At 47.2% G+C, this 244,377-nt stretch overlaps 3 protein-coding genes across 3 annotated transcripts; 2 read left to right on the top strand and 1 right to left on the bottom strand.

Annotated features, from left to right (window-relative positions):
* The first annotated feature begins 16,278 nt into the window (after positions 1-16,278).
* LOC121048660 lies at positions 16,279-77,029 on the top strand. Its single transcript, XM_040505267.2, has 7 exons — positions 16,279-16,480; positions 68,112-68,374; positions 70,949-71,214; positions 72,795-73,050; positions 76,266-76,334; positions 76,767-76,856; positions 76,925-77,029. Exons 1-7 carry the CDS (start codon positions 16,279-16,281, stop codon positions 77,027-77,029), a joined length of 1,251 nt encoding a protein of 416 aa, XP_040361201.1.
* Positions 77,030-87,815: 10,786 nt separating this feature from the next.
* LOC8037267 lies at positions 87,816-93,193 on the top strand. Its single transcript, XM_029978257.3, has 4 exons — positions 87,816-88,083; positions 89,125-89,183; positions 92,102-92,182; positions 92,945-93,193. The coding sequence occupies exons 1-4, from the start codon at positions 87,816-87,818 to the stop codon at positions 93,065-93,067; spliced, it is 531 nt and encodes a 176-aa protein (XP_029834117.3). The 3' UTR covers positions 93,068-93,193.
* A 1,843-nt stretch (positions 93,194-95,036) lies between these two features.
* LOC8053007 (aminopeptidase N) lies at positions 95,037-218,501 on the bottom strand. The gene is made up of 20 exons (XM_029978264.4): positions 217,790-218,501; positions 157,225-157,380; positions 154,710-154,812; positions 148,870-148,990; positions 135,811-135,965; positions 132,960-133,073; positions 131,111-131,245; positions 128,639-128,704; positions 127,285-127,350; positions 123,796-123,953; positions 119,807-119,898; positions 115,976-116,106; positions 115,572-115,627; positions 114,156-114,303; positions 112,684-112,763; positions 103,380-103,493; positions 102,101-102,268; positions 100,382-100,525; positions 99,476-99,557; positions 95,037-95,517 (listed from the first exon to the last, which is right to left on the bottom strand). The coding sequence occupies exons 1-20, from the start codon at positions 218,383-218,385 to the stop codon at positions 95,368-95,370; spliced, it is 2,835 nt and encodes a 944-aa protein (XP_029834124.3). The 5' UTR covers positions 218,386-218,501; the 3' UTR covers positions 95,037-95,367.
* Between the last annotated feature and the right edge of the window lie 25,876 nt (positions 218,502-244,377).

Below are 244,377 nucleotides of genomic sequence, written 5' to 3'. Positions count from 1 at the left end.
TAAAGCGCGAAACACATGTACGACGAAACCTTCCGATCCGACGTGCGGACTGCCGGAATGACCTTGGGGGAGAGGGTTTTCGTAGCATCGGAGAGCGTTGAAAACCCTCGCCTCCGACCGTCGTATTGCGCGGTCGGACGTCGGATCGGACGGTTTCGTCGTACATGTGTTTCGCGCTTAACGCTCCCAGCGCCACCGCTTTCAGAGCGTGTTCCTGCTGTAAGCATGAGGTTCTGATCAGAACTTCATGCTTTGACAAAAAAATTTGATTGTTTACTACTTGATTAGCGGTGACTCCGACGTTAAGACACAATTTACTTTTTCTTAGTTATATGAACCCGATGAAGACAACTAGAAGTGTTTGTACGAGGATGCGATTAAGCAATACCAAACACGTAATAATTATTATTCCGGCTCAGGACAGCTGTAATGTGAAAATTCCTGATGATGAATGCAAACAGAGGGGAAAAAAAAGGGGGGGGGGGATAGGGTAGAGGTCTATGGGAACACATTTGAGGTTTGCCAGCAGAGAGCTCTAATGTCCTCGGGATTATCGGGAATGTCTACAATCAGCTCACGATCGCTTTACGTATGCCGTAAAGCGATCGACATCTCCGAAAGCGACTTCCATCTGCGGAGTATTTGGCGTATTGTCTTCTAATTATTCCAATTACATTACAGAGACCACACAACGAACAAACAACATACCTAGCTCTTCATCCAAATAGGGTCGCAGAACGTCTTCTACGCAACGCGGTATCTTGGGCATCTTCGCTGGCAAGGCGAACGACTCGGCAAACACTTCGCCGAGAACGGCTGCCTCGTCGTCACTCGAGCTGAAGCGGAGCTGGTATCTTCGTCGCTGTTGCTGACTTCGCTGTCACTGTGTTTGATTATATCTCCTGAAATTAACTGCAATGATGTCATCGCCGCAGTATGCTCGGGTGGGTCGGTCATGACGAGAGGGACGAAAACAAGCACAGCAAGAGAGGCCACCCAGCAATCGAAACAAAAAAAGCAGCGAAACTCCTTCATTCCCCCACGGCAACGTTGATAACGTAACTGAAATGTTGAGAGTGACTACAGATCGCACTCCTCAAAAAAAAAAAAAAAAAAAAAAAAAAAAGGAATCTGCGCGGAGAACTATTCCGGACCGCTCGACGCGCTCCTCCACTTTCCCACGGATCGGTTGAGCCGCTCGGCGAGCGCCCTACTGGATCCAGATCTACAAATGGCACATGGAGAGATTGCACGGATGCACGGCTCTGCACGGATCTCGCGAGGGGAACAAAAATCCGCTCGACGAGCGCGCGCCGAGCGCTCCCTATTTCGGAATTAAAAACAGCGCGAAAAGACGAGGACCAGACAGAGAATAAGACTAGACAACAACGCTACGTCCGTGTCACTTCTTTGTCTGGTCCTCGTCTTTTCGCGCTGTTTTTAATTCCGAAGTATGTACCAACTCGCCTAAGCCTCAACTTTAGCTCCCTGTTTGCCGGGGGAAGGGGCTAAGATATAAAAAAAAATATGGCGAACAATAAAAACATGTGAATCAAAAACAAGACACGGACAACAAAAAATATTGCAGGGATACAAGACTTCAAGGTTTAACATGTCTAGAGCGGAGGCAAAGGACTGATGGTCACTGATGGAGGCAATTTCTTTGGGGACGAAAACCCGGCTGTGTCTGCTGCAGTTTGTCAGCGCCGGGGAGAGGGAGAGGACGCGTGCTGACGTCAGCGCTGCGGACCAATGGGAGCGTCGCACGCGTCACTCTTTCCCCCCTCTCTCTCTCTCCTCGGCGCTGACAAACGAAAGACCGCCGGGCTTTCATTAAAACGAGCGTTCTAATGCTAACGCATTAGAAAGTAATGCGCGAGATCTTCTCAGTTGTTTGCGCAGGACGACACAGATGAAGAAGAATCCAGGGACGGCAAGAGAGTGACACTCGCTACCAACTCCCGGAAACAACAAATGTACGGTTGCGAGTCTCTGACGCGCCTTGCCTTTAGTGTCGGAGGGTGAAACGGTGAATTATAACCGAAGATCAGTTGCGTTGCCGACTTGGTGCGAACGTGGTTTCGCGGAACTGCATTTTCCAAACGCGGACTCCCGATCCCTGATACCAACCGCAACTCCCTCCCCCAACCTCCTCAGAGGGTCAAGTTCACCGCCGCTCATGGCTGTTTTTTTTAATCGTCTTAACAACACGTTGTTCATAACCGAAGCTGGACAGCCCTGTCCTCCAGGCGAACACAGCGCGTCCTTCGGTGTGTCATCTACGCGGCACTCTGCATAGCTTGTGAAAAGGCAACCTGAACATTTGTTTCTTCCACGGTACACGGGACAAGACATCTCCCGTTTTTCACGTTTTCATAGTTGCTCAAGCTCGAGAGGCAGCGGAAACAGCCACCGGTCCCAACTTGAAAACGAGACCTCGACCGCTTGTCGAGGCCTAATGCTCGTCCGACCTGATCAGCTGTAGAATCAGCCTCCTCCTGCTATAGCTCGCCAACTTGAAACCTATTACGGCTGCGGTAGAGCTCGCTCTATCCATGAAGCTTAGCTGCGGGGTCGCGCGACTGCCTCGCCAAATCGGACGATAGGAAACATCTCCAGGTGAGCAATTTCTTTTTTTACGATATCCCCAAGTTCTTGGCTATGAAACGTCAACTGTTAATTATATGTTTTAATAAAACTTGAATAGTTTCATATGACAGTGTTTATTAATGCGCACGTGTTCTTCCGCCTGGGAAGAGTGCTTTTCCCAACGCAGGCGCGCGTTAGGAGAAGCATCATTTCAAGCAATGTTGATTCGGCGAATCAAAATAGCCACAAAAAGGAAAATACCGTAGTAAGGTCTTTCCTTTTCCTTTTAGTTTGACTCTGAAGAGAAGTGTCAAATATCATTGCTTTAGGGAGCCTCGGGAACACACCACTCGGGGGCTTCACGTGGGCCAGACACATTTGTGTGTGGGAACGCAGAGTCCCACTTTGCCAGACATTTTTATTGCCTTCCCTCGTAACGCTTATCATTAAAACGCTCGTTTCGACGAGAATCCGGCGGTGTCTTTCGTTTGTCAGTGCCGGGGAGAGAGGGAGAAGTAGGGGGAGAGGGTGACGCGTGCGATGCTCCCATTGGTCTGAAGTGCTGACGTCAGCACCCGCCCACCTCTCCCTCTGGCTCCCTGGCGCTGACAAACTGACAGACACCGCCAGGTTTTCGTCATTTTCGCTTTTGTCAAAGGAGCGTCGCAGGCGCGGAGCCAAAGAGGAGGAGGCGCCGCGACGCGGTGGAATGCGGGCGTGATCAGTTGCCGCTCTGCCGTCTCCGGTTGTTCTTCGCTCTGGGTTTCCGTAGTAGCGGTACGTGGGCTGCGATGTGTGTGTGTAGTTAAAACGATGGATACGGTTCCTTCCACGAGTGATATGGATGCGGTTCCTGCCATGAGCGGTATGGATATGGTTCTTTCCACGAGTAATATGGATGACCGTATCCAAGGGCTTCGGCGTACTTTGACAGGCAGAGTACATAAAAGGCGTGAAACAAAATTACAGGAAGATCTATTGGTGGACTCTTAGGGAATGCGTTAGCATAACCCTAGGGAAACGCCACACACATCCATTTTGGGAAACGCTAACACTAACCCCCAAAAAGAGGCCGCAAAAAATAGAGGAAGCAAAGGAGAAAGGCAAACGAGAAAGTCAAAGCACAAAAGTAAAAGTGTCAGCGTTAGCGATTTCCGAAGGGGGACGTGTGTGGCGTTTCCCAAGGGTCATGCTGACGCATTCCCCAAAATTCTACCCATGGATCTTCCTGTATTTTTTAAGAAGTAAATACACACTTGGCTGTGCTGATAATAACGTGGTTAGACAATCCAGACGCGCAATTACTTTGATTGGACGAACGACAAGTCCATTGCAGACGACGAGTTCATTGCCCCACAAGGGCCAATCGCTACGGATCTGGGGAGTAGTGCGCTCGAAATCCGGCAGGTGGAAACTACGTCGCCGAAACAAGCAAATTGCCCACCTCGCGGCGATGTCGAAACGACAAAATCTCACGGAACAGAGATAACGCATCGGCTGGTTTACCTTCCCTCCCCCACCTCCTGCCCGTCTCTATGCTTTTTTTCACCTTGAAAGCGGACCTACACAACCATCTTCTGCCGGGCAGAAATTTGGTTCCCAGTTTCCTTCTCTCCATTCACTCTCCTCTTCTCTCCCCCTCTCCCCAAACGAACGGGTTTCCGAGCTACTCCCCCCCAAAAGAAGGATGATCTCCCTCTTTCTCACATGGAAAGGAGGGATTGAGGGACAGTTTCTCCTTTTTGGTTGTTCGTTGGCCCTTAAAGGAGCTGTGTAACAACTTCAGTGCCTTGCTTAAATAGTTTGGGAGTTGGTGTCTCGACCTTTCTGAAGTAAAGAACAAAAAACCGCTTTTGCCTGTATGTCCTAGTTTTTATTTTAAAAATGGAGAAAGATTGAGATTTTAGGCAGCTCTCAACCCCTTCACCATCTTCCAAGTCACGTGAGCTGTGACGTCAATGGGGGTCGCGCGGGGTTCCGGTGAAGCTCTCTCTCTAGAGCCATCAGTGAGCAGCGAAAACTCATCTTCTCGCGACCGCGTGACCACGTGCTGGCGCAGCGCGAACAATATGGTGAAAGGAGGAAAGCCTCATCCAGGTCCGGCCATCCTCGTCCCCTCCGGCTTCTGGCGGCTGTTTGCGGTGGCACATAGAGCTGACGGTTTTGTGGACCTAGGATAGATGGCGCCGCTAAAACTCCGTATAATAAAAGTTTGTCTGTGATACCAGGTTTTTGACGCATTTATATTTATGTTGGAATGACAAGATTTATAGAAAAGTTACCTTTTATCGAGCAGGTATTCGCACAACTTGCTATCTTTCTACAAGACCCTCATTGACGTCATGCCGCGTGGTTCTCATGACCCCCGCTTGCGGCTGCAGGTCTGGGAATATTCTAATTTTTGCTTCGTGATAACTCGGCGGAATCACTAATTTCGAAAGAAGGAGGTGTGTTTTCTGTCCTTTGTGACAAGATGAACAATGCCAAAAGTAGAAGGTGCAAATTCTTTCAACGTTAAAATCGTTGCACAGCTCTTCCAATCATGTGCAGGGAAGACCCAGTGACTTGCGCTTTTCGAACTGTTTGATTGGTACCATCAACTCGTAAAGTCGGCTGCGTCTGGACTTAAAGCGAAACGAAGTATAGTCGGGTTAAAAAATGGACGTTTTCCTTTTTTTCAGTCGTAAATTTTCTTCTGTTTGTAAAAAAGACATTCTGGGCGTCAGAAGTATTGGCGCATCAAAGCTTACAATGCGTGACACAGATATCGCCAACTCTCGCAATTTACTTCACAAAGGAGCACCACAATGTACGGTCTCGTGCTACGTTGTCGAGGCTAGCGTAGTTTCGGCCGCGTTCCAACGCTGTCATAGCTACTTGCGCGGGTGCGCGGCCTCATCTGTCGTCTCCTTTGCACGGGAAGACGTGCGAATGTGTCGCACGACCGAACCACGTGCTGGTGCAGCAGTGCGGCACTGCAAACTACGCGATCGTTGACAACGCTGCACAGAAAAGTTGACGCCGTGTAGAGCGCCGCCTAATAAAGAGCCGCTTATATATTCGTATCGTTTTGATGTCATTGGTATAATCGGATTGCACATTCCTAGAGGTTGATGATTCTAACAGTAAAAATAGGAAAACAAAAATACCGATGGTCTTTCGTACATCTTGAAGATTGTACCTATAGTTCTGCCTTGCGTAAGCAAGAAACTACTGACACGAAGGCTAAAGTCTTGTTCACAGCCTTGCGTTTTCTTACGACCGAGTTCTTACGACGAGATAACATTAGGCTCTCTAGAGAACATACTGCTGGCGTCATTTGTGAGGTGACCCTAGAACTGCATTTCACCGTAGCGAAGGTTTTATAATATTTACGAGATTTAATGTACGCACCATCTACAGGAAAGGGGCGCTTATACCATTGCCAAAAGAATTCTTGAGGCAAGGCGTGGAGTTGGGCTAGTTAATTAAACATGTCGAAGTAGAAAAAAAAAAAAAAATCAACAGCGCAAAAGACGGAAGGCAAAGGGAAGGGGTACTCATTCCACTTGCCTTCCGTCTTTTGCGCCGTTTAGTTTTTTTCCACATCGACAATTTTTTTGAACCAAGAAATAAAGAACGATGCACTAAATACAGTAGGAAATATACGGAAACTTAAGTGTTCTACGGCTACCCAATAGATGGCGCCTATGTTTTTTCTCTTTTAGAGCTTCTCTATACGGAAAAGGAACGACATCATTTGAAGAAGTATCCAAGAGAATGAGGAGGTTGCTGAGCACAACGAGCTTAAACACGAAATCGCGAATATATGGTTGTGCTACTCGAAAAAAGAACGTGGACAAGACGGTATACACGACGTTTCGGGCGGACGCCCTTCTTCAATGGCGTTGCCACGCGCGTGAGCCATACGGACGCGTATCGAAGAACGGTGTCCGCCCGAAACGTCGTGTATATCTTCTTGTCCACGTTAATTTTTTAGTAGCACAACCATATATTTGCGATTTCGCCCTTTGAAGAATGCCGGTTGCTATCTTGGAGCGATCCAGGTGGCGCTACGGTCGATGCACGAGGGTGAAAGAGCACAAAACAAAGATAGAGAATCTTTATATAAAGAATCTGGAGATAAGGATTCAGTTGAAAATTATAGGCCAATATCGCTGACGTGTTCTTGCTGTCAGATACTTGAGCATATTGTGTCTAAGGAGCTGAAAGGTTTCTTGAGAATTCAAACATATTTTTTTCTAACCAACATGGGTTTCGAAAGTCGCGGTCGACTGTAACGCAGCTTGCTGAAACTGTACACGATATTGCCAAAGCTGTTAATAATAGAGGGAAAATTGATGCGATATATTTAGATCTATTGAAAGCCTTTGATCAGGTGCATCATTATGAACTTGTTCATAAATTACAAAACCTAGGGGTAAATGAAAGCATCGTTTTGTGGATCAAAGCGTACCTCACAAATCAAATACAGTTTGTGCAAGTAAACAAAAAGAATTCGGCTATTGTAAGTGTACCCGCCGGCGTTCCCCAGGGGTTTGTATTGGGGCCCGTATTACTTTTGTGTCATATAAACGACATTACAAAAAAGGTAGGGCCTAATGTTACTGTTCGGTTGTTCGCAGATCACTGCTTGTTGTATACAAATGTTTCTTGCCACCATGGTTAGGTACAGTTAAGCTACTCTTTACAGCAAGAACAAAAATGGTGTAAGCAATGGAAAATTAAAATTAATTGTGACAATACAGTCTTTTCTGTGATAACTACCAAAAAGAAAAACGTTCTTCCATTTGTGTACCATTTTGATAACCGACGTCTGACCCAGGTTCCTCGATTTAAATATCTGGGCGTTACAATATCTTCTGATCTAAACTGGGACGCACACATTAACAACATCTGCTTTGCAGCCAAAAGAAAGCTCTGTCTCCACCTAAAACAAAATTAACTGCATATAAAACGTTAATACGGCCAACTTTAGAATACGCTTCTGCTATATTGGATCCCTTTAGAAGTGACCCAATAAGCAAACTACAGAGAGTGCAAAGAATGTCTGCTAGGTTTGTACTGTCGACGTATCAAAGAACCGAACCAGTGAATGAAATGCTTAAACAGCTAAGTCTTTCACTCCTTTCTGATTGCTGGAAAATAGCTCGTTTAAAATTATTTATATTTCTGTTAAGAAATCGAATGTTTAACCTTAATACAAGTAACTATATAACGCCCCGTGTATCGAGGCCTCTAAGAAGTACTCATTCATATCAAATTAATTTAGAGAAGCCAAATTATGATACGTATAAGTATTCTTTCTTTCCAAGAACTATATCAGAGTGGAACAATCTCCCCGAAGAAATAGTATTAAGTGATACCCTAGCTTCTTTCGAAACAGGCATATCTAAATTGTATAACCAGTATTAACGAACCTTGCGCTCTGACAGTGCATATTTTCGATTATATGTTTTTATACTTGTATGAATTGGGACTTCCGTGACTCCATTTTTTTATCTGCTCATGCGTTCTTGTCTTTTTTTATTTGCCTCTGTTCAATGTTGTTTTTGCGTGCACAGCAGCGTACGCTCTTGTAAATTTTAGCAGTGAGAAGATATTATACTTCAAAATGTTGGTTTTGTTGTGCATTCAGCATGATTTACCAAAATAGTGTACTCTTTTCTTTCCTGAGTTGTAATCCTGAACGGGCTAACGGTATGAATAAATACAAATGAAATAAATAGAAGAGCGTGCACGGGGGAGCCTATGTTGCCAGAGCACACCAGACGCTAGAAGTTCATGTCCACAACCAAGTAAAGCCGAAAGCGCGACGTCATGGGTTTCGTCGTCTTGGATCATACCTTGTAACTCACCCAATAGACTTAAAGACCCTTCATGTTTCAAAAGCAGCGCAAAGTGGGTCGATGCAAGAGGCACGTGCAACGTGGAGCCTTTGGGAAGAGCATGGCGGCACAGCACAGCAATGAGCTAGAGTTCAGACGCCATGTTCTTCCCAGAAGTGGCGCACGGCACGTGTCTCGAGCATGTCCACAACAATGAATGGCGACACTTTTCCCAGGATAGAGGGGCTTTAAATAGACCTAGCTATCGCTTCCGCCATGCATCGGGGGAACTCTAGTCTTTCTGCAGGAGCGATAACCCTGCTGAAGGTTTGCGCGAGCAGAGCGCGAAGAGGCACGAGCTGTCTGGCGAACTGGCGCATGCCTCCTGTGAACTACAGTTATGGCAACGTGACGCATGCGTGGAACGCTTATTGAGACCGGTCTATTGAACGCAGGAGATACATCGTGGCAGTGCGCTTTTAGTCGGTGTGTATGTGTTCGCGTGTCTGACTGCGCTCTGACTCAAGTTGAAACCAAGTATAGACCAACTCAACTCACTGGCGTCACGCCACTGCGGCGGCGTTGCAATCGGTACTGCACATGCGGAAACACTTCACTCCTCCCGTGTTTGGTTTCTGTGCATGCGCAGTGCCCACACCCGGTGTGGGCAAAGAGGGCTTGTTTGTAGACGCTGGGTGTATACAAAAGCCGCCTGCTGTCTTGGAGCGGTGCAGGTGGCACTACTCTCGACGCGCGACTGCGAGAGCAAAATACGAAGATAAAAAAGTATACGCCTCAGAGGAGAGGGGAGAAGATGTCGCTACCTTTCTTACTCAGGGGCCTAAAGGTTCGCACTTGCGACTTCTTAAGACCGAGTGCCTCGAGTCATCTTAAAATCTCTTACGACGGTGGTGGGAAAAATGGCAGATGACATTAAACTTCAATAAATGTCAAATCCCTATCAACTTCCCCGCAGTTCGCGTGCCACACCATTTTCGTATTACCTCTCTAACATTCAAGTAATAGCATGCCCATCTTATAAGTACCTGGGTGTTCATCTCACCTCTAACCTATCATGGACTACTCACATTACTTCTGTTATTTCTGATACTAACCGTTCTCTCGGATACTTGCGCCGTAACCTTAAACTTGCTACACCCTCCGTAAAACGACTAGCGTATACTACTCTTATAAGATCGAAATTAGAATACGCCTCATCTATATGGTCCCCATGGCAGTCCTACCTTGCAAATAATCTAGAATCCGTCCAAAACAGAGCCCTTCGTTTTATTTATAACAACTACTCACCATATACCAGCATATCAGGATTACGCCAATCAGCTAATCTTCATTCACTTTCCCTTCGCCGCCGAGCATCACGCCTTTCTCTCCTCCATCGAATTTTCTATCACAATAGCCACCTTAAAGAATCACTGCTATCACCTCCCCATCGTATTTTCCCGCGTCTAGATCACCTATGTAAATTACGTCCAATTCGATCATCAACTGTTTCTCACCAGACTTCCACACTACCATTGGCCATCGAGGCTTGGAATTCACTACCTCATAACATCGTTTGTATTAATGATACTACTAAATTTGTTGAAGCCATTACCCTCTCTTTATCTAACCTACCTAGCTAGCTTACAGTGTTATAATTGTGTTTACTGTTCTATATGTTTTTGTGCTATTGTCACCCCCTTGTATAATGCCCCACGGGCCCTCAAGGAAAATAAACGATGATGATAATGACGTAGATAAGTGCAACCGATTTATAACGATACCACATATAACGCTGTACCGATTATAACGATCATTTTCTAGAGAAACATGCGTTTTTGCGTTGAGTCTATGTAAAAATAAACCGCATATAGCGATTGAATATATTAGGCAAATCGGCTAAAACGATCATAAATTCGCTGATCGGAAAATATTAAAAAAGAAATAATCAAAAAAGGAAGCTTCCAACAAAAATGAGCGCCGAACGAACGACACTCCACTTGGTACGCGCGTGAGCCATACCATGGCCTCCGAGATCCCGAATTTCGGAGGTTATGGCGATACTATGGTGCCTGGAGCGCGTCTTCGACTGGTGTGTTTAGCGTCCTATCCCGCCCATACATCAAAAGTGGTCCCCAAGTGGCAACAAATGACGTCACAGAAGCAGGAGTGTCATGCTATTGCATGTCGTGATCCTGGCAGCTGGTCGTAGAAATGCTAACGAGAAGGCTGGGAGTAGCACGACCAAACACGAGTGTCGCTGTCGTCATGGCGTCCCAACTTTTTGCTGCCGAAACTTCCGGGGACTGCCACACTTGAGAGCGACTTGAAGCAGATCAGGCATCAGCTACACACACCACCGCTGTTGGGACGCAGCTGCAGGATCGCGACCGGCGACAACATGACACTTTTATGACGTCATCAGGCGGAAATCGAGGGACCACTTTTTTTGGCCGCGCTAAACACACCAGTCGGAGACTCGTTCCAGGCACCATAGGCCCCTCGAGTTTTCGCTGTGCTCGGCCGGAAGCCGACCGACATCATCATCGTCGCCGTCAGTCGTCACATTTCAAACGCGAAATATTGATGGTCATCGATTTCGATAACATGTTCACTATGCACTAAATAGTCACCCCTGTGTAGCCTACAAACTATCTCATCAAAATAATAATATTCTTTCGGGAAAACGAATTTTGAGGTTTACGCGGACACCCTCGAATCGCTGGCTGACTGGCAACGAGCAGGGGCGCTCGCGATGTCAAATGTTTTATCCGAGAGCAGACGACGCTTCCTCTTCCACGCGTCGTTCTGTGTTGGAATGCTAGTGAGCGTCTCTGGTTATCGATTAAAAATTACTTTATAAGCTTTTTTAGGAATTTTTTTATTGCTGCTCTTGGCTCGGTTTTGCGTTCTTTTAGAAAGTATGTTTAGTTGAAAACAAAATTGACGCCGGAGCTCCCCTTTAAAGATGGCGCCAGCTAAATGCACGCAGTGAAAACGCAAGTATTCGGAGTTTCGTTGGAGATAAGACGATGCATACTGAAACACTCGAGTCAAGGTTTGAAAAAGTCTGGAGCCTCGTCCAAATCTATGAGCTCTCCCCTTGTCGCCCTGCGGCAACGTCGCGGCCCCACGATCTTGATCGCCGCTGCCGCCGTTGACGAAGGTGGCCAGAGCGACGGCGATTCCGACGAGGGAATTTACGAAGATGTCAATGACAGCGTCGATGATCGCCTGTCTCGAATTTACGTTCAAAGTTTTTTTTTTTTTTTCGCGACTCAGTTAAAGGTCGATTTCGTACATCTGCTAAGACTGCGGGTGGCAAACGCGTAGCAACAGGGTATGTAGCGCATCAGAATCGCGTACCAAGTACCGATTTCCTGCCTTTTATGCCCGATATATCAAACACTTGTTCATATAAACCACTAAACAAAGAATGTGTATTGTAAAGCTGATAATGTATGATGTGATCAGTTTTTGCTTTGCTGAGTAACAGGCTTGAGCTGAGCTAGTTGGTTCATAGTTCACTTAAGGCCAGCTGAACTAAAAAAAACATACACTTAAAGGAAAGACCATTCACACCGCTGGAACAGCCTTGCTCGCCAGGTGATGGTGGCGATTAAGAGGATAAGCGTCTGTGGGTTGGGTTGCTGAGTAATTTGCTTCACTTTGTGTTTGTCCGTCTTTTCTTTTTCCAAACCCGTGTCAGTTTTTTTTTTATTTTTACAATGGATTATTATTTTGGGCATTTTATGAGGCCAGTTTAGATTCAACGATAATCGGTTATAACGATTGAATTTTCGGGTTTTCTCATTATCGTTATAAGTGGATTTCACTCGTGCATGTATGTATGGATGGATGTATTTGTGCGGCGAAATCTCTTTAAACCGAGAACCTATAAAATAAGCACGCGATAAAAAAAAAGTTTACAGAATTGAAGTACGTTCCATCTTAGATAACGTTTCTGGATTGTCCACCAATCCTCAAGCCTCTGTTTCGAGTACGTGAAGCAGTTTAGTTATTCCGTCAATTCAAGGGCTTGTTCAATACTGGTGCCGAAACCTGGTGTACGTGCAAGTGCCGGACTCTGAAGCAGCAAATGCGATATTATCTCCTCCGCATCTGCACATGCACTGCAGAGCGTGTCCGACACGTTGATGTCGTATTAGCATGTGTATAGAGGCGGGTACGCAAGGCACCGCTACGGGCTCCAATGAGAAGGCGGCTGCCCAAGTATTCTCACAGAAGTTGATGGAGCCGATATCGGTCTTGAGCGATCTGTTCAAATGGAAGCTCGTGTGGTCTCGCATTTCTGTCCTCAACCGGTCCGCCTCAACGGTTGGTAACTCATTCTTTCTGAGTTGGAGGCTCGTCGCTCATAGAGAATGCACCGTACTTCGTTCCAAGCCGGGTAGCAGCGGAAGATTTGGCGGTCCCGTATATTTCCTACTTCTTTTGCTTATCATTGTTTCTCCCTTGGCTCGAAAAACTATTCTAAATGTTATATATGGACATCTCTCATAAGTAGTACGTACATTTATTTATTGTACCACCAGGGCCCGAAGGCATTACAGAGGGGGAGAGCGTATAAAAGGAAAGGAAAATGTAACGAAACAACAATACGGTATACACATCACAATAAGGGAAACACACAGGTCAGAAGTCAGTGCAAAAATGGTTAGTAATGGCACAACGAAAACTTTTAGGGCCAGTTATGGCAACAATCAAACCGGGAAGGTGGTTCTGTTCTTCAGCTGTGCGGGGTAGAAAAGATTAATAAAATGTATTGGTTAATGAGTTTGGGACCCCAACTTTGTGCTGGTGATCAACACGAGATTATATGTACTAAGGGGGAGTTACGATATGGTCGCGTAATATTGGATTATGACAACAAAAAAAATCTTAATGGGAGAGGCATAGGCGTGAAATTTTACGGCGAAGTGAAAGAGATGGTAAAGCTAAACTGATTTTCATTGACGAGACACTGGCGGTGCGGGGATAGTTGGATAAAATGAAACGGGCTGATCTATTTTGAATGTATTCCAAAGCAGTGACGAGGATATTCTGACCGGGATCCCAGATGGAGGCTGCATGTTCTAGTTTAGGTCTTATTAATGTTTTATAGAGGACCAATTTAAACGGATTTGATTTTGCAAGTACCGCAAAACCTTCGCTTTAGTGAAATGCTGTTCCAGGATCACCGCATAGATGGTGCAAGCGTGCCAGGGTATCTTTTTTTGTCGTTAAAGTTTTAAAAAGGTTTTCAGGAACTCGGTCGTAAGCGGTTGCATATAGGTGTGAACCTGCCTTAACGTTCTCATGTAGGGCTCTCCTGGTTGGCAGCCGTCGTTCTGCGACCCGTTTTCGACGGGGAAGTGGCACGTTTTTTGTCGCTGTCGGCCAGACGATCACCTGGCGTGATTACCTCCACTGATTGTATACGTACCCGAAGTCCAGAATACTCCACGAAGAGAACGGGTAGAAGAGCTGCAAGATCCGGGGTGGCGACTTGCCCTCCAGTTGCCGGTGTTTGAGGAGTGGCGTTAGGTATTGGGGCAATGAACTCATGCGAATGACTAGTTTATCGTGTATATATAAATATATTTTGTTATTTTATTTATAACTATATCACTCGTAATTTTGTGAGATGAGTTGGAGCAGTCGGCGTCGGTCCTGCACCTTCAAAAATCTCCAGCCCGAACATTTTATGTTAAGATATTGTATTAAGAAACGTCCTGACTCTCCGCACCAACCATGTGGCGCTCTGCACGTTTTCGGGCGTGTTTTGGTTAGCACTAATACTTTATAATCTAAACTGAAACTCCAGGCATAGTTGCTCCGCGTGTCATTTAAAATAATCAATACCTGTCGCGTCGTCCTAAAAAAAAAACAAAAAAAAAAAACAGCAACAACAACAACAACAGCCGTCCCCTGACATTTCTATACAAGAAAGGAGGGGGTGTTTCGATTCACAAAGGACAACTGTGTTTACCATTCACTTTTTCGAACGAAGCATTGTGCCTGCCTCAGGGAAGGCGTGACTGCTAAAACTGCGTCCCAAAGAAGCTTTTTTGCGAGCACCGGCTTTTTTTGTGTGTGTGTGTTTAATGTTTAATTGATCTCGTAAAAAATGCACTTTGGGATGCGCAATTTTTGTTTCTGCACCTTGACTGGTACAAGAATTGAATATTGAGTAGTCCGAATGACAAATGATGATATCCAAGTGGCGTGTCTTATAGTTCCTTCATCGACCACCACTGAAGGAATCCGTGAAGCCTGCGTCGCTGGAACGACGCACACTGTGCTCTGGATACTCGCCAAGGGAAAACGTTCACCGGTTGCAAGGTGAGGGAGCATTCGCTAATGTTTTGAACAGTCAAAACTTTTGCTGCTAGCTATGAATGTTGTAGAGTTTATGTTTTATATTTATGGCATCATCTTTAGCGATAAGCGACAGTAAGGGACAGCCGTGTGTAATGCGGGAAATTTCATATATAAAAATGGAAAGTAAAAGAATGTTTTGGTTCGGGGGAACACCTGTCTTTGTTCTCTGTTTCTGAAGAGCAGTTAATTATCCTAGCAACTCTATTCGGAACACGTAGCAGAGCGCGTTGGATAGACTACAGTTCACACAGAAAGAATAAAGAAAACAGACGAGGGGCAGACACTCACAGTCCTTTCAACGAGCAACGACATTTATATGTATGATGGGCATCATCTAAATGTCGTTGCTCGTTGAAAGAACTGCGAGTGTCTGTCCTCGCCTATTTTCAGTGTTTTTATTCTTTCTGTGTGAGCTCAACTCTATTTATATTGAGACAGTATATCTTAAGCAACCTGATGTGTGTTTCCTCTGCCCGTGGCTCAGCGCGCTACGTAACGTTACTTGGAATCCCATGAATTCCTGTATACTTTGAAAGTGCGGCCAAAAATGCAGTGAGAAATGAAACATGGATTGTTACCGCCCGATTTTGGCAGTAAGAGGAGCACTAGGCAACGAGTAAATGAATGAAATAAAATAAAAAGTAGAATACAAATAAAATTCCTTTTGCTGCCGCGAACCACTTTCTCAGCCACGGTGAAGAACAAGACGCTAGCTTCATTTCAGGGTTATATAATTACAATGCAAGAAGTAAAAAAAAAACAAAAAAAAAAAAACGCAAATGAACTATTTGGAAAACATACTTTGAACTTTCAGACCAAAAAACAAACAAACAATAAAACAATAAAAATAAAAAACAACAACAACACAAACACAGTCTCGGTTTTCAGTTATAGTCTGTAGTAAGTTAAAGAGTAGCAGGGCAAGCTCCTCGCACAAAGCCTTCCATTCTTTGGTCTTTAGCAGAGCTAACGCTGAAGAGGAGGTGATTCCACTGTAAGAAATCGCACCTAATTAAACATGAGGAAGATACATAGAAAGGGGGCACGTCCCCCCTTTCTATGTGTCTTCCTCATGTTTAATTACTGTTACCAACACGCTCGTTTTGTACTTAAATCGCACCTGTTTTTTTTTTTTTAGTTCTAAATATACGACGAACCTCGTCATCTTGCTGAGCTCCTTCCGTATATTGCGACGACTCGTTTCCCCAAGTGCTCAGCAAAAAAGAAGATGGTCCTGATTTGTCAGAATGTGAAGAGGAGAAAACCACAAATCGGGGCGAGTATAGAGCTTTGATGAAGGGGTTTGTTGTACTATCCTAAACCTGAAACACACCACTATATAGGATCATAATTTTTTCCCCCTTGTCTCAGGGTTTGAAGTATAATTCCGCTCTTCATTTCCTCGCAGATAAAGTGCGTCGCGATGTTCTGGGAGAAAAGAAAAGTGTATCCTGTTCCCACCAAGAGCCTGGTGCCGATGTCCCTGGCCTTCAAGGGCCACTTTGTGCAGAACAGCTGCCATCCCTTCTACGCGGGCTTCCGCAAGATCGCCCGCTTCCACCGATACATCGGCACCTGCTTTCTGGAGAACCTCAATTCTAACGACTACAGGGATGTTCGCTGCAACCGCCGCAGCTTCTACCTTATCTATTTGATCTCCCTCTGGTCATTCATACTGGGTAAGTAGTCGGCTCCTCTCCCGCGCGCATTGTGCTCACTGAATACTTAAGGTGCAACCCCACCATATATGCCGCTTTGCTTCATTTTTTACGGTTTATAACTTTCTTTCTATGTATTCTACACTCATAAAGTTAATGTTAAATTAAATAAATGTTCCTTAGCTATACTTTAATGTCCCGATATTACGTTTATTTGTAGTTGTTAGTTTATTATTTATCTTGTAATAGACCACAGTTTCTGATATTGAACAATATTTTTCTTGACTTTAACGTCCCAATATCCACGATAATTTATGTGAACGGTCTGTTAGATGTAGTGAATTAAAAAAGTAGCAATTAACTGTACAAATCATGTATATTTGTAAATAAAAATAAATTTTAAAATAACGTTTATTTCCTCGTGCTGTAAAAACGGAATCACGTCAGCTAACGAAAATAACGAGAAATTAAATTATGAAGAATCTTTTGATATTACATTTTCCAGAACCTGCATATCGATAGATTACACCTGAAGTACAGTATTCAATTCCAAACTTTTCCCATTTAGTTACGGCAAGTTGCCGTTTTCTAATATCAAATACAGATGGTGACACATGTTCAAGATTAGCATTATTTAAATTTGTCGCCATGTGCCGCTTGGAATGCCACGTGAGAGATAGAAATCTCACCAAATTCGTGGATGTCAAATGCCTGGATGCCCGCAGTGAGCGAGCCAGAGATATAACAACAACAAGCGCGAGGCTGCGAGTGGACCACAGCTGCGTTTACGCGCGTTTCACTGTGCTTCGGTATGCCCAAATGAAATTGACTCCGTGAAAGAAAAAAACGACGACGACGACGAGCTGGGATGAAGCTGTTTTTTCAAAGCTCTTGCAATTTTTCCAGATTGTGCACTGTTACAATAGCTTCGCACACACCTTAGATTGACATTCGACGCTGTTTGAGTGCTGCGCGACTTTACCTGTTGCCAGCACCAGACGCCGGTGCGGAAATCAGAATGTACTAATACAACCGGCTACTTCACGCTGGACATGGACATCCCTCTCCAACCCAACGTTACTGGAGCAAGCTCAGTTTCACAGCTCCGCGTGCGACGTGGGCTCAGTGGCGGTCACGAGAACTAGCAGCGCTGCAGTCGAGTCTTGCTTCCGGATTTTCTAGCCCGCCAAGTTTGAATAGCAATACTTCAGCTTCGGCGAGTTTTTGATTCGTACTAACACTTCACAGTGCAAGGAAACAGACGCACGCAAAAATAAATTTCAAACACTCAAAGAAAAAACACTCACAATGCGCTCACTCTGATCTCTGTGGTGTATTACACTTCATCTTCCTCATTTTCTTTTTTGCTATTATACACATGTAAGCAAAAAAAAAAAAAAGAAGAAATTAAAAAGAAAAAGAAGCTCTCAACGCAGTGGTAGCAGACAACGCGCGAGACAGGGAAGCAAGATCCGACAGTAGCGCCCCGCTAGTTCTCGTGACCGCCACCTGGGCCACTCGCCTCTGCAGGCGAGAATAGGGAGCTGCGAAACTGAGCTTGCTCCAGTAACGTTGCTCTAACCCAACCCGTACGAAGAACTCTCTGACGATGCCACTGACCAGAAAATCACATTTGGTCAAGGAAATCCATCCACAAGCCAGGCGCTGAACAAGCCAGGTCAAGCAATCAAATAATCACCGAGTCAGAAGGCTAGCAACTAGAAGGAGAGGTCAAAGAGGGTACTGTGATCTCTAAGTGTGAGTCATACAACACAGTAGGCTCTCGGAAACGTCCTCGACCAGGTGCAAATTCTTCAAGCAACAATACCATCATCACACCCACATCATATCTCACGTGCATTGGACATACTGCGATCTTCACAACACAGGACCCGATATGCAGATCATCTTAAATAGCCTCAGATTGACAAATTTCTTCGATAACATTGCACCTTCCTGCGTCCTCGAAATCAAGGTAAACAAGAAGCTGAATCTATAGACACGCGCAATCTCTACACCACGGCGACTCTACTGAAATTAACCAAGATCCTTGGAATTCCTGTCTACACCTACGAGCCACGCAACGAAAACACCTCAGTAGGGGTTATTCACGACACTGACCTAGTCATCACAATGCCACAACTTCGCGAGAAGCTCAAATGCAACGCGACAGTAGGACCACTACGGCGTCTAGGAGCGTCACGTACTGTACGCTTAACATTTAGTTCTCCTATTTTACCCAGTCATGTGCTTGTTGGGGGTGTTAGGCACAGGGTTTGACTCTTTTACACATAGGCAGGCACAATGCACCAATTTCGGAAACTTAGGTCATGTCCTCGCTGCTTGCAAGAACTCAGAGGCCTGTACGCGATGTTCAAAAGATCACCTGTTAGAAGCTTGTGGTGCAGTACCGCTTACTGCATCAACTGCGGTGGGGAACACGAGGCTTTTTTTCCTAAGTGGCTGACACAAAAGCTTCAGGATGCTCATGGAATGCGCTTACACTCTGCTAATGTAGACGTCACGTCTGCAAGCCATGCTCAACCGGCGCCCCAGAGGGACAGAGACAGGACAATACAAAAACGCAAGGAACTAGAGCAATGCTCGGTAGTCAGCTACCGAAAAGAGGGGCTCGAGCATTCAAAACCTACACAAGATAAAAATAGCGAAAAGCAGAAATTTTTGAGGTCTCTTTTAGATTTTCCCCTCTAAGTATGGCATCCCAAAGTAATTCTAAGCCACCAATTTAAGCACCCGATGTGATTGATTCCTCCAAATAAAAAATAATAATTATGCTAACGTTTTGAAGACAGTCTACACTACGATCACGCATTCAAATAAGGAGTCTGCCCCTACCCAGCACAAAACTAACCATGGAAACCAAGGACAGAAAGAGACTTCTAAGCCAAATGAATTTGATCAGTCTGACTGGAAAATAACCCCTAAAACACTATATTACCAAAGCCACCAACTTTCTCAGTCAGTTCTCCTCACCATTAATACAAGGCCTCATCAAAATTCTTGCCTTTCTCATTCTCATAATCCTAGATTCGTTTAAACAACAGTTTTTGTTTTGCACTGGAACGCACGAGGCCTTCAGTCAAAAGTGTCTGATTTCCGCCATTACCTCAGAAAAAAGCCTTGTCTTGTTATAGCGATATCCGAACACGGAGTTCGGGACAACTTTAAAATATCAGGATATAAAACTTTACTCAAAAAAACATCCAGGGAACAGCAGAACATTATTAGCAATCAAAAATGATTTAATTTACGTTGAACAAGACACTGGTTTAGAAAATGACAATGAATATGTATCTGCAACCGTTATAGTTGGTACTAAGTCAATAACGTTTATATCTGCATACATACCTCCCAACGTGACATTCCGTGTTAAGCCGCTAGAAAATATCCTAGTAGCGGTGCCGAAACTGTGCGTTCTTTTAGGAGATTTCAATGCTCATCACGAGCTTTAGGGCAGTTTGAGAAGCACTCTTAGAGGGCATGAACTCCTTGACGTTACCATTAACGCCGATCTTGTCAACATTAATGACGGCACACCCACATTTTTCAGGGGAACAGGCGTAAGCAGTTGCTTGGACTTGACATTTGTGTCAAAGAAGCTAATAGACAAATGCAATTGGCAGCCAGCTCCTGATACCTGGGGAAGTGATAATTTGACCATTGCAACATCTACAACTGGTTTTGAAGTACCTAAACCACGACGTAAGATAAGTAAAAGAAATTGGGAAGCCTTTCCGGCAAAAACAACAGAAACTAACGCAGAATATGAAAGGTTCATGCTATAAGAAGAAGAACGGAACGGAGAGTAAGACGAATATACAAAACTGTCGACCTCCGAGAGGCACGTTGGACGCATCGTCATGTAAGGCGTCCCTTAAAACTTGTTGGCTAAACGTAGGTGGATCAGATACTGCGAAAAATTGGATCCTCGCAGTTTCAAATAACAAGTATATAGAGTTGTGCGCGGACTGAAGAAAACACCGCAACAGTTACATCCTTTTGGGGCTTTGTCTCTAACGGAGAAATGCTCGGAATTAGAAGTAGCCGACGAGTTTTGTACGATGATGGCAGAAAAACAACAACGCCTTTTACACGTCAGTTAAGACACCCAAAATAATATCTTAACAACTTCACAAGACTCAAAACTTGATACGCATTTTCACTTCAGGAACTTACAATAGCTATAGCCGCTGCAAATAAAAAGTCATCACCTGGCGCGGATGATGTAGCGTACATGGCGCTGGCACAATTAAAAAAGAACTCCTTAATAAAACTTTTAGAGGTTCTATATAGGTCATGGGAAATAGGCAATATGCCATAAGCGTGGAAATAAGCACAAATTATACCTTTTTTAAAGCCAGGAAAGCCACCAACCGCTTATACTTCTTTCCGCCCAATTACGCTTACAATCTGCATAGGAAAAACGTTAGAAAAATAATACAGGGTAGGCTCACTTGGTACCTTGAGTCAAACGGTATCCTTTTAAAAAAAAATGACAGGTTTTCGCTCGGGAAGATCTACTAGCGATAGCGTACTAGACCTTGTCAGTTCTGTCGAAGAGGGCCACGCAGAAAATAAAATCACAGCCGCAAGTCTTCCTAGACATGAGGCAAGCTTTTGATTGTATCAAACATAAAGCCATCCTTGCCTTTATTAAAAAATAGGTATTGTAGGGAAAAGGCTTCGTTGGATAACGAACTACCTAAAAGATAGGTCAATAATCATGACGAGACTTGCACAAAGAAATATAACATCTCAAGAGGCGTTCTTCAAGGGTGTGTGCTTAATCTAAATCTTCAATATCGCGTTATTGTCGGTAGCAGGCGTTGTCCCCGCAAACGTCATGACCGCAATTTAGGCGGACGATATTTGCTTGTGGTCTAGCAACGCTCGGCGTGACGTACCACCACGTAGACTTCAGAAAGCTATGCACTTGGTTAGCCAACAAATATCAAAACTAGGGCTCTCTTTGTCAGCAGAGAAAACAACAGCCATGACTTTCAGGAGAAAATCAGTGCGCCGCTAGCCTATACTCTTAGCTGGACATCCTCTATCATATATACAGTCCTACAAACATTTAGGGGTCAGAATAGATCGAGACCTCACTTGGGCTCCCGAAATAAAACGAATAAAAAAATGTAAGCTGTGATTTGTGTATTACGGTGCTTAGCTGGCACTGCTTGGGGATGTTCGTGCTCCGCTATGCTTGCCCTACAGCGCTCCCTTGCAGACGGTATTCTAAAATACAGCGCACCGATGCTTCTCGATGCCAGTGACACAACTATATATATATATATATATATATATATATATATATATATATATATATATATATATATATATATATATATATATACAAACAGCCCAGATGCATTTTCTTAAAGTATGTCTTGGGCTTTCAAGGGAAACATCTAGCTGTGGCACGCTGGCTGAAACGGGCACCACATCTGCTGACATTATCAGAACACAGGAATCTTTGCGAGTCGACGTACGCCACATCACACAGCATAAGAAACACTCTATGCGGTACATTACAAAAGAAAAAAAAGACCGAATTCAAAACTAAACACAGAAATAATAAAAAATAGAAATTTCACAGGGGTGAGACGCATCCTCCTTTCTGGCTTATGCCATCTATGCAACGAAATACTCAAATACCTGACATGGAAGTCCTCATAAACACAGCGGTACCTGTTCGAGTTGAGCATACTATGCATTATATGTTTAGTGTAACCCATAACCACGTCTTTGTTGAAACCGATGGGTTGGCTACTGAAACATCATCGGCTTATGCCTTTATAATTTCTCAGAATAATACATTTGAGACAGCATCTACAACAGCAGAACTTTATGGCATTTTGTTAGCAATTAAATATATCTCAGACACCAGAAATATACAGATGTGGGTGATTTTAACCGATTTCCTTGCCGCTCTCAAAAGCTTAACAGTATTTGTAAAAGCATGGAGTAACAACATTCTTCAGCTAAAAATAGGAGAACTGTATAGCAAAGCCGTAGGCATCGGACATTAAATAACTCTGCAGTGGATATCAGGGTAGAACAAAATCAGCGGAAAGGAGCAGGCAGACAAAGCAGCCAAAACCGGACACAAGTTGCATAAACGCATAAAAGTTCCATTCACTAATAATAATAATAATTTTATTTCACATGTATTAAATGACACAATACAAATACGGGTCTCTCCAATCCGTAGGAGGCTTGTGGGACAGGACCCAGTAAGTCGAAACGGCGAAAGTACACAAAGACTAAGGTCAACTCAAAATAAGATAAGAACTAGCAGAAGATAAGTGAAAACGTAACAACGAAGGGTTACTACAAGCTTAAATTGGTCAGCATTTTTTTTTTTCAGTTTTCTCTTTGTTGTGCTCTCAAAGAAGCGATCTGGCAATTTATTGAACATGGAGGGCACATAATGCGAGCGAACTCTTTTCCCGTAGCGCGTAGTACGCCGGGGGGTAATAAAACGGGTCGTGTAACGAAGACTCCAGCTGGGAACAAAGGGCCGTTTAAAATCATCATTCCAAAAGCGGCGCAGAACCACGCTTTCCAAAAACAAGGAAGAGAAATTCGGCATACGTAAAACTCGAACACGTTCATGTCAGCAAAAGAATCAAAGTGATAGCCAACGCAGTCAACTTCCTTTGCCAGGACCTCCTCGTGGAACGGGGATGGGCGCGTCCTAGTCCGATGGTGACGACCGATGACGGTGCTCGCCCGATGACAGCCCCCCGGGAAGTTGATAATAATAAAAAAACAAAAACTAAAAGTTGTTCGATACCGCTGAACACATTGCGACGCTGGTTGGCTTTACAGTGGCCAGTGTGGGCCACGTTTATTATGAAACAAAACAACTCAACAGTGAGTTAAAATCCCAAAATTAAACCCCGTACTTTTGTTCCCAGTCTCCCAAAATCGAATCGAAGCCAATCCTCCAGAATCCTCTCGGGTGTCCTTTTGTAAACCCGTAGGGGCCTCCTTTCCCCTCAGGGACCAACCAATCCCTTCATATTTCACCCCTCCCACGTGGTACACTGTTCTCCAATGGCCGGCGAGCTGTCAGCCAGGCGCCCCAACCGCCAAATCCAAATTCTTTCTAGAGTCAACCCCTGCATTCTACGCAGACTGGCTGGCGCCAACAGCTAAATTATTACATCGGGTAAAAAAAGACAATTTTACGCATTTTACAGGCACTTTCGGCTAAAAGCTACACGCTTCTCCAGGCGGAGGCTCTCCCGGTCCCGGTCCGAGCGGACTCCCGAAACCCGAAACGCTTCTTAACGGCCGCGGGGGAAGCGCTCCCGCATTGCGGCCGCTCTGGCACCGCCGACACAAACATAGAAAGCTAAAAAAACAAGCAATGCCGACGCAACACTGGAAAGATAAACTTTCCTAAAAAAAAATCACCTTAACTATAAAGCACTAACCCCCAAAATATTTTTAACTAAATCACCTTAAATCACCTTAATTTTTTTATAAGGTGATTTTTAACTAAATCACCTTATAATAAGCAGGATTTCTACAAACTTAACAAACGCTCTTTAACAAGCCCCCCAAAATACGATCAACTTTCATTTGCCATGACTCTGCACACATTACGAACAATGTAATACCGTACCGCAGTATACTGTATCCAAGGGCACCCGCAATAGACTTCCTCACTGAAAACGGCATAAACACTTTATGGTTGTACAGCAAACAGCTAACGCAGAAGGGTTTGGATTTGGGCTAGTTGGTTGAACATGTTTAGGGGTTAAAAGCGCTAAAACGCGGACGAGTAGGAGAGACACACACCACAGAGCGCTGGTTGAACCAGCGCTCTGTGGTTGTGCGGCGGTTGAACTGAATGGTCTTGGGTTGCCAAAGGCATGGTAGCGCTTTTTTGGACGAGGACAAAAGAAAGAAAGACAAGACAGACACGAGCGCTGTCCAACTAGCCCAACACACAGCTTTGAACTGAATGGGATGTGCGTCTTGTTGGTTTCGCGATACGTGTGTTTTTTTCCAACATTAATCGCTCTGTGGTGTATGTCTCTCTTACTCGACCGTCGTTTTTAGAGTTTTTGACCCCTAAACAGCTAACGCTCCGCAATTTTCCACAAACGTGAGCCAAATGGGAATTCTATGGAATATCGGAATCAAATAACACCCCTAAATACTTCACATTATCAACATACTCGAGCGGAGAACAAACACAATTCGAGCAGCTTGATTTATGTTACAAAAGTGGTACGTTAAGGACCACCTTCTTTAATCTGAAACAAACCAGTTTCGTTTTTGACGCATTGACTGAAATTAAAATTTCATCAAACCAATTCATTATCTGCAATGAATCATGCCTCACTAAATGAACGGCGCTCTCATATTTGAGATGACGAGATAGAAGTAACGTGTCGTCCGCATATTGAAAAATACTGCAACTGTTGCAGAAAGGTCATTGACGTATAGATCAAAAAGCAGATGTGACAAAACGGATCCCTGTGGAACACCAGCTTTTATTAGTACACTTGGGGGGGATCGGTGGCCGAGTGGTCTAGCGCACACCAGCTCGGAGCACGTGGAGCGAAAGCTCGCGCTGCAGAACCCAGGGATCCTGGGTTCGAGCCCCACCCCTGCCCGTTTCGATCTGGATGAGCATCGTACCGGCGTGCGGTCGTGTATCACTACTGCCTGGTGCACGTTAAAGACCCCAGGCTAGCGGCTGTACCGCACTGGCGAAATTTCTCATCTACAGCTGGGAGACTCGTCGCCCCTGTGAGGCAGACCAAGTTCTAGGCTGTATAAACACACACACAACCCAATTGTTTTTTTAGTACACGTGAACTTTTGAAAGTGCCAACCGATACGATTTGGGATCGACCTGAAAGAAAACTTTGAAGAATAGCCAAGAAAGGCCCGCGGAAGCCAACATTATGTAGTGTGCAGAGATACAACTTATGGCTGAAAGAGTTAAATGCTTTTGGTATACGTTAAAAAGAAAAAGAACACAGGAAAATAGATTGTTCTCAAAAGCATCATAAATAAGATCAGCAAAATCCTCAAGCAACGGCTGGGCGCCTCTGTCAGCAACAAAACCATACTGGCTGCGCGACAAAACACCAGAGTTATCAATGAAGCAACTCATCACGGTGAATAGGTGTTTTTCTAACACCTCAGCAATACATGGCAAGATGGAGATAGGACGGTAACACTCGTAGCTATGTGGCGTGCCTTCCTTAAAAAGTGGTTTAACAAGTGCAGCTTTAAGATTAGATGGAATAATACCAGACAGTAAAAACCGATTTATCATGTCGGGGAGGACCTCTTTGACAGCGTCGAAATTTCGAACTAGATCGCTAACTCAGACGTTATCAACACCGGGCGTCTTATTGCGCTTTATGCCGAACAAAATAGTGCGTGACGTATAGATGTCAAGACGAGGTAAAAAAGCAGAAGCAGATAATTTGTAACTGGAGCTTGTACTAGGTGACGTAATACTACTGTCCCTGGCAACCCCGGATGACGCCGCAAAAAGCTTGTTGAAATGATTGACAGTTGACTGCAAGTCGGTGCCAAAGTACCTTTGAAGTGACTCAAAAATTGGTTGCCGAGCTGCGCGGCCTCTGGTAATGTTGATTAACTCCCACGTATCTCGCGGATTTGCCCTCGCCTCAAAGAATTTCTTCTGAAAGTAGCGCCGTTTAGCCGACAGAATAATTGCATTTACGCGGTTTCTGGCGCACCGAAATTCAGCTCTTAACTCCCGGTTCTTAGGTGCTCGACAAGACCGCAGCGACAACGCATCCTTCGCCTTAATTGCTGCCATAATTTCCGTATTAAACCAGGATTTATTTTATCGTTTCCAAAAAAAGACTTCCTACTTTACAGCAACATGAAATGACTGCCAAATTTCAACAAAGGCCGGATATAAGGTTTTGTCTTCCTGAGAGCGAAGGAAAACTTCCCAGTCAGAAACGGCTACCAGTGCGTCAAATTTAACCACGTCCGTGATAGTCCCACGGGTGCACTCGCTCCTGTTAAAGTTCTGTATCAAGCCCTGATGTTGCAAATTGCATCAAATAATCTAATGATCCGAAAGCTTTTCGTTAATGACCGCAGATTTTATCAGAATACCGGCCGCTCTAATATTTCTATAATCAATGCAGGAAACTTCCAGTGATCCAGACAAAAGTTCCTCCCTTGTTGGGAGACTAATTATATTTTTGATTCCATACTCTGACAAGAGTGTAAGATAATCGCAGACAATGGGCTTGTTAGATTTGAGCGTATTAATGTCCATATCGCCGACTAAGCAGAGCTGGCTCGCAGACCGCAGCTGCCCAATAAATAATTCCGGCTAAAAAAAGAGAAACATTTTCCGAGGGAGGTCTGTACACTGCTATTAGGAACAAAGGGAAATCTGGATGTGATATTTTTATTTCTAAGGCTTCAGCATGCTGGAAAAATACACTCGAGTTCGCTGGGAGCTATTTATCTTTAATATGAATTGCGATGCCCCTTCCTCTGCTATTATCGCGCGTGCGAAAAAAATGCCCTGTAGCCATCTAACGTGTACTGATTATACTGAAAAGAACAGATGGGGATCTCTGAGGACGAAAATATTAACTGACGGTTTCAAGCTGTTTACAGATATTTGAAACTCGTCCCAATGCTTTCGCAAGCTTCTGATATTCACATGAATCGACGCTAAAGAGTTATCAGATATAGGACTCAAATCCCGATTGAACGAACTGCAATCTGGAACTGAAAAACAAATCGACATGCCTCACACCAGCTTGTCTAGATCGCGCACTACACTTTTACGTATGGCTGGTGATCCCTTGAGTTTCTCAAAAATATTTTTGCATTTTTCAGTCATACAAACTGAAACCCGCGCTCTTTGTTCTTCGATCTAGCCATCTAAAATATCTCCCTGTTCGCCGCGGTAAGGTTGTCATTGGAGTACAACCTCAGCTGGTTATTTGATTGGCTCAATTTCTTCAACTTGGCGCGTGCCGCCGTCCAGACACTTTTTAGGCTAGGTGAAGCGAAACTAACAAGGATCGTTGACGAAGAGTCCTGCTTCTACGGCAGGCGATGAATTGCCAGGATGTCTGATGACTAGAGTGGAGGAAGACAGCTTCACGAAAAGATCTTTCATGACGCTTATCAAATCTTTGTCATGGGCGAAAGGAAGGCCATGCACCTCCATATTGCAATGGAAGCTATACTGCTGGGATAAATTAAGTTCCTGCTTTAGGCGCTTAATTTCCTGAGACTGTTCTACCATCGTGTCCCTAACCGGACCTACTTTTTTTGTAGATCTTCGACAGATTCCTAGTTTGTCAAGGCCAAGACCAGCACTGAATCACACTTCGTGCTAAAAGAGTCAACGATCGACTGAATTTCGCAGACCGTTGTGCGTAGTTCTGCCACAGCAGATTGCAGGGCTAGCAACTGATCGACCTTTGCTGGAAGTGGCAATAGTGTCTCGACGCTAGTTTTTAGCGAGATGAGCTCATTAAGTGCGGCGCTTACGGTAGCCAACTGGCAGTTGACACTAGTACCAGTAGCATCTGCCGCACTAGCACTAGCAGCACTAGCGCCGGTGACCTGCGTCTGCCAGTTCCCGATAGCCTGAGTGGAGTCATCCACTAAAGTGATGTCGCCCGCTCCTGAGCCGGATCGAAGCTCACCGGTACGGCACGTAGGGCACTTCCAGCTTTCTCATCTGGAAGCACCCACCCAGAAAACGTGCTATCTGCGACCCCGGAGCAGGGCCAGCCGAGGGGGTAACCATTTCGGCAGGTCACATGTCAAGAGCCTCCCCTCAGATGGTAAAGACTGAGCACACTAAATGCAATCCATATGAATCTTCAAAGGACAATGTCTAAACGCACACAAATGTCGGCAGAGATAAAAGAGATACACTGTACACTGTGCGGTCAGCGGCAATAGACCCCTTTCGAAATACAACCCTCTGTTGGCAGCTGTGAAATCCCTTCACAATGGCGGACTGAAACTTTAACGTCACGGCACACTCAGAAAAACACACCCACAAAAAAAAAAAGTAGGGGTGTGCGAATAGTGGTTCGAATCGAATAGTGCAGCGTCATTCCTAGCTTTTGCACCGTTAAAAAAACCGGCCGTCTTGGCTTCCCCATGCACTGTCAAGGCTATGAATGACGCAGTGCTATTCGATTCGAACTACTATTCGCACAACCCTAAAAAAAAGTGATGAGCGCAGTGACGTTGCACTTTCGACGCTGCTTGATTGGCTTTTCGGTTCCTAGCGTTGGCCGCGCTCCGACGTTCGCTATCTTATGGAATGACTTGCACGTTCTTCGATGAGGTTATTCCGCCATTGTGCAGTGGTTCCAACATTCTAATAATCGGCACGTGACTTTCGAAAGGGGTCTATAAAAGAAAAAGGAAAGGTTGACAGAGCGACTTTTGTCTCACCTGTACAAAACGCAGTGGTTAGTGCCATACAGAGTTTTCGCCGCCGACTGCAAGGGATGCGACGCTGGGGGGATCCTTATACTACCCCCGATGAAATGATGGACAATCAGCTGAAGCCAGCCGGTTGTCCTTGCTGTAGTCAGCCGCAGCGTCACGATCGCCCGCCCGCTTGCCTCGTCACTGCACAATACGTGAAGACTGCAGTTCTTTGAACGCCGACCATGATGCTCGTACCAGGCGCTTGAAGATGATCGATGTGCTGTACAAAACGCAGTGGTTAGTGCCAGACAGAGGTTTCGCCGCCGACTGCAAGGGATGCGACGCTGGGGGGATCCTTATACTACCCCCGATGAAATGATGGACAATCAGCTGAAGCCAGCCGGTTGTCCTTGCTGTAGTCAGCCGCAGCGTCACGATCGCCCGCCCGCCCGCTTGCCTCGTCACTGCACAATACGTGAAGACTTGAAAGTAAACATATGGCAGAAATCTGCCTGGTTCGGTAAGAACAACTAGAAGAGGAGGGAGGAACGCCAACCAAAAATAAAAAGGAGCCCACCGTTTCGAAACCTGCTTGGTTTCTTCTTCAGGGGCGACTGTGCGCGCGAGGAGCAAGTGGTCTTTTTTTACGGCGGTGGACGTGATGTTTTCGCGATCGTAATATGGCTGAGCCCGCTGACGTAGGCGGACGGTAAAGCGCCAAGCGACCGATTGATGTTTTGCGGTGTGGTTTGGATGTGCCATGACTCGACGAAGAGCCTCTGCCGGGAATTGGTCTCAATGTCGAGGATGCGTGTGTTGTCTAAGTCAATGCGGTGGTCATTCGAGTCACTGTGTTCCGCAACCGCGCTGCGCTCATGATCGAATTTTCTCACGTCGGTTTTGTGCTGGCCAAGTCTTTCTTTAAAGTTTTTGGTTTCGCCGAGCACCTGCCGCGACCTACACGTCGTACCCCGAAGCCTTTGCCTCAAACGCCTTGTCCACACGCGAGAAGGAAACCAAATCATCGCACAGGCAGAACACCGCTTGGTTAAAGCTCGCATCCACGATTGTCAAGCCACGCTAAAGCGAAAAAGACTAGACCTCTTTTTTATTCGTCGGCAACTAGAACACCGCATCACAAGCATATTTCCAGCACTTCAGTCTTTCGCCGACAGTGTCGCCTCCACTTCCGCAGACAAGCAACGAGTATCTCAGAGGGAGAAGCTTTTGAGACTGAAGAAGAAAGGCGAAGCAATACACAGCACTGACTCCACTAGGTTTTTTACGAACCTCTCCTCCAGGCAACTAACCCCGTGCGAGGTCAGTGCGTTGGCGAAGGGTCACGGTTTCAACATGGCCACGACAAAACCCCCTTTGCCAAAAATGGTTGCAAATATCGAGGACGGCATCTTGCACCTAGATCCAAGTGCCCGAGACCGACTCCGGCAGAAGGTGATCGGCATCCTATCGAAACTTCCACGTCGTCAACAGCCTAACCTGCCACGAGAAGAGATAGCAGCTCTCCGGGAGCTTTGAGGAGACACAAACATCGTGATTCTACCCGCGGACAAAGGAAACTCGACTGTGGTCCTTGACCGGGATGTCTACGAGAACAAGATTCGAGACCTTCTTGACAGCTCTGCCTATGAAAAGCTCAGGAAAGACCCGACATCACAAGTTCAGACAAAACTGAACAATATCCTTTCTGAAATTTTTAAGAAGCACCCTGACGCGCGGAGCCTTCATCTGCGGCTTCTGTGCAGGAATGGGTTTGCGCCCGGTTTCTACGGTCTTCCTAAGGTTCATAAGCCTAACGTCCCTCTCCGGCCGATCGTGGATTTCACAACCTCACCACTTCGGGGATTGTCGAACTACCTCGAACTCTCTCCTCTCGTTGGAAACACAGCGACCTATGTGCGGAACACCGGGCACTTTGTGAAACAGGTTGCGCAACTAAAGGTAAACGATGACGACAGCCTGGTGTCGTTTGACGTCGTCTCGCTCTTCACCAGAGTGCCGGTTCCCCTGGCAGTCGCCACAACCAGAGCTGCCCTCGAGGGAGACAAGAAGCTGAGCGAACGGACCAGCCTTACGGTGTACGAACTGTGCCGCCTGCTGGAGTTCTGCCTGGGGAGCATCTACTTCAGCTTTAAAGGAGAATTCTTCAAGCAGACCAGCGGAACCGCAATGGGCGCATCCATCTCCGTCACCACGGCCAGTGGCGTACCAACTTGTTTTTGAGTGGGGGGGCAAACCCGACCCTCTTCCCCCCCCCCCCCCCCTTAATCGAAAATTCGGCGCAACTTTTGTCGAACTTTTCTAAAGATGTGGCAATGATTCGGCAAAATTACAACGTTACCAGACTTAACATTGATATTTTGTTTTTTCTCACGAAAAAAATTTTGCTTCTTCTTAAAATAAATACAACTTGTAGTGCCTATTGAAACAGTTATGATTAAATAAGGTGATATTCTACAAGATAATTGTATTGATGTCGCTTTTGTGTGTTTACTGGCAATTTTAGTGTTTGCTTGCAGAAAGTGGCGTGACAACGAGGTTGGGTAGTAGCCGGAGCAGTCACGAATCACACTACGAGAGTTTTGATTTTGAGGCTTCATCAGCGCACGCCTGCAAGTGTGTTTACATTGTTAAAATAAAGACAATCACTGCGTTCTTACTTTCTCTGGGAGTCACCGTTTCGTGCGCGAAAACGGATGCAACGGTTGTTTAGCCTTCACCAGAAGAGATAACAATACTGTAAATATGCATGTTTTTCGATTTGAGTCACTTGACGTCAGCTTTGCATGAAAGTGCGCGTTCCATATTCGCAACGTGCCGTTTTTAACCTTTAAAATTCCGGTTTCTGGTGTTAGGACACACACGGACGTTTAGGAAGATGGGGAGAGTTAGGAATGTCGGATGTGCAACGTCGAGCATGATAGTTCTGTGTTTAACGAATACTTTTCATCAGTGTTTACTAACGAGTGCTTGGACTTCGTCCCCACTCTCCCTGAAGAGCTTTACGAGCGCATGCATCCTATTAACGTTAACTCCGCTGGTATTAAAACATTGATTGATAAACTAAAACTTACTTCGTCCGCTGGAACCGATAACATCAACCCTAAAATTTAAAAGAAACACCCGTGTTATTTCTAGTGAGTATTTAAAACTCATCTTCATTCAGTCCTCATCTCAAAGCTGCCTTCCATCTGACCAAAAGGTGGGAAGGGTAATTCCCAGTCTTTAAACAGGGCAGCCGCTCTTCCGCATCTAATTATCGCCCTAATTCATTGACTTCAATTTCTTGCAAACTACTTGAGCATATCCTCTACTCCAATATCACGTGGCACCTATCATCCCATTTCTTTTCTTTAAACAGCAGCACGGTTTTCAAAAGGTACTTTCCTGCGAAACGCAACTCTGCGACTTCATCCATGACTTGCACACTAACCTTGAATGTCACGTCCAAACTGACGCAGTTTTTTTTTTTTTTCCAAAGCGTTCGGCCGTGTCCTCCATCAACGCCTTCTTTCTAAGCTATCATCTTTTTGCCTCGACCAATAACCGTTTGCATGGATTCGTGACTTTCTTTTTTCCCGTGTACAGGTCACGTCCATGATGATCATGAATCTTCCTTAATAAATGTATCTCCTGGTGTTCCCCTGGGGTTCGTACTTGGGCCATTACTCTTTTTAATATTTATTAATGACATTCACATTGGGATTTCTTAAAAAAAAAACGCTTTTTCGCCGACGACTGCGTCATCCATAACAAAGTAACTTGTGTGCAAAATAATAACCAGCTTCAGGAAGATCTAGATAAAATTAACAATTGGTGCAAAGAGTGGATTATGTCACCAAACAAGTATAAACGCAAACTAATCCACTTCACCAAGAAAAAAACCACTCTGTCATTTAATTACTTCCTGGACTCCGATCTGATTGAGACCGCTACTGTGTATAAATACCTTGGTGTAAGACTAACATCTGACCTTCCCTGGAATAACCACATTGAAGTCATTACCGCCAATTCATCTGGAACTCTTGGACTAAGCAGACGTAACTTAAAAAATCGCTCCACCCTTTGTCCCTAAGCTAACCTTTAACACGTACGTCAGACCAAAAATAGAATATGCTTCAACCATCTGGAATACCCATCGACTGTACCTCATCAATACGCTGTAGAGGCAGTTCAGAACAGAGCTGCTCGCTTCATTTCATCCACTTATGACTTTTCTTTCAGTGTCTCGGCGCTAAAAACTGAACTAACCATGTCCTCTTTGCAGCTTCGCAGGAAAGTCTCTCAGCTGTGCCTTATTCCCAAAATCTACTACCACATTCCCGACCTCAAAACCACTTTGTTATTACCCCTCGACCGAACATCTTCTCGCCTCAACAATGTCTGCACCATCAAACACACTTCTGGCTCTACGAACGCTTTCAATTGGTCATTCCTTTCTCAAGCCATCAGCCACTGGAACAGTCCCCCATCCTCCATTGTCACCATCGTGGACCCTCCTGATTTCTCCTCTGCAGTAAAACTACACCTTTCTTGGCCCATGTGATGGTGTGCGGGGCTAGGCAGATCAGTGAAAACACTTACGCAGAGCGCTTGTCAGGCCAGACTTGTACGTAGTTCAACTACTTTACCCAAGTTACTGTAGTTTAACTACTTTTCTGGGTAGTTTAGTAACTTTTAATTACATTTCTATTCTAGTAATCAGTAGTTTACTTAACTACTTTTCCGAGTGACTTCCACTCAAATTACAAATTACTTTCTAATTTTAGTGGTTGTTTTGCCTATCAACAGAGAACAGAGGTCGGAAGGTCAGCTGATATTTGCAGAGGGGGAAGCAAGCGGAGTAGAAAAGGGGGGAAGGGGGAAGGAAGAAAGTGATTTAGATAGTCCAAAAAACCCCAAAATTTTAACGAGCCCCCCCACTGCAACGACACTGCTACGAGGCGCGGGGAGCGAACAGACACGACGCAAGAGAGGTCGAGTAACTGTGGGATTAGCTCCGAATAGTGGCGTTTCTTTGTATTCCAAAGCTCAAGGAGACTTGACGCATTTGAAGAAAGGGCTTGTCCCCGCTTCTCTCCAGTGTAGGAATTCTTGCCCACTACAGGAGGTGCACACACTGCTCCTTTTACGGTGCAGGCGATAGAACCCCTAACAACGACGCTCACGCCGGATGGGCTGCTCGTGTATCACTCGAAGCGCGTTAACCCACCCCCGCGCCTGCGTTCACGCCGCTTCGCGGTGACGGTGTCCGGCTGCTAATTACAAATCTATTAACCCACCTAGCCCCCCCCCCCCCCCCCCCCCCCCGTACACGCCGCTTTGCGGCGTCCGGTCGGCAACCCAAGCCCCGCTGCCCCCCATGCACTTCCGTAAATAGAGTCGATACGATTTAGTTTAGCGATGTTTCGTCAACAACATTTGTTTTTTTAGTGTTAATGGTAAAAAATAAATGTAAATATCGCCAAATGCCTCGACAAAACAAAATGTTCGAGAAAAAAAATAAAAAGAAGTAAGCCGGCCCACACCATAAATAGAACCCGGGTCTGACACGTATGAGGCAGACATCTCACCACTAAGTTACGCTACCTCTTCGGAAACTCGCATTGCATCCGCTGCCTATGTTGACGGCGGCAGCGCCTATCTCCAAGCAAGCAAGCAAAACTTTATTTTGTTTAAGGGCCTACGTCCTGGTCTGGACGGCCCGTCCGGCCCATGTCTCGCGGATGGATTCCGTAAGGTTACCGTGTAGCCTTGTTCGTGGAGCAAGGCTTTACGAACCAGCCAATCCGGCGTGCGTGAGCACCGTTGCTAGGGTTTGTATCGCCTGCGCGTTAAAAATATGTTCGCGCGGGTCGGGGGGCAGTGCCCTTGGTATTCCTTGGGCGCCGCCGGCCTGTGTCTGCTCTGCCCAGTGGCGGCCGTTTCAGGGGGGGCAAAACGCATGCCTTGCCCCCCCACTCTGAGAACTGGGGGGGCAAGTGCCCCCCTTGCCCCCCCGGTTGGTACGCCCATGACCACGGCCAACCTGACAATGGAAGCCATTGAACAACGCGCGATGCAGTCTTTCACTACACGCCCTAAAGTGTTTTTACGGTATGTCGACGATTGCTTCTGCATTATGAAGAAGTCAGAAGTGAACAACTTTTTGGCACACCTCAACTCCATCGAGCCGGCCATCCAGTTCACCGTTGAAACTGAAAAGAACGACGCCCTGCCGTTTCTTGACGTGCTGGTCAAAAGACAAAAAGATCAATTAGAATTCACAGTGTACAGAAAACCGACACACACTGGGCGCTATCTCCGATTTGACTCGAACCACCCTGCGAGCCACAAGGCGTCGGTCGTCCAGGCACTCCTGTCCCGAGCGAAGACTATTTGCTAGTCGGAGGACTACAGAAAAAAGGAAGAAAAAACCATCATCTCCGACCTGGTAAATAACGGCTACACACGCAGTTTTATTCAGCGAATCGCTCGTCGTCAACGTAAATCTGATCGACGCCTAAGACCAATAGGCGAAACACAAAAAATCGCACATCCCCGCTCAACCACGCGCATCTGCGTCCCTTACATAAAGGAGACCAGCGAAGCGCTCGCGCGCGTGCTGGCAAAAGGAGGCATCCAGATGTCCCACAAACCAGTGTCAACGCTTGGACACCTGATGCCCCGGCCAAAAGATCGTCCCCCCAAGGAAAGAGCGCAAGGCGTTATTTACCAGATTCCTTGTGCGGATTGCCCTGCCACATACATCGGCGAAACCAAAAACTTTAAAGAAAGACTTGGCCAGCACAAAACCGACGTGAGAAAATTCGATCATGAGCGCAGCGCGGTTGCGGAACACAGTGACTCGAATGACCACCGCATTGACTTCGACGACACACGCATCCTCGACATTGAGACCAATTCCCGGCAAAGGCTCTTCGTCGAGTCATGGCACATCCAAACCACACCGCAAAACATCAATCGGTCGCTTGGCGCTTTACCGTCCGCCTACGTCAGCGGGCTCAGCCACATTACGATCGCGAAAACATCACGTCCACCGCCGTAAAAGAAGACCACTTGCTCCTCGCGCACACAGTCGCACCTGAAGAAGAAACCAAGCAGGTTTCGAAACGTTGGGCTCCTTTTTATTTGTGGTTGGCGTTCCTTCCTCCTCTTCTAACAATACGTGAAGACTGCAGTTCTTTGAACGCCGACCATGATGCTCGTACCAGGCGCTTGAAGATGATCGATGTGCTGTACAAAACGCGGTGGTAAGTGCCAGACAGAGTTTTCGCCGCCGACTGCAAGGGATGCGACGCAGGACATAACCGATATTTATAGATACTGTGATTATGCATTAAATTTAAGTTTGTGAACAGAAATTTACCAGGGTACTCATATGGAACATAACATATTGTTTGCAGCATCTTCTTTGTAGCATAAGTATATTGTTCAAATTTGCCATTGTAGTATTTCGCCAGACGAGGTCGCAGTAATATATATGTGAAAGAAAGAACGAGTTATAGATGAACAATTTAGCATTTTTCGGCAAAGTAAAGCTTTCACACATGAAAGCTTTACTTTGCCGAAAAATGCTTAAATTGTTAATCTATAACTCGTTCCTTCTTTCAAGATATGATTTATATGTTCATTCCAGTCATTCGTTGCGTGAAAACAACTCCAGGAATCTTAAAACTGCTCAAAACTCCAATTTTTCTCGAATTCAAAACGATATCTTCTGTAATAGCTGCATTTTTATTCTTTGGCTGAAACAAAATAGCCTCAATCTTGCTCACGTTGGTTTTTAAGGCGTTAGCGTGGCTCCAGCTACTAAACTTCTGCAAAGTTTAATTCGCTTTATGTGCTAGGTCATCACCGCGCACACCTGTTAAAAAAAAAAAAATTTGTATCGTCAGCACGGATGACATATTTGGTATTTTTATCTACGTTTATGATGTCATTAATATATAAATTGAACAAAAAAGGGCCTAAAATACTGCCTTGTGGAACGCCAGATATGATAGGTTGGATATCTGAAGAGTACCCGTTGATATAATCATATTGTTTACGATGAGCAGAATATGATGAAGTGATAGCTGACGCTTGTCCGCCAAATCCGTAACTTTCAAGTTTCTGTATCAGCAAGTCATGGTTTAAATAATCAAAGGCTTTTGTAAAATAAAAAAAAAAAATCCAAGAGTCGACTTTTTATGTTCAAGCTACGCAAAATCCTTTTGATCTAGAAACGCCAGCTCTGTAGACCGACTTTTATAAAATCTGAATTGCGACGGAGTGATTATATTGTCTTTGTCCGCAAACGTTACCATTCGGGACAGCAGAAATTTCCCAAAACCCTTTGAAAAAACTGGTAAAATTGAAATAGGCCTGTAATTCCCTAAATCGTTTTTGTCACCCTTTTTGTGCAAAACCGTTACCCTTGCGATTTGCATCCTCTAAGGAAAAACCCCAGCCTGCAAACACATATGAAAAATATACGTCAAACAGGAAGATATCATGCCTAACACGTATTTTTTTACCCTGTTTGCATGTCGTTAGCCTCACAACTTTTACTATTTTTAGTGATTGTATCAGCTGGCTCTCAGCTGACAAGAAAGTAAGTCCGACACTGCTGACTTCGTGAACGCAACAACATCCAAGGTTTATTTGGCATCGCTTATATAGCCGAAAACAGGGGGGGCGGTACCTGCGGCATGACTCAGTGCTATAGATGACATAGCATAAGCAGAATGATAAGATTGGCATGCGGTACCATATCGGCATGATACATCCCCCTTTGTTTAGTAAGAAAGACATAACACAACCTAGTTTAACAAACGACAAGGGGAAACAATGCTAAATAATTTGTTCGAAATGCTGCCCGTACTGCAAGCGCTTGGGTGCAACCGTAGCTCGCGTAGATCTTCTCGGCGCTGGTGGAGCCGCGTTTGGTGTTCCTTGAACAGTTTGAGGAGTTGTCTGCGCACGAGGAGTTTCGTTGGCTCTTCCTTGAGCCCCTGGATGAAGTTGTACTTCCGCTCCGGCGTCTTCAAAGTCACTGGCATCGCTGTCAGCTGACGAGTCGCGATTGAATGTTTCCGGTGTTGCCAGAAGATGCTGACGGTTCCGCCGTAGAGTTGTTCCACTTTCCGTCTCCACGTTGTACGATCTGGGCGCCGCTGTACCCGTGACCTTAGCCTTTGAAGACCAGGTCTTACTCCTCACTCGGACGACTTGTCCTTTATAGAGCGGCTGGAGTCGCTGCCCCGCGGTCTCTGGCTGGCGATGCTTCTTGACGGTGGATGCCGGCTGTAAGCTGAAGTCGGGAAGTCGCGTACGCAGGCGTCTGCCTTGCAGCAGCTCTCCCGGCGCACGGCCGTCCTCTAGAGGGGAAGAACGGTAGCCGAGTAAGCCCAACCAGAAATCTTCACGCGCATCTCCAGTTTTCTTTAGGAGCCTCTTAATAATCTGTACGCCCTTCTCCGCGAGACCGTTGGAACGAGGAAACTCGGGGCTTGAGGTGATGTGCTTAAAATCATATCGGTTGGCAAACGCGGCAAAGTCCCGGCACGAAAACTGGGGTCCATTATCTGTGCAAACCTCCACCGGAATTCCGTATCTTGTAGAGATGGCACAGTTTGCCGATAACCGTGCTTGCAGACGTGTCGCCGAGCTTTTCAACTTCTGGAAAGTTGGAGTGTGCATCAAACACTGCGAGGTACGCACTTCCGGCGTAATGAAAAAGATCTACACCGACCCTGTACCAGGGATAATCCGGAACTTGACGAAGCAAAAGTGGTTCGCTTGGTTGCTTGTATGCATAAGTTGCACATGCGGCACACTTTCTTACAAGCGACTCAATGTCTGAATTTAGGCCTGGCCAGAAAACTAGACGTCGTGCCCTAGCCTTGCACTTGTTTAAGCCCAGATGGCCTTCGTGAATCCGTCCGAGCATTTCCGGTCGTAGTTTCTTGGGAACGACAACTTTGCACCCTTTCAACAAAATTCCTTCCACTACGGAAAGGTCCGAAGCGAACGGTTTAAGTTCCCCTTCGACGGCTTTATTGCTGAATATGTTTTCGACAACCTTTTGCAACTCTGGATCCTTGCGGGTTTCTTCAGCGAAACGCAGTTTTGTTGCTTCACTTACTAAGGATGACAGAATGCCGACAGCATGTACCTGAATGTCGATAAAGCCAGCGGTGTCCCCTGACGCAGCAGGCGCCGCCCTTGAGAGCACGTCAGCCAGGACCAATTCTTTGCCTGGAATAAACTGTAGTTTGTAATCGTAAATCATCAGGCGAAAGAAAAAACGTTGCAGTCTTGGTGGCATGTCCCCTATGTCCTTCGATGAAATAGCGATAAGAGGTTTATGATCAGTTTCTATGAAAACGCGCCGTCCATAGATGAAGTGATGGAATTTTTCACAGCCGTACGTAATTCCCATGGCTTCTTTTTCAATCTGTGAGTAACGACTTTCCGCCTCTGTCATTACCCGGGAGGCATAGGCAATAGGACGCCAGCTACTACCATGACGCTGCAGTATCGCCGATCCGAGGCCATCCTTTGAGGCGTCTGACGTTATCTTTGTTTCTTTTGTGGGGTCAAAAATCGCTAGTAATGGTTCTTTGCCGAGTGCTTCGCAGAGCACAGCCCATTCTTGTGCGTGGTTTTCTGTCCATTCGAAGACAGTGTCCTTACGTATTAAACTTCGTAGAAGCTTTGTTTTCTCGCTGAGCGCAGGTAAATATTTTCCAAAATAGTTTACCACTCCTAACATCCGCTGTACGCCGAGCTTATCGGTTGGTGCTGGCATCTCGCGCAGGCAACTCACCAACCTATGATTTGGGCGGATTCCGACCTCGCTTATCACGTCCCCCAGGAAGGAAATTTCCTGCACGCCGAACTTGCACTTTGCCAAGTTGAACGTCAAGCCCGCTCGTTCCGTTTCACGGAGAGTGACCTTGAGGCGCTCGTCATGCTCGTGTTTAGAGCTTTCCCACACCAAAATATCGTCTATGTAAACCCTTACTCCTGGTAATGGGTCAAATATCTCGCTCAGCGTTTTCTGGAATACCTCGGGTGCTGACGAGATTCCAAACGGAAGCCTAAGGAAACGGTAGCGACCGAACGGAGTGCCGAACGTACAGATCCTTGACGTAGCTTCGTCCATTGGAATCTGATGAAACCCCGAGTTAGCGTCAAGCCGGGAAAAAAACTTCGCCCCGTGAAGCTCAGCCTCGATATCTTCGCGCTGTGGCATCTGGTAGTGTTCACGCTTCAAGCACGCGTTAATATTTCTAGGGTCCATGCATAGCTTAAGGCTGCCATCTTTTTTCTTCACAATAACAAGAGGGCTTACCCAGTCAGTGGGTTCATCCACTTTCCGGATGATGGTGGCCTTCTCCATGCGCTGCAGTTCTTCCCGCAGGGGCTCTCGCAGTGCCAAGGGCACCCGTCGTGCAGGCTGAACCACTGGCACGGCATCGTCATGTAGTACCATTCGGTACCGTCGCTTTACGCAGCCGGTGCCTTGGAACAGGTGGGCGAATTCTTGGGTCACCGGAACGGCGCTGCCCGTGCTTACAGAGTTCACCGTTCGGGACACCAGTCCCAGGAGCTCACTTGCCTGTAGCCCGAGAATGGCCTGACTTCGTTTAACAATGAAAAAGTCGACGCGGCAGTGATGCTGGTTGATCGTAACCTCCTGTGTTGTGACGCCGCAGTGTTTGATGATATTGCCGCTGTACGAGCGCAAGACCGCGTGGCTTGGTCTTAAAAACGGCTTAGGGTGCAGTCTCTTGTACACCGACAGGGGCAACAGGTTGGCTTGGGAGCCGGTGTCTACCTTCAGCGAGACCACTTGCTCCGCTAGCTGGGCCTTGACAATCCAGTCCCGTTCCTTCTCGATGCCACAAACACCCAGGTCCAAGATGTCGAAGCCCTCGTCGTCGTGCTTCACCTCGCTGACTTGTTTGTTGCAAGAAGCTGCGAAGTGGTTGCGTCCCTGACAGGCATAGCAAGTCTTCCCAAAAGCGGGGCATTTCCTCTTTTCGTGCCTCCTGTTGCACTTGAAGCACTGTTCGGTTCTTGAAGCATCTGAGCGGCGCTGGTAGCCTTTTGTAGTTGAGTCCACCTTTTCTTCGTGGGCATACCATGCTTCATTTTGTTTAGCGGAGGCTTCTGCGGCTTTGCAGGTTTGTTCTGCTTTCTGGAGCGTCAAATCCTTTTCCCTAAGCATTTTCTCCCGTAACTTTTTGTTGTTAGTGCCGAAGACGATTTGATCGCGAATCATTGAATCTGAAAGTTGTCCGAAGTTGCAGTACCTTGCTTGTTTCCTGAGGACGCGGATAAACTGCTCCACCGGTTCCGCCTCGTCTTGCGTTCTCGTCCGAAATACGTATCTTTCGTACACCTCGTTCTGCTGGTCCGCGCAGTAGTCCTCGAACTTTGCGACAAGGGTCTTGTAATCCTCCTTGCTTTCACCCTCAGCGAAGACGAAGTTATTGAAGATCTCTAGGGCGTCATCACCGGCGATAGTCAAAAGTGTGGCCGCCTTGGTAGCTTCCGTTCTTGGTTTGTCTGGCGCCGTCGCTTGCAGGTACAGCTCGAACTTCTGTTTGAAGAGCGTCCAGTTCTTCTGAACGTTTCCCGACAGGAGCGAAGGGTCGGGCTGCTTGAGTGGTTCCATGACTGCCTCCTGCTGACGGTTCTGGTGTGGTCGCGTGGGCCACTTCTGACACCATGTATCAGCTGGCTCTCAGCTGACAAGAAAGTCAGTCCGACACTGCTGACTTCGTGAACGCAACAACATCCAAGGTTTATTTGGCATCGCTTATATAGCCGAAAACAGGGGGGCGGTACCTGCGGCATGACTCAGTGCTATAGATGACATAGCATAAGCAGAATGATAAGATTGGCATGCGGTACCATATCGGCATGATACAGTGATAAGAACGTAAGCGTCACCTCGGCTTCCACAACTCACTGAAGAAACAGAGAATACTCATATTGATTTTCGATGTAAGCACAGGCGTTTTCTCCTGGATTATTTCTTGGCAGGTTCACAAAATAATTATTAAAGGCGTTTACTAGCACTCGCTCTTTTAGTTCTGTGCCATCTGCACAGATTTTATCAATTTGTTTTATTTCAGATGAACGATTAAGAACATTCTTCAGCTTTTTCCACGTGATGTCTGTTCGCTGTACTGATGGCAGAAATGAGTTGTTGAAATATCTTTCTCTGGCACTCTTCAATTCTTTTGTAAGTTTATTACGATAGACCTTGAAGACCTTAAAGGGGCGATGCAACAATTTTTGTACTTGGCGCAAATACCCCTTAAAACGGATCCCTGACGTTAATGACCTATGAAACACGCGTTCGTTTTTCACCCCACGCAATAGAAGTCATAAAAAAAGATTAAAGAAAAACAAGCAGCGTTCACCCCCTCAACTCGCAGCCAGAACAAGCGGCCACGTGATCTGGAGCCGATTATATGCCGCCAATGTTGACCATAGCCACGCGCTGGGGTTGGCAAAGCACAGGACACGCGCTGATTTCCGGGCATTGTTATGGCTCGGCTACTGTCGTCGTTGCAGCGATTGGACACGGGCCACTACCCGAATGCTTCTCGAGCTAGTAATTATTACGAGCCCAAATCAAGTGCCCACGCAATGCTCGGGTCCAATCTATGAACCTCATTCAAATATCGTCACTTGGGTGTACTGCGATCCCCACGTTACGTCATCAAATTTTGCAAAGGAGAGATTGAATGAAAATGATCGCTTTTGTCCTTGAAATTACACCGCAACAAAGGAGTTTCTTGGCCGGTGGCGTTGCATGCGAGTATCCTTGAGTCCCACTAGTGCCAGTAAGCTCGTGTAAAGTGAAAAACATTCCAATTGAATGTCGTTGCACCGCTCCTTTAAGACATCCAGGGTTTCTTGTTTTCGAGAAATCTTTGTGCAATATATATATATATATATATTGATTTATCGACTAGCAGCTTTGGAGTAGCCCATGGTTTACAAACTTTCTTCGGTAAATTAACTGATTTATATCTGAGTCACGCCCTATATAGCTGCAGGAATTTACTCAAAACACATTGTACGCTTCATCTGCATTCTCATCTTCATACACCTAAGTCCAATTCAGGCAAGAAACCTCCTTCTTAAACGCTGAAAGGTTATTACTTGTGATATTCTTAAAATATGCACGTTTATTCGTACTACCATTAACGAGCTGTTTTTATGCACATGAAGACACCTAGGTGGTCGCTTATGTCAGTAGTGATTATTCTTGACCTTATATACTGTAGGTTATAACTTGTGATGAGCAAATCAAGCAGTATCACCGAATCCGATGCGATTATATTGGGAGACGTGACCACATTAATACAACCATCGATATTAATCCGCAAGTTCATTTTTTTGTTGGGCTATTCGAAATCATATTTATATCGAAATCACGTCCCATGACAAGGTTATACTTGTTTTCATTAGCATAACAAAAATAGGTATCTAGAAAAAAAAAAAATAAAAACCCCGCGTAGCACATCCACCTGGAAGCTTGTAAAATACCGAGATGACGTTACGATCTATAAGCAGGGATAGGACTTCGAAGTCTTCATTGACACGTGATAATTCTTCTAGTATTTGACCAGAAGCATTTTCCAAACCATTAGCGATAAGCCACCTCCTCGACCAGATGACTTGTTAAAAATATAGCTCTTATACATCGGCAACTCAAAAACATCACATTCATCAGTATAACACGTCTCTGACAGCATCAAATACATACATCAAACAAAAAAAAACTCATAAAAAAACCTAGCTTAACTGTTTTATTTCGGGCGGACCAAGTACTTAAATGAATGCACTTAAAAGAAGCCAAATACTCATTCTCTAGGTAAGACTTAGTTCCGACGCAACAAAACAGGTTTATTCCGCCATTTCGAAAAAAAGGCCACAAGAAAACAGAGTCATGAAATTGCTCAGATCAGGCTTTGCAGGTCCGCCTCGCACTTGATAAAAATAACTGCGTCGCCTTCTTTTTGACTCAAGAAGATCTTTCCATTCTTATACCGCGAGTAGCGGTAGTCATAATCCTTCTCGCATTCCGTAGTTGCCCGGAAGAGGGCACCGTTTTGCCTTGTCATATTCTTGAAAATGTAACCACCCCTTTCCTTTCGGAGGAGTCTTTTCCTTTTATCGAACCACATATCACGAGCTGACAGTTGTGAAAAACGAACAATGATGCCAGGTATCTTATCTGGTCGAGCTGGCAATCGGTGCAAGGCCACAATCTCATTCTCGGAGAACGTGGGCACATCCAGTTTTTCTGCCAATGGGTTCAGTTGAGTGTGAAGCTTTTCATGCTCAGTGACCGGAATTACATGTATTTCGATATATAGCTTTCTAGATTGCCACTCGAGTGCGTTCATGTCTTGTGCCATTTGTTTCACATTTACTTTTTTCTCGCGGCTTTTAAGGGTTGTCACCCTTTTCCTTAGATCCTTTATCTCGCTGTCATGTTGACGCACCTGCTTTAGGATTTCGTCATGCTGTGCCGACATCGTGCTCACCGAGAGTTCGATCGCAGAGACAGTGCTTTTTTTTAATTCCATCAGGGAACCTAGTCTCTGGTTAATGCTTAGGATTACAGCTGTCAAGTTGCATCCTTCTTGCTCTTGTTTTTCGCTGTGACGTCCCCTGGACTTTGCCGTTCTATATGTCGGGCAACGCCATGCCTTTCGTTACGCTTCACCTTTAGACTTATATGTTGACTCCGATACGCCAGAACAAGGAGCTAGGTACAAGGAGAGATGTCATTAAATGCACCTTAAAGATAAGAGTAGAAACTATGGTTACACAGTCGTGGTCGTTGTCTATTCGCGGAAATAGCAACATACATTTAGTTGACCCAGTACAAGGAACGATACTTCCAGATAATCTTCCCAGAAAGATAAAGACCTTGTACCATAGACGAAGAGTCGGAGTGGCCTATACAAATAGCTACAATTTTCTTCTTGGCCGGTCCGACAATCAGAACTATAGCTCATGCAACTGCAAAGAAAGTGCTGAGCATATTTGTGCGTATGCGTGAAACATCACACCGAAAGAGAAGAAATGATAAAAACGCTTCAACAAGTTGACCCAAGATTTTTCACTCTGACAAAACTTCTGGACCCGTGTAACAATTGGCGCCAACAACGTCTCCTGCGAACACTATCAAAATATCCCCAAGACGATACTGGACTTCTAGATCAACTTTGAGTGTGTGCGTGTATATGTGTGTGATGTGTGTGCGTGACTTCCTCTTACTCTAAACTTCTGTACTCCCCCCTACCCTTCCCTATGAAGTAGCTAGTCCGAGACGAACATGGGCTAACCTTTCCTGCTTTCATTAAATTTTTCTATTTATCTATCCATCTCTCTCCGTGAAAAGGAAGCCGGCGGTTGCAATTCCACCATGTTTCTCAATTCAATTGTTTTTCTAACACTTGCAGAAATTATTTTCGCAATTACTCTACGGCTTGTCGAAATGGTGCGACTATATTTTGTTTCATAGCCGTCTCGGTGGCTTTTAGCCGGAAATAATATATAAGAGAAATTTCGGTGTCTCTGAGGCCAAGTGCTGACCTAGGGGTCCCCATTGAGAGTGTGTTAATCCCTTCCGAGGTGCCCGCAATCTGGCGGTGGCCTCCAATTAAAAAGGCACCCTACAATCGAGATTCCGGTTGAAGGACAAAAGATATTCAGTTGGTCAAGAAATTAACACGCTGTTTATTTGCTGGGGCGTGCCGGATGCCCTTCGTTGGTTTGACCCTAAGATCTGAATTTTGACTTTGCTTTACCTTAGATCAGGTCGCAGCCAACAATACTGATGAAGCAAATTAAGCGGCACCAAGATTTCACGGTCGGTATTCGGTATTTTGGTGTCTGAGACCATCGACTAAACCAAGTGTAGTGAATACGCCGTAGTATTACTCATTTAATGCGTGTTTTCGATTTTTTTTCGTCTTCATATCTTTGATTGCGCTCTTACTTATGACTAAATATGGGTCGTAGTTGTTAAATTTCCGGGAAAATATTGTATATTTAACAAACATAACACGTTAATGCGAATGGTAAAAACACGCGCAAATTCGAGCAGTTGTAACAATTATTGTTTTTATGTTCCTGATCGTCAAATACCTCGATACTCGTAACGATGCTAATTGTTCACATCGATAAGGAAAAAAACACCGACTTTTCTGGGAAGTTTCCGATGCTGGTTTTAAATTGTTATGGTTTATTTCGAACATTTTTTTTTCTATGTTGTCACAGAACAAATTCATCATCTGTTTTCTATATCGCCATTTTGCGACTTTGTTTAGGTTCATAACCGCCTCGAAGACGACGACGCAAAGTGCTGCCCTACAGATCCCGTTAGTTTCACGGACCCCCACACGCTCAGCGATGATACTTAATAAATAATAGGGCTGGGAGTCGATTAAAAATTTTTACCCGATTAATCGCCACCCTTTCATCGATTAATTAATCGATTAATCGGTTGCGTTAATTTTTATAAATAATATATTAAAAAGAATGTAACAACTCGTCTTGCCTTTGAAGACTTATTTTGCTCTCTGTTACACGGCGCAAAGGACATTTAGAATTGAGGACACCTTCAACGATTCAAAGACTCACATATTTTTGCTCCTGCTCCGAAACAAAGAAGTTTGTCCACTTTTTCCGACAGTAAGACAAGAAGTCAGAGCTTGGGCGATGCTTTCTTTTTTTTTTTTCAGAGAAAGGAACCTGGATGAGAAGGCGTTGATTGTTGTCTGCGTTTTGGCGGATGGTCCTTGCTGCAGCTAGATCAGTGCTTCGCTCGTAGGCGACACTGAAGCGAACTTACGCTTCCACTGTACGAAAACTGCTCTTTTTTCAGAAGAGGCAGTGGAGTTCCTTCGAGTTAAAAACTTAACCGCTAGAGTTTCCTTTAAACCCAAACTTTCCAGCGAGATAGCCTTTCATACTCGTGGACTCGTCCATTTTTACGTGCCGAATACTGGAACAAGTAACCATGGCGTTGTTAGCGTCCCAGCTTGTTTGTCTGCTTTTTTGTCTTGCCTGGGCAGGCTGTGTAATAGATCCTCAACACGTGACGTTTAGCGGTCACGCGGGGATCAATTGCGGGCCCGGCGTCTGGCCTCGGCCACGGTGCCTCGGCAGAACTGTAATGTATATCCTCGAACACGTGACACTTCGCGAGCGCGAGAATTGAACCTTGCTCATAGTACCTGGATGGGAACGGACTTCTTCTGAGTACCGATTAAAAAAACGATTAACCGGTTAAAACATTTGTTCGCGATTAAAGCCTTAATCGATTAATCGGAAGGTTAATCGATCAACTGCCCAGCCCTAATAAATAAAAGTCTGATCTTATACCTTATGGCAATTACGACCAAGTGTGGTGGAAACTGTTAACATTCGTTTGCTTTACTGGCGGCTAGCTCAGTTGGTAGAGCGCTTCGCCAGTCTTGGAGAGCTACGGGCTGGGTTCCCACAACTGGCGGACAAGTTCAGCGGCGAGAAGTCGCCTATAGAAGGCGACTTGTCGGGGTATGGTCTCAAAAGATCGTGGCGGTATGGTCTCAAAACATAAGCAGCAAGCTCGTGTAAGACGTCAACGATTATTGGGACGGGGTTTAACTCAGCTTATCCCCGTCGTACAATGATTTAACTGGCCAATGCAATATATACCTTAGATATATAACTAACGTAAATTTTCTGTGACTGTCTATCTGTTCCTCTTTCTTTCGCTCGCTCTCTTTTTTTTTTCTCTGCCGGTCTGTGTGCTTTTGTGCGGACGCATACTTCGTGTGTTTGTTTCTTTCCTTCGCATTTCAATTTGCTTGTATAGGATGCAAGAGAACTGAGCGAATGTAGTGGAAGGTAGAAACAAAGCTCCTTTCTGATTTGCTCAGATACCGTAATTCGCTCGTGTTGGGCCTGATATATATTTTTTTTCTTTCTTTGGGTATCATTTTAGCTAAATAGGAAATAAATGCGCATGAAAAGCATGATATGACAAACAAATGGATGAATGAAAAAAATTGGGATTTTATTTTTTGAAACAGTATGATTTAAATGTTCACAGTAAAACTCGAGTACTTCAAATCACGATTTGAATTCTGCTTAAAGGACCTGTGCAACGATATTCAATTGGAATGTTTTTCTCTCTACACGAGCTTACTGGCACTGGTGGGACTCAAGGACACTCACACGCAACGCCATTGGCCAAGAAACTCCTTTGTTGCGGTGTAATTTCAAGGACGAAAGCGATCATTTGCATTCAATCTCTCCTTTGCAAAATTTGATGACGTAACGTGGGGATCCCAGTACACCCAAGTGACGATATTTGAATGTGGTTCATAGATTGGACCCGAGCATAGCGTGGGCACTCGACTTGGGCTCGTAATAATTGCTAGCTCGAGAAGCATTCGGTTTGTGACCCGTGTCCAATCGCTGCAACGACGACAATAGCCGAGCCATAACAATGTCTGGAACTCAGCGCGTGTCCTGCGCTTTGCCAACCCCAGCGCGTGTCTGTGATCAACACTGGCGGCATATAATCGGCACCAGATCACGTGGCCGCTTATTCTGGCTGCGAGTTGAGGGGGTGAGCGCTGCTCGTTTTTCTTAAATTTTTTCTGGGACTTCTATTGCGTGGGGTGAAAAACGAACGCGTGTTTCATAGGTCATTAACGTTAGGAATCCGTTTTAAGCGGTATTTGCGCAAAGTACAAAAATTGTTGCATCGCTCCTTTAAAACCCCGGTTGAAACCATTTTGATTTCTATTCTCTAGCACATTTGGCGCGACCCACACAAAAATGTGAAGACAAAGCATTACCGCGAGGTCACAAAAACAACGAGTTTGAGATGCTGGGCAGTTTCGAGCGCACTCTGATTCGTCGATTTGGTTCACTGCGATGAACCAACAGCACAAAATCCCTAGGAAACTCGTGCATCGTGCGTTTCCTGCACCGCGTGGCAAGAAATCTAATTAATAACAGTGAAGAAGAAGCACGAATCAACAAGAGTCATATTCATAGTCTTATCCGTATGTGATTGGTTGATCGAAAGTAACAACTGGCACTTCAACGTCTTGATTTGGTTGCCACGGTTGCCACGAGGACATCTTCGTTTCTGTCGTGTATAGCAGGAGCCCCTGCTAGGACTAGTCGCTAGCGCCTGTATCCTTTATTGCAGCCCTTCTTGAGAAAAAGATATGAGGCAGATACATTCAAATTATTACACAAACTACACAGACTCTACGGTGGTGATGATATTTCGATGTTTCACAGGCAAATTGTGGGCATTTGAGGCTTTAAACGGCCTTCCGAGCGGTAGACAGCAGATCGTCGAACGACATCTGGTCGACAGATTGTTTCGTATACTGCGACGTTTCATCGACAGTTCCTTTCATCGAAAAGTTCACGCGATCGTTTTGTTGACACAATAGACCCTTCCCGAAATTCAGTATGGCCACTTTGATCACTATCATCAACTGTGGAACGGCATCAGTGCCGTACCAATGGCGGCCTTCTAGTGACTGATAAAGGAAGACGTTGAAGATGCTCTCAAGCGGATCAAGCGAGGCCTGTCCATTCGGGGGGGGGGGGGGGGGGGGGGGGGGGGGTCAGTGCGACGCGACCTAGGAATGGAAGACAAGAGCTACGTAAGCGTTTATTTCTAATAACTCAGATTTAGTCAATCTGTGGGCGGCACACAATCGGCTTTAAAGCACTTTGTTGTATTCACCAATGTTTGTTTGCAAATAAGCTCGCTGCCGCCCACTATCGGTGGACCCCTGCGCGCTTCCGGTTTCCTCTTCTTTTCCTCTTGTCACACATCCTTTTGTTATTTGTACTACGTTCTACAAAGCGCGTAGGTTCTTACAAACCTATTACAGGTACCTCTCCGAAGGAAAATCTTATTTTCCGATCGCTGTGTGTTACTGAAGAAGAAATAAATACACTACCGGAAGTCTACTGGGGCACCAAATACTGTGGCGCCCTCGTGGTACCAAAACCCACCGAATGCGGTGAATAGAATTTTCTCGAGGCATCTGAGTGGGTTGGAGATTTGTTCTGAATGCAGGTCCTTGGTCACCATCGAACTGAAAGTGATCAAGAAAGAACTCACACTGAACAATTCGTCGCGTGCCGTTCACTTGCGAAAGTGACGGTGCCGATACAAGTTCATTTCCGCCATTGATATGGCAAAACGTAAGCTGTTTTACAAACCCCCAGATGGCACTGAATTTCGGAAAGGGTCTATTGGCGAGGTTTTGTTAAAAGCGCCCGTCCTCGGTCATCGCCTCTGTCGCCGGCATCCGGGTAGGCTTAGCTTGCCGAACCCTTGGCGGTTCCGATGACTGGTGCAAGCTCGGGACTGAGATTATATTAAAGCTTCCCCGAGCAGAGTGAGGGGCTACCGCGTGTAGCCTGGAGTGTTTGGAAGCCCAAGATTAGTGCTCGTGAATTTGTTTTTGCCTTTTTGGAGCCGCCTGAGTGAGTTCGCTTCAGTTCGGGTATACTTCCAGCGAACCAGTGGTGTACACGTTCCTCAAAAAGGGGAACGAAAGCTCGTTTCTCGTTCCTTCTGATTTTCGGAACGCGTTCCCGTTATAAGTTCCATCTGGGCGAAAGGAACGCAATCCCGTTAACGTTTAAAAAATGGACCGTATCGTGACATCTACATAACTTTTGTATTGTGCTAATGACCATACTTTGCTAGATCAAACGAAGCTTTATATATATATATATATATATATATATATATATATATATATATATATATATATATATTGGGCCAGGAGCGGGTTCAATCCCCGCTCCTGGCCCAATTTTTCGCCAGCTCTCTTTCCCTTTCCCTTTCCCTAACTTTAATGCAATAAATTCAATAATCACCTTCTCCCCTCTTCGTTCTCAATATTACTACGGCTGCACTTGTCAATCTTCACTCAATCCCATTATATATACGGTGCAGCCTGTCCCTATGGGGAGGATTGGTTCCCTAGATATCCTGGAAGACGGGCCCTTTCCGACATTTGCAAGCTGAGATGACGTGCCACGTCACTGCCGCATGTCGGAAATAGCGCGGGCCTTAAATCAGCAACGGTTGTCGTCTACCCAGTTAAGCGAATTCGAAACTAAAACAGTACACAGAGAGCTGGTCAGAAATTGAGTCCGCCGAAACCAGTGGCCAGGATGGTCTAATCGGTTAAGGCGTCGCCCCGGTCAGGCGAAGGTTGCGGGTTCAATCCCCGCTCCTGGCCCAATTTTTCGCCAGCTCTCTTTCCCTTTCCCTTTCCCTAACTTTAATGCAATAAATTCAATAATCACCTTCTCCCCTCTTCGTTCTCAATATTACTACGGCTGCACTTGTCAATCTTCACTCAATCCCATTATATATACGGTGCAGCCTGTCCCTATGGGGAGGAGTGGTTCCCTAGATATCCTGGAAGACGGGCCCTTTCCGACATTTGCAAGCTGAGATGACGTGCCACGTCACTGCCGCATGTCGGAAATAGCGCGGGCCTTAAATCAGCAACGGTTGTCGTCTACCCAGTTAAGCGAATTCGAAACTAAAACAGTACACAGAGAGCTGGTCAGAAATTGAGTCCGCCGAAACCAGTGGCCAGGATGGTCTAATCGGTTAAGGCGTCGCCCCGGTCAGGCGAAGGTTGCGGGTTCAATCCCCGCTCCTGGCCCAATTTTTCGCCAGCTCTCTTTCCCTTTCCCTTTCCCTAACTTTAATGCAATAAATTCAATAATCACCTTCTCCCCTCTTCGTTCTCAATATTACTACGGCTGCACTTGTCAATCTTCACTCAATCCCATTATATATATATATATATATATATATATATATATGCAGATATATATGCATATATATCCCCTCAAATGCAACATGTGAATTTGAATGCCGGGATGAAAGGACACCAGGAGAAAAAAAGAAATCCTCGAACAAGGCTACGTTTGTTGATATCTTCACCTTTAAAAATCTCAGCGTTTTACCATATCCTTATTTGTTGCGGGCGATCCACACGAGGCAAATATACTGTGAGCCGGCAAGGAGGAGCGGGGTTAATTTATTATTTATTATTAAAGAGTTACCCCAAATTGCACGAGAATTTTACTTTGAGACGTTGTCTGTCCCTTTTTCTTTCTACTTCACGATTTTCCGTTTTTCAAACAACAGTCTCAGGTTTTCAATCATCATGTATCATTTTACTACAACCTCGCACGTTTCGATCTAGCAAATTTATTGAAAATTCTTATTTGTATGAAAAACTTTTTGTGTCCAATAAACACATATGAATCATACAAGATATGTAAGACCATATAAGAACCATATGAGAACCATATAAGAACTATATAAGAACTATATAAGATATATAATAACATACAAGCGCCATAGAAGAAACTTGTGAGAAGTTGCTTATATATTTCTTATATGGTTCTTATATATCTTATGTAGTTCTTATGTAGCTCTTATATGGTTCATATATAGTTCTTATATGCTCTTATACATCTTGAATGATTCATATGTGTTTATTGGACACAAGAAATTTCTCATACAAATGACTTTTTTCACTAGGGAAGCCCCTTGTTTGAACTCAACAACAGTTGCTTCCCAATGTTGCTGTCCGCAAGACGAGCAAGTGGAGAGGAGGGTAGGGCTTTTAAAAGGTCAGTCTTGAAGACTACCTGTCCTTCTTCGTGAAGGTCGGGTTCGTTGTTCCGTTTGAAGGTGGGGGAAAGGGAATAAGGGTTAATGTTTGTGTATCTTTTAAGGGACCAATGTTCGAGCTACAGGGGTGCGCTCGATATCTGGTCTTTTGTTGTAACTGTAGGTCTCTTGTGGAAGTTCAGTGATGGCTGTAGTCGACCTTAGATTTCTGGTGTATGAGGATTCGTGGAACCAAAGAAAGTAGTGCAGTTTGAGAGGTCCCTCTTCTTGCGTCTTTTCCTTTGACTAAAAGTTTTGTTTTTGTGCCGCAGTCTCGGGCACTGAAAAAAAACAAACAACCTCCATCGCCAAAATTTTTGTATTATGGAAGTAAATAAATTAATTGGATTGAATGTCCACCAGCTCACCTCCACCCGACTGCTACCGAGCGAGAACCCCACAAAATAAATCATAAAATAAGTAACAAAAAATTAACGAGATCGTGCACCTCCTAAGGTATTGGTTTTTTTTTTAATAATTTCTAGACTTTTTTTTTAAAATAAAATAAAATTTACCTGACTAACACGTCCCCTCCCCCCCCCCCAAAAAAAAAAAGAAAAAAAAGAATACCGTACTTTTTTTTTGTGTCTGTAAAAAAATGTAACGAATTCCCGTTCCCGCTCCACCGATGCGAGATGGAACGGCGGCGTTCCTTCGCTCCTTCTAAAAGGAACGCGCTCCAGAAACGCTGTTCCTTGGAACGCCATTCCGTACAACACTGCAGCGAACCAAACGAAGCCATTAATTCAATCCATTTCACTGAGCAAATAAATAAATAAATAAATATAAAGTTGTTGACAAAACGTCGCAGCTGCATGTGTTCACGAAACAAGTTTCCACGAAACATCCCAGTGTCAACAAAACGTATGTCCATGAAATATGTCAACGATATGTGTGTCCCTGAAAAGTTGTCTACGAAACGTGCTTCGGCGAAACGATATGGAGCCTTGCCGAGCAGACGTGTTTGTGCAGTGAAATAGTGTTTCAAGGCAGCATGCTCGGGCCTGTAGTTTCCGCTTCGCTCGGACTTATGGTGAGACAGAGCTTGCCTTCTGCATACGCGCACTGAAAATTACATTTCACGTGATCACACGCTTGTTTATCAGCATTGATTTGGTTTACAGTTTACACTGCGATTCAGATCGGATTAGAGAAAAATCTACGCTGCTGGCCACGTGTACCACAGTCAACACAGAATGTTCACATGTGGCGCTCGCGTGAGTAAAGGTTGTTGTCCTTCAAGAACAACTCTGAAGCGTGTTTCACATGCAGCGATTTTGGCCCTAAAGCGTGTTTTCCATGCAGCGATTTTGGCTTTAAAGCGGCGCGATTTCTGCCGTCGCGGCGCTCGTGCCACTGAATTGCTGGTGCTGGCCAGAGCGCCGCGACGGCAGAAATCGCGCCGCTCTAGGGCCAAAACCGCTGCATGTGAACTAGGCTTTACCGGTGTAAAGCCTAGTTCACATGCAGCAACGGTGACTGGCGAGAGTCACCGTTGCCTCGGGAAACGAGGAGATAACAAGAGGAAGAAATTGACCTCTTAATCTAAAACGGAGGTCAGCGATCAAAGTATAATACGGGAAGGGTTCACAAGGGTCGCGCGGGCATATTCCATTCAGCACGCCAGCCGGTCGTGGGCAGACGGTCGCCGAGTCGCGGATTGTCTGCTAGGCCTAACTGCCGTGCTCGCGCTTGGTCGCGTTCGGTGGAATCGTGGCCGTTGGAGCTTATCCCGGGTGTTTGTGGATCCGGCGTTCTTGTTCGTCGTGGTCTGTTGCAAGTACTTTTTACTTTTTTCTTGCTGCTTGAAGTCGGGACGCGTGAGAAGCGCACGTAAAAAAATAAACGTCCGTGGGTCGTCGCGACCGCGACGCTGTCGGCCATGATGATTTGTTCGTAAGAAGTGCGTAAGACAGCTTAGGAGCTGTCGGAGGATTTCGTCGTAACCTGCGCAAAACGTACGAAAATTTCGTTCCGTGAATACGAATTTGTTCTTAAGTTATGTATTACGCATATTTTTGGCGTAAGATTGCTCTGCACTTCCGAAAGTCGCAGGAAAGGTAAGACAGACGCAGACGACGTTGCGAACAGACGACGTCGTAAAGGAGCAGACGACGCTCAGATAGGGGGTCGCGATCATCCAATCAGGGCTCGGCGTTCTGACGTCACCGCTACCCCCTGCGCAAGAAGCAGACGAACTTGCCCTCCGCATAGCATGCAAAACATGGGCCAGCTTGCTAGAACAGCGTCTCGCTGAGACTGAGTGAACGAAAGCACTGCAAAGGCCGGGGCGCGCGAGCGTCAATTGAGACGCGGTCTGAGTCCCGTTCAGCTCGTGCGCTGACTTTGGCAATGCTTTCTTTCCCACAGTCTCGACTGAGACGCTGCTTCTAGCAAGCCGACCCTGGTTCGCCTGGGAGGCCACGTTTCGGGACGCGTTCGTGCGCCCACCAACTAAGACGGAACAGCGGCGAATCATGGAGCAACGAGTCCAGAGGAGAGGCGGGTGTCATGAAACATACGTTCATGAGAAAGAAAAACTCTGCGTTTGTCTCGTACTCAACGTAGACGAAACGAAGGAAGAGATCATCACAGGACTGCTTTTGAGAGAGCTGAGTTACGCTATGCGGAATCGAACACACCACTCTGTGAACGACCTCCTGCGTGGCATCAAAAGCTACAAGCACTTCGAGAAATACCGAAATGCGAAGTTCGCGTCAGCTGGAACCTCTAGACCGTCCGTGCCGCAACAGAACAAAACGAAAACAGGCGGCGTCAAGTGCTACAATTGCCAAAAACTGGGACACTACGCGAAGAATTGTGACAAACCTCCTCGACCACGAGGTGCGGAGAAGAGGGCCATGGTACAGGAAACTGCCTTAAACATGAGTCGGATGCACCGCAAGTGATCACAGCGTGCCGTGAAAACAAGACCCGTTTGTCGGAAAGCTTCAAGCAGGTTGATATCGAGGGAGCACCAGTGATAGCTCTTCTGGACACCGGAGCAAAAGTGAGCCTAATAAAGGCTCACTTTTACTGGAGCCTCATAAAGGCTCCAGTACAATTGCACGCGCACTCGATGACATCCAGTGCGCGTGCAATTGTACTGGATCTTTATACAACCGCGTTCGCAACCGCTTTGCGAACGCGGATCTGCCTCCAGTGTGAATGAGCGGTAATGAGAGCGTGAGCCAAGAAACGCCGTTTCACGCGTTTCGAAGTAAAACACAACAACAAAACATGAGCCATACCACTTTGTGAAGATGGATGATCAGCGAAGCTGCTTAGCACACGACACAGACCCGCCCCGGAGCAGCCGAAGGAAACGAGACACGCGCGACGAGACCGCCACCCTGCGGAAAGTAGACACGCGCGACGGGATCGCCACCCCGGAGAGCGGGAGGAAAGGAAACTAGGCACGCAAGCGCTTGGAGCGATGACAAAGAGGGGGCGGTGCGAACGTGGACATGGCCGACGCCGGCTGCACAGCGGCAAATCTTTGAGAAACTTTTATTATCTATATGAGAGATGTTGAAAATTGTGCCTATTGATAAATAATCTACTGAATAGACCTAAATTACACAAGCATGAAAGAGAATGCAGGGAATGGTGTTCCACGCACCGCATGTGCCGGCGTCTGCAGCAGTATACTCGGGTTCAATCGGTAAGGACACGACCCGAACGGTGGTCCAGCAGTCGCGTCCTCTCAGTGGCTGCGCGTTTGCCTCTTTAGGGGACGTGGAAAAATTCGACCCTCTGGCCTTCTTATCTAAGTGGTGTTGACATCCTTAAGCTAGGGAAAGAAACCGGTACGATCTTTTCCTTCCTCATGAGACGTCAATGTGACGTGAGCGCGACTTTCCGATGACGCTGGCTACAGCATAGAAGCACATATTGGCTGGATAGTTTCCCAGGCAGCACACCAATGTCGGTCCGACATTGGCCTAACATTGGCAAAGACCGGCCGCAATATTGGACAATATTGGAAGCGCTACCCTTTCCAACGTTGGCCCAGTGATTGGTGCCAATGTTGGGCCACTGTTCAGCCATCGTTCCAGCCAATGTCGGCCCAGTCATTGGTGCCAATGTTGGGCCATTGCTAAACCATGGTTCCAGCCAAGGTGCTCCCACATTGGCGAAAACCGGCGTAATATTGGACAACACTGGAAGCGCGACCCGATCCAATGTTGGCCGTTATGCTGATTTTTGGCCATCGTTGCACTCGCCCAGCTCTTTGCAAGTGCCATCACCAAGTTGTTTGCAAAAAGGAAGGTAAACAGACACAAGGGATTGTTTTAAAATCTTCAAAAAGTTTATTACACACAGCTTATTCTGTAGACAGGCACAAAATCAGCAATTTGTAATATGTGAAGAGGTACTATTCAACTGTGATACAACTAAGAAGATTGCAAAGCAAACACAAACCGGGGTAATTCTTGGGTAGTGTCGTCTCCCGGCAGCTGGAAGAATTTTTTCCCCAAAATTCTACCGCTGTTCGCCCTTCATTGGCGGTGCAATCAGTTCATCGAACGACATTTCATAGACAGATCGTTTCATCAACACGTGATGTTTCATAAAAAAATCTCAAAATACGTCTTTTTCCCTCTTTTCTTTTTTTTTGCAATGAACCGCTTCAGACTTGGCATGAAGCGGCGTGAAAGGGTGGGCTGGTTCGGTGAGCACGCGCCTCAGGACTACCCTTGCGTTGAAATGCCCCTACAGCGTGAAATTCGCGTAACGCATGTCAAGGAAACGTTGCGCCTCAGGAATACACGCACGACGAAATGCCCCTACAGCGCGCAATTCGCGTAACGCGTTTCGATGAAACAAAAATGTCGACGAAAAGGTGGCCACGAAACGTGTTTTCGCGAAACGCACGGAGAATAAAAAAGTCAGCATTCTACCTGCAGTTGTGACATTATTTCAGACAGATAATGGCAGGCGACTGTCGGTAAGATTGCGGGAAACATATTCTCCCGGCTGCCAGGAGATAGGCCCTGCCCAATTCTTGAGGTTATCCGGAAGATTACCCATACAAGAGCGGACAATGATCACCAAGTAGGTTGCAGCGCACTTACTTTGAAAATACCGGACTTGAAAGATGTAATCCGACATATATGTAAACACGGGCACTGCAGAAAAACCACTCAAACACAAAAACCAGAAGGAAGTGATCCGTGAAGATTCAACACGATGTAGCACACGATGCCATTTGCCGAACCGAATACTAAACGATTCACAAGAATGTCTTGGGTTTCTATGAAGAAATCGACACGGTTGGGACTTTTCGAACGAGATACCATTTACCACAGAAGCGAAATCCACAGCGGGCCCGCACCCCGCAGGCCGCATCACACGCCGAAACTAGGTCCGGTCTTCGCGACGCAGGCATTCCGAGTTTTTCAACGGCTAATGCGTCATCCGTCGAACCACGTGATCACGCTTCTGCCGTTACCCGCGCACAGAGAGCGAACTCAAGCGATAAAACGTGTACGGTTCATTGGTCCGGCGAGTACGCACAGCAACCGCGCCTTCAGCTTAGGGAGAGAGAGAAAAAAGAGAGAAGGAGTACAAAGCAAGCAGGCCAGAACGGGGGTGGGGTGCGCTTACAAAAGGCTAATCTTCAGGGGCACCTCAACAATGAACGCAGCGGGAGAATTTGTCACTTCTACCCAAGGTTGATAGTGCAGTAGATGTTATGCGTGACCTTGGGCTTTAGGCAGGTTCCGTGCTCTGCCTTATCACCAACGAGGTAGAGGGGCTTAGAGCGATAAACCGGGGTTCCGGTCTGCACTCGAAAGTGACCCCCATAAGGAGGCCGCCATTGTACGCAAATTTGACCACACGTCACATGACCAAACCAAATACGTGACGTCACAGGAAAGATGGCAGCGCCCATGCAGCGGCTGGCCCCAGCTGGGCCGGAGCTTGTCGGATGCTTTGTTGGTTGTCGTTCGTCTCGGCGAGTTGATTTCAGACGCGGAAGCCGTCATATGAGGCCGGTCGAAAGCGAGTTCAGAGTTCAGCGTTGTGTTTGACGTAGGTATTAGCCCCGAGAGCGAACACAAGCGTCGCTGCGGTCGCCGCGCCCTGATTGGGTGAGGTGTACCGTGACGTCAGGGGGAGTACTCCGCTCCGCGATCTTGCATCGGCTCGCTTCCCAGCACCGGTTTCCTAGTTTGGCGTTGTGTGCCGCAAGCTCTTCGTGGAGCTGGACTTTGTTTACCCGGTGTACAAGGCGTTGCGTTAGGCCGATATTGACGTGCTTTCGTACATTTTATAAGCCTGCTTGTCCCTTTTACCTTTAAAATTGGATTACAAATTCCGAAAGCTATCGGCGGAGGCAATTCCGCCGATGAACCTCCTCGTCCGTCCAGACACACGGCAATCTTGCGAGGGGTCGGTGGAGCGGTGGCGCAAGTGTTTCAGACGCTAGAATTCTGTTCCTTGCATGTCCATGATTTAGGACGATAGTACATCCCGCTTTCAAGGCATTTGAAGTGGAATTTATATCATGGGCCTTTGGGTGGTCGGCAAATTAGCTCGCGACCCCGACTCTGCGCTACCTCTCTGTATGCGCTGGTTCGCAGATGTTTTAAAGGCCCTGCGTCTGATGATCTTTGAAGTGCTCGTGGAACAGCGTTGTTTTACATAAAGGTAGCTTCTTCGTGAATTATTTATATAGTTTATACACGTATGCAGGCATATTCCTTAGAAGATACACAATTACTAGAAATTAGTTTGTATGGTAGCAGCAAAAACGGCTGAATTGCCCCCAGTTGCCTGTATGATATGTATTGAACTGCCAAAAATATGCACAGCAATAGTGACGTAATTTGGAATGGTTATACTTTTTCCTGACATTCTTTATTCCAGCCTTTGGTATTCTGAAAATACAGCGTTGAGTCTGAATTTTCATTTCCAATTAAAAGAGACACTGCTGCAGGTCCCCAAAAGCTTCCTCAGCCTCCACACTCCCTACAGCTGGACTCTCTGACAGCAGAGGAAAGCAGGAGTAAAAGCAAGCATTTGAACGGCTTTCCAGTGGTAGGTGCAGCACTAGTAGCAGAAAATGTGGAACCTGTGAAGGGAGGGCGACAGTCTGCGTGAGAAAAGCTTCTGATATTTTAGCTTCAGGACAATTTGATTTAAGTAAAATCTCAATTTTAGGGCTTAAGGAACTAATAACAAGCTAGACACCTTCGCTTACGTTTGTTATACATTATTCAAGGGCTGATATAAACAAGTTTACAGATACCACCCATGTAGTCCATTGAAATACTATCCGAATCCAACCAAGGTCAAATGCGAGCAATGTATAATATAGATGTTTCTTGTTTTTTTTACTTTGCCCCCGCAATTGGGCTGTCGTACTTGTGATTCTCTCCCCATGGCCCAGACTGTATTTAGTATGTTGCTCGAACTACATGCGGCTTTTCTGTTTCGGACATCTTGTTTAAAAACAGATACAAAAAAAAATAGTATACATAACCTGCTAATTTATTCAGACCATCATCAGCATGTATTGTGCGAAATGTAAATTTATAGTGACGCTCCTGCAATTGTGGTCATATTTCTTTATTTTCATATACCAGCTGCGATTCATGCGTTGCCTGCCCTGTCAACCATGCTTCAAATGTTGGTTGAAGTTTCGCCTGTAGCTACAGGCCATACCTCATTAAAGGCACATATAAAAATTTACACTTCCTACGAAAAACACGCCAAAAAAATATTAAATAGAAACGAGCGCGCCGACAGCGAGCGTCGTCACAGCCTCCACAGGGCGAGCGGGGCGAGTCGGGGAAAAATTCTCTCCTCGCCGTGACGTCACCCCGGTTCGCCGTAAGGGGGCGCCACGCGAACTTCTCGGGGCTAATAACGTGAAAATACGGAGAAACGGTGTGCATTTCGCTGGTGACCGACCGGGATATTGCCACGGAAGAGACAATCTGACCTACGTTGCTCGGACCTCGGATTAATTCGGATACCGCTAGGATAAAATTTAAGGCGACGTTTCTGTGCTCTCGTTCACCATCGGAATCTTCGAGGTTTGCAGTGAAGCGTGTGCAATATATTTGGATACACAGTTTAGCGACGGAAATTGCCTGAGTCGTGCTTGGCGGTGTGCAATCGCGGTGCAGCTTCGATCAAATGACCGAGGGCTCACTTCGGTTGTGCGGCGCACCGGAAGGCTGCCTTGAAGCTGATAGTTCCCGTGCCGTGCTGAATGATGCTGTGCTGCTTACAAATTGTTCCGGCGTAGAAGTGCACTTTCACGGAGCACAGGTGTGCGGCGCACCGAAGAGCTGCCTTCAAGCTGGTAGTTCCTGTGCCATGCTTTAGGTGATGCTGTGCTGCTTCCGAAATTGTTCCGGCGTAGACGTGCACTTTCACGGAGCACAGGTGTTGCAGTTGGTATTGATCCCGCTGGTCTGTCGCACGTTTCGTCAACACAAACGTTTCATCCACACTCGTTACGCGAATTGCAAGCTGTCCGGACATTTCACCGAGCGTGTTACATACCCAGCTCACGCCGCTTTGTGGCAACAGTCTGCAGTGGCTCATTACCAGAAAAGTGGTCCCACATCCATTTCAGTTCAGTTCGTCCACGGCAGTCGCCAAACCCCGAAGGAGAGGATTTATTCGGACAGAATGCCACTAAAGCAATGCAGCTTCTTCAGTGGTCAGGATAGATTCTCTTCTGCTAGTTTTGTTATACTGTCACGGATCCTTGTTCCAGTCCTATCTTCTATCAATATTCACTATTCTGGGACACTGCAGGTCATGCTCAGCTGTAATCGTATGTTCAGGTGGAGGTACTGGGCACCTTACCCGTAGCCCTTCACTCTGTGTGAACCCGGCGGCTCTTCAGCCGAGTTACCCGATAATGGGACACGGCTGGCGGACTATTCTGCGTCTTATACCCCTGTCGAGCCGTAGGCAAAGTCCTGACCCGAGCCTGGCAGAACAACCGCAAGACGACCGAGTACCACAAGGAGTAACCTCGGAAATACACCACGAAGCACCTGAAATCCGAGCCAGTTGCTGCTACCAGGAGAAACCACCGGAATTCGGTCTCCTGTCAGAAAATCTGAAGCTGACTAAGCCAACAATGACAAACCTGTAGCAGCAAACCGTGTCCCCTCCCACCATTGTTTGCATGCCTGTCGCAAATCACACTCCGACGCTTTTTCACGCAAGCTGTATGAAGACGTCAAGGACTGGATTGAACAATATGACAGTGTCGCCCGCCACATTGGGTGGACAGACAACCAGCTCTGCAGAACCTATACTTCTCGTGGAAGTATAGGTTCTGCGCTGGTCTGAGAACCATGGATCCTCCTTAATGCCATGGGAAGTTTGCAAGATCGAGCTGAAGCACGCATCCGTCAGCCAACATCAACGAAAGAGAGCCGCATTCTTGATTCTGTCCAGGACACTGCCCCAATGAGAGCGCCACCGCACTCGTGGAGGATGTTTTGCGCTTGATTGAGCGCTCACGCCCACGCCGACCTTGATGCTAGAGAAGACAAGAACCTAAGAATCCCATGCGCCTCACGTGAGGGACAACACCTTCGGCAGCCTTGTCCGCAACCCCCCAACAACAGTCGAAGTGTTCATATCACTGAGGCTTCCAACATGGAATGTGCACTGCATGCCCGAGCCTGCCACTATGAACAACTTCCCGGCGTCTCGACACTCGAGTTGTCCAGCTACTGCTTCGACGCCAGCCTCCCAGGCATCCACGACATCATCCACGACGTTGTCTGGGAGGAGATCAGGAAGCTACTTCCTGCCATCAGTTGCCCGGCTTTTTTTTTTTTTGTTTGCCGAGATTGTTTCGGAACAAGTTTGACAAGTACTTCAACCGAGACTTCTGCGAGCGAAGCGGCATCTGACAAACCAAGGGCAACTTATGCCACAATGGCACGACGACCGCCACCGACTGCCCCTTAGTATTCAATGCCAATTCAATGAGACACTCTAACGCCGAAGCATTCCCGACATCGTGTGTAGGTCTGTGCTCAACAAAGTACACCGAGGAAAACGTAGGTGATGCGAATGTGCGACCGAAAACCACTTTGCTACCACTGCATGAAGCCGACCATGTCTACCAAAGCAATGAATTGGTCGGCGAGGGTTCGTGCCAAACGACCCTCGATTACGTCTCGAGGAGCGACCACGGGAAATTAAGGATTACCTTCGGCGACCTTTGTCCCTGATGCCGAAGGTGCTGAATCGAAGATTCTGAATCCCTGATTACCCCAAAGCTCCTCATGTCCATCACGTCAACAAGAGGTAAGCACGACAAAGCAGGTGAGTGGTGATGCAGTGAGAGTGGATTTGGTGTCGGTTGTTGTCCAAGGACAATACCTAAAAATTTGCTGACACCAATTTTCTGTGTCCACTCCACGAAGCACACAATTTCCAACTTTGAGGGAGAATGCCCCTGACTGACTTGAAGGAATAGAATGGTTGGTTGCTCTTAAAAGTGAACTGCAAGCATCACCAGACTTGGATAGCAAACAAAAATTGTTGCCAGCTTTCAAGTGAACGGTACAGCAAAAGGCACAGCCACGTAAGCAATACATGCCCGAGCTTGCTACATTGATGCCGAAAACTACCAGGAAAATTTTCGGATTAGAAGCCAGCCCTGCAGCTTCAGTGCATCAGCCGTCAGTCACCGCACATGACGTATGATTACAAGGCAGCATCAGTCGGTCAAAGTGGCCACTCGACCAAACTGAACACCGACGTGCCAGGAGCGTCATCCGACAACAAGGTCCACAGGTATTAGGACTGAACGCCTGACACGAGACTGTTGCAGAAAGAACTCGTTATGGAACCATTTACTAAGAATCAATAATTATGTAATCAAGTGGAAATAAACATATTTGATACACTAACCAGATAAACATATTTCCGCTTGCCTTCATGCCTTGAGAGTCTACACACCGAGAATTGTGTCCACTGCACGCTCTAGACCTTACGAGGACACTCGCTTCTCTGACCCTTCAATATTAATTAAGGGGTCATACCAGACTGGCAGACTTCTTGCAAGGGGCTGCACTCGTTCAACCTTTCCTGAACATGTGGTGCATCCGAAAACCAACTTCAGTGATGTGAAAATGTTATTTATTAATTTATTCCTTCCAGGGGCCTTCGTAGGCATTGCAGAGAGGATACTTAAAACTACACACATGATGATAGCATTAAAGCACACTGCTGTAACTTGTTAATTGGAAAAACAAACACACCTCTGAGCATATAGTTTAATAGTATGTGTTGATGCATTGTTATATAGCATGACACTTCCTATATGTATGACACAATAGACCCTTTGCAGAACCTTATCAAGCAACACAACCGTCGCCATTTTTTTCGGCGTCAAGCACACGAATGGGCCCCAGTTCACGTCGAACGCCAGTGCAGCATTCGAGTCCAATAGGTGCTGAGCCGAATTCACAGGGATGGCGGGCATAACATTCTTGTCGAACAAATACCCAAAGTATGAAAGCCTGGGGTAATTACAGTAGTAGCTACTGTAATTTGTTTCATCAGAATTTGGCAGACGGCAAAGGCTACAGTCTCGGTGAGTCAATACACACATTGGAGAGAGGCACATGACAGCATATCACCAGAGTGGTCGTCTGCACAGATTTGTCACACACCTTCGCTCCGTCTCTCTGATTGGCTCGAGGGGGCTGTGGCGGTTGGCCTTTTCCAAGTTACGGTGATGCGAAGTATAGACAGCCCACACTTTTAAAAAGAGTCTATTAAAGAGACCGAAAGGAATGGTAGTCAACATTTTTCAACAAGACTGCTCTCCAGGCAAGGGATGAACACAAATATGAATCATCTTATCCAGGTAATTAGAACAATTAAATAATTGACCGACTAATACAATGCGCTCTTGATGGAAAAGAGTATAGCTGCAATAAATCCTACAAAACAGAAAAAATGCGCAGTTAATCTATGCATGCACCAAAACAGTTGTTCTTATAGCAAGTCGAATAGCTTTGAAGCAGGTGCCTGCAACGATTTATTCTTCCCCATACTCAATAAAACGCCAACCTCATAGCTGAAAATAAGGGTGCACTTCGCACTCACACACACAAAAAAAAAAAGGAAGAAAAGCGATCGAATGTAGAATCGTGGATTAGCACAAAAGGTTAAAATCGCAGGAGCTTCCTCGCTAAAAGTTGCTATGGTTGTTCGGTGACGGAGGGCTGAAACAACTTCCCTTAGACCCTAACGCGACGTATACATTTCGCGTAGATTCTCAGATATTTCAACGTTCAAACAAAGCTAAGAGAATGCGAAAATGTCATGTTAAAAGCACTCAAAGCTCTATCGATCCTCGGACACATCCAGGAATCCGAGCACCGGTAAGGCGATGCAGAGCTGATACTGTCTCACAGGCGTTAATATCCAGATGATCCAGAGCGATCTTGCGCAAAAACGGTACAAAGTCTCATGCCTTCATATTTTCACATTATACCTGCGTCAGCGAGCACGAAGAAGCCCGAAGTCGTCGGAAAGCAGCTGCACATCACGGCTACCGCGCACCGAACAAACTCGCGTCCACCAGCTCTGGGCGCTGCCATCTTACCTGTGACGTCACGGCTCTTGGAAGGTCACGTGACGAGTGGTCACATTTGCGTAAAATATGGCGGCAACCGGGGGGGTGCCACTTCCGAACTTCCGGTTTATCACTCTAAGCCCCTCTACCTCGTTGCTTATCACCAGCTTCGAGACCGTAGTCAAGTGACCCTAACCGGAGACACGATTGGCCTTAAACACGCATAGCGTCTACCCTGCTGTCAATACCGATTTAACAGGACAGCTCTTTGAAGGTCAGCTTTTGAACTTCTAAAGAAGCTCTCCAGCCCAAAAGTGGTTCTAAACGGGGCAAGTTTGACGACAGTATGTTTTACGTCGTATAACGTAAATATAATAATATATAAATATATAATATAATGTAATGAAGAATTAAGCGCGACTATTTTTTGCGCTCGATGTACACAAATATATCTATAAGTATATAAATATATTTTTTATCAATAAATTTAAAACTGTTTGTACGCTGTTAGGTTCGCGTTTTTAAACTTTAAATTGTTTTACGAAAGAGTTACACATAAAAGACAGCCCGAACAGCCCATCGTCCGAATTGCAGCACACGATGAATCGCCCACGCTCGCCGACAGAAGGTTGCGATGCTGCGCGAACGGTTTCTGAAAGATGCTGGGTAGGGTACTCCGAGCGCAACGGCTTCGCGACCGTTCGAAGGGCAAATGATTCGCGACAACAAAGTAGGGTCTAGCAGCTTCAGTAAGCTAACGGGGCTCGAGAGTCCCACGCTCACATTTCCGCAGAGCGAGCGCGGCCGGCCAGATCGAGGCGCAGACTCCCGCGTCGCGGTTGCTACGTCGTTGCTCTGCCTACCCTGATGACATGTGCACTGGCAGTCGAAGCAACCCTCTCGAGACTTCACTCGAGTTTAATATATGACTTTATATCGCGATATACTCTCGTAAAACTTAGAGCCACTTCGGTTGCGGCGTAAGCGGCGGCTTTATGTTTGTTGACACCTGCGTCGACAATGACTAAATATGCACAGAATCATTAAATATAAAAAAATAGAGCACGCAGAAAGAAATACAAACATGACAGGGGCACGGACAAAGAGAAGACGTTAACGCTACGTATATATAACAAATATATTGGAAAAGACAAAAATACTTAAATCTAAAAAAACGGAGTTAAGTTGTCAACGCCGAGGTAAGGCAATGCGAATGGAGAGCAGCCGGCAAAAAAACTGCAATAGTCCTATAGGCAGCTAAGGACGTATTTGTGATCGCGGTTATAAAGCGCCGGCGACGTACGCCCCATGAAGTTGGCTAAATAAAATTTTCGCCCGAGCGAGCTCATGAATGACTCTTTTCCAATTTCCTATTTCTGCAATGCAAAAAAGAGGTTCGCGGGTCTATAGCCTAGGCGACGTAAATATCGATAAGCCATTGGTTATGGCAGTACCAATATTGACCAACCTATACCAAGACATCACCAATATTAGAAAACTCTTGGCTTTGACAGTTTAATATTAACCAGCTTAAGCCAACGTATATTCAATATCGGAAAACACATTGGCTCTGAAAGTCCAATATTGAACAGGTTATGCCGGCGTATATCCAATATAGGAAAGCTATTGGCTTTGACAGTCCAATATTGGACAGCTAATGCTGGCATGTATCCAATATTGGAAAGCCATTGGCTCTGACAGTCCAATATTGTACAGTTTATGCCAGCATATATCCAATATCGGAAACCTATCGGCTTTGACAGTCCAATATTGGATAACTTATGCCGGCATATATCCAATATTGGAAAACAATTGACTTTGACAGTCCAATATTGGACAGGTTATGCCAGTATATATCCAATATTGGAAAGCCGTTGGCTTTGGCAGTCCAATATTGGACAGGTTATGCCAGCATTTATCCAATATTGGCAAGCCATTGGCTTTCACAGTCCAATATTGGACAGCTTATTCCAGTGCATCAACAATATTGGAAAAACATTGGCTATGATAGTCCATTATTGGCCCAGGTAATTCCAATATTGGTAAACACATGGCTCAGTTGGGCCATTGTTGGGCCATTCTTTGTCCCATCAATTCCAATGTTGGCCCAATATCGTGTGCTGCCTGGGTTTGTTTTCTCCCTCGATGCCTTTGCGATTCTAAAGACACGCTACAGCGCTGAATAGGTAGTCACTGCCATCCAAAGAAACGCAGGGTGTAGTGTCCACGCTTCGTGATTTGTTCTTCAACGTTCTTATCGGCCAATGCCGCAGTCTTTTTGACTGCGGAGTAATTAGCGGCGAGATGTTTTGGTGGCGCCCTCCTACGGTTCCCCCTTGTGACGTCATTACCTTACGAACACCAAGTTCGATGGTGTTTGTAAATAGCACGGTGGAGGCCTGAAATCATTGCGCTCTCAAAGCAACACTGCCAACACCGTCGAAATTAAAGTTATTTCATTCCTCTTGTTTCCGTCGATGGTATACCCTTTTCGACGTCATAGTCAGCTTTTGGGCCAATCGTGGAAGGCCGACCACAGCGACGCTTTCGGTCGCGCACGTCGCCAATAGGAAGATGCGTTTTTCAAGTACGTGTTGTGTACGTGTTGTGTTATACTATGTAGCATTGTGACCATCAAAAGTTCGGGCAACTTAGGGTTTTGTGGCTACATAATTTGAACGTGACAATGCCGAAAACCCGGACATAGGCACCGGTGGGAGAAATGAGCAGGCAGATGTTTTAAATACTTGAGCCAATGCTTCTGATGAAACAACAGCAGTCCTCTTTGCGAACGTACGAATGTCGCCCCGATTCCTTTTTCGCAGGCATCGCCGTAGGTGCCTACGTGGCCACAATCGAACCCAGGAGGAGGATGAAGGACACGGACCGGCTCAACACCACCATCTACATCCTGTTCCTTACTTCGGTGAACGTAGAAGCCGTCATAAACAATTTCTTGATGTTCGTCAAGGCGCCTAAATTCGTGGAACTGCTGCATCTTTGCGCGAAGATCGAGATGAACATCGGGACTCCGCCTTACGTACAACATGACACGATCAGCTTCACCTGGAAGATCATGGCGTTCCAGGTGAGACACCGACGTCGTACGGCATTGGTTCCATACTCCGTTTCACATTAAAGCGCATCCTACGGTACGATGCAGCCAATCAGGCACCGTCAAAAGTGCAAAGTATAAAGGCATTAGTTGTCACCGACTAAGCCAGTGGCGTATAGCTGTGCGTGGTTGTCGGTCACAGCGAACTCAGAAAGGTTATGAGCGCCGTGACGACGTACTTTTTGACGCTGCTTGATTGACTCCTTCTGATTTTGGCGTCGACTGCGGTCTTAAGGTGAAATGAATTATAGCAGTGAAGTAGGTAGGTAGTAAACGTTGACTGCAAGAAACGAACGGTCGCCCTAGGCGTGGTTTGAGGAGGGATCAGGTTCTGAGGCAGTCTTTGACGTGAAGGAACGGCCGTGCTCAGAACGTCAACCCCAGGTTCGTGTCCTTCAAGTGCAGGAGCAACGAATCTAGGATCAGTGCGATTCTGGCCGAGTCTCCCTCAGGCCGGGCCCAGCCTTCCAGGCTGGATGGCCTCGATGCAGGTGGTAGAAGACTAAGCGCCCTCTTTCTTTCATTGGTTAAGTGACCGCACTCCCACACGAGGTGGAGCAGGTTTGCACTCAGGGTTTTTTTTGCAGTAGGGACAGATCTCAGGCTGTTCCAGTGAATGTTGGCGTTGCATCAGCTGCGGCTGTGGCGGGGAGGCTGGCAGACTGGCTGCCGACACTGGCGGTCTGTTTCTGCCGATCTTGCCAGCACTCAGTTCCCACTTGCGTCGGTCGTGGAACGTCACGGTACTCCCGGTCCTAATCCTGCGCAGAAAGACCATTTTCTTCCTGGTGTAGTGGCTGAGCAGGAGGGGGTCGGGTTCGCGCGGGAGGGAGGCCATGAGGCTCTTCTGTAAGTCTTGTGTGACCTTCCTCATTGCATCTTGAGGGTCGTAGGGAGTCCGGCCTCTTGTCCCGTCTTGTTTCTTGGGGCCGGTCTTTCCAGAGCTGGTTGAAGGGCCGGGCAGGGAGTCCACACCTCGCGGTCGCGAAAGGAGAAACGTTGCTAGCGCTTCGGCGGACCGGTGAGCGGCCTCGTTGCCCGGTACTCCGGCATGGCCGGGGACCCAGTGTATAGTGGCCTTAACGTTCTTGCTCTCGAGGCGCCTGGCAAGTGCAAGGATGCCCCGGGTGATCCGGCTGTTAGGGTCGTGTATTCGGCACCTTCGTATGGCTTCCTGGGCGTCGGTGTAGATGTCCACCGACTTCACTGGTAGGTTCAGGCTTTGGGTAACGCGTTCCAGGGCATGAAGGATCGCCTGGGCTTCGGCTTCCTCGGGCGTTCCAGTGGTCTTAGTTTCGCGGCTCCATGACTTGCTCTCACGGGGATCGTGCCAGGCCGTAGTGGTGACTAGATCCTTGTGTTCTGCGTCTGTGTACAGTACGATGGCGGTGAGGTCTTCAAGTTTCGTGGTTACGACGGTTCAGGTGCTTTTGTGCGTAGTCCCGGCGCCATTCCGGTTGGTCCAGGCCCATATTCCGCGGTACAGGCGTGCTGGAGGCCACGTCTGCTTATTCCCAGGGGGAGATTAGGCGGCCGAGTTTAGAAAGCGTGGACACGTCTTGTCGCAGGAGTCGTAGTATAGCCCTACCCTGTCCAGTGTGTTGCATAGAGGCAAGGTGCAGTTCGTGCTGGTCCTTGGCTAAGTCCTGTAGTTTGGGGAGGGGAACGCATCTGTGCAGCTCCTCCAGTTCTGTGTGTCTCGGTAAGCCCGCAATACTTCTTCGGGCGTCATTCTGCCATCTTTCGGTTGCTCGCCAATGACTCTTATTCAACTTGTAGTAGTTTGCGCCGTAAAGTACCTCGGAAGCTAGCACGGCCCGTATCAGGGTCTCGGCCACCTCCTCGCTCGCACCATCGGTCTCTTGGGCGATGCGGCAGACCATGCCGTGCCCTGTTTAAAAATCTTGGCCAACCTTGTTAGCCATTCCTTGGGGAACTTTCGTTGGTTGAAGAACACTTCCAGGATCTTGTGCGTCTCTGCTTGGTTGATGGGGAGACCACCGAAGGTCAAGTCGTGAGTTGAGCAGAGAGGCTTTGCGTGGCAGCCGATCTACCTGGCTGCCCAGCATGTTGGGGGCGCATTCGCTGAACCTTTCAGAACACCCCACTTACCTCCTCCCTTATGTCACTACAATAGGAAAGTTCGACCTGGCGCTTCACGCCAAGTATGGTTTTGGGGAACGGTGGTTGGTTTCTTACATTTCAATCTATGTGCATTTCAGATTTTCGAACTAGTAAGATGGCACGTGCATTATGGAAACAGATAATTTATAGCATACTAGATATGTTACACTTCTTTAATTGCTTAGAAGATTTCCGTACCTAAACCAATTAATTCAATTGAGAAAGCGGACGTACTATTGAGCTAGTTAATTTGAAGAGTATACACAATCGGATAATAATTTTACTTCACGAATGCATCAAGTGGCTAGACATTCTCTAAAAATGCTGCCGCTGAGCTCTACCTAATTTCTGCGATTCGAGCGAAAGCTATCGCCATCTTTGTTCTAGCCCCTCCGTGCGAGTTGAAAACTCTGCATTTTCCAGGCTGTCCTTTCCTGTTGCAACTTCGTGCTGAACATCATTTCCGACTTCGGCACTGCGTTAGTGTTGAGCGCCGAGGGCCAAGTGAGCGTGGACGTCATGGTCATCGGCATCCTCTACTCCATCCTGGGCGTCGTGTACGTCTCCAGTCTCTGTCTGGTCACCCGACTTTGGATGACGTACTTCTCCAAGGCCTTCACGCTCTACCTCAGCTGCATCTACAGGAATTTGGACCAATGTCTGCGGTCTAGAAGCACTCCAGAGAGCAGGTACTGTGCCGCAATTCACCGTTTTAGAAATAACTGGCGGCCCCTGGCAGAAGATGAGGTTCTAGAATTCCGAAAGTGAAGCAAATCGCGGATTAGGAAGGATAGGGAAGAAGCGTTTTTAAACGAACTTGAGGTCAAAAATATAGGCCACGATATGCGCGAGACAGTAAAGGAGCCAAATCTAGGTCACTGCACCTCAATAGAGCCAGTAAAATCTTGCTTCTTCGGTCAAGAGGGTGCCCTCGCTCGCTTCAATACGTGTTCACGTCACCGTTGGGAAGCACTTCAAGTACATTGTACTTTAAGTACTAATTCAAGTAGATGTAAAAAACGTGTAGTTCACTGGAAGTACATTCGCTCAGTATTTACTTGTACTTACATGATTTTTTCCTGGTACTTTCCGAAGCACAACTCCCGACTTCGTGAGTACACTCTCCAAATTCGGTCTTGTTAGATTTGTATCGCAAAAGGATGCTTTGTCAACTCTGAAGAAACACTGAAAGTGATATTCTACATTTATTAGCAACGCGAGCAGAGGACGCATAACACCGTTTGTACTGGGGGCGGCTTTCACTCAGCATTTAGAGCTCTCGCTACTTCTCGCGTGGTCGGCATGAGCGAGAAGGCGAGGAGGGTAAAACTATTAGGAGAGGGCACTCCTCCATAAGAGGATTGCTTGCAAAAGCCACAGGGCGTACGCTTAACCCCCTTGGATTGCAAGCGGTGCTAAATTCAGATGTCGGGGAGACCTCTGAGCTTGACGCCATTTCAACAAATAACTATACCTTGTTGCCAGTATTCAATATTCTCCGCCATTTCCGAGAATAACTGGTGCACCCCCGATTACCCGTGGGGCACCTAAAGCAATCTATTCCAATTAAAAACAGTATAGGGTCGGGCGGAGCGGACGTGTTTGCGGGAGCTGTTCCGAAGGCGTGCGAAGCGATGCATTTGGTGCTTGCTTTGTAGATTTTGTTGCAGCGTGCATGTTTCCATAGATTTAGTAAGCGCTAGGATAGGACGGTCATGCGAGTTTATGCCGCCGGGAGGCCACTAGCAAGTAAGGCTAGAGTAGGGCTCCGCTGTAACTTTTAACAATTTTTTTTTTGCCTGCATAGCACGGTTTGAGGTAGATAGGAGGAATGGCTCGGGCGTAGGAAACCCTACAAAGGGAGACCGAAAAAATCCGCCTGGTCCGGTCGCACCAGTCACCTATAGCTGTGTTTGGAGATTTCTGTTTGTCCCCGTTGTTCCGCTTCCCCAGGGATTATTATTGCCAATCTCGTCCAGCTCGCTTGCACCTTTGCATTAATTGCATCTTAATCCTAAAATAATTAGAATAGTCTTCAGAAATCCGGAAAACTGTCCCCCTAAGCTTTGAACAGTTTAATAGTATTGCAAGTTTTTCTCTGTAGTCGATAAACTTAATAATGACTGGTCTTGAAACTCAACTAGTTTTCTCTTGTATCGGGTTGAAGTATGGAAGCCATTCACCGGCCTGCCTGCGTTTTCACTCATTCATCGGTCCTTAGAGCATCGACTAATACTGGGGCGTTACAAAACGGCATGGATTTTTCCAGGAAGGTGAGCCTGGTCGATCACACCCGGGTCCAGCTGACGCTGCTGAAGAACTGCGCGGACCTGGCCAGCTCCCTTCTTGGGCCCAGCCTACTGTACGCTTACGCCTACAGCGTGGCTCTTCTCTGCGCCGCCGCTTACTACACCATCATCCCCGAGCTGAGCAACAAGATTCGACTCTTCTTTCTGTGCTTCGGGGTTCTGCACTGGATCAGCATCCTGCTCCCCACAGTGAGCGCGCACCGCATCAAAGGGGCGGTGAGTGGCGCCCTCTCATACAGAAGACGCGGTGTTCGCTTCAAACATGACGACAGCTGCGGACACGTCTTGAGAGTGTTCGAAGGCTTCCTACGTGTGTATACCACGTCTGCAGACAGTTTTGTTTTATTACCAATGTAATACCGTCACGAATGACAGAGAAACTCAGTTGAAAACTAAGCGTTTAATAGGACGAACTTACGCCCAAAACAAAGCCAGAGGTTCAGGCGTGACAGCTGGATCGAGCCCTAAGCCTGCCCGTGCCCCTCTGCAGCCACAGGCAGGCTCATTTATAGCGAGGGCAGCGTACATCGCGCACCAAACAGAACTATACTACAGGGTCCGATCGAGAAAAGTAAACCCTACTTTTCGGCCCTCGTAAAAAAACTACGCATCGCAGAACGCTGAAACTCCGCCAGAATGTACCCCTAGCGGTCCAAGCAAGATGCCAAAGTTTCAGAACATGAGCTTACCTGGATCAAAAGATAAAAGAAAAAAAAAAAAACGACAAATCTCTACGGGGAGGCTCCGACCACAGAGAGACGCAGACGGAGGCCGTCTGCTTTGCGTTGCATTGCATAGTTGGCTGGCGGTTGGCGGGTTATCACGGGATGCGATGCGGCGCCACCTATGCGGGTTGGCGGGTTATCACGGGCTTCTGCCGGGCTTGGCGGCAAATTCGGAACTGTTCTCTATCATTTCTGAAGTTTCACTTACGCACTGCTTTTCACTGCAACGGAAATAAAGATTGCACGCTCTAATTTATGATACTTCGGTGCATTTGCTCAAGCATAACATTTCTTCATGCTAATTATTTTAGCAGATGTCGTCTGCTTTGCTCTTCGCAAACCCGAACACCGGTGGTGGCGCCACCTATGCGATGCAACGCAAAGCAGACGGCCTCCGTCTGCGTCTCTCCGTGGTCGGAGCCTCCCCGTAGAGATTTCTCGTTTTTTTCTTTTATCTTTTGATCCAGGTAAGCTCATGTTCTGAAACTTTGGCATCTTGCTTGGACTGCTAGGGTTACATTCTGGCGAAGTTTCAGCGTTCTGCAATGCGTAGTCTTTTTACGAGGGCCGAAAAGTAGGGTTTACTTTTCTCGATCGGACCCTGTAGAGTAACACTATTCACAAGCGGAAAATAAGGAGAACGTGCGAGTTCCGTCTGAATTCTTCTCGGACACCTCCAGAAACAAACGAAAGGATAAAAGAATGGCTCGCGGGTAAAATTTGAACCAGGTACTGCTGCGTGAGATCCGGGCACGCGAGCCACTGCCCTACCCTCGCCGCTTGCTTCCGAGAATGGGACAATATAAGAAACGGGCCTCAGACAGTGTCTTTTGTATGCTGCATTAGCAGTGTGACATACGCGACGGCCAACACGCCAAGACAAGAAGGGAGATCAGCCAAAGGTAGAAAGCAGCATTTTCTACGCCACCTACCGAGGGATAGTGTGCCTAGTTTAAAGGGTGTCTCCAACTACTTGGTCGTGGTCACGAGGGGGAGTCGAAAGTGTTGATCTTTTGTGTCATCGCCCCCTCTGCTCGCTTTCGTCCTCATCCCGCGATAACGCGCCGCACGCGCACTTGCGACCAATCTGCGAAGAAGGTGCCCCTCATTATAGTTTGAAAACGCTCTCCGTGGTTACCCTCCTGAGGGCCAGTGTGAGTCGCTTATTGGACACGAGTAGAGCGCCAGCGTTCGCCTCCGACTTTTGCTCTGACCAATTGAATGCAAGTTTCAGCCGAAGCTGACGTGGTGCCCAAGACGTGCCCCCCGTTGGTCCTCAGTAGGGGATGTATAGAACTCAGCACTATATATATACGACTTTCAGTCTGGGTTGTGCTGGATTCTGAAGCGGGAATCGTAGGCAGCGCACGCGGCGAAAGCGGCACATTTCTTAACTACTCTTTTACCTATCATTAAGACACGCGCTCGCGGACGCGTACCGATAAAATAGAACTTATTTGCCGTTGTCACTGTGCGCGCTGACGCAGCTCTTTCCTTTCGCCGTGGAATAACAGATATGGCAGGAGCGAATTATTGAACAGTCGTAACCCAAAGCGATTGTGTTGTGCGCTTGTTTAGACAACGAGAATTCCCCTGCAGTGGGTGTCTGCGGTCTCCGCTGTAGGCGAGAGCCACGCAATACCACTGCTAGCTCTTTAACGTGCATCACGTGGTAGTGACGACCGCACGCCGGTACGCTGCTCACTCAGATCGAAGTGGACAGGGGTGGGATTGAACCCAGGAGGTTCCGCAGCGCGAGCTTTCGCTCCACGTGCTCCCAGTTGCTATGCGCTAACAAACACGGCTACCGATCCTACAATTACGCTATAGCAACGCAAAGCTCGCTATTCGGTTCGAACCCCGAGCTCGATATAATGTTTTTTTCCTGTGGCTTGATGTTTTAAACGTGGGACTCGAGGATAACCGTATTGTATGTGCGATGGGTTACGTTCAACGGGTGTTCGTGCATTTATTTATTATTTCTCGCAAAAACGAACACTTATTAGTGATTCTGATACCCGTGCCACACGGGCAACTCGAATGCCATTTACAACGAATGACATTTGAGCGGACGGCCAATCAGCGCGCGACACTCCGGGCGTTGCGCATTCCACGCGCGACAGATTGCGAGCTGGTTTGCCGATCACACAAATGTCATTCGTTGTAAATGGCATTCGAGTTGCCCGTGTGGCACGGGTATTAGACGTAGTACGTTATACCAACAGGCATATTGGCCGACCTACGACCCAGATTATACTAGAATGTTCCATTTAACATCCTATCTATGCTCAAGACTTACAATCCTCTATTTCTTATAAACAAAACGATACAAATATGCGCGTGACCTGATTTCATTGACGAAGGCTAGTTTCGGATTTATCGCAAATAAAAGCAACATAAAAATTTAGAACTGGACGCATGAGCAGTCAGAAAGAGTAACATAAAATGTAACAGTATTAAATTTGGTTAACAAAGTTAGTAATCATCGCAAAAGAGACACAATATGATAACACAGGAGCAATTAGATCATGAATTTCAGTTTTATAATTATTTTTAGATCCACATCGTTTCTGTCTATATATATCTCCTTCTCCCTCTTTTTCGTTTTGTTATTCTGAGAAATCGCCGCGTGAAGCGTTATTCTTGGCGAAACTGTTATCGCCTCCATAGCGAACGCTCTCGTTTTGAGAACTTCTAACTTTTCAGGTGATTGAACTTCGAAGCATTGTTCAGGGAGTATCGATGGCTGACTTTTCGGACGACTTGCTCGCGCAGGTAAGTGTATTTGTAGTGCTCAATTGCCGAGTCTTTACCTTCTACGTGCCAATCTAAGCATCCTATTTTTGTCCGTCGCCCAGACTGAGCATGGTTCCCTCCAAATGCATTTCTATCACCTTTCAAACATTCTGAAAGTCTTCAACTCGTTGAAAGTACGGCCATATTTGATGATATATCGCAGTTAATACGACGCTATATCGAATCAATTTCCTAGAAAAAAAAGAAAAATCTGTTTCCAATGATCACTGGCAAACACGAATTTCGTGACAGTCCTCGTACGACACTTTATTATTATTTTAAGCTAGAAAAAAAAAAAGAGTATTGGATTTTTTTAATAACCTCTTTGGTTGGAAGCTCGTGTAAACGGTGCTTGGAGTTTATCCTTTTCTTCTCAAATTCTTAAACCAACACTGCCTATTTTTATTTCAGCTAAGAATGATGTTAAATAGCATCAGGCACGACGACCTCAAGTTCACCGGTTGTGGATTCTTCGTTGTGGACCTCTCGACGTTTGCGGACGTTAGTACCGTCGCCCCGGTGCGCAGGGTACGAGACGAGCGCGACGATTTCCTCTTCTTTTCTTCCAGATCATGGGAGCCGTGATCACGTACACGGTCGTACTCGTTCAAACCAACGACAGCTACCTGAAAGGTTCGCTGGAACACTGTCTGGAAAACAGCACCATCATATAAGGTCAACCTTCGACGAACACTGGAGTTCAGAGATGTACTGAAGGGAAGCTTGCATTCCAATCGAATAAATGGGCACGTCTCAGATCGTACATCCACGATGTACATACACGATGTTCGGTGCAGACATGAGGACAAAATGATCTTCGGACGAGCTTCGATCATAGACGAAGCGTGTTTGTTTCATGCATGTTCCAACATGTCTGCAAGCAGCTTTTCAAGCGCGAAATGCTTTTTAACGATTCTCCCTAATCCCAAGCGTTTTAGCGAGGAAAGTGAAACTGCGTGGGGGGCTAACTGGTGAATGAACTTCGTCATAAAAATACCCAAAACTGGAGAAAAAAAAATAAAAGAACAGACAACGGTCACGGTGTTTGCACTTGTCCGTTATATTTTTTTCTTTCTCTCGGTTTTGGGTTTTTATTATGGATCCCAAATTGTGACCGTTCGTCCGTGTATTTCCCGCTACATTTAGCGGGAAAATTAAGTTGGTGTTTCGGTCAAGTGATGTCAATGGGTGCCACGTGACCTGGCGTGAGGCGACCCCTACGCCAATTTCGTTCCCCGCTCTATTGAACGGGGAAATTGACGTCGCGTAACCTAAGCGCCCTGCAGTTTCCCCGCCCGATGTAGCGCGAAAATGTACAAAAAGAAAGGTTCTTTTTCATTACCCGAAAGGACGGTTCAAAGTCTTCCGAACAATTTTGAACTATCGCACGTTCAATACTGCATTTCGTGCATCCTTCGCAAATCAAGGTAGCTGCCAATTTTTGGACTGACCCATGTAAGAGGACTAGAGGGAGAAGAAAGCCTCAGACTGGGTTTGCAGACTGTCTTTTGTGGAATATATTAGCAGGAATACCGCGGCTTAAAGTTCTCATGCAAAAAAAGGAACCAACAGAAGTAGGCGGTCTGCGTTCCATTATTGTCAGTTAACGCGAGCTTTTTTTGTGCTCCTTCTCCGCAATAAAAAAAAAATTAAGTAAAACAGAAAAAAAAACTTAGATTGCAAAACCCTATTTTGGGTAAGCTGCCTGGCAGTATACACGTAGACAGATTGTCAGAACGTCTCGTCGGAGGTTCTATCGCATAGAGCGGTGCCAATCAAGGCAACATGTCCGATAGTGCCGGACCTTCGATCAGAGCCTATGCGCAGTTGGCACGAACGTTCGTGACACCATTTTGATACGCGTTGACAACTCGAACGAAGCGTAATTCTGTCTGGCTAGACGCCAAAAAGCGTCCTCGGGATATCTACTAGTTTCTCGACCTTTTGATATCGAAGATTTTTTTTTTTTTTTTTTTGTGGAAAACTTGATTTTTTGATATCAAAGATTTGTTTTTTTGTTGTTTTTTTTTTTGCGTGGAAAATTTCATTTTTTGATATCGAAGTTTTTTTGTTTTTTTTTTGGTGTGTGGAAAACTCGACCTATTGATATTGAAGTTTTTTTGTTGTTTACTTTTTGTGCGTGTGGAAAACTCGACTTTTTCATATCGAAGATTTTTTTTTATTTGTGAAAATTTGACCTTCAGATAACGTAGATATATTTTTTTGGTGTGTGTGGTAAACTCAACCTTTTGATATCCAAGAATTATATATATATATATATATATATATATATATATATATATATATATATATATATATATATATATATATATATATATATATTTGTGGAAAACTATGTAAAGCCGAGGTCCCACTGCTAATGACAAAAGACAGAGTGCAGAAACAGCCCGAGGCTCGAGTGAAGCTCACATTGGTCCCACAAGGCCAGAAACGTTCCAAGTGTGCATTTGCACGAAGCAGACGGGAACATGCGTGAGGCGTGTGCGCGGTCTCATCGTATCTTTTGTGCGATGTAGGACCCGTGGAAGCGCAGCTTCAAACCCACGGCGGCAATGACCAGAGTCTAACGACAACGGCGACGTTTGAGACCCGGTGTCGCTGACCCCGTTGCGTGTTCAGCTAGGCTCTGAGGTATGTCCGCCCGCTTCACCCCGAGACACTTCATCCGAGGACACCTCGTCATAGCGAAGGTTTCTTGTCCGAAGATTCTAAGGCTCCCGGGGACATTCGATACACGGATTCTGAGTCTTCGACGGTGGCGGGACCGCGGTGTGAGAATCGTGCGCCTCTTAGCTTCTCAGCTTCACAACAAACGTGCTCGCCCTTCCTTACGTGAAAAAGTAAGGCTCTAACATTGCTCGTGCATAGCGACATTAGACTTACGAGTCGCAGACCCAGCCTCGTACTGCTGTTCTACGACGAACATCCAGATGACAGCCACTCCGGTCACACTACGGTGGGAGCAGCGTGCCCGCCGGACCGCCGCCTCCCCCTTATCACGTGACCCGGCTCTCCGCGCCCGGCTATGGCCGGGAGCCTGATGACGAGGCGAAAGAGAGGCGCATGACTACGAAGACGTAGTTTGTGGGCAACCGATTCCAAGCGGTTGGCCCAGGCTGCACCTCCGACAATCATGAGTGGTCATCTTGACCACGAGGGGGCCAAGGGGCCACGCGAGCGGCGCTCCGCCGCCGATTAAAGGCCGTCGCAGGGGATGCGCGGGGGCTGTTGGGATCGCGGCGCAGGCGATAGCGCTCATTAAATGTTTACGTGTTGTTGAACCGGTGTGGCTGTGTCATTCTCCGAGGCGGGTAGCAGCGAGGGAAATCCCACAAGCTTCCACCGCAGTCTCAGCCTATAGATCTTTTCTGCAAGTGCACCGCCATCTTGAATTCACGTCATTTCCGGTATGGGCGAAAACATTGTTTTACCTTTGCGACGCCAATAGAAGGCGTTTAGGATATCAGCGTAACCGTCACACTTTCTCGTTTTGCCTCCCCTTTATTTTCTTAATATTTGCAGGTTGAAACGTTGGATTATTTTTTCGTCGCCCATACACGCCTATTAGGTGGCTGGGGACGAGAGTACACAGAAAAAGTCTATAGGGGTCAAAGTTGGGAATAGGCTGCATCCTGCACGGTGCTCTACACGCCATGCACGCTGTTTCCAAACAAGCCCGCGCTTGCGCACACCGGGCGTGGCTGCACTGATCTTGCGCGGAAACCCGATTCTGGTGAGATGAAGTAGCTGCGCCTTGTCCAGCACTGACAACAGCGCCACCACAGTGGTCTGACGCAAGAGCGAGGGATCGCGGCGCATTTACGTGTGGGTGCAGTCCGTCCTATAGCAAAACACAGAGGCGATGAGTGCCGTGCCGATTCACTTTTGACGCCGTTTGGTTGACTGCGTTCGTTGCACAATACGATGACGCTGAAGGCAGCGCTCTTCTGGCACGAAACCCCGTGGTGTGAATTGTGATTAAAATATAAAACATCTTGGGACGGAGTGTCTGCGGTACATTTCGGGGTAAAACATCGCGACGCGGAATAAGTGAAGACGAGACAGCACGCAGCGCTGTATGAACTCCTTTCACTGCCATCTGTTGGCAGCTGTGGAATCCCTGCACAATGGCGGACTAGGACTGCAACGTTACGCCACACTGTATGCATTTGGTTAGATGAGAAGGCAAAACCACACCCACACAAGAACGTGATGCAGCGACGTTCCACTTTCGACGCCGTCTGATTGGCTCGTCGGCTCCCCGGCCGTGCTCCGACGTTCTCTATCTCATCGAGTGGCTTGCGCGTTCCACGATGCCAATTGTTCCGCTCAGTGTTTCCGACCTTCTAATAATCGGCACGTGTCTTTCGAAAGGGGTCTATAGCCAGCCGGCAACAGCCAGGCGGCGCCGCCAAAGTGAGAGCCCACGGTTTCATAGCACGTCTCGTTGTAACTTCGCAAAGGGTTAACGATAAGCCCCACGTGTACTGCGTGCCGACGGCTTCGATGTGCGCTACGTATACACCGTTCCAAGTAGGTCGATGCAGAAAAGGAAAAACACTCTCGAACCAGAGCTTCTGCGTCAACGCTCCGCTCACCCTTTCCCTCAAAAGTTCGTCTGCTTCACGGAGTGGACTGTTAGAAAACACGTGCGCAGTGTACGGAGGCAAGTTGCTTCGACAATGCTAGGCGCCGCTTTGATATTATAGCGTGTTTTTGCGCGTGACATGGCCTATGCAAGAGAAGAATCGACCGGGCAGCACTTTGCTGTAATTGTTTGCAAAAAATAATTAAAAAGAAAAGTAAAATAAACCCCGATTCAGTGTGCGAGACCCACGCTGTCGAACAGGATGAATGTGGGTGTGGCATGTTTCTCCTGCACCGGTTCCCCGCTGCTCCAGACCTATACGACGCCGGTGGCTGGCGAATTTAAACAGGAAAAACTTCTCGCCATCGAAGGGCAGTCTTGTGTGCTCCGGCCATTTCTTGGACGGCCGGCGGACTGCGGAGAACCCCGTGCCATTCCTTCGCCTGGGCTACGACCGAAAAGTTAGCGGAAGGCGGCTTAGACATTGAAAAAATAAAACAGTTGCGTGACTCCTGGTCTACTGATTTCATAGTACACGCCACGACACAGTTTGCGCACAAATAATTCTAACGCGAGGCGATTACAGAGAGGCACATCAATGTGCCAATATTTTGACAATAAATTCCAAATCAGAAAAAAAAAAAAAAAACGGATCCGTCGCATTTGCTATCTCTGCTCGGTGTTTATATATCGATTCATATTTAAATTTGAGGTTACTATTTCAATCAAAGCAGACGTGGCAACGCAGGTCTAAGCCGCTAACCGCGCAGTTAGTTCAAATGTTCCCGGCGCCCCCAAGCTGCGACAACTGGAAAGTTAGCGCAAATTCACATGCCGTAATTCGTGCCATCCTGGCTTCGTTCAATCCTCGATTTCACTAGCGATCGTCAATTTTACTAGCGCTCCCCAATTTCGCTAGCGATCGAAACGCCGAGTTCGGGTTGGGAGCGACGACTGCCCCAGAACCGCGCTAAAAATTACCCACAATAAGATGCCAGGAAAGCAGGATGCACTTTTCCTCATGCCTGACGTACAAATTAGGATAGTGCTTTCCTCCATGGACAAAGACGATGAGCCGAGGACGCCGAATACGACAGCCGTGCCGGCAGAAGCAGCTGCGATCGGTGTGACTCGGTGAGCAGGGTAACAGTCCAGTAATGGCGGTCGGTCATTCGGGCGAGTTCAGATTCTCCCAAATGCCCGGATGAGGATAGGCGGCGCTGCACTCGTTAAAATGGCGCCGGCTAGGAGGCCCAGCTTGGAACGGTGTTTAGCGCAACGCACGTATTGGAGCATGACGCAGCGAAAAGCATGATACCTCTTCGCTGTAAAAGCGCACTCCGGTGATACGTAGTCGCGTTCCGATTGGCTTGCCAGGGCCGTAACTTATGCCGTACTGGCATGTCATGCGATCACGGCTTCCTGGTCTACACAGTATTTCTTCACTTCGTCCGTGTCCCGTTGAGCTGTTTTTGGTCGGATGTTTCGCTTAACCTCCCGCCATAGATTTTCAGTCCACATTATATTATCTTTTTTGAAGCACTCTGTGGACACATTTAAAAGGCTCCAATACCATGAAATAATTTTAGGCCTTTTGCTTTTTTCTGTAAAAATGTCAAAAACGCCTCCTCGGTCAATTGTTGACGAACTTTGACAATTAATTACTGGCGATCTACTTGGGTTACACCGATATTTTTCATGTCCACGGAGAGCCCAAAACATGCTCTTTATATTTATTATAAAATGCCTTGACTGTATAAAATATCCTTTGCGGTACGTTTACGTTAATATTATGAAAAAACCAAAAAGTACCATTTTTGAAATTGATTTTCTCAAAAAACCCATTTTTTATTTATTTTATTTTTTGTTCAAATGTAGATATGATAGCTGTCTACACGAAAATTAAGCCTAGAAAGTGTATATTTTGTTCGTATGTTCTACATTTAAGCGTCAATATCGTACAAAAGCGTGTTTTTACGGCTCGAAATGAACTTGCGAATTGCGCGTCTTCACAAGCTTGGAAATAGTTTTTTTCTTTTTTTCAACGTTCCCACATAAAAATGAAATACAGTATTTCCACCCTGATATATTTATTGATTATTTAAATTTTATTATAGGCGGCAAGCTACATCGGAGGAGTTCCAAAAAGAGAAAGCAACACTTCTTAACAGACCAGCAGGTGTCGTAAATTTTTAACGTGTAGGAGTCGGCAGACGTCTTATTGATTCGGGGCCCCCATTGGCCTGCATGAACGTCCCGCCCTTTCGGAGCCAGCAGATGACCACGACCTTTCGCTCTCGTTGTGTTAGATGGGACGGCCCGTGACAGTAAAGCGAGCAGCGCACCCTTTGTCACGAGGAGTGAAATGGTACGATTTTGTCGTTGACGCGGCGAACAGTGACAGCCACCCAGGAGGAGTCTGTCAGAGTATTGCACAAGGGAAAGCAAAGGAATCGTTGCCTGAAAGGATGAGGACACCACGGCCTTACAATGTCGACGGTCAACAACTGTTCTGCCAGCCAAAACAACGCCGCGAGCGCGCTAAAACCGGCGGCGCGGGACAGAAATCCCGCAGACGCACACACGAAGATGGGCCGGTTTCATTAGGGATGGGGGGAAATTTGAAACCAGCCATCCGTGCATGCGTAAACGATACCGCCTGTTTGCCCTAGCTTCGAGCGCCCTATCCTTACCTTGAAACGGCCGTGCTCTCTCTCTCTCTCCGGGGAGATCCGATAGCACCGAAGGGTTATCTATTAAACTTGAGGAAGAAAACGAGAAGGGAGTGTTTAAGTTTAATTATCCCCACCAACCCGCTCGTTCTGTCCTTATAAAGGGGTATCTCTTTTGGAAACAGCAAAGCCCGGAGACTGACATTAAAACGAGCGTGTTGGTAAATATACTTGTGTTTGTATTCTGCCCGGAGACTAGTTGGGTCGAAGTCGGCCTCCTTGTCAACTATAACCGTTTGTGAAGAGTGGGCTTCTCCCGAGATGAAACGTTAGCGCCGGTTGACGTGTTCTTTTGAAAAACGGAAGGGGAAAGAGAAAGTTTGAGTAACTGCAGAAACTAACTCGAAAGCTCCTCTCCCGATATGAAGCTTGAAGCATAGTCTCGGTTACCTTCTCGCGCATCGCCTGCTCGAATCTATTCTTCACTTTCTTTCGTACAGCCACTGTTCCGCACAGCCGTCGTGGATGTGCGTAATAGAGGGAGGAACAGATTCGAGCATCATCTGGACGCCGTCATCCTGCCAGACTTGAATGTCGTGGGACCGACTCGTGTGTGTTTCTTCGCCCCGCTGAACTTTGTTTCTCGGGTGCGATTTTTTCTGAACGTTTTTTTTTTTTTTTTCAATGTTTTCTTATTAGCTGTTAGCACTGTTCAGTTGTTGGGTTTATTTCGTCATGGCGTAGCGGCCTGGCAGTGATGTAGAGAGCGTGTTCGCACGCATTTGGTTGCGTCCCGTTTAGGGAATGCCCGGGGGAGTTGGTTTTTGTTCTTGCAATGTGCGGCTGAGTTTTCCCGTCTTTATTAAATTATTGATTTTTTTTTTTTTTGTTTTACCTTTACGTGTCATCGACTTTTTTGTCTGACTCTCCACCAGGCGTGGACCTATCGCCTTGTCACCGCTCGAACCTAAATACTTTATTATTATTTTTTTAACGCAATTTTCGTTAAGATCGGAGTTGGGCAATTTAATTCCTATTTATTTATTTTTATTTCCTACCCCTCTCCATGACACACCCTCTGTGTGTTTTGTACCGTTTCTGTGTCACCACTTTTGTGTATTACGGAAGTGAAAGGACATTCCCTGGTGACCTGTGCGATGTGCGGTGAACAAGCCCCAGTGTTTGGTTTCGTAAAGAATTGTATATAATATATCGACGATGTGGTGACTTTCTTTGTCTTAGTAATATGACAGCTAATAGCTAGTCGTGCTAGTTTACTTTGAAAGGTTTATAAATCGAAACAATACAACGTCTGTGCCTCTTGGTTATTGAAAGTCTACTAGGCCTGCTGATTTGGTTAGATATGTATCTCATGGTTCCCGCTCTTACCAAAACATACATAAATATTCAATACCACAAAATCTGTTTATAATTGATTACAAAATGCAGAAGAAAATTCAAAAAAACTTTTTCACAATTCATAGAGACGCATGGGTCGCTATGTCTGACTTAGGTCTTGCAAAACAAAGACGTCTTTTTCCGATATTGTGGCCTAAATATAAAACATGCAAACAAAATATACACTTTCTAGGCTTGATTTTCGTGTAGACAACTATCATATCTACATTTGAACAAAAAATAAAAAAAATTAAAAATGAGTTTTTTGAGAAAATCAATTTCAAAAATGGTACTTTTTGTTTTTTGCATAATAGAGAGTTTTAGCTTACCGCGTACCGGGCGACCGCCGGGGTTACCGCGACCGCGACCATCGAGCCGGTACCGGACCGAGAGCGTAGCGGGTAAAGAACGTTTTAGCATACCGTAACCGCGCCTATGGAAGTTTCTTCTTTCTCCGACGGCTGGAAAAAGTCATGATGATGATAGTGAATACCGGCGTGGTTCGTTTTTAAAGCGGTACATTTATTTGGACAAATGCCGCATAAAAAGACACTTTTAAAAAATATTTTCCTTATTACGAGTAGTTATAGTGGTACTTCCTTGGTATACGACCAAGTAACTTAATTTGTCAGCTAAGCTGTTGGATACTTGTCGCGCCTCAAGCCAAACGCATCCGTCGAGGGCTAGCCGACGCCGTCCCAGTGCTCCGAGTTCTGCAGCGCGAGCTTTCGCTACACGTGCTCCGAGCTGTGGTGCGTTAGCCCACTCGGCCACCGTTCTCCCACGAATGCAAGCAAACAGCATCATCCTGTACGCTGCTTGTTTGCATTCGCAGCTCCATTGCCATCAGCACCAGTCTCTAATGTCGGCTAGGTGGCTCAGGTTGCCGCCCGAAACAAGGGGCATAGCAGTTACCATCCATCTATTCAACCGGCCTGTCCGGCGGCCATGGAAGCCCGGATCTTTGCTATGGACCTCGGGTAGGCGAAAGCCTTTATAGGCCAACCAGAGCCGCTTCACTTGCCCTTTCCCATGTTATGTGGTGCGACGATTGTTTCTAGACGCCTCCCCCGCCATTCCAAAACAGTAAGTGATTAGTCTACGCCGGCCGTCGGAGCCGATGCCCGGCAGTCGCCATTGACGGTAAACGCGGTAAACCGAGTAGCGTGGCATAATTGGCGCATGCGCAGTTCTGCAGTGACGGTCGCGGTAACCCCCCGGTCGCCCGGTAGGCGGTAAGCTAATAGGGAGGTTTAGAATAACGTACGCAATTTTAGCGCACGCTAGCGCTAAATTTAGCGCTTGTAATTAGCGCCCGCGACGCAAGAGAATTTTAGAATAGCGTTTCTCCGTCGCGACGCAAAAGCCCAAGCATCTCGCGCTTGCGACGCCGCCAAGATACAGTCACAATGTTTATTTCACACACGAAATGCTGTAACTTTAGAAAGAAACAAGTTTTTTGGTCCAAAGTACCATTTTAGATTTGTTTAAACACGAGAATGCGACGCGAGCGGTTGACCGGTCGTGCCCGCTTGCGTCGCCTCGGCAAGAGAGGTCTCGTGTACTTACCTTCGCACATCGTACCTTCGCCGAGAAGTGTTCGCGCGTGGCAAGCCTCATGTTGCCGGTGATCGTTGCCGAACCGAGTACAATTTTGTCTCGTATTGAAAATCGCAGTGGCGAGGATGCCGCCGATGTTGCACTCACGACGCCGCCAAAGCAGCCGCCGACATAATCCTGGTAGCCGCCATTTTTGCTTAACTCCGCTCGTCTTGGCTTTAGCCAACTTCTCATCATGAATCCTCCTTGGAGAAGCGCAAAGCGCGCAAAGGCTCTTTGCGTACGCACGCTATTTCCGAGAAATAGCGCACGCTAAAATTGCGCACACAAAGCGCAAAACCTGGTTTGCGTTCGGAGCATGCGCAGTGGCGACGACGCTATTCTTTGCGTGCGCAAAGCTTTAGCGTGCGCTATTCTAAAACTCCCTAATACTCTCTAATATTAACGTAAACGTACCGCAAAGGATATTTTATGCAGTCAAGGCATTTTATAACAAATAGAAAGAGCGTGTTTTGGGCTCTCCGTGGACATAAAAAATATCGGCCTAACCCAAGTAGATCGCCAGTAATTAATTGTCAAAGTTTGTCAACAATTGACCGAGGAGGCGTTTTTGACATTTTTACAGAAAAAAAGCAAAAGGCCTAAAATTATTTCATGGTATTGGAGCCTTTTAAATGTGTCCACAGAGTGCTTCAAAAAAGATAATATAATGTGGACTGAAAATCTATTGCGGGAGATCAAGCGAAACATCCGACCCACGACGGGTGTGAAAAACACTGCTTTTCGCCACGGCCTCTTTAAAGATTCATAAGTCGAGAACAAAAAATCCGACGAACTTTCGGTTTGTGTCGACTGCGGGTTTAGAAACGGCGCCACAACATATATTTTTTTTCATCGAAATTAAAAATTCGACCCTTTTTGCCTGCACGATTTGAGATGAAACCACCCATATATATATTGACCGGAGTTGCCCTTTATTGATGTCGGTTCTAATCTAGACTTCTTGCTGCTCCACCGGCGGCTGGGATTTGCACAGGGGAGCTGATAAGATAAGTGCAACGAATTGTCGCTCTCTAACTTCGACGTTCGACATTTCTCAGAAATGAACGAAACATTAGAACACCTCCCGGACTTGATAAGATTATTATTGTCGCCCTTTGACGTTGACGTTCGACATTTCAGAGATATGAAATATTTGAACGCCTTCCGTACTTGATAATAATGATATCACACAAGATGTGTTATCTTCACCACATGCTGCGAAAGGTCTGTAAACCTTGCACATGTCGGTTACTGATATGTTTCTCCGTCGCGAATTATCGTTGCGAAATTAAACAGAAAGAAGGACTATATAAGATTCGGCGAGAACCGCCGAACCTCACTGAAGATCTCCTCTCGAAAACTGTAGCCATTCGCAGCATCAGCCTCGTCATCATGATGAACGTTCGAGCGGCAACCGTGGCTGTAGCCTTCTTCGTTTTAGTCATAGGTACGTACATGCTCTCATATTATATTCCTAACGAGCGTGTTGGTAAGATCTACTAGATAACAGAAAGTATAAAACAGAGAGAGGACGGAACACAGACGAGTACATTCTTTCAAAAGAATGTACTCGTCTGTGTTTCGTTTTATACTTTCTGTCATCTAGTAATGCTCTGACAGTGCGTATAGACTTGGAAGTATTCTCGTAAACAGTTGCTTCATTAATAATTATAAAATTACTTCAGGGAACTATTTACAAAAATTTTGAAACGTTGCGGTTCATGGAACTGTTTGATAAGGCGAGTTTATCAGAAAAAAAAAAAGAAAGAAAAAGAAACAGCACCAAATATGGCACGGATTGGAGGGTAAAAAAGTGCATGTTTCACCAAACCTTCCTTTGCAAGGCTATGCTCAAGTGCCGCGCTGATATTTTCATGATCACGTGCCCATGGAAGTTGGGGACAGCACGTGTCTCCTACATGACTGTAACAAAAGATATGGAATCCTTTCTATGGGTCGCGAAAACAAAAATAAAAATCTAGCGGACCGCGGCTTTTTATCTTCTCGGCGCCGAGGTTCGCATGACAACGAGTTCGAGGGCACGAAAATAGAATTTATGTCGGATACGAAAAAGGCATTTCCGGTAGCATTCAATGAGTGTAATAGTGAGAATATTACATTTAGCTTCTGCGCTATAGCTGTAATAAAACCTAGGCAAATAAATCAGTTTCTTTTATTTATTTTATTTTATTTTGCACGTCCGGTGTATAAGTCATAAAATGACTTATACGCAAGTTCTTTTGGCGCTTATTTCCCACGATGTACCAACTGGCCCATCTAAGCATTTTATTGTCATAAAATTAAACGGAATACCCGAGCCAAAATAAAATTGCTGGGCAACTATACAGAAAATACGCACACTCCAGCTGAGTCTCGCGTTAAGATAAATGGGCATCTTGACACTCGATCCAGGTTAAACGGCGACCAAACACCAGTGACGGTTGTGTTGTCCCAAAATACCTGTTGACTACGGTTCCTTTTTTTGTAGCCCTGGTCCCATCAGAAGCCATCTTCAACAAATGTGGCACGATATGTCCGGCCAACGGGGTAAGTCGTAAACCTCCGCGGTCATTCCCGGAGCGTTGAACCACGCGGCGTTGTGACAAGAAGGCGCGAAGGGGGCCAATCGCTGATCTCTACGGAATGACCCAGGTGTTCCTCAAATTCACGAAGCGTAAATAGGTTTCACGGGTCTTCCCCGTCCGAGTACTCACGCTACATTTTCGCATGGAAGCGTTGCCTGCTTTTCGTCATTCCCGAGGGATGTTTTCCGTGGTAGCGATTGGCCGACGAGTATTCTTAAATTTGGAGGAGTGCCGGTGCGTCTACTTTCCCGCAGAGCACTTGCAGAGTCAAGCATGGCCATGACAGGGCGATCCGCGGACACGACTCAGGCGCATGTTCGAGAGATGTTTGCTTCGTTCCCATGTACAGACAGTTTTAGTATATGACCAATCGTACGAGGAAGAAGCACGCCCCAGACGGTGTCTGCACGCTGTTTCTTCTAGGATGTATTAGCAGATTAACAGCGCCTTAAAACTTCATGTTCGGTGTTACAGAGAAATTTGTTTTCGTGGAAACGTTTTTTTTTAATCTTTTTTATATTTTTGATTACTCCAGCTTGCCTGTGGGGAGTTTTTGGGGTGGAGGGGTAGACACATGGTCATTTTTTTAGAGTAGTCGCTGGACAGCTTACGAAACGCGGGGCGTGGCCTAACTTCAGGCTTCTTGCTTCGTGATTGGTGCTTCAGCGTCTTCCTCGGCCAACGTTGCAATCTGATTGATTGCGGAACGATAATGAGATGCGTGGGACTCACCACGTATCTTGCCTTTTTTCGGCTCTTATGTGACCATAAAGACGTAAGACTGTCAAACATATAAAACAGCGCAAAAAAGACGAGGGCAAGAAGTATACAGGACAAGCGCAAACTTTTAACTAGTTTTACTCAGGAAAAGCAAGCATATATATATACACGACAGGCAAAGCAGCACCACATAAAATTTGACTAATTTTGTGCACGATCATTCAAAAACTGAAACTCGTTACTATGAAGTACAATAGAAGTGTCGCTGACACATGCCGTCCCACTTTTTTTGATAAAGACTGATTCCAATAGCTCTCAAGCGACCGTCTCTCGTCTTCTACCCAGAATCCTTATCTGCTGAAATCGCAGAACGCAGCCACACGTGTTGCAATGTATTGGCAAATGCGAGCCATATTTATTTTTTACTGATATAATGCGTGCTCCCGTGCTCGGTCACTGATGCACCGCCCCGTCTGGCCGATGTATATTTTACCAGAACTCAGTGGGATTTCGTAGACGACACCCACTGTGCAGTCCACGTAAGGGGTGACGTGTTTCTTATCACATGGTGCTTTTGCCTTCTCATCAGAAATGCGGGAGCACAACCCAGCCAACTTCTATAGGGCAGAGAACACAAAGGGAACATCGTACTTGTTTTCCACTTTCTACTTCTGGGGCCCTAAACTCGTCAAACACAAAGTTGGGGTCGAAGTTCACGGAGCGCGCCGATTGGACTATACCGACGATGACTTGGCGCTTTTTTCGTCAGCGTCCAATCGGCGCGCTCCGCGAACTTTCGGCTCCAACTTTGTGTTCGACGAGTTTAGGGCTCCTCGAGCCCTAAACTCGCCGAACACAAAGTTGTAGCCGAAAGTTCGCGGAGCGCGCCGATTGGACGTCGACGAGAAAAACGCCAAGTCATCGTCGTGATTGTCCAATCGGCGCACTCCGTCAACTTCGGCTCCAACTTTGTGTTTGACGAGTTTAGGGCGCCTGGTCTTTTTGTTCTCTGCCTCCTTGGGTCTTTTCTTTTCAACCCCTTCATTTCTTTTGTAGGGCGGATCGAGCCAATGACTAAGCGTGAAACGTGGCGCGAAAACGCATCTGCCTTGCAGAGATAATGAGCATGACGCACTGCTCGCTCGTTCTCTGCGGACAAATCGCTTTTAAGGCGAAAGCATTGACTGTCGCATTCAGCGAAGCCGGTGAGGACGGCAACTAAATTCCCATTGGCTGGGCGTCGTCTGTAGCGGCGCAACGGCATCGAAATTCCCATTGGCTGCAAAACAACTGCGTACATTTCGGTCCGGGTGGGAATCGAACCCGGGCCTCCGGGGAGCGAGACGAGCACGCATCCCCGACTCCACGGCGGCTCCACGGTTCCGGCAGATTAGAACTGAGCCGTGCGTCATGCTTTCGCGTTCCCAAACGTAAGCAGTCCTAAGTGTCTCTGCGGAATTTTTGAATCGTGACATCTGGAACAAGATCGATGGTAACAACCAGAAACCCTTTTATTGCGAAACGTCTAGAATAAAGCATCCTGCTTTAAGGCATCTTGAAATAAGTGGAGGGGACTCCCCCTCCAAGAATGCTAGATGCATAGTTGTAAAAGAGGACGACAGTTTAAAACTATTGATTCTTAGACTGTGTCGTTTCCGGCGCCGCCCACCGAACTACACACCGGGCATTGCTTTTTGAAGATTCAATGTTTTTCGCTGAGATTAGTCAGTTTGTTGCGTCTTGCTTAGTCTGTTATATTCCGAGACGGTTAAACTGTAGAGGGCATATCGGTTACCTGCAGCGTTGTAGGTGTTACCGAAAAAAAAAAATAACGAAATACATTAATCGTTAGTTGGAAATAAAGGTTGCCGTCTTTCGTTTCTTGAAAATAAAAGGAACGCGTAACCGTTACGGATAAGAAGAAACGCACGTTACTTTTGCGTTAATTTTTTTTTTTTCAGTCCATCAGACTATAGATCTTTTGATCGACCATAACACGCTATAAACGAAAATTCTCTATCGGCCCGCGAAGAAGCAACGACAAATACTGCAATATTTTGGGATAAATATGTTTTTGTTTTTGTAACTTCTTTAGTTATCTGTTTGGTTTCGTACGTGTGGCATGACGTGCTGCGGTGACTTATCATCTGTCTCCCACAGGCCATGGAAGTCAAGGGCTGCCTTTATAAATGTCCATCGGGAGTCGGCTTTGGAAAGTACAAAGACAACGTCCGGTGCACGGTAAGAACATTGCTCGAGTTGCTATTATTATCGAGTTTCCTATGAAAGTCTTGCGGCATTCTATTTTTGGGGCGATAACGTCGCTTTTTTTTAGCGCCAAATGATTATTGCGAGAAAAGGTGTAGATGAGAAACAGGCCATTACGGTGGCATATGATCCGATAAAAGGAGATAATTTAGAAAGGTCTCACTAACGTAAGACCGCAAGGACCAACTCCGGACAAACCTTCTGAGAAAACCATCTAAAAATAAACTCTCATACGTTTTTCAATGTGAGGAGGTGTATACATACATTGTTGAAGTAGCGAGTGTAATATATGTTTTATAATTGTTCTGTCGATAGTGCCAACACGCCACGAAGGCTAATAACCTTCGCGAGTACTTGGAAAATAAAAACACACATAATAGTTGAGCGGCTCGAAGGTTACGAATTTCGGTTTTCCCCTAATGTTTTACCTTTGATGCTATGACGCAAAGCTGTGTTTATCAGTTTTTATATTAATGTACCTCTGAAGTATAAAACAGGATAACAAATGGTTGATTTCACATCGTACATCAAAATACGAAGAAGTCTGAAACATCGCATAATTAAAGATGTTTCTCAGATACTACTGAGGAGGCAGCAGATCAGAACCAACATTTTTTCAAGTAAAGTTCTAGTGAAGAATAATCATAGAACTACTGTCATTTTACGAAAATGCTTAAGTGTTTTTATATATGATTTTTGATCCGTGCCCTCACAAAATCCATTTTCTTTCCGCAGCCACCGAACAACGCTGGAAGCCCAACGAGGGGTGTCTGCTCCAACGGGTTGTGCCTAGCGATCAATGGAGATCTGGAGGATTATCCGTTCCCCAAGGAATGCATCGTCAAGAATCGTTTTTAAGACCCCGATGGTCCCACTTTACCTGTGCTCTTAATCGGGTACACTATATTTTTTTTACGACCTGGTACAGCCAGGATGCACCAGACTAGCTAATAAAAAGTGGTAACCTACCTGCTTCCCAACTCACTGACGTACGTAGAATGACCTTTAAAATCGGAGGGAAGGAAATACATACTTCTCGAAGTATTGGCGACGTGCGCGACTAAAAACGTCGCTGTCGTCGGCCTTCCACGATTGATCAAACGCTGGCTATGACGTCTTGAGTAGGATTATTTCTGCTCTCACGGTGTTGATTTACCGGGAACGTGATGACCAGACTTCCACCGCGCTTTTTACCCATCATGGAACTTGTCGCTCGCTACTAATGATTTCGGTAGTGACGTCAGGTACAGGAAATATAAGAGGACGCCACCGAAGCATTTCGTCGCCAATTGGCGACGTGCGCGACCGAAAGCGTCGCTGTGGTCGGCTTGCCACGATTGGCCGAATGCCGACTATGACGTCAGCAAAGGATTTCTTATCAACGGAAATGAGAGGAATACGAGAACTTTAATTTCGACAGTGTTGGCAGTGCTGCTTTGAGAGCGCAACGATTTCAAGCTTCCACCATGCAAGTAACAAACACCATCGAACTTGCTGTTCGCAAGGTAATGACGTCACGAAAGGTAACCTAATGAGGGCTCCACTGAAACATCTCGCCGCTAATCGCCGTACCATCTTTGTTTTTTAATTATTATGTAACTAATCAGGGGCATTTAAATAATGCGCGTTGTGTAGATGAAAGACAACAATCTCTATGGGTGCTCTTGGGCACTCATGTTAATGTTGTAATCGTCAATCCGTTTCTTCGAGGAGTTATCCGTTTCTCAGCATTTAGTGTAAAGTATAAGTACTCGTACATCGAGTTAATAACTAACGTTCAAATATTGGGCACGTAAATGTAAGTTAGCATGCAATGGACGTGTGAAGTTTCAGCCCGCGCGCTGTCCTCAAACCGACCGCAACCCAAATCTCATCGTAAGGAGGTCATTCAGCCTAAACAAACTAATATCTCTGTGTTTGAAACTTTCAAACTATCGTTTTCGGCACCATTAATTACATTCAACTCGCGTACTATTCAAAGCCTCTGCCATCCCGAAATGCATACGTCAAAGAAACGAGTGAATGCTGCCCTCCAAATCTGAAGCTTCCGAATGAACGGTACCTTACAATATAAAACAGCTAGATATTCTTGTACGAATAATGCGAAGGGATAAACGACTCAAACAATTGAATTCTGGCGCGAAGAAAGGTCGGTCGTGCTAACGGAAGACGAGGAGTAGGCAATCGAACATCAAGTTGGTGGCAGTCCCTAAAACCGCGACAGTACCCGAGAAGCACGACTGGGGACGTATTTGAATCGCATGAACCTTTGCGTACTCCGTTTTTATTTTCCTGCCATCCCGCGGCGCCTCCCCCGAAGCCATTTTGGCGTCCGATGGGCCGGCTGTCTGTATCCTGCAAAGAGCGACTATGCTCTGATGCTCTTAATTTCGCCAACTATCCCGGCTGGTGCAGTCGGTCGCAACTGAAGAAAACTTTAGCGAGCTTGAAACCATTTTTGTCACAACAACTATTTTTTCTTTTCTTTCGTTTCCATTTTTGTACTTTCTAAGCTGGGACCCACCCAATACGGGTTAAGCCATCATAACCTAATTCAATCGTATCTCACGTATTTTCGCTAGAATTCGAGTCGGATGTACTTGCGTCACCTGAAAACGGCCACTGAAGTGCACCCGGTGCACCCGAAGTGGCGCAAATAGCCTTTTCCAAAAGTTCCTCGAGCGACATTGCCGGCCGCCATTACTGGGCCACGAGGCGTGTGATTGGATCCGAGTCCTCGCCGAACGCTGACGGAGAACTAGTTTGCGATACGATTTGAGCCGAGTCCACGCCGAGCGCTGATGCAACCCTCGTATTTAATACAAGCTCAGAGTACGTGGCCAAACAATGGCGGACTCGGATAATAAGCACAGCTGCTACTATATGGCGCCACGTACCCTACCAGTGGTCTCAGATGTCAAACACCGCGTTCAACAAGGACGATGATTTTATTTCCACGTAAATCTCGCGTAGTAGTCTGCGATGCATAAAGTAAGTTGGTCGTTCCTTTTCGTGCGAAAAACCCGCCAAAAGTTTTGCGCACGAAACAGCAGCGTGCATCCTTTGCCTTTTTTTTTTACATGAAATGTACAAGCCGTATTGGCACGGGGAAGACATTGGAAGGGGCTTTGATTTTGAACTCTAGAGCCTAGAAGAACTTATCCGCTCTTGGCGACGAGCCACTCGCCTATCTTCTCGTAGTTCTTGTCCATCCACCGCATGTTGAACTCGGCCCTCTCTACGGTCTGTCTGTAAGTTCGCTCTATCGACGAAACGGTTCCTTGGTTCTGTTTGTAGAAGGTCTTGAGCTGAAAACAAAAGAAAGAAACCAGGAAAATACACGACACAGGTTCATAACGTCACAAGCATATATCCTCGAACCAATTTGTGTTTGTTCTCGTAACCAGGCACGTACGCGTTACAAAGAAATATGAGCTACATACCATTCTTCGTTATACTCACTCGAAAAGTGACTATACCCCGTTTCACCTTATGTTGTACCGCGGCGAAGGCTGGAAGCGCGAGCTCATAGCGTTGACAGCTGCCCTTAGTGCACGAGAGCTTGTGCCGCCGAGATATGCCCTAGAGCAAAGAGGTCGCGCTTCTAGCCTTTCCTGCGGTACATCATAAGGTAAAATAGAGTACAGTACTTACATAGTTGAAAACCCTGAGCTCGCCTGCGCTCTTTCCCTTCTAGTAAGTACGTTACTCGTTAATGCGATTCGGAAGGAACGCGTTACCTCAGCTGGACAGTAACGTGGTATTTTCTCGCTTCTAGGAGTGTGCCGTTTTTATGAAGCGTTAATATATCCTCGCTTTCTAACGAGTTCATTTAGGGATAGCTACTTTGACATACCTTGTGCACATATTTATGGTCTATCCAGAGCTTTCTCGTCGCGCGAATTACAGAACTTGGTCGAATGTTACTCGTTTCTTTCCTTAGAACAGGAAATATTCGTCTGCTTCTAGCACAGGGGTTGCGATGATGTCAGAACGCCAAGTTCTCATTGGCTGATTGAAAAAAAATAGTGATTAGACCTCCAGGCATCTAGCATTGCGGTCTACGCACTATCCTTAAAAAAAGATCCAATTAGAGCTTGTCGTCGTTATGATGTCACCGCAACTCCTGAGTAAGAAGCAGACGACTTTCACTCCGCATACTCGTTTTCAGCTTACAACAAAAGCCCTGCTCCTCGCGGAGAATCATTTCCTCCTTTATGAAGAGAAATAAGATGCACGTACGAGCGCTTTAGATTAGATATATGCTATCTTATTAAGACTTATACGCTGCCAAAGCCCAAAAGCATGGCTTCTTTCTTCGACAATGAAATCTTCTACGAACTATTCCACGCGGCGTATGACCATTGCCGTGCAAAACTTGTTTTCTTTTTCTCTTCAGCTGAAAACGAGTAAAGGTCGGTAATTCGTTACCGAGGAAGGAAACTAGGCGCAAGTAACGGGTTACTTTGAACGCATTACGAACGAGTCTGCTCTTAACAAACTCTCGAAATGAAAGAAGAAATTGACCGCGACGGCGAAATGTCTAGCCTTGTATTACGTTTGTAAGTTGTAACCGAAGCTGTCAAATTGGAAAATCTTCGCGACAAATAGCAAGGACATTAACATTTTTATGGCCTTGCTATATATTAACCTTGATATTTTTGTTGAAAATCTCCTGCACTCGAAAAAAAGCCTGTGCGTCTTCTTTCCCGCAAAACACTCGGCGAGCCAATCAGCGCAACTTCCGGAGACAGGTCAGCGAATGACGATGCCGAAACATATGTTTAGACCAAAAAACGCAGCCTGAGTTGTGGCATTAAGTAATGCAAAACGCCAGGCTTGCATTGCTTAATGTCACAAGTCAGAGTGCATTTTTTGGTCTAAACATGTTTCGGCATCGTCATTGGCAGAGCTGCCTTTATAAGTTACGGTGATTGGCTCTCCGAGTGTTGGGCGGGAAAGTAGACGAATTGGTATTTCTACGAGTGTGTAGAAGCTGAGCTGCGGAAGTGCGAGCTCGCTGGCTTCCGCAGTGCTTTAGTTGCGCATGCCTGCACGTTCACACTGGTGTTAGCGAAAGCAGAAAGCTCGCGCTAAAGGCGGAGCTTCTATACTTCGTTTCACCTTCGGTGCGAGCATGGCCGATGTTATGAGCCGAAGGGCCAATCAAACAGCTTAAAAAGCGCAACGTCATGGCGTACTCTCTGCACTTGATAGGATTAGCCGGCGGAGTAGCACGCACAGAGAGACGGCGAATACCGACTGGTCCTATCAACTGCCGAGAGCACGCCATGACGTTGTGCCTCTTTCGCTGTCTGATTGGCACTTCGGCTCATAACATCGGCCGCGCTCGCACCTAAGCTGAAACAAAGTACAGTCTCAGCTTAAGGGTGAACGGAGTATAGTAACAAGCCGGCAATCTTTGGTTGCAAGTTTTGACTAACCTCCGTCACACGTCAAAATTGACGTAATTTCCAGCTAGGGCCATTCCGATCACGAACGACTCTAAGCTTAAACTCTGTCACACGGAACGTTTTAATGTCGTGTAGCTCGAGGATGATGATTAGGTTAATCTACTATAGTAAACTGTTTGTGTATCGTTTTCGGAAAATAAAACGGGGTTTCAGGGTTGACAATGTCTTCAGTATTCTTTAAATATAATAGTACGCTTTTTTTTCATACAGTAGTAGTTCAAATTTGACGCCAGTTGGCGTAAAATGCGAAAGAAAATGGAGCCTGTGATATTATAACTCTGATCAGAACGTCAGATAGAACCCTAAAATGAACAAGAATGGAGCTTACTTCTTATTTTAAGGTACAAAAAGATAGCGTGTTTGGTAGAGAAGAGAACCGTGTTTTTATCACTGAAAAAATGAGCTACACGTCGCAGAACGCTCAGTTTAGGCCCAAACGCCATTGCTAGCGAATGGGACTACATTCCACAGCTTCAAAATCTTTTTGTTGTCTCGTACAGAAGCTTCATTTTCGGAAATTTTTAGTGAGAAAACGGTCAGCAAAATCTGAGAATACGGAAGAACGGAGTACGATACCGGGAATAGGCCCTGAGTATTTGCTCGGAACAGAACGCAAGAAAGTGCGTATAACTTTCGGAAGGATTGCGGTAAGTCCTAAAAGATTCGTCATCTGATCGTAGTCACTAGCGGCATATATTTTGGCCGAGACTGAGGGTTCGCCGATGCGCAGTTTATTACCGCGGCGCGAAAAAATGCGGTTTTCTATTGTCCCAAACACGCAGTAGTTCTATGAAATTCTGTTATGTAAAACCCCTGAATGCCAGAAAAACGAATTTATCTGTATAACGCACATAAATACTAACATTTAGTTTGCCTAATTTTGTTCCTACAATTTCAAGGGCTGTTCTTCACTGTGGCTCTGCCGTCGGGATTTCTCATTTCTCAACTCTACCTCCGCCAAGGCAGAGGTAGAGCTTCTGAAAGAGGAGTTGGAGCGGTGAGCTCAAGTTTGTTCTGCGCTTTTTCTTTTTCCGGCGGTGTTTCCTTTCCTTTTTTTTTAGGGACGATAGGATTCTTCCTTGTTTTTCTTTTAATTTTAATTGCAGTATCTTGGGTCTTTCTTTTTTCCTGTTTTTAACGGCGTAATTTTTTGTTTCGGGGGTTTTCTTTCTCTTTTTTCGAGGGTTGGGTTGGAGAAGCGCTGACCCATTGAGGAGGCATCATAAAGGTCGGTTGCTAATTGAAAGAACTGTCCCGTCTGTGTGTGTCCGTCCCTATGTGTTTTATTTTTTCGTGTTTCAAGTAGTTTTACCGAACTTAGGTGGTAGCAAAGAATGTCATGTTCAGCTCATGTCTTTAAATGTTCCTGTGTGGCAGCGAACAACTCAGGTCCGAGGCGAATGTCATTCCCTGGAAATGACATTAATTCTGCCGTGTGACAGGGGCATAAGTCGCCGTGTTTATATTTGCCATAACGTCGTAGCTTTCCGGAAGATCGCAAGATCCCGTATTCACAATTTGGGTGCTAAGCACGCGATTATACTTCAAATATTGCGGCGACCAAAAAACCCCAAGAACACATAAAATGGAAGAAAAAAATTTTTTCCCCCACCGATCTTTGGCTTTCGCGTTGTCAACAGTTCTTTAGTTTGTCGATGTCTTTGAAAGTTATTTCTGGCTCCCCATTTCTACCAAGAGCAGTAAGTGGCTCAGTTAATCAAACATGAACATTTTCGAGTACGTCTGGAAGTGGGCATGGCGTCTCCAATGATGTAGGAGCAAAGCACTTTACCTGATCCAGCTCGAACCGAGAACGGATGTTCCCTGTCGCCGCAGAGAATACCCGCGGCAGGGTAAATGCGCTGCCCGCGTACCTGCAATGGTGAAAGTATTCCTACCTGTGAGAAATGTCAGCATTCTCGTTCATTATTTGTGGTCTCACTGCACCGCTTTTGATTCGTTGACTTTTGACTTTTCCGCAAAAAAGGTTTGACTGAGCAGATTCTTCCGCGACAAGATGCACGGAAGAATTTCCGTGCATCTAGTCGCGGAAGAATTTGTTCGGAAGTGGAACAAAATACTTAATGGAAACGTGTCTGGTGATGTGGACATTGTTAGAAGGAAAAAAGAAGATGACGCAAAGAAGGGCACGAGAGAGTTTGGGCAGAACAGCCTGCGGCCGACAGCCAAGACTGGGCGCTTGAGGCACGCCGCAAGCCAGGACTAAGCTAGCAGGATGTGTGCCACAAGGGTGCCGCTTTATCTACGTTACCGGAAGACTGCTTCCGTCATCGGCACGCTGCGGGACGTCCGTATTCAGGACCGAGAGGAATCCAAACCCGCCCTCTCTCCGGTGTCCCACCATGGTACACCCTCCGCCATCGCCTCTCCCGAAGAAACACCCCAACCAACCCCCAGAGTCCCAGACTGACGACAAGACGACAACCAGTTGCCCTGAATCTTCGAACTGATCCGGACTTTGTAAATTTGTCGAGTTCTTGTTTATTGTTAATTTTTCGCCTTTAGTTTCTTTTCTTTTTCTTTTTTGTAATACATATTGTGGATTTTTCAGGTCTCGTCTCTGGGTTTTATTTTCATCTTCCCTCGAGTTTCGAACGTTCACATTACAACGCGCGTTTAAACGCGAACCAGAAACGGCAAGTGAGAGACATGGCCGCCATTTCAAGAAACGACTCACATTTTGTGGATTTGGGCCCAGTTGCTCAAAAGGAAGTTGAAAGCGATGCTTCGTCCGTAGACGGAGCTCCCCACTGAAGTAAAGACCGCAGCGCCGTCCTGGCGACGGATTCCGGAACTCGGCGTGATGACCTTCTCCAGGAAACTGCAAAGGCGCGAAAGAGGAGGTGGTACATAGCTAGGGTTGAGATTTTTCGGTATAAAGCGAGTATGCCGAATCCATTTTCGGAAATTCGGTTTTAACCGAAAACGGTCAGTTTGTAGGTTCGGAATTTTCGGTTTAAACCGATAAAAGTACGTCTAATTCATTTTGTAAAATTCGGTTTTAACCAAAAAGGTCACTTTTTTTAGGGCCGTGTTGAGGTGGCTAGGGGCAGGGTGGGGAGGGGGGAGAGAGAGATAGAGACAGAGAGAGGGCTTTGCGAGGTTCGACATTGTGATTGCCCTCTTTGTGATTGCCCTCTTCCGAGGTTCAACATGCAACAAAATAGGTCTTGGATTGGCCTTCGCGGGACATTTGTGTCCTTTCTGTGATTGGGCATAGCGTGCCGAGTTCCCGGTCAAAAAAAAAAAAAGTTTGGGTGTTGGCTAGTATAAGGTTTTTCGCTTCGTGCACTCCAGGGGACACCGAGGAAAGGCGCCAATACCTTTCTTAACACCCTCAGACGGTCGCGTCGTCAGAATGGGAAGGAAAAAGGAGCGCGCTGAAGATTATGCCCGCGAATTCCGCGATTTTGAAGTGTGTCCTCACAAAAGTTGTAGCGAGGACCACGTATGTTTCTGTGTCATTATTCTGCGAGTGATCACAAATATCAGAGCTACAAGGATCTAGTGATCCGGTGTCCGATAGCGTTTCTTTCATATTCACCGGAAAAAACGGTAACCTTTCGTGGGCATAAATATACAAAAAAAAATTGAATTTTAAAATAAACACCGAAAAAGGTACGCCGAATTTCGAAAAAATGAAAACCGAAAACGTGGAACCCTATATATAACTAACCCCCGTTTGGCCAAAACCGGGGCTGGCACTGCGCGTGCACAGAAATGCAGATTAGCGTGAGGTGAACCGTCTGCGCATGCGCTGTAGTAACAGCAGTGACACCACAGCGGCCTGACGTCAGAGTCGCCGACGAGTTGGACCTACACTATCGACACCTCTATCTGTATAGCAAGGCCTGCAGTGCTGACTTCCCGGCGTCATCCAAAGGAGGCCAACGCGGGCCAGAGATTGAACACCAGTGCCTCCGGAACGTAAATAAATAAGAATGAGCGTTTTCATTTTTATATTGTGCTCAAACGTGAGTGTCGCTGAGAAATCCGAATATTTGTTTTCCTCATGCGACTGTCATAGTGATGTCCTTGTGATGTTCTACTGGCTACTGGCTACATTGACGTTTTGTTCCATACCCATCATTTTGAAGCTTAGTAGCTTCGTTTTTGCTAGTCTTTTATCGCTTTTACTAACAGCCCGTCCAACAAATCCTTCATCGATAAAAAATTCATTCTGCTTCTACTGGTTTCAGTAAAAAAGACATTGCCAATGGCGTATTTAGATTTTTTTTAAAGATATATAACACCGCGCTTTATAGACGTCACTGGTACGTTCATTTCATAAAAAATAATTTTATGGGCTATTTTATTAAATCTTTTTGACAAATCCTTGCTAAGCATTCTCTGAAAGCGACCCTAAAAATCTAGTTATCTAAATGTATACTGTTACCTGGTCAATATCCAGGGTTCCTTGGAACATCCCAGACTGGAAAGTATCTTGGACTTTTCTGAAGCATCCTTGGTTTCGTTGTACGTCCGCCACAAAAATTGCCAGTCGTCATAGTCTCCGTGGGCGACTGCTGTGCAGTAAACGAACGGCCGGTAGTCCGGATTGATTCTGCGAGGAAACAAGAAAACCGAACGTTGTTTAGCGCCATCTAGTAACCACGCAATTTCACTTTTGCTTCTCCCTTTAGGAAATGAGAAATAAAACACTCGCCGACATATTGAAAGATCTATCCCTCGTTTGATTTGGATCAGATCGTCGGATAAAGTAGGCCGGGACTGTAATACCGAGATGGAGAAGCATGCCTACCCTCAAGACGAAAAGGAGTTAACACGATTGCACACTTCGTGCAGTGAGGATGCGCATTTGGGACATGCCTTTGCGACTTTTTACTTTTTATTTGTTTATATGTTGACTCGTTCCAGGATCTCGTGCAGGCCTCGCTGTCCTTTTTTTTCTGTTTGCTTTTTCTTTTCGGACCATTTACTGGTCTGCAGTATATAATAAAATAAAACAAATAAGATGAACATGAACACGAACACGAACAACGTTTTTCTTCGATCTTTCAAAATCGAGCAAAAAATATTTCATACGAATTGACGTGCCCCTCATACCCGCATACAAAAAAAAAAAAAAAAAGAAAAAAGAAAAAAAAAAAAAGAAACGTCAACTTCAGAAAGCGCGAAAAATAGAACAATTTCGTTCGTCGCGGTCACTCGTGAATTTGACCGAACTGCTGTGGATCGGCCCACTTCCTCGCTCCCGCAATGGGAGCCGTGTTGTTTGCGCTCACATGTCACTCGTCTGAATTGCTTCCTTTTTCCTTTTACGACATCAGTTAGAAAATGCAGCGTCACCAAGGCGGCTCAAATACCCCACGCACGTGCATCCATGGAACGTTAGAACGGCCGCCGAATCAGGCATTTGGGCTACCATCGTTCGCTGCAGGTTCAGAAAAGCAGGGCAAGCCTCCCAAAGAGTCCCCCACCCCTTCCATTTTGTGCAGCGGACGCTGGAGAGGAGGAAACAACCAATCGTGGCGAACAGAGAGCTCGGGGGGAGGGATTGTCCCGCTTTTCTTAATTTTCATTAATTTTATCGCAAAGGCATCTATCGATGCATTCCACGAGGGTTGAAGCGAGAAAGTCTAAGAGCAACTTAGGGTAAACAATGTGGCGGACGGCAAAGGCTCACGGGCAGGAATGCCTCCCGGTATACTTACGGGTTGGAGCCCTGTGCGTTGCTTCTCCATGACTGCAAGAGTCTGACCGCATGGTCGACGCAGTCCTTCTGGCCGTACTTGCAAGCAATCGAGTAGGTGTCCGCTCGCAGGTAGCTGCAAAGCCCCAGGTTGTCGTCACTGGCGATTCCAAGTACGCCCACATCGGTGGCTCGATATCGCGATGCCACTTCGCCCAGATATCAAACACAGCGACTACGATAAACTCCACCAGGGGCCCTAAACTGGACAAACACAAAGTTGGACACGAAACTTGGCGTAGCGCGCCAATTGGACGTCGGCAAGAAAAGCGCGAAGTCATCGTCGTCATGAGAGAATCGGTGGGCTCGGTCAACTTCGGCCCCAACTTGGTGTTTGACGAGTTTAGAGGCCCTGAATGCACTCACCGAAAGGTCCGGAAGAATACTGCGCCAGGATCTACTCGGAACACCAATCACGGTTTTTGTTTAAGCCAACGATAAGGGCCAAGGGTATCGCACCAATGGCCACGAAGTCTTAATGGCGAATACGCCCTTATTGATACAGAGGTAGCATAGGGTTCTTCGTGCGTGATGTCCCACGTCGTTCTCATTGGCTGGGCTGATTAAAGGAACACCAGTGATTGGTCCTCCCGGTACATCGCGGTAAAATACCTCGCGAGAGTGCATGCACTTTCCACAAACAGAATCCACGCAACTGATACTCCGTTTCACCCCTAACTTGATAGGGTTCAAGGAAACTATACGCGCTGGCTGGACCAATGCAGCGCCTTCCTTGCATTGTCCGACCCCACTTTCTGCAAGTGGGTACAAGTGGGAGCTTGATCCATTAAGCACGTAGCTTCCACTGCCATCTCATCATAGAACGGAGTATATAAAGTAAACCCTCAGAAATGGTCTAATGCATACTTTCTTGCGGCGCACTAGAAGAACAAATCATAAATCTCCCCTTAGTCAGAGTAGTCTGCGAGAAGAGCGAGCAGTATTGCGTTTGAGTGGTCGTGCACCCACGTGAAACAAGGCATCTACCCTTTTCGTTACTGGGGCTGGGCTTACCGTCCTCGCAAGCTAAGCTCGATAAAGAGGCATTAATAACTGGCGCATTGTACGAACCGCGGAAGAGCCCACGTGAAGGCCTTTCTAAAAATGTATGGAGAGCAGCGAAATAAGAAGCATCAATCACGATTGTGTTTGACGGTGTCATCTGCGCCATGGTTTTGCAGGTCAGTGCCTCAACGCGGAGCTTTTTGTCTTTTTGTGAGTCTACACGTTTATGTTGCTTTGCCATTCGAGGTTCATCCTTCTGTAAATACGGGGATTGGATTCAATGCACTCTACGAGGGGGAAACAGAGGCGAGAGCTTTGTTAAAAAATATAATATTGGGAAATGTTTTAAAGTTAGAACTATATATGGCGAGCAAGGAGTCAATTCCCTAGTTACCCTTTTTCCTGTTTTTTTTTTGTTTTTGTTTTTTTTAGCTGAGCGTTATCGAAGACTAAGTGCATTAATTTTCAGTGTTCCCCTCAAAATTTCGAATGAAATTAACATTTTTGGAGGCGCGTAACATCAGGTTTGAAAGAGAGAAAAAAAAAAAAGACGTTTTTCGAGACAATTATGTGGCTTGATAACGGGTATCGTTGTTTTATTTTTCGCGGAATGTCAACGTTGCGCATTGAGATTATCGCTTCATGCGTGTCTATTTATTTTTATTTACTTCGCGCGTATGGCTGATTATTGGATGTCCCACACCAAGGACTAGCTCTGTACTGGGACGAATGACTCGTCAGACTTTGCAGCCTTCTGTCTCTACCCCCTTGCCGGATGTACACCAAAACTAATTCAATAAATATTGTCACGGGTGGCGACTAATAAACAAGAAATAAACAGAAATAAATAAACGTTTAATGTGGCGAACTTGTGCCAAAAATAAAGAAGGAAACAGAAGAAAGCAGAGCGTCGCGGGCGTCGAAGTCGGCGTGTCAGCAGAATCGAGCGCTGGGGCGAGACTGACTCGACAAGGTCGCGAGCGGCGTCTTATCTAGAGTGAGTCGCTATCTCGAAGATTCGGCGGAGAAGGTTCGAGCGTAGCGCGCTCGTGGCGAGAATGAACACGCACTTTCTAGAACAACATAAGCAGGGATAAATGACAGAAGCAGTCCGGAGCAAGAATAAACGAGAAAGTTCTAGAAGTCCGTGACCCTGCGCGCGGCATTATCCCCCCCTTTAAAAGCGCATCGTCCCGATGCACCACAAAACGAAAAACACAAAAAACAAAAACAAATCCAAAACAAAACGGCAGCAGAATCGCGAGCCACAGTTGACAGTTCACAGAGTTCACAGTTCACTCGTCGACAAGAGTAGAAAGTTCTATCGTTCGTAATACGGCTTCAGCCGGACGACGTGCACCACCTCGGGTCGCGGCTGACGTCTTGCAGATGGGCGCATTCCGTCGGGAAGGACTTCGTAGTTCAGATCGCCGAGCCGTCGGATGATCTTGTAGGGCCCAAAATAGCGTTTCAGAAGCTTCTCGCTGAGACCGCGGCGACGGATGGGCGTCCACACCCACACCCTGTCTCCGGGCTGGAAGTGGACGTCCCGACGACGAAGGTTGTAGCGGCCAGTGTCGACACGTTGTTGGGCTTGATTACGGTGTCTGGCGAGCTGGCGGACTTCTTCTGCCCGTTGGGCAACCACCTGGGCGTCGTCGCTTCCGTCGAGAGCCGGTTCGTGGGGTAACATCGCGTCCAGCATTGTCGTTACTTTACGACCATGAACCAGTTGGAAGGGTGTCACCCCGGTGGTCTCTAGCACGGCCGTGTTGTAGGCAAATGTGACGTACGGCAACACCTCGTCCCATGTCTTGTGCTCCACGTCGACGTACATGGCGATCATGTCGGCGATGGTCTTGTTGAGTCTCTCCGTCAGCCCGTTGGTCTGCGGGTGGTACGCCGTTGTGCGCCGATGGCTGGTGTGGCTGAGACGAAGGATTTCTAGCGTCAGCTGGGCCATGAACGATGATCCACGGTCTGAGATCAAAACTTCGGGAGCGCCGTGCCGGAGGACGATGGATTCGATAAAGAACTTGGCGACTTCCACAGCAGTCCCTACAGGAAGGGCTTTCGTTTCGGCGTACCGTGTGAGATAATCTGTGGCGACAATAATCCATCTGTTTCCTTGCGTCGATGGTGGGAAAGGACCAAGTAGATCCATTCCGATCTGCTGGAACGGTACGGTCGGGGGAGCGATCGGATGCAGGAGACCTGCCGGCTTCGTCGGCGGTTTCTTGCGGCGCTGGCACTCGTGGCAGGACCGTGTGTAGAAGTGAACTGTCTTCGGCAGCTTGGGCCAGTAATACCTTTCACGAATTCGGGCCAGCGTACGGCTGTAACCAAGGTGTCCGGACGTCGGGTCGTCGTGACAGGCTTGGAAGATCTCCGCTCTAAGGTCGGTGGGGATTACCAGCAGCCATGGTGTGCTGTTGTCTCCGAAGTTCTCCTTGTAAAGTACACCTTGTCGGAGGACGAAAGTCGGCAGGGCTCTCGAGAAGACACGGGGGACAGTACCCCCTCGTCCTTCGAGGTGCTCGATTAGCGCGCGCAACTCAGGATCGTCTCTTTGACGTCATGACATGTCGTCGGTGTTCACTGCACCTAGGAAGCACTCGTCGTCTTCGTCGTTGCTGCTGCCGGAAGGTGTTTGGATGGGGGCTCTGGACAGGCAGTCGGCGTCGCTGTGCTTGCGGCCTGACTTGTAGACCACAGTCATGTTGAACTCTTGTAGTCGTAGACTCCATCGAGCGAGACGCCCTGACGGGTCCTTGAGGTTCGCAAGCCAGCAGAGCGAGTGGTGGTCCGTGACCACACCGAACGGGCTCCCGTACAAATACGGACGAAACTTTGTGATTGCCCAGACGACAGCAAGGCATTCTTTCTCAGTCGTGGAGTAATTTTCCTCCGCCTTGGACAGTGTCCGACTTGCGTAGGCGATAACTCGCTCGGTGCCGTCTTGCACTTGAACCAGCACCGCGCCAAGTCCAGCGTTACTTGCGTCCATGTGAATTTCGGTTTCCGCATCTTGATCGAAATGTCCTAGAACAGGAGGAGTCTGCAGTCGTCGCTTCAGCTCGTCGAATGCCTGCTGCTGCTTCTCGGCCCATTCGAACTTCTCGGCGTCCTTTGTGAGGTTTGTGAGTGGTGCGGAAATCCTTGCAAAATCCCGGATGAAGCGCCGATAGTAGGCACATAGTCCAAGAAACCTTCGCACGGCCTTCTTGTCTGTCGGTACTGGAAATGCTGCGACGGCGCGAGTCTTCTCTGGGTCGGGGCGAACGCCTTCGTTACTAACCACGTGACCTAGAAACTTCAGTTCGTCATAGGCGAACCGACACTTTGACGGCTTCAGGGTGAGTCCGGCGGTCCGTATGGCTTGGAGAACTGCTCGGAGTCGTCGCAAGTGCTCGTCGAAGTCGCTGGAAAACACTACGACGTCATCGAGGTAGACGAGACAGCTCTGCCACTTCAGTCCTGCCAGTACGGTGTCCATGACACGCTGGAAAGTTGCTGGAGCCGTGCACAGTCCGAAGGGCATCACCTTGAACTCGTACAGCCCATCTGGCGTGACGAAAGCTGTTTTCTCTCGGTCCCGTTCGTCGACCTCGATCTGCCAGTAGCCGCTCTTCAGGTCCATGGATGAAAAGTATCGGGAGTGGCGCAGCCGGTCTAACGTGTCGTCGATGCGGGGGAGTGGATAGACGTCTTTCTTCGTCACTGCGTTCAGCTGCCGGTAGTCCACGCAGAACCTAAGCGTTCCGTCCTTCTTCTTAACCAGTACAACTGGAGAGGCCCACGGACTGCTTGAGGGTTGGATTATGTCGTCATTCAGCATCTCTTGCACTTGCTCCTGGATCACCTCCCTTTCTTTAACGGAGACTCTGTACGGCGATCGATGCACAGGGCGCGCGTCATCCTCGGTAACGATGCGGTGCTTCGCAATGGTGGTTTGGCGCACCCTCGACGACGTCGCGAAGCAGTCACTGTATTCGGCGAGAAGGTCACTTAGCTGCCGTGGTTTCGGGCCTGGAAGCTTGCGGTCAATGTCGAGCTGCGCTGGCGCCGTAATGTGTTGCTGAGGTGGGAGTGATTCTTCAGCAATCGCTGTGATTTCGGCGGAGTTCCGAATTTCCTCAACGTGGCCTACAGCGGCACCTTTCGTGAGGTGTTGCGCCTCTTGTCGAAAGTTTGTCACGAAGACCACGGTGCGCCCATCCTGAAGTTCAGCCACTCCTCTTGCGACGCCTATTCCTCTTTCTAGGAGTAATTGAAGGTTGCCTTCAAGAACAACTTCGCCGCAGGTAGCTACATCGGCCGCTACGGGTACGACACCACTTGATCGCGGCGGCAGGTTCACGTGGTCGGCAGCGACTCGGACGGCGGCTGACGCTGTTTGAGGTTTCTCTGAAGACGGGACGGGCTTGCGCAGCGTCAATCTGTTCTCACCAAGGTCGATGACGGCGCCGTATTCACACAGAAAGTCCATGCCGAGAATAACGTCTCTGGAACAGTCTTGTAGAACGATGAACTTCACAGGGCACGTTTCACCGCGGATCTCGACGCGAGCAGTGCATCTCCCGATGGGTGTGATCAGGTGCCCTCCGGCGGTTCGTATTTGAGGTCCATCCCACGGCGTCGTGACTTTTCGAAGGCGGCGGGAGAGCCTCCCACTCAAGACTGAGTAGTCTGCTCCGGTGTCCACGAGTGCAGATGCGTCGTGGCCGTCGATGACGACGTTTAGGCTATTGGACACCACTGCAGCGGCGTCGTTTTGGTCTCTGGTAGCGTTCGAGTGGGGGCCCCCCGACGTTCGTGGAGGATCTTGGCGTCGGTCGTGTTCGGCAACTCCACCTCCAGGGGTTGCCGCGCCTAGTTTCCCCGGCGAGGAGCGAGGGGGGACAGGCTTTCACGTCGTGGTCGGTGCATCGGCGAAGCTGGACGTCGCGGTGACGGCGACCGGAACTCTCGGCGGGACGCAGGCTCGGGGGACTGAGGTCGTCGCAGGTACTCGTCGATCTCGATAGGGCGTTCACCATGACGGGGGCGCGGGTCGTTCGGGTGGAACCCGCGTAGCCCGAGTCGTCGGTATGGGCATCGGCGGTAGGTGTGGTCCGCTTCCCCGCAATGGAAGCACAGAGGGCGTCGGTCGGGCGTTCGCCACACGTCGGTCTTGCGGGGTGCGCGAGGCTCCGGGCAGGCGTACTGGACCTGGTCGTCGTGGCGTCGGTCGTGCTGCGGCGCAGGAGACTGACGTCGGGGCGGCGTGACATAGGTGCGACGAGGAGGCGGTGGCCGTCGGGCCACTGCGGCGTAACTCAACGTCGGTGGTTCCGGAGCGGTGCTGACGAGAACCTCAGGCTGCAGCGCTTGCTGGACTTCTTCCCTGACAATCTCGGCGATTGAGGGCGAAGCTGGGCTTGCGGCGGCAGGTAGAAGTTTCTTGATCTCTTCCCGGACGACGTCTCGGATCATCTCGCGGATGTCCGTGGTGTTGCAGCCGGAAGGCGAAAAGGAACCGACGCCGGGAACTCGGTGATAGTGGGTGGCTCGTGCTTGAAGGGCACGTTCGATGTTGGTGGCCTCCGTCATGAAGCCTTCGACGGTGGTAGGCGGGCTCCGCACAAGACCACCGAAAATGTTTTCCTTGACGCCACGCATCAAGACTCTGAGCTTCTTTGCTTCGGATGCTTCGGGATCGGCGCGGTTGCTCAGTCGCAGGACATCTTCCACGAAGCTAACGACGCTCTCGTTAGGGCCTTGAATCCTCGCTTGAAGAAGCTCTTCCGCGCGTTCTCTTCGTTGTTGGTTCATGAACGTTCTTCGCAACTCAGGCTTGAGTTGCTCCCAGGAAGTGATCGAAGCTTCGTGGTTCTCGAACCAGTTCCGGGCGGTGGCTTCCAAGGCGAAGTAAGCGTTTTGCAGACACTGTTCCGGTGTCCACCCGTTATGACGGGCCACTCGTTCGTACTGTTGGACCCAGTCGTCGATGTCTTCGTGGCTTTCGCCGTGGAAGGGAGCCGGTGTCCGAGGAGCGACGGGTAGGTAGACGACGGCAGGAGCGGCCGGGGCCTGCGACTGGTTGTCCATCGTCGTCTTCTTCGGTTTGGGTTTGTCCAGGAGCAAACCGTACTCCGGATCCTCTCCCTTGGTGCGGCGGCTGGTCCGAGTTTCAGGTTCCGCGCTGAGTGGTCTTCTCAGCGAGCTTGGAGTCGGGCTTGCCCTGCGGGTCCTGGGAGGGGAACGCTGCACGGGCATGCGGTACCCCGCACCTCCACCAAAATGTCACGGGTGGCGACTAATAAACAAGAAATAAACAGAAATAAATAAACGTTTAATGTGGCGAACTTGTGCCAAAAATAAAGAAGGAAACAGAAGAAAGCAGAGCGTCGCGGGCGTCGAAGTCGGCGTGTCAGCAGAATCGAGCGCTGGGGCGAGACTGACTCGACAAGGTCGCGAGCGGCGTCTTATCTAGAGTGAGTCGCTATCTCGAAGATACGGCGGAGAAGGTTCGAGCGTAGCGCGCTCGGGGCGAGAATGAACACGCACTTTCTAGAACAACATAAGCAGGGATAAACGACAGAAGCAGTCCGGAGCAAGAATAAACGAGAAAGTTCTAGAAGTCCGTGACCCTGCGCGCGGCAATATATTATAAATAGACGAAACTTAAATACCAAAAAGGCTCTAAAAATATTAGAAGCTAAAAGCGCAAAAGAGAAAACATGGCCGCGCAGAACGCACCACAAGGCTGACTTTAAATTTAAGTTTCTTTTCACGATATTTATGTACTTTAAACTGCAGTCGAAAGTCAGCACAGTGGTATGTACTCTACCTGCTCACATTTCGTGTCTTACAGAGCATAATTTTAGTTACGAATAACCAACGCGCCCAAGCTTCCACCTTACCAAGCTCTAAACTATGCATGGAATCCTACTTTCTCGCAGAAAAAGCGGCGAGCCAGTCAGTTTGATCTACAGAATGTGCCCAGCAAACGACGAGGCGTTAAGTGGCACGACTCGAAAGCGCGACCCGCGCAGCAGGGAGAATGAACGAGGGAAACGCCGTGCTCATGTACCCGCGCAGATTTCGTGCGCAATGCTAAGGCCTGTTCTGCCTCGGAATTCGCTGGATGTGCTCCACAGATCGCAGTGATTGGCCGAAAATGTGGTCCGCGGGGAAGTAGACAGGCAGGAAATCTTGTCGTGTATACAGCGGGCAATTTCGTCTGCTCTTCGCGCACCTAGTGGGTTTGTTTCCCCGCAAGAGCCGGCCACGAGCGCTTGTTTCCCTAAGACGTGAACCGATGTCACCGACAGTGTGCACGTCATCCCGCGTCCTCTACGCGTTCTCTTTGTACTCGTGGATTGGTGTGCTCCCCCTTGTGTACCGATGCACGAAAGACGCTTTTACACCGAAGCTGTTAAGGGCTAGTTTCCCCAGGATCGTGTCCGCCAGCAAACAAATGTCGACACGACACTCCGGACAGCTACCGCCATCTATGAGCGACGATTGCAACCTTTCCAGCCTTTTCACTCTGGCTTGCCGACTTGCGGCCGACCATTACTTCATTTCCACCATAGTACAGCTTCGCTGGTCTTCCTTCTTCACCGGATTGATAAGGCTGATAGTTTTTGTAACACTTGTTCTCCGTATGTATTCGGTGTCGAGCGGTGTACGTCGTTTGACCTCAAAGTTCATTTTGAAGAATGCTGCGAACCATTCGAGACAATAGGGTGCTTCCGGCGTTACGTTACTCTAAGCTCGATACAAGGTCCTCTTATAGGCTTAGCCTGGATAACTTGCGCCGTTCTCCGTGGATCATTCTGAAGTGAATAAGAGCAGGTAGCAACTATTTATGTGTTGGTTTGCCACGGTATACTTGCACTATAGAATATCCAATTGATATGCAATTGAAAGTAGTGAAAGACCTCTGCCAACGTCGTGTTTCGACATGAGATATAGATGCCACGTAAATTCGTTGTAGACCAGACAGAATTGAAAGGTGTCTCACCCATAGTATAGTCTCATGGAGGGCCACTGAGAATGCGTACCACTCCGACGTTAAACTGGTCTCCTCATCACCGTTTGCGACAAAAATTTGATGAAAAAGGCACTAAAAACAAAGTTTCGGGCGTTCACCTTGCCTTCGCATTGAGGGAATAAAATCTACGACCAACCAAAATGCCAAGTCACAAGACCGCCATATATGCCTCGTTTTATCGCCGAAGATATACGAAGGAAAATAATCATATTTTACGTACGATGTAAGGACTGACTCTCCTTCAACTTGGTCCCACGAGAGTCGGTCATAATTTGGCTTGATGAGAGTCAAGACGTATTTCTGTGGGAGAAAAATAAACGCTTTGGTTGTAGAGCTTTTATACGAAAGAAGCATACATTTATATCGAGTCTGAGTTGTTAAAACAACCCCGCAGATTAAAAGAAAAAAAAAAGATACCAGTGAATGCGCAATTTAAACAAAAATACGCGCTCATTTTCTTCAGAGAGCACGTGGAAAACACGCGGAAAACCGGTGACTGATTTGTGTAGGTCCGAGTGCTCAACGAATGACGGCCCGCGGAAACTTTTTGACCAAAATATAGGCTCCAGAGTGACACGAAACAGCAGCTCGACCAAAATACTCACGTTCATTCGGTATCAACAAGATAGCCTAGGTTTTTGACCAAACCCACACCATTAACAAATACAGCGCCTTTTTTTTCTAAAATTATATATATTTTTTGCTGCGCGATTCGAAGCGATGAAAGGCACTTTCCCGAAATCCTAGAAAGTGACAAACACGAGACACCTCTGGTAGATTAGGACAGCAACAAACATCCATTTTCTCCACTTAATTTTTAGCGCATCATTAGTCACTGAGAGCTTAATTAAGTGGTCTATTATGATCAGGCGTCATGATTCGTGATTCGTTAGGCGGCGTTGTTATCGGGTAATTCCGAAACGATAATTAAATGCCCGGGACTATAACTACCCCCTGAGTCTCTTGAGCGGTCACTCAGTACAGTCTGAGACTTGCATGCGCTAGTGTCGGCAGTCCCGTACAATCATTTCCGCAATGGGCACGTGACCTTTAAAGAGAGCAACACTTGCCGCGAAATTCAATCGTTACGCGGACTGCGGTGAGTAGCTAATCTACGTAGATATAGGGTTTCTCTTCAGTCGCAGCAGAACGAGGACCTTGCCCTTCTGGCGATAACGCGGACCCTCTAAAGGCCATTGGTGTTCACATCTTGGTGTTCGCAAGCATGCGAGCAGAAATGTCCTAAAGACGCGTGGTTTCGATTAACTCAATAATGAGAAACCCGAGACTGGGAACGAATAAAAAAACCGGACACCCACACACACCGTCTCATAACACAACTACAATATTTTTTTTTTCGCATCCTCAATTTCTTTTTCTTTTTTTTTCCTTTTCTTGCGAGGAGCTTGCGAATTTTTTAAGGAGGGTGGACGATTGTATAATTGTGACGATGTGAAATAAAATCAGTAGCTCTTTTGCTTTTTTCAAATTTTGTATTTGTTTTTAGTCTCGAATTTTTAATTGTGGAGTTGAGTGACATAGTTAATTAGGAAAATGTTCGATAGTGATAACGTAATGAAGGTGACACTGCTCATGCCCTGTCGTCCTTGAACACGAGCGAAGCGAACGAACCATCCACCCCCGGGTTCCCGTGCCAGCCATCAAGGCCAGCGAGAGTGTAGCATAGCTCACCATCCAGATGCCGTACACTTCTTTGGTATCCAGTCTGCTGCCGAGGAAGAGTAAGTTGCTAAATGCCGCATCCCATGGAATGTACTCGGTTTCACGCGGAAGGTATTCTGTGACCTTCAGGGCGAGCTTGTAGTCGACGACGCCAGCTCTGCATACAGTTCAAAGAACAGATCACACGATAAAAAAAACCTCTATTTAAAAAAAAAAAATAAAATAAAAATCTATCTAGCCAACAAAAAGATTAAACATAATTTTTGTTTAATTTTCTTGGTCACTTTTATATGTCAGATCATCGAGATCAGGACAGGCCCAATAGTATAAACATTTCACACTGCAGTCACAAATTCCAGATGCCCTTGCATCTAGATCTACCCCAAGAATGTTCGCACCTCTGCGGTCGCCATCGCCAAGTTATCCCAACAAGGAACGAGAAAATGTACAGAAGTTATATTCTCAATTTATTTATTCCGACTATTATTCTTACACAATAGTCAGATACAACCCAAGAAAGACAGTGCGAGGGGAAAAGGGCTCGCACGAGCAAAGCTGTTGTGGAAAGGAAGTCGATCCTCTCCACTTATGCTTGACTATAATAGTTTCTGCCCAGTTCCCCCTCGCACTGTCTTCCTGAACTAACCTTAAGACAAAAAATTTCTCGATTTACATTGGTTCATAAGATTTGCTATCATAATCCAACGCTTACACAGCTCTGATTACCAGCCCCTATAGCAGTTTTCTTTATCAAGATTAAGCAGCGTTTTTATAGTACCGCCCATCTGCGCACAGAACATGTCCTTCTGCTAACTCCTGAATCCCTCTGACAATAGCTCGCACACTGGAACACTTTGCCCGGGATCGTAGTAAAAGCTAAGACAATGCTCTCTACTTGTTGCCACGTCAAGAAAAAGGGGAAGTTTTGCGTATCATTCATGCGCTGCGCCAAGTAGTTCGTACAAAATTTGGTTGCTGAAGGAAGAAACGATGCTCTTAGCGTTTGAAATGGGTACGTCTTAACAAATTAATATACAGCTAATATACGGTGCAGCTACATATATATATATCTTAATTCAGTGACACTCAGGCGGAAATTAGTGGCCTCCGCGTTGAGCCTGACTTATTTAAGGCTGTTCTTGAGATAAAAACGATTATAAATGTTTTTAAAGAGCTTCTAAGTGCATATATAGAATACGTAAACTACTGATCTAATATTTAACTCTTTTTAAATCACGTTTGTTTATTGTTCCAGATTTTCTATATGTTACCGTGTTCACTCATTACAATTATCAACTGGCCATCCCTCGTGTAATGTCCTTTCCTAGAAACTTTGATGTCTTAATGAATAAAGGAATTAAATCACGAGTAGATATCTTCGTTATTTAATAAGCAAAATGTTTGAAAAATAACAAGTAGACCTACCTTGCTAAATCCAAGATGTCGTCAATTATTTGGGCTCGGTTGTTTTCATGAATTTCCTGAAATTACAAGACCATGATGCACTGCAGCCGACTTACCGTTCAGCCCTTTAAGCAAAGATAAAATAATTAAAAAAATATAGTGCCAAAGCCCATGTGCATAAAAATATGCAATGTATATGCAAAATATGCAAAACTTGATTATTGAGGACACATAGAGTCTACAATTACTAGGGTGGCATGAGTAGACCCGTAGCTCTCTAGTTTCGAGCAGCGCCCCTGGCTGGCGAGACCGGATACTTTTAGGTCGCGGTTCCGTTGTGCGTCGCGTTGCGCGTTGCGTCCTCTCAAACGCTGTGTTTGTGGCCATGGACAGATGCTGAGAGACGCTGACAGACGCTCACTTACCGTGTGTCCCGTCAACAGCTGCGTTATGAGCAGGTTCCAGTTTCGCTCGTCGTAATTGACTTTGTAGTAGCCAACCTCCTGGACGTTGGCAATGAACCACTCCGACGCGGCCGGCAGCTGCGATATGCTCACTGAAAGACATCGCGAGAATTTCTGTCTCTAGCACAAATAAAGACAAATGACCCACGAATATCGTCTATTGGTTAAAGTATATTGACAGAATGGACCCTTTCCGAGAAGAGGTCTGCGCATGCGCGAGCTCTCCTCGCATATAGAAGCGGCGGTTCGATTTAAGACATACACAGATGCACCAAATAAGCTAGGCTATAGTTACGGCCAACCATGTTCAGGTTATCCTGTGGGCGCAGCCATTTTGGTGCTAAGTGCAGAGTGTCCGTTATTGGCGATAGTTACGATCTAAAAATGCGACATCCTGAGAATTAGATACGATGCCAGGAATGATGATAATGCAATTAGTGCAAAGGTGCAACCGAGCTGGACAATAATAACGATATAAATCCCCGGAGAAAAGGAACACGGGGGACGAAGGACAAACACAACTAGATAACTGGCGCGCGACTGAAAAAAATCCGCCTAATCGTACCGAACCAGGGGCCTCTCTATTTCCAGTGGTGCGCTCTACCAACTGAGATAACCAGGAGTTTGATGTCAGTGGACCTAATGGGTTTTAACAGCTGCCACAGGTCCATCACCAACAAGGGGGAAAGACCTACACTTTTAAGGTTATGATGATAATGCGCTAAATGCAAAGGTGCAAGAGAGCTGGAGATAATAACGATAAGAATCCCTGGAGAAGGGAAGCAAGCGGGAGAAAGGACAAACACAAATATCTATTGTAAGCAGTGAGAGAGTGCAGGCGAGCTGGTAATCGATCGACATCTTGTAAACCTTACAAGATTTCGACAAATATCTAAACACAGCTAGGTGTCTGGTGCGCGACTGAAAGAAACTCGTTTGTTCTACTGACGTCTAACTCTTGTTTAGATCAGTTGGTAGAGCGCTCCACTTGAAATGGACACGATGGAAAACACCATCTTTGCTCATAAACATTCAGCACGACGTGGCATGTGCTCAGTGTCCCAACACATGCACCGCATTTTGAAGCGAAGTAAACGCCCTAATGGCTAGTTTGCGCTTACCTTCTCTAAAAAAAAAAAAAAAAAAAAAAAAAAAAAAAAAAAAAACTCCGAAAGCCAATCGAAGCGATTTATTTTATAAAAAAATGCGGTACGTCTACCTTACCGCAAAGCAATTGGGGGAATCCAGTCGCTGCACTTTACGGGGGGAGACCGGCCAGTTACGAGGCTGAAAATATGGTTAGTAAGAGTCTCCGCTTTGGCACGTCGTGGTGAACGTCGTGGTCATTGTAACAGCGCAGACATTTTTTTCAACACTTACGTTGGGATTCGTAATTATCCAAGTTCATTCCGTAGGTTGCACTGATTGGCTCTCACGAGTGCATTACGAGAAAGCAGACACACTGAAGTCCTTAGAGACATTGGGAGATGCGTGTCAAAGAATAAAAAAATGTTTAGGAGTGCCTATGCGGGCAGAAAGTGAGGGAGAGGAGGAGACGAGAGAGGACGCCAGAACGCCGAGCTCTATAGCTGACTGTAATGATCAGTGGGTAAAGAGGCAAAGCTAGCCGGCTTTGTTTCCACTGCACCCTTCGAACGCTTCCGAATGAAACGCGAACGCCAAACGCCGGACGCCGGCGTTGCGCATTCGAATACGTTCTAAGATTGCAGTGGAGACAAAAGCAGCTAGCTTTGCCTCTTGTATATTGTGCCTGGAGCGCGCGTCTGGCTGGTGCGTTTTAGCGTCCTATCTCGCCCATAGATACGTCCAAAGGGGTTGCGAACTGGCAACAAATGACGTCACAGAAGCGGGAGTGTCACGCTGTCGGATGTCGCGATCCTCTCGGTAGTCGTAGAAATACTGACGAAATGGATGAGCGAACGCGAGTGTCGCTGTCATAGCGGTGCCCCAACTTCTGACTGCCGAACCTTCCGCAGGCTGCCCCACTGGACAGCGGCCCACAGCAGAACAGGCCTCTTCCACGTCCACCACAGCTGTTTCGACGCCGCCAGGGTCGCAACTGGCGACAGCATGACACTCGTATGACGTCATCAAGCGAAAATCGAGGGACCCCCTTTTTTGGCCACGACCTGCTGGAATTCTGACCTGCCCACAGAAGAATGTGCCAGTGCACGCCTTGCAGTACATGGCCGCGGCAGCGGCGTTTCGTCTCACTATGACTTCGCGGCGCTGCACAAAGGGTTTTCTTTTTGTTCGCTTATTAATCGAAGGCGCGCAAGGCGTGGCGACCTTATCTGGTGCTGACCTGCTCTCCTCGCGGGCCACGTGGAATCCCGTCAGTCGGTGGTCGCGTGACAGATTCGTCATTAGAGGCTCCGGCTGCCAGCACAGTGGCTACTTATGAGTGATTCTAGAAGGCGCTTTATCTCGACGATGGCACAAGAGCAGTCGGGGCTAAAAAGTGAAAGTCGTTTACCACTCCCTGTAACGCCGAATTGGAGCGCAGCTCTTGAGGAGGAGGAGGGGAGGGTACTGAGGGCCACGTGTTCTCGGGGGGGGTCACGTGACCCCCCCCCCCCCCCGAGGGCACGTGACCTTGGTGGGGTCACGTGGGGGCAAACACGTGCCCCCTCAGAGGTCATGTGACCTCGGGAGGGGGTCACGTGACTCCCCAGGTCACGTGACCCCCCGGGTCACGTGACCAAAATTTTTCCGCTAGATTTAGCGGGGAAATTTTTTCCGCTAGATTTAGCGGGGAAAGTTTTCCGCTAGATTTAGCGGGGAAATTTTTTCCGCTAGATTTAGCGGGGAAATTTTTTCCGCTATTTAGCGGGGAAATTTTTCCGCTAGATTTAGCGGGAAAATTTTTTCCGCTAGATTTAGCGGGGAAAGTTTTCCGCTAGATTTAGCGGGGAAATTTTTTCCGCTACATTTAGCGGGGAAATTTTTTCCGCTAGGATTTAGCGGGGAAAGTTTTCCGCTAGATTTAGCGGGAAAATTTTTCCGCTACATTTGACGGGGAAATTTTTCCGCTAGATTTAGCGGGGAAATTTTTTCCGCTAGATATAGCGGGGAAATTTTTTCCGCTAGATTTAGCGGGGAAAGTTTTCCGCTAGATTTAGCGGGAAAATTGTTTCCGCTAGATTTGACGGGGAAATTTTTCCGCTAGATTTAGCGGGGAAATTTTTTCCGCTAGATTTAGCGGGGAAATTTTTTCCGCTAGATTTAGCGGGGAAATTTTTCCGCTAGATTTAGCGGGGAAATTTTTTCCGCTAGATTTAGCGGGGAAATTTTTTCCGCTAGATTTAGCGGGGAAATTTACCCATAATGCACCGCGCGGTTACGCCGACGGCGACGCCGACGGCGACGCCGACGGCGACGGCGACGGCGACGCCGCTCAAGCCGGGAACGGGCCCCTAAGAGCTGCGCTCTAAAAACGACCTCGGGCTTCCGTGTTGGGGAAACGTGCCCTTTCGATCCAAGCAAACATGAGAGTGATGCTGCAGCCTGCTGGCGCCACGCAACGGTGGCAAAGCGAGGCACTCCATCGGCGACAGCGTCTTCCATAGGAAGCCATTTTGCGGGCAGGTCAGGATTACAGTAGGTCGTGTTTTTGTACGCGGTAAACACACCAATCGGAGACGCCTTCCAGGCACCATACCTCGAGCCACTCGTCATTAATACAGGCAGAGCTGGGCGTTCTGGCCTGTTCTCCCCCAGAGTCTGCCGGCATAAGGTCTCCGAAGCGATTTGCAGAAATTCACTACGCACCTGATTCGTCATTCAGCCACACCCTGGGAGTCGTGTCGTTCCAGTTTCGATGGACGGAGTCTGTATACGTGATCGGAATTTGCCACAGAACGCTTCAAGAAAAAACAGAGGGAAAACAGGGAGGTTAAAGAATGCGCAATGGTCCTTCAAAAAGAATAATGCCGCGGCATTCCAATCCATAATTGTTACAGATCATACAATGGGTACCAAACAATGCGCAGAGAAAGTCGTCTGCTTCTAGCACAGGAGTTGCGGTGCGTCAGAACGACGTCGAGTTCCGATTGGCTTTGATTGAAAGGATAGTGGGTAGACCTCAACGCTGGACGCTTTGAAATCTACCCCCTATTTTTTTTAATCAGCCAATAAAAGCTCGGCGTTCCGACATCATCGTAACCCCTGCAAAGAAGCAGACAAACTTGCGTTCCGCATAGCCACCGACAGCAAAAGAAACACAGGGTATGGCTTATTATGCTCGGGTCTCTCGCTTCGTGGTTCGCTCTTTGGCGTTCTTATTGGCCAATTCCACAATCTGACTGGCTGCGCTAATCTGATGCTTGGAACTCACCAAGCCCCGTGTTTTGTTGTCTGTCGCTATAGGTTGTTTGCACATGACGTCAATCCGCCATGTTGTTGTTAGTTTGTGTTTTCAAACAAATTCACTACATTGAAAGATTACATCGTAACCGGTTGAGATAATGTCAGCGTGGTAAGACAAGCTTCTGTGCTGTACGCATTTGAGGGGGCATGCAAATCCTTGGAATGCTCGAGTTTGGCACGCACCAGACAGCTCACAACAAAAAAATGGTGGACGAAATTACGTCAGTGAAAACACCCTATAGTTTCGTTCTATAGTCTCCGGAAGATAGCGTGACTACCCAATGGGCACGATATACTTGCTATCTTCGTGCATACGGCGATCCCAACGCGGTCATAACGCCTTATGAAGAGCGCAGAGCGTGGGCCAAAGGCCATACACCTTTCCAATTCACATTACTTCGGCCAAAAGTGTCGAGTCACTGGGGCTGTGGACGCACGTGCAACGTACGATGTTTCACAGAAGGACTTGGCATGCTCACAACACGTTCTATAGCCCAACAGACGGCACCGCAGGGCGTAAGTTTCGAGAATATTACGCGTTCGTGGACATGGAGGTTTGTCGTATACTATACACTAAAAAAAAGAATGGAAGCCGTTACAATTCCCTGTAACGCCGGTTGGAGCGCAGCTCTTGAGGAGGAGGATGGAAGCGTACTGAGGGACAGGTGACTCCTTAAGGTCACGTGACCTCATGGGAGGTCGGGTGACGTCAAGGGAGTCACGTGACCTCGGGGGAGGGGGTCACGGGACCTCAGAGGGTCACGTGACCTCAGGAGAATCACGTGACCTCAGGCGGCCACGTGACCTCAAGGGGTCACGTGACCTTAGGGGGTCACGTGACCTTTGGGGTCATGTGACCTCAGGGGTCACGTGACCTTGACGGTGACGATTTGATGACGTCATCAGTCACTGATGACGTCATCAGTGATGATGACGATGACAATGCGGATGACGATGACTTCATCAGGTTGCATCCAACCTGGATTGCATGCAACAGGTTGCATACAACTCGCATGCCATTTGCATGCAACAGGTTGCATGCAACCAGTTGCATGCAGCTCCCGAAGGAACCCGAGGTCCTCCCGAAAAAACCCGAGGTCCTCCCGAAGGGACCCGAGGTCCTCCCGAAGAACCTCGGGTTCCTTCGGGACGACTTCGGGTTCCTTCGGGAGTCCTCGGGTCCCTTCGGAAACATTTACCCATAATGCACCGCGCGGTTACGCCGACGGCGACGGCGACGGCGACGCCGACGCCGCTCAAGCCGGAAACGGGCGCCTAAAGCGCGATCCAAACCAACGCTTCTTTTTGCGCCTGTAGGTCGTGCGGCTGCGGATGTGGCGCATTTCGTGGCGTTTTTGCTGTTTCCGGGCGCGCTTTCTGAGTCAGAACCGTGCGCTTTGGTTTGGACGGGCGAAACTTCGGGCGAACGCGCACGCGCGCACGCAGGCACGAGCGCACAAGCAAAGTGCAACTGCGACAGACTGGCCGGTCAGACGGCGAGAGAAAGAGAGAGAGAGAGATCGCGTTGTCATGTTGGAAGAGAATAAAGGGGGGGGGGGGGGGGGAGGAGAGGGCAGCCAGACGGCGAGAAACGCGGAGCCGGAACTATACTCTGTTTCATACTTAGCGTGCAACGCTGTCAAAGCTACTGGCGCGAGCATGGGGCTTCATCTCGTCGATCATTTGCACGCGTTCTCGCGCAAACAAAACCATATAGATGAAGCCACGCGCTCGCGCCAGTAGCTTTGACAGCGTTGCATGCTAAGTATGAAACGGAGTATAGCTTGCCCTCCACCGATTGGCCGGGACACAGGAGCGCCCTTTACGTCACCGCGCGTTTTTGTGCGCGTTGAGAAGAAGTTGAAATCATCCAACTTTCTTGTGCGCGCCCGGAAGGAGCGAAGAAGCGGCGCGACGTCACGAAAATACGTCACATCCGCAGCCGCACGACCTACAGGCGCAAAAAGAAGCGTTGGTTTGGATCGCGCTTAAGAGCTGCGCTCTAAAAAACGCCCGTGGGTTTACTTTCCAACAGAACTCGGACGCAGTCAACCCAGGCGTACACTCTGAAACAGTATGTGTGTCTACTTTCCCGCACAACACTCGGAGAGCCAATCAGCGCAACTTACGGAGGCAGCTCAGCGAATGACGATGCCGAGACATATGTTTAGACCAAAAAACGCAGTCTGAGTTGTGACATTAAGCAATGCAAGCCTGAAGTTTTGCATTGCTTAATGTCACAACTCAGACTGCGTTTTTTGGTCTAAACATGTGTTTCGGCATTGTCATTCGCTGAGCTGCCGCTGTGAGTTGCGGTGATTGGCTGCACGAGTGTTGTGCAGGAAAGCAGACGCACGGGCTTTTTTCAGAGTGTGTCAGTTGCGCGGATTCCGTTCGTGGTAAGCTCATGCACTCTCGCAAGATCCCCCGTATTTTACCGCGATGCACCTGGAGATCCCATCACTGGTGTTCCTTTAATCAGCTCAGCCAATGAGAACGACGCGCGATATCACACAGAAGGACCCTATACTGAATGATGTGCGAAAAAGAAACATACGCGAATGCCGAGTGTTCCGCTGCTACCCGATAGATGGCGCCAGGAAGCTTCTGGAGGCAACAAGACGCCACCAGCGGTGAAGCCGGGGGACACTTCAGGTTCAGAGGGACACGCTCTCAACATCACCAATGACTAAAAACGAAGAAAACCAAAAGAAGCTATTGGACAGAAAGGACACCCTCGTGCACCTTTGGGGGCATTCGTGCCGACCGCGACCTCTACTTCCGTCTTCACTTTGGATTTTCTCGTTTGACTGGATTAAGCCGGTATGTCGTCTCTCCTTGGATTCAAGGCACACGGTCGTAAGAAGTCGCAAGTAGGGGGGGGTGTCGCGAACCAGCCGAGGTTCGAGTTCGACCAGGTTCGAGTTTTTCGAACTTTTAGCGGAAATTTCGACGAACCTTGTATTGAGGTTCGACTCGTGAGCGCATGCGCGACAGGCTGGCTAGTTGGCTTCGGATTGGATGGTGATGGCTAAAGGATAAATCAAGGGCAGTGCTGATTCGTTATTTCAGTTACTAGTGTATAAACAATTAAGTTATTAACTTCTTCAATTATAAGAACTGGTTTCTTTTAATTGCAACTGTTAATAAAATAAAATAACCCTTTGCATAAAAAAAATTCTCCAAACCTAGACATACTTGTATCAAGGTCTGGCCACACTGTCCACAAAGTCGAACCGGTCGAATCTGGTGAAAAGGTCGAAGGTTCGTCGACCCGGTTCGACTCAGTCGAACCGCGAAAGTTCGACCTAAAAGTCCGGTTCGACAAAAGTTCGCGACACCCCTAGTCGCAAGTTTGTAAATGAGCCTTTGAAGAGCTCGGAACAACTGACCTTTTGGCAGCGCCTTCGTCCAAAAGGAAGCGCTTCTGCGTGAGGACGGCGGTTCTTTGGTCGTATGACCTGTTCACGGTGACCACCGGAAAGCCCGTCTGAAGCGTCCAGGTGTCCATCACTTTCTTCACGTCCACCGGCGGATCTTGCACCTGGGCCTGGAACAAAATCGCTATCTCAAAAAAGATGGAAAAAGAAGGGCACACGGGTCCGAAGAAAAACAAATTGTTATGCCGGGAAGTTTTCGTGCACTTTTTCGTATTAGTATAAAGTTGAAGTTGAAGTATGCAAAAGCTTTATGCGCGAAATATATAGAATAATTGTAGATTTAACTCTTCCAGACCAGGTTTGCTTTAGAAGCTAAAATTCAGCCATCAGCGCGGGAGCGTCCCGCGTGGTTGTTGACACGCATGTACGACCGCGACTGCTCATTCAAAAATTCCCGCCTCTGCTTGTACGGGTGCGTTTGCAGGTACGTGCTGCCATCTGGTAGGTTCGTAGGGAACTACGACTATATAACTCCCGTTGTGTTTTTCTTTTTTTTTTTTTTTTTTAATACTTTTGAGATGGCCGCGCGCACAGATTTAGCCGCGCGTGCCGGCTGCTCCGGAGGTAGCGGAGATTGGAGCGACGGCTTTTCGGATTCAGACTTTCAACCCATCTCGGACACTGAGCCGGATGACAGCTCGACATCCGACAAGGGGTTTTGAGAATTCGAAGTTTTAGTCCTTTTTGTTTTGTTCAACGAGCGTGCGTGCTGCAGATGTTTTAAAGTGTGTGTTCCTATTTATTTAAGTCTTACTTTTTTTTTATGCGTCATTTTATTCTCTTTGCTATCGCACAAAAAAAAAGAAAACTGATTACGGGATACGTTTTTGGACAAAAATGCAACCATAAAAGAGTAAGAGACGAGTACGAATATAAATTGCCTGAGGCATCTACGTTTTTGTTAATATAACCTTTAAGGTCAAGAGTAAAAAAACTTAATTCATTTTCAGCAACCGGTTTTTCTAGATTCAATCAAACCCGGAAAAAAAGAAAGAAAGATAAAAACAAATTTTAAGCATAATGTTTTTAAAAAAAACTTTTTTTTTCCTCGTGTGATTCCGTCACCACACGTCTTCGTTGACGCAGTTCGTCCTTCCGTGATATATCGCTCATGAATGTCACGACATGCTAAAAACAACTCATGTTCCTATGACTCACGACGGTGAGCCGCAGTATATCTTAAATAAACGAATAAAAACTGGCGTTCTTAGTCCGCTATTAGCATTGCGCTCTACAGAATATCCGTAAAGTCAGCTTTCACGCGGCGCATGCGAAGTGCCAATCACTGCAACCGACGGAGGGCGCCTGAGCTAATCACTAAGACCTAAGAATGACTCCTAGGCCAATCGCTGCGATCTACGGACGGCGCCTAGGCCAATCACTGCAATATATGGAGGGCCCTTAGGCCGATCACAGCAATATATGGAGGGCGCCTAAGCCAATCACTAAGACCTAAGAAGGGCTCCTAGGCCATACACTGTGATCTAAGGACAGCGCCTAGGCCAATCTCTGCGGCCTACGGAGGGTTCTAGGACGACCATTGCGACATACGGAGGGCGCCTAAGCCAATAACTAAGACCTAACTATAGAAGGGCTCCTAGGCCATACACTGTGATCTAAGGACAGCGCCTAGGCCAATCTCAGCGGCCTACGGAAGGTGCCAAACATTGCGATATACGGAGGGCGCCTAAGTTAATCACTGTGACCTAAGAAATGCTCCCAGGACAATCATTGTATCTACGGAGGGCGCCTAGGTCAATCACTACAAACTACAGAGGGTTCCTAGGCCGATCACTGCGATATACGGAGGCAGCCTAAGCCAATCACTGTGACCTAAGAAATGCTCCCAGGCCAATCATTGTGATATACGGAGGGCGCCTCGACCGATAGCTGCGATCTACGGCGCACATACAGCGAATGGCGCCGGTTTGACTCCAAAACTACAATGAGCGAGCGAAACGTCGTGCGGGAGCTTCCGTAGACAGCTTTCCCACTTCAGCTGGCTCTTACTGGTCATGAGCGCCGATAGCCTTGCCTGCAGAGTCCCGGCTGGATAAAGCGCTGTTTGCGCTTTATCTAGTCGTTGTTGCGCCTCACTTTCCGCTTTCTCTGCGTAGCTCGCCCTAACTGGCTCCAAATAGCGTTATGTTTGCACACGCAGGTGCGTGTTAAAGTGGTATACTTTGTAATTTCAAGCGGATTATGAGCTAGGACCTGCATTCCATTCATTGCACGTTTTTCTTTAGCTCAAGCAAGAAATATATGAATACATTTTCTTTTCTCGCATTAAGTACCTCTCACACGTAGTTTTCTCCATACTGGACAGACAGTAAAATAGAGTCTAAACGCACCAAAGTGGCGTTCAAAGTTTCGCTAGCGATGTAGAGACTCGAGCAGGGGACAGATGAGGAATGAAAACAGGTGCCGCGCGATTGTTTCCATAGGAACTAGTCCGGACGCTGTGACGCGGACGTATGCCATGCCGCCTCGTCACAGCGCCCGCGCGAGTTCCTATGGAAACTGCCGGGCGGCTCCCGATGTAATCGCTCGTGTCCCCTGCTTTAGGAACTTAAAAGCTATAAAAGCGCCGAAAACAAAGAGCACGAAACCGAAGTAAAACAAACACCAGGCTCATTTGCAACTGTATTTTATTGGGAAAAAACACGTAGTATATAGGCCTCATCGGCCACTCTTGTCATCGTCACATCGGCGCGAATCATTTTTGATAAAACCAAGCTCTTTGTTTGAAAGGGCGATTGATGTCTCACACGACCTTTACCTTCAGCCCGAATTTCGAATACCTCGTGCATTTCTCCGCTTGTTTTCTCTTTATATTTATCAAGAATATTAACATCATGCAACACCGGTAAACACGAGCATTTACTGCAGCGAACGGCGAGATGGCGCACGGTCATTGTATACTCGCAACTTTCAGCGAGGGTGGTACCGCGGTGTGAGAATGGCGCTTCCTATCTCCTGGATGACCGGCTTCACTATAAAGGTACTTGCCTACACCTATCGGACGTGCAAGAATAAAGTAAGGCTCTAATACTACTCGTATACACCTAGAATTACGCGTCGCAGACCCAGCCTCGTACTGCAGTTCAGCGACGATCATCCAGAGGGCAGCCATTTTGATAGGCATCAGTTCGCCCCCTATAGACCTTTTTTGCAAGTGCGCCGCCATCTTTAAGTGCCGTCACTTCCAGTATGGGCGAAAACATTGTTTTGCCTTTGCCACGACAATAGAAGGCATTTAAGATATAAGTGTAACCGTCACACTTTCTCGTTTTGCCTCCCCTCGTCGGTTATGTCCCATTAAATGTAGTGTCTTGTTGTTGAAACCGTTGGCTCCGTGTTATTCCTCCGGGTCGGGTATGCAGCAAGGCAAACCGACCACAAGCTTTACAGCTTAATGTTTTCCCGAGACAAGGGGCTTACCATCGTGAGCTCCGCCCATAGGTCATCTTGCTTGGCATTGGCGTAGGCCCTCTTTCTGAGGTAATTCTGTTGGAGAAGCGCATTTCAGCAGTTTGTGATTCCGCACACTGAAAACATTTTAAGTAGAGATTTCCATGAGTGAAAAAAAAAATGCCGCACGTTAAAATTGGCCTGGAAAGGGCAAGCGCAGTGAAGTGTAGCGCTATAACTTCAGCCTATAAGCAAAACATGAAAGCATGAAAGAAAGTACTAATTGCGATTTCAAATTTATACTTTCAGTATCGGCTGATTCTGTGAGACAGTGCGTGAATGTCTAATTTTCCTGACCCTTCAAAAACGTCGCTATTCTGTTTTTCCATGTGTAATTTATATTAAAAAAAAAGTTTTGCTATGCGATATTTTCTTTTTAATCCCCTTCCTGTCGAAGCAATGCGAGATCCTTACGTATTTTCACAAAGGGGAGCAAGAATTCAGTTAAAACAACTCAACCCGAATCGTTTAACACCGTGAAAAGCACTCTGCCTCCAAATTATGGATGCGCCATTTACCCTTCCATATAGCCCATTGATTAAACAAATAGAAGCACGAAGTAAACCCGAGGTAGTAAAAGAACACGCTCAGCATAGTTATTATAGTGCACGCGATTTAGTTAGGAAACGGCTGTTTGATTGGTTCAGCCATAGCCTCCTCTATACGGAGAAAGCCTGGCACATCGACGACGGAGCCATAGAGCGCGCGGCCGCAGGAAAAAGGAGAGGAGGAGCGCGCCGAACGGTGACCAATATGGTAGCGCAGAGCAGAAAGGGCAGACCTAGACAGCGAGCGCTTGGGTCGTTAGCGGCCGCTCCCCGAACCACGCTTGTTTTTGTGTTTTCGTCACCGTCGTTTTTGTACTCCGGGAGAAACGGGCGCGGCGATTCGAAAGGGCGCAGGGAGAAACGGGAAAGGGTGGACGTTGAGTTCCTCCTCTCCACGATAGCGACAAGAAAAGAAAAAAACAAAAAAAGATTGTTTCTGCGTTTGGCCGCTCGCTCTTTTGTGGCGCTAGCGGGTAAGGTTCTCTCCGCTCCCGTTTCTCCGCCCATCCTTTCCCATTTACGGCGGCCGTCTTTTCACGCGACGCGCCAGGCTTTCTCCGTATAGAGGAGTCTATGGTTCAGCGTTCGGATCGAGATACTGACTTCAATTCACTTGTCTCGTAAACAAAGGGACATTTCTTAATCAGTCACAAATTAAAAACTCGAAGAAAAAAAAGCAAGTTTTTTTTTTACTTGAAACTTTTTAAATATTAAGGGCCATAGGAATCTACGATGCAAGTAATTACTCTAGTACAACATATACAGATGCACCTTACCGTGACACCCTTCCTGAAGATTTTCTCAGTGAGGAAGTAACACATCATCCGTATAATAGACGCGCCCTGAAAGAAATAGATAAACGTGACCATGTACGTTACATATATTTGCCGACGGAACTACGAAAGAAACAGGGTCACGACCATCATACAGTCTGAAACACGAACCCCATCCACGATACGAAAGAAAGAGATGATGATTGCGACTTCTTTCGGCGCTTGAGCTGACGCTGCCAAGTATGCATGTGTGAATAGTGATGTGCACCAAAGAGCCCAGCTTCATTCATAACCTCCACATGGTAAGGCAAAGCCACCACAAACGGCTCTTTTAAGGCCCATATATATCTATATATATTTGCGTTTGCACCTGATGACTTCGGTTGAGGCAGGAGGTTGCACAAAGTTGCGGAGGGGATTTTCGAAAAGCTTGCGTACACCAGGTCGTTCACACTTGCGAACCGGCGGCCGGATGCGCGGGAATTCCGACGCCCGGCGATGAAAGCAGGCAGAATTTCCGGCGGAGAGAAAGATCGCTCAGGAACCAATTTTGAACGCCGAAAGAAGTTTTCTCTCGCCGCAAGACAGTCAGAACGCACGGGGAAGTGGCGCTTGCTAACGTCAGATACCCGCTGACGAGCTGGCGACAATGGCGACGAGACGCGCGCGGGCAAGGAGAAGGTATCGGAGCTCTCGTCAGCTCTTGTCTGTTCGGGAAACTGCGAGACGCTGGCGCCGCGCACTCCACAGGCGGCAACAAGTGTGAACGGCCCGATCTTTTTCCGGCGAGCGAATCCACTCGGCGGCGAGTGCGTATTGCGCAAGTGTCAACGAGCCATTGCGCTGAAACGCAGTCGATCGAAACCCAATAAGTACACGCTATCGTCGCTCGGGGCTCGCCAATAGTATGGTGCCTGGAGCGTCCTCTGACTGGTGTGTTGAGCGTTTTGTTTCGCCCACATCAAAAGGAGTCCCGAATTGGAAACAAATGACGTCACAGAAGCCGGAGTGGTACGCTGTTGCATGTCGCCATCCTGGCGGTTGGTCGTAGAAACGCTGGCGAAAAGCGCGAGTGAAGGCGAGTGTCGCTGTCGTATACCGGTGCTTAAACTTCTGGCTGCCGAAGCTTCGTGGACCCTCACAGCAGAGAGCGACATGGAGCAAAACAGGCGTCTACCACATCCACCACAGCTGTTGGGACACCGCCAGGATCGCGACCGGCGACATAATTACACTTCTTTACGACGCCATCAGGCGGAAATCGAGGGACCACTTCTTTTTTTGGACGCGGTAAACAGACCAGTCGTAGATGCGAAATTGACTGCAACATTCCGTGGCCCGGCAACAAATGTCCCTGTGGACGATTTTGGGGCGATCATCAGTGGCTTCCGCGACTTGTATCCAGCTTGAACCACCGCAGCCTCGGCAGAAACCTGCTAGTCCCGTGTCCCCAACGCTCCCGAACGAGTCTGTCTCCGAACGGGGAACGGGAAGAGCGTCGCTGACGGGCGAGGGGCGAGCACGTGGCCATCCCCTCCTTTTCTCGGCTTCCGATCGGTCTAACGCAACACGCGGCGTTGGAAAGTTGAGCCCGGCAAACGCCCGGCTCCACTCTTTTGCGTCGCGCTGCGGAGCGCTGAGCGAGAAAGAAACACTTCCTGGCTTAAAAAAGTTCGAGAAGACACTTAAGACTGCTTACCCTGTAGGAAAGCATTCGTACACGCAGCGCATTCCTACCAGCAGCGCGCCGCGTCTTCCTTTTTCTCACTGCGCTCCTGCGGTGACATCACGCTCTCCCCCCCCCCCCCCCCCCCCCCCCCCCCCCCTCGGCATCCGTGAACGTGCATCTGCGTTGCTCCGCTTTTCTCTGCGTTTTATTTTTTTCTGAGGCGCGTCCGCTTTGACCTTGAGCGGCCCCGGCGGCTGCCGCGACAAAGCATCTGATGTGACGCGTCGCAGCCAATGGGAATTTATTGTTTCGCTGCTACAGACTACAGGCATCGCTCATCCCCCCACACAGCCCCACTTTTCTCCCCCATCCCTACCTCCCTCAAGAGTACACGAGTGACTGTCTTCTCCCGCCTTTTTTTTATAACTACACAATGCATATTAGTACCATTACATGGGACAGGGAATTTCGCTGCCGTTATTCGCAGCTTGAAAAGCTGATAACGCGAGTTCGCTTCATGTGACACTTAATACTTTCGTATTAAAACTCCGTTCCGCATTCAAAGGCAGATACGGACCTCGAATGACATTAGTGCCTGATTCGAACCACTATTCGCACACAGACCATCCCAATAATCGCCTTCTGCAGGCTGCCGTCTACTGGGCTGTGTTACGTACTGCGAGCATGCGCATGATCACGATGCTCGTGCGTTCACAGCCCTCTGACTGGGCATTTTTGGACCGGGCGATAAGCGCTCCAAAGATGCATATTGTCAGGCAGAGACACAGCCGATCGCGTGAGCTCACCTTGGAGTAAGAGATCTTGTCGAAGTTCTCGCTGATTTCGTCCGGATTATCCACGGGCACAGAGACCGGGTGGGAGGATTTTAAGGCGTCCAGCTCCATGACGGACTGCACTTCGTTCACCACAATCTGGTCCAGCTGACGGAGGAAAAACACCCATCGTGAGCCGAGCTCAGAGACGCGCTTCGAGCAAACCATATCAGAAAACAACGCAGAAATCCGCCCACCCAACGCTTCGTTTCATTGGTGGACGAGATACTCGGCAGGAGTAATTAAGATAAGTCAGTGAATACCTGCTTCAGAAAGTATTAAAAGTACCACTCGAGTTTCGTTCACCAGAAAAATAACTTGCATTTACAAATACTTAGAAATATTATTCAATTAGTTTCGAAGACACTTCCGCATACCGTAAATCCGTAAAAAAAAGAAAAAAAAGAAAAAAAAAAGAGCTTGTTTTTTGGGCTGGCAACAGAAAGAATGAAAGAAACTCGGGACGAGTCCCGAGTTTGTTTGATTTTTTCTGTTGCCAATCAATGTTACCAACACACTGTTCACTTAATGTCCGTCTTCCCGAGCTTGTTTTCTTCGTCTCGAGTTTGTTTTATTCTTTCAATTGCCAGTCAATGTTACCAAAACGCTTTTCAGTTAATGTGATCGTTTCTTTTCTCGGTGTTTTCCTCTTATTTCCATCTATTTGATCTTTTATTGGCATTTTGAGTCTACACTTTTGGTCGTGGTTTGTTTTTTGTTCCGTGTTAGGTCGTCCCCGACTCCAAGTCTGCAATCGGTTCAGTTTTACGTTGGGTAGTATTTGAGATAACAGAGCGAGACTGACTTTACGAGCCGAGAGGCGAATGGTGGCATACTGAAAGCTCAACGTCACGCCTGCCACATTTTTCTGTGCGCAGTCATTCGCTGGTTGATCCAACCAAGAGCAGAGAGTACGCCGTAGCTTTGAGAACATAGTTGGTGTGAATCCTTTTGTGCGTGTTCTTGGCTTAGACAGCGCGCTAACGTAACGTGCGACAAAGTATTTCATTTCATTCATTTCATTTATTGTTCCCTTAAAGCGCCCGTAGGGCTTTACATAAGGGGGGGGGGGGGGGGGGCTTTGACAGCAAAGAAAAACAAAGAAAGGAAAAACACAGGGTTAAAGGTTGCTAAATATCGAGAAAAGTAGCAAGTGCAGCTCTGTATCCAGATGAATCTTGAATTGTAACAATATGTTCTGGCAGAGAGTTCCATTCTGAAAGTGATAATTGCAGTGGAGAGAATTTAAAAAGGTTGGTCCTTGGTGTTACCAGATGAACTTTCTGAGAATGGTCTGTACGGGGAGAAATACGATGAGCCGCAGGACAGTACAATTCTCTCTTTAAAGGGGCCTGATAATACAAAGCGTGTAATGAAACTAGTCTGGTCAGTTTCCTTCTTTCCGCGAGCAGTGGAAGGCCGAGTTCTTTTTTTTAGCGTAGTAATGCTAGTGTGTGTGTAGGTTTTAAGAACGAACCGAGTTGCCCTGCTTTGGATCGACTCTAATTTCTGTATTAGGTAAGCCTGGTGTGGGTTCCATGTTGTAGATGCATACTCGAGCTGCGGGCGAACAAGGGCAGTGTAAGCTACGAGTTTTGTCTCCCGGTTAGCCATATGTAGTGTTCGTCTCAAAAAACCGAGGCGAGTACGAGGCAACGTGACTAGGCAGGCGAGCTTGCTGTTATTCGATATACGAAAACCCGAGACGGAGGCCAAAAAAAAAAAAAAAAAAAAAAGGAGGGAAAACACAACCTTGAAACGTTCTGTTTGTCTTTTGTTTTTTGCCTCCGTCTCGGGTTTCGAGAGAAGGAGGAGCGCCTACCATTCCCCAGTCTTTGTGGACGACATCGGTGCCGATGTATTCGACGTAAGTGGCGAATCCCTCGTTGAGCCACAGGTCGTCCCACCATTCCATCGTCACCAGGTTTCCAAACCACTGCAACGGACGCATCGTTTCATTAGAAGCGCAGAGACGGATGAATGACTAGAGACCGACACACTGTTTTTAAACAGGGGTGCTATGTTGCGCTTTTTGGACTCCCAGGAGACTAGGAAGAAGGAAGTGACGTCAACGACTAGAGCAAATGCAGATTGGATGTTGACAGAAGAAAACAAAATCAACATCCAATCTGCATTTGCTGTGTCGTTGACGTCACTTCCTTCTCCCTAGTCTCCTGGGAGTCCAAAAAGCGCAACATAGCACCCTTGGTGAGCCTTTGCCCGCAACAGCAGTGAGCAGAGCACGCGTTCGGACACCAGATTTGTGTGAATTGTCTTCCCGTGCGTCGTGCCTACAGCAGCGCCCAGCCTGTGCAAATCTGGCGTGGCCAGAACAACCTTGAACCGAGGCGAAAAAAGAAAATCACGATTTGTTTGAAAAAAAAAAAAATCGGATATATTTTATTTAAATCGGAATAATTAGATTTAAAATTAATGTAGCTAGAAAAAAGTAATTACTTATCACTACATGTACTTTTAAACGTGGCATAGTCATTGACCAATCTATCAGACTGTTAAAAACAATGCGGATGAAATAATTACTGTACCAACATATTCTGGCGGGCTAGTCGGTTATACATGCTAAATTACAAATAGCGATAAGACAAGGCCAGACGAAGAAGTGAACAGGACAGACGCTAAAAAGCCTACAATCCGTTTTACACCCAACAGAAACCGCAGCCAAAGCCGGCGCTATATATGGCACCATACCGGCGCGAACGCGAGTACCCACCCGGTGCCCCACTTCACGCGCTCTCGTGCAAACGTAATTGCGAAGATTGTCACGTAAAATGGTTCAAGTATTGAAACTCTTTCTCAGTCAAAGATGGTGTGAAGACGCATTTCCCTCCCTAGCCCCTGTCCTGTCCACTGCTTCGTCTGTCCTCGTCGTAGCGTTATTTGTAATTTAGTAATTACTGTGCATAAAAGTACACTGTAATTAACAACGTTTTCTATATGTAGATCCTGCATGTGAATATTTTTAACTAGTACAAAACTTTAATACGTTTTATTACGTTTGAATTTTCTTCGAATTTACTTTTATTGTTTTCGTTTCTCGCTTTGGCCTTATGATTGATTGCAATGAAACCCCACATAACTGAAGAGCGAAATGTTTCGATTTGCTCCAAGGCTGAACACGAGCCTTTTTGCTCCTGTTCAACCTGCTACGCTCTTTCTTGCTCGACACTCTAACAAATTGCGCGTCTACTTACCCGCAAAACACTCGAAGAGCCAATCTCTGCGATATACGAAATCAGCTTGGCGAATGATGAGCCGGAACATCTGTCTAGACCTTAGAATTAATTCTGCGCTGTGGCATTACGCAATGCAAGCATGACGCTTTGCATTGCGTAATGCCACTGCCGAGACTTTATTTTCAGGTCTAAAAGAATATACCGACTTATCATTCGCCGATCTGATTTCGTAGATCGCAGAGATTGGCTCTTCTAGTGTTTTGCGGGTAAGTAGACACGCAGGCATTTTTTAGACCATTTTATTTAGATACAAAACGAATGCACGTAGAAAACACCAAATCACAGACAAAATAAAAAAAAATATTGAGGAATTATTTGCGAGAAAAAGGTTCCCGATTTAAATAATCGCCGTAAAACTGCGCTGATTTAACTCACAATCTAAATCACGATTTAAATCACGATTTAAATCACGATTTAAATCACGATTCAAGTCACAATTTAAATTATTTTGATTTTTTTTTTTGTCCAGCCGGCATGAAATTGACCGTAAATCGAACATGGCCGCACTAAAGTTAGGCATGTCTTGACGTTCTTAAAGTATGATGTCAGTGACGAATGCAGGAAAATGAACGTAACATTTGCCCTAAAACAAAACTTCAGTTTCTTTGTTTAGCTTCCGTCGTTGCATTTCGTCGAAATCATCCAAGGAATAACGAGGAGCAGAAGACGATATGACCCGGGAACACCATGTGTAGATCCCGGTGATAGCGGTGCCCGTCCCACCACGTGCTCCGTGGCAAAGTAGACGCGGGGGACGTTTCTTTTACCGGGTCCCGATATCATGCTTTCCATTTGCACGCCTTAGGCAAAGCAATCAGCTAATGCAACCAATGGGCGTCGTAATGCTATTGCGGTCACCGACAGCTAGAAGACGCAGGGCGTGACGAATTCCCGGCACCGTATTATCGCTCCGAAAACAAAGCCGAGCGCAAGTTCGTCTGCTCCTTGCGCAGGCGGTTGAGGTGGCGTCAGAACGCCGAGCTACGATTGGTTCTGATGTAAGGATCGTGGGCACACCTCGAGGCAGCTAGCCTCGAGGTCTACCGGGTCTACCCACTATCATTCCAATGAGAGCCAATCAAAGCTCGGCGTTTGATTGGCTCTCATTGGCTCTCACCGCCTGCGCAAGAAGCGGACGAACTTGCCTTGGATTTGCGGCATCGGCCGATAAGAAGGACCGGGGAAGAACAAATAAAAAACTAAAAACACGTCAACAGAATAAGCCGCGTCTCGAGCTTCTTAAGCTGCCATGGATCCGTCACTAAGGAATTCGGGGCATGGCTTATTATCTGCACGCTTCTTGATTCGTTCATCGGCATTCTTATCACCTCTTACTGCAAGCTCATTGGCCGCCAAGAGGTGAAAGGATGCTCCGGGGAGCGGTCAGTATGTAGAGGTAAGCTTGCCCCTCGTCATTACCTGGTGGGCGAGTTCGTGGGCCACCACCTCGGCCACTCGCTGCTTGTTGTAGGAAGAGGAGGCGCCCTTGTTGAAGAGCAGCGACGTCTCCCGAAAGGTGACCAGCCCCCAGTTCTCCATGGCGCCGGCGCTGAAGTCGGGCAGCGCGATCATATCTGGCCGGGAGAAGTCGGCGAATGAGAGCGGCTTCCGACACAGCGCACTGACGCACCAAATGGGTTCTCGAATCTTCCTGCTTGCATACTGGCCCGCAATGCACTCTAAAGACTATGCTCCATCTCAGCAGTTGTCTGCAGCAAAGGCAAAGGGATTGTCGTGGGCACGTGGCTTTCACATGTGCTTTCTTTTCACGAGAGCTTGTGAAAGGAAAGCAAATATGAAAGCCAGGCCCTCGCGCCTGTGCTTCTGCCTCTGCGGCACGCAACTCATGAGATACAGTATAATCATTCTTTCTCGTATCGGCTTGGGGAATGAAAAGGGTGAGCGGTTTCGAACCCCAGTGTTCATCATTTTACAGCGAACCCGTTAGACGCTAGGGCCTGGGAAAAAACTGAAGAGCCTTTCTACTTCACGTGAAGATGGAGGACCAGCGATGCTGCTATCTTTACGACGTCTAAAGGGGTGTCCAAACAGGACCTTACAAAACGCACGACTCCGACAAATTTTTTTTTCACGATTTGTCGGAGTCGTGCGTTTTGTAGTGTCCTGTCTGGACACCCCTTAAGGCGATGCCTAGAGAACGACGTCTAGCACGACCTCAAGGACAACTTCTAGGACGACGCCTAGAAAACGACGTCTAAAACAACCTCAAGGACGAATTGTAGGACAACCTCGAGCACGACGTTGGCATTATTAGATAGTGAGATCCTGACCCCTTGTTATCATCGCTAGGCATCGTCCTCGAGGTCGTCCTAGGAGTCGTCCTTGAGGTCGCTCTGGGCGTCATCCTGAGGTCGTCCTCTAGGCGCCGTCCTCGAGGTCGTCCTAGACGTCATCCTTTAGGCATTGCCTTAGACGTCGTAAAGATAACAGCTTCGCTGGTCCTCTTCCCTCACTTAAAGTGGAAGGGCTCTCCAACTTTGTTTGGTATGCCGCGGAAAAAACATTATTACTAGGGCTGGGCGTCGATTAAAAATTTTAACCAAATTAATCGCCAGCCTTTAATCGATTAATCGGTCTCGTTCATTTCCATGCATAATGATATTGTTCAAAAGTAACAATTGCATCTATTTTTTTTTTTGTGCTGAATATGTGTTAAACGATGAAATAATTTCAATTATGAATCATCTTCGATATACAGTTGAGAACAGTTAAAAAAATACTCGCACTCAAATATTATTACTTCAGCTCCATGAGGCAAAAATGTTTGTTGATATTCTCCGAAAACGTCGACCTCCTTTGATTGCTCTCAGTAGTCTCTGCTGCGCTCAACGGACACTCGCACGGCGTTGAAGTCGCTGGGACATGTGTAACCTTCTGCACTTGTTTGAAGTTACAAATCTCCCCCTTTCAGTTTACCTTAAGTCAATATTTCACCTACATTTTTCACCTCTTATAGGTGTGCTCGTCCATGTCTGCTTGGTGAAAGCATTGTATTTTTATTTAATTTTGGTTCGTCAAAATTTTACCGATTAACCGGTTAAACAAATTAATCGCGATTAAACCGTTAATCGATTAATCGGTAGGTTAATCCACCAATTGCCCAGCCCTAATTATTACCGTTGGATCATGCTATCGATTGCCGTTCTCATTTGTTGAAATAATAACTGCCGATTAACATACAGCTAGCATGTCAATTAGCACATAGATATAGCATCACGATCTGTCGATCGTGATGCTATATGCGGTATTCACTGGACGCCATGATTCGCGGCGCATTTTCGGAACTACACTGTAAGAAATTCCTGTGCGTCAGCTTACCCCCAAAACACTCGAAGAGCCAATCTCTGCGATCTACGAAATCAACTCAGCGAATGATGATGAGGCAGAACATCTGTTTAGACGTAAAAATTAATTCTGCCCCGCGGCATTACGCAATGCAAACATGACGCTTTGCAATTAGGAACCATGAAGCGATGCTTAGGCTGTCGGTGACTACAGCTCACTTTTTTTGCCTCTTAAGATCGACGATCTTGATTGCACTGAATGCACGCTCGTTCAACACGCATTCTATCCATTCTCGTTGTTCTTGGCAGACAATACGTGGGAGCTAAAGACGTAGCCACCTATAATACGATCCGCAGGCTCTTGGGATGAGCATTTAGGTAACCTTGGTTTCTCACCGACACGCGATCTTCGCGTGATAGTGTTTTGGGTAGGGTGCCTCAATGTGCTTCTGTTTAGGATGGTGCCACCCTTTGTAGTAGCCGATGCCGACAGCACGCGCTCACGAAGAAAATACAAAAAAAAAAAAAAGATTGACGAAAACGAAATGTCGCCATAGCAGCAGTCAGCGCCACAAACGCGTGCCGGGACACGCTCTTTCAAGCGCTTCTGAACAAAAACGAAAACAAAACGCGTGGAATAAAATGGCCAGATGCTACCACCCTAAGCAAAGCGCACATGGAAGAACCCTAGTTCTGGGGTGATCAGTGCGTAGGAAAACAACCTAAAACATGCCGAGAGCTCGCTTGCAAGGGCAAAAAGAAAACGAAGTATTCAAATTTCGGGGTTTCGACAACTCTTTCAGTCAACTCTTGAACTCGTTACGAAAATGGTGCACTACGCCGTCTACAGCGATGTTTGTAAAAGCGTGCTGCAGCGAAGGTAGATATGCACACGAAGACAAACGCTGCAGTCTTGAGGAAAATAAAGACAGCACCGAAAAAAAATTCTGACATCACAATTAAATCGCAGAGGCTAGAGACAGAACACCAACTTACATGGCCAAACTTTCACAAATATAATTATAGAACTGTAAACCCCGCGGCGTTTTTACTGAGCCCGCCATCCTAGTGAGCACGCGTTTTGTTTCATTCATTATTTCTTGTGGGCACCCCTGAAGATAGTGTCGTGCCAACGTTGCTAGACTAGCACAGTTGTGGAACTCCTGCAGAGGGGGTGCTCTTCCCCTTCACTTTCTTCAGTATGCCTCTTGTCGTTTGAAGCACCACCTAGATCTTTGTTTCGAAACTGCCTGTTTCACAAAGCACGGTGAAACACCATCTAGACGCTGTGCTTCAAAACATACGTACTAATACACTGCCCTCACCAAGGCAGCCGTCCCTAAAACGGTGGCGCGTCGAACGACCGGAGACGGGCCGGGGGTGCAAAGGGGGGTACTGCTTATGAACGCTGCTCGTAAGAGCAGCGTCGATGGGCAGTTCCATAATTGAGCTAATCTATAGGTGGTATTCATTGGGCAGCATATTTGAGGGCGATGTTCACAGCCTATGCCTAGGACGAGTCCCCCGTTGTCTTCTTCGAAGTGCAATCTTAGTCGTGTGCAATGCACGGTTTGGAAGCGTGGAAGCTCATCGTCAGCTCGAGCTTGGCAGCAACCAACGTTACTAGATTAGCTCGGACCTGCCGACGCTGCTTGGGCGAGCAGTACCCCCCTTTCCCCCCCATGGCTCCTCTAAAGCCTTCCACCGTTCGACGCGCCACCGTTTTGGGGGGAACGGCTGACATATGGTAACTGCGGCGTATCCTATGAAATACGTGTTTCGAAGCACAGCGTCTAGATGGCGTTTCACCCTACTCTATGAAACACAGAGTTTAGAAACGAAAATCTAGATGGCGCTTTAAACGATGGAAGGCGGACTGAAGGGAGAATTCCAAGACTAAGGTAATGGCGAGGTTGGATATTTACATGTACGTCTTAAAAGTGACGTAATGGCGTCTGATTGGTGGAGGCAATAGACCTTTTGCCAAATTAATCAAGCATCAAAAAGAATGCCGGGAACGTAGGAATGACGGCAGCCCGCGCAGCCGGGAACGTGCTGCGCGGGCTGCCGTCTTCTGCTCTAACTATTCGAAAGCAAAAATCTAAAACAAAGGGCATTTCGCACGCGCGTTCCGTGGACGCTTCATTTTGGCCATGCACTTTGAAACTTTTCGTATTCAATGGCGGCCATAGCTGCGTGCTCGACTGCTGAGCGCTGTTGCGTGGCAGCTACAGCTGTTCTGCCACGTGGCAGCCACAGCTGTTCTGCCACGTGTATTCCGCACCATCAAGATTGCCGGTCTTAGCAGCCTGATAATGTGAGCTCGTTCTGAGCATGCGCTCTGAACATCGCCCTCAAATATGGCGTCCAGTGAATACTCCCTATTAGAGGCGAGATGTTTCGGTAGCGCCCTCGTTCGGTTACCTTTCGTGCCGTCATTACGTTGTTAACAGCAAGTTCGATGGTGTTTTAATGGGCATGGTAGAAGCCTGAAATCATAGCGCCCTCAAATCAACACTGCCAACCCCGTCAAAATTCAAGCTCTTACATTCCTCTTATTTCAGTCGATGAGACATCCTTTGCTGACGTCACAGTCAGCATGCGGCCAATTGTGGTGGGCCGACCACTGCGACGATTTTGATCGCTCACGTCACCAATAGAGAGTATTCACTGGCGGCCATAGCTGTGTGCGCGACTGCTGAGCGCGTGCTGGTAGCCAGCTTTCACAGTTCTCTTGAAACACGCATACCAAACCATCAAGATTGACGGTCTTAGGAACCTATTAATGTGAGCCCGTTCTGAGCATGCGCCCTAAATAGCACCCTCAAATATGGCGTCCAGTGAATACTCACTATAGGAAAGACGAGCACGGGCAGCGCGTGTACCTACGTTTCCACCATCCTCTTTGATGCTCGGGTAATTAGGCGAAAGGTCTATTTGACTCCACCAATAAGACGCTTATTCCGTGACCTTTTAAAGCGTACATGTAAATGTCCGACCTTGCCCTCCAGGTGAACACCAACTAAGGCAGCTGCATGTGCAGTTGGTGATATGGGCTGATATGGGCTCGAGCACATTCATCTTTCTGGTGCGCGTGCACAACTTTCATTGGCGCTCGAGGTGCACGAGCGCACGAGCGCGCCTTCACTTCATTGCCCAAAAGAGCTGGAGTAAATCTCGGTGCCAAGAAGGCGACTACGCTGTGTATACAAGCCCCGATCCACGTGCACGCTCGTGCATCTTCGCAGCCAAGGACTTGGCAATCGTAAACCACGTTTATTAGAAGGGGGCTTCCGAATCTTTCCTCGGTCTCCGTGTACGCAAGTAATGATTGCACCGCAGTTATTGGATGACGGCCAATGATTGCGAGGAGGGCCCCGATTTCGGGAGACCGGTTCCAGTGCTGCATGAGCGATGTGGTCGTTTTGGCACAGCGCACTCCCTACCCGAGCTCTGTGTCAACAGGCGCCCCCTACACTAGGTTTCATAGTAAATGAAGCGGAAGGTTATGGGGATGAACGATCATAAAGGCGGCGTGATGATCGCGCCGCGTAAATTGGAAACCTCGTTCGTTTGTATATTTTTCTGTGTGTGTTCCGTTTTTTTTTGTTCTTCCTTATACGAGATGCGCTATCATCGCGGCCGAGAACGTATGCATGCCTCGTCCGTACAAGGCCATGTCGCTGCACCATGTAAGGTGACTGCATAATTTCAAGTTTGTTTAACCTATTTTTTAATTATAAATGGCTTCAGGACAACGTCAGTTTCAAGTTTCTTGTCCGTGCCCTTTAATTCCCTCACTTTCCATGCAAAGAAACTTGCGCGAGCTAGGTTGCATGTTTTTCATACTCGACTGCGCATTAATGCCTCCGTCTAAATTTCTATCGTCGCTAATTTGGCTCAAAATTGCTTCGGCACATGAATAAGTACAGCTGAACCAGCAACCGAGTAATACATATATATTTTTTTATCGATTAACCTTTTAAATTTGTTCCTTGCCGCGTTTCTAAAGCTAAAAGTATGCTGGGAACACTACTAAAGGGACGACATGCGTTGTATTTCTATGCGGAACTCGCTCCCAGCAGGTTACAAGAAGTGTGATGGTGTGAAATGAATGCTATATAAAAACTCCCTCCTAACCCCCCCCCCCCCCCCCCCACACACACACACACACAAAAAAAAAAAAACAAAAAAAAAACGAGGTAATTTGGTTTTCAGACTGCCTGTCCGCTCTGCATGTTTCGCAACATGTGACGTCATGCTATGAAAGGCGCGGGAAACTTTGAATGCTCATTTTGGCCTCACCCTTATTTGCCATTTTCTCGCTGAATGTTCCGAATTTACAAATAATAAATAGCACGCCGCGAAGATCCGGGTAATCTCCAAACGCACTCAGTTCGAGTGGCTCGATACACCGTCAGATGGTACGTAAGACCCTGTATCTCATTTTTACTAAACACCCTTTAAATGTAATGCCCGATGTTCATAACACTGAACGCAACGAGTTAGCTGCTCGGAAAAGACCGGAACAAATCGAGCAGCATCCTCAACTCGGGGCCGGAAGAAGCTGTCAGGTTCGATTATCTGCTTATCGCCCTGCAGTCAATCACGTTGCGGCATCATCCGATAACGAAGCCAAAGAGGGAATCACGTAGCAAGAAGCGTAAACATAATAAGTCAGGCCCTGCGTTTTCTAAGCTCTCAGTCTACAGTGATGTCTCGAGTGCACAGTGTAAATGCGGGAATGTCAGGAAGTGCAAAGGTTCCAACTGTTCTCGCAGGAGGAAGACTCTCGCGATCGGCTGGTTCACCGCCTTCGTTTTCGACGACGCACGTCAGCAGGTTTTTCGTCGTTGACGCGCACCGTCGCGTGTCTTCGGGGGCTCGGGAGCAGCGAAGCACGGCTCGTTTGGACCGAGAACAACGGACGGATTTGTTCGGCCTGACAAGTCGAACGGTCGTGGTGGCGGCTCCCCCCGGAGACGGGGAAGGCGTCGTCACCGTCATCTACGGGAAGATCCTACGCGCGATGAAATATTTTAGACGAAGTTCGCAAGGTCGAAAAGCTCTATTCACGAATCGATTGATCTCCACTCGAGATGGAGCGCCACTCGCGCCCTCTTGGCGACTGTTGGCCGCTGAAGAAATCCGCCTGGTCCAGGAATGGATTCAGGGACTTCTCCGAGACTAGGGGAGGCAGCGCCGCCACCGGCGCGTCGGGCAGCGTCTCAAAACGAACGCGACGCGAGCTGGGGGCGACGCCTAGACGGACGCGTCTGACGCTTTGCGACGGATTTTGTCGTGCTTCGACGTGTTGGCCGCTTGGGGAGGGTCGGTGATCCACTAACGATGACGTCCCTCGCAGGCCTTGTCTTCTATGTGGTGCTGTCGGAGAGCTTTACCGAATCAGATAATCAGCATCAATATAGACATCAGTAAAGCTAAGGGATGTAAACAGTTGCCATAAAGTGCGTCTAAACCTAAATTAAAAAAAAAAGATGAACAAAGACAGTCTGAGTTGTGACACTCGACATGACGTATAAGGACGTGAAACGTCATGCTCAGTGCCCCGGTGCATATTTCATTTTTAGGCCTCTAAACCACGGTGGAAGAAGCGAGAGGTGTAGGTGCAGTGCAGCCTTGCCACGGATCAAGTGTGTCGAAGATTCGCTCGCACTTCTGGGAAATGCCGTGGGATGGCGAAAAAGGACTATGGGGCCTCGAGAAAACGTCCTTAAAAATACCCGAGGGAAATTTCGGCCCCGTTTCTGGCCTCCATTTAGGCACCTTCGTCTTCTTTCATCATGGCCTTAATATACCAGGGTGATTGGCAGATTATCCTCACTCAGGACGTAGAATTCATTCGAATTAGAATTTTTCGGCACCAACGTTTGTCGTGGATCATTGCACATGCAGAGCCTCGGCTCATTTTCAGATGATTTGCCCCATCATCCACTGCCACTCGGCTCCCCGACTGAGTCCGTTCACGGGCACGCGATATGTTCTCATCAGTCGCCGACGTGAACGGGCTGCTTCTCCATGGCTGACACTTTTTGCCTCCTTCCTTCAACCGCATGCTTTGAAGCACAATATTTTTTTCGAAACAAGACGCCTTTTCTACGCTGCGCACAAAATCTTCGATTGCAAGAGGGGCAGCTACTGGTTTTCGCACCGCAGTCTGGGGCGAACTTACTGTAGCACGTTTAAACCTGCACAGTAGTGACTGGAGACACGGCGACATCGTACGAAAGGCGCTGATAAGAGGCCGACGGGCGTTTTAAAATAACTCGAGTACGAAAAATGTCTGAATCGCCCTCGTATAGTTTCAGCCTTTTCGTTCGCCGAGCTTCCTCCGTATATTGTAGGATTAGCTCTCGCCCGAGTGCTCGACGGGAAAGTAGCCTTTTTAGAGCGTACCATAAAGATTAGATAGAAGCTACTCCAATATAACCGAACGAGTGATGGAGATCAGCAGTGAGGACCTTTCGTTGAGGAAGCACGGAGGAGCCAGCGACATTGCGATATACATCAAATCTCGCTCTCAACGGCCAGGACGAGGACCGGAAAACGGAGAGAAAAACTGGCCTTCGAAGGGTGTCCGTGCAAAAGGCAAAATAGGCGCCAAAGGAAAACGACAAAGAAGAAAAAATAAAAAGACCTCGGCTTCTTGCATGACTGCCTCCGTGGCTGCGCTTGCATCGTGAACCATTCAAGCACGGCATACACCGGTGGCGCGTCCCGTATTGACCGACACGGACAGGGTCCCAAATGAAAGCGGAGGAAAGTCGTCGCCAAAAAAAGAAAAGAACGACATCCTTTTTTTTTTTCTTTTCCGCAAACTATATTGACCGTTTCTATAAAAAGAGCGAAAGTTTTTCCAAGCGCTCCGACACGCGTGGCACGGAGGAACCGCTCGTCAATCGGAATCCGCAAACATGCAAAGCGTGCGTGCGAAGCTGTGCGGCGGAACGCTGACAGTACGAAAGCCGCGGTGACCGGAGTTGTCATGTTCCCCAAACCACGTACCTCGAAAGAAAAATGTAGGAAGTAAACCGAATAGAAGGGTTCTATTTGTTCTATGCCGTAGCAATTTCCGTGTCAATCCTAACGCAGGATGCATACAAAACAGTCCAGACTGCGCGAATAGACGAGTATCAAGAATTCTTGGCATGCAGTGTAATGGGAGGGCCGTAGCATCTGACAGTGCTTTTCATGCGCGAGTGTTTGCTCCACTAAAGTCACGGCCGCTCGATCACTGCCGCTTCGCTGCGGTATGCAGCTTCTCCGGAATATGCGTACAGACTTGTAGGCTACTCATTGCAAGTAATCACTCGTAATCGATTGCTTTTTAGAGTAATTTGGTATTATTCGATTACATTTATTACAAAAGTAATCGCAACAGGAATTAGACTACTTTTGAAAGTATTAAAAGTATTCGTAACCGTTTTTTTTTTCCTTTCCCGTACGTAATTAGCCCCGAGAAGTTGGCGTGGCGCCCCCTTACGGCAAACCGGGGTGACGTCACGGCGAGGAGTGAATTTTTCCCCGACTCGCGCCGCTCGCCCTGTGGAGGCTGTGACGACGCTAGCTGTCGGCGCGCTCATTTCTATATTTTTTTTCTGGCATGTTTTTCGTAGGAAGTATAACCGTTTATATGTGCCTTTATTGAGGTATGGCTTGTAGCTACAGGTGAAACTTCAACCAACATTTTAAGCATGGTAGACAGGGCAGGCAACGCATGAATCGGAGCTGGTATATGAAAATACAGAAATATGGCCACAATTGCAGGAGCATCACTATAGATTTACATCTCACACAATAAACGCTGCTGATGGTTTGGATGAATTGGCAGGTTACGTATACTATTTTTTTTGTGTCTCCGTTTTTAAACAAGATCGCCGAAGCAGAAAAGCTGCATGCTGCTTGGGCAACATGCTAAATACAGTCTGGGCCATGGGGAGAGAATCACAAGTAAGACAGCCCAAGTGCAGGGGCAAAGGAAAAAAAAAACAAGGAACATTTATTATATACATTGCTCGCATTTGACCTTTGCTGGATTCGGATAGTATTTCAATGGAATACACGGGTGGTATCTGTGGACTTGTTTATATCAACCCTCAAGTAATGTATAACAAACGTAGGCGAAGGTGTCTAGCTCGTTATTAGTCCATTAAGTCCTAAAATTGAGATTTTACTTAAATTGAAATGTACTGAAGCTAAAATACCAGAAGCTTTTCTCACGCAGACTGTCGCCCTTCACAGGTTCCACATTTTATGCTACTAGTGCTGCATCTACCACTGGACAGACGTTCGAATCCTTGCTTTTACTCCTGTTTTCCTCTGTTGTCAGAGAGTCCAGCTGTAGGGAGTTTGGAGGCTGAGGAAGCTTTTGGAGACCTGGAGCAGTGTCTCTTTTAATTGGAAATGACAATTCAGACTAAACGGTGTATTTTCTGAATACCCAAGGCTGGAATAAAAATGTCAGGAAAAAATATAAACATTCCAAATTACGGCACTATTGCGGTGCATATTTTGGGCAGTTCAATACATAGCATACAGGCAACTGGAGGCAATTCGGCCGTCTTTGCTGCTACCATACAAACTAATTTCCAGTAATTGGGAATCTTTTAAGAAATATGCCTGCATACATGTATAAACTATATAATTAATTCACTAAGACGCTACATTTATGTAAGACAACCCTGTTCCATGAGCACTTCAAAGATAATCAGACACACGGCCTTTGAAACATCTGCGAACCAGCGCATGCAGAGTGGCAGCGCAAAGTCGGAGTCGCGAGCTCATTTGCCGACCACGCAAAGGCCCATTATATAAATGCCACTTCAAATGCCTTGAAAGCGGGATTTAATATCGTCCTAAATGATGAACGTGCAAGGAACAGAATTCCAGCGTCTGAAACACTTGCGGCACCGCTTCACCGATCCCTCGCAAAATTGCCTCCGTCGATTGCTTTCGGGATTTGTAACCCAATTTTAAGGTAAAAGGGACGAGCAGGCTTATAAAATGTACGGGAGCACGTCAACATCGGCCTAACTTAACGTCTTGTACACCGGGAAAACGATGTCCTGCTCCTCGAAGAGCTTGCGGCGCACATCGCCAAACCAAGAAACCGGTGCTGGGAAGCGAGCCGATGCGAGATCGCGGAGCGGAGTACTCGCCCTGACGTCACGGTACGCCTCACCCAATCAGAGCGCGGCGACCGCAGCGACGCTTGTGTTCGCTCTCGGGGCTAATAGCGCCCTTTGTTCGTGCACGTTTCTTCCCGAGGAATGTTCGAACCAAATCACTGACATGAGGAAGGTTTCCCAAAAAGTAGGTCGCGATTCGGTGGTTCCAATTCAATAATGGACACTACGAAAGACCCACTTCCAAACCAGTAGAAAACTGTCGTTTGAAAATATTAAGTAATTAGACAAGTAAAGATTACTTCTTCGAGTTACGACCAATTAATTTTTTGTTCTCGAGAAGTCGAGTAGATCTAATTCAATACCTTTTAAACGAGAGTAATTGTATATGTAATCGATGAGTTTTTTTTTTTTCTCGAGTAACATGTCCAAGACGGTCGTGCGCAGATGCAGTGATCCAGTCGAGTTTTTTGAGTCCGTCGCTGGAGCACGACCAATGCCTTTGCTTTGTTTCCTCGGGCCTCCCGCCCCTCCCACTCGTTCGTCGCCTCCTTCAGTGACTAAATTCTCTCGATAAAGTTCACGCGTGGCGTTTCTTACAAGTGCCGAAAATCATTCTTTCGGGAACGCGCAAAACACGTGTCGCGAGAGAATGCTCCGCCGCCATTTGCTTCCAAGAGACACACGAGGCACGGGCATTGAGCATTGGCGCATTTGACGCCGCTTGTAAAATGAACACAGACACATCAAGGGGCTTTTTCCCTGACCGCTGGTCAGCACCGCCAGGAGCAATACAACTCACTTTCCCCCGCCAAAAGGGTCATTCAACAAGCCGTTCCCAGCGAACCATAATCGAGCAGCCGTTACAGCAATATCCGCTCGCGCGCCCATGCGTGGTGGAGGCGGAGTTGAAGCTTCTCCGTCCAAAAGAGCGCAGTTGAGTTCGTCCGCAGAGACGGCCTAGTTGAGACAGACCAATTTTTAAATAGGCCGATCTCACCGCTGCCGCAATGCATCGAGGGAACTTGAGTCTTTCTGCACGTGCAACAAGCCCGCTGGAGCTCTGCGAGCGTGGAGCACGAGACGACACGAGGACTCGCACGCACGGCCGTCTTACTCCTGTGAACTAAAGTTATGGTGGCGTCACGCATGCGCCGAACGCCTAGGGAGGTCGGTTTATTATGTATGATACTCCCAGACGTTTGTGCACGCGCGATGCGCGCGGAAAGAGCAATCGCTGGCCGCCCATTAGCCAGGTTAGGCAATATACCCTTTGTGACAAAGACAAGGCCGCACATCATTAAAGGGTGTCACCAATCACTCTTCGAATTAGTTGCATAAAGAAAAGATAAACCAGGGAATGGCATACAGACTGGGTCCTATAAGGCTGGGTCACGGTGTAGCCAGACGATGGATAATGGAGGTGATGAATGGATGGATTATCGGAAGGTGTGCTATTGCTGTCAATTTCCATGGTCCCTCTTTGGGATGTGTGTAGCAACATGGTCGATTTGAACGTTTCTTGTTCACACGGCCTGTTCCGCCTCAGGAGAAAGCATGCGCATCGTTTTACGTGCACAGGGCGCTACGACCCAACTGTTCCCACTGTTCCACCCTACTGCTCAACGGGTTCCGCTTCGTGTGGCTCAATTGTGATCTGAACTGCAAGTCGATATCAGGGAAGACTTCTGACGAGCATTTCCAAAAAGCTGTCCAGCGAGAAATCGCTAAGCACCCCATGGAAGAAGAGGATACAAAGGGAAGACTTCGTTGTGAACGGTAAATCTTCATTTACGGTTGTGCGTGGCGCAGCTTCGGGCTACCCAGTGGCGCCCGCAGCCAACTATCCGGTAGTGCCACTCGAGAGGCATGACAGAACCATAGGTGCTGTCATGCCTCACTAGAGAGGTCGTAAGACAGCGAGCGCGTATCCAGTCCGTTCGTGGTAGTGATTGGCTGTATGCGAGCTTGGCAGCAAAGGGGCACGAGGGGGCCCTTTTTCGTTCGCGCAGCGCGGAGAAGCTCACCTGTCTTGGGAAGCGGATACTTTATGGAGAAGTATTCCTCGTAGTACTCCAGGATCCTGGGCCCTATGGACAAGGAATACTCCACTGCAGTGATGGCGTCTGCCCGCGCCCACACTTTGAACTGCAACAAAATTGAGCCATTCATGTATCCAGACACTCTCAGAGAAACGTGAAATGGCCGGAGTTCTGAATTCCTTATTATTGTTAATATTTTCAGCTCAATCGGTATGTGCTTTATTAAACATTCCACAATTACAGGACATTTAACCCCATTCTGAATCTATATTTACGAAAAGTTATATACAAATATTGACATTTTACATGAATACTAGTAGCTCTTTACATCATCAAGTTTGGGGACTACCTGAAAATCACGAATTAACTATAAAACAAAAAGAGTATGACATTAGCGGTCCGCAGCATTGGAAATTCGAGAGAAAAAAAAGATCAGTGGTCCTGCTACGAATTTACTTTGAGGCCACCGTTTCCGTATTGTCGAGCAGCAAAACGAACAGTGACACTTCTCAAACACTTCCAGCATTGCCGCGTTCATGCGCGCACCGCAACGTCTGCTTCTGAACGCGAATGTCAGAAACCTTGTCCCACGGTGGGTCATCTGACCACGAGACATAAGGTCACCATTCCACGTGACTCTACGCCCCGCTAAATTGGGAGAATTTTGAGACGCAAAAGGGCCGACTAAATTCAGCAGGTGAGCCTACGCTTCTTCGTCACACTTAGTGCTTGTTCACACACACGCGTTAGCTTACAACCGAGTGCGTTACAAGCTCTTGTGATCTGTTACAGTTACGACGACAGAATGCAATAAAACGCTGGCGCCATCTATGAGGTGGCCCGGGAGCTGCATTTCGTTAGAGCGAAGTTTTGCAGAATTCGCGAGATCAAATTTAACTCATCGTTATGAGAAATACTCATTTATAACAGTGTCAAAAGCTTCTCGAGCCAAAAGACAAAGAATAATGCCCCCCCCCCCCCCCACCCCCCCCACACACGCACACACAAAATAAAAACACGGGAACCGGAAGTGTTTCCAGGCTGCCGGACAGATGGTGCCAGTGCGTTCTTCCGTCGTAAGAGATCACGAGACGTTGTAACGCACTCAGCCGTAATCCGTAGCAAGTGCATGACCCAGGTCTTAGGCGCCGGGGAAGAAACGGGGGCGATCCCATGAACGTATCATACGTTAAAAAGCTTCCCGCGTGTCTCCGCATAACTTGGTTTTTGCAGCGCTTGTGCCACGCTCCATATAGATGGGACAACGTCGCTTGCCATCATGTTTAAAGGGCAACTCCGACCAAAACTCAAAATGAAATAAATTACTGGTATCGCTGTAGTGACACAAAATATGACTCCGTAGGACGCCGCATTCTCAACTAATGCCGATAATAAAAACGCGACCCGCCGCGAGCCGCTGCTCCTTAGCGGGCGGCCAGCGGGTTGCCGATCGCTAAAGCAACATTGGGCCGTGACGTCCGCATCGTTCTCTTTTTTCCTCCGGTGCGGGCGTTGCGCGGAGTGCGCTTTTTTGAGCCACTACCACCGCTACTTCGGCTTGTGATTGGCGTGTTTAGCCGTTGCTTTTATTTGTAGCCCGTGTAGCTTCGGTATAGCCTTTTGTTTATTTGCCCTTGTGAGGACTCCGAGACTCGTTTTAGCGAGCAACTCGGTGCACCCAAGACTGCCCAGCTGTTCCTCTAAAGATGCCGAGTGCAACTTGTAGCGCTGTGGGCTGCTCAAACAACCCTCTGCAAAACACGGAGGTGCTTTTTCACAAGTGCCCGACGGACCGGAAATCGGAGAAGGTGTGGGTGAACGCTGTTCGACGAGTGGACTTTGGACTTCGGCTTTTATGCACCCGAGGAAAAAACAACGAAAAGACAGATGTGTAAAGCTCAGCACACGCGTGTTCGGGCGCCGCGGCCCGCGCCGGAGCCTCAAACCTTCGTGTCTGGGACTGACCCGCAGCGCGAAAGCGAGAGGGCCCCCAGTACTGTACGTCACTGGCAGCGCGGCGTAAGGCAACGCCTCTCCATCCACGGAGCCCAGATGACAATTTAGGCCTAGCGACGAGTACGGAAGGCCACACGCACGGCGACAGCCGGCGAGTACGGCACCGAACGAGTTCACTCGTTTTCCAGTCGCTAGCTTTTGGGTATACGAGCGACGAGTACGGCATAGCGCACGCACGGCGGTGGCCGCCGAGTACGGCACCGTACAAGTTCACGGGTTTTCCAGTCGCTAGGTTTTGGTTATACGCACTAACTCTTGCTACATATGGTCGATAACTACCACGTATACAGAATTAAAACAAAATCAGCTTAGCTCCTATCTTTAGACGGCTAGCGCAACAGAGGTAGGTGGCGCCCGGCCTGCGTACTCGTTGAACGAGAACGATCGTGACGTCACGTTCACATAGCGGCTGATTTCCAGTGTTGCCGGGGCCTCGAGCGGCTAGTTTCGGTTATGTTGGCCGCGCGCCAAACAAAATTTTCATGCGTCGATATCTTTAAAAATACGCGCAATAACGAGAAAAAAATTGCACCTTGCAATTCAGGGACGCTGACTGCACTAAAAACAGTCATAATCCCAAAATCGAAAGTATGGACCGGAGTTGCCCTTTAAACTTCGGCAATGCTTCGTCTACCCTTGATTTTGCCCCCTGCTAGGCATGTACACGTGACTCTGAAAAGTAACTAAGTGTACCTTGATGAGTTACTTCCTAGGATAGTTACTTTCTATGCAGTAGTGTCTCACTCGACAGTGTCAAAAAGAATTACTTACTTTACCCAGAAATAACGTGCTAATTATCTCGTTACTGTCACGCTATGGTGACTGATGTGGAGCCAGAAAATATACAGGCGGGGTACGAAAAGCAAGGTCAATCGTTGCAAGGTCAATTCCTAACAAGGCACGTTTGATTTTCCTTGCTTTTGAGCTTGCGAGGGCAATTATTTGAAGCAACCAGTTGAAATTGACGTGTTCCAATATTCGCTGTCACGTTATCCAACCCAATAGATGCCTCTTTAACCGCTCATTCACACTGGAAGCGGATCCGCGTTCGCAAAGCGGTTGCGAACGCGGTTGTATAAAGATCCAGTACAATTGCACGCGCACTTGAAGTCATCGAGTGCGCGTACAATTGTACTGGATCTTTATACAACCACGTTCGCAAACGCTTTCCGAACGCGGATCCGCTTCCAGTGTGAATGAGCGGTTAAGCGCGATCCAAACCAACGCTTCTTTTTGCGCCTGTAGGTCGTGCGGCTGCGGATGTGACGTATTTTCGTGACGTCGCGCCACTTCTTCGCTCCTTCCGGGCGCGCATAAAAAAAGTTGGATAATTTCAATTTCTTTCTCAACGCGCACAAAAGCGCGCGGTGACGTAGTAGGGCGCTCCCGTCTCCCGGCCAATCGGTAGAGGGCAAGCTAGTTCCGGCTCCGCGTTTCTTCGCCGCCTTCTCAGAGCAAGTGACAAAAGCGCCCGGTGCGCATCCACAATTGGCCCTCTCCTCCCCCCACTTTTATTCTCTTCCAACATAACAACGCGATCTCTCGCTCTCTCTCGCCGCCTTCTGGCTGCGACAGACTGGCCTGGCCGGCCAGTCTGTTGCGCGCGTGCGCGCTTGCGTGAAGCTGGCCCGTCCAAACCAAAGCGCACGGTTCTGACTAAGAAAGCGCGCCCGGAAACAGCAAAAACATCAGGAAATGCGTCACATCCGCAGCCGCACGACCTACAGGCGCAAAAAGAAGCGTTGGTTTGGATCGTGCTTTAGGGTGCGTTTTCGGCGCTTCTGAATCGCGTCGCCAAAACCGCGAGAATTTAGTTGACGAGAAGATACGCGTGGCGCATGTTTCTCCGGGAACAAATTACTATAGATACCGTGGATACCTGGACAAAATGTAATATACTAAATTATGTTAGCCTTCTTTGATCTCAAAAAGTAACGAAGTCGTTACTTCGTTACAAAATAGCAAAAAGCATTCGAAGTAAAACGTTACTTATTTACATGCATGTATAGGCTTTTTTCAAAAGTTCGGTCACCCGAGCACTTTCAATTTTTAGAGGTGCTTGAAAACCTTTCTTTCCTCGATTTTTTTTAAAACTGATATGATTTTTTCTACCACAGAAAGCTATGAAGACGAGAAATCAAAATTCGAGTGCTGGCGGCGGGATGAAAAACTCGGCATTCACGGAGGAGCTCGTGCGGTCGTTTATTCTTTATGACTTCCTGTCTTCTGTAAAGCCTGCAGAGTGCGTCGAGAAGCTAGAAGCTCTTATGGGTGGTGAAGCCCCGCATGCCCCGACCCTCTTGATGATTGCCAGGTGGTTCAATTGTTTTCGAAGTGGAGATATCTCCGTGGAGGACGCCCGCCGTGAAGGGCACCCCAAAATGGCAACCCACGATGAAAATGTGTCCGCTGCGAAGGCGGCGGTTGAGGAAGACTGTCGAGTTACTTTGGAGCATTTGAAGGAGCTCCTTGGTATGGCTTCCATGTCAAGTTGTAGAATCTTGACTGAAAGCCTTGGTTTTCAATTGGCTTCTTTATAAAATTACCACTTCTTGGCCGTATTTCGGCCCTATATATTTACTTTAATTGGTTTAAACTTGTTATACCGCCTGGTGGTAGAAGTAGAGACAAGTGTCCATTTCGTCTCGTTTTCGCTTTCATTTATACATTTTAAATTGAAAACCTTCGTTAGAACAAACAATCTGCGAAATGGGTCCGTCACCAGCTGACTACAGAGTACGAGGCATCCCGTGTGATGTTTTTGCCGTCAATGCCCCCAAAGATGCGAGGAAAGCAAGTCTGCCATTTGGAAACAAATTGTGGCTGGTGATGAGACCTGGCTTTACAACAGTGACCCTGAAACCAAGTCTCAATCCATGGTGTGGTCGACGAAAGGAGCACAGCCACCGAAGAGGTTTCGCCGCGCCGGATCAGCCGGGAGGACAATGTTTGGCATTTTCTTCGGATTTAAAGGTGTTGTGTTCTCTGTCCTTTTCGATGAGAGGCGAACTGTGAACTCTGAATGATACACAAAAGTGTGCCTACCGAAAGTTTTTGAGAAACTACTTGGAGGTCGCCCCAAGAAGGAACTGCGTCGTCATATCCTCCACCCCGAGAACGCGCCCTCTCACACGTCTGGCACAACGTTGAACTTCATCGCCGATTCCGGAATTGATCTGTTGATTCCATCCGCCTATTCCCCTGACCTGGTGCCGTGTGACTTTTGGCTATTCCCCAAACTGAAGGAACCCGTCCGTGGAAGAGCGTTTGAGACAAGAGGACACCTCATTTTCGCTGTTGAGGAGCAGCTTTCTCTCCCGAAACCGGATGGTTTCCAGGATTGTTTCGACCGTTGGATTCATCGAATACGAAAGTGCCTCGAGGTGGCTGGTGATTATGTTGAAAGGAGCTGAAGTTAACCCCTGTGAGTTGGATACCGCGAATAAATTGTTTCCTGACATTTTCGGAGCAGCTGCGGCATAATGAAGTTTTTTTGTGACCGGACTTTTGAAAAACCCCTCTGTGCTCCTCGCGGCTTCAAGCAGTAGGGACGAAATGTCCTGTTCAGCGTCTGGCGAGCTGGGCGCTCGCACCATTTCTGGCGGAGTAGGAATTATCGCTAGTAAATTGCGTCCCCGGGAACGTCGATTCCGCGCGCTCATTTCCTTTTCCAGAGACGTCCCTCGTCGCCTCCCTCTTGCTCCGACTCTCTCCTACGGAAATAAGCATCCGTATCCAACGGCTGTCCGGGCGAAGCCTTCGCCTTTTCTATGGATCCAAGTTTGAAGAAGAATCGCGGGAGCACGTACCTTTTCGTTGCCGTGAAACTGGAAGTCGGAAACCACGAACGCCAGCAGGTACGTGGACATCTTTACCGTGGTTTCGAAGGTGTCGGCTATCAAACCGTTCCCCCTGAAAGCAGCGAGTAACGGCACAGTTACAGTCGCGAGACAACAAGTGTGAACACGATAAGCAACGCCCTCTGGCTGTCACTGACTATAATCGACAGAACACCGACGGTGCACACTGCTGAACGTGGTTGTCGTAAGTGCAAGTGTGCGGTTCTAACGAAGACAAATTCTTTTCTACTAAGTTGCGGCTTTAAAATACACTTTAATTGTTCAGTTTTTTTTTTGAGTCGATGTAGTTGGCTTAATAAAGCTAACACGAAGTTGTAAAATTCCGCGGATATCGAACTGATTTTTCTACGTCGAAATGACAGCACTACACGCATGCGCATAACACACAGTCGCACAAGCATGTTTGCGCAGATGCCAGCTCATACGAGGGCGCGCCTGCACGCCCGCTAACATATACGCGCGCGCCCGCAAACAACGGCCTCCTTCTGTCCCAGACTCGGGTTAAAGTCATCGTGGTAAACTCCCACCAGCTCGCCCGCCTACTCACTGCATTTTGTCCTATAAAACGAGGTTGTTTTATATAAACTAAATCTGGCTTTAGAAAAATATATATAACACTATGAAAAACAAATTTGTTTTTAAAAAGAATGATTTGGTTTTGGGCGACCTGCTATTTCGAGACGTGATATGCGCAATCCAAAGGGCGTTTCGGTTCCCGGCATGCGTAGATTTTATAACGGAAAATATTCTGCATATTTTCGTTGCAACACCAAAAGGCGCCATAAAAGCTTGGTGTCCCGACCTCCCTCAAAAGCGCAGAAGGGGAAGGGGGGAAGGGGGGTCCCCCCCCCCCTCCACACACACACACACACACACACACACACGCGCGCACACACACACACACACACACACACACACACACACACACACACACATTCGAGGGATTGAGAGAGAAAGCGAAAGAGCGATGGGCCACAAAGTCGCCGTTTTTCTGCTTGGCAAAACACTCCGAACCATCGAAGCCAATCCACTGCCATGTGAGTGTCATGTGAAATTCGGGTAGAGTGTAGCGACCACTGATCTCTATTGTAGTAAGCTGGATCGCAGATCGAGAGCCCGTCGATGGCTCCACCGGCGGCCATTACTTGACACCGGGCAATGCACGTAGGTCTGTAGGAGAAACGCACAAAAGTAGAAATATTGAAGCTACTACGCGGTGCTCGATGGCAAGTATTTTATGATGTGCCGCGACCATTATATCGGGTGTTTAATGATGGAATCGGTATTCGTCGAGCGTTCGGACGCTCATTAGAAAATCGAACGTACCAGAACACCCACGGCTGAGCCGGCAAGCTTGCTCTCGTAGTGGAGTAAACGAAGGAACTCGCCATCAATAAGACCGTCCTCGGGGAAGCCCAGAAGTTGACGACCGTCAAAAAATTTCTATGTTTACAGCGGCTTTCCGAGAGTGAGTGAATTCCGCGTAGCAAAGCCTTCGAGTTTGTCGTCTGCTAAGCCCAAATCATCAAAACCGCCACCGCCACTGCCACCGCGGTAACTCTAGTTAACTCTCGTCTCATTGAGTTGCATTACACTTTTCGACCAACGGAGTCATTCTCGACCACAAAACATTCATTTATAACAACAGGGAGGTCTCCGAGTTTAATGTTTGTGCACAAGCCATTTGACAGGCTTTTCGAAAAGCAGCCAAAACGTTTCAGCGCCGACAACTTAGAAACGAGGGAAACGACACTTTTCCTCGTTTTTCCCACAGAGTCCCATGCAGTAGCTGGTGTCAAGTGATGGCTGCCGGTGGTGCCACTCGACCCCAGCAAGACAAGCATCGATCCGCGATCAAGCCATACTACAATAGAGATCAGCGGGAGCGACGCGTTGAGCGGCGGTCACGTGATGTGTTCAGAGCTCTGCATTGGCTGTGACGATTCGTAGCGTCCCTTGCGGTTTAACGCGTACGGTGAAACAAAGTATAGCAATGGGTGCTGTATTTATATTTCCATGTAACACGACTAGTTGTCTAGAAACTTGAGCGTCTGCTCACCGCTATTGTACAAACTGCGCATGCGCAGGAACTTGTTTACGAGAGAGCTACGCGTCAGCGCATGCTCCGTTCACTGCCAGCGTCATCACCTTGGCCTGACGTCAGAAACATGATTATTCTTACCACCGCCATCTTTGTTTACTCGGCTGTGAATTGCGTTCTGACCATGCGCAGTAGCCTTATTCTGGGAAATATGATACGGAGAATATTCAAGGGGGGGGGGGGGGATGTTGTTTTGGGCGGACTCACTTCGTCAGATATGGGAAAACTAAGGGAAGCAAAGGAGAATCCTCGGATCCATAGTTCTATAACCCGATTCGTGGCCCAGTAAACAAACATGGGACCATCCGGAAGGCGATGCTTGAAATGGTCTATGCATGCCTTCTGCTTCGAGGAAAACGTCACCTGTCGACGGAGGACTTGAGCGGCATGTTGGAGATGGCGGTGAGGTTGCTCGGCCGCACCATGGTCACGGCAAACGTGGCCTTCATGTCGGGTTCGTCGAAGCATGGGAACGCCCTCCGGGCATCCGTCGCCTGGAACTGCGTCGCGGCCAGCCACCTGCGACATCGAGGAGGACGCGGGTCAGCAGAGCGCACTCCACAACGACCAACACCGCAAACGATTAGAATGTAACAAGATTGGTAGCAATTTTCTATGAAAAATTTAATGAAATACATCTATATCTATAGACCTTTCCAAGAAAGAGCGTATGGCCGGTGCCATTTCCAGTGTTCGTGCGTATGGCGCGTGCTTTGCTCGTTTTCCGGAGCGACGCACACGCGCGTGCTGAGCTGTGAAGATCGCACGCTGAGCTGTGGATTTGTAAACATTATAAAGGTCTATAGGGAGTATGCACTGGCGGCCATATCCGTGTGCGCTGCTGCTGAGCGCGTGCTGACGGCGAGCTTCCGCAGACCTTTTGGAGCGTGCATTTAGCACCATCAAGGTTGCCGGTCTTAGCAGGCTATTAATGTGAGCTCGTTCTGAGCATGCGCTCTAAACATCGCCCTCAAATATGGCGTCCAGTGAATACCTCCTATACTCCGTTTCACTTTTAGGTGTGAGCATGGCGGAAGCTACAAGAGCGATCTCCGGACTTTCAGCGTCCCCGCCAAGCATGCGCGATCGTGCAGTGCAAGCACTGTTCAAGCCCATATGCTCGCGCTTGTAGCTTCGAACTCGCTTGCACTCAAAGTGAAACGGAGTATTCGCGACTCCAACTAACTATAGGTGGCGCCACTCATTTTCCAAGATGGCGGGTTTAGTGAGGGTCAGAGATGCGTGCCGGCTCTTGAGCCTGTCTAGTGTGCTGGCTTTACTGAGCGACACAAATTATTTCTGGTAATACGGGGAAGCTAGGGTGTTATGGGCGCAGGTCGCCTCTTTACCCTGAAAACAAGAACGGTATTTAGCGTAATATTTACGCAAGGATGCGCGTTTTGATTCTGGAGGAAACCGAAACTAGCTTCTATTTTGGATTTAATTTCTCAGTATAGGTCTTAATTTCGGATTCTTTCATACCTCTCAATGTGTCTCACATCGAAAATTATCTAGTTAGAAAAATTGTTCGCGGAAACTTTATTTCGTGACATACATGTCCGATCCAGGCTGATATTTGTGCGTTCTCGCTGCCTTTTCTCGCTCAGATAATTGTCATGGGAAATAATGAACTGCGGGCCTTTTAATGGGCTTTTGGGTCTTTAGATGATTAATTGGTTTAACATTATTCCCAGCACAGGAATAAGAGAATTCCAATTTTTAGAAATGTCCACAAAACGTATAAATTAATAAACGCTGTTCTCACTGCAACAACCCAAAGACGGAATCTGAGTTAGACAGCTGAAGTGTGTGCGTGTGCAAGTTTTATATCAACGCGTGACGCATAGGACTTTATATTACATCCAGTGTTTGACTGTTAGTCTATCTTGGTAACGATGTCAGAGTTTTTCATATGCTAAAAAGAAAACAAGATTATACCTTTCTGGATAGACTATAATGGTAAAATGGCATATTTTCGTGATTCTGGCGTTAATTTGGGGCCAACATTGCCACGATTGGTATTAATGATAATATTAAAATTCAGCTATTGTAATACGTAATATTTCAAGCTTTGCTTATGATCTAATTTCAAACGCGCGAACAAATATGACGACCAAAACTGTGTTAATTATCATCACCGTTGCCAATTGCAGCATTTTTAATTACCAAGTAATAAAATAAAAATAGTCTAAGTCGATGAAAACCTTCTAGCTATTGTGAGAAATCCATGTAAAATTACATTAATTGTGGTTAAAGTATATTTTTCTATCGAAGTCGCGACTTTTGACAAGCAGCAAAACTTAAGTTGCAGCCAATATTTTTCCAAACCAAATGCCCAAAAGAAAAAAAAAATTAAATTATTAATTGTTTTATAACATTTAGTTACTCTCATTTTTACGCTCCGTCGTTTTTTTTCCAATCTCAGCCTTTGCAGTTCGAAGGAACGCCTACTTGCTTGCACGTCTGCTCACTGCAGCACGTTTCGTTGGCGTTGGAAGCCGGTGAAACAGTAGTGAGTTCTAGTATTGGGTATACGAGCGAACGCGAGTGCTGTGTGTTTGCGTTAGCTTTGCGCGTTCCACACTGCGCGTTCCACACTGCGCGTGCGTGGAGCCCGAAATTGCGGTCTTGGATGGCGCCTGGCGATGAGGCGCACGCACAACGTGGGACTTGCAACCCTAACGGAAACGCACACCGCTTGCGTTCGCTTCTATGCGCAATACTAAAACTCTCCAGTAAGGTACAATCCCATACCGGCTGCAGCACTACATTGGGACAGTGAAGAGTGTTGTTTGCATTCGGAAACGACATTTCGCGAGCCATGATCGCGAGAATTTCCGTCGTACCCGCTGGGCAGGAGAATCGGGGGACCCTCACTACCGCGCTTCCCGTTTCCGCCGCGGGAGGGCGACCGTCGAGCTGGAGACGCGAATAGCAAAGCTGGGGGACAGGCGGGACAGAGGAAAATTGGGACTCCATAAAGCGTGGCCGCGGTCCAAAATCTCAACCCTTTGTACTAGTGGGTCCGGTATTGGGGTGACGCCAAGAAGGTTTCGTCAGCGGAAAATTGACGATATCCACACTACCTAGTGATGGTTACAAAAATGGAAAGGGGAGGGAAATTGACCTAATAGGGTTGTAGGAGGGGGGGAGGTATCCTGCGTTTTGGTTTTTCAGGCTAGATGGCGCGAGCTACCACGCGTTTATAAACTGTACAGCTGTTCATATCCATCCAACCATTGATCCATACACTCCGCGACAATGCTAGTGCGAACAAGCCATCGCCGGTTTTCTCTGATTTTCTCTCAGCATTCAAAGACCGTCCCCAAACTGTCATCAGCACCAAGCCAACTCTCTGACGCGACGCCACTGAGGTGTCGCTGCTGTCCACACTGCGCAAGCGCAGACGACTGGTCTCACGCGAATCTAATTTCTTCGCGCACGCACTCAGTGTTCATACCTATAGTGAGGGCGAACGCGGGATTGTTTGTAAGCAGCGTGTTACTGTATAAAGGTGGAAAGTGCTCAGTTGGAGTACTAACCATAGTGGAGAATATCGACGCCCGAAATGTACCCTTTCGAAGCAAAATGCGAAAAAGCGCCAAAAGTAGTGTTCGTGCTAACAGTGTCGCGCAGTGCAGTTTCTAAAAAACACGGAGTTCACTTACACAACAGAAAGACAGTCGACACGGCAATCAAGAGAAGGGTCCTAGCCAGTTACACAATTCAAAATGCGATTATAGAAGAAGAAAAAAATGTGTCATGCGATTGACCGTCTTCGTGTTATGCAGGCAACTGAGCTCACGGAGGTTTCTTAGAGTGCAGGTGCTCGGGTGGACGTTTAAGCATTCGTTTTTAGTGTTTACAGTCCGGGCATGCCGAGTTCTGGAGTTGATAGACGTCCTGCGCTGCGAAGTTCTACTGAACAAACGCGTGACCAAAATTTTGGTCACGCGTTTGTTCTGTAGAACTTCGCAGAGCAGCACGTCTATCAATGTACAACCAACTAGCCCAAACCCAAGTCCAAGCTTTATTAATTCTGGAGTTGACCCGGACTGTTTGTGGACAACGATCTCTACAGTGGACTTCGCATGCTCTGCCAGTGTTGAACGAAACAAAGCACGAATTAGTCGTAAAGAAAGGTAGAAAGAACTAAAAAAGAAACATGTTGGAATGCTACTACTGGAAACCGACACTTCGCTGAAAGTTTTGGAAGGGTATGGCCCCTACGTTAGGTGCCAATATAAGGCCTCCGGAAATAGATTTTTTTTTTCGAGTGTCCTACGGGAAGATGAGAAGATTAAGAAAACGTACCGGTTTTTCTTTTATCTTATTTTCTTTCACGGTAAAACTCCTCGGATCCGGAATTTTGGTTTGCTAGTTTGTATTTTTCGTCGAAGCATTTCGTGATGTTTGATCTTGCACCACGTGTATTTTCCAGCCGGTTAGAATTACTCTAGGTATTGCACTCCGGTTGTCATGTTACAAGGTATGCTACACCCGTGGGGGATCACGAGCTGTCAAAGAACGTATTCGCAGTGGTGTCACAAGGGGCGTACGGGGGGGGGGGGGGGGGGGGGGGGGGGGGGATCGTGGTGGGCGCCGAGCGGAGGGGGGGGGGGGGGGGGGGTTGTCGCCGCGGGCCAACGCCCCGGGTGCCGTTGACCCTAGTGACGCCACTGGGTATTCGTTCAGCCATATTGTATCATGTTGGTTCAATGCAGTGTCGTTGGCCTCACGACAGTTGAGACGACCCCTGTAATAAGGACATACGATCAAGAGGGAAATCAACGACGTATTCATAGCATTCGCAGTAAACAGCAATTTATATGCACTTTTTCAAATTTGCGTAAAACTATATCTGTCACTCTTCAAAAGTACGTTGTCGATACATTATTGCTTCCAGACACTTCTTTATTTACTTCTTTTTTTAATTTGAATACTGCAAAGCAAGTATTTATATCGATTGTGCTTCTTCGCAACCCTTCTACTCATTTTAAGCTCTTCTTAGTGCTGAAGTCACTCTCAATGCTCTGTCCGTTGCTTCGGTGCCCTAGTCGCGTACAGGTTGAGTGCATTGACCCTGTCAAGAACGTTCTTGCTTTCTGTGTTTGTTTTTTTTTCGCTGGAATTTATATATTTTGTTTCGTTTTTTTTTTTTTAATCTGCTCCTCTTCTATTATAGTCCTAATAGAAACTGATAGGATCGAAAATAAATGAACGAATGAATAATTAAATTACTTCCCAGCGGTGGAGCATCAATGCGGTTAGGAGCAAGGATCTGTTTCCCCGCTTATCTGTGGCAGGCTAGAAATAGACAGCGTAGGGATGATCCCGGGTCATGCCTGCTTCAAGCTGAAACGAATGGGAATATTTGATTCCGGCGCAGCCATGCTTTCCTGCGTGGTTCATTTTGATTTCCTCGAGGAGTATAATCCTCCAATGCATTGAGCACGCACGTAGCGGATCTTCTCTTAGCCCGCTGCGTGCGCGCCGAAAAAAAACGAGCCTCCCGCCCACGGCTCCCCACGCAATCAATGACGGCTAATTATAACGGGAACGGAGATTCCGACTTTCAGCAGCCGGCATGCACAGTCAAGGTTTCGAGGAATGTACCGCTTTTTCGCTACGATTTTGTGCACCGTTGTCCATATGCTGCTTTTTTTTTTTTTTTTTTTATGAAATATGCAAAAAGAGAATTTACCCGAGGAAAAGGTAAAAAAAAAGTCTTAACTCTTATGAAAACGCAGCGAATTGCTACCGGTCTTCAAACAATAAGGCACCTTATTGTTTGAAGACCGGTGGTTTCGCTGCGTTTCCATAGCAGTTAAGCATTTATTTTTTTTTTACATTTTTTTTTTTTTTACACTCGAAGGTGCTTCTCAGGCGTGTTCCGGCAGTTTAGCGGCACAATCTTTGCCCGAGCTCCAAGGGGTCGGACAGCTTGTCTGTCAGACTGTATTCGGTATCGTCCCATCCGAATCGGGAAAGGGACCCAAACGAAACAATGCTCGCCGGAAGCGGCAAGTAGCGGGTTTGAGTGGTAAACGAAGGAACTGGGACAAACACTCATTTGTGCTCCGAGACAAGATAGCGAAAACAACGAAGATAAAGATGATTTATATTTCAAAGAAAGCCAACATTTTTGGAAGAATTTGTCCAGCCCGCGCAAGGTCAGTTTGCTCTGAGACACAGGCTGCATCATACATTACTTCGTTTTACAACTGTGTAGCAACACGTTATTACACCGCTGAAAAAAACAAAAAAAGTATGCATAGTGATGCAGTTCGGTACTTGCATACGCATTACAATTTCAAGGGGGGGGGGGGGGGTAGTAAGTGTAATGACAAGACAGGATTCCGAAAAAGATAATAACAATAAACAGAATACAAAAAGCGACGCTGGCAATCCTTTGGATCCTCGTAAAATAGCAATAGTTCCTTGGAACTCAAAAATAAAAAGTGATATTTAAGTTTTAACGTGTGTGCGGGCAGCACCACGCGGATTTATTCATCTGCCCTTTCAATAATACTAGAATTTAAAATCATGTCAGCTGCACAGGCTGTGGTGATCTTAATATTTCGAAAACAATTGTGGAGCCATTGTGTTTACACACATCTCAAAGAGTCGGAATTTATACTCTTGACGCCTACAGGGTACTCATTGTACCATAGATCAGTCGAGGAAGAGGTTAACAATGCTGACGCGCGACCCAAGCAAATACAAATTGCCGGCGCTTTGTGTTCGGGTGGAGAGGGTCACGTGGTGCGCCGGTGGCGCGGTTTCGGTCGCCGGTGCCACCGGCAAAGGCTCACCGGCGATCGACCAGCCGAATTCGCCATAAGTAGCTGGGTCGTGGGAAAATAGCACGAAACTCCCCGTAGGGTCGACATTTTGGCTCATGAAATGAGCAATTTTTCCTTAACCTCTTCATTCTTGGTGAGCCGATCTACATTCACTGGAGTCGGGTAGCTTTATAGAGATGTTTCTTGTGCCGATATTTTGCTATGCACACACCGACGAAACAAGCGTACACTCGCCGGCAATGTGAAGGTGAACACATCGCCTGTTTTACGGCTCCCTAAAGCTCTATTAACTCTCAATGTCTCAAATGGTACGTGGCTTGGGGGTCTAAACTTTGCGTTCTAGCCCTCTTCTGGAACGGAGCCTGTTCCAAAACTTGCAGGAGCGTCAAAAGCAAGAAGAGGGCTGTTCCCCTTCATATCGCTCACGGGTGTACATCTTCGTACCACCACCAGATGCGGTGTCGGTGCCTGTAAGAATTGGAAAATAATTTTCCTGTTTTGAAATATGTAGGAAGAAGAATATTATTGTAAGATATCCATGGAGATGGGCATGATCGATAAGTGATTGCATACACAGTGCCAAAGAGGCTTATGTTGGCGAAGAACGCCTTCAGTACAATGGTGCTCAATGGTCCATGGTGATTTTGGTGTGACTTTGGTGCGACTGAATTAAAACTACGCTCTCGAAGCTTCGAAGATTTGAAGGAGCCGAAATGGCAATTGCCATAGCAACGCAGACCAATTAGCCAATCGCCTTGCGATGTTTTGGAATTCTCTATGTTAGTATTTGTGTATGTTCGGCAAGCAAGTAGGGAAGACAATGGCGCTAGTTTCCCAGGGTCTAGTGACTTTAGTGTGAACCAGCCTTAATGCTGATGCGACACAGGACACTAAGCACAATATTCATGGAAACGCTAGGGAATTATATACGAAACATGGTACCAAAAATGGTGATGCTGGTGATGACAATGTTTAATAAATAATATAACCAGAGGTCACTACAATGGCAGCTTCATTCGGTTATTTTTTTCTGTTTGTTTATTTTTGCGCCGCTAGCAGGAGGCTTGCTGAGAGCTGGCCGCGGGCCGGGGTTTGGAGACCCCCGCCTTCGATAAACGGACTACATTAACCGCAGTGAAGTGCGACTGAGGTCAGACTTAACTGCGGTTAAGGGCACCCTTGTAACTAGGGTACTAGGCGGTTTGTTAAAAACTCGTTCTCCAAGGAAAAACACTACATGGTATTTTAGACATACAGCCATTCCCGCTGATTTTCATTTCTCACTGGGACTTTCCGCCGAACAGAATCCAATCGCGTAAGTAAGATGCAACATCTTGCGCACTCCTTCCTCCGGAAACACCCCGCGGATAACGACGAAATATTTTTCACGAGTTGCCGGCGCAAATCCAAAGCCTGGAGGCGCTTTCTTTATTCTTTATTCAGAGATTACCCCGCAGTGCCCAAGGGCGTTACAGCAGGGGGGTTACAATGCTGAAAAAAACACACCTTTACTTTCACTGCACACTTGCAGCTCCGACAGCCCACTTTACTCTCGTATCGTTTTAACAAAAAAAGAGTTGGCGTACATGCTCGTCCTGGCGCGGAACTCTCTAATTTTGAAATCATGATCGTTCCGTTTAGAAATATAATATTGTTCTTTTAAGTAAGTACACTGTTAATTCCAGTTTTATTTTTAAATATCAAAAACAGAAACTTTAAACACAATTTTTTACGGCGGGCTGAGAGAGGTTCCCAATTCAGTTCAGCCTGGAGGCGCTTCACATTTGCGGCTGCAACTCGGTGGCTCGCGTCAAGCTCTGATAACTTTTGAACGCACCGCCCGCTCGTTCGAGAACAAGAAATGTCACTCCCGCCCATTCGTCTTGGGGAGAGAAAAGGAAACAGAAAATGCCAGCACGTTCTTCATGACGGCGTATTTATCACTGCGCTAAATAAAAAAGAAAACGACGAGAGTCCTGTTAGAAAAACGAGCACGAAGTCTGCGGACTCGGACTACTTTGGCAGATCACCAATAGACTACTTCCATAAAGCCCTGCATGCAACACGGCGCGCGTTGCACTCTGGGAACTAGTTGGCCAGGAAGGAGGGTGGCATGGTTTCGGTTTTGATCGACACGTCGACAAGAGATTGTTTTCTGGTCCCAAGAGCGTCAATTGTGGTCTCTAAACTAAGCTAACTGGCCAGCCCTCGAAGCTCTAGCACAAGCCCGATACGTATCGCGTGTCTTAACACATGCTTGATGTATTTTTGTACTTGAGCCTTCCTATTAGCGTTCCAATCGAGGTATGTGGACGAGCCGGTGCTGGGAGTCTCGACGCTGCGAAGCTCGGGTGCTTGGGGATCTTGCTTGTGTACGAATCAACAAGCTGTAGCAACCAATAAGTATGCATACATCGAGCTCGCGCCTTTACATTAGTGTTGTTGATCAAGAAGTTTGTTTGCTTCGTGCGTCCATAGACGAAATATTACTTTTTGCAATTACTGTTTTTCTTAATGTGCCTGAGTATGCGAGGTAAGACTCGGAGGTGCCATTGAAAATCTCAATTTTAACACACTTCTTATCTCTTATCTGTACTGACCCGCAGCACGGCACGAAGTGAAGTCCCCACCCGCCTCCATGCCACTAATATTCAACATCGCGTATGCGCATAAAGTTATCCTGCAATCATATAGGCAAATTCGCGCATACAGACCGTTTTAAGAATGCAAAAGTCGAGCACTTGTGTGAAGAATGTCGCACCGTTCGCCAGAAGTGCGTCAGATGGGCGCACTTCTGATGAACCCCTGTGCGCACCGCATTGGGGTTCATGCCCGTCCAGCGCACGGTGCGACATTCTTCACACAAGTGCTCGAACGAATTCAAAGCGCAGGGACGGTTGCTAATGGCCATAATATTTGTTATGTGTTTGCTTTCTTCCTGCCTGAGTATGCCGAGATAATTTCAGACACACCGTTCCCGGCACAGATCTCGGGCGTCAGTAAAAGCTCGTCCAAAAAGGCTTAGCGAGGAGTAGGGGACGCTTGTTAGGGCCTCCGTCGTAGCTAGCCGATCTCAACTTTTGCGAAAAGTTAATCTTCTATCAGCATAAAATTTGAGTGGGAGATATATGATGACACGAGGAAGACATTATAGTAACTTTTGTGCAGCAGTGAGGTCGAATTTATTGCGTTTCCTTAAAAGTTTATGCGTAAACGCTGGCCTCAATTTTGATACCCTGTGAGGATGCGGCTTGCTTTTCGCCCAATGAAGTAACAAGAAGCGAACGTTTGGCAAACAAAATGCGTGTAAGGCTCCGGACGAACAAATTTCAGTTGTAGTTCACTGGTACTAGACGGGATTACTGACATTGAGCTCAAAGATGCACTCGTGGGGTGAGGTGACTAAGCCACGACTTACTACGTTCGCATACGCACGCACAATATCCGGTGTTTCGGGAACCAGGAAAGTGCCCCGGTCTTCGTTTTGTATCGCTCGAGAATGAGTGAAAAATCGTTCGTGAAAAATCAGATAATGGAAAACGCAAGCAGGGCGCGTTCGGTCGCGGCGCGATAGCATGAGATGAAGCTGCTCAGTCGAAACCGAAACTGAGTGGCCAACTAGTTCCCAGAGTGCACTGCGTGGTATTTCGCCGCGATGGGGCGCGTCGGTTTTGGAAGAAGTCCATGGGACACCACAGGGATGGCGCGATAGACCAGCAATGGGCGCACATAACAGTGACGCTTGCCGAGTCATGGCCGTCCGACTGCACGAAACTGAAGCCGCACACTGTATACCTGACAGATTAAGGAAGGCAGGACCCTGCCTTCCTTAACAACTATATTCAGCATTCATTGCATGTGTACTAAACTCAACCCATCCGGGAAAAACAAGAAATGTTTCTTTGGTCAGTAGATTCGCGTCGTTCTGTGTTTTGAAACTTTGATTTTCTCGTCTAGAGTCCAGTCAACCAAAATATATAATTTCGAAGCATGACGACGCGGACGATGCGAGAAAAACGCTCGATATCAAAGAGAGTGTACACCAATGAGCGATATGAAGGTGAACACCCGTCTTCTTGATTTTGACGCTTCTGTAAGTGTTGAAACAAGCTCTGTTCCAAAAGAGGGCTAGAAAGCAAAGTTTAGACCCCGAGCCACGTACCATTTGAGACGTTGAGAGTTAATACAGCTTAAGGGAGCCGTAAAACAGACAAGAAACCAGGTAAGGTGTTCACCTTCATATTGCCGGCGGGTGTACTTCCAAGCAAGGCACAGTGCACTGTGGTCACTGACTGTTTCAAGAAATACGGGGCATGGCAGGTCTCGAGAACTTGATTATCGGTCCACAGCCGCACTTCTACGGATTAAGGTAGTCCTGGGCTCGATTAACCTAGCGATGAATCGATGAATGCTTTAATAACGGTTAATTCTTTTACCGCCTAATCGGTAAAACTATAACGAGCAAAAATAAAAATAAACATTAAACGCTTTCACAAATAACGCAGACGTGGATGGGTATACCTGCACGAAGGGCAAACTTTTATGAAATTTTGAGCTGAAGTAAAATGTAGGTGCGACATTGGTAATTCCGGTCACGCGCACAAGGTTACACGGGTGTCCGCCACTTGAACGCCTCGCGAGTGCTCGATTATCCCCGCAGAGACTATTGTGAACAATCGAGGGAGGTCGCTCTTGCCGGAGAATATCCACCAACCTCTTTCGTCTCGTGCAGCTCATGTAAGAGTCCGCGACTGTGAGCGTTTTTTAACTGTTCTCGACTACGCATCGAGGCTGTTTCATCATCGAACTTGTATACTGCATATTCAACGAAGGTAAAAAAGAAAAAGAGTAAAATTGACGTTTTAAAAATATTGTAGCTGGAAATGAACGAACCGGTTAGTCGATGAATTATTCGATGAAAGAGTGGAGATTAAATCGGGTGTAAAGTTTTCAATCGACGCCCAGCCCTAGGCATTAGAAGAAGGACGCAAGATGCCGGAAGATAATAAGCCACCCCATGTGTTTCTGAAGCTGTGAGCGGATATTATAGTTGCCCATATTTTCGCAGACCGTGCCAAAGAGCATGAAGCCTCGTTAAACTCGCTCATAACGTCGCGCGCAGAATGCGAACCACAGAGAAAGCTTGTATGCGCCGCTCACTTCTACGGACCGCCTCTAACCAACACTTAAATCTCCCTTCTCCGGGTCCGTTCACCGTCACTGACCGGCAGCCCGCCGCCGACGCATGCAGAACTGGCGGCTCAAGAAATCGCAGCGCTGAGAACGCGGTCAGTGTTAGTGCGCCCACATTACAGAGTGTCTCCAACTGCTCAAAACCCCCAACCGCAACACGAGCTGCGAGGAAGAACGGCGATCGTCATCTGAAAGCACGCCTGCTTTTTCGCGTGCTTTCCTTCCTCGCCACGCGACGACGCAATCTCCGCGGGAGGCGTCCGCCATTAAATTGCGAACGCCGTCCACGGTACGAGTTGGTACCTCTCTGCAATCTAGGCGCTGTAGGTGAGTGCCGGAACGTTTCGCCCACAGCCGGTCACGACGCCTTTTCCGAGCGGCTAGAGGCAACGCCTCCGAGAAGAACACAGTCCCTTTGTCCTCGATACCATGACGTCAGGATGCGGGGAAATAACTGAAAAGAAACTGGCTGAGCGAAGCTTCGAACGAGGTTAGTTGATTAACACACTTTTGAGCAAGACGTGCGATGATTACAAGTACAAATGACAGAACACGCGCAAACACGTACGATTTATGTGCTTGCGCTCACTGTGTATGTAATTATTTCGCGCCTCGCGTATGTTATTCTTCTTAGCAGCCAATGTCCCGTTTGGAAGGATCGGGCGATCAACACCTGAAGCGTAAAAAGGGTCAGTGTGCCCACCCGCGCGTGCAGAGCACGTCGACGGCCAACCGCTGCCCGATTACTGCGAACGACAGAGGGCCTCATCACGCGAGTTTTGAGGTGCACACGTTGCACCGTTGAAGGCCTTTCAGAAAAAAAGCAACGAAATACGTTACTCGTTACTCCTAAATAAAAGGAACGCGTTACGGAACTACGTTACCTCAAAATAAAAAGAACGTGTTCCCGTTACTGTTAACGATATAAAGCAATGCACGCTACTTTAGCGTAGTTTTTTTATTAATTAATTGAAACGTTTTACAGTTTTGGCGGTACGGGTATGCATTAGCGTGATATTTCAAGAAACGTTATGTTCATTAAGGGACTTTATAATTGTTTTGTTTTTTTTCTTTCTACGAGTTCACCTAAACACTGACGAGTATACAGGTGAAAGTATGTTTCAGGAGCGCAACAATGTAACTTTGCGCCTAGACACCCGCACGTAAAAAAAATTAAGTGCAATTAATTTTTCTTTTAGCTACCCGTACTCGGAAGAAGTAGCGGAAGTACGTCATCCGTTACTGTTTTGAAAACGCAACGAGTACATTACCGCGTTACGAAAAACAGTGGGGACTTTTAGCAAACCGTGACCGTGTTCGGCGTACCGCGCTACCGAAACCTCTGAAGCCTGCCTTTAAAGGGGAACTCCGCCGTTTTCTTCATAGTCCCCGATTTGCCTAAAAACTTGCTAAAAACACCAACAAACATCGCTGAACTAGTAACCCAAATATTTGGACAAAATAACTTTTTTTGGCGAAGTTACAGAATTTACAATTTTGGTCCTCATCGTGTTTTCCAAAGTGAAAAGCTCTACTGGCAACATTGAAAAAGTGACGTCATGAGTGTGCAGGGGTTCACTCATTGGGCTGTAGACTTTGTTTTCAACTGATTACAAGCAGTTTCATGGTGGCAAATGAATGCTTTGGAAGGTCGCTCCAGCTCCCGCGCAGCAGCACGATACGAATGCTCGGCATAGTTCCTTTTTAGACTGCCCGCTCGACCTGCAAGCCTGCCGTCCCCTGACGACACGGCAATGAGAAAGCGCGGGTATATTCGAATCTTCGCTTTGGCGTCATTTTCATTTGCCGATTTCACAATAACTATCCTGAATTTCGCGATACAAAATAACCTATTAGAAAGAGTAAAGGACGGCGATTTCAAAAAATATAGTTAGTTGGGGTTGCTCAAAAAAGTCGCCGGAGTTCCTCTTTAAGCTCGATCCTCGCGGTCACGGTATCATCCGGGCGCTCGCTTAAAAGCACGCTTCAAAGGCTCCGGTATGGTGCGGTACACGGAACACGCTAACGGTTGGCTAAAATTAGGGAGTTTTCGTAGATCGTTTTCGCCGTCCCGCAAGGCCCTCCGCAACCCGCTACGATAGCGGGAACTCCATAGTCAAGGCTATCGCGCGCAGGCGCAGTATCAACTTCTTCGTTGCGGAACGCTTAGCGGAGGAGGCAGCGCGGTCTACGAAAACTCCCTATTGCCCAGTAAAAGCGTTAGCGGTAACGTAACCGCCAACACGGATACGCTGTGAGACAGAAATGCTATCTGCGCTGCTAACTTCAAACAATTACCGTATTTACTCGAGTAATAGCCGCACTATTTATGAACAAAACCCTCACGTCTACTTTGCCGCAACGCACATATACAGTCAGCTATCGCGTTGCGCATAAATAATATAGTGAATAATTAGCTCGAGAACACGAGTCTCCATACAAACACAATCTTCAGAGATTGTACCTTCGCGCGAAGACGTTACCTCTGTCATGTAAATCGCTGGAATCATGCTGTCAATCGCGGTGATTGGCAATCCGTCTGCTCCGCGGAAAAGCGAACCCTCAGGTTTTCTTCATAAACACTGCGGCTATTACTCGAGTAAATACGGTAACGTGCAAGTTCGTCTATTCCTTGCGCACTTCGTGCGTTTGTTTCCACCCCCAGACGCGCTCACGTGCATTCGTTTCTCCCCGACCTCAACCAATGACGGTGCGCGCTTGACTGCTTCGTCATGGCGCCTTCCCTGGCTGTTCTCTATCTTGCCGTCTCATTGGCGTGGCTCTTCCTTGCGTTCGGACGCGCTAACGACGCATTTTGCAACCCTTGCCTCGCCGTGCACACACACACACACAAACACACACTTGCCCCCCCCCCCCCCCCTTTTTTTTTACAGATTACGCGTTTTGTTAATTATTGTGAAATACAAGAGCCTATTGGCGACGTGCGCGATCGAAAGCGTCGCTGTGGTCGGCCTTCCACGATTGGCCGAATGCAGACTATGACGCCAGCGAAGGATTTCTTATAGGCGGAAATAAGAGGAATGGAAGAACTTCAATTTCAGCGGTGTAGGCTGGTTTCAGGGCGCAATGATTTCATGCTTCCATCGTGCTCCTTACAACCATCATCGAACAATTGTTGTTCGCCAGGTAATGACGTGACGAGAGGGAACCACAGGAGGGCGCCACCAAAACATCTCGCCGCTAATAGCGAGTTCTAAGGGCCCGTAAGTGCACGAGAGCCCAATCTGCGCTGGCACCCCAAGCGCGGCCTTTCGGCTGTTCCCAGCGCAAAATGCATTTCTGTAGGGAAGTGCGATTGCGGCTTTGCCCTTTACTCCGAGAGGTCTGGAGCGTCCATCGCCGCAAAACAGTCGGGAGAGCGAATGACTGCAATCTACGGAGGCTGTTCGGCAAATGACAAGACTAGAAATGTGTCTAGACCTCAAAAAAGGAAACAGTCTGCCTCGTGGCATTGAGTGTGTTAAAATATCATGTCATACTGACTCTCACGGCGAATACTTTCATTTTAAGCCTAGATATATATATATTCGTCTCGTCATTTACCTAGCTCTCTTCGCAGAGCGCTCTCCCAAGCGCTCTCCCAAGCGCTCTGCGAGAGGTCTGCTGTACTCTGACGTCGAACGTAGCAAACGCGGCGTGGCGCAACGGACGCCGGTACTGACTGGTCACAGATATCGAGTTCCTGCTCGCCGGCCAATCAAAGGACCACGTCCTGCGCCGCGCTACGTTCGCTGCACTCAACGTCGCAGTGTTACAGGGCCTTTAGAGTGTTTGGTAAGTTCGTTTCCTCAATCGCAGTGAAAGATGCGCACTTGCTTCGAAAGAAAGTACCCGTCCCAGCATTTATTTTTTATTGCAATTTCCGGTCAATGCTTTTTTTCCGCTTCCGGCTTTAAGCGTGGCTTCTTTAGAAGATTGAGGTGATGAACTCTGATTTCGCTCATACATGCGTAAGCCCAAAGTTTTTTTTTTTTTTTTTTTTTTTTTTTTTTTTAAAGTGCGTTAGGTCCGTGGTGGAACATCCCATTACCCTAAAAACACCAATAAGCTGAGACGAGTTGAATGAACAATAAGCTTCGATGGTTCGTCCGTGTAGCTCACACTTGTTCGGTACCCGTTACAAACGATCAAATTACTCGTAATCTATTAATTTTTGAAGTAATATTAGTAATCAATCGAATACATTTATCGAGAAGTAATCACGAGTGTAATCTGTTTATTTTCGGAAGTACTAGAATAACTCGTAATCCTCACTATTTTTTTATTTGCCTTTCTGATGGCGCTGTTTGCTTCAAGCCTACCGAGGAATCATCGTACCGAGTCACCGATAGGAAGATGATTTATCAAAATTTGTGGAATAAGATCTGTATATAACTTGATGATACAAATTCAATAATGAACGTCACAAAAGACGCTTTCTTTTTAATGCAGATAAATTTCTTATTTTAAAAATCTCGAGTTATCGAAAAGTAACGTCTACATTTTCATGTAACGGACTTTTCCTCGAGTAATCAAAAATCTAATTTATTACTCTTTTAACCGAGGGTAACTGTAATTACAATCTATTATGTTGTTTTTTTTTTTCGAGTAAGGCGCGTTAGACTGGCGTAGCTCCATTGTAAAATCAAAACACAAGGACGTGGGCAGATTGACCCTACACGAAGCAACCGAATATGTAGCGCCCCTCGATGAACATAGAACGCCAATCGCCGGTCGCTTCCTTTAGTCAGTTGGGCTAACGACAAGATATACCGGCATCAAATTCCAATAATAATGCAGTTGGAGTTGCAAAAAAGATGGAGGCCTTTTTTCCCCCACTGAGACGAGACGTTGCATCCGAAAAGCGACACCGGTCGGCGTTCCCATTGGCTAAGCTGATTAAAATAGGACCAGGGAATGGCGTTGCAAGTGCATGGCGAGCACTTTGCATGTAGGACCTTTTTTTTTCTGTTAGCTTAGAAAATGTTATCCAAGAAACGCCCCAGGTTCTACATATAAGAAGAATGCTCGCGTGTCTAATTTTACGTAGGGCACGGCTGATTCCCGGATGAAGCGACCGGAGCAGGAAAAATAAGCGTGTACGTGACGCCATGCTTGTTTTCAAAGCGAAGGATTGGGCGTCGGGAACACGCGTCCGTGCCACAAGCTGGCCTCGAGACAGCGGAACTATACACGTGGTTCCGGATGACCATTCGGGTTGTCAGATCCCTCACCGTCCGCGAGCGCGGCCGGTGTTTAGTCTACATTCGACGAGGATGCACGACCACGTGGAGCAGAGGCGAGAAGAAAGGAGTTCGTACAATATAACCTACAGTGGTAAACCCAAACCGTGCACTCAAATGCTGACGTCCCCACGTTACGTCCGAGAGTTTCGCGTCAGCGTTCGGCTGGGAGTCGGGTTCAATCGCCGCGTCGCTACCCTCGCAGTGTGATGAGGCTTCGCGAGGGAAGCTCGCGAAGCGAGTAGGACTTGTTTAGTCTATAGCCGAGCCTCGTTCAGAGCAAACTTAGTCTCTCTATATACGCGCCTTTGCTGAATCACGACACCTCGGGCAACTCACCGCTCACGTCCGATTTTCCTTTCAAAGAATATGTCCAGCCTGAGACACCCTCCGCACGCGCGGAAGGGTCATCATGAAGAAAAAGCGAAGAAAGCTGCAATGTATACCGCGTGAGTTCAGCGAAATGACGAGGTCAAAAATATACGTCATTGGCACGTGCGCAAGATTGCATTTCTGTGACATGCCGTATCTCGGGCCAAGGAATCTATTTTTTTAGTATTATTATTTACTCTCAGGGTCGTTGAACGTTAAAGAAGGGAGCGCGTAAACAAAGGTGAAACAACATATGTGCGAAGAGCGGTTACAAGAGTTGGTTAGAAACCCCGGACCCTGAAGGAAAGGGGGCGGTGCTGGGCACAACGGTGGTGGGAAGGCTGTTACGGTCCAGGCTAGTTTTGGGAACGAAAGAGTCAAAGTACAAGTTCTAGAATTTGTTACATTAACTCTCAATTGATGGTCGGGACGAGATGACATATAGTGGGAGCTGTAAAAATCATCTGGTTTAGATGGTCGTTGGTGCGATATATGTACGAAAAGTGCACAACCTAAAGATGCGATGTCGTATAAAAAGATCAAAGAGATTTAAAGTTTATTTTTTTCCTTTATCTGCAACGCAGCCTAAGCGAGAATCGTTAGACAAAGTTAAAACGAGAAGAGCGGTTCTGGCTGGATTCAAGAGACAGGATGCGGGAGTTTGAATGAGGATCAAACACGGATGAATCATTCTAAATATTTGAGAGGACGAGAGTATAGTGCAATAGTGGATTTCATTGTATCGGAACACTGGTAAAGTTACGACGAAAAAAAGCAGGAATGCGCGGTTAGGATTACTAGCAATATATTCAGCGTGTGTTTGCCCGAAATGGTTATGGGTGATGTGAACACCAAGATACTTATACGAAGAAACAAAAGGCAATGGGAAAAATTAACGAAATAAGCGCATGGATGGGAGACCTTGTGACCTTTCACTTACTAATATTAACTTTCATTATCCGCGTGTCAAACCACACAGAAATGTTATTAGGATCAGATTATTCTCCGGGTGCGTTGTGTGTATCGCATAGGCTGACCCTCCTCTTGTTCTGCGGGACAGAGTATGCACGAACGGACAGACATCTTTTGGTTGCAGTAATGTTTACGTTTAGTCAACTATTGAAGCTGGGCCTCACTCATCCGGACATGGAGCACTCGAGCAACGGGTCACGCGTCTCTAGGATATGTTTCTCTGCCGCGAGTGATCGCGCGAACAAAGCGTTTTATAGCGCTATACGCTGCCAGACACGCGCACATGTCCGCAACACTGGTAGCGCTAACGAGACATCGCAGGTTTCCTCTGTTTTTCTCTCGGTATGCAAAACTACTATAGCGGTGAAAAGTGCTCATTGGGGTTACTAACGTAGCTGGTAAATTTTGACCCCAGCCGGAACCCTTTCGAAGTAAACCGCGAAGAAGCGTTGAAGTCATGTTCGCGTCGCCCAGGCAGTGTAGCTTCGATCGCGTTGCACGCAACTTCTGCGGGCAACGTCATATATCGTTATTCAGAATCGGGATAACGGCTGCTTTATCGCCGGCGTCAACCTTGCGTTACGAACGTGAGACGCTTTTTCCGTCTCCGTTAAAACACGAACGGTGAGTGGAGACTGCAGATGAGCGAGGAGGAGCGCCACGTTAAAAAAGAAAAATATGAAGACGTATTATAAGCAGCGGGCAACCTTTGCGCGGTGCGAAGGCCGCCGACGCATCCCTTCACTTCGACTGCAAGGTAGGAAGGAGGTATTTCACCTTCGGGGAATTCTTTGCCTCGCCCCTGCTTCTTTCTTGAAACAGGTATAGGCTCTTTAGTGTTTTCTTTTTCCTTACTCCCCCCCTCCCCCAAACGCACACAGATTTTCCTCCCGCTTCGGGTGGTTCTCACATCAGCCTGAAAGGTGGCAGATTTATTTTATGGCGCATCGATGTCTGTGCAAGATGTGCCAAGCGTAATTGCGATTTGCTCACTGGACGCGCAACGTGTCTCCTAACGTCCCAGAACTTCCTGTTGCGGCGCCGCGTGTGTATTTAGTGTACGCATGGCCGCTAATGAGTAGTACATTGGCTGGCTGACGGAGGATCGGTCTGTCTCGAGAATGACGCGATAAGGGAGAGTTCTCGCCCATTCCTCGGCTGGAATCTTGAGCTCGGAAGGCAACGCACTATGGTGCCCTTGATCAAACGATGCCTCCATTTAAAGAAACGAGGAAACTTGGACGTTGTCTTTTAGACCCGAGAACCTTTCTGGTATTTACGTAATCGCCTCGCTTTTAGGAACGATGACTGTAAAGCGTGAAACACATCTGAGCAAAAATGGCGTCGCATGCCACCGTTGCGCGGCGTAGCGCTAGAAACCACCAATGACAGCAACGGTTGTCATGGTTGCGCCGCTCAGCGACACCAAGCGACGCGTTGTTCGCTCAATTCTGTTACTTTACACGCTTAAGAGCCTGATATTTTTCTTTTTCCATTTAAGATGATCGCGCGGAGCATTAAAAAAATATATATATATATATTATTTCTTGAGAGTGATGCGCGAGTTGTGGAACATCTTGAAATAGTCTCTCACCGGAACGCCGTGAGATGCGGTTGCTGTATGACGCTTGCAGCGATCGAATCTCCGGAGCGCCTGGAGATCCTGTCGCTGCCATATACGGAGAAAACTCGACAAATCACGAGATCGCGAAAAAAAAGAAAAACATTTCAACGAGAAAATGCACTCTTCTCCGTGCCACTGGGCATGACGTAATCACAGACATGGGCATTTCTAAGAGTTCTTATCACCGGCTAAAAAAGCTCCTATCAATGGAGAGGAATGGACGTTAGGGAAACGTAGCAAAAGGTCGCCGTTAGCATGCGGTCAGCAGCAACGGATTCAATAAAAACTTTTGGCACACTCTAAAAAAAAAGAAAAAAAAAGTTTCAATATTACGCGAAACAAACAAACACCCAATCACAACGAATAACAGAAAGATCCCAGCGAATCCCAATGCTCAAAATACGACCCGACCCCCCCCCCCCCCCCCCCCCCCCCCCATGCAGGTCCGAAAAAATACAACGAGCAATCGTGCTCATTATCAACGTAGAGAATCAGCTCCGAGTGCACGTTGACCTCTTCGCGTATGAAAATAAACAACTCCTCTTTCTCTCTCACACAAACTGTCCCCGCGCATATCGCTTTTCTTTTTTGTCTAGTTGTATTCTAAGTTTTGTCGTTCGCTGGAAAACCTAGCTGGTATCGGTGTCCGTGTTGAAGACTGTACTTCCTACGGTGAGGCGTCGTTGACGTACCATGACAGTCAAAGACTCGAGAGAACTTCTCTAAAAAAGACGACATACGGAAATGGCCGGCGCGAAAGAGGAAGGAGAAAGGAGACGGAACGGCGGCTGCGAGCCACACCAGCGGCTTCTATGGTCGCTGACGGCTCACGAAATGTATAAGGCGAGGCTCACGATGTTCACGCTCTGTGATTGGCTCTTCGGTGTTCATATCGGCTGACGACGCAACCTGATTGGCTGCCAAGGGGTAAACAGATGTTCGATACTCGCCACACGTCAGAAACTATGGCGCCAAATGAAAAGAGTGAACCTTTTTTCCCTTATCATTCCGCGAACTTCAATCGGGCAGTGATTAGGGAGTTTTAGGGAAGCGTCTTTGCACGACCCATACGGTACGATGTGTCCTTCGGTACGCACTGCGCATGCACTACTATATCTCATATGCGCAGTTTGTAGCGGAGGGCGCATCGGTACCGTATCAAACGTGCAAAAACGGTTCCCTCCCTGTTCACTCTATACTTCGTTTCAGCTTCGGTCCGAGCGCGGCCGATGTTATGAGCAGAAGGGCCAATCGAAGAGCGAAAGAGGCACAACGTCATGGCGTGCTCTCTGCAGTTGATAGGACCAGCCGGTATTCGCCTTCTCTCTTTGCGTGTTCCTCCACCGGCTAGTCTAGAGCACGCCATGACGCTGCGCTTTTTGCGGTGTCTGATTGGCCCTTCGGCTCATAACATCGGCCACGCTCGGACCGAAGCTGAAACGAAGTATAGCTGTATTCCACAAAAAAAGAAAACGAACTTTTTGTTTGTTTCGTAGGTGCCTATTAAGTTTACGAATTTATATGGCACGTGTTTTTCAAGCTTTCAGGACAGACGAATCCAGGCGTCCTGGGCTGCGAAGGTGGCACTCGGGACTGTGCGTAAAAGGGGCGTCGGTGGGCGCGGTCGAAACTCGGGAACCGTTCGCGTGGGGCTCCGGACGTCCGGACGCCGGCATCTGTGGTCCTTGACCCGTGCCCTTGGCGGGCGTCACCTCCAAAGTGAACCAGACGAGGATCGAGGAAAAGCGGGCTGACAGGGCGTCTCTTTGTGGCCGGCGGCCTGGGAGAGAGACCGGCCTCCCGGAGGCCCCTCCGTCGAGCGCGATGTCAACGTCCCCGGGCAATGACGAGCGATCAAGTGGCCCGGACCGCCGCTGGCATCTCGAAAGAAACACTCGCCGCCCTTTCACGATCGGCGTCTGTACAGCACGAATGGTGCTTCGCGCGGGCTTGAGGCCGACCCCGACCGACTCTACACGATCCGCTGGATGGAGTCAATCGGGCAGCACCGAAAGTGCATGGTCACGACGCTCATCGTGTTCCTGCGTTCGCTATATCACTCTAAAAAGAGCCCGTGCGCCTACTTCCCCGCCCAACATTCGGAGAGCCAATCAGCGCAACTTACGGAGGCAGCTCAGCGAATGACGATGCCGAAACATATGTTCAGACCAAGAAACGCAGTCTGAGTTGTGCAATGCAAGCGGGACGTTTTGCATTGCTTAATGTCACAGCTCAGACCGCGTTTTTTGGTCTAAACATATGTTTCGGCATCGTCATTCGCTGAGCTGCCTCCGTAAGTTGCGCTGATTGGCTCTCCAAATGTTGGGCGGGGAAGTAGGCGCACGGGCTCTTTTTAGTGTGTACCATCGACTAAAAAAAATCAGGCACGAAAAAAGCTCGGGATCCGGCCGCATTCCCTATGAGTGGTAGGTTTTAGTCGGTGATATAGGAAACGCACAAAGACGGTGCGCGTCGTGGCGATGCCTTTCTGTGGCAATGCGGTCGGGAGTATACGGAAATGCGTTGAGGTCGGCCAGCTGAAGCGCCGATTAAAGCTCTCGAGCGCGCTCTCCTCCTCTTCTCGAAAATGCCGCAGTAAGTTGCCCGCCCCCCCCCCCTCCCCCCCACACACACACACACACAGTATGGTGTAATCCACGAGAGCTTAAGAAGTGCAAGACGCGTCATCATGCTCTCATTTCTTGCTACGGGATTCGTTTTTTGACGCTCCTATCGACTTATATATATCGCAATTCCATTGGCTGCGGAAGGATAGGAAGTTGGTCGGGACTCGCAACGCCAGTACGCGCTTCCCACATCTGCCCCGCTTCCTCCTCGCTTCTTTTCTACCCTGTCCACCGTTGCCTGTTTCCTCCTCGCCCAGCTGAGGGAGGATCTTCTGCCTTGCAGAATCTCGTGTTTGGTAGTCGGCCCTTCAGCTGTCACTGACCATACAGCGTGCTCCCGAACCCGGATGAAGCGTTCAATGTGACCGCATTATTCGTCTTCGCAACGTATCGTGCTGTGATTCGACACAGAGATGCCCGAAGGTGGTGGAAGCATCGCATCAAAAAATAAGCAAAAAGTCGCGCAAGTAAAAACTAAAAAAAAAAAATCAATAACCAATTTTTTTTTTTTTTTTTTTTTTTAATCTACGGTGTTTGTTTCCTATCTTCGCAACATCTGACTGGAGTAACAACCGACAGTTGGCAGCAGCGGTCTACGCGCAAGCTGACCGCCCGGTCGCGTCAAAAGAGGACAACTGAAACAAAGGAGCTGAAACAAATGACTGGACGAACCACCGGTTTCGTATGTTTTGTGTCCAATATTTTATTGGGCGTCTGCCGTTTTCGATTAAAAAAACGGTGTGCTTTCGTTCGACCGGGTGGTCAGCTCGCGCCGAGGTCGATGCCGCCATCTGTCGGATGCCGTATCAGTCAGAGAGTGCGTACATAGCAGACGGACGTTGTTAAGTAGAAAACATCAGTTTAGTTTTATTTTATTTTATTACTTTTAAGTTAGATAAGTCTTTTTTTTAAATTTCGATGCTATGCTCTCATCACCTTCAGGCACGTCTGCGGTAAATCACAGCGTGATAATTTACCAAGCCGATTTATGCGCTCATATTAAAAATTTCATACGAATTCGGGTCTTAATTCCCGCGTGACGCGAGCTTTGAAAGTTGAATGCCACAAAATGTCAAATCCAAATATATGCCGCCACCTTGGTGTAAAATTCCAAGTCAGCGGCGGCACCAATTGCCCCGCACGTATCGCACTTAATTATAATTATGACGTCACGCCTCAACAAACTTGCCCATCTGCGGTTGTGCGAGCGCAGCACCGGCAACCGAAGAAAAACACACACTACAGCGCACACTGCAAACGTACACTCACACCGTACACTCACTCTTTACACACAAAAAAGAAAGGAAAATTGGAAACAAACCGCGCTGTTTTTCCTTTCTCTCGTTCTTTTTTTTTTTTGTGTGTAAAAAGCGAGTGTACGGTGTGAGTGCGCGTTTGCAGTGTGCGCTCTAGTGTGTGTTAATATGAGCAACCAACTCGCCCAAAACGTTATGAAGAAAAGCAGGGTGTGAGGAGTCCCGAGCATTCCCTCGTTGTTCCGTAGCCAACCACAGTCCGGTATTAGTTAATAAGAATGCCAAGAACGACTCACGAAGCACGAAGCGCGAATATAATAGGCCACGCCCTGTGTTTCTTAAACTGTCAGCAACAACAGTCTATCCCGCATCTCGGCAGGTCTGTATGGGTGCTCAATGCCAAAAACGATATCAATGTTCCCCTCCCAAATGTATAGCGCTTGCAGTCTGAACCGGTCTGACAAGGTGTCAGTACTAACCGTTATCTTATTCGAAAGTTATAAGTAATTTTCTGACAATTGGAATGGGAACATGGGGGCCCATTTTTGTCCGCGTTCGTTCAATGTCGCCATAGAGCTCCATGTATTTGAGAGCTCCGTTGGCCGCCATTTTCCCATTGAAAAAGCGAAAAAAAGAAAGAAATCACTTCTAACTCTCGAAGAAATTAACGGTTAGTGCTGAAATGTTGGCATGTGGTCCAAACCCCTAGCACTACGTTTGGGCGGAGAATGAGCGTCCGGCGACGCCTAGTTTATTCCTGCAAAAAAGAAAAGAAAAAGAACCATGTAATTTTTTTTTGGAAAAGAAGGAAAACAAAAAGGAGGGAGGGGGGGTACCTTGCATAAGAGGGAGAACCTAGTCGGGATGAAGAATGTAAATAGACGCGAAAGAGCTCATCTGAGGAAATTAGATAGGGAACGGTTCGCCTGTCGGAGCCTCGATCAGCTCCAAATCAGTCGGGGTTTCGAGGTTTTTGCCTATATTTTGATCGAGACCTCAGTTCTTGTGGTTTGAATTGTGCGCGTACGTGCATCTCGGCGAGGAACCTCTTCTTTTATACAATCCCATCATTAGAATCGCGCGAGGCGGGTGATTATACCAATCAGAAGCGTGACGAGCGAACACCTGCGCTGCGATGGAAACTCCAGTTGATACGAGCGGTTGCGGGGTTAAAGTACTTTACAACGAACAGCAGCGCCGAATATAGCATTAAGCTGGCAACCGGGAACATATGCTTCTATCCCCCCCCCCCCCCCCCACCCCCCAAAAAAAAGAGAAAAGGAAAATAAAGAAAACACGGATAAACAGTACCAGAAAAAAAAAAAAGTATTACAATCGTAATGTATGTGCTGAAATATTTTTATTGTGGACTATTTTGCTTAGTGTATACAACACAACGGCTGCGGGAGCATGTATTTCAGGTGCGGCGAATTTAGTTTCCTCTTAGTTTTCATATATGCTCTCAGGAGCTCCTGCAAGCATGCTCCTCCGCGATGCACTCCCAATGGGAATTATCGATCTTTCTTTAATCGCACTTTAGATTGGTGAAACTGATCCAACAGGTTTTTTTGCGGCACACGCGCGAGGGCACCGGGTTTCGAACCCAGCAGTCTAATGTTTCGTTTTATCTTCGACGTCTCTTCTACAGTAGAACGCCCTAGTAGCATCTTGTAACGTAACGCTGGTTCCTGTTCAGAGACGTCTAAACTACAAAGTCCTTATCAGAAAAAAAAAAAAAAAATGATGCTGGCGATGTTGAGAGAGGTCACCCCTCCGTCGCCGTCGCACAATGTGCAGTTCTACTTTTTTTTCTTTTCCTTCATAGGCACTAGTTTTTTTTTTAATTTTTACGTTGACTTTTACATTTTTATTATTTCCCATCCGTGACAATATTATTATCGTCTGCAACCAATAAGATTGCGCATTAGCCAATAAGAATACCTAAAAACGTATCGTGAAGCAAACAGCGTGTGAGGCAATAAGCCCCAACCAGCGTTTATGAAAAGCTTTCACTGACTAGATGTAGTGTCTTATTCGACACCTGTATTTAAGACTTTTCAGCTTTAAGTAAAAAACCGAGACGAACAAGGGGATCCCGCGTTTTTCCCAACTGAGTTGCTCTCTGCGCACATTCCATGTCAGTTACTGAAACCTGGAGCCTCGCTCTCGGGAGAGAGCTGCAGCACCTCCACACTCTAAAAGAAGCCCGTGCGTCTGCTTTCCTGCACAACACTCGGAGAACCAATCGGCGCAACTTACGGAGGCAGCTCAGCGGATGACGATGCCGAAACATACGTTTAGACCAAAAAACGCAGTCTGAGTACCATTCAAGCGTGACGTTTTGCATTGCTTAATGCGAAAACTCAGACTGCGTCTTTTGGTCTAAATATAAGTTCGGGCATTCATTCTGAGAAACGCCGGTGCGCAGACTGTTTTACGATGCACTTGAAGCGCCAGCCATGGAAAATCAGCGAATGATCGAGGAAGCGGAACATCCGTTTAGACCTCAAAATGAAGTGTGGGCTGTGGCATTGCGCAATGCAAAGCGCCATACGTGAATCGTGTAATGCCGCAGGGCAGACTTCATTTTGAGGTCTAAACGGATGTTCCGCCTCATCATTCGCTGAGCTGATTTCTTATATAGCAGAGATTGACTTTATGAGTGTTTTGCGGGTAAGTAGACGCGCGGGCATCTCTAGGAGAGCAGGGTATACGCACTTTGGGGCAATTCGACTCAAATGGCGCTGCAACCACATCACTGCACTGGGGCACCGGTCTCCTATAGAAAGCAATGGGGAGGCGGTATGCGCGTACAAAGAAACTGGGGGAACTAAGCCCTGATTGGAACGACTAGCGGGTAGACTACTCGCTCTTCGATCGCGTTCGAACGCAAACGCCCAGCCGCGTGCGCCGGCGTTCGGCGTTCGAGCGCGTTCCAAGAGTGAGTAGACACAGAGGCAGGCCGCTAGTTTCGCGTCTACCCGTTAATCATTTCCATCGCAGCCCGGTGTTCTGAGACTGAAAGTCCCCTTGCGCTCTCGCCTCCTCCTCTCCCTCAATTTCTGCCCGTATAAGCGCCGACGGATGCCGTTGACAGTGCAGAATTAAAGGTAAAGGAATCGAATTCATCCTCTGGGGGACCAAACCTACTTTCCTTCTTTTCAAAAACTCGCCGCCAAAGAGTCATTCCACGTCTATTACGGTCACCACCTGTTCATAACATATACAAAGAAAGTCCTGTCTACAAAGAAAGAAGAAAAGAACTGCATTCCGCATGAAAAAAAGAAAACACAATTATGCATTACGATGAAGTGTGCGTGTGCGCTTACACAGATCATAATGCGACGTATACTATATTCCATCCAACCCTAGACTGACAGTGCGAATGAAAGGCTGGCGGTTGAGGGTTCCGGCGAGCACGTTGCTGTCACAGCCCCCTCGCTGACGTGAAGGAAGTAGATATTTCTCGCCAGATGAAACAACCGTGATAAGAACGCACGTGTCCTTTATTAGTATTAGGCTGAAACGACTTCGATGGCCTCTGCGCCTCGTCTATTTTTCGTATTCGAGTTTTGATTGCAGTGGCCCACCTGCCCGCGATATGTAGCTTTTTGGATCGTAGCGGATCACCATTCTTACGTTGTTTATGTTTTCTTCGTTTTCTTTTTATGTTTAGAAATGCCGATGCGTCGCAGTCAGGTGTTAAGAAAGGTTTCTAGAGCCCCCCTTCTCGATTCGATTGTTCTTTCGCTCCGCCTCATTGAAAACCAAAGTGCAGGCGTTTTTCATCGGAATCGCCGCGGAGCCTGCGTTCGTGAAACCCGACTCGGCCGAAAAAAATGCCACGTAAAAAAACGAGGATGGCGCGTGCAGTCATCGTTAAGCCTAGTTCACATGCAGCGGTTTTGGCCCTAGAGCGGCGCGATTTCTGCCGTCGCGGCGCTCTAGCCAGCACCAGCAATTCAGCGGCACGAGCGCCGCGACGGCAGAAATCGCGCCGCTTTAGGGCAAAAATCGCTGCATGTGAAACACGCTTTAGGGGATCGCCGAATCGCCGCAAACGGCAAACAAGTGGAAGCTCGCGCTCCAGGCTCGCTCCGTAACTCGCAGCGATTGACTCCACCGAGTGTCTTAAAAGAAATTAAATCCTAAAACTAGTCGAATATTTTTTTTTTCTCCACGAGACGTTTGAATTGAAGGGCGAGATGTGCACTTTCCCGCATATATGACGATGTTCAGTTCTACGTAGCTGGACCTTCGTTTAATCTATGATTTTATCTTAAACGTGCTTTAAGAAAGAAAAAAAAATGTATTTGCCACAGTCGAAAAGAAGCTTCGCCAATTCACTTTACTGCGGGACGCGGAGACAAACCACTGGGAACGACGAATGGATTCCCGCGAACGACGAAGCTCGCAATAAAATTACGCAGAAAAGATGAGACGTGCGCAGAAAACAAATGTGCGACTGAAACGTCACTTTCAGCACGTCTGCCCACATCGCAAGTTTCAGGTCTAATCGTATTTCGAGTCTCGCCATTCACTGAAATCCTTCTATAGATCTCCGTAGATAACTATAAGCTTCCAAAAAGGAATACTTTTTTTTGCACGAAACATTTTATTTGAAATCCGCGATATACGCCGACACAAACTCGAGTCTTTGACGTCACGACACTGCACAAGCGCACACGCAATTAACTTGGCAGGAATCTGGTTTCTGCTCCCGCACAGAGCGCACACCTGGAACGCTGACTTGCTTGTGAACAGAGCGTTGTCCTCTACTTCGTTGCACAGATGGGACGAGAGTTCGTCCCCCGTAATCTGGCGTTGCGTTATTTTAGAGCGCAGCTCTTAGGCGCCTGTTTCCGGGTGTCGCGGCGTCCGCGTCGCCGTCCGCCTAACCGCCCTAAATGTAGCGGAAAAGTTGACCTCACGTGACGTCAAGACCAATTCAGTTCCCCGCTAAATATAGCGGGAAAAATGACGTCACATGATTTGGTGTCACATCACTTGCGAACAAATTCAGTTTCTCCGTGGAGGAGGAGGAGGAGGGGCAGCTACGGAGGATGAGAGGGAAAGGAGGAAGAGGAGGGGCGTCCCCTCCCCTCCGTACCCTCCCCTCCTTCTCCTCGTTAAGAGCTGCGCTCCAATTATGCGTTACAGAAATTTGTAAACGTATTTAACTTGTTTTTCTTTTGAATGTGTTTTGAATAACAAAATAGTTGTCATTCTAGTTTTACCTAAAAATCGAGGCATTCAGAAATCGATACAGCATAGTCATGTTCTGTCACAAATATTGAAACAATGGTGGTTAGGAAGAAAGGCAAAAACATGCAAGCAAGTTTCACCTAATACTGTCCTCTTTATCTTGTTGAAAAAGTTTTCCATTACAACGAGACATTTTTTATATGCGGTGTTCACACGTGCTGTTACGGTGGTTACCAAGCAAATGCCTTTGCATGGCTCTCGCTCATGTGCGGAACGAAACACCTGCTTTCACAGTTTCACATGCTTAACATTGATAACAATAACATTTATTGCCTAGCAAAAAATCACACTCACAGTCCCGCCAACCATGGGGATGTTTGTGCGCGGGGCCTGACAGTCAGCGGAGATGCTATGCAGAGGTCGGCATTTAAGGTCGCCCTCACTTACCCTCACCCTCACAGCCACACTCACCTAAGCCCCTCACTCACCCTAACCCTCACAGCTACACTCACCTTCAGCCCCTCACTCATCCTCACCCTCACAGTCACACTCAACTTCAGCCCTTCACTCACCCTCACTGAACCACACGGCCCTCACGCACTCACCGCCCTCACGGCCCTCACGCCCCTCACGGTCCTCACCACCCTCACGGCCCTCACCACCCTCACGGCCCTCACCGCCCTCACGGCCCTCACCGCCCTCACGGCCCTCACGCCACTCACCGCCCTCACGCCACTCACCGCCCTCACGGCCCTCACCGCCCTCACGGCCCTCACCGCCCTCACGGCCCTCACGCACTCATAGCCCTCACGCCACTCACCGCCCTCACCACCCTCACGGCCCTCACGGCCCTCACGCCACTCACCGCCCTCACGCCACTCACCGCCCTCACGCCACTCACCGCCCTCACGACACTCACCGCCCTTGCGGCCCTCACACCCCTCACGCACTCATGGCCCTCACGCCACTCAGGCCAGCTTCAGATGGGGCAATTTCGCCCAGAAACTTTACGTCGCAACTCCAGCAACACGGGCCGCCCGCGATCACACGCAGCAACCAATTGCTGCAATTTGCCATCGTCATCATGAAATTTTATTTTTCTCGCACTATTTAGACAGAATTACGCGTTATAAACGTGTTTTTATGCATTTAAATCTCGTTAAGAATACTAATGCACCTTTCTGAAACAGTTTATTTTCAAAAAAAACGATCGATTTCAAACCAGAACCAAGTCTTTCGGTGTCATCATCACCGGCACGAGGTATCACGTGAAAATTTTGCGTCCCTGATTGGATGCAGCCGCTTCAAATGTATTCGAATTGCTCCGAGTTGCTCGCTTATTTCGAGCCGGACCCCATCTCAGCAATTCGTGTCGATCTAGGGAAAGCTAGGGAACAGCCCGCCATTAACACCAAAATTGCTGAGAAAGATGCTCGATCTGAAGGGCGCCTCACGCACTCACCGCCCTCACGCACTCGTGGCCCTCACACACCTCATGCACTCACCGCCCTCACGGCCCTCACGCCCCTCACTCACTCACCACCCTCACACCACTCACGCACTCATGACCCTCACGCCCCTCACGCACTCATGGCCCTCATACCCCTCACCGCCCTCACCGCCCTCATGGCCCTCATGGCCCTCACGGCCTTCACCACCCTCACGGCCCTCACGGCCCTCACCGCCCTCACGGCCCTCACCACCCTCACGGCCCTCACCACCCTCACAGCCCTCACGGCCCTCACTCACCCTCACTCACCCTCACACTCATGAATTTTCCTGGTTCAGAAACTCACTCACCCTCACCTCACCTGTGAAGATGAGGGTAAGTGAGGGTGAGTGAGGGCCCTCATGAGTGAGGTTTGCCGAGGTATGATGCTATGTGCGCAACGTGTCCCTCCCCCCCCCCCCTTTCCAAATATAGTGTTTATTTTTTTTGGCATCATATGTTAAAGTTTCAAAACTAACCGTTACCTCATTCAAAATTTATAAGTGATTTCCTGATTATTTTAATGAGAAAATAGGACCAGTTCACGCCGGTTTCCAGTAACTGCCGCCATTCAGCTCCATGTACTCGAAAGCTCCGTCGGCCGCCATTTTTTTTTCATTAAAAATTTCCGAAAATCAATTATAACTTTTGAATGAGATAACGGTCAGTTCTGAAACTTTAGAATATGGTTCGTACCCCTAGCGCTATTTTTTTGCGGAGAACGAGCGTTCGGTGATCCGTAGTTTATATTTGAGGAGAGGTACCTTGCAACCTTTTTTGGGGCACCCTGTACTTTCTCTTTGTGGTGCGCAAACGTTGAAAACTCCCGTACTCACGCAAGATTTTTTCAGCACAATAACAAAATTGTGCGAATGTGGAAAGGAAGTAATTAGCATAAGGTACTGCTAAACCACCGGGTAATTAGTCAGGAATTTCTAGCGCTTTAGCTTCTCCCAAACAAACTCTAATGCAAAAAAAAAACAAAGAAAAAAAAAAGAAAAAAGCTGAATGTGTTGTTGCGAGGTTTGGTGATTCAAAGCACGAGTTGTAGGAATGGCCCATGGTTGCTCGACAAGTGGAGGGTGCAGCGCTCCAAATTAGGGGAGCGTAAAGAGGGAGGGGTCCATTGAAGAGATCATTTGAGGACTTCCGTCGGTGACGGCATCCAATTTAAACTCGGCTGGGAGGCGCCTTGCCGCTTCTCTTTCATACATCCGTTGGGGGTGAGACGCGACTACAAGAGTCCCAAAACGCAAACGGGGGCAACCAAGGCCAGTGGGCGCAAACAAAAACTCTACGGAGGTACGAGAAACTTCGGGCCGAAAACAACTCGAAATAAAGTACTCCATCAATGTCGGGTGAAGGCTGACGTCTCTCGCTAATGACAATGCACGCTCTCAAGGAACTTGAGTGAACTTTGAGAGCTGACGGCTTTCCACACATTTTCTGTTTTGAGCGGTTAACTGCGTAGCGGATCGCTTGAGGAGAATAGCCGAGTTAATAAAGTATTAGCGGCGAGATGTTTTAGTGGCGCCCTCCTATGGTTACCTTTCGTGACGTCATTACCTTGCGAACAACAACTTCGATGGTGTTTGTAAGGAGCGTGGTGGAAGCTTGAAATCATTGCGCTCTTAAAGCAACATTACCAACACCATCGAAATTAAAGTTCTTCCATTTCTCTTATTTCTGTCGATGGCAAATCTGTTGCTGACGTCATATTCAGCATTCGACCAATCGCGGACGGCTGACCACAGCGACGCTTTCGATCGCGCACGTCGCCATTCTCAATAAGGGCCTGTTCACGCATGCAGCGGAGCGCTAGAAGCTTAGCGCTGACCTCGCGCTAAGCGCGTGCCGGCGGGAGCGTTCACCAGCTTTGTATCGCGCCGTCAAAACTGTTGTTCATTGCAGACGATAAGTAGCTGACGACACGTGAGCAGCGCTCCATCAGCGCTTCGCTGCATGTGAGAGCCGACCTTAAGGCTCGTTCACACAGACCCGTTTTCTTACGTTACGTTAGAAAAAGTCGTGGCTACCAATTCAAGGAGAAAGCCTGGCACGCGACATTCGAGACACGAGTGTTTCGGTGACGACGAGCGAGGAGGGTAAGTGATTGTGGCAACGAATGGCACAAGGCTCGTCGCAACGTAACGTAAGGAGTTGAGCTCGGTTCAAGTTTTTACGCAGCACCGTTTTCTTACGTCACGTCTAAGTCACCGAAACATTGGTGTGTCGAACGTCGCGTGCCCGGCTATCTCCTTGAATTGATAGCCACGCTTAATACAGAGCACATATTTCCCGGTGACTTTTCGTAACGTAACGTAAGGAAACGGGTCTGTGTGAACGAGCCTTTAAATGGGTCACTAGAGAGTTTTAGTAGATCGTTCCCATGACTCCGATAACGATACCCGATACTCCGCCACCGCCTCCCTCGCGCATGCATAGTATCGTTATCGGGACTATCGGAGGTATCGGAACGATCTACTAAAACTCTCTACTGATACAATGAACCGCGAGAAGTAGGCACACGCGCGATCGTCACACTGCAGCGCAAAGGTGCTGGAGGTTCTAACCAAAACCAACGAAACTATTGCCGTGTTGCACGATTTACTCGATGTTAACATCGAGTGAATTTTGCGTCAAGGTACCAAACACCTACCCAGGAGCAATTGCTCCTGGGTAGGGGTTTGGTACCTTGGCGCTCCAAAACCTAACAGCGTTAAGCGTTTTTCAACCTGTGCTGTCACGGGACACGACCCGCCGGCCCGGAGTAACTCGGATGCATTTGGGTAAGATTCGAAACACTAGTCTATGGGTCTCGGTCCATATATACCTACATAGTTTGCACATATGGCGAGCAGACGACGCAACCTGCGGCCTACTCGCTGCGCCTGTCGGGAGATGGCACCTCAAGTTAATGGTGTTGACGTTGATATTGGCAAGTTTGTTGCTCTCCTTTTTTTTGCGGGAAGAGAACTACACCTTAACATTTCAGACAGCAAACTGACCATGCTCCGTGCACATTCGGTGAAAGTTGGAGCTTTCTATGCGCAGGCGACGATTTTTTCGGCTCGTTTCCAGCGTCGGACGCCGAGAAACTGAGGAAAAGGTGGGGAAGAGAACGCGCGAGCACGTCAAAACGCCGAGCTCTGATTGGAACGATTAGTGGGTAGACCTACAGCTAGCCGCCTTGATCTCCACTGCAACCGCCGAAGGCCTTAGAACGCGGAACGTCGACATCCGGAGTTTGGCTCCCGCGTTCGAACGCGTTCGAAGAGTGGAGACGAAGGCAGCGATGGCTTTCTGTCTACCCACTAATCCTTCCAACCAGAGCTCGGCGTTGTGACTCCCCCTCTCGTCTCCTCCTCTCCCTCAGGTTCTCGGCGCACATCAGGCACGTAGCCAGGGGGGGGGGGGGAGCCCATGGGGCCCGGCCCCCCCCCCCCCCCCGAAATCTTCCATTTTGCTGGGACCTTCTCTCCCCCCTCCCCTTCATACAGCATTTTGTCATCGGCGGCCCCCCCCCCTTCCCCCCCTTTGCGAAACAAAATCCTGGCTTCGTGCCTGGCGCACATACACGTATACGCTGCGGATTGCGGGCCCGGACGAGGGTGTGCTCAATCCGTGACTACAAGATCTCCCGCTGTTAGCGCAAAGCTGTTACGTAGGAGCAGCGAAAAGTTCGCATTGTGCGTCAGAGCGACGCGAAAGGTCCACGCAGTGAAGCACACGTGTTTCCTTGCGATGCGCGCCACGTGTATACGAACAATCGAGACGGGAGGGCCGACGCAACAAACCGATCCATCAAAGGTCAAATGGCGACCCTCCGGCTTTCTCGGACGGCCATCTGACTACACACCGTTCACCTTACGGTGCCTGGAAAGTGCCTCCGACCGGCGTGTTATCCGCGTCCTAAAAAGGGCACGTCTTTCGATTTCTGCCTGACGACGCGTCATAAAGGTGTCACGCCGCCACCGGCCGCTACCTGGCGTTGTCACAGCAGCAATGGTAGATGTGACAGACGCCTGTCCTGCTGCAGTTGGCTTTCCAGCTTGACAGTCCGGGGAAGTTTTAATAGCCAGGAGTTGGGACGCAGTGACGACAGCGACACTCGCGTGAGATCGTACTTTTTGCCCGGACTCGTGGCACCAACCGCCAGGATCGCTACATCCGACGGTGCGACACGCCGTCTCCTGTTACGTCATTTATTACCAGTTCTCAATGTTACTAGATTGCTTAGAATTAGGGAATTGCCCATAGACGCTCCTTGCACGAGCAGAACGCCCCCCCCCCCCCCCTTCCCCTCCCCCCGCCCCCAACGACTCGCCCGCCTCCTGCGACGCGCCACCATTTTGAGAGGACGGCTGCAGTGGTAGCTACAGTGTATACTATGGAATTTAAAAGTAAACATTTGACAGAGATCTGTCGCCTCCACCGCTGCTGAAAAACAGCAAGTATCTCAAGGCAAAAAGTTTTCGAGACTGCAAAACAGACAAACAACACAACGCAGCACCAACACCGCTAGTTTTGTCACGAACCTCTCGTCCAGGTTACTCTCCCCTTGTGAGATTAATGTATTAGCCAAGGGCCATGGGTTTAACATGACCACAACGAGGCCGCCTTTGCCAAAAATGGTCGCAGCTCTTGAAGACGGCATCGCGCACATGAATCCAAGCTCTCGCGAACGAACCCGACAAAAGGTGATCGGCATCTTGTCTAAGATACCGCAACATCAGCGACACAACCTACCAAAAGAAGAAGTAAAAGCACTTCGAGCGCTTCGAGAAGATGACAAGATTGTGCTCCTTCCAGCCGACAAGGGCAACTCGACTGTCGTCTTGGACCGTGATGACTACGAGAAAAAGGTTCAAGATCTTCTTGATACTTCCGCTTATAAAAAGCTGCCAAAGGACCCTACATCACAAGTCCAGGCAAGAATGAACAAAGTTCTAGCGGACATCTTCAAGAAGCACCCTGATTCAAGAAGCCTCCACCTGCGACTTCTCTGTAGGAATGGATCTGCTCCAGGCTTGTATGGTCTTCCGAAGATTCACAAGCCTAGCGTTCCTCTTCGGCCTATTGTAGATTTTACCACCTCGCCACTTCGTGCTCTTTCCAACTATCTTCATCGCACCTTTTCTCCTCTTGTGGGAAATACGACGACCTATGTGCGCAATTCCAGCGATTTCGTAGAGAAAGTTGCACTATTAAAGTTGAGCGCTGAGGACACCATGGTATCGTTCGACGTCATCTCGCTTTTTACAAGTGTTCCTGTTCCCCTGGCAGTCGCCCACGGCTAGGAACGCTTTAGAAAAAGACAAAAACCTCAGCGACAGAACGAACCTCAGCGTGGATGAACTGTGCCGCCTCCTTGAGCTCTGCCTCGACAGTACATATTTCAGCTTTAGGGGGGAGTTCTTCAAGCAGACCAGTGGAACCGCGATGGGTGCTTCCATCTCCGTCACCACGGCAAACCTCTGCATGGAAGCTATTGAACAGAAGGCACTGCAGTCATTATCTACACCACCCAAGATTTTCTTGCGGTATGTAGATGACTGCTTCTGCGTCCTGGCAAAATCTGAAGTGGACAAATTCCTGGCGCATCTCAACACCATCGAGCCTGCCATCCAGTTCACTGTGGAGCGCGAAAAGGACGGCACCTTACCTTTCCTGGACGTGCTAGTAAAACGGCAAAAGGAACAGCTAAAATTCTCTGTATACCGAAAACCGACGCACACTGGACGCTACCTCCAGTTTCAATCCAACCACCCAGCCAATCATAAGGCGTCGGTGGTCAGGACACTCTTAACCAGGGCAAAGACCATCTGCTCATCAGAAGAGGACAAAAGAAAGGAGGAACGAACCGTCATTGCTGACCTTAAGAAAAACGGCTACACGAGCAGCTTCATCCATCGCGTTGCCCGCCGTGTAGGCCGAAACCAACGACACGTGCAGCAACAGTTAAGTGCGAATTTCCGCCCAACCTCCCGCATCAGCGTTCCCTACATCAACGGAACAAGCGAGGCACTGGCACGTGTGCTTGCGAAAGAGGGTATCCAACTAGCGCACAAACCTGTGTCTACCCTTGGACGACTCATGCCACGCCCAAAAGATCGCCCTGGTAAAGAAAGGGCCCAAGGCGTTGTATATAAGATCCCGTGCGGGGTTTGCGCGGCCTCATACATCGGCGAAACGAAGAACTTTAGAGAGAGAATCCGTCAACATAAAAACGACGTGCGCAAGTTCGATCACGAGCGTAGCGCGGTTGCTGAGCACTGCGACGTCAAGGACCATCGCATTGACTTCGACAACGCATGCATCGTTGACGTTGAGACAAATCCTCGAAAAAGACTGTTCCTAGAATCATGGCACATTCAAACAACGCCGCAGAACATCAACAGATCTCTAGGGGCTTTACCATCCGCCTATGTGAATGGGCTTCGTCACATTATTGAAAAAGGCAGAGCCGTAGAAGAAGAAGACCAGACACACGCCGTAGAAGAAAAAGAAAAGGACAGTGCTCCTCAACGGCCATAGCCGTAGTCGCCCCTGAAGAAGAGGCCGAATTGGCCTTGAAACGTTGGGTCCCTACAGAAGGGCTTGGTTGGTGTTCGGAATTTTTTAATAATACTATGGAATGCATAAGCTTCTATGCAAAGCTTCTAGATGCCGTTTCCCCGTACTCTATGCAACATACCGTTTTGCAACGATGATCTAGATGGCGCTTCAAACGACGGGAGGCGGACTGCGGTGAATGAGGGGGGGTACCCCTCCACGGGAGTACCACAACTGGCCTAATGTAGTAAAGTTGATCGCAACGTTGGAGCTGCGAACAATGCGATCACCAGGATTTCGTCATCAAGCTTTGCGGGGATGACATTCGCAAAACGGCTCACACAGTGGACATTCGATTTGGGCTCGCGACATCCAATGCCTCGACGTCCTTGCTCGACGTGCATTCGGGGCAGTGGCTCTTGCCCGATCGCTGCGAAGACGGGAATAGCCGAACCTTAACAATGCGCGAAACTCGGCGCGTGTCCTGTCACCCCCAGCGCGTTGCTATGAGAAACACTGGCGCACGCAATCGACCCTATCTCACGTGGCAGCTTGTTTTGGCTACGAATTCAGGGGTTGAACGCCGCTCATTTTCTTTTTTTTTTTTTTTACAGAGCAGCTGTTTATGGCTAGGGTTCCGTGGATTTTTCGTGTGCGTCAACAAAAACTCAAAGTGGACTCGCACCGCCCTCGCTTTGTCGTAGTTCCAAGCGCTTGCGTGCCTAGTTTCCTTTCCTTCCGCCGGGTGGCGGTCCCGTCGCGCGTGTCTAGTTCCCTCCGGCTCCTAGGGGCGGCGATAGTCCTCGACATCACGATGACCATCGATACATGTGTTTGTACCTTTGTTCAAAATTCTGTGTCACGTCTGTCGTGTGCTAATCAGCTTCGTTGGTTACCCATCTTCACAAAAAGGAATGACTCATATATGTTTATTATAGACTTGAGCGTGTTGGTAATCTACATTGAATTAAAACGAAAGAAACACACAAGAGGACGAAACAGACGACACAGCTTTCGACTTGCAACTAATGACTTGCAACTAACGACTTGCAACAACAGTAAATCTGTAGTTGCAAGTCGAAAGCTGTGTCCTCTGTTTCGTCCTCTTGCGTGTTTCTTTCCTTTTAATTCAATCATATATGTTTCCTCCAATTTTTCCTGCGACTATCATCGCGTGGCGAAAAAAAAAACAACACGAAACTGACGCGTGTTTCATGTGGCTATGAATGTCAAGCAATAATTCTAAGCGTCATTTATGGAAACTTCGCCCGCGCCTGAAATGAGCTTTCTGATCGTCAGTAACAATTAGGAGCCGGGTGTTTTATTATGCTCACGCATCTTGCTTCGTGATTGGCTTTTTGGTGTTCGTATCCGCAAATACCGTGATCCCATTGGTTGCGGAGAGATGACGAGATGCGCGAGACGCGCCACGCCCCGCGTTTCTTTGTACGAGCGTCTCTGTTAGGTCCACAGTAACATGAAACGAAACTAACGACCATCGGAAATTCTCTCGTTTTATACGCCAATATACCTTTCCGAGAAATCCCATCCCGCGCGGCGGAGGGAGTTGTGGGGCTGTTCCGACGCCTACCCTCGCGCCGACTCGAATATTTCGTTTATTTTAGAAGCGGCACGATTCGTTCTCTCTTATTATTAGGATCTCGGAACGCGCAAGAAATAGAGCGAACACAAGCCAAGGTACCGTATTCACACGCTTTTGAATTTCTTCCGGCTTCCGTGCGCCACGAAACCCCAAAATGTGAAACAACCGTAAACTTCGTCTTCGATTCGTGAATGATCTCAGGTGCCGCACGTCAAAACGTCGCAGTGCGTCAAACAGTCGGCGGGGGCGCCACCTTTTCCCGGAAATTTTTCTCCCGCGTTATAAAATCCCGAGAAGCAGATGGGACTGTCGCGTTGCTTGCGACCGCAGGTGGAGACGAGTGTGGGCGCCTGCCTTTTAGACTCGTGATTGATTGTTTACGGCGGATGTCCCCGTGCTCGGGTGATCGACGTCTCTACCGAAATAGTGAATACTGTGCCGACGCAAATTTACCACGTCGACCAGTCACGATCCCCCATACGACAAAATGGAAAGGTGCCATAATTCAGTTAAGCGTTTTGTGGTTACGAAGTGCCTGGCGCGTATAAACGGCAACCATTCCCTCGCGGGAAGAATTTCGCGCCATCGGACCAATACGCTAGGGAAGGCGCAGGCTTGACATTACGTCATACCCTCTAAAAAACAATCCCGCCGTAAAAGAAGTCTTAGAGGTTCTTCGGCCTGTCCATACGTTGCACCCTAAAAAAGGTTCTTTTAAGCACACCCGCCTAAAAAGGTTATTCGTGAAAGTCCTATAAGGGGTTCTTTCAAGCTCCTTTCTTGATGTGAAAGTGTTCTTGATCGCCCAGTTCCCTTTCTAGTTCGCCAGGGGGCGATAGTGCTTGACGCGAAACCATCTTTCCCGACCTGAAAGAGTTCTTGGGGTGTCGAAGTGCCTTTCAACTTTCAAGAACGGATTTTTTTTTTAGAGTCGCCACGTGCCGAAGGTGTGCTCCTTGTGAGATGCTGTGAAACGCGCTCTTGAGTGTAGACGCGATGATGACGTAAGGTCGGCCGCGATGCGTGCATCCACTACAGATGACATTTGGGGGACGTGCAGGCTCTCCTCGAGGTGGTATTCATCAGACACGTCGGAGAGACGTATATGGAGCTGTTGCTGTCAGGCGTAGTAGATCATACTCATGAACCAAAACTGCAAAACTTTTATCATGTGTAAAAAGAAAGAAAAAACCTTCAATAATTGAAATTCAGCGGAAGATCCTCGTCGTGTACATACTACAGAAGACGGAATTGTATGTAAACGTTAACGAATTCCACACTTCAACCCTCAACAATAAAAATATAAAAGAACGACCAGCACCGTCTTAAATTCATCAACTGTTGCTCCTACTTTTTCCTTGAGTGCGTGTGTGTGTCTCCATTTTTTTTTTACTTATTTACTAGATTTCTTGTTTGTATTTTCACCAAATTTAAGGCCGCAATACAAGCGCGAAAAAGAAAACATAAAATCACACAGCATTCTGAATATGCCAAAATTGTTACGAGCTATCTCTAAGAAACGAAGGTTTTTACCGAACGAATATATGAAATCTAGTTTAAATAAAATGCATATTTCAAATCTATGCGCAGTTGACAGCAGCCCGCGGATCGTTCCTTTCAAATAAAATAGTGTGCCACTACTTTTTAATGTTTCGAAATTCGTGCGATTTCCGCATGGTTTCTCGCACACGTGTTTCAGATTTTGCCGTTTAGTTTACGCGAGCAAGACGCCTTCTAGTCCGAAAAACACAAAATAGCGAGCGTTTAAGCTGCAAGGAAGTTAATAAAACGTAAAAAAAGATATATATATATAATTCGAATTAAAAGTGATGTCAGAGTGGAATACTGGGCTCGGCGTTTTGTGCTGATAGCCCATGAAGTCTCTCCACGTTCAATGAAAGAATCCAGCACACGAAGGAAGCTACGTACGTCGTCGCTTGTGCAATGCAAAGTAATAATTTCCTCGACAAGCTATCAGGTGTTTTCTTTTCCAAAAGGTGTAGACCCTTGCTGCGTACAAGATAGGGGATCCCAACACTCGTTCCGTTGGCCTGCACTCATCCCTTTCAACACCAAAACCAAAATCAGTTTCTTCTATACCATGCTTTGGAGCCACTGGCCTCCTTGCTCCTGGAGCAGAGGGCAGTCAATAGATCTTTGCAGAAATGCCGGAGCGGCAATGATCCGATTCCGCCATTCTTTGGTCAAGGACTTTGAGCATGTAGAGGACAGCTTGCGTCAGCGTTCGGCGAGGACTCGGATCCAATCACACGCCTCGTGGCCAAGAGACGGCAACTATCGATCTTGCTTGGTGGACTCTTAAAAAGGTAAATCTGCCAGTTCCACGCCGTTTCATCCTTTTGGCGCCGGTTAAGGGCCGACACGGACTTTCATCAAGTTCCTCCAGCGGACTAGGACTGACGCTTTCGCGATTGCGCGCTTACATCAGTACAGCGCCCGCGAAGTCATTGAACACCGCGCATGAAATGCACTCGACACCCTGAGGAAACCGGAAACTTGCTTCTGGAAAGTGGGTTACGCAGAACAGGCCAATCGGGTTGTTTCCTTCATTACAAATCGAATTTCACGCTCACGTGTAAAGCGAGGGGAAAACCCCGCTGTTTTATTAATCAATCAAATTACAACCTACTGCGCAAACCGGCCTTTTTTTTTTTTTTCCCCCAACATCTGCAAGCGTTTCTGAAGCCGATAGTTATCTCCGTTTGCTTGTTTAGTCTCGTGTGCTTCAAGACCAACAACGCGACGTATCGTAAGCGTCACGTTTGTTTTTTGCGCGTATCCGTTCGATGAAAGTGCATCGTTTCCCGAGAGCCACCCCAGCGCACGTTGCAAGCTGTACAGTCCATCTGGACAAAATCCGGCTAGCTGCAGTCCCCGCTTGCCAAGTGATTTGCATCGCTTTCACTCGGAAGCGGTTACCGCCAACACGGTTGCTCTGACGTTGACACTGGTTCAGGTTGGCTTCTCGCCGGTAACAGATTGCCCTCTTCTGCGTATAAGCAGCCTGACTTGTTTGCTGTTCTCGTAGCGCAGTTAAAAGTACTCGCAGCAAAAAACAAACAAACAAAATATAAAAAAAAACGTCAAGAGGTTACTTTTTTTGCAAAACAATGTATAGGCATGCAGTCGACGCGAAAAACCAACAAAAGGCTGGGAACCCAAATTGCAATTAGCGATGAAAAGTAGTAATTTGATCGCCACAACGACGAATAACAAGGAGGAAAATAAGTATATAGATAAACAAATCAGTATGGCGTTGTGAGACTGATCATAAAGTTTGAGGTGCTTACGTCATGCGGTGTGACAGCGACTGATGCTTTAAATCTAAGGATATCTCCACCCTCCGTCATTCGCCCAGCTCCCCCCCCCCCCCCCCCCCCCCCTTCCCCCCGGTAGGTTGTAGCGATTCGCCTTCCAACGTGGTTTGCGGGAAAGTAGACCTCCCAGATTTCTTAAAGTGTGGTCACTGAATCTCGGGCGTCTTAGTACTGCCCCGCAGCGAGCGAGACATTAGAAGGACAACCAAGAACACTTTAAGATCTCCTGACACCAATTGCCGTTTCAAAGTGAAAAGACAAAAAAAAAAAGGCGCGTTCACTTTTCTGTTATAATACCATTGAAACATTTTATCGACCACCTTTCTCATTCGCTGAACTTCTTATTGAGAAACAGACGATTGGCTCCCCGAGTGCAACGCGGGTCTGGACTTGGCGTTCCAGCCCTAGTCAGTATCGGAGCTTCTTCATATACTGGGAGCAAGGCCAAAGATGCCTGAACGGCTGTTCGCACTCATATTGTCCGGGATATTGTAATGCAAGCACGGTGACGCGCAAGTGCCTCCATTATTAGAGTTTCATTGGCGATCAATGCACCGGGATACAGTCAGAACTGCAATTATCGGCACTCCTGTTATCGGTAGGCTAAAAGGAGACGCGGGGTAAAATGAGACAGTTTGTGTTTAGCGTCATCCATCACCTAGACAAACATCTGGATTACGTTCAAACTTCACCGAGAGGTGCCGTAACCCGTACACTTTGCATGTAAAAAAAATTAAGAGCTGTCGCAAAGAGTGTTCGAGAGAAAATAGAGAGAATAAATGCGAAGTTGAGGTTGACGTGTTTACCAACCGCCAGAAAGGCGTAAAACTCAGCGTGAGGTTTCACTTCGAGACGTGCGCCCCGGTTGGCACCCACTATTTTGCCAATGTAAGCTTTAATTTTATTGGTACATTTATCAGCTCCATGCGGACCAAATGGGAGCAATCAGTGGTTGTGTGTTTTAACGAAATTATTATTTACATTACTGGATAGGCCCGGGAAAAAAAGCGACAATTTGGCATTCTATGACGCGCATGTCAATAACGCGCGAGTCTCCTGGTTCCTCCTGAGCCATATTCTTTTTTCTCTCGGTGTCTAGGATGGCCCGAAAGTATAAAAGAGAGACGCTTCATAGCGCGAAAGTGACACGAACAAAGCTCTTGAAAGTGACACGAACAAAGCTCTTGAAAGTGTCACGCAACCACGTCAATTCCTTCGCACTGCTGCCACACTTTTGGCGTACCAAAGGATGCGCTTCAAAGGCGAGCCAAACGACTCGTAGAACGTGAAGAGCAACAGCTCTACAAAAAACGGCTGGGCTACAGAAGGCGCGATCTTTCCGACGTTGCAAGTTTTAAGAACATTTCCTCTGTACCTAACGTAGGAAAAAGAGAACAAGCAGGTCGGAGAGCAGCACTGTTCTAACTTCATCTCCCCACAAGGCAAAGTTGATGTTGGCGAAGGCAACCAAAAACCGGCATCGCACTGCCCCCCCCCCCCCCCTTTTTTTTTCTTCCTAAAAGAAAAAAAAAAAAAGACGTTAATTTCAAGAGGGAGGTCTTTAGCGAACCCCCGAAGATTCGCGCACTGTCCGAGCATTCTGCAGACCGTGCGATGCATCCCACAAGAGACTGGCACTGCCTGGTATGCAAAGAACTTTGCAGTCGAGCCTCCTTGGATTCGGTATGGATCCGGGGAGGCTCGACTGCAGAGTTGCTCGACTGCAGAGAGAGAGGAAGAGTGCGTTGGAGCTAATGCGGTGCGTTTCGAGTGTTTTTATTACAAAAACGGATGGCATATCAGGTTTTTTTAAGTGTGTCTCAATGTAGCCCACTACGTTGTCTCATTTTGCCCCACAAGGCGGGGAAAATTATACACTGTGTGTCTTTCAGATATTGTAGTTTTGTTCAATGTTTCGCTTGCTCCAGTTAAAGGAGCGATGCAACAATTTTTGTACTGTGCACAAATACCGCTTAAAACGGATCCCTAACGTTAATGACCTATGAAACACGCGTTCGTTTTTCACCCCACGCAATAGAAGTCCCAGAAAAAAATTAAGAAAAACGAGCAGCGTTCACCCCCTCAACTCGCAGCCAGAACAAGCGGCCACGTGATCTGGAGCCGATTATATGCCGCCAGTGTTGATCATAGCCACGCGCTGGGGTTGGCAAAGCGCAGGACACGCGCTGAGTTCCAGATATTGTTATGGCTCGGCTGTTGTCGTCGTTGCAGCGATTGGACACGGGTCACAACCCGAATGCTTCTCGAGCTAGCAATTGTCACGAGCCCACGTCGAGTGCCCACGCAATGCTCGGGTCCAATCTATGAACCGCATTCAAATATCGTCACTTGGGTGTACTGCGATCCCCGAGTTACGTCATCAAATTTTGCAAAGGAGAGATTGAATGAAAATGATCGCTTTTCTCCTTGAATTTACACCGCAACAAAGGAGTTTCTTGGCCAATGGCGTTGCGTGTGAGTATCCTTGAGTCCCAGGTGTGCCAGTAAGCTCGTGTAGAGAGAAAACAATTCCAATTGAATATCGTTGCACAGCTCCTTTAAGTAATATTTACTCAGCATATAGTCTAGACATCTAAGAATGACCCCATGTTGTGTTTCTTTTTTTTTTTTTAAATAATGAAACGAAAATAAAAATTACCATTGAAATTTAAAAAAAAAAAATTTTTTTTTCTCATTTTGCTTTACCTTACTTTACTGTCGATAACAAGGGCGGTGAGTAACACGGTTCAATAATAGAGAGTTTTAGTAGATCGTTCCGATACCTCCGATTGCCCCGATAACGATACTATGCATGCGCAAGGGAGGCGGTGGCAGAGTATCGGGATATCGTTATCGGAGTCATGAGAACGATCTACTAAAACCCTCTAATAAGGCAGATTCAGTCGCAGTTAGGATGGACACCTTCGTGCGTCTTTTGATTGCCTAAGCTAATTAAATAAAAACTAATAATTGGAGTTTGATGTTTATTGTTGGGTGAAATAAATGCATAACTTTTGAGAGTTGCAGTAATCGGTTACCGGCGGGTCTGAAGTTACAAACGGTCATACTTATACTTATAAAGCCTGAGACAGGCGAACAGACCAACAGAAAGAAAAAAGGGGACAACACAGCGACGTCTCAAAACAGAGCTGAAAAATTTATTTACGAAACAGAGGCTCTTTTTATACAGGGCGGAACACATAAGTTACATAACAACTTTGGATCGACACCCGACAACTTCACAAGCAGAAAAATAAAAAAAAGTGGAAGAACAGCTTATTTAACCCACACACGGAAGCCAAACCTATACAGAAACAAGAACCGTGTAACCCCGTCCAAGTAACGTCCAAGGTCATTAAAGGGGCGGTGCAACGATATTCAGCTCGAACGTTTTTCACTTTACACGAGCTTACTGGCACTATGGGACTCAAGGTTACTCGCACGCAACGCCACTGGCCAAGAAACTCCTTTGTTGCGTTGTAATTTCAGAGACAAAAGCGATCCTTGTCATTCAATCTCTCCTTTGCGAAATTCGATGACATAAAGTGGGGATCGCAGTACACCCATATGACGATATTTGAATACTGTTCATAGATTTGTCCCGAGCATTGCGTGGGCACTTGACTTGGGCTTGTGATAATTGCTAGCTCGAGAAGCATTCGGGTAGTGGCCCGTGTCCAATCGCTGCAACGACGACAATAGCCGAACCCTCTAGCAGTGTCTGGAACTCAGCGCGTGTCCTGTGCTTTGCCAACCCCAGCGCGGGGCTATGATCAACATTGGCGGCATATAATCGGCTCCAGATAACGTGGTCGCTTGTTCTGGCTGCAAGTTGAGGGGGCGAACGCTGCTCGTTTTTGTTTATTTTTTTAGTGGGACTCCTATTGCGTGGGGCGAAAAACGAACGGGTGTTTCGTAGGTTCATCTAACGGGAAACTGTAGCATGTTTATGTCACGAACCAACCTAAAACGTTTTGCACAATACGAAGTTTTCGTAAATCGTGTTTCTCCCTCCGCTTAGCCTTCCACAACAAAGAAGCCGCTACTGCGCCTGCGCGCCGACGGTCCAGTGTTGCCAGACTGGGCTCTATATAGCCAAATTGGGCTACATTATTTTCTAGTTGGCGTTAAAAGTTCGTGGTTTGCTGTGTGGCTATTGTTGGGCTATTTGTAAGGATGCGGCGAACTTTCGTCGAACTTCAGGTTCGACTAGTTAATTTACGAACTTCTAATCAGTTTCTAAAAAAAATTGTTTCTCTTTTGGCTAGTCGAGAGGAGCGAGAGAAGGGACAAACGCTTAAAGCCTCTATAAACGACGGGGTTTTCAGACTTCGCAGCGATACAATGCATGCAGAGTTCAAGCGGTCTCCCCACAGCGCAGTGGAACAAATCAAACAAACAGATTGCACAATTACCACAGACCCGGTAGCGCGTCTTCTACCCGGGCGTAGACTGAACCAGGGTGTAAGATAGACAGGTGGGGAAACGGCCCATAGAAACCTACCGCAGCGCCGTGACCGGATTGTGTACTCGTCTGCTTGCGGGAGGCTTGCGGGTACCCCCTATTTGCGACAGATGGCGCTGCGGCGAGAAGAAAACAATTTTGAATCAAATTTGCTTGGAACTTTATGGGAGAGTGCGCAAAATAAACTGAGAGCACGACAGTCCTCCATTAAATATCCACGAGAAACCTTCTCCGTCAGTTTAAAGGGACCATGAAATGACCTTTTTACTTTTTCCAGATAACTTTTACATTAAACCGTCAATGTTCACTGAATGCCGAACAGGCATCCGTTTTCGTCTCGGTTTAATAACTTTTACACAAAAAATTATTGAAATATCGACTTTTTCATTCTCTCCAACTGACCGCAAAAGAAGCCGTGACGTAGACCGTTTCCGGAACCGGAAGTTCTCTCGGCAGTAGGAGAATGGGAGTGTTAGCGGCAACGAGTTGGGGTGCGCCGGTAGGTTTTACTGCGCTGATGTCACCGACGTATTTCCTGAATCGGCGCCTCTCATCGCCGCATCGCAGCTGAGCGAAATTCAATGAGATATGTTGCGCTACAGCGACAGCATGGGACTAGTCCCATACGCCGGTATGCCTGTTGGGAAGTGCAGCGAGTCTTGTCACCACCCCGTCATTGTTGGCAGAAGGGCCGGCCCGTGTCAGTCGTTTGCAAAGCGACGTAGATGGCGTTTTTCGCGGCCTCGGAGATGCAGGAGCGAGCCGACGTTAAAAAAGATACGTTTGAACTACGAGTGTCAGCAAGAGCCACGTAAATACCTGTTTACACTCGGAGCGGACGCGCGCGCTTGATGGAAGTCTTGTATTCGCGCTGTTGGTAAGCGCTTCGGGACCGTTCTTTTACGATTGCAACTCGATACTGACGCGACACTCGGCAAAGAAAGGTTGGACCGGGGTCGACAGTGACGTGCAGTCTGTCAGAATAAAAATGGCATACCAATAACAAAGTGCACATACCGTGTTACGAAGGCAATCCATACGGCGTTTATTTCAGCTCTATATCACACAAAACAAGAAGATAGAATCGACGAGAGTCCCTTTTCGACGAGTGTTCGTCAACACTGCCTCGGAAAACAAGGGGAAGAGATTGACCTCCTCACCTCTTAATCTAGAATTGAGGTCAGTGATCAAACTATAATACGGGAAGGGTCCACAAGGGTCGCGCGGGCATATTCCATTTAGCACGCCAGCCGGTCGTAGGCAGACGGTCTTGCGACGAAGCAACGCAGCGCCGAGTCGAAATGCCTGCTAGGCCTATACGCTTCGTCGGAGTCGGTGAATCCAGCGTTCTTGTTTGTCGTGGTCTGTTTTAAGTACTGTTTTCTTGCTGCTTGAAGTCGGCACGCGCGGGAAGAACACGTAGAAAAATAAACGTTCAGTCAGTCAGAGTTTTGAGAGGAAGGAAAACAAAGAAAATAAATGTTCGTCGGTCGCCGTCACCCAAGTAACTGGCGGCCCTGCCCTACTGCGCACGCGCAGTAGTTGCTTCGTTTACCACACGATAGATGGCGCTTGGCTCTCAGCATTATCAAATTTGGCAATTTTCGCCACACATCTCTAATTATGCTACAAAATGTGGATCTGAATATTATTTAACAAAACTTTTAGGAAACATTCGCCGGCTATTTATTGTTTACGATCGCGGTGCTGGTGAGGTAGGCTCTTACCCAATAGGCGATGTGGATTCGGCTGACGTGCACCGATTCTGCGTATGCATCGTAGTGAACAGGCGAAGGAAGGAAGGCGCAAAAGAGTCCAGTTTTCTTTTAAAAGTTCTATAGCAAATAATTTTTTTGGGCTCCCTATTTTTGTGTTTTTGTGTTTCTTTTCACACCTTTTACGACGTGCGGTGGATGAAACTCGATTTTAAAATCATTTCATGGTCCCTTTAACAGGTCGCCAGCGTTCGCCCACCCGGAGTGAGAGTTCGCGGTGCTCCACATAGATGGCGCCACAGAAAAAGAGAAAACCGAGGGGGACACAATCCGGTCACTCATTTGGCTCTCGTTTCACCACCTGTCTATCTTACACCCTGGACTGAACACTCCAAATGTTGCTTTATAGCGAGTTCGTTTCACGGCACTCGTGCCCACGCGTGCCCACTCGCAGTGTGGAAGGGGTTCGTTTCGGCCGGCACTCCACGAGTGGTTGCACTCTCCGAGTTCGTTTCAGCGCTGACACCCCACGCGTGCATCAGCACTCGCTGCACCGAGAAAATCGGGAGTGAGCCAAAATGCAATCCCGTCATGCCTCGCTCCAGTGGGGCCGGCGAGGAGCGGGAGCAGACGACGAGGGTTCGTCTGCTACTATGTGTCGCGGAACCGAACGGAAAAAAAAAAGAGTAGATTTTCTGATAGAAATCGCGTACCGCGGGCAACGAAATGAAACGCGAGCTTGAATTGTGAGCGTCTACTATTTCACGAAGGAAGCAATTGACAACCCGTGACTTGTTTGCAGGTTTTAAATCGCTCTGTTGCCGTACAAACGCTGAAATATACCAGTGTGTAAAGAAATGCTCAGAACAAACGCAACAGCGGCCCCTGAGATGTCTATCACCATCCGTGTGCGGGTGAAAAATTTAACATTTGTCGAAAAAACTCCTCCAGCAGGAACCTCTGACTGCCCAATAAGCATCAGAGAAAGCTAAAGATGGAGACTTTACCCGAGGATTGGGCAACATCATCATGTTTAACATTTAACTACGTCAGCTAACTTGCCCCGTCGTATTTTGTTCGAGAAAGCTCTCGTTCTCGACGCCCTCACCAAGGCTAATATCTAATCCACCTATAATGACTATCCAAATCGAAAGTCCCAGTTTTGCTGGATATTCCAACAGGCTAGTTTTAAGCCGTACCCTTTCAGTGGTTCACGCATAATACCATGCTCAAACGGATCAAGCTTCTGCTCGGACAGCATCATCAGTTTTCTTCAGTGTAAACGGTTATAAGAATTGAAAGATCGCAACCAGCTGCTTTGTAGACAGCTGGTTGCGGAAATTTACGCCGTCTGTAATTATCTCTACGGCAGCCTAGCTGCTTGAAGTCATCGCAACTATAAACTACAGGTTGCAGCGACCAACGTTTGTAGATAAACGTTGGTAGCGACCGGATTCTCGCATTCCCACGCATCATTCCGAACAGAAAGGCGCTAGTTTCGGTTTGAAGTCGGTACCTTTCCTACAACATAGATGGCGGCAGCATCAGTCTTCTGCACTATTCTGCACTCGGTGCATTTGGCGAGTTCGTTTGAGTCCAGTTTTCCGTGCAACACTCTGTGAGTGCGATGCATTCTGGGAGAAAACTGGAATGGTGCCAGTGCGTGTGAAACGAACTCGCTATTAGTGTCCATTGTAAACATCCTTAGGCTACCAAGTTGGTAAAAATGAGAAGTCCGCAGCTTCACCGCTAAACAATTGACTACCTTCGAGGCGATTCCGAGTCAGGACATCTAACGCGTCAAAACATCCATTCGTGGATGTTTTGTCTCGATGGATGTTCAAACTTGATGGGTGTTTTGACTCGGATGGATGTTCTGACTCGATGGATGTTTTGACTCCATGTATTTTTAGACTCGGATGAATGTTCTGACTCGATAGATGTGTTGACTCCATGGACGTTTAAACTCGGATGGATGTTCTGATTCGATGGATCTTTTGACTCAATGGATGTTTTGACTCAGATGGTTGTCATGGATATTTTGACGAGTTGAATGTTCTATCGTCTTTCTGCCTGAAAGGAAAGGGCTGTTGTGTACACGACGTTTGACGATATGGTGAGCACGGACCGTTTGCGTACGCTCCTAGATAAAATGTTATCGATTATGAAGGACAAAATTGAGTTCGTTATTTGACGGAAGTGGATAAGGTATGTTATTATTTCTTTACTTTTATTCGAGCTGTGGACTGCCTTTACGAATTTATTATCTAACTGAGACATTGTCAGTTATTTAAGCTATTCAGTAAACGTGCGTTTTTATATGTATTCTGTGATTCCGTTTTCTTCAATTTTACTTTACCAGTGTCAGTTACTTTTTGTTTTGTTTTTTTGTTTTGTAAGATCATTGCTGTTGTTTTCCTTGATCCCTGCTTGAGTCACTGATGATTCTGTCGTTTTTATTAATAAATAAATGAACAAAGTATTAAAGTTAAACGAAGCGTAAAATAAAACAGCGTTTTGGTGGTCCACTTCGTATTAAAATCAGGTAGGACACGACGGCGCAGTGGCAATGGCTCTCGAAAGCGGCGACCGGTAATGTTACGTTATCACGCTACCTGGTTTAAGATTGGAATTTACTTGCATTGCCGGTAAAATTCGCTGCTTTGACGTCTCGGGTGGCGTTTTATTTGCTGTCGTTTGACCCGCGCAGCTCGAGAGCACGATGCTCTGCGATTCGTGGCAGCTACGTGACCCGCAGACAATGAACAAGGCCGTTTAAATCCATAGAAAAATGCTAGGTATTTAGATCGCCTTTGGAAAAGAAAAAAAAAACTAGTGTGACAGTCATTTTTTTATTTGAGCTTGGTGTATGCCGATGCGTTCCTAAAAGCTTCGGAAAGAAAGAAAAAAAACATTTTTTTTTCCAGGCAATGTGGGGTAAAAAATTTTAACAAATCATTAAAAAGCAACGTGGTGAAAATCATCCAAATGAAAAGGGCGATATTGTTATTCACACGAAAAGTTAGAGCACTTTCAAGATTGTGATGGTGAAACATTTTTCAAGACAGAACGACTCTCTTTTAAAAGTAGTTTGCTTCGCCGCATTATTTAAAAAAAAAAAAGCTTTTTTTTTTTTTTTTTTTTTTTTTTTTTTTACATTGGGGTGGGAGCAGCAGAGCGCGCGATGGGCTCGCTCCGAGTCTGCGCGATTGCTCGAGGGACCAAAATACGGTTGTCGGTGAATTATGCAACGTAAGCCCCTCAGAGAAATTAATTTCACCTCGCTAGTCAATTGTTCCCATTTTTGTGTTAAGCCTCTGAATTGTTTCAAGACACTCTTGTGTCAGATGTTCGCCGTGTTCAATAACGTTATTCCAAGAGAATCGTAGCTTTATTTCGTGGTTTTTAAAGTTAGTTTTACTCTCGGACAAAGCACATTACACGGATTCCCTCAATTGTATATAGAAAGTAGCTTTTAAATTACGGAAGCAATATTGGAAAAAAATATTACAGTTTCGTTTTTAATGTATTATACATTTTTAGGTATTTGTACCCTGTCGTAGTGTCTATGCACACATTTTTGTCCCGATTACTACTGCCAGACACAACGCCCATATCGTTCACATGAAGTCAGTTGGTGGAATAAGACATCGGGACATCGTGAGGCATTCAAACAGTTTTATTCAAGGAAACTGGCCCATGCGTGCTGTTCAGTCCATTCTACGGAAGAACTCAGAGAATTGTAATTCTTTCCAGACAGTTAAAGACATCCTGAAATGTCGAGACTGCACTGTCGGGACAGCCTGAAAACAGGGCCGTTTCCTCTTGCAACCGCTTTACAATGCTAATTTCGACCACAAACGTCCAAACATATACTCAGTGACGAAAATAAAACACGAAAATGGGGGACCCTACATCCAGGACAGTGACCAAGGGGGTTAATCAGGTGTGTCCCCGAAACTGGCACTTGGCGAAATTCGCAGTCGCGAGCCGGCAAAAATTCATTTTTTTTTTTTTTTTTTCAATTTAAACAATAATGTTTTGAATCAGATGGATGTTTTGACTGTGGTGGATGTTCTGACTCGGTAGATGTTTTGACTCAGATGGATGTTTCGACTCTGATAAGTGTCCTGACTCGATAGATGTTCCGACTCGATGGATGTTTTGACTCGGATGGACGTTTAGACTCTGATGGATGTTCTAACTCTGATGGATGTTATGACTCAGATGGATGTTATGACTCAGATGGATGTTATGACTCAGATGGATGTTTCGACTCTGATGGATGTTCTGACTCAATGGATGTTTAGACACGGATGGATGTTCTGACTCGATGGATGTTTTGACTCAGATGGACGTTTAGACTCTGATGGATGTTCTGACTCTGATGGATGTTATGACTCAGATGGATGTTTCGACTCTGATAAGTGTCCTGACTCAATGGATGTTTAGACACGGATGGATGTTCTGACTCGATGGATGTTTTGACTCGATGAATGTTTCGACTCGAATGGATGTCTTGAGTTGTTGGATGTCTGACTCTGGTGTCATGTGACCTCTTGGATGTTTCAACTCGATGGATGTTCTGACCTCAGTATTGGATGTTCTGGCCATAAACGCTTCCAGGCGTCGCCGACCCGAAGAAAAAACGACACAATGAGAAATAGCATGAACCAGGATGGGGGCCACTCATATTCTAAACAAAGAAGACGAGACAGGTGGGGCATTGGTAAGAACCTTATATATTGGGGTTCTGGTTTGAATGTCCCAATGTTCTGACTGTACTGCTTCTGCATTCATTTCTTTCACTGTATGATCACAGCTCCCGGGCTCCACAATAAAGTTCGGTGTTTTGTACTTCTGGAGACCTATAAGGAAGGATCAGTGTTGTACGGATTTGCATCCTTCCGCAGCTTTTCTGTTAAAATTCACGAGTGACATAATGTACACAAAAAGTGGCGCATCTGAGGGTTGAAAAAGGTAATGTAACGTGTTTTGTACGTGCGAGAAACATTGTCAATAACAGGCTTAAAAATCATTGTTTTTAGTCGTGGCTCTTCTGGCTCTATATATATATATATATATTTACTGCTTTGGATATATTTGGGCTATACCTCCCAGTTGTTTGGCGTTTTTTTTTTTTTTTTGATGGGATGGTCTTGACTGCAGAGTTCCGGGTATAGCAGCGGGTTGTGGAGAGCGTGGCGGGACGGCGAAAACGATCTACGTATTCTCCCTCGTGTGTAATGCTTCCGCGATAAGTTGCCTCAAGTTTTACATTTACAAAAGGTCATTTCTTTGTGCGCTTTCACGATCTCACGTAAAAGCGAGGATTTAAACTTGTCTTTATTTACTTAGCTGCATTTTCACTGTTGGACCTTCCGTACGTTGAGCTTTTGCCTCAACCCGGTAACACCTGCAGGACTCCAAATCTCCGTGCAGGGAAGCGAACAATGTTTAGTTATCTTTACATTTAGTTTACGCGGAAAACAAAAGCATCCGGCATAGAAAGTTAACCCCTCCAGCAGAAAACCTCCTCAAGTAAGCCGGGGTCCCACTGTTCGTACATCCTACAAAAGACAGTCTAAAAACACGAGTCACCACAATATCTGTCGTTCGAATGCCGCGTGCCAAGTTTCCTCCTTGAACTCAATGCCATGCGGCATTCGAAGCACGGATCTTGCGATGACTCGCGTTCGAATCTGTATGCAGACTGTCTTTTGTATGATATATAAGTAGAGTTTCGTGTTTTCAGATAAATGCGAAAAACACCCGCCGGTGACATTTTGGTCAATTCGGATTTAACCGGTAAACTCCGAATTTTTATGTACAATGCCACTTCCCCCTCAGAAAAGAAAAGTAAACGACTGGTATTTTTACAATTTGATCAGCGCACGGTCAATGGTCCTGGGAAAATGCGAGCATAATTATCTTTCAAATCTCGGACCGTCGTTAAAAGGGGTCTTACCGCTTGTCTCGTCCAGGTTGATTCGGAGCAGCAGGTCATTGTACATTCGGGTCACCACAAAGGTCACTCTTTTGGTTTTCCAGCTTGGGCCATGCGATTTGTGATTTAGAGAAAGGAGGGGGTATGCTTTTGTAACAGTGAAAGCTATGGACTATAGCAATTGTATAAAATAGGGAAAAGGGGCAGTTGAAACTTCTCTTACCTCGCGCGGCCGAGGGCTAGATTGATGGAATAGGATATGAAGACTACGAGCTTCTTAGCGACTACCTCCGGGACTTTATTGATTTTAAGGCATCGAGGTTTATCGAAGCAACACTTCTGTGCAACTTTTGTCGTGGGACAAATTAGTATTGCCAATGGCAATGGCACCAACACCAAATTCACCTGAAAAAAAATTTAATTGATAAAAGCGCGTTTTATTTTTTATCTGGCATACGTATACATCGGGTTATTACTTGTTTATTTACTTTTAATAAAAAATACTGCGAAATTAACGTCCCAATTTCGGAAAATTGCGAATGAAACCAATATAAACTCTGATTACCTTCGAATTTTCGGCAAAACATAAACTCCGAACAACGCCCTCCGAATATGACGAAACTTAAACACCGAAAACACAGGACAATATGTATAAGCAGTGGCTTTAAACTCGAAAATAGCCCTATCATTTGATCTCGAGGCAAATTTATTTTTCAGGCCGTTCCGATTTCAACTGCGTTGCACGATTCATGCGGTCGGTGTCACTTGTCTACATAATTGATTGCCGATTTATCGCTGCAATTTATCACCGAAAACAAGCAGTACTTCCAAAAAATGTTCAATTACAAAATAAAATGCTTTCTTCATTCTTCGCCTTACAGTTGAGAATTAGGCCTTCGACATTTTGCCTTCGCCACGTTTTGTGCTTTTGTTTCCTCAACTGTATTGACTGTGTAATAGGACGCCTCTAGTTCTGAGTGTCATGCAAGTCTGTTTTTTTTTAATTATGTTAAACACCACCAAAATTGCGAGAATTACATTTTTATTACGGAAAATCTATCAAATCGTGATCGATTGGGGTACGTAACGTGTACGTATTGAAATAATCTAATAGACATTAAAAGTTTGATTTCTACTTTTTTTAATGCGTTCTACTAAAACAGTGGTGCTATTCAACCTATGCATCACAATCGGAATCATTTTAATTTTTTCACTCGATCCCGACAACAGCACGCGAAGGCTGGTCGTGCTTCGCGTGAGGTGTTGCGATGTTTGCTGAGCTGAGCTTTAGCAGCTGCCCTGCTGTGCGTACACGGTCGCGGGCTCAGGCAATACCGCCTAGAAGACAAGGTCTGCGAACGACGTCATCGCTAGAGGATTTCCGGCCCGCCCCAAGCGAAAAACACGCTCAAGCTCGACGAGAGTTGCCACAAAGACGTGCCCGTCTGGGCGTCAAGCTGACGCTGTGCGAATCCCCTGATATTGGCCGGGGGCGCCAGCATGTTTTGTACTTTAGGTGCTACTGATTCAGATGCAGTTGCTGCACTTCAAACAACGGACCCACGAGTTGGCAGAAGAACGCGGAGGGCCTGAGGCAGACGCCAACCGCGTCAGTGACGTCATAAAACAGGACTTCATTATAACGAGATCGCGGAATGAGCAGCTGAATTCACATACGCATTTCTTTGCCATTACCGATAGCTGGAAAGTAAATAAATTACAATTACAAGTACTTTTAATGGAAGGGAAAGTAACCACAAGTACACATTGCGAGGTAAAGCGATCAAGATACGATTACAGTTAAATTACCAAAAGAAGTAACAACTTAAACCCCATGAATTAGGTCCTCCCAAGGGTAATTGATTTACAGCACTTCAATTCATACATTCCAACAAGTTTCCGCAAAAAAAAACTTGTCAGAGCTAACTGCTGTTTTTGTTAGTCTAATCGTGGTATCAGCCTCGTCATTTGCCAAGCTACTTCCGTAAACTGTAGAAATTGGATCTACCAAGTGATTTACGAGAAAGCTATCGCTCCAGATTTTATAGAGCGTAGAGTTTGTTATTGAATTTCTTACCCACACGCAAACAAACAATGCTTGCAGTTTTTTTTATCTTTTTGTTGTACGGCGTCACCGTATACAATAGGGAGTATTAGAACAGGCGGCCCCGACGCCTGGGAGCCTCCAAACAGCTTAGGGAGTCGCATTGCACATGCGCAGAATGTCTGCGCACGCCCAGTGCGACGCCTCAAGCTGCTCGGGGCACCCAAAGCGTCGGGGCCTCCTATTCTAAAATGCCCTAATAAAGCCGTCGTCTCTTTGCACGGTTCAATAGTTTACCGCATGCGGCATGCGAGTGCGAGTTCATGCGGCAAGCGAGTGCCGAAAGAAGCCTACGCGTTCCGTGATCAAGGGCACATACGAGGAAACATGACGGAACATCAGCCATGTTTTCCTCGCACGGCGAGTGAAAGAGAACAACACCCCACGTTGATAAGAATCGAGGGAACATCTGCCAGACGCAGCCATCGCCCTTGACAAGGATTCGTCACAGATGTTCGTGACGGGCGCCACCGGCCCTCCGCCGGCGCACCGAAAAATGCGCGGGTACGACAAATATGTCCCGCAGTTCCGACTAAAATCATACAGATGTGCACGTTTTTTTTTTTCTTCTTTGGACTGATATTTACTAACTTGAAAAAAAAAAATGGTTGTAGACATTCCCTCTCGAGATAATCAGTTCACTGCACCCTCCCCGAATCAATGAACCTCCACTCTCGAGTCAGGCTTCCAGCCGTGTCCCCGCTATAGCGTCATCAAGCTCGAAGCAGGCAAAAAGAGAAGCCATAATGAACGAAATCGAGTTTAGACATTCTTGTACCATTTAACTCGTGCGGACGCTAAAATAATGAGAGTTGGAACATGAACAAAACGTACATAACCACCTTTTTGACAAGTCGGAGTGGACGGTTCTAAAATGCTGAATAGATTTTCTTTTTTTCTGGCGTTTCGTGTTTGGGGGATTGCAACGTCTACCCTTCAAAACCCACGTATACTATTCTGTAGTTCAGTCAAACTGAGCATGAATCAGTTTGACCAGCGAGCAAGGCGATCAGTATTATCTTGTTCCACCGGTCATGGGCCCTAAGGAATATTACTGCCGGAAGGATCGACGCGTTTTCGCTACCCGGGCTGCATGCACCTATACGGTCACTGACAGTTTGAGAACTGCAGGGCGTGCACCAAGTGCCCTGCATACCATTATCAGTGAGCATCCGATCGCAATGCGGGGACAGCCAATTAGAACGCCGCAGAACGAATCAAGAATCTAGAAGCACGGTCAGAATAATTTCGCCCTGCTTTCCACAAGCTCTCAGTGACTATTGGGTGCAACACCGCTCAACTTTCTCACTGGGAAAATTGATTTCAAGAAGACCGGCGATGGGTGTTTCAAGCGCACCGTGGAGCACTGAGCGTACAGCAAGTTCCGACGGCGAGGGGCGGCGTTCTGTCTCCCATGCCAGGAAACCTGGTTCCTGTACCGAGCGCTATATTAGATAAGCTGCTCGGGAACGTGCTCCTTATCACTACCGCACCGTCTGTTTTGATCGAGAAAGAAGACTAATCCGCTTTTTTTCTCGATAGCACCGCCTATTTTCTTCTTCTTTCTCACGACATTAAATTCGCTCACCGAAGATTGGGGCGCACCTAAGGAGGTTCAAGTAGACATAAAACGTATCGGCTATATATATATAATATGCCTCCGGAGATTTTGTATTAGCGTATAAGTGAACCGTGCTCTGTAAGCACGCATACATCCGAAGGAAAGACGATGATTTTTATTAGAATTAGAGGTCTATGCGTGTTTTAGAAGATTGTTAAAGGACGCTAAATATATTATTCTAACGCTAAAGAATAGATTCACGCCTCAATTCAAAGGTAAGCTCAAGAAGTTTGACGTTCCCCGTTAATTACGACTTCGACCGTACAAAGAAGGTGGAAAGGTCAAGCAACGTCTGGTGCGGCTTAACAAAACAAATGATATTCCCCTTGGATATCAAAGGTCAAAGAAGGTGTTGCGCACAGCGGCAGACGGCTGGAAAACAAAAAAGTCAAGGGTAAACCGCGTCATCTCATTCATTTGCCCGGCTTGACGCCCAGCTTTGAGCGTCAAGGCCCTTGGGGTGATGGATTGCTTATTAACCTTCCTTTAGCCCCGAGTCCAAAACAACTTGCTCTTCAGCCAGCTGAGCCCGGCCCTAAGAACTGTACGGAAGTTAGGAAGAAACAAAATGTCAGAAGCTAACGTAGACCGCGGGACAACTGAAAGGCCAAATTGCGTGTTCTTGGAGATTATATTTTGGAGAGAAAATTAATGGCTATTAATCTTTCTTCCTGAGACAAAGTAGGACTTTGCGCCCTAGGTTAATCTTAATTTCGACATAATACACTCTTTCCAAAAGTACAAGAGGGCGTAGTTGCATGGAACACCCTAAATTGTGAACGATGTAAAAAGAGCGTGGAAAAGGCTGAAGTGAGTCGGACATCCTGTCTGAAGGGTGTTCGCCCCACTGACACCCGCCTTTGCGAGATTATTTTAGGGAAATTTCAAATAATGCTTGTCTCTGAAAACGCTTTTAACTGGAGATAAAATCCTTGAACTTGGACATATTCTGCATTACTCGAAATACTGACGAGAGCAAAGGAGCATACGTTAAACCATTGTAATTGTGGAGGTGGTGCACTTGTATATCTGTGTCTTTCAATCGTTTGAGTATATAAGGCGGCAAAGCAGTCGCCAGATTCATGACTTTTCTCTGGTACGCGATCCATTGCGTGTTTATTTCTGTGTATGTGAGAACTGCATGTGCATGTGGTGTGTTTCTAAGCGTGGTGTTCGTAAAAATGATCCCTAGGATGCTGCTGAGATGGCAAGCATAAAATGTTTTGGGCGTTCACCAGTATTCTAATAGTGTTGGCAAAACACCCGAAGGGTGTTAGCCCTGGGTCATGCTGATTTACAAATTTAAAGTACTTCGGCGATCTCTTCATGGTTTCCGATTTGTCTAAAAATTTCCTAAACAAACCAACGAACATCGCTAAAATAGTATTCCAAAAATTAGGTTAAAAAATATTTTTTTTTTTTTTTTTGCTAATTTAGATTTTTGGTTCTCGTCGTGTTTTTCAAACTGAAAATTGATACTAGTAACACAGAAAAAGTGACGCCAGTAGAAGCCACGAGTTCACTATTTGGACAGTGGATTTTGTTCCCAGCTGATTACAAGCAGTTCCATGGCGTGAAATGACTGCTTTGTAAGCTCGCTCCAGTCCCCGCGTTCCAGCACGGAACAAATACTTGGCATTTCCCATTTTTCAGGCTGTTTGCTTGACTGGAAAGCCTGCCTTCCAGTGACGTCTAGGCGCTGAAAAGTGCGGGTTTATTTGAATGTTAATTTTTGCAAAATTTTCATTTGCCGATTTCACAATAACTTTTACAAAATTTCGCGAAACTAAATAGCATACCGGAAAGGGTAAGCACCGGGGATTTAGAAAAGATAGCTAGGGTGCCTCAAGAAAACAGCCGTAGTACCCATTTAGAAGTGTAAAACCTTTTTCCATGTAGATAGTAAACCCACATAATCCTCCGCGGGCAACCGGTGAAATCCTAACATACAAAAATTTGACAGCGCTAACAAAGACGAAGACGAAAAAAGGGGAGGCGAACAGGACGAGAGCTCATAAGGTTATGACTCATGAGGTGCCCCGAATAATTATAAGGTGACCCGAACCTTAACATAGTGATAAGAAAGAAATATATATTATTATGTGCTGATGATGATGACAGATGATGTTGATAATGGCGTTGATGATGAAGTCACGTACACCGAAAGCACATGCAAAAAAAAAAAAATCCTAATGACACAGGGCCCGCGTGCCGTACAGCTTTGAGAAATCAGACTCCGCAAGACAAACAACCGCAGTGTTTCCACAGGGCGCATACGGGTCAATGCTCCGGCGCTCATGAAAGGGGCGATTGAGGTCTTTGTTTTCGTCGAGCAATCACTTCCGCCGCACCACGCAGACTAAAAGTCGCCGACCGCCAGCTGACCTAGAAGTTCCGTTTTCGCCCTAACGAGGAGAGCGCGGCGAAGGCGACGGACCGCGAAGCCCGAGGAAGGCTTTGGGTGCCAGACTCACCCCCAGCGGGCGCATGCACGAAAACTCGTCGGGGACAGCGAGAAAACAGGCCCGAAGAAAGCGGAGCAAGACTTTCCCCGGTCTCAGCCCGTCCTGCTAATAGAGGACTTCCCGATTCGCGGCTCGAGAGCTTACCGCCAAAAAACAAGGGTTCCCGCGCACCCTCCAGATCGGCGCACGCCCCGTTGCTCGGCGCCATCAGAACCCGCGCGCATTCTATATCCGTCCACCGATCGGTGAGCAAGCCCGGGAAGATACAAAGACGAGAACCAGCTGGTTCGGCGAAACCGGCTTCAGCGCGCTCCCGATGCTCACGTACCTCTTGTTGCCGGCGGCGTCCGTGTACGAGCTCCGGTAGAAGCCGGCCAGGTCGTCGTTGAGCCAGCCTCGGAAGCGCATCCTCAGCGTGTAGTTGGTGCCCGCACTGAGCGTCTTGTGCAGCGGCAAGCGGAGGAACTGCCGCGCCGCGTCGTGGACCGGCGCACCGCACGGCACCAGGACGTTGCTGGTCGTCTCCTCCACAGACACGTCGGACACGTTCAGGTCCTTGGAGTGCATGACCACGGCGTCCGTGGCGCTCAGGCAGTGCATGGTGACCGCCACGGCGCCCGTGAACGCGAAGTCCCCGAAGAGCCGGGGTGACAGCTCGACCTCGTAGTGGAGCGGCTGCACGCTCCTGGGCAGTCGGAGGTCGGTGACGCGTACCACGGGGGCCGACGGCTCCTGGGGGGCGTGCTGGAGGGCGCCGGAGGCCTCCGGGGACAGGTAGCGGGTGGCTAGGCCGACGACCACCAGTGCAGCCAGGACTAGGAGCGCGGCGGCGGCGAGGCACCTGTGGCTCACGAAGAAGCCCCGGCGCTTGCCCGGCCCGGCGTCCCCCTTGTCCATGTCCAGGTACTCTGCGCTCAGACTCATGAGCGGGCGAGTCTGCAGCGGGCCCTTCGCGGCCGGCCCGATCGATGCAACTGCTGCTTGGAGCGGCGGCAGCGCGGCCCGATGTTGAACTGTGCCGCCGCGTGGCACGTGCTCGGCTACGCGCGCCAATGGGCGCGCTCCTTCGAGAACGTCACGTGCGTGACGCAACCGGCGCTGCTGCTCTGGTGTGTGCCGTCGCACGACGCTCTTGCCGCCGAGCGCGTCGACATGAGCGCTACTGCGCGCGTCGGACCGGGTCGCGCCGGGACGATCCGCGTATGGGACACTCCCCCGCGCCGGACAAGTGGCCAGGTTTCGCGTCCGGCTACTACGAGTCGCAAGGCGCGCTGGCGAAATCGTTCCTTGAAGAGGCTGGAGAAGGCGTCGCCCTATCTGCGGCGTGGGTTGACCTCTTATTGTGGACGAGTTCAAAAGAACGACGTAAACTTCTCGTCTGGGAAAAAAAAAAAAAAAAAAAAAGAACTACCGCTATGTTGTATTGGTGTCAGGCTGGAAGTTTTGGGGTAATATTGTCGATACTGCATAAATTTTGTTAGAACTGAAATACAAAGAAATGAGGCTGAGTCCCTTCTAAGGCTGAGAATCCGGAACTCGTATCATATGCCAATCAAAGACAATAGCTAACTGTTTAATTGATAAACAACGCAATATAATGGAATAAAGCTATTTTGCAAGTGAGCGGAAATAGGATTTAGATTCTGCCACAATGAAAGTAAAAGATGAATTTTGATTGTTCTTTTACTCGAGCAATAGACTACTTCCATAAATCCGTCACTGCGCTTGTTGCATTCTAGGAACTTGCGGGCCAGGAGCAGAACGCGTGTGAATTTTGCTGGCCACTGATTCCCAGATTGCATAACGTGGCATTACGCCGCGATGAGGCGCTTCGAGTTTTGGAATAACTTCTATTTACCTTCATTCAGTTACAGTTCTTACATTCAGTGTAATTTCTTAGGGGGGTCTATGCGGCGCGTGCGTAGGTTCCGACGGTGCTTCCGTGAACCATGAAACTAGTATTTTAGGCGATACCGAAAAAAAGTAACGAAATACATTCCTCGTTACTCGGAAATAAAAGGAATGCGTTACCGTTACCGATAAAAAGTAACGCGCATTACTTTTGCGTTACTTTTGAAAGTATGAATTAACACGTTTTACTCTTTTGACGTTACAGATATGCATAATCACCATACTTCGGGAAACATTATGACCATTGAGGAATTGAACATATTACCTTATATTTTTACGGTTCCACCTAAATACCGGTAAGAAAAAAACGCAAAAAACCCATAAAAATGTCTGTCTGGCTTGGCGCCTAAAAACACGAAAAGAAGTGTAATGATTAACGAAACTACGTTACACGTTACTTGAAATAAGTAACGTGTAAGAAGCCCGTGCGTCTACTTTCCCGCACAACACTCGGAGAGCCAATCACCGCAACTTACGGAGACAGCTCAGCAAATGAAGATGCCCAAACAGATGTCTAGACCAAAGAACGCAGTCCGAGTTACGACATTAAGCACGGCAAAATGTCACGCTTGCATTGCTTAATGTCACAACTCAGGCAGCGCTTTTTGGTCTAAACATATGTTCTGGCATCGTTATTCGCTGAGCCGCCTCCGTAAGTTGCACTGATTGGCTCTCCGAGTGTTGTGCGGGAAAGTAGACGCACGGGCTTTTTCTAGAGTGTAATTACGTTACCCGTTATTGATTTGGGAAAGTAACGAGTACGTTACAGCGTTACCGGAAAAAGTAACGCGGTTCCGGTACCGCCGTTACTTGTAGCGCGTTGCCGCCAATACTGGGTGAGACTTATAACATTTGAGTGATACACTTATCTCCACTCAAACTTTCCAGGGGTCAAAATAAAATAATGTGCAGCGTTATCAACAGACTCGGTTTAAAAAAAAAATATTGGCACCGTTCTCAGGTGTCTGATGACTGACAAAAATCGAAACCCGTTAAAATTAGTGCCCTGCACAGATTAAAGGGCCACTACGGTCAAAAATATATAACAACATTAAATTACGCATTTCGCTTTAGTGGCACGAAGTACGCTCAGAGCCGAAATATAGCGTGAAAGTGAAGCCGCGTGCTCCGCTAAAGCTGCTCTATACCACCAGCGGGTTAGATGTTAGTCAAGCAACACTGGGCTACGACGTAACGTTGGTGCTTTGGTTTATCGACGTAGTGAATAACATCGGAAAAAGGACGGGCCAGAAAGTAGAAGACGGACACAGGACATGCGCTGTCCGTCTTCTACTTTCTGGTTCGTCTTTTCTGCGCTGTTTTTCACTACGCCGTTCAACAAACCAGCCCAGCAAGCTACCCTGTTACAGTGCTTTGGTTCTTCTCCCATGCCTTTTCTTCGTTGTGTGATTAAAACTGCTGCCCGCGTTTGCCTTTTTTTTTTTGCGTTTTAGCGGTTTTTACAAACCTCCAGGGTATCCTTTCTTGTATATTAGTGCTCATGTGCGTAAACTCATTCAAGCAGTACTGTCATGCACTGCGCCACAGCATGAACGCACCAAATGCTAGCTATGGCCCCAGAAAATAGCGTATTCTGAGCACAGAATGAAGGCTCTACTACAGTAGACTATAATATTGGGGCAGTGGAAGAGGTGTCGGTGGCGCCCCATCGGCCGTGTGAAGTCACAAGTGAAGACTGCCGCGAATGGCCCTGTTGTCGAAGTCCGGAGGACATAACTACTGTAACATGGGATATGGCGTCGCGTACGTTCTCAGATGGTTTGTGCGGTCTCTATGATCGTTTTCGCAATTTAATTTTGTGAATGTCAAGAGCTTGGCATTCTGATTACATAGGTTCGAGCCTTGTCGGCTAAGCAATGAAAACGAAGAGAAAGAAGACGGATGCGCACCGCTACGCGCCAGCATGCGAGACTGGTTACGCCGGTTTTCACTACATTGCACAAGTAAGCTTTAAACACTAATTCATAGACGTCGAGACACCCATAAAGCATACATGGGCCACACTAATGAACCGCTAAGATCAAAAACGGCTGCGCTTGGAGCGAACTTCGCTGGCAGGAGTGCTCCGGAATTAGGGTGCCTAGATGTCTGTCTGTCTCAGGGTGAAGACATCCATTGTTGTCCGGGATGTGCCAGCGCGTGACGCTCTCGCGCACTCTGTGCGTGACTTGGGCGGTAAGATGGCGTCTATGCATCAGCCAAAGCTACGCGCTCGAGCTGAGTGACACCGGATTGCGCGCACTTCAAAATGCGTAAAAAAAACCATTGGGCGGTAAAATGGCTGAGATGTCACCACTCAAGCAAAAGCGCGCGTGTGTATGAAGGCACTCTATCCGGAATCGAACACCAGCGCTACCTGGTAGGTTCTACACAAAGCGCTTCGCCTGGAGGCCGGCTGTTGCTCCACTATTCCTATTCTAGTTCACTGTAGCTCTACACCACGTGACATGCAAGAGCGTCCGCCGTAGGCTCTCCTTTTTTAAATCACGATATAGCTAACTACCCCACCACGCTAACCAAGTCCGGGCACAGCGACCTGCAAACAGCCGTAGAGCGTGTGAAACGCACGCCGCTGAATAGTATACGATGCTACAGTATTAACTTCTTCCTCTTATGTATACTATGCATAGCATAGATTTTTCACTTCGAGAAGGACAGAGGAATGTTCGCGGCGAGAAGCTCGCCAGGGGCGTTTCTGTTTAACTCAGTGTAAAGCCCCTCTATCCTGGGAAAAGTGGCGCCATCCATTGTTGTAGAAATGCTCGAGGCACGTGCCGCGCACCAATTCTGGGAAATTCATGGCGTCTCAAATCCAGCTCAGTGTTGCGCTGTGCCGCCACGATCTTCCCAAGGGATGCACGTTGCATGTTCCTCGTGCATCGACCCACTTTGCGCTACTTTTGAAACATGAAGGGGCTTTAACTGAGTGCCTTCATACATACGCGCGCTTTTTCTTGAGTGGTGACATCTCAGCCATTTTGCCACCCAATTAGCGGCGAGATGTTTTGGTGGCGCCCTCCTATGGTTTTCCCTTGTGACGTCATTACCTTGCGAACAACAAGTTCGATGGTGTTTGTAAATAGCATGGTGGAAGCCTGAAATCATTGCGCTCTCAAAGCAACACTGCCAACACCGTCGAAATTAAAGTTCTTTCATTCCTCTTATTTCCGTCGATGGTATACACTTTCCGACGTCATAGTCAGCTATTGGGCCAATCCTGGAAGGCCGACCACAGCGACGCTTTCGGTCGCGCACGTCGCCAATAGTTTTTAGGGTCGAAGCTCCTTAGGGTCTAGCCTTGTCCGTCCGGCGTCCGGGCTCACATCGATCTTGCTGGTGCTCGTGCTCGTGCTCGTGAGCTCAGGTGCTCACGTGCTCGTGTAGGGCCCAAAAAAATGATGAGGGTTCGCCGCACAGGATTCGAACCTGTGCGGGAGACCCCAATGGATCTCCCCGCACAGTCCATCGCCTTAACCACTCGGCCACGACTGCGGGACGAGTAGGGGGCTCTGAGATGTGAGAGTAACTCAAGAGCTGGGGTTTCTGTCATGTATAAAACCTTCTATGTAGCCGCTCAACGTTTATAGACGAGAGGGCGCTGCGGTCAAATGCTCAACTGCGTATATAACCACGTTCCATACCACACATTCTCTTTCTGACATAGATGAAAACGAACGAAAGGCTCGGCATGCTGCGGCTCAGCGTCTACACAGACAAGCACCACCAGTGCTTCGCCCCAATAAACATCATTCACCGCGTGGAGATGCGGTCAATTTTTTTTTAATGCACGTTGAGGTGCACGCAAGCCGGTGTCACTCAGCTCGAGCGCGTAGCTTTGGCTAAGGCACAGACGCCATTTTACCGCCTAAGTCACGTACCGAGTGCGCCAGAGCGTCACGCGCTGGCACATTCAGGGCAACAATATATGTCTTCACCCTGAGACAGACATACATGTAGGCACCCTAACTCACTACGGGTTGTGCACGTGCTAGCACGCGGTTGTGTTTTAATTTTCGTAGTGCATAGAGGCTTGGCATTACACGCGTACTCTAAGCGCAGCTCATTAATACCCCATTCACACGGTCAACATAAAGGTACCTTTAACCACGGCTAGTGGCACTAAATAAGCTACGCAGCTCATTTAGTGGCTCTAACCACGGCCGGACTGGAAGCGCGCGCTCTCAGAAAGAGAGCGCGCGCTTCGAGTCCGGCCGGGCTTTAACATTGGCAGCTTTGTTATCGGCGAATCGGCCCGTGCTCTTGGGTCGCGAGCACATGCCACGCGCGGAAGATTGCTAAAGGGCCTCTGACACGCCAAAAAAATTTTTTTTTCATGCTAGGCGTTGAAATGGAATATCAGGACATTACAAAAAAATTGTATCACTATAGAGTCGTGTTGTTTTTTCATAAAAAAATATAAATACGAGGCCCAATTCAAAGCTGATATAACTACAAATACCGCAAGATGTCGGGGCGGACAGAAGGGAGGCATCGACCTACGTCACTAAAAGTGGGTTCGCCGGAAGTCGCGTGAGTTTCACTCCTCGTGCTCTCCGCGACCGTGCCTAAGAGTCTTTCTTTTATTCTGCTCTTCGTACGAGCGATCGTAGAAAACGAAGTTTCAGTTCCCCTAGCTCTTTATCGCTGCACCATTGGTTAGTTTGAGTGCTGTAAAAGTTGAGGACGAAGAGTCAGGGGATCGACGTGATGGAGCTCAATGATGAAAGCGCTGCGAGTACAAGCCAGTGTACGAATGCATGCCGTCAGTCCGATGATACAGAGCTATGCTGGGCACAACTCAATCTATGAAGTTTTGAAAAAATTTTTAGAACGATCGCAGAAATTAGGAATGCTAGCATACGACACGCCCGATCGCACTGCTGAAGGTTCAGACACCGAGGTCGTTGAATCATCAGATATTCTCCAGGCTGAAGATGCCTGCCGTCCCTCGGAAATGCATGCAATGTGATCTCTTCTTCAGTTGCTGAAATACCGGGACAGTCCCTCACACAGCACCTTCTAGGCATTGCAGTTGATCACGTCAATTCACTGACTCCTCTTCTTCTACCTTTACAGCAACATTAAGCGATGAAAAGCAAATAAAAGAAACCTTGTCCGCTTGGATCGCTCGTGGAAATGCGGAGAATAACAAAAATATTAAAAAAAAATATTACACGCGCTCGCGGTAAGCACGAGGAGGGATACAACTCACGTGACTTCCGGCGATGCCTCCCTTCTGACTGCCCGACACCTTGCGGTACACTGTTCCGTCACAGTGCACTGGCGGAAACTTTGAATTGGGCCTCGTATTTCTATTTTTTATAAAAAAAACTACGCGACTCAATAGGAAGTATTCACTGGCGGCCATAGCTGTGTGCGCGGCTGCTGAGCGCGTGCTGATGGCGAGCTTCCACAGTTCTTCTGTAACGTGCATTACGCCCCCTCAAGATTGCCGGTCTTAGCAGCCTATTAATGATGGCTCGTTCTGAGCATGCGCTCTAAACAGCACCCACAAATATGGCGCCCAGTGAATACTCCTTATAGTGAAACAATTTTTTCGTAATGTCCTGATATGCCACTTTAACGCCTAGCATGAAAAAAAAAATTTTTTTTTGGCGTGTCAGTGGCCCTTTGATTGATTGGCCGCATATAATAAAGGTTCCTTAGCTAAAGGTACCTTTACGGTCGTGTGAATGGGGTATTAGTGACTCTAACCGATTCTAATGCTGAGGAAGTCGCACTTTTGAATCATGACTATAGCGGTGTTGCGCGGGGGCTCAACCAGTAACTGGGAGCGAGGTGCGAGCTCATGACATAAAACCACGAGCGCCAGTTCTCTTCTGGGGTGCAATGTTGCGCTTTTTGCACTCCCAAGAGACTAGGGAGAGGGAAGTGACGTCAACGACACAGCAAACGCAGATTGGATGTTGATTTCGTTTTTTTCTGTCAACATCCAATCTGCATTTGCTGTGTCGTTGACGTCACTTCCCTCTTCCAAGTCTCCTGGGAGTGCAAAAAGCGCAACATAGCACCCCTGGTATACAAGTCATGTGAACTCTCAATTATTACATGGTGCCAAAACCCGGCTGAAATCTGACCCGGGCAATCCTTGAAGTCCACAATGGAGCTGCTCAAACCACCGGAAGGTTTATCGTTCTCAGGGAACATCACAGACATTTGGAAACGTTTCCTTCAACGAGTGGAGTCCGTCCTCAAAGCGACGGTGCCTGATTCAGAGACTTGAACAGAGCGGCAGAAGGTAGCTATCCTACTGCACGTCGCGGTACCTGAAGCTGTGAACGTCTTCAACACATTCTATCTCACGGAAGACGACATGAAAAGCTGTCAGATGGTATCTCAGAAGTTCCAAGATTATTGCGCTCCGAAAGCTAACGAGACATTCGAACGCCATGTTTTTCGTAAGACGAGACAGATGGAAGGTCAGCCATTTGAAATATTTCTGAGAGACGTTAGACTCAAAGCGCGCTCATGTAAATTCGGAGAGTTGGCAGATTCTCTCGTGAGAAATCACATTGTTGATGGCGACAAAAGGCGACAAACTGCGGGAAAGACTGCGGAGGGAGGACGATCTGACCTTTGATTAAACAACGAGAATCTGCAAAGCCGCAGAGAATTCGTCGCAACAAGCGGAAATGTGGATGGATAAACACCCAGCACCAGTATAACTAGTAGACACCATGCAAAAGGTTAAACAAAATGTGTCCCGTCTGCGATGTTGAAAGTGCAACCAATTTCACCCACCACGCCGATGCCCAGCTTTCAGCGAGATGTGCAATTCTCGCGGAAAGAAATATAATTTCGCGATATGTTGTGACGCAAAGCCTCAAGCAGAGCAAAACAGACCGAGAGTTGAGGAAGTAGAAATACCGCCAGAAGATACTTTTGAGATCTTCCAGGTCGGTGAGTCCCGGACAATCGCCGAGGAAGACTGGTTGATCAAGGTGATGATTGAAAAGGCAGCGGTACCGTTCATGGTAGACACCGGCTCCCAAGTAAATCCTCCCCCGCTGTCACTCTTCCGAAGCACGAACTCCGGACAGCAGCTGATACCAAGTCCGGCGGTGTTAAGAAGTTACAATGGCAGCGCTATCGGTGACGTTGAAAAAACGAGACTTGTGCTCACGCTCCAAGGAAAAGTTGTACCAGCCAATTTTTGTCGTGAACAAAGACTGGAGTGCAGTTTAAGGATTACGTATTTGTGAAGCGCTAGGCTTGATGAATCGTGTGCATGAGATCGCCACCACCATGTATACTCAATCTTAAGCGCAGAGAGCTTGGGATTGAGTAATTGAAACAAAACTGAAAACAAAACTTTCCAGCCTTGTTTCAAGGCATCGGAAAAATTAAACGTCCATACAGCATCTCTTTAAGGAAGCCACAGTGCCTGTCATTCAATCCGCCCGTAGGGTACCTCAAGCCGTCATGGTACACCTGCAGCAAGAACTCAACCGCATGGAGCAGGCATGAATTATCACAAGAATGAAGGAGCCCTCAGACAGGGTAAGCCCCCTGATCTTGGTCAAAAAAAAGAACAACGGTTTAATGGTGTGCACGGGCTCAGGAAGAATCAATAAGTGTCTGATACGCGAGCATCTCAAAATGCCAAGAAGGGAGGATATAGAAGCTGAGCTTGCTAATGCCACAGTATTTTGGAAGTTTGGTGCGCGAGCAGGCTTTCACGAAATCCCGTAGACTGCCGATAAACATCATGAGTCTGCACATTTGGCACCCCGTTTTAGACGATGCCGGCTTTTGTAGTTACCTTTTGGATTAGCTTCGGCGCCAGACGTATTCCAGCGGGCAACGTCCGAAATGTTTGAGGGACTAAAAGGTGTACGGGTGTACATTGATGACGTGTTGGTCTGGGGAGCCAGGCAACAGGAGCATGATGATCGGTTGCGATTAGCTATGCAAGCGGCACATAATGCAGGCCTGAAACTAAACCCAGAGAAATGCCAGTTTGGAATTCCAGAAGTGACTCTTCTGTGTGTTGAGCAAAAAAGGCATTGGGCCTGATCCAAGTTCTTTTAGAAAGTGTCGTGAAGATGGATGCACCCAGAAACAAGAAAGCTCTCCAGCGCATGATTCGAGCTATAATCTACTCTGTGAAATAGTTAAAGAGATTATCTGAATGCACAGCCAAAAACATTAGACAGCGCTCTTCGCGAAGATGTGCTTTTCGATTGGACCACCGCTCATGGCAGCGAGCGGAAACGGTTAAAACTCATGCTCACCAGTGCTCCAGTCCCTGCAATTTTGACCCTAGTAGATCCAGAAAACTGTCGGCTGACGCATCTAAAGATGCAATGGGAGCAGCCTCATTGCAGCTGTACAACAAGTCGTGGCGTCTTGTAGCCTATGCCTCTAGATCACTCTTGGACATTGAATCACGATACTCTTGAGAAAGAGGCGCTTGGACTGGTGTTTGGATGTAAGATGTTTCACCACCTCACATATGGTCGACATATCCTTCTCGAAACTGATCACCGCCCGTTGGTCGCTTTATCAAAAAAAGAGCCTGTCTAATGTCCCTCCTCGCCTACAACGTTTCTTTTTGAGACTGATGAAGTATGACTTCTTGCTAGTTTCTACCGGGCAGAAAGCTTACGCTAGCGGACGCTTTGTTAAGAGCTGTGCATCCAGACTCTCGAGACAAACAAGGCTTGGAGGATGTTGAAGTACGCGTTGTGGGAGTGCTTACCGCATTTGTGAGCGATACTACACAGAACCGAACTAAAACACAGAAGGGTACTGAGTAACAATATGTCCTCAACTGTCTAGAAAAAGGTAACCCACTGCAGAGTAACTTAACCTCACTAGACCCTGAATTTTCGGTGGGCAACGGAATCCTTTTTTAAGGAGCAAGCGTGGTGATCTCTTCATCACTTCGGCGAGTTATGCTAGCTCGGGTCCATCAAGGGAACCTAGGTGTAAACAAATCTAAAGAAAGGGGGCACCAACTTATGTTTTGGCCCAGAATAGCACAGGACATTCACAACTTTGTTGAGGAATGCGTGCCATGTAAGAAGTTTGCATATCAGCAGCCCCGAGCACCACTAATGATGCTCTTACCGCCTCTGCACGCATAATATCGTCTTGGCATTGGCCTGTTTGCGTATGGAGGGGGGTCTTACTTGGTGGCGTTTGATGCCTATTATGACTACCCGGAAGTTGAAGGATTCCTGGACACCTGTTCGCAAACCATCATCCAGACATTGTCAGGCTGGTTCGCAAGGCATGGCGCTCCAGCAGAAGTTTGCACAGATAATGGGCCACAAATAAAAGAAAAAGAAAATTGTGGTGTGTGTATGTTTATACAGCCTAGAACTTGGTCTGCCTCAACGGGCGACGAGCCTACCAGGTGTATATGGGCAATTTGGCCAGTGCAGTACAGCCGCTAGCCTGGGGTCTTTAACGTGCACCACGCAATAGTGAAACACGACCACACGCCGGTACGATGCTGATCCAGATCGAAACGGGCTAGGGTGGGGATTGAACCCAGGATCCTGGATTCTGCAGGGCGAGCTTTCGCTCCACATGCTCCGAGCTGGTGTGCGCTAGACCACTCGGCCACCGATCTCCCAACCTTACTTCTTGAAATTGATAACTTGGCTACGTCACCTGCATGTCGTACCACGTGCCGCAGCACCAACGTGACGTCGTCGTCACCGTACAGCCGATGATCAGGGTGCCATCAATCTCTAGTAAATAGTCTAGGTTTCGCAGACGACGCCCGAAACCAAACGTTTAGCAATGATATTTAAATTACTACGCGCAATATCGAGAAAAGAAGATACCTCGTAATTCATGAACACTGATTAAGGTGTCTTCCGTCTCAGTCAGTAACGGGCAATCCCAAATTTTAAAATAATGACCGGATTTGCCCTTTAAGAATTATTCACCGCGTTGTAGTAGCGAGCGTTACCAGCTTCATTAATGATTTGGTCAGTTGATTTGAATCGATTAGGTATTTCTAAGTTTTAAATATAATATTTTATAATAAATGAACATAACTGGAACGGTGCAAGTTTTAATGAAGCTTTTTCATTTATTGGTTTGATTCGTATATATTAAAATTCTATTATTGGCAGAAGTCGATGCTGTACATAAATAAATCTATATATCTTTATCGTTGGCGTTTTAGATAGCACTTTTACCGGTAGAGGGTCCTAGGTGTTCCATATTTTGACGCCTATATAGGTGCAAAAAGAACAAGTTGGAAAGCTGCGGTGCTCAGCCCTTCCCCCGACCACCAGCAAATGCTGGTACAAAGGGCGAAGGCTGCGGCAGAGAGCACTGGAGCCCTAGACTAAGGGCCCCACCTGGACCAAAAGTCTTTAGCAATCAATGAAAGTTTTCACCTCCTCCTCTTCGCCGAACGCTGGCGCAAACCTCGTCTCCAATCCCCCACGCCATGGTGGATTCGGGTCGGCGCACCAGCAACTTGACGGCGCGCAATCTTGAAGAGCGTCCATTGTTTCCAGAAAACAAATGAAACCCCAGTCTAACTCCTATACACAACCGCAGCGCGCAAACACTGAAGCCAAATCCACGCGCCTTCTTGCAGAGCACAGCCCCGTCCTAGCTCCGAATGCAGTCGTCAGTCCGCCAATTTTATGCAAGACGTTCCTCGTGACCCCATTGCTTCGTTACGCGTCCGCAAGACTGCTTCCGCGACCTCCGGAGACGGGCCCAGTCAAGGAAAACCACTCCTCGGAGCTGCCTTTCTATAAACAGATTCCAAATGTGAGATCGAAACACAACGCCTAAGCTGGGGTTGTCAATCCGGAGTGCGCCACTCGGCGCGGGCATCTCCAGACGGTCCGGAAAAGTGCCACAATCTAAACACCACTCTATAATAGAGAGTTTTAGAACACGCGGGCCCAGCGCTTTGGGCTTCCATTATGCAGCTTGGGCGTCCCAATCCGATCGCGCTGAAGTTCTGCGCATGCTCTGTGCGACGCCTCAAGCTGCTCGGGGTGACCAAAAACGTTGGGGACATAATAGCTGCGTTCGATTCACTCGCACCTCCTGCACCGGCGCAGTAAAGTGTAGGGAAGTAGACTACCCTACACTTTTCTGCACCAGTGCAGGAGGGGCAAGTAAATCGAACGCAGCTATTGTTTGCAATCTACAGCCCCGCGTGCAATCAGCCCATCACGAGCGCATTCGTGGCTTCGCAAAGAGAGGAAACCAAGCGTCATATTAGTGGCGAGATGTTTTGGTGGCGCCCTCCTATGGTTTCCTCTCGTGACGTCATCCCCTTGCGAAGAACAAGTTCGATGGTGACGAAATGAATCCCTGGAGAAGGGGAACAAGAGGAACAAAGGACAAACATAAATCTCCAAACACAGCTAGGTGACTGGTGAGCGACCGAAAAAATCCGCCTGGTCCGGGTATCGAATCCGGGACCTCTCCATTACAAGTGGAGCGCTCTACCAACTGAGCTAACCAGGGGTTAGACGTCAGTAGAGCAAACGGGTTTTATCAGCTGCCACCATTCTAACACCAACAAGGGTGAAGCTTGCAAATTTAAGGTTATAATTATAATGCAATTAAATGCAAAGGTGCAAGCGAGCTGGACAAGAATGATGAAAATAATCCCTGGAGAAGGGGAACAAGAAGGACAAAGGACAAACATAAATCTAAAAAAAAATAATAAGTTCAATGGTTTTTGTAAATAGCATGGTGGAAGCTTGAAATCATTGCGCTCTCAAAGCAACACTGCAAACACCGTCAAAATTAAAGTTCTTACATTCCTCTTAGTTCCGTCGATGATAAATCCTTTCCTGGCGTCATAGTAATCTATCTTCAACAGGAATTGGAAAGTGTTCAACTCCTTGCTGTGCGCTTTATATTTTCTACATACCACCGACTTCAGTCCCCCACACAGCTTTGTTATCAAGCCGATCTACCGTTGCTTACCAGCAGGCAAAAAACTAAGCGTCTAAAACTTCTTCATATGGTTCTTAGAAATCTTTCTTCATATCGACACAGCATCATATGTTACACCTCACCAATCCAGAATTTCAAGAAATAAGCACAGTTGGCATCTACAAGAATACAGATACAATAAAGAGTGTTTTAAAAATTCGTTTTTTCCCTCGCACCATACGCGAGTGGAGTGCATTGCCCGAAAGTGTTGCAACTTGCAGCCGACCTGAGGAGTTTTTTTTCTAGATTGAGCGCGCTTCCTGAAATTTACATCTGTATGTAGGAAATGCAAGTGACTGTTGTTTTACCCTTGCATATTTTTGTTTGAAGTGCTATTTTTCCACTTGTATAAGAGTTCTAAACACAAGACTAATAGTAAGTGAAATAAACAAATAAAAATAAAAACCGTGCCCAGTCAACACCTCCTACGCAGCTTTCAAAGCGTTCGCGTCAGGTGACATGACGTCACGTCCCGGAGGCCTGCACGGGCGCTGATTGGATGCAAGTGCCGCGTCAGCGCTCGCCCCCCCCCCCCCCCCCCCCCCCCCCGTGGGACTCGCTTCCTAACATCCTAGCATAGTCCCACGCGAAGGCTGACGCGGCACTCGAATCTCATCGCCCGTGCAGGCCTCCGGGACGTGACGTCATGTCACCTGACGCTGTATAGGAGTTGATGGCCCAGTGCGACAACAAAATTTTTTTTTTTTCGATCTAAACATAACTACAGTTTGCAGCGATTTGCTCTCCGAAGAGCCTTGAGGGTAAGTAGAGGTTCCAAATTGTTTACAGTGCAGTGTCCAATAGTTCGGAGGCAAATAATGCTCAATAGACCCAGAGCCGTATATAGAGAGAGTCTGGCGCGGGCCGGGGTGGAGCGGCGAATGTGGCACCGCCGCCAGCGCCGCATATGATGATTCTGCAAGGTAAATATATCCGAAATTACCTTAAAGGAGCCACGTACCGCGGCGCCGGTATTTGTTGTTTCTGAATAATTTGCTGAAAGTAGATGAATGGATAATCGTAAGAGATGGATAGAAGTAGGGAGTTTCAAGGTGCTGAGTGCGTTTACTGAGCCAGAAAAGGTGACATTGACGAGATAATCCCGATACAAATGCCTGTGCGTACATCGAACACAAAGGTAGTAGCTCTATCTTTCTTCAGCCAGTAACTGATAATGAGGTGACACAAGCATTTTTATCGCTAAAGAATAGTAGCAGCTGCGACGCTAACGAGTTACAAATAAATCCGATAAAATACGTTTTAGATCTCATATCACCCTGTTTGACGTATATCTTTAATTTGTTATTATACAATGGGGTATTTCCCCCAAAAAATGCAGATTGCGAAACTTAGCGTTCTCTACAAGAAAGGTGACAAGAATGATATAGGTAACTACCGGCCAACCTCAATTTTATCAGTGTTTTCAAAAGGCCTCGAAAAAATTCTACTTTCGCGTATGGTACAGTTCGCAGATAAACAGAGTTTAATCACTCCATCACAGTTTGGGTTTCGCAAACGCCGTTCTACAAAATTGGCACTTTTAGAGCAAAAAGAATACATTTTGAAAAGCTTTGAAGAAAAAAAAATTGACTCTTGGTATTTTTATTGATTTCAGCAAAGCATTCAATCACCTAACTCACAATGTGCTACTAAAAAAAATTACAAATGTGTGGATTTCGTGGACATGCATCAACTCTCATAACATCTTATCTTGCACATCGTAAAATATACGTTCATATAAATGGTTATTCATCTGATATTAAACCCATTCTATCTGGCGTTCCACAAGGAAGCATATTAGGTCCCTTCCTTTTTAATTTATACGTTAACAATATTAATAAAAGCGTTAAATACGTAATTTACGCTGATGATACAAGTTTACTTTTTACCGGTAACTGCTGTCAGGAACTAGCAATAAAGGCAAAAATAAATGATAACAAAACAAAAGCAATTTTATTTCGCCCAAAAAGTAAGAACGACAATATAACTAGTGATATTGTTTTAAATGAAACCAAAATAGAGATTCTATCTAGTTTTAAGACCCTTGGCGTTATATTCACGAGTCGAATGAGTTGGGATGAACACGTAAATTATATTTCGGTAAAATTGTCACGAGTCGCAGGTTTAATGTATCGTCATCGCCATATTCTGCCCACAAATGTAAAATTAAATATTTATAATTCATTATTTCTCTCCCACATCCATTACTCCTTTTTAGTCTGGGGTACTACTACGAATACAAATTTAAACAAAATACTTGTAACACAAAAGAAAATATTGCGAAGTATTCGTAACGTGTCATACGATCACCCTTGTGAACCTCTCTTTAAAAGTTTAAATTTGATGCCTGTAAATAGATTATATAAATATCGTTTAAGCGTGACCTATAAATCAGAAGTGCTAACAAAACTTCATGCCCTTAGTGAATTGTCGTCTTTCTCGCTAAGAGCAGAAACATATCCTACTCGAAACATGGGAATTTGGACGTTCCCTATTTGTACAACTAACTACGGCGAACAAATGTTAAAATATGCACTCCCTCGACTGCTCAATTTTTTTGTTACTCACAACATTGATCTTCCCACAGCATCTGTAAAAAGATCTCCGAGCATTTCTTTCTTTTTCAAATGTGATTGTTCAGTTGTCATGTTTCATAACCTAAATTTTTGCTAAATTGAATAATGCTGTGCTTGCATGTACTTTGATTTTGTTTGCTTCTTATAGAGTCGCACCTTTTTTGTAATATTGTCCTGTTCTTATCTCTGAAATTGTTATCTTTTCTCTTGGTCTTTTTTTTTTCGATTACTTGTGCCACTGCTGCCATGTGTAAGGCCGAAGGCCCCTCAAGCTGCATGATGCAGCTTTTTTCCTCGGTCTCCCTCCGTCATTTGTGTTTTGACGGAAAAATAAACATTATTAATATTATTATTATTATTATTATTATTATTATTATTATTATTATTATTGTTATTATTATTATTATTAAATGTTTCCTGAAACATGAGGCGAAACTGCGAACACGGGGTGCGCGTTGGGGGTTAAAGTAGAAATTCCCACGGAGCCGTGTCCACGGTTTGTCCCGTCCAACTAATGGCGAGTCCCACTGGTCGTCTCGGAGCGCGCCGGGATTAGTAGACCAGATCCGACTGAGCACGGGATCCGAACGGAGTTGCTCCGCCTTCGGATCCCCAATGGAACATGACCACTCCTCCGGAATCGGCGAATGCCTTCCCGTCATTCACCATCCCGGAAATATCCTTCCGCGGTCTCGGATTTCGAAGCACAGGTTTTCGCAATCGCGGCGCTAACAACACGTGTTTAAGACAGGAGCGAAGTTAGTCATAATGTGAAAGATGCGTGTCGATACGCGATGTGCATCAACGTAGCCCACTTGCCTCTTCAGCAGTATACTCGTGAACGGTGTAAAAGTGCGTCTCGATTTTCAGCCTTTTGTGCGGAGGTCCGAAAAGGCAGTCGAATTCATGGGGGACATACAAGCAATCCTCGTTGTCGCTGCTGCTGGAGGAGGTGCTCGAGCAACTTGACGACGAACTGCCATCAAGCAGCAGCAGCAGCCATAAAGCGGGCGGCACTTCGCGAACGGCCATCACAAATTCTTCCGAGGCGAGATGCCCGGTGTCAGAGATGGAAAAATTACGTTCAAAACGTAATTACATTACATTACAATTACTTTCCAAAAGAAAACAAATTACTTTGTCATTGCTTTCCAATACCTTCAGGCAGTAATTCGTGCTCATTTTATTCACAGTATATGTACCAAAACTCGAATCTTCCTGTTTACACCGCAACAGCCTTTTGTGGCTCAAAGTGAGCCATACTGAACAGTCTTTTTGCCGGCGCACACGACATAAGTGTGAAGCATCATGAATAGCTCCCTCTTTAGATGTGGCTCAAAGACAGTCGACTCACCGGTTTCGCCGTTGATTCAACGGTGAAGATCCTTACTTAAAGGTTGATAGGTTTCCGTGTTCCTGATTTAGAAGTTTGTGGGAACCACGTGTGTTTCCCGTCTCCCTATCTAGGCCTAGCACATGCAGGCCGAGGGAACCGCTATGGCAGCGGCTTTCCGGATACGAGGTGAGTCCGAATTCCTCGAACAGGGCGGTTTCTCCTCCCCTTTTTTGGTGAATGTGCCTCCGGCGCACCCTTGGGAGCGATTGTGGACGCGACCCGTTTGCGGGCTAAGGCACACCACCTACCCCGGGCGCGTTCATTTCCCGTAGGCTAGATAAGCCGGCCACGAACGGTGGCGGTGACTTTCGCTTGGGGAGGCTCTGGTCTCGGAGCCTCTTTCTCTTTGAGCTTCCCTCTACTTACGAATCTGCCTAATACGGCAGCGTGGGCCTCCTCCAGGTGAATCTGTCTGATAGGACAGCGCCGACATTTTTCCGTTCTTTTCATTTATTGATGTGGCCGACGGGCAAAGTGGGATGGCGAACCCCGATAAAACACGTCACTCTACGGAGCCACAGACATCCTGTGTTTTTACGTGGTATCCCATCAAAGGGGAAACCCACATCTGGCACCCCAACGCGAGGTCTGACCAGCGACTGCAAACAAAGCTGGACTCATCCCTTTCGCAGTACAGTGAACCAGGCCAATTTCCGGCGTTGGATTTCGTGGACGGAGGGAGAGGCCGGTGCCCAAAACCCGACGCCACTAAGGGCTTTGTGGCCATGTCAGTGACGAACGGACACAATGAGCCAGAGTCTTTCCGAGTCGAGCTTCCCCAACAAAAAGTTCTACTCACTGTCAAGTCATTATCCTGTCGGACTCCGAGTAGATTTGCGAATGCCTAAATGGAGACGCGGAACACCTCGACCTCAAATATTTCTATGCACTGGTGCCGACTCACATTGAAGACATTCGCGTGATCTGGGTGCCCTGGCACGCAGGTATACCTGAAAACGAGGGCGCTGGCCATTAGGCAAGGGTATCTTTGATCACTCTTCTCGTTGAAACAATTCCCTTCGCCAATTCATAATCGAAGATATATCGGAAATTACGCGGAAAGGACGAGACAAATTCGGAGAAACACACACACACACACACACACACGATATTATTAAATGTGTTGCGTGGATGTTTAAGCGTCACGCACATCACGTGACGAAAACGTCAGGCTTTTGCGAGGCGGCGCTATGACGTCAGCGGCGGGGGGGGGGGGGGGGGGAGAACATACTCGGGCCGCAACAAATATGCCTGGTTTGGCGGCCCATCAGTTCGTTTTCAATAATATGTTGTCGTTAAACTTTTTGGTGTCAAATCTAGAGCTCGCTAAATTCGTCTGCGGTGGCATATCAAGCGTGGAAACCGCTAGACAGCAAACGCTGCCATCCGCCCTCCCCCGGCGCCTCGTCGGAGTGAACGACGAAGCTGAGGAGAAAATTGTGTCCGCTGTCGCACATCCCTCCAGGGATTCCTCCCCCGTGTGAATAATGCTTATAAAGAGCCGGAAGTTGGTCAGTCCCAATGGCCGTCCGGTATCTCAGCTCTAGGTGAGAGATTTAGCCAGTGCTGTACCAGAGTTGGCCCGGGATGTTTAACGTGCAGCCCGTAGATGAGCATCGTACTGATGCTCGACCGCGCACCAGTACGATGCTCATCCAGATCGAATAGGGCAGGGGTGGGGAATGAGCACAGGATCCCTGCAGCGTGAGCTTTCCCTCCACACATTCCGAGCTGAGGTGTGTTAAGAGACAACGCTCGGCCACCGATTGCCCCCCCCCCCCCCCAACACACACACACATACACACAGTACAGGTGCTGACTGACAAATAATGTTTATTTAACGATTATAACATCACAAAAATCTATTCTGTACACACAGACAACCCTTGATCTTATCGTGAAAGGACACGACCTAACGTAACACCGCGTTAAAACGCAGCGGGGAGTTATAAATCCCTTTCGATAAGCTGTTCCTTGGTAAGGCGGTATACAAGCGACACAAACAGGCAATAACCAGAGTGGTGTACACTTGCAAAGGCGATGATAAACTTCAACTTTTGGTTATGATGTGCGCTCTTTGCGCGCTCATTTTGCGCTTTTTCTTAAATTTGTCGCTCAACCAACGATTTCAAAAATTCCCTATTTCCTAGTCAAAACTATGGGCACCCGTAGCTGATACCTTGTGCACCAATCACAAATATATGCGTGCGCACTTCTCTGAAATTCTCGGCAGAAGCCGCGAATGCTTGGCTCAGTCCACGCCCCTCCTCGTCTAGTCTGCGAATGGCGAAATTCTCGTGAGACGAAAGTCAGGTGAGCGGGCGCTTGCGATTGAGTTTGCAGATTCTCTGCTTAAACTGCGTTAGATGCCACGTGAAAGATTAAAAGAAGGATCCATCTTTTTGAATGCCTTATCATGACGGTGTGCTTCCTCGGGACCTAAAATAGCTTCTTGGCCACGAGGACGAGTTCTTTCAAATGTTTTCACGTTAATTCGCAATCGGCTAAAAATAAAGTGCTTCGTTTATAAGTTATTTTTGCACAGTTCCAATTTTCATTCGATATAATAATGCTAACCCAAAACGTGGTATGCGACCGAAACCGAGGTACTTCAAATGCCCTTACACTCCAGTTATATTTTGAACCGCCCACCTCGTCGTGGGGGAGATGTGTGTTTACTTGTAAATAAATCAATAAAATGTGAACTTTGGGATGACTATTGCTGTATCACTCAAGACAATAAATGCTTTCTGTTAGAACAGGTAATACTGTGATCAGTGTGCTTTTTCGACCACCAAATGGCCGCACTGTTTTCTTCTTTCACTTTTGCGAGCGGTACAGGTCGTAAATGATAACCATTACGATTTAGTTTTGGGGGGAGAGTTCAATATCGATATGGTTGAAAGATAGCGCTTGTAAGTGTGAATTTAATATTTTAATCGAAACAACCGGATGTGTCAACGATATTAAATCTCCCACTCGAGTCACAGTGCGGCGTGAAACAATGATCGATATTTTTATTACGAACGCACAGCCTGATAAGATTACAGCAGGAACGGTAAGTTACGATGTTAGTGACCACCTTCCAATATTGCTACGCTGAAATAACAAACCATACAAAAAAGTTAGAAACAAAGGAAAAATGCATCTGTATTATCAAGACATAACAAACGACATTAAATGTTTTTAAATGAGATATCTCTGAAATAAGTTGGAACCCAATATACAACTGTGAGGATGTTCATCTTAAATATAAAACATTTTTGGGGGAAGTTACAACTATCTACAATTGTCATTTTCCTTGTAAAGCCTTGAAAGTACCTAAAAAAGCCATGGATAACGCATGAATTGTTGAAAAAAAATTAGAAAAAAAATATGTTATACCAGAAATTTCTTAAAGCAAGAGAAGCGCCTCAGCTTTTTAGTTTTAAGGTATATCAAAGTCAATTAACAAAAAATACTACGAAATCCTAAGACTGTTTGGGAGAAGAGCGTGTTGGTATGAAAGATGTGGTTGTGTTGTCCCTGTTTTAATTGTTTTATTCTTTCTTCATCCATGACCTAAGACTGTTTATCATACAAACTCTTTTCACGCGCAATCTACACGTGCGGATGTTATCTGGAGAAATTTAAAGTCTGTTTGAAATCGCGTTCTAAATCGACAGCCTGTGGAAAGAATTGTACATGAAGGGGTGTACTTAGATGGTAGCTTTTAGCTAACATTTTCAGTGACTACTTTCCAAGCTTAGTCAGTGGCAGTACTATGCGTCTTGCAGTTACTTAGAATATAAAAATAACCATTCTATCTATTTATTTATTTCGAACCCGCCACGACTCTTGCGGTTTGCTCCGTCTTCATGCACCTGAAAAATAGCAGTAGCTGTGACTTTGATAATTTGCAAAGTCGACCTATTAAATACATACTTGATTTAGTAGCACCCTGTCTTTGCCACATTTTTAACCTGTCCTTAACAACGGGGCTATTTCCTGAAAAGATGCAAATGGCGAAAGTGGCAGTGTTACATAAGAAGGGAAACAAAAATTTTCTCAACAACTTTCGACCCCTTTCTATCATCCCGTTGTTCTCCAAAGGCCTAGAAAAAATAATGCAAACTCGTTTAGTTCAATTTCTGATAAGCATAACCTGCTGACTTCCGCCCAATTTAGTTTTAAGAAAGGTCGCTCGACCGAATTAGCATTTCTAGAGCAAAGAGAATATTTAATTTAAAAAATTTCGAGAAATAAAAACAGGTTCTAGTGCATTCGTGGACTTCACGAGAGCCTTTGATTTTATCAACCTTAATATTTCACTTAAAAAATTTTAATTCTATGGTGTCCCTGGGGTTACCTTTGAAATCTTCTTCGCTCTTACTTGCGACGCCGTTGTCAATATTTTTCTATTGGCCGATTCTCTTCTGACGTTAAACCTATTCACTCAGGTGTCCCGCAGGGGACACCTGAGTGGATCGTTTTTCATTGGATCGTTTTTTTTATTATGTACATTAATGACGTTATAAACATAAGTCCTGCAAAATTTGTCAGATATGCTGACGACAGTCGCCTATTCTTTTTTTTCAGATAATAGGGATGATCTTGTCACAAACGCCAATGATACTTCGTCCAAACTTGGGGCATGGGCAAAAGAGAACTGCTTAAAAATTAATACTGATAAAACTAAAGCTATTATTTTTCGATTATTTTACTCTAACGAGAAGCATCGTGCTTGAGTCTACGCCAATTGAAATCGTCAGTAGTTTTGAAAGTCTTGGTGTTATATTTTCGGAACATATGTCGTGGGACAGCCACATTAACCACTTGCAAAATTAATAACCGTCATAGGTCTGACATTCCGTAACGGTAAAACACTCCCACTCAGATTGAAGCTATCAATATAGAATTCTTTATTTTATTGTCATGTGAGCTGCCGCAACCTCGTGTTTGAAACATATATCGTGGGACAGCCACATTAACCAGTTGCAAATTTATTAACCGTCATAGGTCTGACATTCCGTAACGGTAAAACACTCCCAGTTAAAGTGAAGCTATTAATTTAGAATGCTTTATTTTATTGTCAAGGGAGCTGCTGCAACCTCGTCTGGGGTAACACCACATCCACAAACCTCCAAAAATAATTTTTACAGCAAAAAGAAATGATTATAATAATATGCAACCTGCCTTATGATTTTCATACAGACAGTTTGTTCAAGAAGTTTAGCCTATTAAAAATTTATAGCATTTATGAATACAGATTGATCCTGAGTTTAAAATTAAAAAAAGGAAACATTTTAAATTGCCAAACCTAGCGGCATTGGCACCAAATCAACACGGTCACTTAACTAGACACATTGAGTATTGGAAGGTTGTCTACTGTTCTACTATGGTACGCTAATGTTGCAATCTACCATACCAAAATTGTTAAATTTCCTTCTAGAAAAGGAAGTTTGCATTATCACTATCTCCCTCAAGGCTTTGCTTTCTTTTCATCTGTAGCAGTGATTTACCTGCTCCACTCAATTGATTGCTTAAATTTGTTTATGCTACATAAAATGCACTTTTTTGTGTTTTTCAGATTCCTCGTCTGCAAGGACTGTGCATGCAATCTGTTTAGGTGATTAATGACTGTCTTGTATTCTCATGCAAATTTTTGCTGCAATGCCAATGTACGAAGCCGAGGGCTGGTCAAGCCTCTTTTGAGGCTTTTACCCTTCGCTCTACTGTGCTTCATGAAAATAAACTATTATTATTTTATGAAGGGCATCATTGGACAGACGCGTGCATGACAAGATGTTCAACATGTGGCACAACGTGGCGCGAAGTCCAAGATTGTCGCCGTGCAAATGGTGCGCAGGAAAAATCAGACGTTCTAAACCCACGTACACTATGCATAGTCCGCACTTGACTTAAGCCGGGGTCACACTGCTTATATATCATACAATTAGCGGTGAGATGTTTTGGTGGCGCCCTCCTATGGTTCCCCCTTGTGACGTCATTACCTTGCAAACAACAAGTTTGATGGTGTTTGTAAATAGCATGGTGGAAGCTTGAAATCATTGCGCTCTCAAAGGAACACTGCCAAGACCGTCAAAATTAAAGTTCTTTCATTCCTCTTATTTCCGTCGATGATAAATCTTTTTCTCATGTCATAGTCAGCGTTTCGCCAATCGTGGAAGGCCGACCACAGCGACGCTTTCGGTCGCGCACGTCGCCACTAGTCAGTCTGCATACAGATTCCAACGCGAGTCGCCGCGAGATCCGTGCTTTGAATGCTCCATGGCAGTGAGTTCAAGGCTAAAGATTGGCAGGCGGCATTCGAACCACGGATATTGCGGTGACTCGAGTTTGAAGACTGCCTTTTGTATGGTGTATGAGCAGTGCGAAACCGGGGTTTAGTCGACACGAAAACCTTCTCATACCCAGCACATCTTGACAAACTTCCTTATGTCTCAAAGAAGCTTGTATAATACATAAACCAAGATCAACGTGCCCTCTCATTCACGAAAATTATCATAATGAACGATCTTGTAAAACAAAATTCCTGTAGTCGGCGTCCGCGTCAAATCTCAACTTTAAGAGTGTACAGACCGCGGACTATATTCCGGAAAAATAGGGTAATTCTGTTCCGACGCGTCATGCGACGGGTCGGCCGTTGGGTCATCCGTGTTTTGGGCGCTTTAAACGGACGTCTGGTCGTGTAATCAATAGTGCATGATTGAAAAACCACAGGTGCGCAGAGGCACTTATAGTGCCACTACGCACCTGCGGTGACTCTCTCTAGTTCCCGGAGCGCGTCTCCGACTGGTGTGTTTAGCGTCCTATCCCGCCCATACACTAAACGTGGTTCCAAAGGGGCAAAAAATGACGTCGCAGAAGCCGGAGTGTCATGCTGCTGCATGTCGCGATCCTAGCGGTTGGTCGTAGAAATACTGGCGAAAAGCGCGGGTGTAGGCGAGTGTAGCTGTCGTATACCGGCCTCCTAACTCTCGACTGCCGAAGCTTCGATGGACCGCCGCACCAGCGAGCGATCTGCGGCAGAACAGGCGTCTGCCACATTCCCCACAGCTTTTGGGACACCGCCAGGATCGCGACTGGCGACAGCGTCACGCTCGTATGACGTCATAAGGCGGAAATCGAGGGACCGCTTTTTGGACGCGGTAAACACACCAGTCGGAGACGCGTTCCAGGCACAACAGTGGCACTGCACTAGCTACGTTTCCCCTCTAGAGTGGATATTCTAGACAACGAAATAAAGACAATATCTTTCGCCCACAATGGGCGAAGAAACCTAAAGGGACAGCTGTAGCAGGGTCGCGCAATGCGGGTGGAATGGTGCCGTCACATACTTGAGGACGGAGGTGCCACGTGGAAACTTCTCATAGCCGTCGTGTATGGTTGGCGTCGCCACTGACGACCGCCAGCAGTGCTCGGTGATCTGTAAAATAACTGGGTAAGCGAGGTGGAAGTCTCTAAAACCATCCAACATTACGCGTAGCAACTGGATGCTGCGAAGGTGGAATTTCGAATAACGCGAGGAATGTTTGTAAACAAATGTTTAAAGCGGACTACACGAAGATTCTCCCTTCGTCGCGCCGTTCTTGGCGGGACGCCAGGGCTGCCCTCTTCGCTCTCTACGCTCTCTTCGCGCGGCACGGCCGACGAGAAGTCCCAACTTCCCTTTCCTCGCGCCAAGAGGAGACAAAAAGGTTTTTTCCCTTCGCGCGAGCGGCGACGACATCTCACGAGGTTGAAATCTCTGCGAATTAGTGCCGCTTGTAAAATATTCGACTGAATTTGAAATCATATATTATGTGCAAAGTAACCCCCTAGGCCTTTGTCAGAAGTGGTCTGGGAACCACACTTTGAACATACAATGCACGTACAATGTGCGTCCCTTCTATGTGACAGAAATGCGGGAGGCGCTAATCCCGGACACCTTAAAGGGATACTTCAACGAAATTTGAAATATTCCCGTCGTGTTCAAAAATAGGTTGAATATGATCCACAATATCCGTAAATGACAATCGTACGTTTGTATTTTGATCCTGGTAGCTGTATTTTTCGTCATAAACGGCCCACTCTGGCAAGGGCTCGGAGAAGGCCCAGCTCAGAGCACGTGGCATCCAACGCAATCGTGACGTAGGTCGTCTCAAGACGAGCAAAGCTACGGCGAGGCTGACGTCGAGAGGATGGCCTAGTCGTTCCAGCCACCGAAGCGGCTGCTTTTGTACGAATTTTGAGTGACGGGTTAATCTTCTATAATCTTCTAGGGGGACAATAGCGACTTCTGTGACACACAAAAGGGATTCTCCGGAAGAGGGGAGTTCCTCCTTCCCCCCTTCTCTCGTCGTGGCCGGAGACGAGACAACCTCCGTCACTTGCTGTCAAGGTTCCTAGACGAGCATTACAAACGAGGCGTTAGCGACATCCACCAGGTGCTCTTTGCTAATCGTTTAATTCGTTTTAAAATTCCTTTTCGAGACTTTTTTCACAAGATATTGGTATGTTCCATGTGATACTGCTCTTTTGAAGACATATAGACCAGAAAATGACCGCCGAAATTTCGTTGTAGTATCCCTTTAAGAAACGCGTGACTTCTTATATTCACACTTATTGCTTCGTGATTCGTTCTTCGACGTCCTTATACCGCAGTCTCAATGCCTGCGGAACAAACAGACGAGGACCAGTGGTGTCGGAACAGAGATCGTCTTTTTTAGAAACTTAAATGAAGTGAAAAGAGCAGTGCACGCGAGAAAAAACAAAAGACCTCTCTGCTCCAGCACCACCAGCACCCCCCCCCCCCCCTCCCCCCCTCTCCCCGAATAGTTCCGACGCGTCTGCTCGAGGCTAGCCACGCCCTGCGCTTCTTAAACATTCAGAGACTATGCGTAGTACAAGTTCGTCTGCTTTACGGGTTTGAGCTGAGCTAGTGGATGCATAACAAGGATAGGGCCAGCTTGAACTTGGGATACGAAAAACGTAAAAATCAGAGATAGAAGAAAGAAACAGGGCACATGAGCATGCAGCATCCCTCGAGAGAACTACAGCGAGCCATCTACTGCT

Source organism: Ixodes scapularis, unplaced genomic scaffold (assembly GCF_016920785.2).
Source record: "Ixodes scapularis isolate PalLabHiFi unplaced genomic scaffold, ASM1692078v2 PGA_scaffold0__279_contigs__length_252992795, whole genome shotgun sequence".
Lineage (NCBI taxonomy): Eukaryota > Metazoa > Arthropoda > Arachnida > Ixodida > Ixodidae > Ixodes > Ixodes scapularis.
The sequence above is the reverse complement of the archived record's forward strand: the minus strand, read 5'-3'. Positions and strand labels throughout refer to the sequence as shown.

Coding starts and splice junctions, on each gene's coding strand:
- LOC121048660 (XM_040505267.2), top strand. CDS start 16,279: ATGTCCCTGGCCTTCAAGGGCCACTTTGTGCAGAACAGCTGCCATCCC. Junction 76,335..76,766: donor CGGACGACTTGCTCGCGCAG/GTAAGTGTATTT, acceptor TTTTTATTTCAG/CTAAGAATGATGTTAAATAG. Junction 76,857..76,924: donor ACCTCTCGACGTTTGCGGAC/GTTAGTACCGTC, acceptor CTTTTCTTCCAG/ATCATGGGAGCCGTGATCAC.
- LOC8037267 (XM_029978257.3), top strand. CDS start 87,816: ATGATATCACACAAGATGTGTTATCTTCACCACATGCTGCGAAAGGTC. Junction 89,184..92,101: donor CGATATGTCCGGCCAACGGG/GTAAGTCGTAAA, acceptor TGTCTCCCACAG/GCCATGGAAGTCAAGGGCTG. Junction 92,183..92,944: donor AAGACAACGTCCGGTGCACG/GTAAGAACATTG, acceptor TTCTTTCCGCAG/CCACCGAACAACGCTGGAAG.
- LOC8053007 (XM_029978264.4), bottom strand. CDS start 218,385: ATGAGTCTGAGCGCAGAGTACCTGGACATGGACAAGGGGGACGCCGGG. Junction 133,074..135,810: donor CCCACGAACTCGCCCACCAG/GTAATGACGAGG, acceptor CGTCCGTTGCAG/TGGTTTGGAAACCTGGTGAC. Junction 128,705..131,110: donor ACAAGATCTCTTACTCCAAG/GTGAGCTCACGC, acceptor TATTTCTTTCAG/GGCGCGTCTATTATACGGAT.